The sequence below is a fragment of the Jaculus jaculus genome, chromosome 5 (genome assembly GCF_020740685.1).
Source record: "Jaculus jaculus isolate mJacJac1 chromosome 5, mJacJac1.mat.Y.cur, whole genome shotgun sequence".
NCBI lineage: Eukaryota > Metazoa > Chordata > Mammalia > Rodentia > Dipodidae > Jaculus > Jaculus jaculus.
In genome coordinates, this window is record NC_059106.1 from 100,668,764 (window position 1) to 100,957,121 (window position 288,358).

Below are 288,358 nucleotides of genomic sequence, written 5' to 3' on the forward strand. Positions count from 1 at the left end.
TAGTTTCAATGGATGTCCCCCAGTAGATCCATGAGTTTATTTAGCTTTAGATCTCCAGCTGCCTGGCAGAAGGAGATGTCTCTGTAGGTGGATCCTAGTTTCTAGCCCTAAGGTATGTTTTTGAGTTTGACCTGGAATTGCAGGGTAAGATATGCAGAGTGCTTGAGCTCTGCCTTAAGTTCCTGGAATATGCTTACTCATGGTGTTGGTGGTGGTATTTCTCTCCTTGTGTACCTGCTTTGAGAGGGAGCCAGTTTATTCCACTATTATGGAACTTTCCCTGCATCTGTAAGCTTCAGTAAATGCCATTCTTCTCATAATTTGTGCCTGGCTTGTAAGTTCATCCTAGCAATGTGAAAATGACTGTGACACAGCTCTTATAAGATCAAAAACTTATGAAATTGAGGACTGTGTTCATCATGTCTTCATCTTTAATATATAGTGCACCAGGACTATTATTTCACAAGCATAATGAAAACCTATTTTTTCATTTAAAAGACAACTATAGGGCTGGAGAGATGGATTAGCAGTTAAGGCACTTTCCTGTTAAGCTTGAGGACCCACGTTCAATTCTCCAGTACCACATAAGCCAGATGCACATGGTGGTGCATGTGTTTGGAGTTTGTTTGCAGTGGCTAGAGGCCCTGGTGTGCCCATTCTATATCTGCCCCTCTCTCTGTCTGTCTCTCTCCCTCTCAAATAAATAAATAAAAGAAAAAATATTTGTTTTCGAGGTAGGGTTTCACTCTAGCTCAGGCTGACCTGGAATTCACTACAGTCTCAGAGTGGCCTCGAACTCATGGTGCTCCTCCTGCCTCTGCCTTCTGAGTGTTGGGATTAAAGGCATGCACCACCATGCCCAGCTACAGAAAAAAAAAAATGAAGATAACTATATATCTAAAGGCAATTTAGGCTTTTAAAAATTTTATTATGCAGGGTTACATATGCCATTTTCATGCAAAGAATGTAATGTTTACCTTTATCCTACTTTACCCCTTTCTCTGTTGCTGGGCACCTGAGTTGGTTCCATAACTAGTTATTATAAATAGTGTTACAAGATGCATTGATGGGCAGAGCATCTGTATATATGTTGACTTCATTAGCCCATATTACATTGATTTTTATTTCTTGCTTGCATATTCTCAATATTGATCCTTTGTCAGTTGTATCAGGAGCAAAGCATTCTTCCTATTCTGGAGGCAGCCCCTATACTCAATTTATTGTTGCTTTTTTATATTTTATTGTGCAGAATCTTCTTATTTTCATTAAATTCCCATTTGTCAGCTACTGGTGATAGTTCCTGAAGGACTGGATTTCAAAGGAACTTAACTTTTAAACAATTTTTTACTTTAGCAGTTTCAGGTTTTTAGAAAAATTGCGAAGATGAACACAGTCTTATCACAGTTTCCTTTATCACACCTTTTATATCTCAGTATGGCCCACTTTGCAGTTAATGAGCCAATACTGATAAGTGATTATTATGTCCACACTTTATTCAGATGTCCTTATTTTCCCCCAATATTCCTTTATTGCTGAGGATTCTACCCAGTGTACCACATTGAATTCAGTTGTCTTCACTGAGTCCTCATAGCTATGGCATTTTTTTTAAAATTAAGGACATATTCAGTATGGATACATCATGTGTTGGTACCATCTTTTCCCTCATCCCTGGCCCCATTTGGCTGGGGGTCCTCCTCAGTGGGGTTGTTTGTATTCCCCATGAGGTTGTAGGTTATGCATTCTGAGAGCAACAGTCAGTTATTGGTGGGGGGCAGTGCCTCTGGGTATGACATCCAAGTCTGTGGCTCTTAAATTTTTGTGGCCACTCTTGAGAAAAATTCTCTGAGCTTTGGTAGGTGTGTTTTAAGTCTACTTCAGTGATGGTCTTTTAGGAGACTCTGGGTCTCTGCTTTGGTAAGTGTTGAGTATCTTCAGGGTCTGTTTCCTTCACCCTGACAGTCAGGCTCACCATTGTAGCAGCACTCTTGCCCCAGCACCTCTGTGGTTTCACCTGGGCTTTGGTTGATGTGTGATGGGGTGGTTTATTTCCTTGGGTCTTCCTACCTCCTGAAAAAGAAAAACAGATTCCCCAACAGAGAGTAAAATCAGCATAGGTTAAATTGGATAAGAATATTAATTTAGGGAGAGTTTGATGGATGTAGCCCCTCTTTTAGCTAAAGGTTAGTGGGAGGTTGACATTGGAGAGCATAATCTTTTTTCTTTCCAATTCTACATATGGGTTCCTTTCCAATTAGTGGATCTCTTAGTTAATCAGAAAGCTATTGGTTACCCACCAAGGCTATGTGTCACCATTACGTTGGTGTGTACATTTTGTCACAGTGGTTGCTTATGAGCCTGATGGAACAGAATTGAAGACCTGGTCCTTAGGTTAAGTAACTACACCAACTTGGTCTTTGACAAGGGTACCAATAGTGTAGACTGCAGAAAAGAGCATTTTCAACAAATGGTGCTGGAAAAATTGGATAATCGCATGTAGGAAAATGAAACTAGATCCACTCATCTCATCATACACAAAAGTGAATACCAAATGGATTACAGACCTCAATATAAGACCTGAGACTCTTCAACTACTGGAAGAAAAAAAATAGAAGGAACTCTCCATGATATAGGAGTGGGGAAAGGCTTCCTGAACAAAATCTCAGTAGCCCAGGAAATTAACTAATCACTAAACCAATGGATCTCATGAAACTAAAAAGCTTTTGCACAAACATACCATAACCAGAACCAATAGATTACTTACAGAATGGGAGAAAGTTTCCACCAGCTATACCACTACAGGCCTATTATTTATAATCTACAAAGAACTAAAAAATATAAAGAATGAACAATCAAAACACCCACTCAAAACTAGGGCATCGAGGGCTGGAGGAATGGCTTAGTGGTTAGACGCTTGCCTGTGAAGCCTAAGGACCCTGGTTCAAGGCTTGATTCCCCAGGACCCACGTAAGCCAGATGCACAAGGGGGCACATGTGTCAGAGTTTGTTTGCAGTGGCTGGAGGCCCTGGCGTGCCCATTCTCTTTCTCTCTCTATCTGCCTCCTTCTCTCTCTGTCTGTTGCTCTCAAATAAATAAATAAAAATAAAACAAATTAAAAAAAAAAGAAAAAGAAAAAAGAAAAAAAATAGGGCATAGAACTGAATTTCTTCAGAGGAAGAAATACAAATGGCTAACATACACTGAAGAAAATAGGGTGATAGCTCAGCGGTAAGAGGGCTTGATGCACAAGCATGAGGAAAAAAAAAAAAAAAAAAGAAAATGTTCAACATTCTGGCCAGGTGTGGTGGCGCACACCTTTAATCCCAGCACTTGGGAGGCAGAGGTAGGAGGATTGCTATGAGTGTGAGGCCACCCTGAGACTACATAGTGAATTCCATGTCAGCCTTGGCTAGAGTATGACCCTGCCTTTAAAAAAAAAAAATGGAAATGTTCAACATCTTTAACTGTCAGGGAAATGCAAATGTTATGACAATTTCTGAGACTTTAATTTGGAGGATTTTACCAATTTTGAGAAGTATTGGTCAAATATTTTATACACTGTCCCTTGGCTAATATTTGTCTAATGTTTTTCTCATGATTAAACTAGAGTTTTATGAGAAAAACTATGAAGATTATGAATAATTTTTTCATGTTACACCAAGGGCTCATATAGTCAATATAGCTTATCATTATTGATGTTGACTTTCATCATTTGGCTGAGTTGGTGTTTATAGTAACATGTGGGTAGTTAGCTGTTGTTACATTGTAACATCAGAGAAGAATAGATTTAACATTCACATAATCCAGTTGGTTGTTCTTTAGAACTACCCTGCCTAAGTTGTTGTATAAGTGTGGGAATCATGGCATGAAGAGAAGAGAATGGTATCTAAGGTCTCACACATCTCAGGAATGTGAGTTAAACTTATCCACCATTAAGGTACCTAGATAAGCAGAGGTGCTAGTTTAAGGCAAATAAAAGAGTATCATGATAAGAAACAGCTGCGATCCAAGGACTAGCTATAGTGGTTGAAGGTATAGCATGTTCCACCAACCTTCATCTCATAAGATTTTCTGAGAGAAAAGATCAACTAGAAGTCTGGAAGAGATTTTCTCGATGAGGTAAACTTACTGTATGAAGCAAATGAACCCAAGAGGGAGCTTGTAATAGATACTGTTGTGTGCTACTTTGATGTGCCTGGACAATTAGGACTCTCACTCCAGCTCTGAGTAGTAGTGTCTTATGACTGATCAACTTAGGGGTGCAAAGGTCTGCTCTGATCGCTGCAATTGGAACTCTTCATGCAATTGGCTTAAGCCTCTGGGGTGGTGATGCTTCTGTTTTTCTATTCCAGCTTCTCAATCCTGCTTGCCTTACTCACTTGCAGGTGGTATTCCATAGATCACTCTGACAGTGAACCACCTGCTTGCAAAAATCCATCTTGGGGTCTGTTTACTGGGTAGAATGAATATGTGATACACACCAAGGGTTCCTGAGAATATATAAAGATACAACAATGTATCTGTAATGCATGAGCTTAAATCTTATGTGGGAAGAAGGACAGAAAATAAAGATGGCATAGGAAAGCAAGTAAATGATTTGAACCTTGCATTAGAGTGAGAAGACAGAGGATAGTAATTGATAATGAACTATCAGTATTCTAAGTTTTGGAAAGGTGGAAAGGTTGAAAAACTGTGATGGAGCTCACCTGAAGGGGAGAGGGGGTGGGGAGAGAATGAATAAGGATGTGACTTATATTATCTGGAAAAGATTATTGAAGAAAGAAATGCCAAAATTCCTACAAGTTCATTTTGCAAGGTCTTGATAAGTGTTCTCCTGCCCTTCCCAAAGTTCAGGGTGCCCACTTTTGCAGTATGAAGGGCACAGGAGGTTTTCTGTCACTTACAACAAAGTAAGAAGTGGAGGGTAGGTCATCTGGTGGGGTTAGTGAGTAGATGGAATTTTCTGCTTCTATTATGTATAGTAGTTTCTATGACTTAATTATTGCCAGTATTATGCTTTCTTGGAATGGAGTGTCAAAATTCCAGGGTCATACTGTGCATCTGCATGAGGCCAGGGCAGTTCAGAAGCACACTTCACTCTTGCTCTGACATGTTAACTGAGAGCTTATCTTCACTTAGTCTGACTGTCATAAGATACTTTCCTAATCCTAGCTTCTTTGAATATTCAGTATGCTAACAGCAAATGAAATGTGTCAGTTACATGTGTCATGATCATGAGCTGTTCAGCTAGACTGTGGCCTCTGGAGGACAGGAGCCAGGTCTGACTTGTTCATTATTGAATGTCCATCCCACGCCAGTTCTTGGCAAAGCGTAGGTAGGTACTCAGCATATTTTCTTAATAAAGTAGTGAGTTTCAAACTACTACATGTACAAGATTTTTTGTTTCTATTAATGTAGAGTAGAATGTCTACTTTTTCATTATCTATGTGAGTATTTCAAAATTTGATGGAAATAGCCATAGAGACAATATCTTATAAAAATATTAGTGAAATAATTTGATTTGAAAGGAAACACTGAGCCCATTCTAACCTGCAGTGCAGCAATGCTACTGATGCAACACTGACAGTTATGAGAATGACAAATACTACTGGCCACTGGCAACCCAGTATATCCTAATGAGTCCTTGCTCAATGTGAATTGAGAGGTGGTTTTAGAACCAGCAGGTAAGAACAATCTAGAGTCTTGTTAGAAATGAAGAGCCTTGAACCTCAATCCAGACTTGAGAAAAAAATCACATTTAACAGGAGTCCCTAAGTACTTTATTGCACATTAAAGCTGGAAAAGTGTTGCTTGAAGGTTTTTAAATGCACATTTACTAGAAAGCTTATTTTTTATAATATCCACATATTTATATCTCAATTTGGATTCCTGTAACTTTAAGTCTAAGTTACTCTTTATTTTACATGATAGTTACTGAAATATTTGAGGGCAGAATCCAAAATTTTCCTTGGCTGGATTCCTCTGAAATTCCAGGCTAGGAACCCTTCCTGCCCTGAGCTTTCCAATAGCACCTTTGTTCTGTGGTATTATTTTAACAGGAATACCAGAGTGACAGCTGGGGGATTTATGCAAGGAGAGCCTGGCTATGTCTCCCTTTGCCCTCAGGACGGATGGAATGAGAGTGAGAAAGAACATTATGAGCTGACTGTTTATGCATTCAAGTCTCAGAGCATATAAACAGGATGAAACCACTTATCTCACCCTTAGTTATTATTTTCTACAGATTGTGGCATTTTCCTAACTTATTTTTCCTCTCAGGCACAGTGTTCTCTTTTCTAGATGAAAATACTCTATTTATTCAAGTTCTTCTTTTTAAAAAAATATTTATTTTTTTGTGTGGGGGAAGAGAGGGACAGAGAGTAAATATGAGTGTGCCATGGCTTCCAGACAGTGCAAACCAACTCCAGACATGTTTCACTTTGTGCATCTGGATTTAAGTGGATACTGGGAAGTTAAACCCTCGTCTGTCAGTATTTGCAAGCAAGCACCTTTAACCATGGAGCTATCTCTCCAGTCCCTCAACTTTCCTTTTAACTGCATAACTAGAATATAGAGTTGTTGAGAGGAGAAAGTCTTGTTTTAAATTTCAAGTTAAATCAGCACTTAGCAAATAATATGCTCTTAGTAAATGTTGTTTTTTGTTAATACACAGATGAATTAATGGAAGGGAGAAGGTAGATAGCAAGACTTTGGGACTATTCTTTTGCACATTTGTTAGTGGGAATCTGACCCTCATGCAGTGTGGCAGAATAAGCTGGGCAGAATACTTTGAATGTAGTACCAGTACTGTAGAGTAGTGACTTCATTAATTCCCTCAATTTAGACTTTTATGTTCTGATGATCTCATCCTAGTAATGACAGAAGAGAATATAATCCCTATTGCTATGGCTGCATTTAGAAGGCCAAAGTTGACCTCCATGAGGTTGATTTGCTAACTAGCAAGGTAGAATTTGCCTCAAATGGCATTTTGAGAGTTTTTCCTTTGGCGTGGAAAACGGCTTCAGTTCCTTCCCATCATCCTTTTCTTTCTCCGTCCTTTAGCTCTGGGGAAAATCACTCCCTTTGCTTACAATTAGCGGTTAAGTGCTTGCCTGTGAAGCTTAAGAACCCCGGTTCAAGGCTCGATTCCCCAGGACCCACGTTAGCCAGATGCACAAGGGGGCGCACGCGTCTGGAGTTCGTTTTCAGTGGCTGGAGGCCACTCTCTATCTGTTACTCTCAAATAAATAAAATTAAAAAAAAAATAGCTCTTCCCTAAGTCTTACTATGAGAAATACTGTTGGGGAGAGTGGTAAAAGCAGAGTCAATGGGCAAACATAATGATTCAAGAGTGATGGTGGTGAAACGCAGTATTTTCTGGTATTTGATATAATAAGGGGTAGAGACAGAGGAAGGGTATAAACAGACTGGTCCTTTTGCCATGGCAACAGTAAGTGCATTTATTACATAAACACAGGAAAGAAAAACATTTATTTGGTCCCTGTGCTCTTCTTTCCTAACCCACTGCCTCTCCAGGTTTTAGTTTAGTTTAGCTTTTAAAAGAGCAGCCAGTTACCTCATAATGACATCAGTCACTTCTTTAAATGCTCAAGTTTTGCAGTTGTACACTTGACTCTATGGTATTTTATTCTCTAAAAATAAGTAAATCAAGAATAATTCATTTAAAAACTCATCGAGGAAGAGCCCGAGTCCTCTTTTATGAAGCATAAAAGAATGATCCCTTTCAAAGTTTGTATCTTTATTTTGAGGAAGTCAACTTATAAGCAGGAATCAAGGTTCAGTTTTCTTCCCAATTCAGTGTCATTATAAAATTGTCTGGTTCTTTCATATCTGTCTCAAGAGTAAATAGCCACTAGCACATCTCTGATGGGGAAGTACACTTTAGTGGTGGTCTAAAAGGAGCACCAATGCCCACTTCAGAAGCAGCCCTTACTTATAGTTAGCTCAAAGGACACTTGTTTTTACTGTGTGCCCCTGATGTCAGCTAGTGCCAGTGGAAAGAGGAAAGCTATTAAACACTTATGACAGTGACACATTGTATTTTAAGAGCCAGGAAAGAAGAGAAGTTCTGATTTTCTTCTGCCTGTCTTACCTCTCCTCAAACTTACTGGCATGTGCATTTGATTCCTAGGACTGCTTTTAAAAAGTATGACCAAGCCGGGCGTGGTGGCACACGCCTTTAATCCCAGCACTCGGGAGGCAGAGGTAGGAGGATCGCCGTGAGTTCAAGGCCACCCTGAGACTACAGAGCTAATTCCAGGTCAGCCTGGACCAGAGTGAGACCCTACCTCGAAAAACCAAAAAAAAAAAATAATAATAATAAAAAAATAATAAAAAGTATGACCAACTATGTAGATTAAAACTAGATGAATTTATCTCACAGATATGGAAGCTAGGAGATGAAACAAATGAAAACAAATGAAAAAAAAAAAAACTGGCCGTACTCCATTTAAAATGTATTGGATAGTGGGGGTAGGGCAACACTCTTTCTTGTCTCTTCAGCTTTTAGCAACCCCGGGCACTCCTTGCTTGGGGCAGCTGAGCTCCAGTCTTTGCCTTCACTGGCCACCTCCCCTGTGAATGTCACATTCTTCTCCTTGTATCTGTTTTTGCTTTTCTTATAAAGAAAACAAGTCTTATGGGATTAGGACCAATCCTAACAGATAGTGAATGATCTCATCTGGATTCAGTCACCTTTGACAGACCCTGTGTTCAGATAAAACCACATTCATTGGTATCAGAATTTAGGATTTGGAGATGCCATTTAATTCAGAACAGTGAGCTTCCCATTATTTGTCTATCTTTTAAATATTTGGGTTTATCAGAGTGCCTTCCTAGGCTCTCTTCTTTCAGAAGTCATTAAATACTGAAAAGAACACAACTAAATTGGTAGTGCCAAATCAGATGATCAATAAACAAGGTCAATACAAGGTCCCCGGCAGGATATTTGTGTCACCTCTTTCTGGATCATTGGTTTTCTTTAGCTTTTCATTTAGAGCCATGCTTGAGGTGAAGAATTTGTGTTTTTTTTGAGGCAAGCCCAAAAGACTGGACTTTTTTCTTTTTAATGTGATAGGAAAAGAGAGAGAGAGATAATTGGTGTGCCAGGGTCTTCAGCCACTGTAATTGAACTCCAAATGCCTGTGCCACATTGTGCACATGTGCAAACTTGTGTGCTTGCATCATCTATGCTTCTGGATTACAGGGTACCTAAAGAGTTGAACACAGGTCCTTATTCTTTGCAGGCAAGCATCTTAACTGCTAAGCTATCTCTTCAGCCTGTGAAAGTTGTTTTTTAAAAATTCTGTATGTATTAGTGACCATATGATGTAGATGTGAAATGTGCAGTGGCTCTCATCTCTGCCCTCTTTTTAGAGAAAACAAGAAGACATATTTGCCCACTGGAAGGGTCATTATTATGGCCTGAACTGGATTTCTAAAATTAATATGGTGAAGCCCTAACCATTATTACCTTCGAATGTGAATGTGTTTGGAGGCAGACCTTTAAAGAGGCCAAGAAGGTGGATCCTAATCCAATGTGACCAACATCCTTCCTAATAGGAAAGTTGGATACTCAGGGAGATACCAGAGATGCATGCATACAGAAGAAAGACCTTTGAAGACACTATGAGTAAGTAGCCATCTGCAAGCCAAGGAAAGAGGCCATAGGAGAGTCAAAACCTGCTATTACCTTCGTTTTGGACTGGTATCTTTCAAAAACTGTGAGAAAATAAAATTCTATTGTTTGATATACCTACTCTATGCTATGCTATTTTTATGGCTGCCCTAGCAAATTAAAAGTGTGATTTTTCACAGGCTACAAGAGGGCCTATACCTATTAAATTATCTCTAAAAAACAAAGGTTATCCCATTTATCTGGCACTAACTTCACTCTCCACTGGAGAATTTACTTCTCTTTTTCAGATGGATGCAGATTCTAAGGAGAGAACCAGCCCATCACACCTCAAAAAGGCCCCAGCTGAAACTAAGAATAATTGGGGGAAATGAGCAAGAGTGCTGCTTTCTTGGTGAACCTGGTACCAGCACAAGGGTGAAGGAAATAGACATAGAGAATAACCAACTCCTCTCAAACCAGATATCCAGAGACCCAAGACCTCATCACTGATGCCAACCTAAAATGAACCCAACATGGCTCAGGCAAATTTGTGGAAGAGAGGGTGGGAAGAATGTCAGAGCCACACATTGGGTCATGATACACAGAGACTAAGCCTCCTACCCATAACTGATGGCTAACCCCACAATGCATGACCCATATTCCCCAATGAAGAGGGTCCCTGCGAAGGGGGCAGGATAGGGAGGAGGCTAATGATGGTACCAACTTGGCTGTATACACTGAGTATAAAACTAAAAAAAAGGTCTGATTTTTTTTTAAAAAACTATTTGACTAGCAAGTTATTACTGCGGTTCAGATACTGTTATGTGCTGAAGAGAAAGTTTCTTTGTGGAGCTGACGTTCCAGGGGGTAGAGAAGCCAATAACAATAAATAAGTAAAGTATATGTCACGTAGTATTAATGCTACAAATTCAAATATGGGAGTTGCAATTCTATCTCATTATGGAGGTAACATTTTATCAAATGTGAATTAGATGAGAGAGAAAGCTGTGGATACATCTGGAACAGAGAATCTCAATTATAGGAAACAGCAGTTTTGAAGACACCAATATGGTACTGTGTATGACATGTTCAAGTACAGCAGTGGGGCTGAAATGTGTAGAGTGCAGGGAGAGTATAATATGTCAGAGAGATAGAGGGTGCACACTCTGCAGCTACTGGGGATTAACTTGTAAAGGAAGCCAGCTCCCAGAGTGAATTTAATACAAAAAAAAAGAATGAAAGTGTGATGAGATAAGAGAGGGACAGAGAGAAGAGAGAGACCTTAAAAGGCTACATATTTTATGATTTTATTCATAGGACATTCTGGAAAGGCAAAACCATGGAGACAAACAGATATCAGTCATAATAGGAATTTAGGAAGGAAGATTAAATAGGTGAAACATGGATGATATTTTATATAAGTGGTAAAATGTTTGCTTAATATAATAGTGGGTGACTTTAACACAATGGATTTGCCAAAAATGACAGCCATGTTACAAAAATCTTCATTGATGGGACTAGGGAAAAAAGCTGCTGTCCTAAGTAACTTTGGAGATGATAGAGCAACTATTCTTAAGTGCAGTATTCTAATAGAACTTTTCTTGAGGACATGAGAAAATAACACTAAATCATATATGTAGAGTGGAATTGAGCAGTTAGGCAAATGAAAATCAAACAGTGAATTCTAGGTGTGTGGAGAGCCCAAGGAGGAGGCAGGCACAAAGCAGGTGGTCAAGGATTAGAGTTGGACCGATGCGTGAGCCCATTCTTGTATCACTGCAGCTACAGATGCCAGTAAGTGAAGATGCTTACAGATGTGTGTAGAAGTTAGATGTACACCCAGTACTCTGTCAGCTAAAGTGTTTTGAAGCAAGGATACATCTCATCCCATTGGGATCTTTGTTTCTGACATTGTGTGTTTCAATAAAAGGAAGTAGGGATCTTTGGAGAATGATTTGTTTCCAGGGAATATACCAGATGAGTCTGGAGCAGGCTGTCATGTCATAATGAGCAGAAATACATAAAAAATATCCCAAAATGATACTATGTCAAGAGGAGATACCAGTAAATAAACTATCATTGGCTTATAAAATCTAGAATGTAAAATAAATATTCATGTCTGTGCTGAAATAAATAGTTGAACATGTCAGTAAATGATGAAAAGATACATTTTCTGTGCAGGAAGTTTCTAGACAATTTGTGTAGCTTCCCCTCCTCTAGGAGGCAGCCCTAACTCTCCAGCCTCCACATGTTGTGGTACATAGTGACTTATTTCCAGAGAACCCAGTATGGAGAGGAGGAAAGGGGCCACTTTCAGGAGAGAAAACTAATACCACCTTGGCCAGCGGCTCAAGACTGGTGTTGATGAGAGGAGGGTAATGGTGATAGTATGTGCTCTTGTTATGATGGAGTGAGAATGGCATGTTCCCTCTGTGGTCTTCCTCCTCATGTAATGCACACCTACAGTGTAATCATTAAAAAAAATGACAATGGTTATAATTAAGGGCCATTTTGTAAGCTATATGTGTAGTACTCTTCAAAACTGTGCAGGCCATCACAACTAAGCAAGTCTGTGAGGTTGTCACAGCTGAGAGTAGCTGAAGAGATGTACTAACTGCACACAATGCTGCATTGTGGGTGGGGAGTTGTCACGCTGAGAGCAACTGAGATTTATTAACTACATGCCGGGCTGCATTTTGGGGGAGGGGATCCTGGAGTAGAAAAAAAATATATTTGGTAAAAACAAATAAAATGGATTACAGTGTGGAGTTCAGTTAAAGATGATGTCATTATTGACTCATTGATTCAATCAGTGGACCATATTAATGTAAGAAGGGAGCTTGGTTTAAGGAATATGAAATATTTTTTCTGTAAATCTATTTTTTCTGTAAATTGAAAAGAATTAAAACAAAAAGGTTATTGAAAAATAAACTTTTGCAGTTTCACCCCATTCCAATCAAGTCAGAGTGATGGTGTGTGCTAGGCACCAGTAATTTGTAAAGATCCCAGGTGCCATCCATGTGCAGCAGTTTGGGAACCTTTTGTAGAAGTGGTACTCTTGAATTCATGAGAATGTTCTGAACAGAATGAAGTGTTGAGTGTTCTTTCTATTTTATACCTGTGTGAAGCTGGATTTTTAATCAGTGATATAAAAATAAAGCAGTGGAACAAGATGCCAATTTCAGCAACACTCAATGTCATACTATTGGATTAAGCCACCAATTGATGAATGTATCAAGTATATAATTATAAGCAATATTGCATCTTAAAATTTCTCTTGTAACTTTCCTCCAACAAAATGAAAAAAGCTCATTCATATGTACACCTATTTCTCTGTCTAACCTCATTCCTCAACTGCCAGATCAACATGCTCTTGTGTGTGATGCCTTTCCATCTAAGAAATTTTTGCATGACTCCACATATGTAGGCATATAATATAGGCATACAAATCAAACCTTTACTGACAGTAACTCAGAAAGCAATTTATTTAAAAAGAATTCTTTGGTCTACATGTAAGTTTACCATTTGTTAAAGCTGAAAGTCAATTTGCATGCTAATGAGATGAATGTGCTAGTTTTATGTACTTTTATGAAACAAATTAAATCTTAGCTGAATATTTGATAATTCAGGATGTACAGCCTCCTTGATGCTTTTCAGAGTTGATGGATATTTTGAGTTTTATAATCATCAATACTGAAAATACTTCTCTGTATACATATGTAGTAAACACAGCAGAAACATATTTGGGGCCATCTACAGAAATAGTTGAAATTCTGTCCTAATCACAAGCCAAAATTTACTGAATTTTTTAATGAGAAAATTAAAACATGAAGCATTCTAACAATACAATACAAAGATAACTTGATACATGCTTAGAAGTGATAGCAGGAAAACGGTAATAGTATTTGTTTTTCATAATTCATCCATATGTTTCTAAAAGAGTACAACACTCTGTATACACAGTGATAACACTGTGATTCATCAAGCCCAGCAGCCTGGAATCTGAGACAAGGTGGAGGCAGTGTTGGTGTGTGTGGCAGGTTGTGGTACATGTGTAGTACAGAGCCTCGGTGTGCTCAGACTGCACTGAAGTCATGAAATGCAGCCTTGGGGAGAACTGCTAGAAACACGGTGGACTCATGACCGGTTTAATTCTGAATTAATTTTTGGTTGAGCACTTAGAAACCTTTTAGTGATGCTAAATTTTTCATAATTTCCAGTTCAGTTATATGACCAGTATGGGGTCATGACTCGCTGTTTAAGAAATTGGCTCTAGTAGACCCTCACCACAGCTCCATCTTTTTTTTTTTCTGTCCAGTTCTGGGTCCAGGAAGCTGACACCATGGACTACATTCTTCAGACCCAGTTTCCTGCTGGTTTCCACTTAGGGTGGCAGAGCTGCAGCATATTTTTAGCCCTATTATTCTCCTTTCCCTCTTCTATCAACTCCAGCTCTCATTTGGCTCTGGAAATAAGTCCTTTCCCTCATCCCACAGGTCTGTCTAATGGTTTCCAGCTGGAATTAGCCTCTCAACTCCTTTTTCTTTATGTATCTAACTCACCATATTCAAACTTTCTGTATAAGCTGTCTTTTTCCTGAAAGAAAAAAGTATTTATCATATTTTGGTTTTTCAAGTTAGGTCTAGTTCAGGCTGACCTGGAATTTACTGTGTAGCCTAAGGCTGGTCTTGAACTCATGGTGATCCTCCTACCTCTGCCTCCCTGGTGCTGGAACTAAAGGACCCTTGGAAGATATTTTCTGTTTCCTTTCAGAGTATCAATGGATAAAGTTAGAATATAGTTATCAACTTTCTGTCCTTAGGAAAGATGATACTCTCCCCAAACTTTTCAGTTAGGATAATGTCTTGCCTAATTTTTTTTTGGCCTTAGAAAGGCCTCTCTTTCCTTCCCTCCTTCTCTCTTTCTCTGTTATGTGAAATGAAGCTGTTGGTAGAGAACATTATTTTATCTAAATCCTTATTTGGCAAAACAAACAGTTGGCAAATCTCTGCTGGTTTTCTACATATTTTTGAGATTTTACTTTTGAAGTACAGAGTCTGGGAACCATTTGTCTAAATAAAAACCCAGCTTTTAAATATGAAGGGAATTCAGATATAATTCATTTCACCACAAGAATCTTACCAATCTGGTGGAGGTTGCTTTTAGGGAAGACACTCAAGTTACTGGGGTTCTACTGTTTATTTAACTATTATCCCATTTCTGGTAAAGGGGGAATAATATCAGGGCAATAGAAAACTATAAAAATTAAAATGGTTGTTTTCCATGTCCATGGCCACTGAAGGAGATGTTATGAGATGTGGTGACACATTGTGTTTTGTGTCTTGAGAATACAGAGCAGTTTTGTGTTGCATGGGGAACTGATGGAGAAGGGGTAGAGGAAGAAGCTAAGAGGGTATGGACTGTTCAATAAAGTGTGGATGCGTGGTGACAGTGATTAGAAATTTAGTGTTCAGGGACATGGAGTGGGTAGGGAGATAAATTATAAGGAAAAGAAATTCCATATTTATATATCCAGAAATATTTGCATGATTCAAGTCTTTTAAAATTATAAATAACTACTGAAGCTTATTTGTAGATGATTCTATCACTAAGCAACACACTGGAAATTTGTGTCCATTAATGTTTTAAATTGAAAGTGTTTAATAATGTCAAGTACCTCTAATCTGTAATTTAAACAAAAAATTTGAAGTACCCTATGCTTTGGAAGTGTACAAGAGCACAGGATATATATATATATATATATATATATATATATATATATATATATATATATATATATATATGGATATCCTTGATTTTACAGTTATTTCATGTTGTGAATGTAATTTAATGTCTTTTTTGTGATATCATATCATGTTTAATTTTTTAAACTGGTGATTAACATTTTAGTTTTCATCTGTTTGGAATAATTTTATTGTTTTTTATTCTAATTACTTTTCCTTCTCTGTGATACGGAGATACAAAGCAATTTTTAACAACTCATTTTTCCTTTATACACTTCAAAATTGGAACTTTAAAAGGGCAAAATAGTTCCTCATAGAAGGAATTTTGTTTGACAGTCAAAATTCAAACACAGATTGTTGTCCATATAGCGTGGAAGAATTAGTAAACTCAGGTTTCCTTTCTTTCTACAGTTCTACTACTGAAACCAAATAATAGAAATGTTAACCCCTGCCTTATTTCTTATTGACTAGTGGTGGAAACCAGTTGTGGAAAACCTGGGGATGGTTGCAATATGCTTTCTACTATGTGGATAATGTTGGTCATTAGAAGGGAATAAAAACCATCCTAAGAATTTGATGTAAGCCTGCATAATAGTGCAGACTTATATTTACAGCCCTTGTTTTCGAGGGAAGAGGTGTGAGGATTATAAGTCCCAGAATAGCCTGAGCTACATAGTAAGACACGTCTCTAAAAAGGGAAATAAAGAAAAGGAAAAGAAGACACTGTAACCACCTCCATGTCTATCTTCCTGCTTCAATGAAATAATCAAAATGACTCCTTTTTGGCCACACTGTTCTATTGGATGTGATTCTGTAGGGTGTGGGTGACAGAATGTAGCTAGGATTAGTTGAAGTAATAGAGAACTGAGGGCTGTTGCTGAGGCAGCTCAAGGAAGAACTGGCTGACTAAATTTCAAGAAGACGGAGCAGGTAGCTGAGAAGATTTCTGTCTTGGTATTGCACCTTTTGTAGAAGATTAGTTTGACTAATGTGCTTTGTCCTGGAATTTTCTTTTATCCAATTTTCTTGTATTTTTGTTCTACTATCACAAAAGGAGATGGTGGAGAACATGTGTTCTGAGTCTCAAAACCCCAGAACAGTGAGGACTATAAGAGGTACCCCCACATTAGGACCAAAGAAGAAAGCCAACAGAGAAGAAAATCCAGTGTACCATGAGCCTTTAAAGGGTCCTGGATCCTACAGATGATTCATTCCATCACTAAGCAACACACACTGGGCATTTGTAATGATTGGTATTTAACACAATGTGTTTCAGAATATCAAGAACAGCAAAGACTTTGAAATACTCTGTTAAGTTTATGTCTCAGACTGAGCCTTATGAGCACCAGTAGATGCTCTCAGTGAGTTTTAGAGAGAATTCTGGTTCTGAGAGAATTAGCACAGTAGAAATACATATTGTTCCTTCTAGGTTATGTAGTTCTAACTTGCCTAACAAAGTGTGGGAACTGAAGAATAATTTCCAAGCACCTCAGTATGGTGCTCATAAGCCAATGTAGGGTGGAGAGTGCTTCCACGTGAACTTTAGAAAGGCATCAGGCAAACAAGTAGTCATTGATCTTAAGTGACCTTTGGCATAGATCCATGTAGATTAACATCCAAAAAAACAGATAGAGTCAGATGCCAAAGTCAACAGTTATCCAGGGATCACAGCCTTTGCTTTTGCTTATCATAACTCTGCCCTCATTTCCCTCCCCACTGTCCCCTTCTTGAAAGCTAGATGTGAACTCAACAACAACAAAACAAACAATCAAAAAACAGAACAACCAGGATCTGGAATTCTTTGAGGCTTACTTTCTATCAGCTGGTAGAAAGAATTTCATTGAAAAAATTATATTCAGATGCACCAAGAAAGAAAAAAAAAAAGATGAACCCTGATCTCTGAATCCTTTTTTGGACCACATTTTAATATGATCTGAAATCCTACTTCTCTTGTCTATTGTAGCCCCTGCTCCTCCACATGGCAGAGAACCTTGCTATTGGTAGCTAGTCCTCACCCACCCCCCACCCAGAGATGTGCTCCTGGACCTCCACATACACCCACTTCTGTGATGCTCATGTCCATAGAAAAGGACCAGGTGTTTGCATACAACCTATGCACATCGTCCCATGTGCTTTAAACCACCATTGATTATTTAGAATACTTAATACAACATAGAGTCTTTCTATAATACTGTATTGGGGATAATGACAAGGTAAAATGCTTGCACATATTCAGTACAGGTACACTTAAAAATGTTTTTTACTATGCTTTTATGGGATTTTTGGCTATACTGGGCCAACAGCATTTACCATCTGACAGGAACAAGCTCTCCATCCTTTGACTCTGGCACATCAGTCCCTCATTCTAGCTTTTGTTTAAAAAGTCTCAGAGAACAATGTGGGCTGACCTTTCCCATGCTACCTTCCCTTTCTCATGCTACCTTCCAGTTTTAGTCAGAGGCAGGAATGACTATGACAGATCCAGTGTGGGCAGCATGTTGTGTGTCCTCTGGGACCAGGAGACTGAAGCAGGCAGCCTCACTAAGATCTATGCCCTTGGAGTCAGGGAAAAACCAGTTCCTCTGTCAAAATGGAACACTTTAACTAGAGGAAGTGAAGAACGAAGCTGGGGCTGGAGAGATGGCTTGGTAGTTAAGGCACTTGCCTGTGAAGTCTAAGGACCCAGATCCCAAATAAGCCAGACACACAAGGTGAATCAAATACAGAAGTCTGCACTTGCGCACAAGGGGATGCACACACCTGGAGTTTGATTGCAGTGGTTGGAGGCCCTGGTGTGTTAATTCTTTCTCTCTCACTCTTGCATTCTTGCATAGAAAAGTCTCTGTTGGGCTTGCAAAAAAAGGAGGAAAGAGAGAGAGAGAGAGAGAGACAGAGACAGAGACAGAGAGAGAGAGGGAGAGAGAGAGAGAGAGAGAGAGAGAGAGAGAGAGAGAGAGAGAGAGAGAGAAGTTGGTTGGCAACAATGTAAACCAGGCTACTTTATATGGCCATGTTAACAAAAAATTCTTTAGTGGCACTTTGTTATGGTCAGATGCAAGAAACTAGCAAAATGAACAAGTTAATCATCTTTTATGACCTACTAATGTAAAGCCAGAGTTCTGAGAAAAGTAACACTTAAGTAAGGCTTTGAATTGTGAATGTGTAACCTTTGCAGCAGAGTACATATGAGAGTTGGCCTGGTGGGTTTTGCTCCAAATCCCATTATCCTCCTGCAGAGAACAACATGCTTTGTGCTATGTGAAAATTAGTTTGTAGTATGTGTGTACAGATCATGAGGAGAACCAGAAATATTGGCCATTTTCCTTTAAGGGACACAAATCAGACATGCATTTCTATGAAGACTCCATATAGCTACAGAATTATGAAATTATTTCAGTCCAACTGTTGATTCATAATTGCTTTTTAAGACAATATTATGGGAGTGATTTCCCAATATTTATTGTTTTTTAAATTTTTTGTTTATTTTTATTTATTTATTTGAGAGTGATAGACAGAGAGAGAAAGAGGCAGATAGACAGAAAATGTGTGTGCCAGGGCCTCCAGCCACTGCAAACAAACTCCAGATGCATGTGCCGCCCTGTGCATCTGGCTTATGTGGGTCCTGGGAAATTGAGCCTCGAACTGTGGTCCTTAGTCTTCACAGGCAAGTGCTTTACTGCTAAACCATCTCTCCAGCCCCCAATGTTTATTCTTATAACTTCTTTTCTCATACTCTTTTATTTGTTTGAAAATAATAAATTTGGCTTATGTGTAAATTTTGGAAAATTTTAAATTTTATTTTATAGTCTGGTACTCACTTCTGATAAATTGGCAAGGAGATAATAAACATAAGATAAAGAAGCCCTGTAAACAATGTCAATAAAAACTAAGGAAAAGTCATGTTTCAGTTCTGGCAGTAAATTTAACCTTGAAATGAAATCATTTTAAAAAAATTCGGGTTTGAGACAGAGAGCGAGTGAGTATGGGTTCCAGGGCCTCTTGCTACTGCAAATGAACTTCAGATGCATACATCATAGTGTGTATCTGGCTTTTCATGGGTACCAGGAAATTGAACCCAGGCCAGCAGGCTTTGCAAGCTAGTACCTTTGACCACTGAGCCATCTCCCTCGCTCATGACTATTGTTATTAATACATAATTATAAACAAACAATGCAACTAATTTGCCCTTCAACTCCACAGGTATATTTAAATGCAGCTGTTTGTTTATTTTGAAATTTTTCATACAAGTGTATATTGCAAGTTGGGCATATTCCCATGTATGCTCCTGACAATCCCTTTTCTTGTCCCTTGCCCTCCTATTGGTCCTCTTTTCTCCCCTAGATAGTTTTACTTCTACAAGTGACAAAATATGTGTCTTTCTGAGACTGGCTTATTTCACTTAATATGATTATCTCCAGTTGCATCCATTTTCTTACAAATGACATAAGTTTGCCTTTTGACGATGGTATAAAAAACTCCAGTGAATTTCATTTATAGTGAAGATTATATGATTCTCTTGTAGTCATGTCAGTAGTCATCCCTAAAGTGAAGAATTTAAGAGCTTAAATGAGTTGCCTATTAGGGTATTTGGTAGGCAAACAGCCTCAGGCCTTTTGGAGCACCTGAGTGGATCTCCTGTCCAGGACTAGGGTCATAAGGACCCCAATTTCTACAAAGCTGCTTTCAAATAACTCTTCTGTTTCTTGACTGAGAGCAGTATGATTATTGCTGACATGCTGAAAAGGTAAAAATAAAAAGCAAAGTAAACTCATCAATTAGTCCATAATCCAGATAGCCAGTGCTGACAGAATGCTACGTCTCTTATCCTTTTTTTTTCTATATATGTGTTTAAATTCTATTGAGGTTATGAAGTGTAAAATAATTCCTATAGTGTCTATCTTATGGAAATTAAGAATGAAAATCCATCTTTGGTATATGATTTGTTATTATTATTTTTTTAGGTAGGATTTTTCTCTAGCCCAGGCTGATCTGGAATTTACTATACAGTCTCAGGCTGGCCTTGAATTTACAGTGATCCTCCTACCTCTGCCTCCTGAGTGCTGGGATTAAAAGCATGTGCCATCACACCCAGTTTGGTATATGAATTTTAAGTAATACTGTAGGTATATAATCATTGTTAACTAACAATGCATGAGACACTTTTAAAAAATTATACAACCAGCCATCCAGATGGTGGTGACTACTAAGACGACTTAAAATTCGGGCTGGAGAGATGGCTTAGCGGTTAAGCGCTTGCCTGTGAAGCCTAATGAACCAGGTTTGAGGCTCGATTCCCTAGGATCCACGTTAGCTAGATGCACAAGGGGGCACACATGTCTGGAGTTCATTTGCAGTAGCTGGAGGTCCTGGCTCACCCATTCTTTCTCTCTCTGTCTGCCTTTCTCTCTCTGTCTGCCGCTCTCAAATAAATAAATATAAACAAACAAAAAAATTTAAAAAAAGACTCAACATTCATCAAAGTGCAGATAACAAGTTACTGCTGAATGCCCAGAATTGAGACATACCTATAACACCTTCCATAGCTGAGGGAAAGTTAGAGAAGAGGGGGTGAAGAATGTAAGAGCTAGAGAGAGAGAAGGAGGGCTTTGAAACATGTCCTCACAGTAGCTGTTGTTACCTGCATGAGACCTACACAATATTGGGTTCAGCCATATTTTATTAAGGATGATGGAGGAGGGCAAAAAAGACATCAAAAAGAAAAGAGATTAGTTGGAAAGAAGGGGTTGAGTAGGGGAGGAAGGAGAAAAGGGGAAAAAAGATGGTAATGGGAGGGGATTACAATCAAAATAACTATGTGCATATATACAAATTATCAAAAATTTACCCCCTAAAAACTATAGAGATGGAGAGATATAAATTTGTTTCTACACTTGATGTGAGACAAAAGGCTAAGAAGTGAGAACACATTTGGATTATTCTTTGGCCTGGTGTTGATTAATCAGGCAAATTATATATCTAATATATTGTTACAAATACTTTAGCAGATAAATTACAAAACATCCATGTTGCAGTAAGGTTCACATTGCTGGCAGAGAACATCTGACCAAGAGCAGCTTGTGGGAGAAAAGGTTTGTTTTGGCTTACAGACTCGAGGGAAAGCTCCATGATGGCAGGAAAAAGTGATAGCATGAGCAGAGGGTGGAGATCAACTCCTAGCTAACATCAGATGGAAAATAACAAGAGAGTGTGCCAAACACTAGCAAGGGGGAGCTGTCTATAACACCCAGAAGCCCACCCCAACAATGCAGTACCTCCAGGAGGCTTTAATTTTCAAAGATCCATCAGCTAGGAACCTAGAATTCAGAACACCTAAGTTTATAAGGGACACCTGAACCAAACCACTGCAATCCATAAGGCACAACTTTTGTTCTTTGGTAATTTATATAATATATATGTAAGTAATCATTAGATAATATAGTGTTTATGAAGAAAAGTAAACAAAATACATTTCTATCACAGATAATAGAGTATAATTCCAATTTGGAAGATTAGAAAGAAGGACCATTTAATCAAATATTGGTTAAGCCAGTAGATAATGGTGATGGGCGATGAGGGAAGGGTTCTGTAGATGGGGAGAACATCCAGAATTGAACACATGCAAAATCATGGTATAAAAGAAAAATGCAAAGGTATGTTTAGCTAAATTTGAGTTGTCACTGTAGTAAAAGTCACTGGTAAGCTGAGTGACAACACACTGAGGATGAAATTGAATGCCAGATCACGTTTAACCTTTATTCTACATGGACTGTAGAACCATAGATACTTCCAAACAAAACATAGCATGGTCAGATATTACCTTAAGAATGAGATGACCATTGTGTAGAGGTTCTCTTATATTTTTTTCTGACATCTCATTAAAAAGTACAAATTAGAGCTGGGCGTGGTGGTGCACGCCTTTAATCCCAGCACTCGGGAGGCAGAGGTAGGAGGATCGCCATGAGTTCGAGGCCACCCCGAGACTACAGAGTTAATTCCAGGACAGCCTGAACTAGAGTGAAACCCTACCTCAAAAAAACAAAAAAACAAAAAAAAAGAGTACAAATTAAAGGTATTTAACATTTTTGTAATCCAAAAATATATTCAAGCTTCTTAGAAAAATCTGAAGTATTTTAACAACTTCCTTAACATTAGCATTTGTTTTCCACAACTTGTGGTTTGACCATAAAATATTTATTCTGAACATATTTGTTTCCTTTATAATATGTTCCATTCACTCAAAAAGTATGTATGAAACAGTGATATCACCAATATGAGCATGATATCATACAATAAGCAGTGCAGGAACTCTGTGTACCAGATGGTCCGAATTAAATTCTGAGCCTAGAGATAGTTCCTTGATTAGGAGAGATTTTGAATATCATTAATTTAAAGAAAAATTGTTAGAACTTAAGGTAGCCATGCTTGGATTGTTGGTATTAATTATTCTGTTTATTAACTATGTTGGAACCCAGATTTTCCTTATTACTCAACTTCCTTTCTAAAATTTTAAAGTCCTTCCCTTTCATTTGTTATTAACAGCTTTGTTTAACTTGACTAACTAAAACCTTTTGAAAACTGGAATGTGTTTTGGGGGTGCTGTTTTTGTTTAATATGGAAAATTGGTTGTAGGCTTTCAATGATCTGTTTTGAACTTTTCCTTGTTAAATGTATTTCTGGTGTGTGCAGAGGGACTGCTGATATTTACTCAAGTAAGTGAGCCTGCTCATTATCTGCTAATGGCATGTCAAGTAACTCCCAAAGTTAAAACACCTTTATTAAAAGGTTTCCTTTCTTAATGTTTACCTTGTTATTAGCCTCCATTATTTAATTAAGCAGTTATATTATTTATCTAGCTAATGCAATTCACTACAATTAAACATAAGAAGCCATTTACTCTAATCCAAGAATCTGCTTGTTACTGATTGTATTAGTGAATTCTTTTATTTCTCATAACATCTTTCTAGTTTGTAAATATAGCCTTTTCATTGTTAGGTCTAAGTGGTAATGCACCACCCATTTCATGACATATTCTGAGATCTGAATTTCCCCTTCTAAAAGTAAGAATAAGTCAGAGCAGTGGCAGCAACAAAAAACTGCAATCTAAAACCAAAGCTCAGTGGTGCTCTCAGGAGCTTAAAAATTAGTATTAGTAGTTTCAATCATACTCATGAATTTTCATGTTCGTATAATTTCCTACATGTTTTAAGTGCTAATGTTATTCTATTTTCATATCTGTTGGTTTGTCTCAGAAATCTTTGACATTTTCAATGGGATATGGAGTATTCAGCCAGCCACAGTGGAGGAGACTTTGCTATGTGTTGTTGGAGCCATGTACACTGGTCGTTCTGCAGAACCCTTGTGCTCCAGACCTAACAGTCTCATTTACAATTTGTCTTAAGGTCATGGAATAAAATCAGTGTTCTTTTTTTAAAATATTTTTTGTTCATTTTTTATTTATTTATTTGAGAGTGACAGACACAGAGAGAAAGACAGATAGAGGGAGAGAGAGAGAATGGGCGCGCCAGGGCTTCCAGCCACTGTAAACGAACTCCAGACGCATGCGCCCCCTTGTGCATCTGGCTAACGTGGGACCTGGGGAACCGAGCCTCGAACCCGGGTCCTTAGGTTTCACAGGCAAGTGCTTAACTGCTAAGCCATTTCTCCAGCCCTCTATCATCTTTTTTAAAAATTATTTTTATTTATTTATTTGAAAGTGACAGAGAGATAAAGAGGCAGATAGAGACAGAGAGAGAATGGGTGCGCCAGGGCCTCCAGCCATTGAAAACGAACTCCAGACACGTGAGCCCCCTTGTGCATCTGGCTAACGTGGGTCCTGGGGAATCAAGCCTTGAACTGGGGTCCTTAGGCTTCACAGGCAAGCACTTAACTGCTAAGCCATCTCTCCAGCCCCATTATCTATCATCTTTATCATCTTAGAAATGGGGGACAAATGTGGGAAAATCATGTAAAGCAGTCCCCAACTTTGGGAGGGAAATTGTTGGTACATATGGAGGGTAGATTAGTTCTACTATGGATACTAAGCAACATTTTGCTATGTAAGTCATCATTTACAACCTTTTTCATATAAGTGCTCTGTAGATTATTTGAGATGGTGAGGCCCTCATTCACCATGACTTCAGCCTAACCTTTTGCCATCCAGTGGTCTTCTACAAGATGGGAAGTCATTTAATCTCTACCTAACAGTAGGACTGATGAAGAGCTCATTATTTCCACTTCTAGTAGGTGAGAGTTATACTTCATTTTTGGTTTAAATCTGGAGCACTGTGATTTCATTCACTGGTACTATTTCAGCTGATATGACCTTCACAGAATAGTCTACCAGGTCTTATGTGTGACCATCTTTGTAATGTCTAAAGCCAATTCTGGTCCTTGCCTTCTCTAAATGAATTTTCTCTCATTTCTATCAGTGGCTACTAAAACCTAGCGTACCAATTCCCCACCTCCAAAGGGTTTATTCATTAGGTCTGTAGTGGCCCTTAGGATTTTCTTCCTTAAAAAATTTATTTTTGTTTATTTTTATTTTATTTATTTGAGAGCAACAGAGTGAGTGAGAGAGAGGAAGAGAGAGAGAATGGGCACACCAGGGCTTCCAGCCACTGCAAATGAACTCCAGATGTGTGTGCCCCCTTGTGCATCTGGCTAACATGGGTCCTGGGGAATCCAGCCTTGAACTGGGGTCCTTAGGCTTCACAGGTGAGTGGTTAACCGCTAAGCCATCTCTCCAGTGTCCCCCCCTTTTTTTGTAGTGTGACCTGTGTTTGAGACTGAATATTTTACCAGTATGTTTCCTCTTTAGAATTTTGGAGTGCTAACAGCTTCCTTTAATTTTGTACTCTTATCCATTTAATTTACATAGGAACTAAACTTATTATCAAGTATCTATAAAAAGCTGTCAAGAACGTTGTGGATCTCCTGTGTATATGAGAGGCTTGCCTGTGGTCCATCTTTGTTTGGAGTTCTGTTGAAGGGACCCACAGCTTCGTTTTTTCAAGAGCCTTTTGTGTTGATCTTTGGAGGTATTGTGGAAATGTGAACCAGCTACATTGTTGACTTTTTCACTACAATGTGCTTTCCTGGCAGTGAATCTCTTAATTTTCACATCTATTGCAAACTATATGAGCTGAGAACTTCACAATGTAGTTTTATTTGGCCACAAAGAAGGAAATTATGTCATTTGCAGAAATCTATTTATCTGATATATATGGCTATATATTTGTAATTTGGGGAGAGGAATGGGGCCATCAGGAGGAGGTGGGGAAGGGAGAACAAACAAGAGAAGATAACGGAGAATGTGTGAAAAGTGGAGCATGCTGACACATCTATAAAACTATCATAATGAAACCATTTTGCACACAAATTTTAAAAAAATTAAGAAAACCACAAGATCAAAGATAAACCCTCACATTTTGGTTCCTTTGTGTTTAATATTCATTTCCTTAATTTATATTGTTGCTCTTGTGTTTTATTATAGGCAGCAAGAAGCCAGACTGTACCTTTTGCAAGCTGCTGGAAACATTTCAGCTATATACCTAATCTCATTGTTTATAGGTTCTGCTTTTCCTAGATGTGCAGCACATACTTCTTCTAAGCTCTGTACTGCTAGATAGCAAGTTTACCTTCCCTCAAGTTTCCAATATGATTTTCTCTTCCTCTGAGCCCATACAAGCTTCATGTCCCCATTTCTACCACAGACTGCTCATGATAATTTAGGTAGATGCTTAAGGTGGATGGGTCCAGCCTGTGGCCTGCAGACCTCATTTACCTCAGAATGGCTATGAATGTGGCACAACATATTTATAGATGACAACATCATGCTTTAGTGTCAAAAGGTTAGACAGTCCTGGTCTTAGGCAATATTCTTTTTCTACCAAACTTCTCCCTTCAGTGAGATGCTAATAATCATTATTTCCACTAAAGGTTTTCTTAAGACAAGATAAGCTTGTACTGTGTTCACCTAAACTTTTCCAGGTCTGTCTTCTGTCCAAAGATCTTTCAGCAGCTTCAGGTCTTTGTTCTATCATTATGTCACCCCTGCATCCAGGCCAACTTCACCTCCAGGTGCCAAGCCTGGTTGGGCTTCAACCAGAAAAACGGAACAATCTGAGCTGGTTTGTGGAAGGTTTCTTGTAAGGAACTGCCTTGTATAAATGTAGGGAATGGCTGGCAATCCTTACCTTTTAGACATGGGTTGAAACTTCTATTCACTCCTTGCTTTTCCCCCCTCCTCTTCCATTTTTCTTTTTTTAATTTGAACACCTCTGTTGTTTTTTAAGGCTTTTTATATAACTGGAAGACCTTATTGACCCAGACTCATCCAGAGGATCTAGTATAGTCTCTTTATTTATAGTCCACTGATTAGTAAGTAGTGCCTTCACAGGAACTCGTTTATCAGTATTGGACAGCATACCTGGTGATTGTAGCCCAAGATGTTACACTTTGTCCTTTATCACACATTTTGTAGTAATGAAAACTGCTCTCCACATAAATTCTAGTCATTTTCATTTTCACATTCATGCTTTGCAGCAATTTATGCTCATAAGTGTGTTAAGAAGCAAAACAAGCATTCCTGTATTATTAACTCACTAAACTCAGTAGTCCTTTATTTTTATTTATTTATTTTATTTTTTATTTATTTATTTTTTTTATTTTGGTTTTTCGAGGTAGGGTCTCACTCTGGCTCAGGCTGACCTGGAATTCACTATGTAGTCTCAGGGTGGCCTCGAACTCATGGCGATCCTCCTACCTCTGCCTCCCGAGTGCTGGGATTAAAGGCATGCGTGGCTCAGTAGTCCTTTAATTGAAAGTCACAACTTAATAAATTGAAGATTATTTACACACAAAGACTTTTAGAAAATTTTATGTCAATCTCTTTCCCTTTCTTTCTTCCTTTTTGTTGGCAATAACAGCAGTGACTATTTAAATCAATCTCTTTCCTTGTCAAGTTCCTGCAGCATGAGCGTCACTCTGCAGTTTGTTAGAAATGCAGACTTTAGGGTCCACAGCAGCACTTCTAAAGCAGAGTTTGTGTTTCATTACAGAAGCTGGTTCTGACCCGCCCTAGCTCCTGGTCCTGACCACCTCTAGCTCTAGACTTTGCCTTTTCTGTCTGCCATACCCTGTATACCCTGAATATACTTCCCTCTCTAAACATCTGAAAACAATGTTAGAGTTAGATAGCATTTCATTCACTCTTCACAAGGGTATAGAAAAATAAGGTAAGTGGAGATTGACTATGGTGTCAATATCTATTAAGGAAAAATAAATAAATGGCTAAAATATGCCCATACCAAAAGTTTTCTAGGAATGAAGACTGAAAAAGTAATAAGCAAATATTGGATTCCTGGGTTACTAGCAACTTACAGATACAGTAATTCAGATAGGTGATTAATGTCATCTGCACTTTCTAGAATTGGGAGCAGTAGAGAATGAGGCTTCACAGTCTTACAATATGTGTCCATAACATACCCAAGCAGTCAGACTCCAGAGCCCATGTGCTTCACTATTTTGCACCCAAATAAAATTCGACTGTTAATTTTGAAAATCTTCACAGAAAACATTTAGGCTTCTGATGGACATGATTAGATCCTGTTTAACAGAAATTAGTTTGTTCAGCTACAAACCATTTTGAATGCCTCTTGCAGTGGTTAGAAATGCCTTTTGTGTCTCACTTCCCTTTAATAAGAACAACCTAACTTTTGGGGGCAGGGGAGGGGGAGTATTTAGTTAGAGTAAGACCAGCTGTCTTCCAGGGGTGGAAAGTGACTCATTCTTAGGCGGCTGTCACAGTCCAGCTCATTGACCACATGGTCACTTCCTGCATGGGTCTGTGACCCACTGGTCAGCAAATGCAACGCGGTTTGGTAGTTATTTCCTACTGGATTGTTTAGATTGTAAGAATAGGTAAGAGAAAAGAGGTGACGTGACTAGAAGTTTCAGGAAGGGCACATCAGTATTTTATTTTTATTTTTCAAAGAGAGAGAAAAGGAGAGAGGGAGGCAGGGAGGGAGAGAATGGGCACACCAGGGCCTTTTAGCTGCTGTGAATGAGTTCCAGATGCGTGTGACCCTTTGTACACATGTGCAACATTGCACTCTTACATCACTTTGCATCTGGCTATAGGGGCCCTGGAAACCCGAGCATGCGTTCTTAGGCTTTGTAGGTAAGTACCTTGTGATGGATTGATTGAGGTGTCTCCCATAACCTTAGGTGTTCTGAATGCTAGGTTCCCAGCTGATGGAGATTTAGGAATTAACACCTCCAGGAGGTGGTGTATTATTGGGGGATGGCTTATGGGTGTTATAGCCAGCTCCCCCTTGCTAGTGTTGGGCACACTCTCCTGTTGCTGTTGTCCATCTGATTTTGGCCAGGGAGTGATGTCCACCATGTGGTCATGCTATCATTTTTCCTGCCATCATGGAGCTTCCCCTGGATCCGGGAAGCCAAAATAAGCCTTTTTATCCCCCCACAAGCTGTTCTTGGTTGGGTGATTTCTACCAGCAATGTGAACCTGACTGCAACCTGCCTTAACCACTAAGACATTTCTCCAGCCCAGCTACATCAGTTTTATCAACTTCATAATTAGGCAGTGGTGGTTTCAGCCATATTGGTTGATTTTTTTGATTGTAAGGATGGAAGAGTAAGCGGAATGAGGTGACAGGGCTTCAGGAAGAATCACATCAGTGTCATTAATGTATGAATCAGGCAATGTTTATGTTTTGAATCCAACAACCAAAATACTTGATTAAATATTTTATCCACTTGCAGTCACTGTAAGTTCAGTTGTGATTGATTGTTCCCAGCAGGGTATGTATCTGTGTAAATGGACATTTTATTGATTGTTTTTTCAAAGAAAGAAGGTAGATAAGCACATTAATTTCTGTTTTTACATTAAAGGTTTCATTTTTTGGATCTTTCCTTCACTCAAAAAAATACTGAGTCAGGGTGTTAATCTGTTTTACTCTGGTAAATATTATCTTACTATAGAGATTTCTTTTCAATGTGGTAATAGTCATTCAACAGATTGTCAGTGATATATTTTTATTCATTTATTCATTTACAACTATCTTTCAGGCCTGAGATAAGCACAAACATTTTGCTAGGAGAATGCGATTCAAAGTTTTTGTTGCTTAGAATGTAAACTCTATATAGAGTTACTGATCCAGAGTTTGGGGCATAGCAGGAACTAGGTGTTATATCACTGCAGACATATCTGGAAAGGAAGTACTTCTGTAACGATGGTACTTGTGATGGTCCATGGTTGAACTTCAGACAATGCTGGTGACTCAAACATGAGTCAAAGACTTTCTTTTATTGCTGTACCTATTCTTCTATAGAGCAGTTAGTTATTTTTCATAATGCCCAGATTTTTTTCTTTTTTAAGTTAGCATGCAAAGTACTGCATTTTGTGATGATATGTTCATACACATGCCATTTTTCTTGTATTCTTACTCACCCCTCCTTCATGTCCTCCTTAATCTGTTTGACTCTCTCTTGATGTGAGAAGTTTCCCTTCCTGCTTTCATGGCACATGTACTCCACTGCTGTCCCATTTCTCTTTCCTCCCACACTTTTAAGATCTCTTCCTTCCCTTTCTTATACATGGCTGCTACTCATATGCATTCACAACTTCACATATTTATTTTTTAAACATTCTTATTGACAAGTTCCATAAATATAAACAATATATTATGATTATAATCTCCTCATTTCACACTCCCCTCCCAAGTCTCAAATCCTCCCTCCACTGAATCCTTTTTTCTTTCCAACTAGGCTCTCTTCTATTTTGATGTCAGCATCAGCTACTATGTGGTCATGAATATCTAGCCCACTTTGTATCTGGAAGACAGTATTGTAAGCACGCCTCTCATTCCTTTGGCTCTTTCATTCTTTCCACCACCTCTTCCACAATGATCCCTAAGCCTTGGATGGTGTGATAGAAACTAAACACTCCACTGTCATTTCTTCTCAGCACTTTGGTGAGATTGTAGTCATCAAAGTGGTCACCACCATCTGAAAAGAGAAGCTTCTTTAACCAAAAGTGAGAGTAGCATTAATATATGGACATAAGCATAAGTTTTTAGAGGGTAATTTGGTGGGCATAATATATCCATTTTGCCAGACAACAGTAATAGCCTCCACTTTAGGGCTTATGACCTTCCCAGCCATAGACATTTAATTAGGTTTTCAGTAGCAGATATGAATTCTCTCCTGTGAAGCAGGCCTCAAGTCCAATCAGAGAGTAGTTGGTGTTCCCCCATATCAGACATGTCACCATTATACCCTATGGCACATTTGGCCTGGCTTTCCAGCTATAAAGCTTGCCTGTTGCCCTGCTGGTTAAGACTGCTGATGACTTTTCTGCCCCAATGGGCTGCACAGCTCTCTCCTGCATCTTGACACCTAGTCAATAGGAAGGAGGCTTCCAGTTCAGTTCTAGCTTGATTTCTCAGTGACTTGAAGCCCAACCATGTGGAGTCTTCAGCAATAGGGCCTTACTATCAAGTTCTGGCGGGCAACCAGGAGCCTTGGGATTATCCTGTAATGTTCTGGGGACATCAGGAGCCTCCATGTACAACAACTCACTGGAAGGTATCCCAAAAATTTTCTAATAACAATCTATGGCTTCTGGGCACAACATTATCCAACTCCACAAGATACTTCTGTCCAACTTCTCACATAATATTTAAATATTGAGTCTGCATATAAAAACACATGTGGTACTCATCTTTCTGAGTCTGGATTATGCTATTTAATACAATGACTTCTAGTTGCATCAATTTTCTTACAAAATGACATGATTTCATTTTTCTCTATGGTTGAAAATATTCCATTATGTTTATTGGCAAATTTTCATTAACCATTGATCTGTTGATGGACAGCTGGGCTGGTTTCATTTCTTAGCTATAAATATGGATGTACAAGTATTTTTTGTAGTTTATTGACTTGGAGTCCTTCATGTATATGCCCAGGAGTGGTACCACTGGATCATATAGTAGTTCTATTTTTACTTTTTAATGAGAAACCTTCATACTAGCTTCCATAGTGGGTGCACCAGTTTATATTCCTGCTAGTAGTGAGTTCTTCTTTCTCCATATACTCACCAGCACTTGTCAATTTGTTTTCTAACTAGAATGAGATAGAATCTTAAAGCAGTTTTAACTTGCATTTCTCTGATGAGGCTCCAGTTTAATAACATTTATTTTCTAGCTGTTCACATTGAAATAATTAATCATACTTAATGTCAATGCAATTTTGAAAAATTATGCTCGAAAATTATGCCCCTGATATGACAGTGGGCAATGATTTTAGTTTCTATTAGTTTACTAGTTGTGATGGGTTAAATAGTGGCTTCTCCCTCAACAAAAAAAAAAGTCCACATCCTATTCCCTGGAATTTGGGAATGTGACCATAGGAAGAGTCATGTAGATGTAATTAAGTTAGAAATCTTGAGATGGAACAATTCTCAATCCAATGTGAAGGGTTCTTACAACTAAGAGAACAGAAGATAACATAAGTATAAGAAGGCTATGTAAGGACAGAGGAAGAGACTGGAGCATTCCTTGGCCTGAAGTCACTTGGAAGAGGTAAGGTAGCTGTTTCCCTTGGAGTCTTCGGAAAGATTCCAGATATTTGGACACCATGATTTTAGATTTACCCCCTTAAATTGGGAGGGAATAAACCCATTGTTTTAAGCATGTATGCTACAGCTGCCCTAGGGAATGAAAGTGCTACTTTTATTGTTTGCTTAATTAAGAATACCTTTGTGTTGTTTTGTGTCATACTAATTTGGAGAAACTAGTATTCCCATTTCAATCAGTTCTTGTCTCTAGCCAATGGAACCCTTTATCTTTCTTTTTTTTTTTTAAGTTTGTTGAACACCTCCAAACTTAACATTTCTGGGTTTCTTTTGCCTATGGCAGATGGCCTTGGAAGTGCACAGATAACGTCTTTTCTGAAAAATGGCTTTAAAAATGGTGCAGAGGTCCATGTACTGTCAGGACCGCGACCTGGTCCTGGCAGGGTATTTCTATGGAAGTTCAACTTACAGAGTCCCACAAGCAGTGAGTTTCCTTTGGTAATGCCGAGTTGCTGGTCCAGGGAGCCAGGAGATCTCTTGTTTCCAGTCCTACTGATGGATGGGTTACCTCAGACAACTCAGTTGTTTTGGATGTCCCTCCTACACGATTGTAGGACAAATAAAATTTTAAAAGCCTTTAAATATAACCACCCACTCAATGTAGAGATTGTTCACTCACTGTTATTTTTTCTCTCATGCTGATTTCCTTTAGATAACTTCAGCATTGGAAGTTTTATAAACATTTATTTATCAGCCTGTACTCCTACCCTCAAATTCAAAGAACATAATATAACATTGTATGTGCTCCATAAAAAAATGCGTTGAGTAAATAAACAGATCGATGAATGAACATTTTGTCCATCAGAGAGCAAGAAAATGTCTTTATTTTGGGTTGTAATCAGACTGTACACACAAGGACAGATTTTTTTTTTTTAAACTAACTGCGTTAAGTGCCACTGAATGTCAGAGGGAGGAAAGAGAAGTGGTCATTAGTTCAAGCCCCCACTAGATGCACCAGTGCCTTCCTCAGCCTTCTGGACACGGGTGAACGAGATGCAGGCTGAAGCACGGTTGGCAGGGAATTCACCCCTTCCCTGCCTGGGATCTTCCGTCTCTCTTTCCCAGTCCCAGCCACTGCCACCACCACCGCAGCATTTTGCACACCTGCTGCGGCCGCGGGGAAGGACGGGGACCCAGGGGCCACTGACCCGGGTAGCGCGCAGGAGTTCGGGGCGGAGCCGGGTAGCGGTGAGCGCGGCGGGCAGGCTGGCCTGACTCCGGGGGTCTGGGCGCCTCCCCTGCGACCGCGCGCACAGAGTGCCCGCCCGGGCCACCTGCTCCAGCTCCCGCCTCCTTCCGGGCAGCTCGCCACTTGCCCGCACCTTCCTCCGGGAGCGAGCCAAGGCCCTGCGTGGAGCCTAGCGCGGAGCCCAGCCCTGTCGCTTCGCTGTGGGGATCCAGGACGCAGGTGGTACCCTTCCCGACCCTCTCCCCTCTCCCCGGCGCGTCCCGCTCCCCGACGGGTCCTTTTCCTGTGTGTTCCTTTCCCGGACAGGTCCCTCTCCCCGGCGGGTCCCTCTCCCCGGCGGGTCCCTCTCCTGCGTGTCCCTTTCCCCGGCGGGTCCCTCTCCTGCGTGTCCTTCTCTCCAGAGTCCCTCTGCCACCTCTTTTCGGTGGGCTACCTCTCCCAGGCAGGCCACTGTCCCTGAGCAGCCACTCGAGGGCAGCGAGTTCCGACACGTGCAGCAGGCCGAGAGAGCCGAGGCCTCTGGTGGTGGAGGGTCCGGGTGGGACGTCGGGAAAGCGGCGTTCTGGAGCCAGGAACCTGTGCACACCTGCGGGGCCTTTCCTTAACTTCTTAGGCCCCGCCACCACTCTGAGAACTAGGGGACTGCCAGATCAAATAGCTAAGTCCGGGGCCCAGAGGAAAGGTTTGTTGGTGTGAGTGACAAAAGAAAAAAAAAAAGTGTAGACCGGTTGGATAAGACCCAAGTTTCCCAAACAAATCCCCCTCCCCGCGAGCAAATTAAAAACAATATTTCTTTTTAAGAAACCAACCAACCAGAATTCCAAGTGGAACCCCAACCGATGCACTCATTTAAAGAGATTTGCAGCAGTGACAAACAAAAGAAAAGAGACAAGATAGAGACCCAGCGGAGGATCATTCTGCCAACCCCAGGTATGATGACACCAACAGAAGCTAAGAGCTGGGCACTGGGTGCTGTTTCAAGGCTTGCAGCTGCCAAGAGGGGGTTATTTACACTGAGCGGTTGCTTGAAATGAGGGATCTGTGGAGCTCTGGACTTGAATAGAACATTTGAGTTTCAGTATGCTTTCTCAGTGGTTATCTGAGATGTGAGATTAACTAAATTTGTGGGCCTCAGTTTTGTTATCTTTCAAGATTAGAGGGTTTGATTCTGATCATTTCCTTGGGCCCTTTAATAATATCTAAGATGTTTCTCTCATAAGAAATGTCTGATTCTTGAGCCTGTTACAATTACTAATTTCATGTAAAAATTTGTATGGCTCTTGGCATTTGGCTTATATGTATTTGCAGTTTATACTTTCAGAATGTTTCAACCACTGGTAGTAAAGAAAAAATACTTGCCAAGAGCTCAGAAACACATAGTTTATATATGACAAGATCGCCCCCACTAGTTGGCGTTAATATACGCAGCATCAGAACACAAACATGGAGCTGTAACAGCACCTAGCGCTTGCTCTCTTCTAACATTGTATATTTGGAGAAAAAGTGTTTTTGAGAAAACTAAAAATTGTACCTCTGCAATCAATACTGAACGCTGCTCATTACTTTTTAGCATAAAGTGTGTGCAGAATGTTTAAAAAATGGTTTCAGACCACTTCAGAGCCTCTCTGAGAGAACCTCAGTAATGGAGATGACAATGTTAATAATAGATTTCATTGTCTTGGAATGAATCCCAGAAAACAGCAGAGGTTAACTTAACAGATAAACCAGAAATTAGGAATTCACATACACATTGCACAAGGAGTTGGATTGTAAAGTACCAATTTACTTTTTGCTTTCCTTTTGATTAAACACACACACACACACACACACACACACACACACACACACACACACAAAACACCCAAAACCAAAAACATAAAACGAGGCCTGGAGTCATGCCTTAGCAGTTAAGGTGTTTGCCTGGGAAGCCTAAGGACTTAGATTCAGTTTCCAAGTACTCACCTGAGCTTGATGCACAAGGTGGTACATATGTCTGGAGTTTGTTTGCAGTGAATGGAAGCTCTGGTGTGTCCATTCTCTCTCTCTCAAATAAATAAAAATATAAAAAAACCCTTGATTTGGACTCATTTAAGCAGACATAGGATTATGGAATTTATTTACTAATAACATTTCTTGTTATTGCTAGTTTGGATAGGCTTGAAAGAATTTTTAGCTCTTTTTGTTGGCTGTGGTCTAAAATAAAAAGTCTTTTTCCCACCCACATGTACTTTGTATGCAATTTGAGAGAGGATAATGGGTTTGAAGTACTCTTTTATGAACATGTTTTAACTTATTTTCAGTGTTTTTTTTCCCCCATTGGGCTAGAAGTGTTATTCATTCAGGCATTGTTTTCCTCATGGTAATTCCCTGAAGTAGGTGGTCATCTCCTTTGAATAAATGCTAAGGTAGTTAAGTAAATTCCGTGTTACTTGGCCTCTGCCTGCTGCTGGGAACACACTGAAGCCTCCTCAGTGAGAGCTGCTTCTCAGCTCCTGTCTTGTCCTGGGGCTTGGCAGAGTCTCCTTCCTCTTTTGCAATGTGCAGCTTTACTCTCCCACAAACTTATTAAGGAAAAGGCAGTCATTGCTTCACATTTAGATCACTACTAGAGAACCAAATAGTTTGTGTTTGTGGATTGTGGTGTCTTTGGGAGGTCTTGGAAATAAGATCTAAACATGTAAAAAAAAAAAACAAAACAAAAAAACAGATTTCTCTTGGCAGACACTGTACTGAGAACCAAACATGCATACTAAAACTATGTCCTGTGGAGTTAAGATGAAGAAAAGGCTTACAGTCAGTTCTAATTCTTAAGATTTTATGTGATTTATAAATTCCGATTTTAATTAAATTAGAAAAGTGTAAATGACCAACTATTGGCCAGGTTAATATATATGGTCTTTTGGAGTTTCTTTTAAAATTTGATGTTATTACAGTATGGAGTATTCCTTCTCAAATACTTTTTTTTGTGATTCAGTGCTAATGTCATGTCTTTCACACAGGTGATCTTAACCCTTTTCTTTAAAAAAAAATTTTGAACTTTGATATAATGAGAGAAGTGCATAAACTAAATTTATTGGTTGGCAAACTATATAGGAAGTCATTATAAAAGTTAGTTATAAGACAGCACTCATCATCTACAAGTATTCTACTGATACAGAGAATTTTTTAGAGGATAAAACTTGTAGGCAATTTCAGGATCACAGAATTTGTAGACTTCAACTTTTTAGATAGTGTGACATGTTTGAAGGGTGGTCTCACTGATATTTGTCCCATATCTTTTCCCCAACTTAATAGTGCAGAACATCTCTCTCTCTCTATATATATATATATTTGCTTATTTAGTGGGCATGTATTGTTTTATTTACATTAGCTTTTTTAAAGACTAGTGACATAGAGCCAGGCATCTGTGACCATGGGCTAGGTTATGCAGTCATAGTAAAGAATCCCCAACTCTCAAACATTGTTTACTACTCATGGATAGCCCCTGCTTTGAGATACCTCTCCAGTGTAACTGTGCTTCATGGAACCACTCAGAAGTGTAGCTCAAGAGAAACCACCATTCTGCAGCTGAGCATTATGGAGCACAGGACATGTTCCTTTGTTGTAAATGGGAGAGAGAAGAGAGGGAGGGAAGGAGATTATTAATTCCTTGAACCAGTTTTAAGTGCTTCTAGATTGCAAATAGCAAAAATTATTTCCATTCACATTTTGAAGTAAAAGAAGCCAAATGGGCCTAGCTTTATGAGTTGGAAAAGGTCATGTTATTATTTTTTTTTGTATTGAGGAAGACTAAAATCTGAAAATATTATTCAACAGAAGTAGCTATATATTATGCAACAAACTGCTACAAACTTTAGTGGCTTAAAATGAGAATTTATTATTATGGATACTAAGAGTTGATGTGAGGTGGATCTCTTTGAGGACCCTGTATTTGTCCCATTAGTGTCTTTCTGTGTTTTTGCCAGAATCCCATTGTCTAGATTCCTGTATGTTCAGGAAGGCTTGCTTCTGAAAGACCAAGTCCTCCCATGTAGCATATGGAAGAAGGGAAATGACCAACTTCATTCCTTTATTTGTAGCTATCTACTTGTTGAAGCAACTATTTCCTTGTAACAGAATTGTGTAGGTACTTTGGGCAAAACAGTTTACCAAATATGTATGGGTTTTTCTCTGGATTTCCAATTTTGCTTCAGTGATCTGTCATCTGACCAGCCTCTCACTCCCTTTATAACTGCAGCTTTTGTGTAAGTCCCATGAGCCCTGCAGTTTGGTTCTTTTAATATTGTTTTGGTGGTTTGGAGAGATGGCTAAGTGGTTAAGGCACTTGCCTGCAAAGTCAAAGGATCCAGGTTTGATTCCCTAGTGCCCCTGTAAAATCAGATGTACAAGGTAGCACATGTGTCTGGAGTTTATTTGCAGAGGTTCGAGGCCCTGGTTTGCACATTCTCTCTCTATCTGTCTCTTTCTTTCTCTCTCTCTCATAAATAAATTAAAAAGGAATGAAAAATAATTTGGCAATTCTCTTACATTTTCTAAGAATTTTAGAACTAGTTTATTAATTTCTGCTGAAAAGGAAGCTAAGATTATGATAAGGGTTGAACTATGTCTGGGATCAATTCCTGAAATAGTTTCATCTTAACAAAATTAAGACTTTATTATAAATATTTTATGTATTTATTTATTTTGAGAGAGAGAGAGAGAGAGGCAGAGAGAGGGAGAATGGACGTGCTAGGGCCTCCAGACACTGCAAATGAGCTCCAAACTGATGCACCAGCTTGTGAATCTGGCTTATGTGGGCACTAGGGAATCAAACCTGGGTCCTTAGGTTTTGTAGGCAAGTGTCTTAACTGCCAAGTCACCTCTCCAGTCCCCCAAAATTAACTTGAAATTCATGAACATGGGGTGTCTTTCCATGTATTTAAGTATTTTAAAATATATTTTCTTTATATATATGTATACATACACACACACACACACACACACACATATGTTACTGACAACTTCTATACTTACAACAACAAACCATGGTATTTCCCTCTCCTCCCCCACTTTCCCCTTCATAATTCTGCTCTCCATCATATCCCCTCCTTCTCTCCATTGGTCTCTCTTTTAATTTGATGTCATCATTTTTCTCCTATTATGAGTCTTGTGTAGGTATTGCTAGGCATTGCAAGGTCTTGGATATTGAGGCCAATTTCTGTTCAGACAGTTGTATGTAAGGAGTGGTACCCTTTCTTTGGCTCTTACATTCTTTCTGTGACCTCTTCCACAATGGACCCTGAGCCTTGGAGGGTGTGAGAGTTTCATTGCTGGACACTCCTCTGTTCCTCCTTCTATGTTGCCTTTTGGATCATCCCAGTGGTCATCACCCTCTGAAAAGAGAAGCTTCTCTAACCAGAAGTGAGAGTAGCATTAATATATGAATATGAACATTAAGTGTAGTGCTTTCAGGGCAACTTGGTGAGAGTAATATATGCATTTATCCAGACAAGAACAGGCTTTATACCCCTAAGGCTCATGACCTTCCCTACCATAGGCTTTTGACTAGGTTTTCAGTACTAGGCATGTATTCCCTCCCATAGAGCAGGCCTTCTGTCCAATTAAAGAACAGTTGGTTTCCCCCAGAGCAGACATGCCACTGTTGCACTCATTCAGTTATTTGGCCTGTGTGGCCAAACTTGAGGCTTCCAGTATCCACCATTTTCACCACTGGTGACTTCTGTCTCACATAAGGCTGCATATAGAGCAGCTTTTTCCGCTTTCAGTTGGCTGGGCTACAGGGAGGAGGTTTTCTGCTCAGCACAAGCTTGATTTCTCAGTGACTTTGCTGCTCATGCATGTGAAGTCTTCAGCAGTAGGGTATTACCATCTTTTTCTAATGGGAAACCAGGGGCTTTGGCAATAGCCTATAATGTTTTGGAGGCAACAGGGACCTTTCTGGCCAACAACTCCTGGAAGGTATCCCATTCCTGGCACTGAAAATTTTCTAGTAACAATCTATGGCTTCTGGATGTGCTATTATTCAAGAAAATAGATTTTCATATGTCTTATTCAGAATATCATGAATGTTGTTTGACCCTCCCCCCACTCTTCTTTTATACAATCTCTTCCACTGACCTAGCTTAGACCCTTCTCCTCCCTGTAATCTGTTCTTCTACTTACATATACACAACACCATCCCCAAAAGTCCTTCCCTCTCCTCCTTCCCTTATAGCCCTTTTCTAGCTTATGAACCTCCGCTACCTCACTTAGTATAATCCTTTCCAGATCCATACATTACTCTTCAAATTTCATAATTTCATTTTTTTTTACTGCTAAATAGAACTTAATTGTGTAAATGTGCCACATCTTTATTATCCATTCATTTATGGATAGACATCTAAGCTGGTTCCATTTCCTAGTTATTGTCAATAGAGCAGCAATAAACATGGTTGTGCAAGTATCTCTAAGGTAGAGAGAAGAGTCATTAGGATATATGCCTAGGAGTGCTATAGCTGGATCATATGGTAAATCTATTTTTAGCCATCTCAAGAACCTTCACACTGATTTCCACAATGTCTATACCAGATTACATTCTGACCAACAGTGTAGAAGTGTTCCCCTTTTACTGAATCCTCGCCAACATTTATTGCCATTTGTTTTCTTGATAGTAGCCCTTATGGTGGGAGAGAGATGGAATAGCAAGGTAGTTTTAATCTGCATTTCCCTGATGGCTAAGGATGGAGAACACATTTTTTTTTTTTTTTAGGTAGTGTCTCACTCTAGCCAAGGCTGACCTGAAATTCACTAGGTAATCTCAGGGCGGCCTTGAACTCAAGTGCTGGGATTAAAGGTGTGCGCCACCACACCCAGCATTGGAGAACACATTTTTAGATGTTTATATTCCATCTGTATTTATTCTGATGAGAACTCTCTATTTAGTTCCATAGCCTACTTTTTAATTGGGTTGTTTGATTTCTTATTGTTCTGTTTTTTGAGTTCTTGGTATATTCTGGATAAGAATCCTCTATCAGATGCATAGCTGGAGAAGATTTTCTCCCATTATGTAGGCTGTCTCTTTGCTCTATCCACATTGTCCTTTGTTGTACAAAAGCTTTGTAATTTCATGAGATCCCAGTGGTTGATTAGTGGTTTTATTTTCTGAGCAATTGGGGTTATATTCAGAATACAAGAATATATCAATAAGATTATTCACCCTGACCAAATTGGCTTTATCCCAGGGATGCAGGGATGGTTCAATATATGCAAATCAATAAATGTAATACATCATATAAATGGTCTGGAGGACAAAAATCATATGATCATCTCAATAGATGCAGAAAAGGCACTTGACCGAAATCCAATATCTTTGCATGGTAAAAGTATTACAGAAACTGGGAATAGAAGGAAAATATCTAAACATAATAAAAGCTATTTATGACAAACCTACAGTCAACATAATACTAAATGGAGAAAAACTTGAAGCTTTTCCACTAAATTCAGGAAAAAAACAAGAGTGTCCACTGTCCCCACTTGTATTTAATATAGTACTGGAAGTCTTAGCTATAGCAATAAGGCAAGAGACACTCATAAAAGGGATACAAATTGGAAAGGAAAAAATCAAATTATCACTATTTGCAGATGATATTATTCTATACATAAAAGACCCTAAAAACTCTACCAGTAAACTGTTAGAGCTGTTGAACACTTTAGCAACATAACAGGATACAAAATAAATACAACACAGAAATCAATAGCTTTTTTATACACTAACAACAAACATGCATAGGATGAAATCAGGAACTCTATCCCATTTACAATTGCCTCAAAACAAATGAACAACAACAACAAAAAGAATAAAGTACGTTGGAATAAACTTAACCAAGGAAGTGAAGGATCTCTCCAATGAGAACTTTAAAATATTCAAGGGAGAAATTAAAGAAGACACAAAGAAGTGGAAAGACATTCCATGTTCTTAAATTTCTTTTATTGATGCTTTCTAGGGCTAAACTCTTAAATGTTTTGTTAATTTTCTTCCTTTTTATTGATAATATCATATGTGTATATCATGTATTTTGATCGTAATATAGTTCCATTCTCTTCCCTTGTTCTTCTCCGGGTTCCTCTTCCACTGAGCATCTTCTTCCCAAGTAGTCCTTCTACTTTGATATCCTCTCTTTTATTTTTCTATGTGGGGGTAGGACTCACTGTGTTGATTAGGTTAGTTACCAGTGCATGTGGGTTCTACCAGTGGCTACATCACAGCAGAAAATGTCTCCCACTCCTCCAGCCACCATTCATTGTCTGTAACTCCTCTGGGAGGGATGAGGACCTCATGCCCTCCTCCATCAACCATGATGGAGTGTTGATGGACCCAGTATTGTGTGGGATTTATGCAGGATACCACAGTCACTATGAGGTCATGAATGCAACTGCAATGTAAAATTAATTCTTAAGTATTTTATCTTTCTATTCCTATTAGAAATAGAATTATTTTCAATTTTATTTTCCTTTGCCTGGGATATAACAATATAAAGGATTTTGTCTATTGATCTTATATTCTATGACCTTGATGAATTAGTTTCAATACTTTAATGAATTTTTTTAGCCTTTTTTTCTCAAGGTAGGGTCGCACTCTAGTGCAGGCTGACCTGGAACTCATTATGTAGTCTCAGTGTGGCCTGGAACTCACAGTGATCCTTCCATATCTATCTTCCAAGGGCTAAGATTAAAGGTGTGCACCACTAGGTCTGGCTTCTTTAGTATTTTCTGTAGAGGAATTTTACTTCCTTCTTTTCAGTCTGGATACATTTCTTTTCCTTGCCTAGTTGCCAAGCCAGCCCCTCAAGCACAAAACTGAGTGGAGATAAGAATTGACATCTTGTTCTTGCTATTCATCTTTGTAAGAGGCATTCATTCAGTCTTTCAACCATTAAGGAAGATACTAATGATAGATTTAAAAGTGTATCTGTTACAGTGTGTTGGTTATCAGTGTATCTATTATTGAAGTATTTATTATCAGTGTACTTGCTATCAGTGTATCTCTGTTCAGATATCTGTTATCAGTGTGTCTGTTATCATTGTATCTGCTATCATTGCATTTATTATCAGTATATCATATCAGTTATGAGAAAATTTTCTTCTATTTCTACTAATTTTCATTATTTTTGTTTATTTTTATTTATTTACTTGAGAGTGATAGACAGAGAAATAGGGAGGGAGAGAGAGAGAGAGAGAATGTGCATGCCAGGGCCTCCAGCCACTGAAAACGAACTCCAGATGTATGTGCCATCTTGTGCATCTGGCTTACGTGGGTCCTGGGGAATCAAGCCTCGAACTGGGGTTCTTAGGCTTCACAGGCAAGCACTTAACTGCTAAGCCATCTCTCCAGCCCCTAATTTTTTTTTTTTTTTGAGATAGGGTCTTTCTATAGCCCAGGCTGTCCTGGAATTCACTATGTATTCAGGGTAGCCTTGAACTCATGGCAGTCCTCCTACCTCTGCCTCCCAACTGCTGGAATTAACGGCATGGCCCTAACATACTTGGCTTTCTACTAATTTTTTAAAATAGTGCCATGTGTAGTTAAATTAATTTTTTGGTTAGTATACAAGAGAATGGGTTTCATTTTGGCATTTAATACATCATATAGTTGTTAATTTTTGAACCCCACACTGCGATTCCCTGTCCCCATCTCCCCTTTTTGCTAGAGTACTTCTTTCCTTAAGTAGTGCCTTATTTGGTTTTCATGTCACATATATTCCATTGCCATCTCCTGTTACCAATCCCCTCCATTTATATCTTCTCCTTATTTCCTTTGTCCCTTTTCTACTTTTATGTTACACACACACACACACACACACACACACACACACATACACACTTAAATCTAGATTTGCATATGAGAGAAAGTGTATGACATTTCTCTTTCTAAGCCTACCTTATTTCATCCCATGTCCATGTTTATCCATTGTGCATATGTGCCACATTTCAATACCTATTCCTGTGTGGATGGACATCTAGGCTGGTTCCAGTATGTAGGCTTTTGTGAAAAGGACATCAATAAACATGAATTTCTAACTATGTGTTGCAGTCCGGTTTGCATTGCTGGTAGAAATCACCCAACCAAGAGCAGCTTCTGGGAAAAAGAGGTTTATTTTGGCTTACAGGCTCGAGGGGAAGCTCCACGATGGCAGGGGAAAACGATGGCATGAACAGAGGGTGGACATCACCCCCTGGCCAACATAAGGTGGACCACAGCAACAGGAGGGTGTGCCAAACACTGGCATGGGGAAACTGGCTTTAAAGCCCATAAGCCCGCCCCCAACAATACACTGCCTCCAGGAGACATTAATTCCCAAATATCCATCAGCTGGGGAGCTAGCATTCACAACACCTAAGTTTATGGGGGACACCTGAATCATACCAGAGATGTACCATTTGTGTAGTATGCTGACCTTAGTTATATAGCCAGGAGTGGTATAGATGGATCACATGGTAGTTATGGTTTTACTTTTCTTTGGGACAGAGTTTCATAGTGGCTATACCAATTTACCTACCAGTAGTGTATAAGCATAACTCTTTGGGACACAATGAAGGCAGTCTTAAGAGGGAAATTTAGAACTCTAAGTCCTATGTTAAGAAATTAGTGAGTTCACAAACAAACAATTTAATGGTTCACCTTAAGGCCTTGCAAAAATAAGAACAAGGCAAACCAAAAATCAGTAGACAAGAAGAAATGATAAAGATTAGGGCAGAAATTAATGAAATAGAAACAAAAAAAATCCAAAGAATCAACAAAACAAAGAGTTGGTTCTTTGAAAGGATAAACAAGATTGATAAACCCCTCAGCAAATTTGACCAGAAGAAAGAGAGGAGAGACAAAAATTAATAAAATTAGAGATGACCATTACAATAGATACCAAAGAAATTCAGACAACTCTAAGAACATACTTTCAGAATATATATGCCAGCAAGTTTGAAAATCTGAAAGAAATGGATGATTTCCTTGATTCATATGACCTACCAAAATTAAATCAAGATGAGATAAAGCATCTAAATAAATCTATGACAAGTTTGGAGATCCAAGCAGTTATAAAAAGTCTCTCAACTAAAAAAAGTCCAGGCCCAGATGGATTCGCTGGTGAATTTTACCAGACCTTCATGTAAGAACTAACACAAATGCTTCTCAAACTTTTCCATAAAATAGAAAAGGAAGGAATTCTACCAAATTCCTTCTGTGAAGCCAATCATCTGTAGCTAGGATCCACATATGAGAGAGAAAGAACATGTGATGCTTGGCTTTCTGGGTCTGGGTTACCTCACTTAGTATAATCCTTTCCAGGTCCATCCATTTTTCTGCAAATTTCATAACTGCATTTTTCTTTACCGCTGAGTAGAACTCCATCGTATAAATGTGCCACATCTCATTATCCACTCTTCACTTGAGGGACATCTAAGCTGGTTCCATTTCCCAGCTATTTAAATTTTTTTTTAAACTTTTTTAAAATTTATTTCTATTTGAGAGCGACAGACACAGAGAGAAAGACAGATAGAGGGAGAGAGAGAGAATGGGCACGCCAGGGCTTCCAGCCTCTGCAAACGAACTCCAGACACGTGCGCCCCCTTGTGCATCTGGCTAACATGGAGCCTGGGGAACTGAGCCTCGAACCGGGGTCCTTAGGCATCACAGGCAAGCGCTTAACCACTACGCCATCTCTCCAGCCCCATAGCCCATTTTTTGATTGGCTTGTTTGATTCCTTATTTTTTAACTTTTTGAGTTCTTTGTATAGCCTAGATATTAATCCTCTATCAGATATATAGCTGGTGAAGATTTTTTCCCATTCTGTAGGTTGCCTCTTTGCTTTTTTCACTGTGTCCTTTGCAGTGCAAAATTTTTGTAATTTCATGAGGTCCAGTGCTTAATCTGCGGTTTTATTGCCTGAGCAATTGGGGTTGTATTCAGAAAGTCTTTGCCAAGACCAATATGTTGAAGAGTTTCCCCTACTTTTTCCTCTAGTAGTTTCAGAATTTCAGGTCTGATGTTAAGGTCTTTAATCCATTTGGACTTAATTCTTGTGTGCATGGTGAGAGAGAGGAATCTCTTTATCCTTCTGCAGATATATATTCAGTTTTCCCAACACCATTTGCTGAAGAGGTTGTCTTTTCTCCAATAAGTATTTTGGGCATTTTTATCGAATATCAGGTGTCTATAGCTACTTGGGCTTACATCAGGGTCCTCTATTCTGTACCAATGATCTACATGTCTGTTTTTGTGCGAGTACCACGCTGTTTTTGTTACTATGGCTCTGTAGTATAGATTAAAATCAGGGATGGTGATACCACCAGCATTATTTTTGTTGCTCAGTGTTATTTTAGATATTTGAGGTTTTTTGTGATTCCAAATGAATTTTTAGATTTTTTTTTTCTATTTCCATGAAGAATGCTTTTGGAATTTTGATAGGGATTGCATTAAATGTGAACATTGCTTTTGGTAAGATCGCCATTTTCACAATATTGATTCTTCCAATCCAGGAACAGGGGATGTTTCTCCACTTTCTAATGTCTTCTGCAATTTCTCACTTGAGTATTTTAAAGTTCTCATTGTAGAGATTTTTTACTTCCTTGGTTAGGTTTATTCCAAGGACTGTATTTTTTTTTTTTTGATGCAATTGTGAATGAGAGTGATTCTCTGATTTCATCCTCTGTGTGTTTGTTGTTAGCATATATGATGGCTACTGATTTCTGTGTATTTATTTGTATCCTGCTACATGGCTGTAGGTTTAGATCAGCTCTAACAGTTTTCTAGTAGAGTTTTTGGGTCCTTTATGTATAGAATCATGTAATCTGCAAATAATGATAACATGATCTCTTCCTTTCCGATTTGTATCCCTTTTCTGTGTGTCTCTTGCCTTATTGCTATGGCTAAGGCTTCTAAAACTATATTAAATAAAAGTGGGGACAGTGGACACCCTTGTCTTGTTCCTGATTTTAGTGGAAAAGCTTCCAGTTTTTCCCCATTTAGTAATATGTTGGCTATAGGCTTGTCATAAATAGCTTTTATTATATTGAGATATGTTCCTTCTATTCCCAGTCTCTGTAGGACTTTTACCATGAAGGAATGTTGGATTTTATCAAATGCTTTCTCTGTGTCTAATGAGATGATCATGTGACTTTTGTCCTTCAACCCGTTTATATAATGTATTACATTTATAGACTTGCGTATATTGAACCATCCCTGCATCTCTGGGATAAAGCCTACTTGGTCAAGGTGAATGATCTTTCTGATATTCTCTTGTATTCTGTTTGCCAATATTTTGCTGAGAATTTTTGCATCTATGTTCATGAGGGAGATTGGTCTGTAATTTTCTTTTTTGTTCTGTCTTTGCCTGGTTTTGGTATCAGGATGATGCTGGCCAAATAGAAGGAGTTTGGTAGAATTCCTTCTTTTTCTATTTCCAGGAAAAGCTTAAGAAGCAATGGTGTTAGCTCTTCCTTAAAGGTCTGGTAAAATTCAGCAGTGAATCCATCTAGGCCTGGGCTTTTTTTAGTTGGGAGATTATTGATAACTGTTCGGATCTCCATGTTTGTTATAGGTCTATTTATGTGATTAATCTCATTTTGATTTAATTTAGGTAGGTCATATAAATCAAGGAAATCATCCATTTTTTTCAAATTTTCATACTTTGTGAAGTATATGCTTTTATAGTATGTCCCTATGATTTTTTGAATTTCTCTGGAATCTGTTGTGATGTTACCTTGTTCATCTCTGATTTTATTAATTGGTGTCTCTTCTCTCTTTCTTTTGGTCAGATTTGCTAAGGGTTTATCAATCTTGTTTATCCTTTCAAAGATCCTACTCTTTGTTTCATTAATTCTTTGGATTTTTTTTTGTTTCTATTTCATTAATTTCTGCCCTAATCTTTATTATTTCTTTCCGCCTACAGATTTTTGGTTTGGCTTGTTCTTCTTTTTCCAAGGCTTTAAGGTGAAGCATTAGGTTGTTTACTTGTGACCTTTCTAATTTCTTTTTTTTTTTTTTCCCTGAGGTAGGGTATCACTCTAGCCCAGGCTGACCTGGACTTCACTATGGAGTCTCAGGGTGGCCTTGCACTCATGGCAATCCACCTACCTCTGCCTCCCAAGTGCTGGGATTAAAGGTGTGCACCACCACACCCGGCTTCTAATTTCTTAATATAAGCACTTAAGGCTATAAATTTACCTCTTAGAACTGCCTTCATTGTGTCCCAGAGATTTTGATATGTTTTGTTCTCATTATCGTTTGACTCTATAAATTTTTTGATTTCCTTCTTGATTTCTTGATTTCTTCATTGACCCATTTATCATTTAGTAGTGTATTGTTTAGTTTCCATGATTTTGTGTATGCTCTATAGCCTTTCTTGCTACTATTTGTAGTTTAACTCCATTGTGGTCAGATAGAATGCAAGTAATTATTTCAATTTTCCTGTATTTGTTAAGATTTGCTTTGTGTCCTAATATAAGGTCTATTTTAGAGAATGTTCCATGTGCTGCTGAAAAGAATGTATATTCTGCAGCCTTTGGATGAAATGTCCTGTATATATCTGTTAGGTCCATTCCTTCTATGACCTCATTTAGTCCAGGTGCATCTCTGTTTATTTTTTCCCAGGATGACTTGTGAATTGATGAGGGTGGTGTGTTAAAGTCATCCACTACCACTGTGTTTGGTGTTATCTGTGACCTTAGTTCTAATAGTGTTTGTTTGATGAATTTGGGAGGCCCATGTTAGGTGCATATATGTTTAGGATTGTAATGTCCTTCTGTTGGAGTGTGCCCTTAATCAATATAAAGTGACCTTCCTTATCTTTCTTGACTAACGTTGGACTGAAGTCTACTTTGTCTGATATTAGGATAGCAACCCTTGCTTGTTTTCTAGGCCCATTTGCTTGAAACACCATCTTCCAACCTTTCACCCTAAGATAATATCTATCCTTTGTAGAAAGGTGAGTTTCTTGAGACAACAAATTGTAGGATCCTGCTTTTTAACCCAGTCTGCAAACCTATGTCTTTTCGTTGGGGCATTGAGGCCATTGATATGAAGAGATATTATTGAAAGGTGTGTATTTATGTTTGCCTTTTTTTTTTTTTTTTTGTGGTTCCGGTTCTACCTATGCTCTCTTGTGTTAAGTATTATTTGAGTATTGCTTGTTTTTTTTCTAGGACCTTATATGTGTGCTTTTCCTTTTCTTCAGCATTGAGGATTTTATCAAGTATTTTCTGTAGAGCTGGTTTTGTCTTCAAATACTCCTTTAACCTGCTTTTGTCATGGAATGTCCTTATTTCTCTGTCTGTTTGAATGGATAGTTTGCAGGATAAAGTAACTTTGGTTGACAGTTATTATCTTTCAGAACTTGGAATATATCACTCCAAGCCCTTCTGGCTTTAAAAGTTTGTGTTGAATAATCTGTTGTAATCCTGATGGGCTTGCTTTTGTAGGTAACTTGTTTTTTGTCTCTAACTGCTTTCAATATTTTGTCTTTGGTTTGTGTGTTTGGAAGTTTGATTATAATATGGCTAGGAGAGATTCTTTCCAGGTTTTGTCTGGCTGGGGTTCTAAAGGCTTCCTGTATCTGCATTGGCACCTCTTTTCCAATTTGGGGGAAATTTTCTTCTATGTATTTGTTGAAGACGCCTACTATGCCTTTGGAGTGGAATTCTTCTCCTTGTACTATGCCCTGAATTCTTATATTTGATCTTTTCATAGTGTCCTGAATATCTTGAAATTCCCACCCATACTTTTCTGTAAACTTGTCTTTCTCTTTGTTGGACTGTATTAGATCTGCCACCTGGTCTTCTGGCTTAGATATTCTGTCCTCTCCTTCATCCATTCTACTGGTGAGATTTTCTACAGTGTTTTTTATGTCATTAACTGTGTTCTTCATTGCTAGTAATTCTGACTGGTTTTTCTTTATTATTTCTATTTCCTTATTTATGTCTTGTATTGCCTTCTTTATTTCATGAAATTGGTGTCCTGCATCTTCTTTGATTCCTTTGATTTCCTCTTTGAGTTCCTCTTTGACTCCTTTGATTTGTTCTCTGACTTCTTTGAACATATTTACAATCATTCTTTTGAAATCTTTCTCAGGCATTTCCTCTAACTCGTTCTCACTGGAGGTCATTTCTGATGCATTAATATTTTTAGGTGGATTTATATCATCTTTCTTTTTAGTGTTTCTTGTGTTATAATGTATATATTTTTGCATCTTGGATTATGTTAATGCTTGGATTTTCTAGCTAGCTGGGTATTCTTTGCTGTATCAATTGATTTGTTGTTATATATTTTCAGGGTAGGAGCTTGAGGTGTTAGGTGTGGCTCTCAAGACTCTCAGAGTATCTACAAAGGTGCTCCTATGGGTTGAGTTTCCCTGGTATGAGAGTATTCAAGTAGGCTGAGTGGAATAAAATATAGGTAGATTCTAAAAGTTAACTAAACACTGTACTCATTCAATCAAAAACAGCCCCAAGTATGTGTGCCAGAGTAGTTATTATAACAACCAGATTATAACAACCAGATCCTCTATTACATAGAGGTTAAGATTTCTGGTCTGTTGAGGGATCCAAGTCAGGTTGTGACCAAGTGAGACCCTTCCCTTGTGCAATCCCAGTTACCTTGGATGATTTTGGTCTCAGTCAAGTTGCTGCCTGGTCGTCAGGCTGCTGTTCTGATTTCTGGAGCTGGGCACTGGCTTTTCCTGTGGGGCAAACCGAGCCTGGCAACTGTGGCCCTGCAGATGAGCACCCCCGCTACTGGAACTGCTGTTGCTAAAGCTGCCTCTGCGGGGTCTGTTGCCGTTGCTGCTGAAGCTGCTGCTCCTGGGCCCACCGCTGCTGCTGCTTCTGCTGCTGCTACTATAGCTGCCACTCCTGGAGCCACTGCTGCTGCTGAAGCTGCTGCTGCTGGGCCCACTGCCGCTGCTGCCACTGAGGCTGCTGCTGTTCGATCTGCTCCTCCTGCTTCTGAAGCTGCTGCTGCTGGGCCCACCACTGCTGCTGCTTCTGCTGCTGCTGCTGGAGCCACTGCTGCTGCTGAAGCTGCTGCTGCTGGGTGCACTGCCATTGCTGCCACTGAGGCTGCTGCTGCTGGATCTGCTCCTCCTGCTTCTGATGCTGCTGTTGCTGGGTCTGCTGCTGCTGCTGCTACTGGGTCTGCTGCTGCTGGGGCCGCTCTTACCCATTGCAGAGCTGCTGATGTTGCTGCCAGACTCTTCTCCTGCTTGGGTCCCACTATCAGCTTAAGTTGGCATGGCTGGGTCCCGGGACTGCTGCTCTGTTCCCTGGAGCTAGGCTCAGGCAGTGGGGAGGGGAGGGAGCTGCAGCTGCTCTGGTTCTCTCGCTGTTCCACGTGTTCTTCTACTCATGGTTTGCTCCTCAGTTGCTCACAGCTGCTCTCCCTTCACGTTTGTTGAGCTGCAGAGAGCACCAGTGTGAGTGGAAGATCCCTGCATCTGGCTTTCCTGTGGCTGGAGCCGAGTATGGCGGCTTTCTGGTGTGCCACCGCCTCGGTTGGCAGAGCTTCCGGGGCTGCTTTTGCCGGCCTGTGTGATCTCTGGATGCTCTGGATCTCTTCTACTTCTCCCCTGCTGCTTCAATTTCCTATACACCTCGCTTTTTAGTAAAAGTGTGTATTTTGCTGAGCTTTTTTGGTCTTTTTCCCCCCTAGGATGCTTTGGCATGGTACCTACACCACCATCTTAACCGGAAGTCTATGTGTATGTTTTGTTCCAGTGTCATGCTTGTGGTAGCTTGACTATGATAGTGTAGATGTATGGCCCCATAGACTCAGGTGGTTTATTAAAATTGAGTTTGCAACTTTGGTTGTAAGCAGGCAGATTCCTGCAACAAGGGGCATGTCACTGGTGGTGGATCTTATTCCAGCCCAAAGGTGTGGAGAGAGCAGCATGAGCTTTGGTGGTTTGTTTTGTTTGTTGGTGGCAGTGCTGCCTCTTTGGTTGTTTCTCTCTGTTTGGATCTATGAAAGGGATCCAACTTCTTCTGCCACTGATGGAACTTCCCCTGGATCTGTAAACCTAAAATAAATCCTTTCCTCCCCTAAACTGTGTCTGATTGGATGTTTGCCCCAGCAATGAGGAGCTGGCTACAACAATGCGATGTGGGTTTCTGTGGCTCAGAAGCATAGTTCAAAGTATTTCAATGTCTTTAACCTCATTGCTTCTGTTTGGATTTGCTTTGACAATTTGTAGTCTCTTTTTTTCCATTTGAATTTTAGTACTGCTTTTATAAATGCTGTGAAGAATGTCATTTGAATTTTGATGGGGTTTACATTGAATCTACAGGTTTCTCTTGGTAAGAATCATTTTCAGAAATATTAATTCTACCTGATACATTTGCCTTCATGTTGCTTGTACAAAGCACCAAACCAAAATCAGCTGATAGGAGAAGGGTTATTTTGCCTCACAGACTTTAGGAGAAGCTCAATGATGGCAGAGGAAAATGTGGCATGAATAGAGAGGCTGGACAGCTTCTCCTGGCCAATACCAGGTGGACAATAGCACAGGAGAGTATGTCAAACATTGTCAAAGGGGAACTGGTTATAACACTCATAAGTCTGCTCTCAAAAGCACACCTCCTTCAGCAAGGCTACAATTATCAAGTTGCCACCAGCTGGGGACCTACCATTCAGAACACATGAGTTTATGGGGGACACCAGATTCAAACCACCACACTTCCTATCCATGTTAGGTCTTTCCAACTTCTAGTGTCTTGTTAATTTATTTCTGTAGTATTTTAAAGTTTTCATTGTAGAAGTCTTTCACTTCATTCATTGGGCTTATTTCTAGGTATTTTGAAACCTATTGTTAATGAGAGTTTTCCTTGATTTCTTTCTTAGCAAGTTTGTTGGTATATTGAAAAGAACCAATTTTTTGTCTGTTGGTTTTATATCCTGCTACTTTGCTGAAAGTGTTTGTCAGATCCAAGAGTTTACGATCTTTGAAGAATAGGATCATGTCATCTGCAAATTTGACTTTTACCATTTTTATTTTTATTACTGTTATTCTTTCTCTTGTCTTATTTTTTTGAGATAAAACACTGAGTACTATATTGAATAAGAGTAGGTAGAGTGGATACCCTTGTCTCATCCCTGATTGTAAAGGAAATATTTTTAGTTTTTCTTCATTTAGTTATAGTATTGGGTACACATGTCTTTATTAGCCTTTATTATGGTGATGATTACTCAGTTTTTTCAGTGTTTTTGTAGTGAAGGGAGGTTGAACTTTGTCAAATGCCTTTTCTGCATCTATTTTAAGATGGTAATATGATTTCTGTCCATAAATTTATTTATATACTGTGTTACATTCATAGGTTTACATATGTTGAACCATCCTTGCATCACAGAAATGAAACCAACTTGGTGGTTGTGTATGATGTTAATATGTTCTTGAATTCAGTTTGTAAGTATTTTACTGAGAAATTTGGTGTCTGTGTTTAGTATCAAAATTAGTTAAAACTTTTTTGTGTGTGTCCTTATCCAATTTTGCTGTCAGAGTATCTGACATTTTAGAACAAGTTCTTTTGCTGTTTCATGGAGCAATATGAGGAGCATTGGTGTTAGATTTTCTTTAAAGAATTTGAATTTGGCAGTGTAACCAATGATCCTGCACTTTTATTTGCTAGCAGACTCATTACTGCTTTAATTTACTTTTTATTTTAAATTTATAAAGACTTTATTACATTAACAGAAGGAAAGAAAAGACAGTGTGAAGAGCTCCTGTCCATGAGAAGGCACGAAGGGATAAAGCCCATCTAGAATCCCAAATTGGGGTCATTTATAGGTTCTGAATAAAACTGAACTAACCAGCCCTGATGCCAACTTTTGTAGGCTTAGCTTAACAAACCACATTATCAGGTTCACGTTTAATCCTTCCAAGAATCTTAATTCTAGGAAAGGGGAACTATGTCCTATAGAGGAACTCAGGTTGAGTTTATGAAAAAAATACATATCAATAACTCAGGCAGCAAGAGATAAGAAGAAGCTGTAGCCTTCTCTGACTTCTAGCAACATGGAGGCCCAAGGACATTCACTGCTTTTACTTTTGGGATACCCAGTACCTTTAACTGCCTCAATCTTCCCTCTAAGGAAGTACTCTATCTGCTATTAGGGAATTGGGGAGATTACTGATCTGGCTTCTTAGAGCTGAGTGTGGTCATCAGGCATGGCAGTTGGGAAGTTTCTCCAGTGGGTCTCTCTAAAGGATCCCCAAGGTTCATTGATAGAGTGTGGGAAGACAGTCATGGAGCAGAATGCTGGGAATAAGGAATAAAACAAGGGATTAGGGGGAAAGTGGGCATTGAATAAATTGGGGCTCTTTAGAGTTCCCATTTGTCTGGACTTTTTCAGGCATTGGAGGGCACTCAAGGGGACCCAGGTAGATGGAGTTAGATTGTCACAGACCATCTGAACTGACTGTAAGCAACAGGAAATAAAATTAAATAAGCAGCTGAGCATACAAAATCTAAAAATTACTAGAGTTGCTATTACTAGAGATGACAGGCATAATTCTTTCACCATAAAGATTCAGAAATTAATTTCTAAAGCTTTTCACCAAATGGCATGGCAGTGTCTGGCATGTTCAGTATCTTTTCTTGTCAATCTCATGAAGCAGATGACACATTATCAGAATCATCAAGAATACATACACCCATTTAACTTTGATAATGGCACAGGTATCATTCTGAGTAAGTACTTTATTTCCTGGCTGTACTTTTCATGCTGAGTGCTTAAGATGAAGCAATTAGTCAAAATTTAACTCTTTGTATACTGTAATTTATTTGATCATAAAGTTTTCCCATTACCTTCTTTTAAAAATATTTATTTATTTAATTTAAGAGAGAGAGAATGAGAATGGACACACCAGGACCTCTACCCATTGCAAACGAATTTCAGTCACATGAACCATCTTGTGCATCTGTCTTACATGGGTCCTGAGGAATCAGACTTGGGTCCTTAGGCTTTGCAGTGAAGCACCTTAACCACTAAGCCATCTCTCTAGCCCCCTTTTGACTTTCTTTTGAGCCCCCTTCTTCTTTTCAACTAGTCCTTCATATCTTTATGCCCCCTTTCCCCCTCTTTTATCACTGATATCTAAATTTTGATGGGCTCAGTAGTGTGCTAATCTTGTGGAGGTAATGACAGCCACTAGAAGGTTATGAATGCAATGATTATTTTATGTCTGGAGAATAGTGTCCCAAAGCATTCCTTCCCATCCTCTGGCTTTTTCATTCTTTATGTACTCTCCTCTGTGATGGTAACTGAGCCTTGGGAGGCATGATATAGATGTGTCATTTAGGGCTGAACACTTAAAGTCACTTATTCTCGTCATCTTTATGATTTTTGAGTCTCCCTAGGAGTCACCACCATCTACAAAAGAAGCTTCTCTGACCAAAGGAGAGAGTAGCAATAATCAATGGCATAAACATAACTATTTAGAGAACAATTTGATTGGCACAAAATTTAGTCAAACAACAGTAATAGTTTCATCCCTAGGGTCTGTGACCTTCTGAGCTGTAGGATTTTTGACTAGCTTTCCAGTATCAGGCATGAATTCCCTCCAATGTAGTGGGCCTCAGTTCTAATCAAGAGAGAAGTTGGTTACCTCCATAACAATGATCCCGCTGATTTATCGGTGGATAGATCTTGGCTGATTGATTGGTTGTAAGCATGTCGAATAGATCCATCATTGGGTAGACTGTTAAACTTTCTTCCCTAGCAGACAACATAACACTTTCCAGTAGTATGATAGCTAGCCAGCATGTAGGACACTTCCAGGTCAGTTCCAGTTTTATTATTCATTGTCTCATAATTGACATATGTGGTGTCTTCAGTAATAAGTTCTACCATCTAGTTCTAGTGGGCCCACCAAGATCATTGGCAATGAATTGTTTTGTGGACCTCACAGGCCTCCCTGACCAACTGCTTTCTGGGAGGTACCCTATCCCTGGCACTGGGGATTTCTTGCACTAGTCTATATCCTTGAGAGCAGCATTATCTACTCTCATCTTGAGGTTTTGCCCAAATGCTCTCTCTATTAAAAAAAAATCTTGGGGCTGGAGAGATGGCTTAGTGGTTAAGCGCTTGCCTGTGAAGCCTAAGGACCCCGATTCGAGGCTCGGTTCCCCAGGTCCCATGTTAGCCAGATGCACAAGGGGGCCCACGCGTCTGGAGTTCATTTGCAGAGGCTGGAGGCCCTGGTGCGCCCATTCTCTCCCTCTCCCTCTATCTGTCTTTCTCTCTGTGTCTGTCGCTCTCAAATAAATAAATAAATAAATTTAATAAAAAATAAAATAAAAAAATCTCAATTATACTTTAAAATTGTCTAACAGAAAATGTTTTTCCATTTGGCTTTTTACAATGTTTATAGTTTTGGTTAGACCTCTTCCTCACCACTACTCCCTTCCCCGACTGCACTTCAACCTTTCCACCCCCAGTATTCCACTCCTTTACTTAAATATTTACTATCCCCCACAAACCCCTCCATGATAACTACTCTTAAGGATCTTGTCTATCTTCTTAGCCTCTACTGTATCTTACTTCAACTTGCATACAAATTTCAGAATTCAAAGTTAGGATCTGAACATGAGAGAGAACATGTAATATTTTTCTGAGCTTGTGCTACCTCATTAGTATATTATTTTCCAGATCCCTATATATTTTCTTGTAAATTTCATCATTTCATTTTGCTTTCCAGTGATTAAAACTCCATTGTGTATTCATGTGCCATATCTTTATAATTCATTAATCATCAGTTAATAGACATTGAGGCTGACTTAATTTCTTTCTATTTATTTTTAAATTATTTATTTGAGAGAGAGAGAGAGAGAGAAGTGGGCATGCCAGGGCTTCCACCCACTGCAAACAAACTCCAGATGCATGTGCCATCTTGTGTATCTGGCTTATGTGGGTCCTGGGGAATTGAATCTAGGTTCTTTGGCTTTGTAGGCAAGTGCCTTTGCAGGCAGCCTTTGACTCCATTTCTGACTCTTGTGAATAGAGCAGCAATAAACATGGATGAGCAGGTATTTCTATAGGATTGTAGATCTACTTTTAGATTTTTGAAAAGCATCCACACTGATTTCCATAAAGGCTAAGGCAGTTTACACTCCCACCAACAGTGAATAAGGCAATTTTACTTGTATGTATTATATTTTGTGTTTTATTTCTAATCTTAGATTAGGGTGTTTCTCTTTGTTTTGGTAAATTTGGAAAGGGCTTATCAATCCAGTATATATTTTAAAATAACTAAATCTTAGTTTCATCAATTATTTATTTATATATTATTTCCTTGATATTACTTATTTCTTTTCATCTGGATCTTTTGGATTTGGTTTGTTCCTGTTTGTCCAATACCTTCAGATGCATCATCAAATTATTTATTTAAACTCTGTTACTGTAATGTAGGCATTTAGAGATATAAACTTTCAACTTTCAATGTAGAGCTGCCTTCATTGTGTCCTATAAGTTTTGGTGTGTTGTCTTTTCATTCCCATTTAGTTCTAGAAAATTTTTGATTTCCTTCTTGGTTTATTCAATGTTCCTTTGATTACTCTGTAGTTTGTTTCCTCATCCTGTTTCCTTTGCTATGCTGAAGCTTCCTGGTTTGATGTGCTTTCCTTTGCCTTTGTTCACTGCATACATTTTGAGGCTACACTGTAACATGCACTGTATTTTGAGACAACATAGTGCACACATATTGGGAATTTTATATCCTGGTCAGTTGAAACTTTAATTAATTAAGAGATATCTTTTTGGTTGTTGATGTTTCTTTTAACATGAGAGCCCATTTTGTATTATATAACTTTACCAGTTTTCTTTTATGATATACTATACAAATCTTTTTCAATCATTTTCTCTTATTTGTTTTAGATGTAGCTCTTTATACTATATCTTTTTCTACCTTGCAGCATTCAACCTATGCTTTAGATGTTTCTTATAAACAACATTTGTGTTTCCTGTTAAATTAAATGTATTTATAGTGGAGAATTTAGTAAATTTCTGTTTAACTTCATTGTTGATACTTATTCATTGACTTCATTACTTACCCCATATTATAGTACAAAAGAGAGTGGGTGGAGGGGTGGAGCTTAGAACTTCCCAAACCAATGGCTTTTAAGTCTCAAAGTTCCTATCTACAATTAGCAAAGAATTAATTGAAAAATGCAAACATGAAGAGTAATAAATTCTGAATGATTTATTTTAAGAGAGTGTAGAGACAAGAAAGAGGAAAGTGCTGGGTGTGGTAGTGCATGCCTTTAATTCCACTACTCAGATAGCTCTGAGTTCAAGGCCACCCTGAGACTACATAGTGAATTCCAGGTTAGCCTAGCCTAGAGCAAGGCCCCTCAAAAAAAAAAAACAAGTGGGAAAGCAAACAACTCCTGAAAACTTCAGAACTGAAGGGGTTTCCCCCTCTTGACTGGGTGGAGGTCCTCAGAGAGGGAAACACTGGGAAATCTATGCTGCAACTAGAAACAAATCTTTTTATAAATCAGGCATCTGATAGGGATGAGCCTCATTGTGAAGTTCAGATGTATATGAAGAACTTTGCTTGGTTGGTGGATCCAGAATAAAAACATAGATTCCTAAACCCAACAACAATCCTAGGAAAAGAAGGAAAAAGAATCAGTTTGTTCCAGTTAAGATGATGGAATAGGTGCCACACCAAAGACACTGTGGAGGAGGAAGAGGCAAGACAGCACACAATCCACCACTCACTCAAAAAATGAAGGTCTGTAAGTATAACTAGCAACCCAGGAGAGACCCTGGCAGAGAAGCTTAAGGTAGCAAAAAGCTTCCAGCAACCACATACTCATTGTGGTTTGCCTTCAGAGGATGCTGGCAAGTGAAGCCAGCCATCAAGGGGAATTGCCAGATGAGCAAACTCACAGATTGAATTGAAGGGTGTGGAAACTTGACAGCTGACAGCCCCAGGCATTTACCAGCCAGCACCTGCTAGGGAAAACCCAAGGGAGTGGAGAAGAATACATCGGCCAGGCAAATCAAGAGAGCAAGGAAAATTGCCAGCTGGCAGCCCTGGGCAACCACCATCTGTACCTGGGGGTGAAAATGGAGAGAGATGGGAAGCACTTGGGCAGAATGAATCCTGAGTGTGCAGGAAACCCACAGCCCTGGGCAGTCACCCGCCTGTGCCTGGTTTTGGTGGAAGCATGATGGAGCAAGGAAGCTCATGGGTGAGGTGAACATCAAGGGACCATGGAATCATTCCTGGGGCCATGGGAAAGAGGGAAGGTACTGAGAAACTAAGCTGGTAACTAGTGTGGCCATGATCCTATTCACCAGGGTCAGCCCTGCCTTAGCCAGCAAACAGATCTACTGTGAAGGGTTTTTTCCTATTCATACCCTCCTTGCAAGACCAAAAATGTAAACAAATTTCTGAAGGAAATCAAAAGCAGAGGACAACTGCATTTCAGCTCTTGTTCCTAGAACGTGCTTGACGCTGATCTTACTCCAACGTTCCAGGCAGTAAATAGCACTGGGAAAACAGGGCCAAGCATGGACAATGAGCAACCCAGACCTTCCAGGACCTTACCCAGACTTGCCTGGAGGCAGCATACACCAAGTGGACTCGGCTCAGGCTCAAGTGCATTTAGCCTAATCCAGTGGTGACTGCCAGGCCAGCCCACACCCACCTTGATCAAAGCTGATGAGACCACCCAACACAGGCTACATAAGAGCTGCTATTGCTGCGTTCTCAGCAAGATAAGAAGTCAATCTTGAGGTGGGAAAAGACAAACATAAAGCAACACAAGACACCAAATCAAGAGATCACCACTAAGATTGCCTTTCTATATTAGAAGCTTGCATGATAGCTTAGAGGAAACACAAACATACAATCCCAAAATGTACTTACGCTAAGTATATTAAACAATCTTACTGAGGCCATGAACTGGATGAAATGGAAGGAAATGAATGAAATGTACTCAAGAACTCAAAGAATGGCTGATTAAGATGGGAGATAACAGACAAAATGAACTCAAACTACAATTCAAAGGATGGTTTAATAAAATGGAAGAAAATCGACAAAAAATACTCAAAGCATGGATGAAGAAAATGGAAGAAAACCAACAAAACAACTCAATTGATAGCTGAATGAAATCAAAGAGAACCTAAAATAGTATACAAAAGACTTCTCAATGGAATTAAAGACAATTTAAAAGAACTCAATAGATAGCTAAATAAAATTGAGAAGAATCAACAAATTAATGAGCTCACTGGTCAACAGAATAAATAAATTCAATGAGGAACAAATGCAGGAATGAATTCCAAGAAACAATAAGTAGTTCAAATTGAGAAATGGAAATGGAATTTAGTCAAGAGAAGCAAACACTGAAGAAAAACATAGTGGAAAACAAAAATGAAACAACTCTGTTAAAAGATTCCCAAGAAAGCTTCACTAAGAGAATAGATAATGTAGAGGACATATTATTGGAACTTGAGGACAAGAGAGAGGAAATAGATTTGGAGGCCAAAAACAATGTCAAAGTCAAAAAATGTATAAACAGGGCTGGAAAGATGGCTTAGTGGTTAAGATACTTGCCTGTGAAGCCTAAGGATCCATGTTCAGCTCTTCAGGTCCCATGTAAGCCTGATGCACAAGGTGATGCAAGTGCACAAGGTCACACATAGAAACAAGAAGGCACACATGTCTGGAGTTTGACTTCAGTTTCTGGAGGCCCAAGTGCACCAATTTTCTCTCTTTCACATAAAAAAAGGCCAGGCTGTTGGGTTTTCCTAAAAAAATGTGTAAACAGAACAAAAGAGAACTGTGTGACACATTAAAAATATCTGATATTCTAATCATGAACATACAGGAAGGGGAAGAAATACAAGCCAAGGGCATAGAGAATATTTTCAACAAGATTATTGAAGAAAATTTTCCCAACCTTACTAAAGAGAGACCCTCTCAGGTACAAGAGGTGCACATAATATCAAATAAATGACCAGAGAAGAGATTTCCCATGTCACATTAAAATTAAAACTCAAACCAATAAAACAAGGAGAGAGTTCTAAAAGCTGCAAGAGAAAAACAGCTTGTTACATACAAACTAAATTCATCAGAATTACCTCTTGTTTTTTAATATAACCTCTTAAAGAGGAGTTTTGGAATGGAGCATTTCAAAAACCAAAATACCATGGTGGCCAACTCAGACTACTCTATCTGGCAAAATTATCCCTCATAATAGATGGTAAAGGAAAAACTTTTCATGATCTAAGCCAGCTTTATGAACTAAACACTAAGCCAGCCTTGCTGAGACTACTTCATGGAATCCTTCATACTGAAAAGATGAACACACATACACATGAGAGTAAAAGAAATAATCAAAAGGAGACATAGAAGCATATAACGACCAAGAAAACAACAAGCTCCAGAAAGCCTTCAACTCGCACTTCAGAATTATAACTGAACATTAATGGACTCAACTCCCCAATCAAGAGACAAGGTTGAAAAGCTAGACCATTTACTGTGTAGAAGAAACTCATCTTGTCATTAAAAATAGACACCTCCTTAGGGTAAAAGATATTCTAAGCATATGGAAATAAGAAACAAGAAGACATGGCTGTACTAGTGTTTGACAAAATATACTTTAAACCAAAAGTAATAAATAGAGATAAGGAAAGCCACTTCATACTCAATAAATTATCAATTTAGCAAGAGGATATTGATGTAACAGTCATCAACACATATACACCAAACTTATTGGCACCAAATTTTACAAAGCAGAATTACTATGCAGTAAAGCAATTATAAATCCTAATAAAATAGTAGCAGGAGACTTTCATACCCCACTATGGTCAATAGACAGATCATCTGATCAGAAAGTAAATGAGAAAGGACAAAGCTAAATATTACAAAGCCCAACTGGTCTTGGCAGACATCTATAGAACATTACAGCCCAATTCTACAGAATAACTTATTATTCTCAGTAGCTCATCAAACCTTCTGTGAAATAGATTATATAACAGGACACAAAGCATGTCTTTTCAAAGTCAGAAAAATTGACAGAACTCACTGCATTATATCTGACCACAATGCAGTTAAGCTAGAAATCAACATCAGTATCAAGAAAAAACACCCCAACTCCTGGAGATTGAGCAGTTCACTATTAGACAAGGAATGGGTCATAGAAATAAAAAAGGAAGTCAATAAATTTATGGAACTGAATGACAATGAAAACATACTAAACTTATGGGACACAATAAAGGCAGTTCTAAGAGGAGATTTTATAGCACTAAAATTCCAACATTACAAAACTAGAGAGATCTCAGAACTTATCCATCTGAAGGCTTTGGAAAAAGAAAAACAATCCAATCTCCAAAGTACCAGAAGAAAAGAATTTATCAAGACCATAACATAAATCAATGAGTTGGAAATAAAACAATTTTAAAAATTGGTGAAACAAAGAGCTGCTTGTTCTTCAAAAATATAAACAAAATTAATTAACTCCTGGCCACACTGATCAAACTAAATAGAGAGAAGACTCAAATCAATAAAGTTAGAAATGAAAATGGTAATATCATGAGACTGATGAAATTTGAAAAATCATTAGGACATATTTCAAAAACCTGTTTTTTACAAAATTGGAAAACCTGGAAGAAATGGATAAATTCCGTCACTCATACCACCTACTTAGACTAATCCCAGAACATATAAATCACTGGAACACACCTATTATATCTATGAGATTGAAAAAGCAATTAAGGAGTTCCAGTTAAGATGGCAGTGTAGGTACCATGCCAAGGCAGCCTGGGGGGGAAAAGCCAAAAAAAAAAAAAAACCCCAGCAAAATATACACTTTTACTAAAAAGTGAGGTGTATAGGAAATTGAAACGGCAGTGGAGAAGTAGGAGAGATCCAGAGCATCCAGAGCCCACACAGGCTGGTAGAAGTGCCTCCAGCAGGTCCATGTGGGGCTGCATTGGGGGTGGCAGCTCTCTAGCCAGCCGCCAGGCTCGGCTTGAACCACAGGAAAAGCCAGGTGAGGGGATTTTCCACTCACACCAGAGCTCTCCGCAAACTCAAGAAACATGAAGAGAGAACAGCAGTGAACAAAGAGGAGCAGATCACAAGGTAGAAGAACATGTGGAATAGCAAGAGAACTAGAGCAGTATTGGCAGCCTCCCCTCCCCGCTGCTAGTGCCCAGCTCTAGGGAACAGAGCAGACAGTCCAGGGATCCAGCCACGCCAACTTGAACCAACAGTGGGACCAAAGCATAACTGAGACCAAAATCATCTCAAAAGGTAACTGGGATTACACCAGGTCAGTACCTGCCTAATAAACTTGGTATATAGGCCTGAACCAGACTTGCTAATTGCACCTTCCATGTCAGGATAAATTATATGTTAAATCCGATGGATGATCAGATTTGCAATTAGTAAATAAGCTGTATTTTGGGCTTGTTATTTGTTGCTTCTTGATTTATAGTGGCTTTGTTTCCTCTTTTATTATACATTAGGGAAGTATCTCACCTGGTCACAAGCTGATTTGGAATCCTCTACAGACCAGAATCTTAACCTCCTTGTTGTCAGGATTAAGGAACTGGGTGAGGTACCACACAGCCTAAGGTACAGACAGAGAATCTGGTTGTCATAATACCTACTCTTGGGTAAATCCTCTGTGCTGTTTTTCAATGAAAGTGTATATTATTTAGTTAAATTTTGGGAACTATCTGTATTTGGTTCCACTCAGCCTACTTGAATACTCTCATAGCAGGCAAACTCAACACCTAGAGTCACTCTTGTAGATACTCTGAGAGTCTTGAGAGCCTCACCTAGTGCCTTAAGCTCCTACCCTGAAGATATATAACATCAGATTGATTGATACATCTAATAATACCCAGCTAACTAGAAAATCCAGTCATTAAGTAATCCAGGATGGAAATATATATATATATCTTATAACACAAGAAAAACAAAAAATCAAGACAATATAAATCCATCAAAAAGTATTAATGCATAAGAAATGAACTCCAATAAGAATGAGTTAGAGAAAATGCCTGAGAAAGATTTCAAAAGAATGATTATAAATATGTTCAAAGAACTCAAAGAGAAATCAAAGGAAGCAAAGAAGACACAGAACACCAATTTAATGAAATAAAGAGGTCAATACTAGACATAAATAAGGAAATAGAAATAATGAAGAAAAACCAGTTAGAATTACTAGCAATAGAGAACACAGTTAATGAAATAAAAAAACTCTAGAAAATCTCACCAGTAGAATGGATGAAGGAGAGGACAGAATATCTATCTAAGCTAGAAGACCAGGTGGAAGATCAAATACAGTCCAACAAAGAGAAAGATAAACTAATAGAAAAGTATGAGTGGGGATTTCAAGATATTTAGGACAGTATGAAAAGATCAAACATAAGAATTCAGGGCATAGTAGAAGGAGAAGAATTTCACTCCAAAGGCATAGTAGGTGTCTTCAACAAAATCACAGAAGAAAACTCCCCCCAAATTGGGAAAGAGGTGCCAATGCAGATACAGAAATCCTTTAGAACACTAGCCAGACAAAACCTGGAAAGAACCTTTCCTCGCCATATTATAATCAAACTATCAAACACACAAACCAAAGAAAAAGTATTGAAAGCAGAGGAGAAAAATCAAGTTACTTACAAAGATAAGCTTATCAGGATTACAGCACATCACTCAACACAAACTTTATTTTTAATTTTTTTAATTTATTTATTTGAGAGTGACAGACACAGAGAGAAAGACAGATAGAGGGAGAGAGAGAGAATGGGCATGCCAGGGCTTCCAGCCTCTGCAAATGAACTCTAGATGCGTGCGCCCCCTTATGCATCTGGCTAACGTGGGACCTGGGGAACTGAGCCTCGAACCAGGGTCCTTAGGCTTCACAGGCAAGCGCTTAACCGCTAAGCCATCTCACCAGCCCTCAACACAAACTTTAAAAGCCAGAAGGGCGTGGAGTGAAGTATTCCAAGTCATGAAAGATAACAAGTGTCAACCAAGGTTACTTTATCCTGCAATGCTATCCATTCAAATTGATGGAGAAATAAGGACATTCAATGACAGAAGCAAGCTAAAGGAGTATTTGACGACAAACCAGCTCTACAGGAAATACTTGAAAGAATCCTCCATGCTGAAGAAAAAGAAAAGCACACATACAAGGAACTGTGGAAAAACAAACAAATCTCAAATACTACTTAGCACAAGAGTGCAAAGGTAAAACCGGAAGAACTACAAAAAAAATGGCAAAAATGAATACACACCTTTCAAGATTCTCTCTTAATATCAGTGGCCTCAATGTCCCAACCAAAAAGGCATAGGTTTGCAAAATGGGTTTAAAAGCAGGATCCTTCAATTTGTTGCCTCCAAGAAATCCACCATTCTACAAAGGATGGACACTATCTTAGGGTAAAAGGTTGGAAAACGGTGTTTCAAGCAAGTGGACCTAGAAAATAACTAGGGGTTGCTATCCTAATATCTGACAAGGTAGACTTCAGTCCAATATTAGTTAAGAAAGATAAGGAAGGCCACTTTATATTGATTAAAGGCACCATCCAACAGAAGGACATTACAATCCTAAACATATATGCACCTAACATGGGGACCCCCCAAATTCATCAAACAAATGCTATTAGAACTAAGGTCACAGATAACACCAAACACAGTGGTGGTGGGTGACTTTAACACCCCACTCTCATCAATTGACAGGTCGTCCTGGGAAAAAATAAACAGAGAGGCATCTGGACTAAATGAGGTCATAGAAGGAATGGACCTAACAGATTTATACAGGACATTTCATCCAAAAGCTGCATAATATACATTCTTTTCAGCAGCACATGGAACATTCTCTAAAATAGACCATATATTAGGACACAAAGCAAATCTTAACAAATACAGGAAAATTGAAATAATTCCTTGCATTCTATCAGACCACAATGGAATCAAACTACAAATTGATAGCAAGAAAGGCTATAGAGCATACACAAAATCGTGGAAATTAAACAACACACTACTAAATGATGAATGGGTCAATGAAGAAATCAAGAAGGAAATCAAAAAAATTATAGAGTCAAACGAACGAGAACACAACATATCAAAATCTCTGGGACACAATGAAGGCAGCCCTAAGAGGTAAATTTATAGCTTTAAGTGCCTATATTAAGAAATTAGAAAGGTCTCAAATAAATGACCTAATGCTTCACCTTAAAGCCTTGGAAAAAGAAGAACAAAGCAAACCCAAAATCAAACCAAAAAATGGAAAGAAATAATAAAGAATAGGGCAGAAATTAATGAAATAGAAACAAACAACCAAACAAAAAAAACAATCCAACGAATCAATGAAACAAAGAGTTGGTTCTTTGAAAGGATAAACACGATTGAAAAACCCTTAGCAAATCTGACCAAAAGAAAGAGAGAAGAGACACAAATTAACAAAATTAGAGATGAAAAAGGTAACATCACAACAGATGCCAGAGAAATTCAAAAAATTATAGGGACATACTATAAAAGCATATACTCCACAAAGTATGAAAATCTGAAAGAAATGGACAATTTCCTTGATTTATATGACCTACTAAATTATATCAAGATGAGGTTAATCATATAACAATCATGGAGATCCAAGCAGTTATCAAAAATATCCCAACTAAAAAAAGTCAAGGCCCAGGTGGATTCACTGCTGAATTTTACCAGACCTTCAGGGAAGAACAAACACCATTGCTTCTTAAGGTTTTCCATAAAATAGAAAAAGAACGAATCCTACCAAATTCCTTCTATGAAGCCAGCATCACCCTGATACCAAAACCAGGCAAAGATAGAACAAAACCAGAAAATTACAGACCAATCTCCCTCATGAACATAGATGCAAAAATTCTCAACAAAATATTGGCAAACAGAATACAAGAATATATCAGAAAGATCATTCACCCTGACCAAGTAGGCTTTATCCCAGAGATGCAGTGGTGGTTCAACATATGCAAATTGATAATTGTAATATATTATATAAATGGACTGAAGGACAAAAATCACATGATAATCTCATTAGACATGGAGAAAGCATTTGACAAAATTCAACATCCCTTCATGATAAAAGTCCTATAGAAACTGGGAATAAAAGGAACATATCTCAATATAAAACACGCTATTTATAACAAGCCATAGCCAACATATTACTAAATGGGGAAAAACTGGAAGCTTTTCCACTAGAATCAGGAACAAGACAAGGGTGTGCACTGTCCCCACTTTTATTTAATATAGTTCTGGAAGTCTTAGCCATAGCAATAAGGCAAGAGACGCACATAAAAGGGATACAAATTGGAAAGGAAGAAATCAAGTTATCATTATTTGCAGATGACATGATTCTATATATAAAGGACCCTAAAGACTCTACCAGCAAACTGTTAGAGCTGATAAACACCGACAGCCATGTAGCAAGATACAAGATAAATACACAGAAATCAGTAGCATTCCTATATGCTAACAAAAACACACAGAGGATGAAGTCAGAGAATCACTCCCATTCACAATTGCTCCAAAGAAAATAAAGTACCTTGGAATAAACCTAACCAAGGAAGTAAGGATCTTTACAATGAAAACTATAAAACACTCAAGCAAGAAATTGCAGAAGACACTAGGAAATGGAGAAACATCCCTTGTTCCTGGATTAAAAGAATCAATATTTTGAAAATGGGAATATTAATAAAAGCAATCTATACACTTAATGCAATCCCCATCAAAATTCCAATGGAATTCCTCTCAGAAATAGAAAAAACAATCCAAAAATTCATTTGGAATCATGAAAAATCTCAAATACCTAAAACAATACTGAGCAACAAAAATAAAGCTGGTGGTATCACCATACCTGATTTTAACCTATACTACAGAGCCATAGTAACAAAAACAGTATGGTACTGGCACAAAAGCAGACATGTAGGTGAATGGAACAGAATAGAGGACCCAGATGTTAGTCCAGGTTGCTATAACTACCTGATATTTGATAAAAATGCCAAAAACACTCATTGGAGAAAAGACAGCCTCTTCAGTAAATGGTGCTGGGAAAACTGGATATATATCTGTCAAAAGATGAAAATAGATTCTTCTCTCTCTCCATGCATAAGAATTACGTCCAAATGGATTAAAGACCTTAACATCAGACCTGAAACTCTGGAACTGCTAGAGGAAATAGTAGGGGAAACCCTTCAACAAATTTGTCTTGGCAAAGACTTTCTGAATATAACCCCAATTCCTCAGGCAATAAAACCACAGATTAATCAGTGGGACCTCATGAAATTACAAAGACTTTGTACGGCAAAGGACACTGTGAAAAAAGCAAAGAGGCAACCTACAGAATGGGAGAAAATCTTTGCCAGCTATACATGTGATAGAGAATTAATATCTAGGATATACAAAGAATTCAAAAAATTAAATAATAAGAAATCAAACAAGCCAATTAAAAATGGGCTATGGAATTAAACAGAGAGTTCTGAAAAGAAAGAAATACAGATGGCATATAAGCATCTAAAAAATGTCCTACATCCCTGGTCATCAGGGAAATGCAGATTAAAACTACACTGAGATTCCATCTCACTCCTGTCTATCATCATGAAAATAAATGACCAGAAATGCTGGCGAGGATGTGGAAAAAGAGGAACCCTTCTACACTGTTGGTGGGAACGCAATCTGGTCCAGCCATTGTGGAGATCAGTGTGGAGGCTCCTAAGACAGCTAAAAATAAATCTTACATATGACCCACCTCTAGCACTCCTAGGCATGTATCCTAATATTATTACCTTAGAGATACTTGATCAACCATGTTTATTAGCACTCAATTCACAATAGCTGGAAATGGAACCAGCCTAGATGTCCCTCAACTGATGAATGGATAATGAAGATATGGCACATTTATACAATTGAGTTCTACTCTGCAGTAAAGAAAAATGAAGTTTTGAAATTTGCAGGAAAATGGATGGATCTGGAAAGGATTATACTAAGTGAGGTAACCGAGGCCCAGGAATCCAAGCATCATATGTTCTCCCTCATATGTGGATCCTAGCTACAGATGACTGGACTTCTATGTGAGTAGGACGAAAACTCAGTAGCAAAGGCCAGTAAGCTAGAAAGGAGATATTTAGGGAAAAGAAAGGAATGAGGGAGGTAGTTAATAGGATGGTATTGTATATATGTAAATAGAAGAATAGATTAATGGAGGTGAAAAGGCCCAAGTGAGGTCAGGGGAAGGGATTGAGTAAAGAAAAGGTGGAGGGATAGCTAAACAAAATCTAAGAGGATATAACTAAGTTATATGGAAACCTACTTTTTAGACAATGGAACACTCAGGAACCATAGATTGTTGCTAGAAGATTTTCAGTGCCAGGGATGGGATACCTTCCAGTAAGAGTTGTTGGCCAGGGATGTTGTTGGTATTAGTGTAATGCTGGTTTCATAAAGAAGTTATGGGACATTCCCTCCTTTTCAATTGTGGTGGCCCCAAAACATTATAGGCCATTGCTGAGTCCCTTGGTTTCCCACCAGGAATAGATGGTAAGACCCTATTGCTGAAGACTTTACATACTTGGGCTGCAAGGCCACTGAGAAATCCTGGTGGAACTGAGCTGATAACCTCCTCCATGTAGAGCAGCTGACAGAAAGCTAGAAGAAGCCATTCTTCATGCAGTTCAAAGAGAGAAAGAGAAAACACTGGACACTGCAAGCCTTATATTTGGCCAGCCAGGCCAAATGAGCCAATAGGTGCTGTAGTGGCACATCTGTCATGGTGGAAACCAACTGCCCTCTAATTGGACTGGAGGTCTGTTCCATGGGAGGTAATTCATCCCTGACACTGAAAACTTAAAACAGGGGTAGTCATGAGCCCTAGGGGTGCAACATCTGCTGATGACTGAAAAAATGTATATACTATGCTTATCAAACTGCCCAGTAAGCACTTCTCTTAATATTTATATCCTTATATTAACGCTACTCTCACTTTGGGTAGAGAATTTTCTCTTTTCAGATGGCAGTGACCTTGGGACAACTCAGAAGGTATCATAGTGCTGGAAAGAAGTGACTGGAGTACTGAGTATCATCTCAATTACACCTTCCAAGGCTCAGGGTCTAATCTGGAAGAGGTGGCAGAAAAAATATAAGAGCCAAAGGATGGGTAGGACTCCTTACAACGTGCTCCCTCCAGACATAAAATGGCCTGGATATCCATGATATCATAGTGCCTGACACTGCCTACACAAGACCATCATAAGAGGAGGAAAATATCATGACATCAAAATAAAAGAGAGACTAATTGAGAAGGGAAGGGGATATGATGGAGAATGGAATTTCAAAGGGAAAGTGTGGGGAGGGAGGGTATTACCATGGGATATTTTTCATAATCATATAAAATGTTAATAAAAATTGAGAAAAAAGAAAAAGCAATTAAAAACCTCCTAACAATGACAACAAAACTTATAGTTCCAGATGGATTTATGGCCAAATTCTACCAAGCCTTCATTCAAGAGCTACAAGCACTTCTTTTCAAGTTATTTCCCACAATTGAAAAGGAGGGAATATCCAATAACTTCTTTATGAAACCAGAATTACACTAATACAAAAAGCAGACAGAAACACAAGAAAGAAAATATCTTTGATGAAATTCGATACAAAGATTCCCAGTAAAATCCTTACAAACCAAATTGAAGAACACATTAAAAGCTTCATCCACCTCACTCAGGTAGGTTTCATCCAGGTATCACCATACCTGATTTCAAGATATACTTGAAAGACATAGTAATAAAAATAGCATGGTGTCTGGAGTGATGGCTTAGTGGTTAAGTGCTTGCCTGTGAAGCCTAAGGACTCTGGTTCAAGGCTCTATTCCCCAGGACCCATGTAAGCCAGATGCACATGGTGGTGCACGCATCTGGAGTTCATTTGCAATGGCTGGAGGCCCTGGTGTTCCCATTCTCTCCCTCTCTCTCTCTCTTTCTCTTTCTCCCTCTTTTTCTCTCTCTGTCTGTCACTCTCAAATAAGTAAATAAAAATAAACAAAAAGTTTAAAACATAGCATGGTACTGGCACAAAAACAGACACATAGATTAATGGAAAGGAATATAAGTTCCAGGTCTAAGTTCAAGTAACTACAGCTATCTGATCTTTGACAAAGGGGCCAAAAATGCACATTGGAGAAAAGACAGCATTTTCAGCAAATTGTGCTAGAGAAACTGGATAACCACATGTAGAAACAAAATTTAGATGCACTTCTCTCACTGCACAAAAAATCAACTCCAAATGGATTAGGAGACCTAAATATAAGACCTGAAACTGTGAAATTACTAGAAGGAAAAATAGGGAGTGCACACCAAGATACTGGTTATAGGGAAAGCCTTTCTGAATAAGATCCAGTAGCCACGTGAATAAGACAATTACTCAACCAGTAGGATCTCATCAAACTAACAAGCTATTGTACAGACAAGCAAACCATTAACAGAGTCAATAGTCAGCCTTTATAATGGGAGAAAATCTTTGCCAGCTATACTTCTGACAGGGGTTTAATATGTAAAATTTATGAAGAACTAAAAAAACCCTAAAAATAAAAAATCAAGTAATCCAATCAAAAAATAGAGAGAGGTGACAGAGAATTGAACAGAGAATTCTCAAAGGGAGAACAAATACCAATAAAACCTTAAAGAGATGTTCAACATTTTTAGTCACCAGGAAAATACAAATTAAAATGATTTTGAAGTCGGGTGTGGTGGTGCATGCCTTTAATCCCAGCATTTGTGAGGCAGAGGTAGGAGGATTACCATTAGTTCACGGCCAACCTGAGACTACATAGGGATTTCCAGGTTAGCCTGAGCTAGAGTGAGACCCTACCTCAAAAAAAAAAAAAAAAAAAAGAAGAAGAAGAAAAGAAAAGAAAAGATTTTGAAAGTCTATCTCACCCTTGTCAAGATGGAAATCATCAGAAAATTAAATGATAATAAATGCTGACAAAGCTATAGGGAAAGGAACCCTTACCCACTGCTGGTAGGAGTGCAAACTAGTACTACCACTGTGAAAGTCAGTTTGGAGACTCCTGAAAAAGATGAAAATAGATCTACCATCTGATCTAGCTGTTACCTGTCTTGGACATATGCCCTAAAAAATCTGCTCTATACTACTGATACTTGCTCAGCCATGTTTGTTGCTTCATGTTTGTAGCTAGGAATTGGAATCAGCCCAGATGCCTATCAACAGATGAAAGGATAATGAAAATGTGGTATATATACACTATGGAATTCTACTGAGCACTAAGGAAAAATGAAATAATGAAATACATAGGAAAATGGATGGAATTGGAAAAATCATTCTAAGCAAGGTCACACAGGTTCAGAAAGACAAATGCTAAATTTTCTCTTTCATATGTGGTTTCTAATTTGGATCATGAACTTGAGTTGAATGTCAACAGTAGTAATCATCAGGAGTATAGGTACTGAAGTAGAATGAGTTTAGGATAAAGTAGAAATAGTAGGGATTAGAGGAGGTGATACTTGACAGTCTAGGTGAGGAACAAAATATAAGGGGTAGAAAATCTTGGAGGAACAGGGGTTAGGAAGATGGGAGGAGTTACACAAAACTAAGACAATGTGAATCTGTACCACAAAAATCTTCTTCCTCGATATCATTTACAAGATACAACTGTCAATAAGTGGGGATGGGGAAGAAGGTCTGATCAGAAGTGCCATATAGAAGCTGGAGAGAGCTTAATCCTAAAACTGTGGACTCAGTCTGGTAAATTCTAGGACCAGAATTGGGTTACTGCCCACAGTGAGCTATAGATTAGGGAGACTCCTTAGATCCCCAAACAGTGCAGGCCACTGCCAAGCACCTGGCTACTGGCCAGAGCTAAAAGGTAAGACCCTACTGATGAAGACACCATAGGCTGTGGTCACATGATATTGAGAAACCACACTGGAACTGAGAGGGAAGCCAGTTCTTTCCTACATAGCCCTTATGGTGCTAGAAAATACTATGGGAGCTGTTGGGGGAAAATGGTTGCCAACATAGCAAATAAGCTGGAGACCCTGAAAGTTATGAAATCAACCAGCTGGGCAAGAAGTATATGTGAGTAATCAACTGTTCTTGGGTTTGACATGAAGCCTGCTCAGTGGGAGAAAATTCATACCTAGTACTGGGAACCTAAGTCAGAATTCCAAGCATAGGAAACACAGACTCAAAAAAACCCCACTGCTCTTTGGCCATGAAGAGTGGGCATACATATCAAAGAGTCTCTTAAACAAGTATGCTTATCCTCTTGAATCCAAGCTTTTCTCACTAGTGGTTTGAGAATCTGTTTTATTTTACAAATAGTAGAGAACAATTGGGAGGTCCAAGATCCATCAGTACCACAAGAAAAGATGGCTGGCTACCTATCACAAGACTATTATCTCTAATATATCTGCCCAGACCTAGAATACATTGCAGAGGAAGCAGAAACTCCAGTACTGCCCTTGCTGCTAGCCTGACAACAAGCTCCAGAGAGATAGCAACAGGCACAGTGGTCATTCAAAACTCATTAAAACAGAAATTCAGAACAGAGACCTCCACACTAAGTCAGCCATGGCTTGGGGAATATTGTGGAAGAGGGAGGCAGAAAGACTGATGGTGTGCTAGGAGAATTTGTCTGTCAAGCTGGAGTTTCTTTTTCAAATGTCAAAGTAGTCTCCAACTTCATGTATTTTGATGAAGACTGGGTGCTGAAAGGATTGAAAGAACTAATTCATGATGGGACCTTGAAGAATACAGACTGTTTCAGCAAACTAAAAGATAAGAGCAACATTATTCTACTTGGAGACACCCAAGGAGACATGAATGGCAGATGGTATAGCCAACATGGAATACATTCTGAAAATTGGATATGTAAATGACAGAGTAGATGAGCTTTTTGAAAAATACATGGAATCTTACGATACTGTTTTGGTGAAAGAGGAATCACTGGAAGTGGCTAATTCTGTTTTACAGAACATTCTACAAACAAACTTTTATCAAGACTTCACTCATGGTGCAGCTGATACAAGACCTACTCATCTGAAAGACTCATATTTATAACACATTCATGGCTTGATGTTCTCTTTATATAACTGAAGTATTTTCAGACAACATAGAATCCTTGTCCTACTTCTTTCACTATACTCCTCTCCATATTTTTAAATTAATTTATTTTTTATTAACAACTTCCATGATTGTAAATAATATCCCATGGAAGTACCTTCCCTCCCCCCACTTTCCCCTTCTAAACTCCACTCTCCATCATATATGCTTCCGGTCTCAATTAGTCTCTCTTTTATTTTGATGGCATGATCTTTTTCCTCCTATTATTATGGTCTTGTATAGGCAGTGTTAGGCACTGTGAGGTTATGGATATCCAGGCCATTTTGTCTTGAGGAGCACATTGTAAGGAGTCCTACCCTTCCTTTAGCTCTTACATTCTTTCTGCCACCTATTCTGCAATGGACCTAGAGCCATGGAAGATAGGATAGAGACATTGCAGGGCTGAGCACTCTTCTGTCACTTATTCCCAGCACCATGATGGCTTTTGAGTCATGCCAAAGTCACTGCCATCTGAAAAGAGAAGGTTCTCTACCAAAAATGAGAGTAGCATTAATATATGGGTATGAACACTAAGAGAACTGCTTACTGGGCAGTTTGATGAGTGTAGTATATACATTTATCCAGACAGCAGCAGACATTACACCCCTAGGGCTAATGGCTACCCCTGTTTTAGGTTTTCAATATCAGGGATTTATTCTGTCCCATGGAGAGGGCCTCCAGTCCAATTAGAGGGCAGTTGGTTTCCACCATGACAGATGTGCCACTGTTGCACCCTTGGCTGGCCAAATATAAGACTTGCAGTGTCCACTGTTGGGTATCTTCACTGGTGATTTCTCTCTCTCCCATTGAACTGCATACAGAATGGCTTCTTGTAGCTTTCTGTCAGCTGGTCTACATTGAGGATGTTTTCAGCTCAGTTACAGCAGGATTTCTCAGTGGCTTTGAAGCCCAAGTATGTGGAGTCTTCAGCAATAGGGTCTTAACATCTATTCCTGGTGGGAAGCTAAGGGCCTTAGCAATGGCCTGTAATATTTTGGGGGCATCAGAGACCTCCTTGGCCAACAAGTCACTGGAAGTTATCCAATCCCTGGCATTGAAAATTTTTTAGTAACAATCTATGGCTCCTGAGTGTTCCATTGTCCAAAAAAGAAGGTTTCTATATGACTTATTTATTTCCTCTTAGATTTTGATTAGCCCTCCCTCCACCTTTACTCAGTCTCTTCCTTTGACCTCACTTAGGCCTTTTCACCTCCATTAATCTATTCTTCTACTTACGTATATACAATACCATCCTATAACATCTTCCCTCCCTTCCTTCCTATTCACTTTATATCACCTTTCTAGCTTATTGGCCTCTGCTACTGAGTCTTCTTCCTACTCACACAGAAGTCCAATCATCTGTAGCTAGGATCCACATATGATAGAGAACATGTGACATTTGGCTTTCTGGGCCTGGGTTACCTCACTTAGTATAATCCTTTCCAGATCCATCCATTTTCCTGCAAATTTCATAACTTCATATTTCTTTACTTCTGAGTAGAACTCCATTGTGTAAATGTGCCACATCTTCATTAGTCAGTGATCAGTTGAGGGACATCTAGGCTGGTTCCATTTCAGCTATTGTGAGTAGAGCGGCAATAAACATGGTTGAGCAAGTGTCTCTAAGGTAGTGAGATGAGTCTTTAGGATATATCCTCAGGTTCGCATTGCTGATAGAAATCACCCAACTAGGAGCAGCTTGTGGGAAAATGAGGTTTATTTTGGCTTATAGGCTTGAGGGGAAGCTCCATGATGGCACAGGAAAATGATGGCATGAGCAGAGGGTGGACATCACCCCTGGCCAACATAAGGTAGACAATATCAAGAGGAGAGTGTGTCACACACTGGCATGGGGAAACTGGCTATAACACCTATAAACCCACTGCCAACAATACACCACTTCCATGAGGCTTTAATTTTTAATTGCCATCAGCTGGGGAACCTAGCATCCAGAACACCTAAGTTTATGGGGGACACCTGAATCAAACCACCACCTTCCACCCCTGGCCCTCATAAACTGATATACATACATGATATAAAATGCAATGCATTTATCCAACTTTAAAATTACCCATAGTTTTTATCAATTCCAGTGATGTTCATACATCCCCATAGTCCAAGGTTTTTAAATTTATTCATTTATTTATTTATTTGAGAGCGACAGACACAGAGAGAAAGACAGATAGAGGGAGAGAGAGAGAATGGGCGTGCCAGGGCTTCCAGCCTCTGCAAACAAACTCCAAACGCGTGTGCCCCCTTATGCATCTGGCTAATGTGGGACCTGGGGAACCGAGCCTTGAACTGGGGTCCTTAGGCTTCACAGGCAAGCGCTTAACCGCTAAGCCATCTCTCCAGCCCAGTCCAAGGTTTTTAAACTGAGCCATGATACCAAAAATTAACCTCAGAAAGCCCATAATGGCACAGAGTAATCATTTGCATGGCAAAAGATGGCATTGGGCATAGCAAAGAAATATTCCACCAATACAAGATTTAAAACAACCAAGGCAAATATCAAACTCTGTAGCTTCAAGTCCAACAACTCCAGCCAGTGACAAATCTCCAAGTTCAATAATTCTAACCAGCAACAACTCTCTGGCACTCCAATTCCACCCCTCCAGCTAGGCTACTCACAGTTCTGAAAAACTTCATCTCAGCCGGTAGCTTTCCTTAGCAGCCATCTTGTGGTCCTGGCAGCTCCACTGGGTCTCCACTGCAACTTACGGTCCATCCTTATGGTCCCATGGGGGTCTCCATGCAGGCATCCAGCAAATCTGCTTCACACTGCCCATTGCTATTTCCAAAACACAAGACCATTTTGCAAACTCAGTGGCCCTCTCTTTCCTGCATATCTTATACTCCACAATACCAGGTAGGGTGCCAATTTGTTAATCCGGGGGGGGGGGGGTAAAGCAGACTTTGAAGAACAGGACATTCCTTGAGCACTCAGGCCCATTCAAAAGTGTCTACATTCTTCCTGTCACCCCAGTGCAGATCAGTTAGCCCAATTTCAAAGGTTGTAATCTCTCAATAGCAGCTGAACCGGCAGCAGTTCACCCAAAGATTTTTGTTTCTGTGCCATATCCCTCTGCTCATTCATCTGCTCTGTTCATTTCTATGCAAAGCAACCCTGCACAAGTTCTCAGGACCCAGGCATAACAGCAAGCTTCCCACACAAACTGCTAGCCCAGTCCAGGCAAAGCTCTTTCTCACCCTCATAAACCAGACCTCACAGTCCATAGTTCTTACTGCATTCAGGCCTTTCAATTCTGACTGGAATAGTCCCTCAAGCTGTACTTACAGCACTTCAAGGCATCTCTTAAGTCAAGGTTTCAACTCCTTCCACATTCCTCTTGAAAATCAGCTCCAAAAGGCCAAAGCCACACAGTCATGTGTCTAGCAGCATTTCCACTTGTCAGTACCACTTTACTGTTGTAGTCAGATTCACGTTGCTGGTAGAAATCACCCAACCAAGAACAGCTTGTTGGAAAAAGAGGTTTATTTTGGCTTATAGGCCCAAGGGGAAGCTCCATGACGGCAGGGGAAAATGATGGCATGAGCAGAGGGTGGACATCACCCCTGGCCAACATAAGGTAGACAATAGCAACAGGACAGTGTGCCATACACTGGCATGGGGAAACTGGCTATAACACCCATAAGCCCACCCCCAACAATATACTGCCTCCAGGAGGCTTTAATTTCCAATTGCTATCAGCTGGGGAACCTAACATCCAGAACACTTAAGTTTATGGGGGACACCTGAATTAAACCACAACATATGCCTAGGTGTGCTATAACTGGGCCATATGGTAGATCTATTTTTAGCTGTCTTAGGAACCTCCACACTGATTTTCACAATTGCTGGACCAGATTGCATTCCCACCAACAGTGTAAAAGGGTTCCTCTTTTTCTGCATCCTCGCCAGTATTTATGGTCATTTGTTTTCATGATGGTAGCCAATCTGACAGGAGTGAGAAGGAATCTCAACATAGTTTTAATCTTCATTTCCCTGATGACTACAGATGTAGAACATTTTTTTTAGATGTTTATTTGCCATCTGTATTTCTTCTTTTGAGAACTCTCTATTTAGTTCCATAGCCCATTGTGGTGGTCTGAATAGGTGGCCCTCAATATATTCAGTTCTTTATTGTTTGTAGTTTGTATCTGCTGGCTACCTGGAAGGAGGCAATGTCACTGGGTGATCTTAAGGTGTGGTGGTGAGTTTCAGATTTTAATCTAAAGATATGCAAAGTATGCCTAGCTGGAGTTCCTGAAGTGTGCTGTGGCTTTTGACCTTTAGGCTTGCACTTCGCTCTCTCTGTTTGTGTCTGTGAAGGCAGGCCAGCTTCTTCTGCCATTATGGAACTTCCCCTGGATCTGTAAGCTTCAATAAATCCTTTCCTCCATAACTGTGCCTGATCTGGAAGTTTATCTCAGTGAACCTGAATCTGTCTGCTACAGAATTTGGTACCAGGAATGGGGTGAGTAGAACCTGGCCATGTGGATGTTGATCTTTTAGAATCTTTGTTTTGGAGGAATGGGCATGGACATAGTGCTTGCAACTGAAGATGCCTTCTGGAGTGGTAAGCTAAGTTTTATGAACTATTTTGATCAGAGTTTGAGAATGCTAAGTGCAGACAGCATTGAACTTTGAAGCTTGGCTTATGAGCTTTCTAAGGGGAGGGATAAACAGCAGAGGACTTTGTTGGAACTGGGCTACTTGCATAAGGGCTGGCTGCATCCTGCTGCCCAGGCACAAAGAGTTTGATCAAGGTTAAATTTGTAATGGACTAATGTGCTTGGCTAGTTATACTGGACTGAGAGATTTAAGATTTTAAGCTGGAAAACTTTAAGCAAGTTAAATTTACTGGCACAGAGACTGGCTTTAGATTACTAAAGCTGCTATTGTCAAACACATTAGCAATCTTAAAGCAAAATGGTCCAATTGCTTTACCATGGAAAGGATGCCTGAGGAAAGACTATCATAAAAATGCAAACACCTTTGGAAAGAGTTGACTGGTGAAGGAACCTGCTTTTCAAGGTTATTATTTATTTTGTCTGTGAATTAAGAATATGGCTGTGTCCTACACACCTGGTATTGGTTTCAAGGCATGAAAAATACAAGGAGTGGTCATAAATTGCACATGCTTCCAGGAGCTGAGATGTGGCCTGATGCCCTAATAGGCTGAAATAGCCTTTGGAAAATGTGAGGAGTAGTCATGAATTGCATATGGTTCCAGGAGCTGCTGCTGAGATGCAGCATGAGGCAGGGCATGATGCCCTGATAGGCTAAAAGAGCCTTTGGAAGATGCACCGTGGTTTGCATGAAGACCTCAAGAAGTTCTGGATATACCAGGACTGTGCAAGGGCTACTATGGAGTGCACTGTTGGCCTGGGATGAAAGTGTTCCCCTGCTACTCTGCCCAGCTGGAGGGGCAGAATTGGAAAATCTGGAGACTGTCAGTCTCTGGTTATGTTGAACTTGAACTGCAGAAGTTTGATGTTTGTTTGATGGCGGTTGAGTTTGCATTGTTTTAGTCTCTCCTTGGTATGCCTTATACCAGTTGAAAATGTTTACTCTGTGCCTTTATATGTTAGAAGTGTTTAACTTGTTTGATTTTTACAGGTCTTTATATCTTAAATTGGTCAAGACTGTGGGGACCTTTGAAATTGAACTGAGTACAATTTACAATGTGTAATGGTTATAAATGTACTGGGGGCCAGGGGCGGAATGTGGTGGTTTGATTAGATGGCCCCCAATATATTCAGTTCTTTATTGTTTGTAGTTTGTATCTGCTGGCTACCTGGCTGGAGGCAATGTTACTGGGTGATCTTAAGGTGTGGTGGTGAGTTTCAGATTTCAATCTAAAGATATGCAAAGTGTGCCTAGCTGGAGTCCCTGAAGTGTGCTGTGGCTTTTGGCTTTTGGCTTGTGCTTCTCTCTCTCTGTTTGGCCCTGTGAAGGCAGGCCAGCTTCTTCTGCCATTATGGAACTTCCCCTGAATCTGTAAGCTTCAATAAATCCCTTCCTCCATAACTGTGCCTGATCTGGAAGTTTATCTTAGCGAACATAAATCTGTCTGCTACACCCATTTTTAACTGTTTTTTTTTATTATTTAATTTTTGAGTTCTTTGTATATCCTAGATATTAATCCTCTATCAGAAGTATAGCTGGTAAAAATGTTTTCCCATTCTGTAGGTTGCCTTTATTCACATTGTCCTTTGCCATACAAAAGCTTTGTAATTTCATGAGGTCCCAGTGGTTAATCTGTGGTTTTATTGCCTGAGCAATCGAGGTTATATTCAGAAAGTCTTTGCCAAGAACAATATGTTGAAGGGTTTCCCCTACTTTTTCCTCTAGCAGTTTCAGAGTTTCAAGTTCCTCTCCATATTTTTAATTGACTTTTAAAGAAATGTCAGGAAACCACAATTGGAAAAATAACTCCCTATTTTTCCAGTGTGAGTTTTGTAGTTTGATGTTATCATGTATTTTTTGAGGAGTGTTTATATTCCAAGAAACTTTGTAGAAGTTCAAAAAGAAGTTGTATGACATGGTGAAATAATGTAAATAATTTGAAGCACTGCAGTACTTGGAATTGGGGTGGAATAGGATGATGACATTGCCATCTCCAGGAATTGTGTTTGATTTGGTTGTTTTTGGGTGAAAAATAAGTATGTTGCAGACAAGGCTTCACCTAGGGTTTGAAAAATTATTGGTGTCCATGTCCCTAACATTACAAAACACTTTACTATCAACGCACTGGCAATAAACATGGGGTAGAAAACCTTTTTCTTTTTTAAAGAGTAGAATAAAAAATGCAGATGGTTAAAGGGACTGGAGAGAGAAAAAGGGAGAGAGAACATGAGGCTGTATACACACAAGTACAAGTAGAAGAGTGAGTGAGTGTGTCCTGTCCTTGGATCAGGAGTTTCTGTAAAGTTATTGGTGACACTGTGATAAGTATTTTTTTGCCAGTTTGTACTAGATAGTAATTGAAGCTTAGAGCCAAATTGAGATTCTCAGGAGTTTCTGTAATAGTATTATAATGAGCTTTTAAAACATATAAAGTCTTGTTTAAGAACAGCTGTCACCAAACATCTGTTTCATGAAGGCATAGGACAACATACTTTTTCTCAGAATTATACTTTCTCACTTTGCTTTAGCTGGTAGCTATTTTTTTTAAAGATTTTTATTTATTTATTTGAGAGTGACAGAGAGAGAAAGAGGCAGATAGAGAGAGAGACACACACAGAGAGAGAATGGGTGTGCCAGGGTCTCCAGCCACTGCAAACGAACTCCAGATGTGTGTGCCCCTTTGTGCATCTGGCTAACGTGGGTCCTGGGGAATTGAGCCTTGAACCAGGGTCCTTAGGCTTCACAGGCAAGCACTTAACCGCTAAGCCATCTCTCCAGCCCTAGCTAGTAGCTATTATTTGGAATTTAAACCTAAGAAAAATTTAAAAACTATAAAAATAAAATAATAGAAGAATTATGTTTCTGTATTCATCAACAGAATTTCTGAACCAAATTAGTTAGTATTTAGGAGATGAAAGGAAATAAGTTGTACACATGCATAGTTGTATGTATATGTAAACAGAGAACATACTGTCCTATAAATACACACCTATTAGTTGTAGTTGCTATTATATTATTAATAAGATGTTATCAATTAACATTATAGCATACTGCTCTTATCACGCCTGTCTAAGAGATAATTCCAAATTTGTACAGTAACCTTGAACTTTTAGAGTCTTGCTGCTGGTAGAGTGTGATTTGGGTTCTTTACAAAAAGAATAGCAGTTCTTCAGGTTCCTGGCAGCTTCTTGCTTTTTTTGGATTTGAGATAGCATCTCACTCTAGCTCAGGCTGACCTGGAATTCACTATGTAGTCTCAGGGTGGCCTTGAACTCACGGCGATCCTCCTACCTCTCCTCCAGCACATTCTAACTTGAAATTCATTTCTCACACAGGACATCCTATTTCCTCTTACTGCTACTCTCACTGACCTTTGTTTCTACTGACCACAGGTCCTGCTGGATTGTGATAGCACTTAGGGCAGTTTTACATTCCTCCCATTCTTCAAGGGCAGGTAAGTAGCCTCTGTATGGATGCTTTTATGATTTTTTAATCAAATCTCTCGTCCAATTTTTAAATAGTTGTAATTCTTTAAATCTTAGGCACAATAGGTTTTTAAGATATATTATCATTTTTATATCATTAAGATACCTATTTAACTATTTTGTAGTATTTTTTCATTATTTTTGATTTTAGTTCTGTACTTATTGAAAAAATTCAGCTAGACTTACTTATATAATTATAAAATTTAAAACATGTCATTTATATAAGGAAAATAAAAACCACATATTTTAATTTAGGAATTTTTTTTCTTATATTCAACACTTACTTTGTGTTTGTTTAGTCACTCTTTATTAATTAATTAATTTGTGGTATGGTCTCAGGGTAGTCTGGAACTCACAGTGATTCTCTTACCTTTCACCTTCTGAATGCTGATTAAAGGCATGTACCACCATGCTGGCTTGTTTAGTCACTTTTGAACTTGGAGCTACTGGTATCAGTATTTTCCTATCATACTCTAGGCAAATCATCTCCCATATCATTGAGCTTTATTTCCACGAACATTCCTAGAATCAAGAGGAAGGGAAACCTTTCTTCTTTTAAACGAATTCTTAAGCATTTCTTTTTTTTTTTTTTTTTTGTTTTTTTTGAGGTAGGGTCTCACACTGGCTCAGGCTGACCTGGAATTCACTATGTAGTCTCAGGGTGGCCTCGAACTCACGGTGATCCTCCTACCTCTGCCTCCCAAGTGCTGGGATTAAAGGCACGCACCACCACGCCCGGCTTTAAGCATTTCTTGAAAGTATATAGTATTTGATTTTGGTATATATACATAATGTTGCACGATTGGAGTTCTGGGAGGGATTAGGTCTCATAACAATGCAGATGAGAGACAGAGAGAGAAAGAAGGGGAAGGGAGAAGGGAAGGAGGACAATAGAAAGCAGCCAGCTCTGGGTTTAGAACAGGCTTATGACTCCCAAGCTGAGGGTCCTTGTCCAAGTTTATCAAAGAATTGAAAGAAAGAAAAAAAAAACATGGCACCTGGAAGGGTAAGTTATGGAAGATTCATTAAGGTAGCAATAGAGGATTCATTAGGATAAGTTGGAAACATAGACGAAATTATAAACACTCCCAGGCCAAAGGAGTACTGCCCAAGTAGGGAGGGAAAAATGTAGAAAGAATTTCTCATATGGGGAAAATGTCTCTCATATGTGATCCATTTATATGAATTAGGCATCCAATTAGAATGACTCATTGCCAGGTTCAGATGTTCAGGAAGGGCTCTGATTGGCTGGTGTACACCTAGGAGGACGCTGACTTGAGAAGGGTCAGCCTGTAGGTGGTAAGCCAGAGAAAGGTTAGGAACTGGCTTTCTTGGAGTCATGACTAGGGCTGAAGTTCTGGGAGAGATTAGATCTCCATAAGGATGCAGAAGGAGACCCCCCCAAGGCCTATGAAGCCCAACTTCAGGTTTTTGTCTAAGTTACCAAAATTGTAAACATGGACTCAAAAAAGGGTAAGTTTTGAATGAGATTTATTTTGGGGTAAGTTAGGAGGGAAACGAAAGCTCAAGCCAAAAGCAATTCTTCTCTTGTCCAAATGTGGCTGGGAAGAGGGAGGGAAGATAAGAAAATCTCTCTCATAGTGAAAGGTCTCTTTCCTGGAAAGAAGTCTCTGGGGAAGGGGTTCACACATGTGGGGAGCAAGCAGAAAAGTGCCCAGAACAAAGCAAGAAAGTGCCAAGGCAAAAAGAAATGGAGATCAAGAAGATCCCTTTCACAAAAAGGCAGAAGGAAAGGAGTCAGGGGTCCAAGAGAGATCAAAAGAGCCAAGAGGGATCAAGAGAGCTCTGTCTGTTGCTAATTTTTTCTTTTTGCATTCACCCATGTATACACACAATATAATTTAAATATTTAGCAGCTACTTGATGAAAAGAGGATGATGAGTTTTTATCCTAGTGAAGAAATAGAAATAAACATATTTAAATTATAATTAAATCAAATGCTTAATTTTTTATCTAACCATGAGCTAGATATTTCTTTAGCAGAAAGTGAATGCAAAACATTAACAGCAGATGGAGCACATTGGGTTTATTCATCAAAGCAAGGGAATTGTCAGAATTACTGTCCTGACTCATAAACATTTTTTTGTTTATTCTATTTATTTATTTGAAAGCGACAGACAGAGAGGGAAAGAGGTGGGGGGGGGGATGGGTGCACCAGGGCTTCCAGCCACTGTAAACGAACTCCAAACGCGTGCACCCACTTGTGCATCTGGCTAATGTGGGTCCTCGAACTGGGGTCCTTAGGCTTCACAGGCAAGCGCTTAACCGCTAAGCCATCTCTCCAGCCCTCATAAACATTTTTATAAGCTGAGAGAATTTTTGAGATCACTGAAGCAAGTTGTAAATAATTCTTTTCTATCCAGTCATTCAACTCAAACACTAATTGAGACTGTTGTTTATGGTTAACTAGAACTGATAGATAAAAATGGCAAAACAGACATTTCCAATACTAATTAGACTGTCCGATCTTCCTCTGAAAACCCATCCCATGATCATTCAGTAGAATATAGACTTCTGTTTTTTTTTTTGTTTAGAAGGTTTGTAGTGATAACTAATGAGAAAGTTATTTGTTTAGTATTTCATTTATAAAAGTTGAACATGGATGAGATGCATGGTGTTTTTGTTCAATGTCTTGTACTGAGCACAGAAACCCTTCTCACACAGGCAGCTAACAAACAAAATACTCACTATATTTTGCAAATATGTTGTCTGTATACAAATAATCTGCCAACTTTCTGGATCAATTGGAGATCCACATGAGACCTGAATGAAGAATCCTTCTACCAAGTTTGATGAGTGGTAAGATTCAGGAGTGTGGTGACTTGAAAGAACCACAGAGAATAAGTAAAATCTAGTAATGACCACATAATCTGATCTGTTATTATTTCTGAAAACCAGGATTAAAGATGATTAAGATGTTAAAAATACCCCCACCATATTCTTCTGTATGAAGTTAGTCATCTTATTGTTCAGTTTTCAGTGCATTTGAAGTAGACTCATGGACTTTGACTGTTTCAATTCAAAATGATAGCTATATCAGACAAAATGTCACCACCAACTTTACAGAAATTACTGATCATTACTATGAGGGGAATTTGCTTATTTTTTTAAAATATTTTTATTTATTTATTTATTTATTTGAGAAAGACAGAGACAAACAGTGAGTATGGGAATGCCAGATACATGTGCCACTTTGTGCGTCTGGCTTTATGTGGGTACTGGGGAACCAGACCTTGACTGTCAGGCTTTGCAAGCAAGCACCTTTAACTTCTGAGCAATCTCTATGGCTCTCTTATTTTACTATTAAAAATGTTTTCAGTTTAGACTGGAAAGTTGGAGAAAACTTGACTGACTTTTTGAGTGTGTGCGTGTAAGCTGTCACAATTATTTTCTAATGAAAAGTGAGCTCTTTCTTTCTCTTACCACATGTGAGGTATTGGTTATGGTTACTGGGGTACAGGATACTTAATTTTCCATGTTTCCAAGTTAGATATCTCAGTTTTCACATGAGGATTTCAATTCTATCTTAAGTTTGTATAACTTCTAAGTGTATCACTCCTTTTGACTGTTAATGTAGAATGAGTACAGACATGGTTTGAATGTGGTTCTCCCAAATTTATTTATTGACACTTGATTATTAAAGAAGTGAGGCCATAGGAGATGACTACAGCACAAAGATCAATCCCTCAGTGGAGGTCTGGGGCTGTAGATCAGAGGTAGAGTGCTTGTTGTAGTCACCGCCACATTGCTGGGGCAAAGCACCTGATCAAAAGCAGCTGATAGGAGGAAAGAGTTTGTGTTGGCCTGCAGTCTTGGAGGGAAGTTTCATGATGGCAGGAGACAACATTACATGAGCAGAGGCTGGACATTACCTCTGCCACAGCACGTGGAAAAAAGCATCCCAAGAGTGAACCAAGTCCTGGCAAGGGGGGAACTGGCTATATTACCCCTAAGCCCAGCCCCAACAACACACATTCTTCAGCAAAGATCTACCTCCCAAATTGCAACCAACATTTAGAACAAATGAGTGTTTTGGGTCATGTGATTCAAAACACTACATTCTACCCCTGCTCCCCATAGACTTCACATGACAGCCTCAAGATGCAAAGATATATTCAGTTTAACTTTAAAAGTTTCTATAGTTTTTGTTAATCCCAACACTGTCCAAATATCATTGTTCAAAGCATCTTAACTGTGAGCCTGCAAAACTAAAACATAAGATACACACACATAATGGCATACAGTGAACATTCCTACTACAAAAGAAGGTATTACAAGTAAGGATTGAACCAATGCAAGATCTAAACTAGGCAGGGCAAACACGTAATCCTAGAGCTTTTTGTCTGGCATGAAGGACCCATGACAGAGTCTCTGGGCTCCACTTCTGCTCCTCCATGTTCTCATCTCTGGGTGTGTCTATGAGGTTCTGGAGGCTCTGACTTAGTGAGTGGATCAGCCCCTTGATGAATTTATAATATTATGATAATGACATTGTTGGGAGGTGGAGAAAGGTAAGAGGTGGGGCCTACTTGGATAAAGAAACTGGGCACTTGGGGTCTGTATCTTGCCGTAGTCTCTTTCTAAATTTCACTTTTCTCTAATTCTGTCCACATTATGTGAACTGCTTTTGTATGTTGTGCCCTCCCCAATATGATGGATTGATATTTCTGACACTGTGAACCAAAGTAAATCCTTCCTCCTTTAAGTTATTGCTGTCAGGAGTTTTGTTACAATGATGATATAGCCAATATAGCTGTCTATGGATGCTATGAGAATGACTTGTGTATAGATTTCTTCCACTTAGTTTTGTCCGGGTGTGATGCCATTAATCCATTTTGAAGGATATTTCAAGATTTCAAGATAGAATCTTTATTTTTTGTTTTCATTTTTTATTAGAGGGAAAGAGAAAATATTAATTGGCATACCAGGGCCTCAGTCACTGCAATCAAACTCCAGATGCATGTGTCACCTTGTGTGTCTGGCTTATGTGGGTTCTGGGGAGTCAGATCTGAGTCTTGGGCTTTGTAGACAAGTGCCTTAATTGCAAAGCCATCACTCCAACCCAAGGCAGAGTCTTTATCTTGCTATATTCTCTCTATATATAAATATAGAATACCAGGGATAATTTGTGAAAGATATAGTGATAAGGAATATAGTAAAAACATTTATTTTGTGACACTTGCATTCTAGTAGGAGCAGACAGACAACAAACAAGAAAATAATCTTCAAGTTAGTGTCCTGTGACACGTAGTGGCTGATAGGCCCTTTCAGGGTACAATGTTGAAACCATAGGTGGATGGAAGTGCCTCTGAAAATGGGACTTAAGCACAGTGAGGCCTGAGGTATGTGAGGCCTGAGAAGCAGTGGGATCTGGGAGCTCCTCTTTTACTTGGACCGTGGAAATGGATGTGCTCTAGTTCTTAAAGAGATGCAGTGTGACCTCTGTTTTAGCAATATCACTCTGACTGCCATGTAGAGAACACATGGAATTGGGGAATGAGGGCAGAGCTAGAGAGGCTAGATTCTTACCTCTTCTGACGGACCAAGGGAGAGCTGTGGGTGCCTAAGAATAGAACATTGGCAGTGGAAGACATGCAGAATGGTGGAATTTTGAAATTCTGTTAATCTAATTATCATCTCATGAAAGTTATCAGGAAAGTGTTCTTAGTGTTTGGATTATTATTTCTATTATTATTCATTGTGTGTGGGTATGTGTGTATAGGTCAGAGGGTGTTGTCAGCTGTCTTCCTCAGTCATTCTTCACCTTTTTTATTGAAACAGGGTCTCTTGCTGGACTCAGAGTTTGCCTCCTCAGCTATTATAGCTAGCTACTTTGCCCAGGGGCTTCATTGTCGCCACCTCACAAATGCTGGTGTTACAGATGGGCCACCACCCTGCCTGGCATCTATGTGGATCCTGGGGATCTGAAGTCAGGTCTTCACCTTTGAGCAGCAAGTGCTTTACTGACTGAGCCATCTCGCTGTTAGTAGCTTTCACTTTATTTTTTTATTTTTTATTTTTTTAAATTATTTATTTATTTATTTATTTGAGAGCGACAGACACAGAGAGAAAGACAGATAGAGGGAGAGAGAGAGCATGGGCGCGCCAGGGCTTCCAGCCTCTGCAAACGAACTCCAGACACGTGTGCCCCCTTGTGCACCTGGCTAACGTGGGACCTGGGGAACCGAGCCTCGAACCAGGGTCCTTAGGCTTCACAGGCAAGTGCTTAACCGCTAAGCCATCTCTCCAGCCCAGTAGCTTTCACTTTAAACACACTGCATTTATTTGATCTTAAGAAAATTCTGAACAAATTCTGGCTTATATTTAAGAAGTGTTTCCAAATTAATCATGTTGGGTATCTTAGTCTTATTTTGGTCCACTTGCCATTAGACCATTAGTTTTCTATTTCCATTTGCTTGACTTTTTTGTTTTTTTTCTGAGGCAGAGACTCTCTATGGTCCAGGCTGACCTGGAATTCACTGTGTAGTTTCAGGGTGACTTCAAACTCATATTGATCCTCCTACCTCTCCCTCTGGAATGCTGAGATTAAAGGTGTGCACCACCATGCCTGCCTGTTGATATTTTTAAACAGGGTCTCATGTAGCCTAGGCTGGTCTTGAGCTCCTGATCTTGAAGACTGTCTCCCTCCACCTTTCAAGTGGGGAGTGCAGGCTTGTGCCATCATGCCTAGCTTTGCTTGGCTGTTTTCAATCATTGTTTTAAAATTCTGTCACGTTTTTCTGTATTGTTTGTGTTTTTTGGAAACCTTAATTTTGAGTATATTTCCTTGAATATGCGTGGGAAAGCAGCTTTCACAGTTATGGCTATGCTTTTTTATATTTATTTATTTATTTATTTTATGAATATGATGGTTTATCTCTCACATGAGGATAAAGCCTGGCTGCAGGAACTCTCTACCAGCCTAACTTGTGTTGTGCTTGGAACATTAAACAAAGGCCCAGTTATCTTATCAAAGGAAAGTAACATATCTATTTGGTCACTTACCAGACCAGTTAAGTAAAATGTGAATCAAACAAATTTTTGGCCTGAAGTATGTCTGATTAATATAATCAAAGCAGTCCAGTGATGTGTTGTATCTGTGACACACTCTTTATTATCACATGCTCTCTTGGATTGGTTTTATGAGAAGCTTTGATATCAGAAATGGGTAACAAACAGCAGAGGTAGTTTGCACGTATTTTGTGTGATTAGAACACACTGAGAACTTCAGGCATAGAACCAGTTGCTGGAGACCTTGAAGAATGATTGTGATTTCAGTAATATAAGGAGCCAACATTCTGATAAAAACATAGCATACTACAAATTGTTTATACACATTCACAGTTTCTTCCCAGGAGTATGCTAGTTATAAAACAAATGTACACCATTGTCTGTGTACTTATCCCCTATTGCCCCTTCTCAGATGAGTTATGAGACTTGTACTTTAGTAATTGTTATAATTGTGTGATTTCCACTTTAAAATAAAATTCTCACTGTAGACAGCTTTAGAAGGGGTTGTAGAGCTCATTCAGCTATAGGTGAGGTTGACAGTGTTGAAATCCCATGTTCTACAGCTGGTTAGCAGATGAGCCCAGACTTGCACCAGAGATCTCTGATACCTAATTCGGATCTTCTTATCTCAGATTATTTTAGTGGATTGAGTTCTAATTTAAGATCATAAAAAACTGAGATATCAAAATAGCATAGTATTTCATCCAAGTCTAAGCCCACACCATTATCATTTTACTATCATTCTATTTCATGACATCGTATAGTAAAGCATCTTATTTGTGATACATTTCAAATTGAGTAGAAGTTATGGAGAAGCTTAACTCTGAATAGCATTTGGATGTATCAAGACATCAAACCTTAGTTTGGGTATATATTTATATTTTATATTTTATATGATAACTCTACAATATGCATTCCAAAAACACAGTAAATGAAGAACAGGTTTCTGAAAGCATTTTGGAAATTTTATCCTATTTATTAGAAATAAATGTGTAGTTGTTACCTGAGCTGAAACCATAGAACTTTGTAGTAGCACAGTAAAACTTGTAGAAGATCAGGGAAATGTAGGCACTCAATGTGAAAATAAGTACATGAAGATGCTAGAGGTAATAGTATTTGATTAGCTGTTACATATCTAGTAACATTGTGAACACTTGTTTCTTTGAAAATTCAGTCTTATCCTGTGACACTTGTCCTGGTTTATAGGGCATAAATGATGCATTTTTTAATGTATGGCTCTTACTTTAGCTATGTAAGATGACAGATTCATAACAAAAAATACTTTAATGTGAAATATTTCTCTGACATGGATCCAGTATATTTTACAATTAAAATGTGAAAACTTTCAACAACATTTTTCTTTTGTGTTTTCTATAAATGCTTTTGTGTATGGGCTTCTCTATGTGTGTTGCTTTAGTTCTGTTTTATTGTTTACAGGTGTGCCTCTCCAAAGTAAGATGATTTTTCAGAAATTCTATGTGGCTTTGCTATATTGTGGTAAGTTATTTTACTGAACTATAGAAAGTAAACATTTAAATTCTATGTGGTTTTGCTATATTGCAGTAAGTTATTTTACAGGCCTATATAAAATAGACATTTTGCTCTTACTGATTTTAAGTGTACTAACATAATTTCCTTTTTCCAGTTAGGAATTCTTATATACATCATGGTTAAAAATGCAAATTAAAGCTGGCTTGAAGGCATACTCCTTTTCTCAGTACTGGGGAGGCTTAAGAAGAATTGCAAGTTTGAGGCCAGTCTGAGATTAATAGCAAAACTCTGTCTCAGACAAAACAAAACAAAACAAAACAAAGCCAACAACAAACAAATCCAGCTTCCTGCAAAAAACATCATGGTATATCCTTCACCATTTTAACACACACATGTATGCATGAACTTACATGCAATCATACTCACACACATGCTTATGCACATTCATAATACACTAACACAGTTACATAAACACGTGCTCGCATGCACATATCTACACATATGTGCCACTATACATAGACACACATGCTCACGCATGCACACACCCTCCTATCTTTCGTGGCATATACATACATAGACACACACATTCACAAGCATACATACTCCTGTCCATTGTATCACATACAGATTTGAACTCCACATTCTGTACTGCCTGCTTCTTTTCTTACTAGTAAGTTTTTAATTCATCATGACAGTTTTTCTTACCCTTATTTACTCACTAACATAATGGTTACATGATAACTTACTGCATGAATGTATCTTAAATTCTCCATTTATTTGACCAAGTTTGAATGGATATACATTTCATTTTCTTTTAATATATAGTATTGCATTTAAAATCCATATACACGAATCTTTGCATGTTTGGAAGAATACTTCTGCATATTAATTCCCAAAGAGATACTTTTAGGTTGCATAGGAAGCATATCTGAATTGGATATTGTGAAATCTTTCCAACAAAGCTTTGTTATTTTTGCAGTCCCAGTACATGTACATAACATGCTGGTCTATGGTATTTTCACCACAATGTATATATCATGCTTTTACTTTCTGCCCTGTCACATAAGACAAGGATGGCATCTCATTTCTATTTTGTTATTTGTGAGGTTGGCAATTTATTGACCATTTATATTTCTTTCTTTAATTTTTCATTTTTACCAAGAACTTTATTGTATGAGCATATTGGTCATATTCCCACCAGGTTATATCCTTTTCTGGCCCCTCTCCCTCACTCCCATTGCACTGAGGGCCCTCCTCAGTGAGGCTATCCATCTTCATTGTGGGGTCATGAATGTACCAGTCAGTTTCTGTGGTGAGAATAGTGCCTTAGAACATACCTTCTCACCCTGTGACTCTTACATCCTTTCTGCTGCTTCTTCCATTCTCTGAGCCTTAGAGGGTGTGTTACATGCCTCCTTTAGTGTTGTGCTTTTAGCAACCTTTTATTTTCTCTTTTGTGTCTACTACCACCTCCAAGGAGGAGGTTCTCAGGTTTGCCATGAGAGCTGTGCTCACATTTAATCTCTTACTTCCTCTATGATTTTTCTTGGGCCCTAGTAAACATGATAGACATGACTTGTCTCATGCTAGGTAGTCAACTTTCTTTTCTTGTCATATTGGTGGTATTGCAGTCAGGTTCACATTGCTGATAGAAATCACCCAACCAAGAACAGCTTCTGGGAAAAAGGTTTATTTTGGCTTACAGGCTCGAGGGGAACCTCCACAATGGCAGGGGAAGATGATGGCATGAGCAGAGGGTGGACATCACCCCCTGGCCAACATAAGGGGGACAATAGCAACAGGAGAGTGTGCCAAACACTGGCATGGGGAAACTGGCTATAACACCCATAAGCCCACCCCCAACAATACACTGCCTCCAGGAAGTGTTAATTTCCAATTTCCATCAGCTGGGGAACCTAGTATCCAGAACACTGAAGTTTATGGGGGACTCCTGAATCACATCACCACAGGTATGTTTTGAGTCTCCCCAGTATCTGCCGCCATCTATAAAAGCAGATTCTCTAACCAGTAGTGAGATCAGCATGCCCCTTTATATTCTGAAGAAATTTTTCTACTTGAACTTTCTTGTATGGTTTTAGAAATGTCTAAAATGTAATGGACTATTAGCTTTGCATTAAGGCTCTCTAGAGAAGATGAAATGCCTGTGTATAAAGACATGTATAAGAAATTGCGGTGTGCCACTAAGAAGTCTGATTAGTTTCAAAGTGTGCAGTTGGCAAGCTAAGGAAAGCAAATGGTGTCCAAGTACAGAGGCCTGAAACATACTCACTCACCTCATTCCCACTTTACATATATAATTGGTCTCTCCATCATATTTTTAATGTTTCTTCTATCATGTATGGTGACAAATATTCTGCTGCTGACATAAGTCCTGTCTGAATGCCAGCAAATTGGCCCATAAAGAGAGAAGACAGGAAGAGGTAGATGCTCCAGCTTAAAGCGTCCTCCTTCTCAGCCGTTTTGTTCTACTAGGGCTTTAGTTGTCTGGATGTGGCCCACATATATTGTTCTTTTCCTTAATTATCTTCTCTCTCTCTCTTTCTCTCTCTCTCTCTCTCTCTTTCTCTCTCTTTCTTGTGTAGTGCTAGAAATGGAATCCACAGCCCTAACCATGCTAGGCAAGTGCTCTGTCTCTGAACAGCCTTCCTCCCTCTTACCCCCTTTCTCTTCTTCCACATTCCTTTCTTCCCTTCCTTTCGTCACTTCTACTCTTCTCTGTCTTCCTCTCTTTATTTATTTTTCATTTTTTTTTAAATTTATTTATTTGAGAGTGACAGACACAGAGAGAAAGACAGATAGAGGGAGAGAGAGAGAATGGGCGCGCCAGGGCTTCCAGCCTCTGCAAACGAACTCCAGACGCGTGCGCCCCCTTGTGCATATGGCTAACATGGGACCTGGGGAACTGAGCCTCGAACCGGGGTCCTTAGGCTTCACAGGCAAGCGCTTAACCGCTAAGCCATCTCTCCAGCCCTATTTTTCATTTTTTATTAGTTATGTACATAGTATATATAGTCATGTTGGTACCATCGTTAGCCTCCTCCATCTCTTCCTCCCTCTGCAGGGACCCTCCTTGGAGAATATAAATCATGTATTATGGGGTTAGTCATCAGTTATGGGTAACAGGCAATGTCTCTGTGCATAATGACACAATGTGTGGCTTTGACATTCTTTCTGCCCCCTTTTTTGCATATTTCCCTGAGCCATGTTGTTTTAGGTCTGCTTCAGTGATGAGATCTTGGGAGCTTCTGTGTCTCTAAATATTTGGTTTGGTAAGAGTTAAGTATTCTCTCTGTCTATCTCCTTCACCCTTGTGCTGGTACCAGGTTCACCAAGGAAGCAGCACTCTTGTTCATTTCCCTAAATACTCTTAGTTTCAGCTGGGGTCCTTTTGAGGTGTTATGGTCTGGTTCTGTCCTTAGAATCTGTGTCCATCTGAAAAAGAGAAGCAAATTCTCCAATTGAGAGTGAAGTTAGCACTAGATAAACAAAATAACCATTATTATTTTAGAAAGAATTTAATAAGTGTAGGCCCTCTTGTAGCCCACAATTGGTGGGAGCTTGATATTGGAGAGTGGGCTCATTTTTTTTTTTATATGTTTCTGACTTGATTCCCAGCTCCAGCTATGGGTTCTGTTCTACTGATCAGATCAGTTAGCCAATCAAGAGCAGTTGGTTTCACCATGGCTGTGTGCCACTATTGCACTTGTATGAACATCTCATCTGATTGTTTGCTGTTGAGTGGCTTAGACCACGAGTTGCTTGGACAGATGTTGGTCTTTTCCCCCCAGTCACTCATGTAGCACCTTCTGGCACTAGACATGGTAACTCTCTGGGGACTGACTCTCTTCCAAATTCTAGCCAAGTCACTTCATGTTATGTACCAAGAGCATATGGTGTCTTCAGCAGTAGGGTCTTACCATTAACCTTTGGTGGGTCATCAAGTACTCTGACAGAAATCTGTCTTGTTTTGAGAGACCTTGTAGGTCTCTCTGATTAATAGTTCATTGTAGATGTGAGTCACATGCTGGTACTAGGAGATACAGGTCAGCACCCAGGAAGAGAAGGAAGAAAAAGATAATTAATATAAAAGAGATAGAGAAGGGTGAGAGAAACAGAAGATTAAGATCAGTCTTCATAATATTCTCTCCAGGGCCTTATGATTCAGGTGTTCCCTCTAAGGGCTTGGTAAAGGTTCAACCATTTAGTTTGCCTTTTAGGATGTAGAATGTTATGGTATCATTGCCATTTGGCTCCAGTTTTGTGTCCCCCAGACCCAACCTTACCCTCCTCTCCCTCCCCACCCACCCTATTGTCCAGTCCATAAGATGTTTATTAGATGTGTCAGCATCTTGGGTAGATTCAGGTTAGGAGCTGTGCATGAGTTGGACTATATGATGATTATCTTTCTGTGATTGGTTGAGTTCACTGAAAATGATCTGTTCCAGGTTCAACCATTTTTCTTAATATTTCATTGTGTCATTTTTTCTTATTGCTGTGTAGAATTCCATCATGTAGATATGCCATATCTTGGTTATCCATTCATCTAATGATGGATATCTAGGTTGATTCCAGTTCTTATCTATTGTGAATTGAGTACCTATAAACATGGTTGAGCAAATTTCTCTGAACAGAAGCATGGAGCTTTTAGGATTAATGCCCAGTAAGGGAATAACTGGGTCTTTTGGTAACTCTATAGTCAGCCATTTTAGGAGTTCCCATATTGCTTTGGAAAGTGATTGTACCATCTTACATTCCCACCAACAGTAGATGAGGGTTCCTATTTCTCCACATCCTCACTAGCATTTATTTCTATTTGATTTTTTAATGTTTGCTATCTTTACTGGGGCAGGTGCAATCTCATAGTTGTTTTAATTTGCATTTCCTTGATGATTAGGGATGATGAACATTTTCTTAAGTGTGTGTTTGCCATTTGTGTTTCTTCCTCTGAGAACTGCCTGTCTGGTCTTTTGCCCCATTTTTGTGAGTGGGTTGACTTTTTATTGTTTAGGTTTTGAGTTCTTTGTAGATTCTAGATATTAGGCCTCTGTCAATTGGATATTCAGCAAATATTTTCTCCCATTCTGTGGGTAATCTATTGGGTCTGCTTATTGTATGTTTCTTTGTGAAGAAACTTTTCAACTTCATGATATCCCAGTGGATGAGTGAGTGTTAAGATCCTGTGCTTCTGAGGTTTTGTTTAGGAAGTCTTTTCCCATTCTTATCTCATGGAAAGTTCCTCCTATTTTTTTCTTCCAGTAGTAACCGAATTTCTGGTCTTATATTGAGGTCTTTCATTTCATTTCATTCTGAGTGTTGTGCATGGCGAGATTTGTGGATCAAGTTTCAGTTTCCTGCATATGGATATCCAGTTTGTCCAGCACCATTTGTTGAAGATGCTGTCTTTTTTCCAGCCTATATTATTAGGACCTTTGTCAACTAACAAGTAGCTGTGATTACTTGACCAAAAGTCCGGGTGCTTGATTCTGTTCCATTGGTCTATACTCCTGTTTTTATGCCAGTACCATGCTATTTTCATTACTATGGCTTTGTAATATAACTTTAGATCAGGTATGGTGATTCCTCCAGAGATGCTTTTTTGCTGAGGATATGCTTGGATATCCAAGGCTTTCTGCCTTAAAATCCAAATTTTGAGATCATTTTTTTTTCTATCCCTGTGAAAAACAATGTTGGGATTTTGATTGATATTGCATTAAATCTGTATATTTCCTTTGGTAAGATTGCCATTTTCACAATGTTAATTCTGCCTATCCATGAGCATGGGAGGTCTTTCCATTTTCTCAAGTCCTCCTCAATTTCTTTTTTGAGTGTTTTTATGTTTTCATTGCATAGGTCTTTACATCCTTGGTTAATGTTATTCCAAGGTATTTTGTTGTTGTTGTTGTTGTTGCCATTGAAAATGGGACACTGTCATTTATTTCTTTCTGTCTCGTTGTGTTTTGCATATAGAAAGGCTACTGGTTTTTGTGCATTGACTTTGTGTCCTGCTACTTTGAAGAAGGAGTTAATCACCTTTAAGATGGGCTCTTGGGTTTCTTATGTACAGAATCATGTCATCTGCAAATACAACTAACTTATCTTCTTCCTTTCCAGTTTATATCCCTTTTATTTCTTTATCCTGTCTTATTTCTTGAGCTAGGACTTCCAGTACTATATTGAAGAGCAAAGGTGGGAGTGGACACCCTGTGTTGTTCCTGATCTCACTGGGAATTCCTTCAGACTCTCTCCATTAAATAATATTTGGGCATTAGGACCTTTATATAGACTTTATTATGTTGAGGTATAAACCATCCATTCCAATTCTCTTCAATGTTTTAATCATGAAGTGATTTTTTTTTTTTTTAATTTGGTTTTTGAGGTATGGTCTCATTCTAGCCCAGGATGACCTGGAATTCACTCTGTAGTCTCAGGGTGGCCTTGAACCCACAGTGATTCTCCTACCTCTGCCTCCCAAGTGCTGGGATTAAAGGCGTGGACCACCATGCCTGGCTATGATGTTGTATTTCATCAAATGGCTTTTCTGTATCTATCAAAATGATCATATGGTTTTTGTGTTTAAGCTTACTTATGTGGTGTATTACATTGACAGATTTCTGTATGTTGCACCACCCCTGAATTCCTGGGATGAAGCCTACTTGATCAAGGTGGATAATGCCTTTGATGTGTTATTGGATTTGGTTTGTAAGGATTTTGTTCAGGATCTTTTAAAAAAATATTTTAAAATTTATTTTTATTTATTTATTTGAGAGCGACAGACAGAGAGAAGAAGGGGGGGGGGCACGCCAGGGCGTCTAGCCACTGCAAACAAACTCCAGATGCGTGCGCCCCCTTGTGCATCTGGCTAACTTGGGTCCTGGGGAATCAAGCCTTGAACCAGGGTCCTTAGGCTTCACAGGCAAGTGCTTAACCACTAAGCCATCTCTCCAGCCCTTGTTCAGGGAAATAGGTCTATAGTTTTCTTTTCTTGTGGCATCTCTGCCTGGTTTTAGTACTAGGATTATAATAGCTTCATAGAAGGAGTTGGGGAGCTTTCCCTGTTCTCTCATTATATGGCATAGTTTGAGAAAAATTGGTTTCAGTTCTTCCATGAAGGTTTGATAGAATTCAGCTGAGAAGACATTTGATCCTGGACTTTTCTTTTTGGAGAGGTTTTTTATTACCTTTTCAATCTCGATGGGTGTGATAAGTTTGGCCTGGGTTCCCTTGTGTGCAGTTAGTGCAGGAGGGATCTGCAGCTGGGACTATGGCTAGAACTGCTGCTTGAGGGCATGAGGCCTGGTGGACTACCTGAGAGTGTGGGAATCAGCTCATTCCCTCTTTTGCCCCTCTACACCCCCCCCCCCCACTGGAGGTCTATTAGAGACTGCTCCTCCTAGAAGAACCAATGAGCCTTAATGTCTTGCCTTTCCTTCCCAGGGAGGTGCTGCATGATTAGACAGATGCCATCTTGACCCTGATTTCTCTCTTTATATTTTGTATATAGTTCTTATGAACATTTGGCAGAATTTAATAGCAAAGCACTTAGGCCTTGGGAATTTTCTTTAGATGGAAAGTTTATTATTATCATTATTTAAATTTCTTTGTTTATTTTTATTTATTTATTTGACAGAGAGACAGACACAGAGAGAAAGAGGCAGAGAGAGAGAGAGAGAGAGAGAGAGAGAGAGAGAGAGAATGAGAGAGAGAGAATGGGCACACCAGTGCCTCCAGCCACTGCAAATGATCTCCAGATGCATGTGCCCCCTTGTGCATCTGGCTAACGTGGGTTCTGGGGAATCGAGCCTCTAACCGCTCCAACCAGGGTCCTTAGGCTTCTCAGGCAAGAGCTTAACTGCTAAGCCATCTCTCCAACCCTATTCATTGATATTTTTAAAATCTATCTGTCAGAGAATTTTGCTTTGTAGTTACCCTTAGGTTTATAAAAAAGCTCAGTTATCACAGAGTATTTTGTTAGTATCAACTTAACATTTATTGTCAAGAAAACCACTTTTGCACCGTTACTGTCCTTCATTTTGAATTATTTTAAAAAAAATGTTGGGGTGTGTGTGTGTGTTTATGTGCCCTGTAGGCACACATGTGGAGACTAGATGGGAAATGGGTGTCCTCTTTTTATTTATGCATGGTTTCCTTGAGACAGACTCTTTACATAATCCATAGTTGATGCTCTTATGGTTTATTTTTCAGTTAGCAAGCCCCAAAGATTCTCTGGTGTCCACTACCTGCAAGACTGGTTGATGTAGACATGCATAGCATGCTTAGTTGTTTTCATGGGTGCTGGAGAATTAAACTTGTATGGTCTCAGGCCCTCATGTGTACATAGTAGGCACTCTTAACAACTGAGCCCTGGTTCCTCATTTTGATGTCAAAACTTACATCTTTCTTGTTTCATAGACCTTAGCAAATTATTACGGTTATTACTTTCATAGTTTTGTCTTGTTGTCTTTTTACTAGAGGTATAAGCAACTTACCCAGCATCATTATGGTACTAGCACATTTGAGTTTGGCACCTGAGACACTATTATATAGTTCTGTGCCACTCATTAGCATTACTTCCTTCAGTGCCAAGATCTGCTAGCTCTTCTTGAAGCCAGCTGTGGTTGATATGAAGCCCCTCAGCTTTTTGTGAGTGCGTTGGGAAAAATCTGCACTTCTCCATCATTACTAAGGAACAGCTTTGCTAAATACATGTTATTGATTGGGAGTTTTTCTACTGCATTTTGAAAGTATCATTCTACTTCCTCATGGTCTGTATGGTTTCTTCCGAGAATCCGCACAGTGGCTTTCTGAAAGGCTAGGTTTGGGTCAAGTCTTATGAATCAGAAGCAGTCCTGGGATACTGTTGACTGACAGCATGTACCTTCTGCTGAATGATGAATGTTCTGGACCTCATACTGTTTAGGACTCATTCTCAGAGAAGCCTGTAAACAAGTACACTCATCTTATAATTAAACATATCCACTTGTTGCTAAGTTTATGAAGTTCATTGTTACCTATTAGACTGCAATACTTCGACAATTTTAGGCAAATTTTGACTCCATGTACTGACTCTTCCATGTGCAAGTAAAAAATAAAATGTCTTTAACTAGTAGTAGTATACAGTCATAGTATTTGAGCTTCCCCAAAGCCATCAAATCCCCCAAACCAAACCAAAAGAGTCCATTATCATAAAGGTTTCTGATTTCAGAAACATGTGCAATGAATTGAAGTTCAAAGACATGTGGTTGCAAGGAGGATTTATTTTTAGTGGCAGCGTAATACTTAATTGTCATCAGTATGGGAAAAATGGTGTTAGTCAAATTAATATATTTACATTCATTTATATTTGTAGAGAGATTTAGAAACAGAATGAAGAATAGCCATTACTTATGTATTATTTGAATCTTTTTGCATGTATCACCTTTGTAATTGAAAGTACATTGTGAATTGATTTTGAAACTTGATTTCTGTTTTCTTACATTTTAACTAGGCTTAGTGTGTGTATTTGTGTGTGTGTGTGCATGCATGCGCAAACGCTTACACGTGCATGTGTACCAGGACCTCTTAGCACTGCAAACAGACTTCAAACTCTTGTGACACTTTTTGGAGTCTGGCTTATGTGGGTGGCTTGTCAATTGAACCTGGGCCGAAAAGCTTTGCAAGCAAGTGTCTTTAACCATGGAGTCATTATCCCAGCCCCCAGTACTTTATTTATTTAATTTTTTGTTTATTTTTATTTATTTATTTGAAGGTGACAGAGAGAGAGAGAGGCAGACAGAGAGAGAGAGAGAGAGAGAGAGAGAGAGAGAGAGAGAGAGAGAGAATGGGCACACCAGGGCCTCCAACCACTGCAAACAAACTCCAGACACGTGTACACCCTTGTGCATCTGGCTAACATGGGTCCTAGGGAACAGAGCCTCGAACCGGGGTCCTTAGGCTTCACAGGCAAGTGCTTAAGTGCTAAGCCATCTCTCCAGCCCCCCAAACTGATTTTAAAAATAAAGTCCTGGGGCTGGAGAGATGGCTTAGCGGTTAAGCACTTGCCTGTGAAGCCTAAGGACCCCGGTTCGAGGCTCGGTTCCCCAGGTCCCACGTTAGCCAGATGCACAAGGGGGCACACGCGTCTGGAGTTCATTTGCAGAGGCTGGAAACCCTGGTGCGCCCATTCTCTCTCTCTCCTTCTATCTGTCTTTCTGTCGCTCTCAAATAAATAAACAACAACAACAACAAAAAATTTAAAATCAGTTTGGGGTTCACAGTGGAATTGAGAGAAAGGTACAAAGATTTCTTATATAGATCCTCTCTCCACACATTGTTTTCAAAACATCCCACCAGATTGGCATATTTGTTACAGTGGCTGAACATTGCTGACAAGTCACTATGAGCTTGAGGCTGTGGTTTACAGCGGGCTTCATCTTGTGCATTCTATGGTATCTGGTGAATGCACAGCCTTTCCTACCAAGGTAGGGTTGCACAGAACACCCCTGCCTGCCCCTTCTCCACACACTGCTTACCCACCCCTCTTTACCCTTAAATCTAGGCAACCATCATTCCTTTTTGGAATCATACAGTTTGTGTGCTTTTCAGATAGCTTCTTTTCCTTAGTAATATGCATTTATGTTTCCTCTATGTCTTCTTATGGCTTGATGCTTCATTTCTTTCTTAACTGAAATAATAATTCTTTTCTGATCTAATGCAGTTTATCCATTCATATACTGAAGAACGTTTTCTGTTTCTTTACATTTTCTTACATTTACTACAAATTTTCAAAGATCTAATTCCATATAAATATATACAGAATTCTCAGGATTCTTCATTAGTAGGTATATATTTCATAAAAGCATTAGATTGTTTGGATAATTTGCTTAAATATGCAGAACTATAGAAAATTGGAGTATGATTATTATTTTATTTTCAAAAATATTTAACTAAAGATAAAGTTAAATTTTGAGAAATATTTAGGTAATCTAAGTATTCTTAGTTTTTTAAAAATATTTTTACTTATTTATTTGCAAACAGAGAGAGAGAAAGAGAAAGGGAGAAAAAGAGAGAGAGAGAGATAACGAACATGAGTGTGCCAGGGCCTCCAGCCACTGCAAATAAACTCTAGATTCATATGCCACTGTGCATCTGGCTTTCCATGGGTACTGGGGAATTGAAACAGGGTTGTTAGGTTTTTCAGGCAAGTGCCTTAACTGCTGAGCCATCTTTCTAGCCCCTTAGCTTTTAATGTTTAAGAGGTAACAACTCAATCAACAGTGAAATTTCATGGAGGAATGCTGTTGTCCTGGAATCATCTTGTGGGAGCATGTCAGGACACATCTGTGAGATACCTCATACTTGGAAGGTCCCAGATTCCAGAGATTGCCCAGGATATTGTCTTTATGTCAAAGACAATCCCTCTTCAAAAGCACTCAGCAAAAATTATGAACATTTTTGGTTTCATTAGTTTTGGTTTTACTCTTTTTAATGAATTTTTTTTCGAAGTAGGGCCTTACTCGTCCAGGCTGACCTGGAATTAACTATGTAGTCTCAGGGTGGCCTCGAATTCACAGCAGTCCTCCTACCCCTGCCTCCCAAGTGCTGGGATTAAAGGTGTGTGCCACCACGCCCGGCCTTCTTTAATAAATATTAAAAGAATATTTTAATATTTATTTGTATAATTGAACTTCCAAATATTCCTCATATATTCTAGGAGTTTGAATAATTTTATTATAAAAAAGGAGAAGATTAGCCAGGTGGGGTGGCACGTGCCTTTAATCCCAGCACTTGGGAAGCTGAGGTAGGAGGATCGCTGTGAGTTCGAGGCCATCCTGACACTACATAATGAATTCCAGGTCAGCCTGAGCCAGAGTGAAACCCTACCTAGAAAAACCAAAAAAAAAAAAAAAAAAAAAAAAAGGACAAGATTTAATGTCAGTTATCTTTTATGAAAATATAAATATGTTACGTTAGTTACTTAAATTATATATGAGTTCCCCAAAAAGAGGTGCCAGAAAACAGAACTCATTAGTCAACAACTGGCCTCTGAAGCAGGCACAGCACTGCTCAGGAGTTGACAGAGCCCCTGAAACCTGAGCAGTGCTGAGCACTATTGGATTGAATCACTGCTGATATTATTTTCTGTGTGTCTTTTTACTGTCCTAACAGAATTTCTTTATGTGATAACTGCACTTAACTTGGCATATCCAATTCCCCCTGGGAGATTTAAGTTGTCTTGCATGCCTCCAAACATCACTGATGACACCATCCGTTTGCCTGTGGGAATCCCAAAGAACACTTCAAGTCTGAATGGAGATTATGTAGCAGTTGAAACTAAATTCAATTGGAGTGTTACCTACATTTCGAAGTTATCCAAAACAACTTTTCACTGTTGCTTTATAAATGAGGAAGGTGCGAACTACTCCACCCATGCAGACAACATGGAAGGAGAGACACTTGTTTCAGCAGTAAGTTCCTTTGTTTTCCAACAATTAGGTAAGTATTTTAATGTTGCAAGCATTAACTGTTATGATCTAACTGTATTGAACAAAGTATTTTGATTTTTCTGAAACTTGTATAAAAGGATGTGATTAACATATATTATTGTTTTTAAATATTTTAAAATACTTTTTAGAATTATTTATTCACTTATTTGAGAGAGAGAGAGAGAGAGAGAGAGAGAGGGAGGGAGGGAGAGAGAGAGAGGGGTGGGGGGGAAGAGGCATATAGTTAGAAAGAGAATGGGCATGCCAGGGCCTCCAGGTACTGCAAACAAATTTCAGATGCATGCACCACTTTATGCATCTGGCTAATGTGGGTACCGGGGAATCAAACCTGAGTCTTCAGCCTTCACAGGCAAGTGCCTTATCTGCTAAGTCATCTCTCCAGACCTATTATTTTTATATTAGTGGCAAATCATTTCATACTGGTGGTAATGTCCCAGATAATTATTGCTGAATGGGTGTTGTCTCATGCACAACTTTCATTTCTTTCTGTGCCATATCTTTATGCTTACACCAGTCCATTTCTTCTAAACTCAACCCTGCTCAAGTTATCAGAACACAGTAAGCCTCTCACACAAACTGTTTCTAGCCCAGTCCAAACAAAGCTCTTTCTTCCCTTCATAAGCCAAACCTATTCAGTCCATAGTTTTCTGCATTTAAGTATTTCAACTCTGACCAGAGTGGTCCATCAAATTCTACTTATAGCACTGCAGGGTGTCTCTTAAGCCAAGTGTTGCAGTCAGGTTGGCACTGCTGCTTTTAACTCACCTGACCAAGAGCAGCTTTTGGGAAAAAAGAGTTTATTTTGACTTGTAGACTCAAGGGAAGCTCCATGATGGCAAGGGAAAATGATGGTATGAGCAGAGGGTTGACATCACCTCCTGGTCAACATAAGGTGGACAATAGCAACAGGAGAGTATGCAAAACACTGGCAAGGGGAAACTGGCTATAATACCTATAAGCCTACTCCCAATAATACACTGCTTCCAGGAGGCATTAATTCCCAAATCTCCAGCAGCTTGGAACCTACCATTCAAAACACCTAGGTTTATGGGGGACACCTGAATCATGCCACCACATTCTACCCCTGGACTCCATAAACTCATAACCATACATAATGTAAAATGTAATGCATTTAGTATAACTTTAAAAGTCCCCATAGTTTTTTTTAAATTATTTTTTTGTTTATTTATTTGAGAGTGACAGACACACAGAGAGAGACAGATCGAGAGAGATAATGGATGTGCCAGGGCCTCTAGCCACTGCAAACGAACTCCAGACACGTGAGCCCCCTTGTGCATCTGGCTAACGTGGGTCCTGGGGAATCAAGCCTCGAAGCGGGGTCCTTAGGCTTCACAGGAAAGCACTTAACTGCTAAGCCATCTCTCCAGCCCAGTCCCCATAGTTTTTATCACTCCCAGTGATGTTCAAACATTTCCATAGTCTGAGATCTTTTAACTGAGCCATAATACCCAAAACAACCTCAAACAAACCAATAATGGCACAGAATGAACATTCAAATCTCACAAGATGGCATTGGATATAGCAAGAAAATATTCAACCAACACAAGATTTAAACAAGGGAAACATCACACTCTGTAGCTCCAAATCCAACAACTCTAGTCAGTAACACATCTATCTCCAAGTTAGATAATTCTAACCAGCAACAAGTCTCTGGAAATCCAATTCTGCCTCTCCAGCTAGGCTACTCACAGTCCTGGGAAATTTCATCTGGGACTAGCAGCTCTCCTTAGCCACCATCTCTTGGTCCTGGCATCTCCACTGGATCTCCACTGCAACCCACGGTCCATCCTCATGGCTCCATCAGGTTTACATGCAGGTATCCAGCAAACCTGCTTCACACTCTCCATGGCCATTTCCAAAACACAAGACTGTGTTGCAAATTCAATGACCCTCTCTTTCTTACATTTCTTATACTCTATAATACCAGGTAGGGTGCTAATTTGTTTATCTAGGGGGAATAAAGCAGACTTCAAAGAACAGGACACTTCTTCTGCATGTAGGCCCCTTCAAGAAGAGTCTACATTCTTCCTGTTGCCCCAGTGCAGGACAGCTGACCCAATATGAAAGGTTGTAATCTCTCATATAATTGCAGCTGAAAGGGCAGAAGTTTCAGCCCAAATATTTCATTTCTGTGCCATATCCCTCTGCTCACACCAGTCCATTTCTTCACAAAGCAAACCTGAACAAATTCTCAGGACTTGGGCATAACAGCAAACCTCTCACAAAAACTGCTTCTAGCTCAGTCCAAGCAAGGCTCTTTCTCACACTCATTAGCCCAACCTCACAGTCCATAGTTCTTACTGCATTCAGGTCTGTACTTACAGTGCTATAAGGCAACTCTTAGGCCAAGGTTTCAAATCCTTCCACATTCCTCTTGAAAATCAGTTCCAAAAGGCCAAACCCACAGAGTCAGGTGTATAGCAGCAAATGACACCACTCCTAAATACAAACTTTACTGTTGCAGTCAGGTTTGCATTGCTGGCATAAATCACCCGACCAAGAGCAGCTTTTGGGAACAAAGGATTTATTTTGCCTTACAGACTTGAGGGGAAGCACCATGATGGCAGGGGAAAATTATGGCATGAGCAAAGGGTAGACATCACCCCCAGGCCAACCTAAGGTGGGCAATAGCAACAAGAAAGTATGTCAAACACTGACAAGGGGAAACTGGTTATAATGCCCAATCCCAACAATACACTGCCTCCAGGAAGCACTAATTCCCAAATCTCCATCAGCTGGGAGCTAGCATTCAGGACACCTAATTTTATGGGGGCCACCCACCAAGGTTTCAAGTCCATCAACATTCCTCCTACAAATCAGTTTAAAAGGCTCAAAGCCACACAGGTTTCTAGTGGCAATGACCTTACTCTTATCCTACCAATGATATGTTGTAGTTACCTTCTCATTATTGAGACCAAAAAAGCCCAAAACAAAACAAAAAACAAAAACAAACAAACAAAGAAGCAAACAAACAAGACCAAATGGGAAGGAAGGATTTGTTTTGGCTTACATAAAGTTTCAAGGGTATGCTTCATAATGGCAGGGGAAGGCATGGCATGATCAGAGGCTGGATATCTCCTCTGTAACAGCAGGTGGAAAACAGCAGCAGTTGAGTACGCCAAATGAATTGGGGCAAAGGGGACCTGACTGTAATACCCCTAAAGCCTACCCACAACAACACACCCCCTCCAGCAAGTCTCCACCTCTCAAATTGCCACCAGCTGGAGACCAAGCATTCAGAATACATGAGTTTATGGGGGACATCTGATTCAAACAACCACACTGACAATGCTATTGAATTAGTTGAGCAGTTATTTAAATAACAATTATTTTATTCAGGCAAAGAATCTTTCCAAAACAAAATACATTGTATAGCAAGGAAACTTCATTGTTTTAAGTATAACCCACACTAAATGTTACTAGTTTACTTAATTTTATATCTGAAAATTTAAAAAAATAGAAAATTACTTCTGAGTGTTCTGTTTGGGCAGAGTAGAGTCAAATGATTCAAACATATAGAGACCCACAATATAAAAGGATAAGAATACCTAAGTAAGTACTGTTATGCAGGTTAATTGGAGTTTATCAATGATACCAGTAACAATTCTGTCCAAATCATTCTGGATTTTGGAATCTGATCCTGCATTGAAGCATGTTTAATGGTAGTCCTTGCCTTTACTCATTAGATACCAGATGTATCCCCAGTACATGGGAGACTAAGGGAGGGGATCATGAGTTATAGGCCAGCTGATTGGGCTACAAAGTGAGATACTGCTGCAAAGAAATAAAACAAAATGAAAGTTTCCAGATAGTGCTGGATGTTTTCTAAAGTATGAAGCCACCCCAAATCCCCAGTTTAGCACTATTGATTACATGGGAAAACACTTCACTGTGTTGAAATCAAAGAAAGAAATGAATGAACAAAAGATGTAGTAAAATGAGATTTAAAAAACAAGTTTATAGGAATAACTCCCAGTGTTTCTAATAAAGTTCATAGCTGTTAATTTACTGAATGAACAAGTTGTTAGTCATGAGTCTCAAAATGATAAAAATATCAACACATTCTTTAATTATGAAAGGGTAATGATATTTAAATTTTATATTACAGATGAGAGGTAAGGACTAGATAACTTCTAGGTGAATTCAAATTTTCATAAGTAAAATGACCAGGGTAAGTAGTGGTTACTGATGATTTTAAATTATTGTTCTCCCAAGTACATTTATCCTTCATAATATTACAAGATACTTAGTAGCTAGAAATCCTTTTGGTTGGAGAAATGTTAGTGTTGCCTTAATTAGTCTTAGTTTTGTCTTATTAGTCACAACATTTAAATTGTTCTATTCCTACATTATAAATGACAAATTATCATATCATTCTCTAGTGACATTTTAGTGCAATAAAATATATTTTTATGAGTTTTATTTTGATCCTGTGACATTACAGTGACAAAAATTTTAAGACATTCATCATAGTTCAAATGTGAATCCTTTTGCCTTTATTCATAAAAGCGGACACATAGTCGATATTCTTTGTTCCCTGGAAAAGTGGAAATGAACTGAGCATGACAAATCTTTTGTTCTGCTTAGGTAGTTTGGAATTAAAGACAAGTTTGAAAAGCAGTAATTAAATTTAATTCTTTTAGTTAACAAACAAACAAACTGAAGGTCAAAGATACTGAATGATTGTGCAGACATACCCCTAGGAGAGTTTGTTCTTTTTGCTCTCAGAATGGGCAGTAGAAGTTATATGAGAACACTGGTAAATTCAATTTAGCTCTTCTCTCTTAGTGGGTGCTCAGAATGTTTTTCAGATTTAATGCAGTTTGTTTTTAATTCAGGTGCAAACTGGAACATACAGTGCTGGATGAAAGGGGACTTGAAATTATTCATCTGTTATATGGAGCCATTATTCAAGAATCCTTTTAAGAATTCTGACCTTAAGGTTCATCTTTCATATGATCCGTAAGTACCAAATTAATTTGGCTCTTTTTACTGCCCATTTTTTTTGAAATACAGGAGCAATACATATAGCAGTATGTGATGAAACCTCTCCCATTCCTAAACCTCCTTTCATAGTTACATACATTACAGAGAGTGGTTTGTATGTTTTCTTTTCAATACAGCATTCTTCTCCATTAGCTTTCCTGTTTCTGCTTTCTGATTTAGGTACAAAGACCCTGAAGATATGGATACAGGTATATAATCTGAAAGAAATGCAAACTTTTTGCCAGATAATTACTCTGTGTGACATGGTTAATATATTATATGAATTATTGTATGTTATTTATACCTTGAATTCTATTTCTGTGTCTCTCTCCAGATAGTATATCCCCACATAGTTTATGTAAGGCGTTTCATACCTAAAGGAAAAGTCAGTTATATAACAAATGGGTCCACCATGGAAAAAATTAAAAATGGTGGTAATTTCATAAAAGTTTTTCTCCAAAACCACTTTTTCAGTGATAATTCCAGCAACCAGAAATGAGGAGAGCACCAGGCAAAGGACCTCTAAAATCAAAGAGATAAAACATTATTTGGGTTTTTTGTTTGTTTGTTTGTTTATATGAAGTAGAGTCTCACTCCAGTCCACACTGACCTGGAATTCACCCTGTAGTTCCAGGCTGGCCTTGAACTCACAGCAGTGTTCCTGCCTCTGCCTCCTGAGTGCTGGGATTAAAGCCATGTTCCACCACACCCAGTGTGATAAAGCTTTGGTCTCAATTCCTCCAGTAGAAAAGATAGAAATACCATTATATACCTTGTTATTTATGAGAAACTTTCATTGTCTAAAAACTGAATTGAAATATTGTCAACCTGAATGACTTAAAACACTTGGGGATATTGTCTTTGGGGAGAAACAATGTAAAGAATTTAAATGGGTGTGAAGAGAAGGATATATATTAGAACCGTGGAAGTATAATTCAGCACACAAATAGACCTAAAGTCATATGATCATCTCAATTAATATAGAAAGAGCCTGTGCCAAAGGTCAACATTTCTTCATGATTAAAGCACTGAAGAAACTAGGAATAGAAAGAACATACTGCAATATGTTAAAGGCTATGTATGTCGAACCTATAGATAACATTATTTGAAATAGGAAAAAAGCTGAGAGCATTTCCTATAAAACCTCAAATGAGGAAATGATGCCCACTCCCTCCACTCTTATTCAATGTAGTGTCTGAAGTCTTACCTAGAGCAATAAGACTAGAAAAAACAAAAGAAAATTACAGACCAATCTCCCTCATGAACATAGATGTAAAAGTTCTCAACAAAATATTGTCAAACAGAATACAAGAATATATCAGAAAGATTTTTCATCCTGATCAAGTAGACTTTATCCCAGAGATGCAGGGATGGTTCAACATATGCAAATTGATAAATGTAATACATTATATAAATGGACTGAAGGACAAAAATCACATGATCATCTCAATAGATACAGAAAAAGCATTTGACAAAATCCAACATCCCTTCATGATAAAAGTACTACAGAAACTGGGAATCGAAGGAACATATCTTAACGTAATAAAGGCTACTAATTGCAAGCCTACAGCCAACATAATACTAAATGGATAAAAACTTCAAGCTTTTCCACTAAAATCAGGAATAAGACAAGGGTGTCCACTGTCCCTATTTTTATTTAATACAGTACTGGAAGTCTTAGCCATAGCAACAAGGCAAGAGACACACATAAAGGGGATACAGATTGGAATGAAAGAGATCAAGTTGTCATTATTTGCAGATGACATGATTCTATATATAAAGGACCCTAAAGACTCTACCATCAAACTGTTAAAACTGATAAACACACCTATAGCCATGAAGCAAAATAAACACACAGAAATCAGTAGGCTTCCTATATGCTAACAACAAACACACAGAGGATGAAATCATAGAATCACTCCCATTCATAATTGCATCAAAGAAAATAAAGTACCTTGGAATAAACCTAATCAAGGAAGTGAAGGATCTCTACAATGAAAACTTTAAAACACTCAAGTAAGAAACTGAAGAAGACATTAGGAAATGGAAAGACATCCCTTGTTCCTGGATTAGAAGAATCAATATTGTGAAAATGGCAATCTTATCAAAAGCAATCTATACATTTAATGCAATCCCCATCAAAATTCCAATGGAATTCTTCATGGAAATAGAAAAAACTGAACTTACTGTTTGATAAATTACTTGGAATCATTGAGCATAAATATAATTTTGTGAGACTTGCTTTAAGGTCATAATAAAATGTGATTTTATTTTGAAAAGCCACTCTTTATGACATCAAGAAATTCACAGGAGAAATCTTTCAAGGTTTCCATGTTAGAAAAATCATAGTTTTTGATCTAAAACCTTATGTTTAAAGTGGATTTAAAAATCCTGTAAATACATCCTTGAAGGGAAAGCATTGTTTGAGTTCAGATATTAATGTTTGTCTAAGCCTCTGAAGGTGAGGTACTTGGGACAATGTGGTATGTTGGGACTGCTTCCGACATTCATTTCAGACCTCAGAAGGGAGTTCTTTTCCTTTATATAGTACTGCTATGCTTCTCAGGCACTGAGTGAGTACAAAGAACAATACTTAACACAGGTTTGTACTTGCCCTTGTGAACCTGACAATGTGTAGTACAAACAGAAAACTTAACTGCCAGGTCATTTTCCTATCTAATTGGATGAGAGCAAATGGTGATATGTCTCACTGTGTATGTAAACTTAAGAAGGGCTAGTGTAAGGATAGACTTGGCCTTTGCTCCTGTTCTTTGGTTTCCTATTAACCCTTTCTCAAATGTGTGTTTGGAAATCTTGGTCAGCCTTTCTTTCTTTCTTTCTTTCTTTCTTTCTTTCTTTCTTTCTTTCTTTCTTTCTTTCTTTCTTTCTTTCTTTCTTTCCTTCCTTCCTTCCTTCCTTCCTTCCTTCCTTCCTTCCTTCCTTCCTTCCTTCCTTCCTTCCTTCCTTCCTTCTTTTTTCCTTAATTATCTTCTCTCTCTCTCTCTCTCTCTCTTTCTTTCTTTCTTTCTTCTTTCTTTCCTTTTTACAGGTTAGAGGCTCACTGTACCCAGGCTGACCTGGAATTTATTATCTGGTCTCAGGGTGGCCTCAAACTCACAGTGATCCTCCTACCTCTGCCTCCCAAGTGCTGGGATTAAAGGCGTACCATGCCCAGCCTTTTCTTTTTTGTTTGTTCTTTGACAGTTTCATATATATGTATATATGCATTCATGCATATACATATACACACATCTATTGTATCTGTATCATATGTACCCCTCATTACCCTCACTTCTACCCCCAGCCTTGCTGAACCCCTTCTTCCTACCACTTACCAGTGGACACACCACAGCAGAGGATATCTCCCCTCCCCAACAGCTGTTAACTGCCATTAGCTCCTTAGGGAGGGGAGTAACCCCAGGAGCTGATCCCCTATTCATGACAGAATGTTGACTGGTGCCATCTTGTACATGTCTTGGGCAGGTAACTAGTTTGTATGAGTTTATGAGTCCAATGGCCTGTGAGATTCCCAGGATTTTGCTGTCTCTATTGCTAGACTGGGATTTCAGGCACATGCCACCAGATTTACTTTAAATGGATTCTGGGGATTTGAACTCAGTTCCTCATGCTTGAGCAGCAGGTGCTTTTATCCACTGAACCATCTCCCCAGCGTCATTAACATCCTAAAAATGTTAAATTATGTTGTGTTCATTTCAGTTTATTGTTACATACTTTTAATATCTTTCAGCTTTTTTCTTTGATGAGTTATTTACTAGTAGATTAAATTTAAATTACCTTGCTTTTAGTTTTCAAATATTTAAGACCTTTCTAAATATCTGTGCTATTGATGCCTGTTATTAATTCTAAGTTTTTCCTCAATTTTTATTAACATTTTCCATGATTATAAAAAATATCTCATGTTAATATCCTCCCCCCCCCCCACTTTCCCCTTTGAAATTCCATTCTCTATCATATCGCCTCCCCATCTCAATCATTCTACTTACATATATACAATACCAACCTATGAAGTACCTTCCTCCCTTCCTTTCTCTTCCCTTTATATCTCCTTTTTTACTTACTGGCCTCTGCTACTGAGTTTTTAAATTCTAAGTTTTGTGACTGGGATCTTCTTAAGTTTATTGAGACACATTTTATGGCTCAGAATATAGCCTGTCTTGGTAAACCATTATGAGTCCTCTTGGAAAGATTGCGTATCTGTTGTTGTTATATGGGGTTCTCTTGAATTTCCTATGAGATTAAACTGTGACTTTCCCAGAGAAATGTAGAAACAACATATGCCTCCAAAGTGGGTGACATGTGCCATCCAAAACATGACTCTTACTCATTGTGGTGAAAAATTGAGCTTACTAGGGTTTATTTACAGAGCCATGGACCATAGCCAGATGTGTTCCTGATGTCACTAACCACTTAACACCCTTACTTCTGTCTATTAAACTCCTACCTTACATGGTATGTCCACAGCAGAATTCATGCAAACTGCCCTAGAGTGTTTCCCGGTGTTGTGTGAGACAGCATAGGTTAGTTACTACTGGTACAGATAAAAGCAGACCCTGGCAAAGTTACATGATTGGGTGTACTCTCTCCTTGCTCTTACAGGAATTCTATTGCTCTTGGCAAACACTGTCAACTGTGGGAAAAAAACAGCTTGTTTTGGTGCAGTTTGGCAAGCAAAACAGATCAATGCTGGCTTGCTTGTTCAAGGGGAATACTATGGCTAGGGTTTGGAGGACCAAGCTCATTACATAGGTCAAGCTGGTTGCTAGAGCCATTCACTTTTTCATCCTTAATGATCTGTGTCTAGTTGATGTATAATTACTGAGAAAAGGGTTGAATTTCTCATTGATAATTATGAATTAGCCTGTTTATACCTGTGAAATAGGGACATACACATTTTGGACAATTGTACTTTTTTAGATACTTTGGTGAATTGATCTCCACTTCTCTTTTTAAAATTTTACTTTTTTAAAAATATTTGAGCATGAGCGAGAAAGAGGGAGGGAGGGAGGGAGGGAGGGAGGGAGGAAGCGAGAGAGAGAGAGGGGGGGAGGGAGGGAGGGAGGGAGAATGGGAGTGCCAGGGTTCTAGCCACTGCAAACAAACTCCAGACACATATACTACCATGTGCATCTGGCTTCTGTGAGTACTGGGGAATAGAACCTGGTTCCTTTAGCTTTGCAGGCACATGCCTTAACCACTGAGCAATCTTTCCATCTCTCCACCCCCTTTTTGTTATGACACAACCTTCTTTATGTTAATCAATAATTATTGTCTTGAATGCTGTGTGATATTAATGTAGCTATTCAATTCATTTTTAAATGAAGTTTCTTTTTATTTATTTGAGAGAGATAGTGAAAGAGGCAGAGAGAGAGAGAGAGAAAGAGAGAGACACACAGACAGAGAGAGAATGGGAGTGCTAGCTCCAGCTGCTGCAAACAAGCTCCAGGTGCATCTGCTACCTTGTGTATCTGGCTTACGGGTCCTGGGGAATAGAACCTAGGTCCTTTGGCTTTGCAGGCAAGTGCCTTAACCACTAAACCAACTTTCCAGCCCCAATTGTTTTTTTTTTTTTTTTGACTTACTTTGGAATTTTCAAATACTTTTTTGACCATTTATTATAGCAAATTTGTGTTTTAAAGTTAAAATAAGTTTATTTTGACCAGTTTATAATTGGGTCTTGCTTTTTCATCAAATTTGATAAACACTGCCATCTACATGGGATGTTTAGATAACTTACATTTATTGCCATCAATCATGTTTATGTTTAATCTTTTAAAATTTCTTCTTGGGCTGGAGAGATGGCTTAGCGGTTAAGCGCTTGCCTGTGAAGCCTAAGGACCCCAGTTTGAGGCTCGGTTCCCCAGGTCCCACGTTAGCCAGATGCACAAGGGGGCACATGCGTCTGGAGTTCGTTTGCAGTGGCTGGAAGCCCTGGCGCGCCCATTCTCTCTCTCTCCCTCTATCTGTCTTTCTCTCTCTGTCTGCCGCTCTCAAATAAATAAATAAAAAATGAACAAAAAAAAAATAAAAAAAATTTCTTCTTATTGTTCATACTTTTTCCTTTCATTCTTTCTTTTGTATTTTTTTTTATTTTTATCTATGTGTGTATGTATCTCTCTCTCTCTCTCTGTGTGTGTGTGTGTGTGTGTGTGTGTGTGTGTGTGTGTGTGTGTGTATTGGCAACCTATGGTCTCTTGCTACTGCAAATGAATGCCAGTGTGGCTTTATGTGGGAAGCTGGAGAATTGAATCCAGGCTGGTAGGCTTTGCAAGCAAGTGCCTTTGACCACTGAGCAATCTCCTCAGCTCTGGACTATTTTTATGATTTTGTTTAATTGCCTCTCTTGCCTATTGCTTTATCTTCCTGATGTGTTACTTTAGTGGATTTGCAATTTATCATATGTCTTAGTATAATCTAAGTGGTGTCATGCCACTTTATGCATAGTATAAGAATATCTCAATGGTATTCTCATTTATCATCCCAGGTTTGGTGCTAATGTTACACACTTCAGTTCTACCTATGTTATAAATGCCATAAATATACATGGTTGTTATTTTTTCTTTAATCAGTCAATAAATGATTACCCTTTTAGTTAAGCTTAATTTTCTTGTGTGGCACCAGTTTTTTACTTGCTTTCATTTTCCTTTTGCTGGAGACCTCTTTATAATGAAGATGAAGGGGATGAATTCTAATGATGTCTGAGGGAAGCCTTCATTTCATGTTTATTTTGAAAGATATTTTTCCTGGATGCATATTTTCTTTCCTGTTAGTATCTTTTTGTCTACTTGCTTATATTATTTCTGATGGTTCATCTTCTATTACTCTTGTCTGTGTTTTTCTGTCTTAGGCTGGGTATCTATAATAGCTTTGGATTTGGCCCTGCTTCTAAACCTTTCCAGTACTTTCACATCTGTGCATTTAACTTTTCTTTTTTATAATATAGGCCTGAAGAGATAGAGGATTTGCCCCTGCCCCTTCAGGAAGACAGTTTTCAGACTGTCCAGTGCAGCTGCAGTGTTCAGGAATGTTGTGAATGTCACGTGCCAATACCAACAGCCAGGCTCAATGGCACTCTTCTTATGTATCTGAAAATTGCTTCTGCTGGAGTGACTTTTCAGTCTCCCCTAATGTCAGTACAGCCCATGCATGTTGGTAAGTTGCCCTTTAAAAGGACTCTGTGCTAAATCTATGTCAACCATGCTGGAGTTAAGATTGCTTATGGGTTGTATATTTTTTATTGGCTTATATCACTTTGATACTCACTATCAATTATGGTAAGTGTAGTACTAGAGTACGCTAAGGGCAGATTCCAGAATCAATAGTCTATATGCTTCTGGGGATGTCAGAGTTGTTTTTTGAAAACAGCTTGGCTTCTTTACATCTTGGATTTAGCTAATATCTATATTAACATGTATTACTTGTTTATCAATTTTTACATCTGAGAGAACTACTTCTGAAAATTATTAAAAGCATGATTCTTACCTTAATTTCTTCCTTTGATAAGTATTTCTTAGAGGACATGTGTGCCAGGACTATTGTAGGGACTGGAGAAACTATGGGTGCTGGGCCCACAGTAGTCAGGAGAGGAAAATGACAGAAAACCATTACTGTATAAAACTGAATACAAGACAATCTCAAGTGGGAACAGTTCCCCACTTTCATACTACAAAGATCCTCAAATCGCTTTTGATAAACTTGAATACCTAGTCACTTGATATGAATATATGGGCAAATGTAAATTAATTAACTCAGTTTGTGTACATATGAATAATTAACATTGTGCTTAAATGTTTCTTAAGTAGTTTTATTATTTTCTACTTACATTCGTGAAACAAGTGCATATCTTTACATGCCTCTTTGTATGGTTGATTTTGACATCATGGGAATTACCTATCCAATTACCTTTCCAATTAATTTTCCAATTACACATAATTGAAGCTTTCACTTCAGTCCTTTCAGTGTTACTTGAAGTGTGCCATATTTGAAACTGTACACTTTATTTTGACATTAAGGCTTTCAAATAATAATTTGTTCTCTAAAGGCCTAGTTGTGATTTTCACAACATAGCATCAATGACATCCAAAGAATTTAATTATGAAGTTATACCATAGAAAAAAGGATAAATCTTTACTAAATACCTTATTTTTCTCTTTACAAAACTATGTCTACTTGGTAATTTTTAGAATCAGTCAAAACAGCATTTATTTTCACAACTGAGCCATTAAAGGAAAGGGCTAACGTAGAATTTATATGAAGTTGAAAACTTAGCTTTGTCCTTATGGACAAATAATTTTAGGAAAAATGTATTTCCTTATATTTGGACATATGATGATAGCTACAGTTTGTAATTGCCCACAATTTGTAGTGCAAGAAATAACAGAGGTGGTATGATGTAGTATCAGGGTGAAGGCTACTATTTCTTCTGTGGTCAAAGAGTCTTTTAGGGCATTGCATTTGAGATAAATGAAGAAGAGTTATCCATGTAAAATTACAGAGTAAAAGAACAGATTTAGTAGTTGGTGAGGAAAGGGTTGGTTAGATCTAGGTGCTAAGTGGACAATAAGTAACATTAACTCTTCTAAGACTATTGCTCTCAAAGCAGCAGGTAGGTGGCAGTAATTAGAACTTTACATGTATGTGAGCCTGAGAAAATTTATTTTTGTCTTTTCAATATGAATGCATATTAGTATGCAGATAGGAAATGTACAAAAATGTAATTGAATGATTTCACTGCTCTTTGGTATTTTTGTGCTGTTTTTGGTCCTGGAAACACATTAAAACTCACTGTTTATTTCTAGACCATTGTTTAGTTATCCCATATGAATTAAAGCTTTGTCAACTTTGAGGAAAAGAAAAGACAAGGGTTTGGGATATGCCTCATTTGGTGCTTGCCAGGTGACCGTGAAGACATGAGTCCCCAGTGCTAGGATGGCAGAGAAAGGAGGATCCCTTGGGTCTGTTGGCTAGATAGTTTAGCCGAATGTGTGAGTTTTGGGTTCAGTGGGACCATCTGTCTTAAGAATAAAATGGAGAGTGATTGAGAAAGACACTGATATTGACCTCTAGCCTCTGCATGCATATGCACATATGTGCATATTCACCCCTCCACACACATATGCCCACATGTATATAACATACATACATTAAAAACACATGCAAAAATTAATAAAACCTATTTCTAAGTTCCTGAACCTATGGAATGTGGAAAATATGCTATTTCATTTGTTGAAAATAAAATTAAAATCAGTAGATATTTTTATTGAAATCATATTTTCTACATGCATGAGTAATTCCTATTGTTTGTTAAAACCTTGCAAATATAGAGATATGCATTGATGAAAAAGATACATATTACCGTTTTGACAATCATTATTATAATATACCTGATAACTTTAACAAATCAAGAATTCAAGTGAAATATGTGGTAAGCATTTGGAATTTAAGAACATTAAACATTATTAGTATTCTTCTGCAATGTGATTTCTTTTCTTTTCTTTTATTATTATTATTATTATTATTATTATTATTTTGGTTTTTCAAGGTAGGGTCTTACTCTATCTAGCCCAGGCTGATCTGGAATTCACTATGTAGTCTCAAGGTGGCCTCAAATTCATGACAATCCTTCTACCTCTGCCTTCCCTCCCAAATGCTGGGATTCAAGGCGTGTGCCGCCACGCCTGCCTCTGCAATATGATTTTTAATGGCTGCTTGGATTTCCATTATGGTATGAAACATGTTCTATTGATCTATTCAAGAAATCCTTTGAGCTGGAGAGATGGCTTAGCGGTTAAGCGCTTGCCTGTGAAGCCTAAGGACCCTGGTTCAAGGCTCAATTCCCCAGGACCCACGTTAGCCAGATACAAAAGGGGGCGCACGCGTCTGGAGTTTATTTGCAGTGGCTGGAAGCCCTGGCACGCCCATTCTCTCTCTCTCTATCTGTCTTTCTCTCTGTGTCTGTCACTCTCAAATAAATAAATAAAAAATGAATAAAAAATATTAAAAAAAGAAATCCTTTACTGAAAGGTTGCTATTGTTTGAAATAGCCACATACTTACATATGTAAATACATATGCATATGTCAACATGCACATACATTTGAAATCAGGCCATTTACCTAGTAAAACTTAAGTGAACTAAGAAACTACATTCCTACTTCTAGAAAAACAGAGAGCCTACCAAGGGTACATGTTGCCTGGGAATGTTTGTTCTTAGTGGGTTAAATAGATATGTTTGAGTTGTATTTAAAATTAATAGATATGCTGAATTTTGTATAGTTCTGTGCATCTCCTGAATAAAGTTCTTTAATGTTATTTTTTCCTCATTAGCAGCTAAAATAAGTGAGGTGAGTGGGACTAAGGAGAGACTTTTAAGAGTCTGAGAATTACTGGGTTAAATAAAGTTAAATAGGCTTTTTCACATTTATCAAAACATTCCCACTTAGTAATTTATAGTCTTTACCACTTGTGGGAGAGGAATTGAAGACATGTGGATTTGGGTGAGAAGTAAGGTACCAGGGGAAAACCTGAAGATACAGTTTTGCTTTGGTTCTGAAATTAGTCCTAAGGCTTTATTTTATCCATGATTGCCATGAAAATTCTTGACTTAAAAATATTTTGTTTTCTCCTTAAGTGAAGCCCGATCCACCATTAGGCTTACATATGGAAATTACAGATGATGGTAATTTAAAGGTTTCTTGGTACAGGCCAACACTGGTACCATTCCCACTGCAGTATCAAGTCAAATGTTTAGAGAATTCTACAAGTGTGAGAGAAGTAAGTATATTTTGGTATGTAAAAAATAAAATTCTGAGAAGCAATTAAAGACTCTTCCTAAATCCAATAGAATGGTCATTGCCTACTAATTATGCATGTTCTTTCTAGAGTAGAATGAACATTATATATCATAGATAATTTGCACAAAAACAAAGAACCACAGGAAGTCTAGTGATAGAAACATCAATCCATATTTATAACCATTTTCCTCTACAGACTTCTGAGTTTACAGTACATCTTAGCTTTCATTGCTCACTGTATGTTTGCACACAGTGAATGTGTTTGTGCTGTAAGTGTGTCAACATTCTTTTCCTCACACAAGTATTCATTGAGTGTTTATTTAGAAGTAGCAGGACACCTTGAGGTCATAAACATGGATAAGGGTTTCATAGTTAATGGGGATTGGGGCAGGCCACACTGGAAAGGTGACTCTTGGGCAAGGATTTGAAGGAGATGAGGTGAATGTAGATATAGTAGGCATTGGGAGCCAAGCATCAAACAGTGTGCAGAGTGTAGTGTGGCTGAGGGTGGCAAGTGTTGGCATCTTATGGAGAGGAGGAAGAGGAAGAGGTCACAAGTAGCTTCTGAGATCTTGGAACACTTTCATATTACATTGAGAAACAGTGGTTAACTAAAAAACTCAGAGGTAATAAACAGTCTTTTGGGATTTAGATTAACTTCTCAAGGCTCAGTTTTCACAAAGAGCAGGCTGGGAACCTCATTGTAATTTATGGAAAAGCAGAGTTGAGGCTATTGTGCTTTCTGTTCTGTAAGTTGGAGAAAATAGTTGTTTTTTGGTTTTTTTGTTTGTTTGTTTTTTTGAGGTAGGGTCTCACTCTAGCCTAGGCTGACCTGACATGGAATTCATGGAGATCCTCCAACCTCTGCCTCCTGAGTGCTGGGATTAAAGGCATGTGCCACCACACCTGGCTTGATAATAGGTTTTTAAATATGAGCAACCTGACATTATTTCATGTTCAGGATGCTTTTGCTCTTCAGTTTTCTTTTTTCTTAGTCTGTGACCCACTCCCCATGTGACCTTTTGAAACCACAGTCTTAAAGAAGCTAGAGAGTTTAAAAACTTTGGAGTATATTATCAGAAAAGTGAATTTACTTTGTAAGTAGTTTTTAGCCAGAGGTTGTTTTCCCCAGGATTTGCTCTCAGATGCTTAATCTCCTTATTCATGCCCTGTAGTTTACCATCAAGCCCAGGAGCTTAAAAGCATTCTTGTTCAGCTCTCTTCCAGAAACCCTGTAGTCCTCTCTCCACCCCTGGCAGCTCTCTTCTAGAAACCCTGTAGTCTTCTCTCTACCCCTGGCAGCTCTCTTCCAGAAACCCTGTAGTCCTCTCTCCACCCCTGGCAGCTCTCTTCCAGAAACCCTGTAGTCCTCTCTCCACCCCTGGCAGCTCTCTTCCAGAAACCCCTGAAGTTCTCTTGCCACTCTAGCACAGTGTCACCTTCATCAGCCTAAGGAGTTCCCCTAGACTGTTAGAAAGCTCAGCTCAGGCTACACCAAAGATTTGTGGCTTTGATGCTAAAAAGAATTTCAGAATGAGCTGGTTTGAAGCAGTTGAAGATTTTCTTAAAGATCTTAGAACATGAACTCAAGAAGAAGATGAAAGCACACTTGAAAGCATGGATGTGAACTTCTCGGAGAGTCGTTATTCAGTGTCCCAGTGGAGAAGACTTGGAATTCTGTTGTTTAATGCTCTTGAGGAGTCCTCCCCAGCTCGATTCCCCTCTTTGAGCATTGAGCTTATAGGGTGCTTCCAGAGATACCACCATCTGATAAAATGTAGGGTGTGGCTTTTACTGTACATTGAGGTTTTGGGTGAGATTCCTGGAAAATCACAGGTTTATAGATAGGCTTTTAGCAGTTGCCAGTTGTGCTGGAAATCTTGCTTTTCTGCAGAGGAGAGGCTTCAATCAGACTCCTGGGTGGAGGTAGAGGTACTCTTCCTTCTAATGTTTGTCATATTTTCCCAATCTCTATCCTGCCTCATACTCAGTTCTAACTATCATCAAATTTGTCAGTTGTCATTATGATTTATTTTGATCCACAGGCTATTTAAAATTTATATTGGTTACAAACATTTGCTTTTTGGTCATTGATTTCTGTTTTAATTCTATGACCAGATAATTCATCTATAAGATTTCAGTTTCTTAAAATTTGTTGAGACTTACTCATGATCAATTTTGGCAAATGTTCCATATTAACTTGACACTTTCATTTAATATAATATTTACTTAACAGGCTGATAAAGTCATCTCAGCTACTTCCCTGCTAGTAGGCAATGTGCTTCCTGGATCTTCCTATGAAGTTCAGGTGAGGGCTAAGAGACTGGATAGCTCCGGAATCTGGAGTGACTGGAGTTCCCCTCGTATCTTTACCACACAAGGTAGGTCTTGGTAACAGCTTCTCTGGACATACACTTCCAGACTTTGCTTTTACTTTTGATGCTTTTGATTAGCATCTCAAATTTAATGGACTCAAAACTAAAGAGGGGTATGATACTAACATTTTTAACACATTTTTTGAGGCAAGGTTTTGCTATGACTTCACAATCTTCTTGCCTCAAAGCCTCTTATGCACCAAGATTTCAGGGATGCACTATTTACTATATCTACTACATTTTATTTATTTAAATTTTCAACAGGTTAATTCGTTAACCAAACTTGTGCCTATGTTTATATGCTTCCACAACAATCTCTTATTGAATTCTTTTTTCATATTAAAGAGATAAGTTAGCTTGGGCATGGTGGTGCCCACCTATAAATCCCAGCACTCTGGAACATAGAAAGAGGGATCATGAGATTGAGACCAGCTTTGGCTACATAATGAGATCCTGTCCCTCTAAGAGATAAGAAATAAAAAAAATTATAAATTAAAAAAAAACAGAGTGCAACTTGTATCAATAATTCCTTAATTTATATTTAGAATTCAAATAGATTCATTTCACATAAATATAAAACATTCAATGTTTTATGTTTAAACTTTTTTTATTAGTTTTCTATTCTGCACGTAGAGGCAGTTTGGTACCATTATTAGGCTCATCCGTGACCTACCCCCTCCCCATTGGCCTCTCCTTGTTGAAGTATATGGGTTGTGCATTGTGGAGTCAGCCCACAGTTATTGGTACCATTAATGTCTCTGTATATCATGACCCAACATGTGGCTCTGACATTCTTTCCACCCCCTCTTCCACTAAATTTCCCTGAGCCATGTTGGGTTCATTTTTGGTCTGCTTCAGTGATGAAGTGTTGGGGGCCTCTGGGGCTCTGGGGCTCTGATTTGGTAGGAGTTGATTTTTCTCTGTGTTGGTCTCCTTCCCCTTTGTGCTGGTATCCGGTTCATCAGGAAAACAGCACCCTTGCTTGTTTCGCCAATTTTCCTTAGTTTCAGCCAGGGCCCTTTTGAGGTATGATGGGGTGGCTCTCACCTTAGGATCTGCATCTATCTGAAAAAGAGAAGCAGATTCTCCAACGGAGAGTAAGTTAGCACCCGGAAAATTGAGATAACCCTTACTTTTTTGATAGAGTTTGATAGGTGTAAGCCCTCTTGTACCTCATGATTGATGGTAGATTGATCTTGGAGAGTGGGCTTATGTTTGGATATGGTTCTGATTTGTTTCCCAGCTTCAGCTATGGGTCTGGTACCACTGAGGGGATCAGTTAGCTGAATCAAGAGCAGTTGGTTCCACACCATGGCTGTGTATCACTATTGCACTTGTGTGGGCATCACACCAGGTTATTTGCTGCTAAGTAGGTTGGACCATGAGTTGCTTGGACAGATATTGGTCATTTCCCCCAGTCGCCCATGTAGCACCTTCTGGCACTAGATACGCTGCCTGTCTGGGGACTGACTCTCCTGGCTTCCAGCCATGCTGTTCCATTTTATGTCAGCTGCTTATGGTGTCTTTAGCAATAGGGTCTTACCACTAACCTTTGGTGGGTCATCAAGTACGCTGACAGAAATCTGTCATTCTTTTAGAAAACCTTGTAGGTTTCTCTGATCAAAAGCTCATTGTGGGTGATAGCCCCATGCTGGTCCTAGGAGTTACAGGTCAGTGCCCACTAAGAAAATGAGGAAAAAAGTTAACTAATATATAGAAGCTGGGGGGGGGGGGAGAGGGAGAGGGAGGGAGGGAAGATGTAGAGGATTTAGATTAGACTTGATCCTACCCTATTCAGTGTCTTGTGGTTCAGGTGTTTCCTGTAAGGTTCTGGTGAAGGATCAGCCATTTGTTCTGCCTTTTAGGAAGTAGAATTTTATGGTATCATTGCCATGTGGGTCTAGATTAGTGTTTACCACCCCTTCGATGGCCCCCCCTCCCTCCCCATCCCTCCTAATGTCTAGTCCATGAGATGCTTGCTGGGTGTGTAAGGTATCTTGGGTAGATTCAGGTTAGGTGCTGTAGATCAGTGAGACTATGTGGTGATTTTTTTTCTGTGATTGAGACTTTTCAAACTTCACATAATTAAAAATAAAGTTTTCTTCCTTCCTCTCTTTTTCTTTTTTCCTCCTTCCCTTCCTCCCTCCCTTCCTTTTGGGTGTGTGTAAGTTGCAGGCATGTGCATGCGATAACTCACATGTGAAGGTTAGGGGACAACTGTGGGGTCATTCCTCACCTTCCAGCTTGTTGATGGCAAGGCACCCTGGGGTTACAGAAGCCTGCCACAACTTTTACATGGGGTCTGGAAATCTACACTCAAGAACTTGGTGTTGCATGGTCAGTGCTTTATCCACTAAGCCATCTCTGCAGCCATAAAAATTTTAAACTTTTGAGGTTATTATTTTGTTTAGAGATAAAGACAAAGAGTTTGTCTGCCAGGGCCTCAGCCACCTAGTGGGCATGTTCGACCTTGTTCTTGCCTCGCCTTTGTGCCTGTGGCTAATGTGAGATCTGGAGAGTAGAACATGGATTCATAGGTTTTGCAGACAAGCGCCTTAACTTCTAAGCCAGCTATCTAGCCATTTTGAGGTTATTTTTAACATCAGAAAAACTTCAAATTATTCAAATCTTCCTCATGGAGATGAAATGCACTGTTCTTCAAAAATCCCCAATAATCTTGCTTACTCAGCCCCATGCTAAGTTGTGATTTTAGAAGACACTTTATGGCTTGAATTTACTCAGGCTGATTATGTTATACAGAAATTGAAATGTAAAATTCTAAGAGAGAAAGAGAAAATGAGCACAGCAGGGCCTCCAGCCACTATAAACGAACTCCAGACACATGTGCCACCCTTATATGGGTTACATGGATATTAGGGAATCAAACCTGCATCCTTTGGCTTTGTAGGCAAGTGCCTTGATTGCTAAGTCATTTTCCCAGTGGAGAAACCTCATTTCTGACCACCGATGCGATGCTTGGCTTCCACTGAAAAATTGTTTCATTTTTTAAAAATATTTTATTTTATTTATGTATAAGAGACAAGGAAAGAGGGAAGGAGGGAGGGAGGGAGAGAGAGAGAAAGAGAGAGAGAGAGAGAGAGAGGGAGGGAGAGGGAGGGGGGAGAGAATGGGTATGCCAGGGCTTCCAGCCACTGCAAATGACCTCCAGATGTATAAACCACCTTGTGCATCTGGCTTATATGGGTACTGGGGAATCAAACCAAAGTCCTTTGGCTTTGAAGGCAAGAGTGCTGAATCATAGCTAACACATGCAACTAGATTCCATATTTCCCCATTGACAGACACAGGGTACTTATTACTTTATCTTTTCAACAATCCTATGAGATTGGTCATGTTAGTTCTGTTTTATGGTAAGGAAATTGAGAGTTAGAGAGGTTAAGTAACTTGTAAAAGGTCACACAGAAAGTAGTAGGATGGGCTGGGGATAACAAGTGCTTGCCAACAAGCACTAGTTCCTGAGTTCAGATCTGCAGAACACACATAAAAACTGGATGCTGTAGTGTGTCTGTAATGCCAGCATGCCTATAGAAAGAAGGGAGACCTCAGTCTCAGCAGGCCTCAGCAGGGGGCTGAAGCAGGAGAATCCTCCAAAGACATCCAGGATATCTAGCTTGGCCCTCATTTTTACTCTTTTGAAAAGCCAGAATGAGGCTGAGGCATTGAGGCAGTTCAGTGGTGAGGCTGTCCAACAGCATGAGAGTAGATTAGTGAAAGGGCTCTCCTGCAGTGAGAGTGCAGATTAAGGCAGGCACCTTCAGGGTTACTCAGCCATGCCCATAAACTCGTGGTCTGGCTTAATTTTCATGCTACTAAGATAAAACTATTTGAATATAGATATGCTCAACACAAGAATCTAATGTGGATTACAAACACAAAATCCTAAGGTAAATTCTCTTACAGAATAGAGACAACAAACCAAATCAATTTTGATTTTTAGGCTGTGCAAGTTACTCACATCCTATCAGAAGAAAATGACTTACCTAAAATTATGCACTCAAAATATGGTAATATTTTTGTCATGTAATATGGTCTATTATCCCTTTTCTCATTTAAAATAGTAGATTAAGTAAGTTTTTAATAACAGAAGATTGAAAAAATAATATGGAGTAATAAGTATTTATAGGCACAAAAATCATCTAGAAATGAATTTTCCTTGTCCTCAGTCACGGGAGATTGACATTAAATAACTCACAGTGATTTTATAAGCCAGTATTTATGTCTTTCCTACTTTGTATATTAACATATCTTTCATGTTACATTTCCTAACTATTTTTTTTTATTTTACCCATTTATTTACCAGCTTATTTGGAATTTTCATATATCCAAACCAAAAAATAGAAATAACCTTTTTGTCCTTCAGGATTTTATCTGACATTGACCTAAGGATGTACATAGGTTGCTCTGGTCCTCACAACAGGGTCTGGTGGATTAAATTAAATTACATGTCATTTAATTTTTTACCTGTCACTTAACAGGTGACAGTTACTGATTGAAACATTGTGTGATGGGTGAGCCTCTGTGTCTAGGTGATCATGGAGGCTCATGGAAGCTCAGTTTGTGAACAAGAGGATCTAATTAGTTGCCCACAAACAACATCAGCATTTTTTTGTATACTCACCTGATTTGGGGGAGTGTAACCTGAACTGTGTGAATCGTTGTTTTTTTTTTTTTAACATGGTAAGAATTGCATAGATGATGTTTCAATGTCTTTACCTGATCTACTTTTTTATCCCCCATTACAGATGTCATATACTTTCCACCCAAAATTCTGACAAGTGCTGGGTCTAATGTTTCCTTTCATTGCATCTACAAGAGTGAAGACAAAATTGTTTCCTCCAAAAAGATTGTTTGGTGGGTGAATTTAGCTGAGAAAATTACTGAAAGCCAGTACAACATTGTGAGTGACCATGTTAGCAAAGTTACTTTTTCCAACTTGAGAGCTACCAAACCTCGAGGGAATTTTACCTACGATGCGGTGTACTGTTGCAATGAACATGAATGCCACCATCGATACGCTGAATTATATGTGATTGGTAAGGATGTGTAGGCCTTGCTTGCTCTATCAAACAAGATAAATTTTCACTATGGACCTTATATTAGAGTCCAATTAAGATACAAGGAAAATGTTTTTCATTATTTTTGGTGTTATTTCTTCATATTAACATTTTAATATGTTTTAAATAGATGTCAATATCAATATATCATGTGAAACTGATGGGTACTTAACTAAAATGACTTGCAGATGGTCAGCTGGCACAGTCCAATCACTTTTGGGAAGCACTGTGCAGTTGAGATATCACAGGTATGTATATCTGCTGCTTTGCTATGGGCATGGTGTAAGAAATATTTTCTGTTGATCAATCACCATGACAGTTACATTGAAGATGCTCTTTCTGAAAATAGAAGGTAGAATATCAAGATTTGGGAGGATTTTGAGGGACTACCTAAGTGATGAATCTTGACAACAGTCACATCTGAGGTGAAAACTGTATTTTGTTTCTACTTCATATTATTATACCTGACAACCAATTTTCTATAATTGCATTTTAACTCTTGAATGATATGTGAGGATGCCAGTTTATATACATTTTATTTTTAATCTAGAGAATTGACTAGACTGCAAGATTTTAAGTTTAAAATAATTTGGTAAAGTCAATATCTTAGACAAAAAAGGCAGAAACACAAAGATTCTACAACAAATGAATGGTTTTTGATTTTTTATATTTATATTTATTTATTTTAGAGAGAGAAAAAGAGGCAAAGAGAGGTCAAGGGTAAGGTAGGAGGGAGAGAGAGATGCCAGGGCACCCAGCCACTGAAAATGAACTCCAGACGCATGTACCACCTTGTGCACCTGGCTTATGTGGGTCCTGGGGAATCAAACCTGGGTCCTTTGGCTTTGTAGGCAAGCACTTAACTGCTAAGCTATCTCTCCAGCCCTGATTTTCTTTTTTTGACTAGGGTCTTACTATTGTTTAGGCTAACCTGGATCTCATTCTGCAGCCCAGGCTAACTTCATACTCACAGTTACACTCCTGCCTCAGGCTCTTGAATTGTTGGGGTGAAAGGTGTACAGCATCACACCTGGAATATGAGTGGTTTTGGAACTAAGTAATTCACTGAGGAAGTACAACAACAGCCAGCCAGACTGATGTGCTTTTTGAAGGAGAATTTAGTCCTTGCCTCCTTTTATCTTTGTTTTAAAATAGTTTAAGACATCTTTGTAGTCTTCCCATTTCTACCTAGCACATAATCTGAAATGACATCACCCTGTTGAGGAGATAGCTCCATCTTTATTTTCCAGCATGCCACAGTCACTTTCAAGGATATATGCTGCTTTCATACAGTGTGTTCCAATATTTTACTTGTATTGCAGGATTTCAGTTTGTAAGCATGCTCATTTATTCTGATATTCTTCCCTCAATGATCATGATCTGAATTCTGTTCTTATTGCTATGAGCTTGTATACTACAAGGAAAAAAGTGGTAATTTGTACATTTCTCCACTAGGAATCATTACTGCCTATGTCCCACTTACTAGGAGTGTTTTTAGACCAGTGGAAAGATCATGGTACATCATTTTGCTTTTGTGATTTGTCATACTGCTCTTTCCATGGTGTTTTCACATTTAAAGATGCACCTGTGGAAGGCTAATAATATTCAAGCCCTGTGCCTCACTCACTTTGGTAATATTCGTGAAATAAACTTGAAACCAGCCACGTATGATTTACTGAGTTTCTTAATCTCTCCAGTGTCATTCTCTTTGTATAGTGGTGAGAACAATACAGTTTATATGGGTGCTATGAGAATTGATGGCATTTCATTTCATTGTAACTAAGTGGCATAGTTTCTCCTAGTTATCACTGCCATTGATAATGCTGGTATTGTATTCTATTATTGCTCTTCTGTCACACTGTTCTTACTGCTTCTACCCACACATGATTTCATGCCTCTTGTTTTTCTTACCACTACTTACACACACACACACACACACACACACATACACACACCTGCACTGGTAATATTGAAGGGAAAAAAGCATTACAAAATATGGTAAATGACCCCCAATGGCTGATACTACCTACACAAGATCTGCATAATAGGAAGAAAAAAAGAAATAACATCAAAATAGATGAGACACTAGTTGGAAAGAAAGGATTTAGTGGAGGGGGGTTAGGAGGGAGAAAGGGAAGATGGTGGGAGGGGATTATGATCATGGTATATTATTTATATTTATGGAAGTTGCCAATAGCAATGGTAAATGAAAGACTGGGTATAGAACGCACATCTGTAACCCTAGTATTAAAGGTTGTAAAACAGGAGAGATTTCTGGGGTTCACTGGTCAGACAGCCTAACCAACTAGCAGTGAGTTTCAGGTTCAGTGAGAGACCCTGACTCAAGGAAATGAAGCAGAAGAACAATAGAGGAGGACTCATGACATCTTCCTCTGTCTCTGTGTGCACACCAGGCATATGCCTCTGCACACACATGTGCATGCACCATAACACACACACACCCACATACACACACACACCCAAACATGGTAAATGACACAAGTTATAGATTTTTATTTTCTTTTCACTCCTATCACTGTGGAAAGAGTAACTTCTTCTTTAGCCATTTAAATACCATGATAAGGGCTGGAGAGATGGCTTAGAGGTTAAGTGCTTGCCTGTGAAGGCTATGGACCCTGGTTCGAGGCTTGATTTCCCAGGACCCATGTTAGCTAGATGCACGCATCTGGAGTTTGTTTGCAGTGGCTGGAGGCCCTGGCACACCCACTCTTTCTCTCTCTGTCTGGCACTCTCAAATAAATAAATAAATAATGAATTAAAAAAAAGAAAGTTGTGAGTTCTGTTTTAAAAAAAATACTATGATAAGAAAAAAGAATGACAAAAGGGCTGATTCAGAGAGAAGAAAAGTGTTGTTTTAATATTCTAAGGTAGAATGTTGGTGAACACTCATAATGATTTTTATTATTTTATCTATTTATTTGCATGTGTGTGTGCTCATGCATGCACATGCCTGGGTCTTTTTCCACTGCAAACAGACTGCCAGATGCTTGCACCACTTTTTGAATCTGGTTTTACATGGGTGCTGGGAATTGAACCTGGGATGGTAGGCTTTGCAAGCAAGTATTTTTAACCACTGAGCCATCTCTCCAGCCCATAATTTTTTTCTTGATTTCTTTTCTGAGAAAAAAATAGTAATCTACTTAACTATATAATTCATACACATACCACTAGTATTATTTTAATTACATGAATTTGAATTAGAAAGTATTACTGTCAACTAAGCTATATTTTATTGTCAGTTACATTCTTGATTTATGTTGGAACTTAAAGCAAGAATTTAGCTTCTTTCCATCCTAGAGTTCCTCCATTGCTCCTTTTGACCTTTACTTTAAAAATTGTATCTAGGGCTAGGGAGATGGCTTAGCAGTAAAGGTGCTTGCCTATGAAGCCTAAGGACTCTTGTTCGACTCTCCAGGTCCCATGTAAGCCAGATGCACAGTGACACAAACACGCGAGGCTGCACATGCGCACAAGATTGTGCACGTCACATGTCTGGAGTTTGATCGCAGTGGCTGAGGCCCTGGCATGCATGCCAGTTCATTCTCTCTCTCTCTCTCTCTCTCTCTCTCTCTCTTTTTTTTTTTTTTTTTTTTTTTTTTTTGTTTTTTGAGGTAGGGTCTCACTCTAGCCCAGGCTGACCTGGAATTCACTATGGAGTCTAAGGGTGGCCTCGAACTTATGGTAATCCTCCTACTTCTGTCAACCGAGTGCTGGTATTAAAGGTGTGCGCCACCATGCCTGGCTTCATTCTCTCTTTTTCTCTTGCTCTCTGTTTGATAAAAAACATTTTAAAAGAAGATTTAAAAAATTGTAACTAGCATACAATATTAGCTTGAGTGCCATAGCATTGCAGGTTCTAATTCTAACTTACCTCTTTGTCAGAGGGCTTTTACTCTCCTTCCTGGCTTAGTGTCTTCTGATGAAATACTTTTATAGGCATTACTGTCTGCTTCTATGGAAAGACATGAGGTTGGGATATAGTTGTGAGTTCTGGACTGCTTTTCTAATTAAAACTTCTATTTTTATGTAGAACAAACGTTTTTGGACAATAGATCAAAATTTCCAAGTATCTTCTTTTATCATGCTGCATAGTAACTGACTGTTCTTTTGTGTCTTTAAGGAGCAGCCTATACTGCTCTGCCAGTCCATCTATTCATCCCATATCTCAGCACAAGGACTGCATTTTGCAGAGGGATGGATTTTATGAGTGCATTTTCCAGCCAATCTTTCTATTGTCTGGCTACACAATGTGGATTAGAATCAACCATTCTTTAGGTTCCCTTGACTCTCCACCAGCATGTGTCCTTCCTGACTCTGTAGGTATGTCAGTCTGTTGTTTGTTTTTGATGAAAATTGGTTCGGGGTTAACATACTTTGCTAGTTTGATTTTGAAAAAAATGATTTTAACAATTAGATTGAGAATAATAAAATAAATAGTACATATAATAAAACTTTTGAAAGTTGTATAGTTTTGAGCTCATGTTACTCTGAATTTCTTTTTGTAATATTGGTAGCATATTTATTTATGTGTGAATAACTTCATAACAATTAGATACTGTAGCACAGTACTTGATGTACATAGGTGACTGTGAGTGAAAGTTAGTAATGTGTTAATAAATAGTATAAAATATCCTTGCAGTGTAGTTATGAAATATTTGATATTTTAATCTAAAAATTAATTTGGATTATCAAAGGGTTTTTGTATTTCTAAGAAGTGAAAATCCAAGGCCTTATTTGTGAGGCATTCAGAATATCTAAAATTAAGTGGAGAAAACACACAAGGGTGGTAATATGTCATTGTATTTAAAGAATTTTCTTCTAAGTATTTTGAGACTGAAGAAGTCAAAGAACCTTTGAGAAATCAGACATATCTCTTCATTATCATTGTGAAATCTTTGAGATATGGCCCATTTGTGATTTTATAACAGATTTAAAAGATACTTTTATTGCCCTAAGCTTCCTTGCTGAAAATTATGCCAAAAATCAGTATGTTTTATTTATTGTTTTTTCAATTAATTATCCATTGGAATTAAAAACCTAAATTTTGTTAAGTACAAACATTTTAATTATTAGATTTATTTCTTCAACATACATACCCAATTAATGGATTATCCTTTCCTCTATGTAATTATTTTGTAAGTAGTTTTATTGTGAATGGCACCAAATATTCTAGTTTAGAGAAAGGACCCCTCATACATCATCCATAAATAGAGATAGCTCACTCAGATGTAATAATGACAAATGCAACATGGTTTCAGTAGCATGCTACTTGAATAACAATGGGTGTTTTGCTTTTAAAATTAAAATTCAGGGGCTGGAGAGATGGCTTAGTGGTTAAGCGCTTGCCTGTGAAGCCTAAGGACCCCGGTTCGAGGCTCAATTCCACAGGACCCACGTCAGCCAGATGCACAAGGGGGCGCACGCATCTGGAGTTCGTTTGCAGTGGCTGGAAGCCCTGGCGCGCCCATTCCCTTTCTATCTGTCTCTTTCTCTCCCTCTCTCTCTGTCACTCTCAAATAAAAAAATAAAAATGACAAAAAATATTTTAAAAAATTAAAATTCAGGGTTTAAATCAAGCTCATATTATTGTAGTAAGTGAGCAATTTAGAAATTGAACTTTGGATTCCACATACTAGGTCCATTGCTTACTATCTTTTTAAACTTGAACTAGGTATGTAAACACTGTCACCCACAAAATGTGGATATCTCTTCATGCCTTCTCTGTGTGCTTATCACTGGGGCATTATATATACTACTGCCAGCTGGTCATGGAATATATCTTGACCCAGTCAAGTACAGCCACAGACTGAATGAACCTTCTATGGTCTCTCAAACACTGACATTTCCTTTCTTGAAAATAAACTTCATTTTGAAGAGATGAAATGTTTATCATCTTACTAGGTTGCACTGTGAAGAATTTAGCAATCATATGAAATGATATATTGATGAAAAAGTATAGGAGTTTTATCATGGATGGTGTAAAGTATTAGTGTTGTTTACTTAAAAATGATTTTTAGGGCTGGAGAGGTGGCTTAATGGTTAAGGTGCTTCCCTGAGAAGCCTAAGGACCCATGTTTGACTCTTGAGGTCCCACATAAGCCAGATGCACAGGGTGATGCAAGTGCAAGGTTGCACATGCACACTAGGTGGCACAAGTATCTGGAGTTCAATTATAGTGGCAGAGGCCCTGGTGCACCAATTCTCTCTCCACTGCTCTTACTCTCTAAAAATAAAAATAAAAAAATTTAAACATGATTTTTACAAATACTGCACAAACAGGAGGCCACACCTTTTACCCAGTGGTTATTTTGTTCATCACACTGGCTGACCAGTGACCCCAACATATCTCTAGTGTCTGCTCCCCATAGGACTGGGGTTACAGGTGTTTGTGGCTATACCCAGCTGTTTATGAGGGTTATGAGGAATCAAACTCCAGGCAAATCAGGTCCTCATGCTGGCATGGCAAGTGTTCTTTCCTGATGACCTATCTCCCCAGCTCCAGTAAGTTCTCCTACCTTTCCCTCCAAGAGTGTCTGTGCTTGGAAGTGGTAGTTTTTCAGTTTGCAGATTGGCATATTTCTTTCTAGAAGTTCACTAGCTTTCCTTCCTGCCACTTCACCTGGGTCCTTCATATTTCTGCCAAGGTCCATATCTGTGCACTGCTCCCCAGTAGAGATGATCATCAAAATACTTACCAAAGACAGGGCATTCCAGACACAATCCTGGAGGGAGCTATGCCAGGTGGGGAGGGGATTCATTGAGATCTGGGTTTAAAAGAGATGCTCTCAGAAGAAAGTTTGTTACCAGCAAATATGGAAGCATTACAACACCTGAACCTGTGCCCTGCGTGGTTTGTTCCAGTTGGTGCAGATCATCAAGATCAGCAGAGTGTACTCAGCATTGTGACACTGATGCTGAGTCTTGACATGATTAGGAGGGCCAGTGGCTCCAACTGTGTGGGGTTCCCAGGACCTCAGTTAAATGTGTAACATTCCTTTATTGCCTTTTAGAAATTAGGAATAATGGCATTCAGTGTGAAAAATTAAAAATGAGAAGGACATGGGCTGGGGAGATGGCTCAGTGGGTAAAGCACTTGTTGCACAAGCGAGGGAACCTGACCTTGGATCCCCAGGATTCATGCAATGCTGAGTGTGTTAGCACATGCCCGCTATAAGCCCAGTGCTCTAGTGGTGAGATAGGAGGTAGAGAAAGAAACACCCTCAGAAGCATGTGGGCCAGCTGGCCTGGCAATTGCAGCAGTGAATAAACAAGACACTCTACCTCAAACAAGATGGAAAGCGAAGATTGACATCTGATGTTTTTCTCTGACCTCCACGTACATGTACACACTCACATCCACTGGATACAACCTCCCTCACCCCCCACACATACACTTATGAAAAAGGAAAGAAAAAAAGAGGGGAAGTACATGCACTTGACATGTTGAAGCTGGAGCTTTAATTTAAACTGAGAGAGCTGCAATGGGAAAGGATGACAGAAAAACAACACAATGTTTTTCTCTGAACCTGTGCTTCATATATATGTGTCTTTAAAATTGTTTATTGATTGCTTATTTATTTTAGAGAGAGAGAAAGAAAAAAAGAGTATGGATACACTAGGGCCTTCTGCTGTTACAAAATAGAGATAATCCTAATTTTTCATGTTCCATATAGCTATAGCAGATACAATGAGGCAATGAGAGAGGACCTTTTAAAAAAGATACTGTCTGGGCTGGAGGGATGACTTAGCAGTTAAGGCATTTGCCTGCAAAGTCAAAGGACACAGGTTCGATTCCCACATTAGCCAGATGCACAAGGGGCGCATGCATCTGGAGTTCATCTGCAGTGGTACTGAGGCTCTAGCACACCTATTCTCTCTCTCTCTCTCTCTCATTCTCTCTCTCTGTCAAATAAATAAATATAAATAAAAACATTTAAAAAAGATAATGCCTTATAGACATGAGGTACAAGAGATAGGACAGTATTTGAAAGCACTGATATTTAAGTTATGTTGTTTTAAAATTTCTAGTAAAACCACTACCTCCATCTAGTGTGAAATCAGAAATTACTATAAACAGTGGATTGTTGAAAATATCTTGGGAAAAGCCACTCTTTCCAGAGAATAACCTTCAATTCCAAATTCGGTATGGCTTAAGTGGAAAAGAAATACAATGGAAGGTATGTTTTACTTTGAAATGTCTTCAGCTTGCCTCATTAAATGCTACTTTTTTACTTTTATCCTTTCTTATTAAAAATGTTTTTATTTACTTATTTGCAAGTATAGAGAGAGAAAGAAAGAATGAAAGAGAGAGAGGTAATGGGTGTTACAGGTCCTCTTGCCATTGCAAACCAACTCCAGGTGTGTGTTTGACTTTGTGCATCTAGTTTTATGTGGGTGCTGGGGAATCAAACCCAGGCCATCAGGCTTTGCAACCAAGTGTCTTCAACTGCTGAGTCATCTCTCCAGCCCCTTCCCTTCCCTTCCCTTCCCTTCCCTTCCCTTCCCTTCCCTTCCCTTCCCTTCCCTTCCCTTCCCTTCCCTTCCCTTCCCTTCCCTTCCCTTCCCTTCCCTTCCCTTCCCTTCCCTTCCCTTCCCTCCCTTCCCTTCCTTCCCTTCCTTCCCTACCCTTCCTTCCTTCCCTCCCCTTTCTCCCTTCCCTCCCCTCCCCCTTCCTTCTTTTCTCTTTCTTTCACCAGGGTTTCCCTATATAGCCCAACCTAGCCTGGAACTCATTATATAGTCCAGACTGGCTTCAAACTTGTAGCAATCCTGATACTTCAGCCTTTCAAGTGCAAAGATTAATTACTAAATGCTATTTCTTATAATGTTTGACAATTTCATTACATCCAGTTAATATTTTTGACACATAAATAGTATATTCTTCTGTATTCTGTAGCTGTTCTCATTATGTATACTAACAAAGTCTAACCCTGTTGAAGAAACAAAATTTTTTTGATCCATCACTTACCATAGTATATTTTATAGAATATTTGTCTCACCAAATGTCCTATGAAAAAGATTGAATGCTTAAGTGGATTTAAGAACCTGCTTCACTGTATCTTTCTAGTGTAGAGGTGTAGTCTATTACATTAAAGATTTGGAGAAATCCTACATTGAAATATGTGTGACTTCATTTCATCCTGTTTCTCAAAATCATTTTATCAAGGAACTCATTTTTATCTAACATCTACTTATATCTTTCAGTCCATGCACATTCAATGGGATGCATTTTGAAAGAAGCTACTTTTATTTCACAGTCACAGTGCCAGTATTTTATGGCCTTTCACATAGTTTTGCAGTGGCAGCTTGCTAAGACTGAGACATATAAAACACCCTAATTACATCACTAGAGCACAATGATTTCACTTACAATGAATGTGAGTCTTTGTCTTCTTGATTTTTTAGGGAGGCCTCATCTAACCAATAAATCAAAAATCTTTTCTTTATGGCTTTGAGGATTACAGTACAAGAATGGGTAGGGTAAGAGAGTGTTTGGAAATGAGGTTGCAAGTGAAGCAGTTTGAAATTTTATTATTATTATAAGGATGACAAGATGCATTACTTACCTTGAAGGGACTTGAGCCAAGCACAATATATTATACCTGAAGCTGGGAAATAAAATGATTATCTCTTAGTTTTGGAATGGTGCTAAGATTTAAAATTAAAAAATGCACATCAGGGCATATTAGGTGCATGTGTGATAACAGTATGACTTATTTTACAGGTGCATGAAGTGTATAATCCAAAATCAAAATCTGCCAGCCTCCCAGTGCCAGACCTGTGTGCTGTCTATGCTATGCAGGTGCGCTGTAAGAGGCTGGATGGACTGGGCTACTGGAGTAACTGGAGCCATCCAGCCTACACGGTTGTCAGGGATATCAAAGGTCTGTGAAGGTTTTGTAAGTGTGATATACATGAGTGTGCATGTCATGTATGACTAAACATTCCCTCCCACACATGTGTACAACTTGGGCTTGTCGTTTTGCAGCTCCTACAAGAGGACCTGAAATTTGGAGAATAACTAATGGAGATATTACTAAAAAAGAAAGAAATGTCACCTTGCTTTGGAAGGTATTATTGCTATTCATTTGACTGCCATTATACTTCTGCACTCTTCAAAGATGTACTTCCTCAATCAGTCTTCTCATTAATCTCACAAATGATCTACGATCTCATGTTTCCATTTGCCTTTGAGATGTGGTGGGCAAGATATGTATTGTCTGTAGCATTGACACAGTCAGGAACTCTCATGATCTTCTTGTCTTTATATTATATTGCCATCACTCATTAGGAAATCATTGAAAGACTCTTTGGGTCTCACTTTTCTCATCTGTGTGTATGATTAGATTAAATGATAACTAGTATTCCTTTGATTCCAAAACTTTTATTGAGACTTAATCCTGATACAGTATAACTGTGCCCTTCCCCTCACAACTCAAGAGCATCTAAGATACGAGGTCATTTGGCCTACAATGGCTCTAATGAATGTTTCCATAATGATGGATAATCAACCTAGAAATTTCAAAGCATTTGTTTACCCAAATGATTTAATTTCTATCCCATACCAGTAAATTACTTGATCAGTAGATACCAAATTTAAGACTGATTTGAGAATAAAACATGTTAGGTAAAAATGTTTATGTCACTCTAAATATGAATCTTAACTTCAGTCCTCAAGATTAAACCAATGCATATTTGAAAATGGCATCTTGAAGTCAGGTATGGTGGTTTATGCCTTTAATCCCAGCACTCAGGCAGCTGAGGTAGGAAGATTTCCATGAGTTCAAGGCCAACCATAGGCTACAGAGTGAGTTGCAGGTTAGCATGGGCTAGAGTGAAACCCTGCCTTAAAAAAAATTAAAAAAAAAAAACTTGAAAATGACATCTTGACCTAAGACCAGTCCCTATGTAAACACTGGACTGCATAAGAATTTATAAGCTGGGCATGGTGTCACACACCTTTAATCCCAGCACACAGGAGACAGAGGTAGGAGGATTGGCATGAGTTTGAGACCACCCTGAGACTCCAAGTGAATTCCAGGTCAGCCTGGACTAGGGTGAGACCCTACCTCGAAAAACCAAAAAAAAAAAAGAATTTATGTACATTTAGTTTATAATTACAGTTGCTACATGATTTTGCATACTTAACAGTCAATGCCACTTATAAACTGCTTCCGTTTCAACATTTCAACTTGAAAGCTACATTAAGAGTGGACATTGACATTTGTCAGACCTCCAGTGTGCCTGCTGCATTTATCCAGACAAGAGCAGGCTTTATACTCTTAAGGCTCATGACCTCCAATGCCATAGGCTTTTGATTAGGTTTTCAGTACCAGGCATGTATCCATAGAGCAGGCCTCCAGTCCAATTAGAGAGCAGTTAGTTTCCCCCAGAGAAGACATGCCACTATTGCACTCAATTCAGTCATTTGGGCTGTCTGGCCAAACTTGAGGTTTCCAGTGTCCACTGTTTTTATTGATGATGACTTCTGTCTCCCATAAGACTGCATATAGTGCAGCTTTTTCTAGTTTTCAGTTGGCTGGGCTACAGGGAGAAGGTTTTTTGCTCAGCACCAGCTTGATTTCTCAGTGACTTTGCCACTCAGGCATGTGAAGTCTTCAGCAATAGGATCTTACCAATGGGAAACCCAGGGCCTTGGCTATAGCCTAATAATGTTTTGGAGGCAACAGGGACCTTGCTGGCCAACAACTCACTGGAAGGTATCCCATCCTTGGCACTGAAAATTTTCTAGTAACAATCTATGGCTTCTGGATGTGCCATTATTTAAGAAAGTAGATTTTCATATGTTTTATTCAGAATATCTTGAATTTTGGTTGACCCTCCTCCCCACCTTTCTTTTATACAATTTCTTCCCTTTACCTCACTTAGGCATTTTTCCCTCCCAGTAATCTGTTCTTCTACTTATATATATACCATACTATCCCCTTAAGAGCTTTCTCTCCTCTCTCCCTTATAGCCTTTTTCTAGCTTATGGGCCTCTGCTACTGATTTTTGGTTCCAGATCACACACAAGTCCATACATTTGTAGCTAGGATCCACATATAAGAGAGAACATGCTATGTTTGGCTTTCTGGGCCTGGGTTACCTTAATTAGTATAATACTTCCAGATTCTGCAAATTTCATTTTTCTTTAATGCTGAATATAACTCTATTGTGTAAATGTACCACATCTTTAGTATCCATTCATCTGTGGATGGACATCTAGACTGGTTCCATTCTCTAGCTATTGTGAATAGAGCAGCAATAAACATGGGTGTGCAAGTATCTGTAAGGTAGTAAGAGTCATCAGGATATATGCCTAGGAGTGCTATAGCTGGATCATATGGTAAATCTATTTTTAGACGTCTCAAGAACCTCCACACTGATTTCCACAATGGCTGTACCAGACTACATTCCCACCAATTGTGCAGAAGGGTTCCCCTTTTACCACATCCTCAGCAACATTTATTATCATTTGTTTTCTTGATAGTAGCCATTCTGACAAGAGTGAGATGGAATCACAAGGTAGTTTTAATTTGCATTTCCCTGATGGCTAAGGATGTAGAATACTTTTTTAGATGTTTATATGCCATCTGTACTTCTTCTGATGAGAACTCTCTATTTAATTCCATAGCCCATTTTTTTGATTGGGTTGTTTGATTCCTTACTACTCTGTTTTTTGAGTTCTTTATATTCTTACTATTATGTTTATTGAGTTCTTTCTATATTAATCCTCTGATAAATGAATATCTGGCAAAGATTTTCTCCCAATCTGTAGGTGGTCTCTTCGCTCTATTTATAGTATCCTTTGCTGTACAAAAGCTTTGTAATTTCATGAGATCCCAGTAGTTGATTAGTAGTTTTATTTTCTGAGCAATTGGGGTTATATTCAGAAAGACATTACATATGCCAATATGATGAAGGGTTTCCCCTAACTTTTCCTCTAGCAATTTCAGAGTTTCAGGTCTGATATTAAAGTCCCTGATCCACTTGGCTTTGATTCTTGTGTATGGAGAAAGACAAGATCTATTTTCATCTTTCTACATATAGATATCCAGTTTTCTCAGCACCATTTGTTGAAAAGGCTGTCTTTTCTCCAATGAATTTTTTGGCATTTTGTCAAAATCAGATGGCTATAGCTGGCTGGATTAACATCTGGGTCCTGTATTCTGTTCCATTGATCTACATGTCTGTACTTGTGCCAATACCATGCTGTTTTCTTTACTATGACTTTGCAATATAGCTTGACATCAGGTATGGTAATAACACCAACCTTATTTTTGTTGCTCAAAACTGTTTTGGCTATTTGAGGTTTTAAAAAATTCCAAATGAATTTTAGGATTGTTTTTTCTATTCCTGTTAAGAATGCCACTGGAAATTTAATGGGAATTGCATTAAATGTGTAGATTGCTTTTGGTAAGATTGACATTCTCACAATATTTATTCTTCCAATCCAATAACATGGGATGGCTTTCCATTTCCTTGTGTCTTCTGCAATTTCTTGCTGAATGTTTTAAAGTTCTCATTGTACAGATCCTTCCTTTTCTTAGTTAAGTTTATTCCAAGGTACTTTATTTATTTATTTATTTATTTATTTATTTATTTATTTATTTTTGAGGCAGTTGTGAATGGGAGATCATCCCTGATTTCATTCTCCACATGTTTGTTGTTAGTATATAGGAAAGCTACTGATTTCTGTGTATTTATTTTGTATCCTGCTACATTGCTAAAAGTGTTTATCAGCTCTAACAGTTTGCTGGTAGAGTTATTAGGGCCTTTTATGTATAGAATCATATCATCTACAAATAGTGATAATTTTATCTCTTTCTTTCCAATTTTTATGCTTTTTATGAGTGTCTCTTGCCTTATTGCTACAGCTGAGACTTCTAGTACTATATTAAGTAAAAGTGAGGACAGTGGACACCTTGTTATATTCTTGAATTTTGTAGAAAAGCTGTGAGATTTTCACCACTCAGTATTTTGTTGGGTATTGGTTTGTCATAAATAGCTTTTTATTATGTTGAGAAATGTTCCTTCTATTCCCAGGTTCTGTAATACTTTTACCATGAAAGGATGTTGGATTTTGTCAAAAGCCTTTTCTGCATCTATTGAGATGGTCATGTGATTTTTGTCCTTCAGAATATGAATATGATGTATTACATTTATCGATATGTATATTTTGAATGATCCCTACTTCCTTGTGATAAAGCCAACTTGGTCAGGGCAGAATCTTTTTGATATATTCTTGTATTCTGTTCTACTTTGCCTGATTTTGGTATCAGGGTGATGCTGGCCTCATAGAAGGAGTTTGGTACAATTCCTTCTTTTTCTATTTCCTGGAAAAGCTTAAGAAACAATGGTGTTAGTTCTTCCTTAAAGGTCTGGTAAAATTCAGCAGTGAATTCATCTGGGCATGGGCTTTTTTAAGTTGGGAGATTATTGATAACTGTTCGGATCTCTATGTTTGTTATAGGTCTATTTAAGTGATTAATCTCATTTTGATTTAATTTAGGTAGGTCATATAAATCAAGGAAATCATCCATTTCTTTCAGATTTTCATACTTTGTGGAGTATATGCTTTTATAGTATGTCCCTATGATTGTTTGAATTTCTCTGGCATCTGTTGTGATGTTACCTTGTTCATTTCTGATTTTATTAATTTGTGTCTCTTCTCTCTTTCTTTTGGTCAAATTTGCTAAGGGTTTATCAATCTTATTTATCCTTTCAAAGAACCAACTCTTTGTTTCATTAATTCTTTGGATTTTTTTTTTTGTTTCTATTTCATTAATTTCTGCCCTAATCTTTGTTATTTCTTCCCGTCTACTGATTTTTGGTTTGCTTTGTTCTCCTTTTTTTTAAAAATTTTTATATATTTATTTATTTGAGAGTGACAGACACAGAGAGAAAGACAGATAGAGGGAGAGAGAGAGAGAATGGGTGCACCAGGGCTTCCAGCCTCTCCAAACGAACTCCAGACACTTGCGCCCCCTTGTGCATCTGGCTAACGTGGGACCTGGGGCACCGAGCCTTGAACCGGGGTCCTTAGGCTTCACAGGCAAGCGCTTAACCGCTAAGCCATCTCTCCAGCCCTGTTCTTTTTCCAAGGTTTAAGGTGAAGCATTAGGTCGTTTACTTGCAACCTTTCTAATTTCTTAATATAGGCACGTAAGGCTATAAATTTACCTCTTAGAACTGCCTTCATTGTGTCCCAGAGATTTTGGTATGTTGTGTTCTCATTATCATTTGACTCTATAAATTTTTTGATTTCCTTCATTGATCCATTCATCATTTAGTAGTGTATTGTTTAGTTTCCATGATTTTTTGTATGCTCTATAGCCTTTCTTGCTACTGATTTGTAGTTTAATTCCATTGTGGTCAGAGAGAATGCAAGGAATTATTTCAATTTTCCTATATTTGTTAAGATTTGCTTTGTGTCCTAATATATGGTCTATTTTAGAGAATGTTCCATGTGCTGCTGAAAAGAATGTATATTCTGCAGGCTTTGGATGAAATGTCCTGTATATATCTGTTAGGTCCATTCCTTCTATGACCTCATTTAGTCCAGATGCCTCTCTGTTTATTTTTTCCCGGGATGACATGTCAATGGATAAGAGTGGGGTGTTAAAGTCACCCACCACCACTGTATTTGGTGTTATCTGTGACCTTAGTTCTAACAGTGTTTGTTTGATGAATTTGGGAGCCCCCATGTTAGGTGCATATATGTTTAGTATTATAATGTCCTCCTGTTGGAGTGTGCCCTTAATCAATATAAAGTGACCTTCCTTATATTTCTTGACCAACGTTGGATTGAAATCTACCTTGTCAGATATTAGGATAGCAACCTCTGCTTGTTTTCTAGGCCCATTTGCTTGAAACACCATTTTCTAACCTTTCACCCTAAGATAATGTTTATCCTTTGTAGAAAGGTGAGTTTCTTGGAGACAACAAATTGTAGGATCCTGCTTTTTAACCCAGTCTGCAAACCTATGTCTTTTGGTTGGAGCATTGAGGCCGTTGATATTAAGAGATATTATTGAAAGGTGTGTATTTATGTTTGCCATTTTGTGTGTGTGTGTATATATGTGGTTCTGGTTCTACCTTTGTTTTCTTGTGTTAACTAGTATTTGAGTATTGCTTGTTTTTTCCAGGTTCCTTTTATGTGTGCTTTTCCTTTCTTCAGCATGGAGGATCCTATCAAGTATTTTCTGTAGAGCTGGTTTTGTCTTCAAATACTCCTTTAACCTGCTTTTTGTCATGGAATGCCCTTATTTCTCCATCTATTTGAATGCATAGTTTTGCAGGATAAAGTAACCTTGGTTGACAGTTGTTATCTTTCATAACTTGGAATACATCACTCCAAACCCTTCTGGCTTTAAAAGTTTGTGTTGAATAATCTGCTGTAATCCTGATGGGCTTGCCTTTGTAGGTAACTTGATTTTTCTCTGTAACTGCTTTCAATATTTTTTCCTCGGTTTGTGTGTTTGGTAGTTTGATTATAATATGACGAGGAGAAGTTCTTTCCAGGTTTTGTCTGGTTGGGGTTCTAAAGGCTTCCTGTATCTGCATTGGCACCTCTTTCTCAATTTGGGGGAAATTTTCTTCTATGATTTTGTTGAAGACGCCTACTATGCCTTTGGAGTGGGATTCTTTTCCTTCTACTATGCCCTGAATTCTTATATTTGATCTTTTCATAGTGTCCCAAATATCTTGAAATCCCCACTCATACTTTTCTATAAGTTTGTCTTTCTCTTTGTTGGACTGTATTAGATCTGCCACCTGGTCTTCTTAGCTTAGATATTCTGTCCTCTCCTTCATCCATTCTACTGGTGAGATTTTCTACAGAGATTTTTATTTCATTAACTGTGTTCTTCATTGCTAGTAATTCTGACTGGTTTTTCTTTATTATTTCTATTTCCTTATTTATGTCTTGTATTGCCTTCTTTATTTCATGAAATTGGTGTCCTGTGTCTTCTTTGATTCCTTTGATTTCCTCTTTGACTCCTTTGATTTGTTCTCTGACTTCTTTGAACATATTTACAATCATTTTTTGAAATCTTTCTCAGGCATTTCCTCTAATTCGTTCTCACTGGAGGTCATTTCTGATGCATTAATACTGTTAGGTGGATTTATATTGTCTTGCTTTTTAGTGTTTCTTGTATTATAATGTATATATCTTTGCATCTCAGATTAAGTTCTTTTTTTTTTTTTTGGTTTTTCGAGGTAGGGTCTCACTCTGGTTCAGGCTGACCTGGAATTAACTCTGTCATCTCATGGTGGCCTTGAACTCATGGCAATCCTCCTACCTCTGCCTCCCGAGTGCTGGGATTAAAGGCGTGTGCCACCACACCCGGCTTAGCTAGGTATTCTTAGCTGTATCAATTGATTTGATGTTATATATCTTCAAGATAGGAGGTTAAGGTGTTAGGTGTGGCTCTTCAGGCTCTGAGAGTACCTACAAAAGTGTTCCTAGTGGTTGAGGTTGCCTGCTATGGGAGTATTCAAGTAGGCTGAGTGGAGTAAAATATAGGTAGATTCTAAAATTTAACTAAACGCTGTACACATTCAATCAAAAACAGCACCGAGTATTTATGCAAGAGTAGTTATTATAACTACCCAATGACACATCTGTATAAAACTCTAATTTTATTAATTTTTGTCTTCTTCTCTCTTCTGGACAAATGCTAAGGGTTTATCAATCTTGTTTATGCTTTCAAAGAACCAACTGTTTTGTTGATTCTTTGGATTTTTGGTTTGTTTGTTTGTTTCTGTTTCATTAATTTCTGCCCTAATTTTTATGATTTCTTCTCATCTACTGAATTTTGATTTGCCTTGCTCTTCTTTTTCCAAGGACTTAAGGTGAAATTGTTTATTTATGAATTCTCTAATTTCTTAATATAGATACTGAGAGCTCTAAATTTCTCTCTTAGGACTGCCTTCATTGTGTCCCAAAAATTTTGGTATACTGCATTGTCATCATCATTTGATTCTATGAATTTATTGATTTCTTCAATGACCCATTGATCATTTAATAGTTTACTGTTTAATCTCCATGAATTTCTGTATGCTTTGTAGCTTTTCTTGTTGCTGATTTGAAGTTTAATCCCATTGTGGTCAGATATAATACAAGGGATTATTTCAATTTTCCTGTAGTTGTGGAGATTTGCTTTGTGTCTTAATTATAATATGGTGAGGAGAGGTTCTTCCCGGGTTTTGTCTGTTTGGTTTTCTAAAAGCTTCTTGTATCTGCATTGGCATTTCTTTCCCAATTTTGGGAAATTTTTCTTCTATGATTTTATTGAAAATACCTACTAAGCCTCTGGGTTGAAATTCTTCTCCTTCTGTTATACCCTGAATGCTTTTCATACTGTCTTAGATATCTTGAAATTCCCATTCATACCTTGCTATTAGCTTGTCTTTCTCTTTGTTGGACTGTATTAGGTCTGCCACCTGATCCCTAGTTTAGATATTTTGTTCTCTCCTTCATCCATTCTACTGGTGAGACTTTCCACAGAGTTTTTTTTTTTTTTTTTTAATTCATTGACTGTATTCTTCAGAGCGAGGATTTCATCCTGGTTTTTCTTCAGTATTTCTATTTCCTTACTCATGTCTTGTAATAACCTCTTTATTTCACTAAGTTGATTTCATGTATTCTCTTTCCAAAGTTTGTTGTCTTCTTTATTTCCTTTGTTTTCTTCTTCCCTTCATTCCTTCTCTGATTTCTTTGAGCATAGATACCATCATTTTCTTGAAATCTTTGTCAGGCATTTCATGTAAAACAGTATCACTGGTGATGATTTATGATGGATTTGTAGTTTTTGTTGGGACTGTATGGTTTTGATTCTTTGAGTTTTTTGTATTATATTGTAGTGACTTTTGTATCCTGAATTGATTTGATGCTTGGGTTTTCTACTTATCTGCAGTGTTCCCAGATGTGGCAATCCACCTCTATGTACCTTCAGGATATGAGTTCAAGGTGCCAGGTGTAGCTCTTGTCCCCCAGTCAAGTCACAGAAGTAATCCTAGGTGTTAAGTTTGCTTGCTAAGCAAGTATTCTAGTGGACTGGGTGGAATAATTTACTGGAAAATTCTAAACTTCAACCGAGTAACACATGCAATTGATGAAAATCAGCACAAAGTATGTAGTTGTGGGGATTAAAAGAAACAGATAGTCATATAAAGCCAAAATCCCTAAGGCTGTGTGTTGTTCTACACCCTTAAACTTGTCATCTGTGAGGTAGAGATTTCTGTTTTGGATTGTGTTCTAGGTCAACCTGGATCTGGATCAGGGCCTGCTCACAATAATAACAGAATCAAGAAACAAAGGCCCTATATATCTGAAAGAATCAAAGGCAACAATATTCAACCCCCAAATACAGTTTGTTTGAGAATGGTAAAGCCAACCAAGAATATATACCCCATAACCTGCCCTGACAAGGAAAGAGAGATTAGCTTTTGCAGTGCTGCAGGTCTGTGTACCTGTGGTTTTGTTTTTTTGTTGGTTTTTTTTTGTTGTTGTTGTTTTGGTTGGTTGGTTTGTTTTGTCAGATGCATTACCTTTTGGGGTAGCTTCCAATCTCACCAATGCTGAGTGCCCACCTTGATCCCTCTGTGTTGTGCTGTGCAGCTGTACCTCTGATGAGCTCTGCTGGTTGCGCTGCCACTGGGGGCTGAATGCTGAAGGTTCGCAGTTCTGATGGTGCAGGATGGGAAAGTTCAGACTTCTGAGTTGCTCACACTTTCAGTAGCTCTTTAGTTGATCTCAGCTGTGTTTTTTTTTTTTTCAGATTTCTTAATTTTTCAAGAAGGCTAATGAAGTTGTAAAATCTATTGCTTGGTCTCTGCTGCTGCTGCCACCTGGCAAGCCTTCAGAAGGTGCTGTTGGTGGGCAGATTGCAGCCATGGGTGCCTCAGTGGGACTCTGGCCATTTTCCTCCTTTCAGGTGGATCTTGGCCTCTGAGACTTCTCCACTGTGTCTAAAACTAACCTATACCTTCACTTTTCAGAAGAGTGTATTGTGCTTGGGTTTTGCTTAAATCCCTCCCTAGGCTGATTTGGCATGGCTCCTATGCTGCCATCTTACCTGGATCTCCCCCTATGCTAGGCTTGTAAGTTCTATTAAATTGAAATCTATTAAAATAACAATGTATGATGTAGGAAAGACTGTCGAGAGAATTGAAAGATAATTACACCTAGAATTCTTAAGCTTTGATAGTAGAAAACAAATGACTCAATTAAAACCTGGGCCAAATAACTGAAATATCTAACCAAAAGTATATACACCTAAGGCAAATGAGCATGTTAAAAGATGTTTAATATCATTGTCATTAAGGAATTACAATGTAAAACAACAATGAGATATTATTCTATTAGAATCACTAAATTAAAAAAACACAACACAAATTATTGGGGCGAATACAGGTAACTAAAACTTGTTTATTGTTGGTGGAAGTTCAACATTGTACAACCACTTTAGAAAATAGCTTGGTACTTTCATATGAAGTTGATTAGAGCCTTATGAGTATTGTAGTCTGAGGTGTTTGCTCAAGTGACCAGAAAACTATCCACAAAATACTTGCACATGAGTTGTTCAACTGACTTTATTCATAATCATCCTAAGTAGGAACCCATCATTCATCTTCAAAAGTGAGACTCCTTTATGGAATACTGAAGTGGTAGGGTCACAACACTATGCATTTCCTAAATCCACAAGTTTTGTGGCACAAAGTGGGGGTCTTAAAGCAAGGAGATTATTAAAAATTTCCTAAGAGGCTAGAGGCTGTGAGAAAGAAGTACACATGGAGATAAGGGTATGTGCATCAGAAATGCACAAGCAACCTCACTGAAGGTGAAAAGGCATAAGCAATTTTGGAAGTGAGACTTCAAAATGAAAGAAGCTACTTAACACTGGGAAGTCACACATTCCTCACAGAGATATGGGCTGACAATTAAGATACCACTTTTCATATATTCTGGAATGGGACAATTAAGAAAATGAATGGTAGGACACAGGACCACCCTTTTATACTGGTTGGTCTTAGACAAGTGAAAGAGGTGGTCAGAATGTGGTCACAGATTGAGGTGTAGGCAGTACAAACTCATGTTACTTATGGGTTCTGAGAGATAGGTGTATCTACAGGGGTTGGTTTGTGCACACACACATCCTTGATTCGTCAGCTAACAAGGCATAGCAGCAGTGATGCTTCAGGAGGCAGGAACATACCCAGACTTGTCTCAAATATCATTATCTAGTAAGCAGAAACTGGATTTTTGAGACAAATGCTAATTTTAGGGCTGGGACAGTAAATATACAAGATGAGCCATGAGTGTCTTGTAATAACAGAATGTAGGGACATTAACCTTTGCTTTTTACTTGATGATTGCAAAAACAAATATTTGCATAATAAAAATAACATCAATGTTTTCAGATAAAATACAAACTTTGTCTTACTTTTGAAATCTTGCTTTCTTGTTCTGGCTGCTAACATTTTATTTCCATCTTAATCATGATATTTCAGACTCTAAAAGGACACATGTCTATGTGTTTCTTTTTCTTTGACATTCTCAACTTAAATGCATCTCAGTGGAAAAAATTGAAAGGTGTTCTAGTCTGTGGCATAAAGTTAATCTTTTCATAATTTCCTAAGGTAGGCAGCATTTATTTTTTCCTGCAATTGGTAAGGGAGATTGGGAAATATCGTTAGGCTCTTCAGCATGAAGAGTAGCAATGGACCTGGCATCTATTTTACACAGAAACATGGTATGGTGTTTTATTTGTTCTTTGACCATTTAGTGCACACATATATTGTGATTTGAGCATATACTCTCTGTGGACCTGGTATGTATTTTACACAGCAACATGGTATGGCATTTTATTTGTTCTTTGACAATTTCATACGCACATATAATTTGAGGATATACTCTGTATGACTCTCACTTTTCCCCTCCAACTGAACCCCCTTTTCCCCCAGACCTCAACATGCTAGTGAATACAGCATTGAAGAGAATGACTCTCCCTCCCCCAGAAACTGTTAACTGCCAGTAGCTCTTCAGGGAGAGGTGTGGCCTCACAAGCCCCTCCCCCATAATTGACAGAATGTTGACTCACTCTTCTGTAGGCCTTGTGCAAGTAACCACAGCTGCTAGGAGTTCATGAGTGCAATGGCCTTATAAAGTCCAGATACAAGTGTTCCACAGCCTTCTTTCTCATCCCTTTTCTCTCTCTTACATCCTTTCCATTTCCACTTCTGCCATGTTCCCTTAACCTTAGGGGAACATGATGGTTGATGCCCAAGTTCATCTCTGGCAGGATGTGGGGTCCTTTAGGTATAGGCCCAGGAGTGGTATGGCTAGGCCAAGTGAGAGTACTATTTTTACCTTTTAGAAGAACCTCCATACTGCTTTCCATATTGACTGCAAGTTTATACCCCACCAACAATAAATGAGAATTTCTCTCTTCCCACATCCTGTCCAGCATTTGTTTTCTTAGTGATAACTCCAGGACAGAAATATTTTGGCTATACACTGTCTCAATATCCTCTGTTATTTGTTAATATCTGCAAAATCTGCCTATCTAAATAATCTTCCAACCCCCAGAACAAGGGAAAATAATGACAGATTTCACTAGAATTAAATAAATGATCATTGATGTCTTAGCCTTTTTCTATTTCTTTACTGAGTCTGAGAGTTAATCTTTGTTTGCTTGTTAGGCAAAGAAACTTTTGTCAATCTTTCTTTCTCTAAAATCAGAATATCTTTCATCAGAAAATGTCCTACTTGTGTTCTTACTTCATTATCTTTAAGGGACTTGTCCTCTTTTTTTAAGCAAAAGCTTAGAGTTGGAAAAATAAGTTTCCTATGCTGTAGAACTACCCAGACATATTCATGCCTACTTTACTTTGAGGCAGATTTTCCTCTGTACAACCCTTCAGCATGGTAATAGCTGTGCCTGCCCTGGTTTAGCTCCTGCCCCTACTGGGAAGTATATTATAAGAATTCCATGAGCTCAGTTGTTATAAAAGCACTGCAGTTCATAAACTAATCAATTTTTATGTTTACTACAGCCCCTGATGAAAAATGACTCACTGTGCAGTGTGAAGAGATATGTGGTAAAGCATCATACTTCCCACAATGGAACATGGTCAGAAGATGTGGGAAATCACACCAGTTTCACTTTCCTGTGGACAGAGCAAGCACATACTGTTACAGTTCTGGCCATCAATTCAATTGGTGCTTCCTCTGCAAATTTTAATCTAACATTCTCATGGCCTATGACCAAAGGTAAAAAGAGACACAGAGCAATAATTCTTTAACTTAACCTCTGCACAGCTCTTCCTCTCTAAATTATATTCAGCACAGACTGGGAGTCTCAGCTTTCATTCCTTCTTTGTTGGAAAAATAACAAAAATGTATTGTATACTGATTATTTTCCTATGATAGAACTTTTGGAAATTATAATAAATGAGGATATTCTAGTAAATTTAAAACTTAAATATCTTGGGGCTTGAGGGATGGCTTAGCAGTTAAGGTGCTTGCCTGAAAAGCCAGAGGACCGAGGTTCAATTCCCTAGGTCCCACGTTAGCCAGATACAAGGGTTGCACGCATCTGGAGTTCATTTGCAGTGGCTGGAAGCCCTGGTGCGCCTACTCTCACTCTCTTTCTCTTTCTCTTTTTCCCTCTCTCTCTCTCTGTCTCTAATAAGCAAATAAAAATAAACCTTTGAAAAAATCTCCAAAATAGTTATTTTGGAGCAATGGAGGTTATGGGTCACTGTGTGTGTGTAAAAAATAGGATATATAGCATTTTATGTATAAATAGAACTCATATATAACATATGGTAAGTACATGTTATATAGTGTAATATATTTTTGTATATAGTATATTGATATCTAAGTATGTAGCATAGTTATAATTGATATATATAATGCTATATATTTTAGTTATATTAATACATGATATTCAGGTTATGTGTTGAAACTTGAAAATTATTGTGACTTTATTAAATGTGAGTGATGAACACTTTTTCATTAATGTTGGTATATTTCAATATTCAGAGAATTAATTAAGTGTTAGTCTCTTTCTTTTTTGTTTCTTTCATGGTCCCTCCTTCTCTCTCTCCCTCCCCCCTGCGTTTCTTCTTTCTTGAAATTTGGTTAGCATGGGTGTTTTGACCTGTTACATTTCCCACCTGGGCCATTTCATACTCCATTAGGCAACCTGGTCTTCCCACTATTGCCAGGAGGATTGAACAGAATTTGGTGAGGAACACCTGATTGAAATAGTGCTCTTTAGGCAGAACTACTGGACTTAAGTAATCTTTCTGCCTTGGCCTCTGGAGTAGTGGGGACTATAGGCATATACCACTTGCATAGGCTCTTTCTGCATCTTAAGATAGAGTCTCATATAGTATAAGGCTGGCCTCAAACTCATTATGTTATCAAGGATGACATTGAACTTGTGATCCTCCTGCCTCCCAAGTTCTAGGATTTCAGGTGTGGACCACCACACCTAGTTTAATGCAGTGCTGGGGATTGAACCTAGAGCTTTCTGCATGCTGGGCAAAGCACTGTACCAAGCAAGCCACATCTCCAGCCCTAAAAGACAATTTCAATAGATGTTTCTAATCTGAATTATATATTCAAAGTACATATACCTTAATGAAAAATAGAAATTTCCTGTATTGCTACCTGTTTTCTTTTCCAAGTATTGGTTCCTCCATGAAGTCTTTGCTTAGTTTTGAGTATGTGTCATCCCTTCTTCAAACCTTGGAGTGCTTTCTGGGGTTCTTCAGAAACTTTGCATCCTGCCATACTACACTTGTGTGTATGGTGTGAGTTTCCTGAAAGTTCTACAGCATTCATTACAATGTTTTATACTTAAAATCTTCCAACAAATACTTTCTAGAAATGCTTGTTGAATTCTTCAGTATGCTTAGGTGGCAGCAAAGCCTATAATGGTTGCATCATGCACAATCTAATAGGTGAGACAGATAGCAATCAAATAATCAGACAAGTAAATATCTTTATAAACTGAGGCAAGTTTCCTTAGAAAAGGAATATAACTTTATTAAAGGAAAGATAAAAATGACTTGACCTTGCATTGTGGATAGAGAGTAGAAATTAAATTTCCCCAGAGGTTTGGAGTTAAAGCTTCCACATGGGTCCAGCTTGGCCAAGCATCTATAGCACAGGGGAAGAAATAAAGGAATACCAGGTGGCTTCTTTCCCTGCAGACCACAGAAATGGCTGAGAGGTGGTCAAGACTTGGCCCTTGGGACCTTGGAGGCATGATAGGAATGGTCTCTTTAAAGGTGGAAACACACTGGAGGTTTTAAGGAAAGTCTATGAGTGTACTTCAGAAGTGTCACTCAACAGTGGGAGAGGAAAGGTTGGCCAGAACTGGGAGAGAATGATTAATAAGCTAGGTGTGAGATTCCAGTTGAGAACAATTTTGACTATCTGTTAGAATTCTTATTTTTAGATTTTAAGTAGAATCACTTTTCTATAGGTTAGATATATTCCTGCATCTCCCTGATATGTGACCTTCATAATATAAAAATAGTTAGCACATACTATATTTATGTAAGTTGTCTGCTTTTTTTTCCTTCTTCTGTTATCTATAAGGTGATAAATTAGCCTGGGGAGATGACTCAGTGGTTAAAGGATCTTTCTTGCAAAAGATTATAAGTTTCTCAAAGCTATTTGTAACTTTTCAATTAATTTTGAATTTAAAAATAAATGTCACTCTCTTCCCTTCAGTGAATGCTGTGCAGTCACTCAGTGCTTACCCTTTGAGCAGCAGCTGTGTGGTTCTTTCCTGGACTCTGTCACCCAGTGACTACAACCTAATGTACTTAATCATTGAATGGAAGAATCTCAATGAAGATGATGATATTAAATGGCTTAGAATCCCTTCACATGTTAAGAAGTATTATATTCATGGTAAGTTCATGGAACTTTAATGTTTCTTTCATGAGTTATAATGACACTATAGTTTAGTAATTCAAATGATTAATCCAGTTAATGAAAACCTCAAAAATATAGATGATACATAATACCATCTTATTTTTCTATTATTTTATTTTTGAATGAGAGATACAGAGAGAAAGACAGAGAAAGAGAGGGAGAGGAAGAGAGAGAGCTGTTCAGCCACTAGTGAACAAACTCCAGATGTGTTTGCCTCCGTGTGGTGCATTTGCAACATCGTGTACTGTGTCAGTGTGCATCTGGCTGTGTAGGGCCTTGAGTTTTGAACATGTGTTCTTAGGCTTCACAGGCAAGTGCCTTAACCATCAAGCCAGTTCTCCATTCCTACCATCTTCTTTTAAAATTATTTGTTTAATTTTTTGCAAGCAAAGAGATCTAGATTAGAAAGAGAATGGGTGCACAAGGGCCTTTTGCCACTGCAAATGAACTTCACATGCATGTACCACTTTATGCATTTGTCTTAAGTAGGTACTGGGAAATTGAACCCAAACATCAAGCCTTCTAAGTAAGTACATGCTTACTTAGAACTGCTGAGCCATCTCTCTAGCCCCACACTACCATCTTAACTCTTTTTTAAAATTAATTTTTTTATTAACATTTTCCATGATTATAAAATATATCCCATGATAATTCCCTCCCCATCTTAACTCTTATAATCCCATAACCTTATCAAAACTTTTCATTATATTTTCTTTATTTTTTATTATTTCACAGAGATGCAATCAGATGTAATATACTTTCTCTCCATGCCTTTCTCCCATTAAATGATGATTATATAACATTTTATTCTTAAGCTTCTTTATTTCTCAGTTATTTGTTTGAGATTATGCTGCTTCTACCTTTACTTATTTTATGGTCACATTGTTTCCAAACTGTGTACACTATCATAATGTCACTTTCAGTGAGTGGGAAACCTGGACCTGCAGTCTGAGGATAGTGGGACTGATGGCTCAGGCCAGTATAATCTCTCACAGGGTGTCAGTTACTGTGAGAGATGAACAAAGTAATAAGTCTATGTGCACTGAACAGCATCCATGTCTAGTAAGAATTAAGAGAAGTTAAGCAGGAAAGCTGAGGACATCCTTAGCATTACAGGACACACACATTCATTCATTCATTCATTCCAGATACCTAGAATTTACCATTTGAATAAATGATTGATGGGAAGCCAAGTTCATTGTCACTGTTGTCTTGGTTGTTTCCCTCTTGCTTATCTTTAAGACAGGGGATTGAAGACTTTGAGCTTCAAGGAGTACTACCTCTTCTGGACTAGTGCTTGTTTGTACATTATTAGCATCTGTGAAAAGCACTGCCAGTTTCATCTTGAGCTTTGCTAGACTGATGGCCATTCTCCAGGTTTTAGAACCCTAGATATTACAGAGAACTCCTGATCCCCATCCCCATTTTTTTTTACTTTCTTATTTTTGCATACAATTTCATAAGACTTAACTTCCTAGACACCTTGAATGAGGGAACTAAGTAAAGCTAAATTCATATAGGAAGGGAATACTGTCTACTCTAAGGAAAAAGGGAAGAAGGGAGGACATACTGTCTTGGAAAAGGAAGTAAGGGAAAGCCTATGTGCCCTGAACCTTAACAAACTGGTTGTCACTGTCACATGCCTTTGCCTAAGTGTCCAAGTCTAGGTAAGATTTTTGAAAATTTATTTGCAAAACTAGTGTACAGTTAGAGAATTTGGAGTGCTTAGGTTAGCTGTAAAATTCCTTTAGCCAAATCAATCTACAAATAACTACTGATTTCTAGTATTTAGAAACATGACTAATTTTTATACTTGGTTTCAAATCATTGTCTGTTAAGTACAAGTGAGCTTTTGCTATATTTTTTTCTCCTCAGATCATTTTATTCCCATTGAGGAATATCAGTTCAGTCTTTATCCAATATTTGTGGAAGGAGTAGGAAGCCCTAAGATAATTAATGGTTTCACCCAAGGTAGGGGTTCACTTTCACTCTTCATATGTTACTTATTTGTTAGTTGTGCTGTTGTCTGGGCCATTTTTTTTTTTCTGATAGAATCATGGGAGAGTTGTGAGTTTTATACAGATGTGTCATTGGGTGGTTCAAAGGAATTTTTATTTCTAGAAATTAAACTGGATAGTTGTGGAGTCAGATTTACTGGGTAATTTCTTACTGTACTTACCACCATTTTGATTTTTGTTACTACTTTTTAAGTTGTCTTCTAAACCAAACAATTCAATAACAGTTTCAAAATAGAAACATTTTATTTGGTTTTAGAATAAAAAGTATTTATTATTGTTGAACTTGTCTGCCCTTGTGGAGCATATTTCCCATTGCTGTAAAGGGGATGTTGGGCAATAAGTAGACTGCATGAGATGATGTCTGGTAGAAGTAAGGTGAAGGGATAGAGTTAAAATGTGGGATTGTAGTCAGATGCCTGGAAGTCTTTCTGTAAACTGCTATTTTGGTAAAGTCTTGAGGATGAAAGGAAAAAGTATGCCAGGCTCAGGAGTAGCATGTGCAAAGTCTAGAGAAGTGAGTTGGTGCTTTCAGAAGCTCAGCATGTCTGGAGCAAACAAGACAATGATTGATGGTGGTATTCTGTGGGTTCTCCAGACACAGGTACTGAGCATCATCATAACACTTGATTTTACCTTGTGACTCATATAATTTTAAAGTGACCAGATGGAGGCCTTTGCAAATAAATAATTTGGAAAAAAGCTTTGCTAAATTCAAGTATAATACTAGCCTAAATAATTATTTTACAATGTGGATACAACATATTTTTTATTTTCCTCTATTTTTGTGTTTTTGAAGATCATACAGAGTTATTATGAAAATCAGAAAAAGTGTACTGTGATTTATTATATAGAATAAACTGTATTCTTAAGTTTCTGAGTTGTGTGGATTACATTTACTTTTCAGGTGAAAGTCAGCGGAGTGACGCAGGTCTATACATAACAGTGCCAATAATTATTTCTTCTTCCGTCTTACTGCTTGGAACACTGTTAATATCACACCAAAGGTATTGTACTTTCTGTGAGATCATTTATGGTAAAAACCCATGTGATGGCCATCTTAAATATTTTACTTTCAGAGGAAACCTATACAAGATATAGTACAGTACTTGTCACACAGCTTTCAATATGGGGGGGGGGGCTGTTTTATTAGAATATGGCCTATTAACTTGGGTCTAGATAAAGTTTGGTAGAATGCTTTCTGTGCTGAAATATAAAAGTGGATCTGGTCCTCCTAAGCCACAACTGGCTCAGAGGACTCATGTCTATTTTAAGTGTTCACTAACTGTCAGCATTTTTAATATGAGTATATTTCTGTAATCATGATATTTCTCTTTTCCAGAATGAAAAAGCTGTTTTGGGAAGATGTTCCAAACCCTAAGAATTGTTCCTGGGCACAAGGGCTTAATTTTCAGAAGGTCACTTTTTGAACATTTTTAACCCACAATACCTAAGATTGTACTTTAGAGATCATATGACTTTGATATTTTAAAACATTTTTAATATTTAAACATTTTCATTTGATTCAATTAATTTTAGTGAGTCTATTTATTATATGTTATTATGAGCAGCAGGGCATGGAGATATATTGTGAGGAGACAGAGTTGAGTAGTTTATCATATGAGAGTTGATAGTATACATATCTTTCTTCTGGTCATAGTACACAATAAGTTAAATGTTAGAGTATTAAAAGTAAGCACTGGGGCTGCAGAGATGGCTTAGCATTTAGACGCTTGCCTGTGAAGCCTAAGGACCCCAGTTCAAGGCTCAATTCCTCAAGACCCACGTTAGCCAGATGCACAAGGGGGCGCACACATCTGGAATTCATTTGCAGTGGCTGGAGGCCCTGGCACGCCCATTCTCTCTCTCTCTCCCTCTTTCTCTGTCTGTCCCTTTCAAATAAATAAATAAATAAACAAAAAAAAATTTTTTTAAATAAAAAAAGTAAGCACTGATGGAGAATAGCTATTCAGATATTTGGTAGCATTTGTTTAGTGTAAGATGATTGTCTTTGATGAAAGGCTTGAATCAACATCTCTACTATTTAATATTCATAATTATCTAAATCAACTTAAAAGTAGACAATCTAGCCAGGCATGGTGTGCACACCTTTAATCTCAGTCCTTGGGAGGCAGAGGTAGGAAGATTGCTGTAAGTTTGAGGCCACCCTGAGACTACATAGTGAATTCCAGGTCAGCCTGAGCCATAATGAGACCCTACCTCGATAAACAAACAAACAAACAAATAATTGTATACAATCTTACCTTCACACACTTCAGTCTGAAGCGCATACTTACCACAGTAAAACTTATGGTGAAGAAGATACCTCTGTTCAAGCAAAAGCACTATGAGATAGTCAACTCAAGAAAATAATTTAATCATACTTTTTATAATAGAATTTTTCAGAAAACTCTATTTTAATGGATGTTTTTGTTAGTTCTCATACTTTCCCTTGAAACAAGATTGACATTCCACCCATAAAATTGGAAAAATTAAATTCAATATTTATCTTAAAATCTGTAATTTTAAACCTGATGAACATATCTCTAATAATTATGAGTTTATAAAAAGTTTTCAGGGTTTCCTTTGGCTCCCAGATCAGCCTTAGCAGTCTGTTATCTAGCCATGTCTGCTGTGGACCTTGGCTGTGTCTTTACTATTGCTCTTCCAGTTCAACAGGACTTTGCCTTCTTTCTTCAAACATTCCTTTAACCAATAGAATTCAGAAGCATACTTGCCTCATTTAAGATCCTAGAGTATTTTCTTGTTAAGTGTTGTGGACTAATGCTCTAAGTGCAAGGATGCTCTCCTTCCCATCGAGGAGCTCCTCCTGCTACATGCATCATATCAAAATAATTCACAAAATGACTGCTGGAAACTTAGAAAAATGCCCCTCTCAGTGTTAGTTTCTTTGCACGCAAATGAGGTTAAGGTGAGCGAATGTCTTATTGGATTGTTTTAGAGACTAAGGATGCTGAAGGTAGGAGAGTCTCAATAACTATCAATTATTATTCTATACTGTCACTTTACATACTTATATCTTGTAGATTATTATTCCTTTTAGTTACTTCTGGGATAAGTATTATGGCTGTCACTTTATAGAAGTGAAAAATGAAGCTTATACTGGCTAGTTAATTTATTTTAAATTTGGATCCTGTTCTAATTGTTGGTGTCATGGCTAGCAGTGACTTTCAACATATCACCATGACCCAGAGTAAGAAACACATTCTGCCTTCCAGCCTAGCACAGACAGAGATGAGGAAAATGACTCCAGAGATGTGCTAAACAGTAATAGCACTTGTGCACAACAGAATAAATAGAATATTCAAAAACTTCTCCTTCATTAAAAATGCTATTTGCAACCCACTGGATGGATTTCACAAGATTCAAATGGCTTATGATTTGCAGTTAACAGAACACTTTTTTCCAACAAGTATTATTTCACATGTGATGAACAACCCTGAAGATGGAGGCCTACTCTCTCATCAGATGAAATGGTCCTCTCTTTTCTGAAGAGGTAGCCCTGTAGTTTTGTATATAAGCATTCATTTGGTGGAAGCTATTTTTCCTGGCTGTAGCCATATGCCTCTGGACTTCTCCACTGAGTAATTGCTTCCTGTAAACCTTGGGCTCTTTTGATTTCATAGTGCTCTTGAGTTGTTTTCAATTAGCAAAATATTTATCCCTCTTTTTTTCAAATATGAATTCAAAGAATAGTCACAGTGAGACTTCTGAGGGATATGTATGTCATTTATGCATTTTTTCAATAAGCACATAGTGAAGATTTAAGTATACTGTTAAATTGCTTCTAAACTTTAGGGATTTTTAAGCAATTCTCACCTTCTGCAAAATAAGATATTGGGGTCAGAGTTGAGTAGCTGTGAAGGAATAAGAAGAATATGGCCCATTTTGCTTTTCTGAAAATATATCAACGTTTTCATCCATTCATGAATTTCATTCATTTATAATATTATTGAATACCTGTCCTCTACCAGTCACTTTGCCGTGCCTTGGGGTTATTTATGTTGGGAACTATGTGTTCTTGGAATGTATTGTTTGGTGGGGAAGATGAATCCTGACCTTCTTATCATAGAAATAACTTTACAATTGTAATCTATTATGTTCTAAGAATTTATGATGTGAGGACCTGGCTTAAAGAGTGGGATGGGAATGAGCAGGTAGAGTTAGGAGTATGGTATTTGTTCTGAGAGGGCATTGGGGCACATCTGTCATTATAATTTCAGCTCTTGGGAGGCTGAAGAAGGGGGATCTTAAGTTCAAGGGCTGCTTGGGCTGCATAGTGATTATTGAGGCCATCGTGATAGGGAGACTATTTTTTAAAGCATTTAAAAATATTTTATTTTTATTTATTTATTAGAGATAGAGAGAAGGAGGGGGAGAGAGAGAGAGTGAGAATGGGCACAACAGGGCCTCTAGGCACTGCAAACAACTCCAGATGCATGTGCCACCATGTTCATCTGGCTTATGTGGGACCTGGAGAATGAAATCTGGGTCTTTAGGCTTCACAGGCATGTGCCTTAAAGGCTAAGCCATCTCTCCAGCCCAGGGAGACTATTTTTTTTTTAAAGTAGACAAACAACAAGAAAGGAAAGAAAGAAGACATAGACAGAGGGAGGGAACAAGAGAGGGAAGGACATTTGAGCTAGATCTGGCTGATAAAGTCATTAACTAGGTCATCTGCTAATACAAAAGCAAGAGATAGGAAGGTATAGAGCATATTCTCAACTTGGAAGTAGCCTGGGAAATATAGAGTAGTACATTGGCATCTTAAACATGAGGGCTTTATCAAAATAACTAAATGTCTATCTTAATAAAAATAAAATGTGACTATATGAGTATGTATCAATTGGGCAGTGATCACCGCACTGCTTCTTAAAAAGAACCTAAATTCCTCTACCCCCCTCTTCCTCCCTTCCTCCTTCTATTTTTCTCTTCTCTCCCTCCTTGCTTCCCTCACATGTTAATCTTCAATACTTCACATTTGAACTACTGTGAAATCGACTTGTAAGTTTTACTGGGACAAGGACATGACTAGACCTACTTCAGCAAAATGCAGTTCTAACCTACACTGAATAGATATTTTCCCTTTCCCAGAAAATTCCTTATACAAAGGAACTACTGAGGGGACCTGTTGACTGTGGCCTGCCTCACTGTTCCAGGTTGTCCTCCCTGAGACTGAGCATGATGCTGTACTTCATAGACCATCTACCAACAGTTCTTTTCTACCATTCTTGAAATCTTACCAAAACTTTCCAGATTCTGGTAAATCAAAGTGAAAAAAATTAAGATTCAGTAGATTGTGAACATCCTCCTTTGTAAGAGATTGCTTTTTTAACTTTGCAAATATTTTTTTCTAATTTATACATTTTAAGGACATTTAGTGACTGATATCTAACTTACCACTAGAGATTAACAAAGTTACAGTAAGAATAAATCAGTTTTAGCATATAATGGAAAGATTTGAAAAGTAAAGAACATAATTTCAAAATGACTATTAATTATAAAATTATTTTTAAAGTAATGGGAATATGGCACAGTCGTAGAGCACATGCCCAGCACGTGTGAAGCCCTAGGTGCCATCCCCAATGCTATCAAAACAAAACTTTCATACCAACAATGTGTTCCTTCATGTGGTGAATGTGCTCTAGATTACATTCTTAACAATAGTTGAAATGGTAAATTTTATTCACACAATAAGAAAAATAGGCAAGGGATCTAAGTTTTCTAAGAAAATATGGAAATAGCCATTTGTGTTTACAAATGGCCATATGCTTAGAACCCTTAGATAGTAGGGAAATGCAAGTCAGAAACACAAGACACCACTTCACACCTGGTGAACTGATCATAATAAAAAAGACAGACAAGTTCTAGAGCAAATGTGGATAAACTGGAACTATATTAGTGCTGATGGGAATGTAAAATCATGCGGTCCTTCTGAAATAGTCTGGTAGCTCTATCATCCCTAGGTTTTCCCCCAAAAGAAAGGAAATCATTTATATACACAGTAATGTGTACATGTATAATGATATAAGAATTATTCAGAATAGTCAAATGTTGAAAAATCTAAAAATGGCCTTCAAATGATAAATGAAAGAACAAAATGTTATACATTCAATTTTAAATCAAAGGAATAGCACACATTCTCCATGACATTCTGTCAGGCAAACAGACCATGTGAGTTCATTGTTTTAAACAGCATTTCAAATGCAGAAATTTTTAAAGTAATACTCTTTAATATAAAAATTAACTTTGATTTGTTCTTAAAATTATGATTTATGGAAATATTGAATTTTATTAAAGTGATCTGTACCTATAAGTCCTGGACTTCCAACCTAATATCTAAAATTTTCTTACAATTAATTCACTTCATTTTGTAAGTTAGCATTATCCTTCCATTTAATTTATAATAGATGAAAAAATATACTAATCTATATATACAAATCAAAGATGCAAAAATTTTGAAGCCAGTATTTTGAGTTCTCTTAATAACATTTATTTAAAGGTACTACATGCTAGACATTGCTAATAGCAATAAGGCTATATCATATGTGATTACAGATAATTTTCCCAGTAGAATTGCCCAAAGTCATCTTTCTTTTGTATACAATACTTCTTTTTGCTCTTTAAAGTTTATATGTTAAAAAAAGTTTATATGACAAAAATACATCAAAATAGAATAATGTGGGGTTTAGGTTTATAATTGCTGAAAGTAAAGGGCTTGTCTGCTATGTGAGAGGCTCTAAGCCTAATCCTCAGCACAGAAGAATAAATAAAAGTAAAACCCAGGGCTGGAGAGATGGCTTAGTGGCCTGAGAAGCCTAAGGACCCCAGTTTGAGGCTTGATTCCCCAGGACCCATGTTAACCAGATGTATAAGGGGGTGCAGGCATTTGGAGTTCATTTGCAGTGGCTGGAGGCCCTGGCATGCCCATTCTCCCCCCCCCCCTTTCTCTTTCTGTCACTCTTAAATAAATAAATAAAAATAAACAAAAAAGTAAAACCCTGTATATTAATACAGTATCTTTAAAATATCCCTATTTGTCTATTTTTTTAATAATAGAAGGTGAGAATAAGGTTTGTCCCTTCCCTGCTTCTCATCTAAAGATAAGGACTCCATGTAAATTCAGACCAAGGCACTTTAGCTTTGCCTGTTGAGATCTACCCATGTTCACAGGGTTCAGTCAGCTTACCCTTTGGCCTGGTTGTGGTATCCATCATGAAGCACAGCCCAGTTCACTTGCACACTCATCACAGGAGGTATTAGTGTTCACCACCTTTTTCTTTTCTGTGCTGGATGACAGTGCTGTAGGCAGCTGGCTGAGGATGGGCACCTGTTCTGACATTGCCATTTTTTCAAAGGGGTTGTGTAGTAGACAGCTTCAGGTTTGCTGAGATGAACTTTCAAACCAGACACAGTTATGGAGGAAGGGATATATTAAAGCTTACAGATCCAGAGGAAGTTCTATAATGGAAGAAGAAGTTGGCCTGCTTTCACAGGTCCAAGCAGAGTAAGAGAAGCCCTAAGCCAAAAGCCACACAGCACAGCACACTTGAGGAACTCTTTGCATATCTCTAGATTGGAATTTCAAATCTATCACCACACTTAAAATCCACCCAGTGGCACCTCCTCCAGACAGGTGGCTGCATATCCAAACTACAAACTATTGAGGGCCATCTATTCAAACTACCATATTCTGCCCCTGGCCCCCAATAGATTCAAAGCCATCACACATTGTAAATTGAATTCAGTCCAATTTCAAAGATCCCCAGTCTTTACCAACTTAAGATAGTTCCAAAGTCCCAAGTCTTATCTGAGATTTAAGATTGTCTCTTGTCTGTGAATCCTGTAAAATCAAACAAGTATATACTTTCAATATATCAAGGCACAGAGTAAACATTTTCAACTGATATAAGGCATAGCAAGGAGAGACTAGAAAAGTGCAAACTCGACCACCATCAAGCAAACATCAATCTTCTGCAGTTCAAGTTTAAACTTAACCAGTGATTGATAGTCTCCAGATTATCCAATTTCGCCCCTCCAGTTGAGCTGAGTAGCCAGGGAAAACTTCCGTCCCTAGCTAGCAGTCTCCATGCACAGACCCTTGTACAGTCCTGGTATATGCAGAATGTCTTCAGGTCTCCATGTAAATCACGGTCCATCTTCCAAAGGCTGTTTTAGCCTTTCAGGGTCATCATGCCCTCCCTCATGCTGTATCTCAGCAGTGGCTCCTGGAACCGTGTGCATTTCATGACCACTCCATGAATTTTCTTCCAAAATCAATACCACATGTGCAGGACACAGCCATATTCTTAATGCAGGGTTGAAATAAATCATGACCTTGAAGAGCAGGTTCCTTCTCCAGTCAACTCTTTCTTAAAAGTGTTTGCATTGCTATCAGTCTTCCTTCAGGCATCTTCTCCATTGTTTTAATGTAAAGCAGTTGAGCCATCTTCCTTAAGATTGCTAATGTGTTTGACAATAGCAGCTTCAGTAACCTAAAACCAGTATTAGTGTCTGTAATTTTAACTTGCTTGTGATTTCCAACTTAAAATATTAAAACTCTCAGTCCAATATCTTTAACCGAGCACATTACGAATTTAACCTTGGTCAAATGCTCTGGACCTGAGCAACAGAACACAGCCAGCCCTTATGACAGTAGACCAGTTCCAACAAAGTCCTCTGCAGTCTTTCCTTCCCCTTAGAAAGCTCATAAGCCCAGCCTTGAAGTTCTATACTGTCTGCACTTAGCATTTTCAAACTCTCATCAGAATAATACTTGGCTTTCTGCTCCAGAAGTCATCTTCAGTTTTAAGTACCAAGTCCATACCTGTGCCTCCAAAACAAAAGTTCTAAAAGACCAAAATCCACATGGTCAGGTTTATCTCAACCCACTCCTGGTACCAAATTCTGTGGCACACAGCTTCAGGTTTATTGAGATGAACTCCCAAACAAGGCACAGTTGTGGAGGAAGGGATATATTAAAGCTTATAGATCCAAGGGAAGTTCCATAATGGCAGAAGAACTGGGCCTGCTTTCACAGGTCCAAGCAGACTTAAAGAAGCCCCAAGCCAAAAGCCACACAGCACAGTACACTTCAGGAACTCTAGCTAGGCACACTTTGCATATCTTTAGATTGGAAATTCAAATCTACCACAACACCTAAAGACCAGCCCAGTGTCACCTCCTCCAGACAGGTGGCTGCAGATCAAAACTACAAACTAATAAAACACTAAATATATTAGGGGCCATATATTCAAACTACTACAGGTTGAAAGAAAACAAATACTCAGATTAACCATGCAATGGCATTGAAAATACTGTCTCTTGCCTCAGCCTTCTTCCCCTTATTGGTGATCTCCAGATGCTAATACTTTTACTTTGCTTTTCATTTTTCAGGCAGATCACCTCTGTATTTATAAAAGTTATCTACATCTGCAGACATCTGGCTTCTGTGAGCACTTACAAAGCCACATATTGTTTTGTCATTACTTCAGAAAAATCTACTTCAACCTGCTTATTCTTCAAAGCAAGGATTTCTTTTCTTTAAATAAAATTTAAATAAGTACTTATCCCTTTTATCATCTCCATCTCCCTCTGTCCTCAATCTCTGGAAATAATGACTACACATTTATTTATTTTTTATTTTTTAAAATTTTATTTCTATTTCATTATAAGCCCTATAAATACATTATTACCTTTGCTAGAATAAATAGTTTAATCAAATATTCATCTTCTTTTATATTTATTTATTTATTATTATTTTATTAGTTTTCTATTCAGCAAATACAGGCAGTTTGGTACCATTATTAGGCTCATCCGTTACATACACCCTCCCCATTGGCCCCTCCTTGTTGAGGTATAGGGGTCATGCATTGTGGAGTTAGCCCACAGTTTTTGGTACCATAAATGTCTCTGCATATCCTGACCCAACATATGGCTCTAACATTCTTTCCGCCCATTCTTCTGCCAAATTTCCCTGAGCCATGTTGGGTTCATTTTTGGTCCGCTTCAGTGAAGAGGTGTTGGGGACCTCAGAGGCTGTGGCTCTCTGATTTGGTAGGAGTTGATTTTCCTCTGTGTTGGTCTCCTTCCCCCTTCTGCTGGTATCAGGTTCATCAGGAAAACAGCATCCTTGCTTGCTTTGCCAATTTCCCTTAGTTTCAGCCAGGGCCCTTTTGAGGTATGATGGGGTGGCTCTCTCCTTAGGATCTACATCTATCTGAAAAAGAGAAGCAGATTCTCCAATGGAGAGTAAGTTAGCTCCAGGACAAATGAAATAACCCTTACTTTTTTTTATAAACAGTTTAATATGTATAGCCCCTCTTGTAGCCCATGATTGATGGTAGCTTGATATTGGAGAGAGAGGGCTTTTGTTTGGATATGATTCTGACTTGTTTCCCAACTCCAGCTATGGGTCCTGTACCACTGAGGGGATCAGTTAAACAAATCAAGAGCAGTTGGTTCCCCACCATGGCTTTGTGCCACTATTGCACTTGTGTGGGCATCACAAACAGTTATTTGTTGCTACATAGGTTAGGCCATGAGTTGCTTGGACAGATACTGGTCATTTCCCCCAGTAGCCCATGTAGCACCTTTGGCACTAGATATGCTGACTATCTGGGGACTGAGTCTCTCCTGGCTTCCAGCCATGCCATTCCATTTTACGTGTCAGCTGCATATGGTGTCTTCAGCAATAGGGTCTTACCACTAAGCTTTGGTGGGTCATCAAGTACTCTTGACAGAAATCTGTCATTCTTTTAGGAACCCTTGTAGGTTTCTCTGACCAAAAGCTCATTGTGGATGATAGCCCCATGCTAGTACTGGGAGTTACAGGTCAGTGCCCACTAAGAAAATGAGGAAGAATATAGCTAATATACAAGAGTTAGAGAGGATAGAGAGAGAGAGACAGGGAGAGGGAGGGAGGGAAGATGTAGAAGGTTTAGGTTAGACTTGATCCTACCCTCTCCAGTGTCTGTGGTTCAGGTGTTTCCTGTAAGGGCCTGGTGAAGGTTCAACCATTTTAGGAAGTAGAATTTTATGGTACCATTGCTGTTTGGGTCTAGATTAGTGTTTCCCACCCCTTCGATGCCTGCTCTTCCCTCTCCATCCATCCTAGTGTCTAGTCCATGATATGCTTGCTGGGTGTGTAAGGTATTTTGGGTAGATTCAGGTTAAGTGCTATAGATGAGTGAGACTATGTGGTGATTAATTTTTCTGTGATTGGGAAAGTTCACTGAGAATGATCTGTTCCAGGTTCACCCATTTTTCCTCAAATTTCTTTGTTTCATTTTTTTCTTACTGCTATGTAGAATTCCACTGTGTAGATATACCGTATCTTAGTTATCCATTCTTCTAGTGATGGACATCTGGATTGATTCCAGCTCTTAGCTATTACGAATTGAGCCACTACAAACATGGTTGAGCAAATCTCTCTGGCCTGTGGTTTGAAGGTTTTAGGGTAGATGCCCAGTAAGGGTATAACTGGGTCTGTTGGAATCTCTATAGTCTCCATATTGCTTTCCAAAGTGGTTGTCCCATCCTACATTCCCACCAGCAGTGGAAGAGTGTTCCTAATTCTCCACATCCTCGCCAGCATTTATTTTCGTTTGATTTTTTGATGTTTGCTATCCTTATTGGGGTAAGGTGGAATCTCATAGTTGTTTTCATTTGCATTTCTCTGATGATTAGGGATGATGAACATTTTATTAAGTGTGTGTTTGTCATTTGTGTTTCTTCCTCTGTGAACTGCCTGTTCAGCTCTTTGCCCCATTTTGTGAGTGGGGTGTTTGACTTCTTACTGTTTAGATTTTTGAGTTCTTTGTAGATTCTAGAGATTAGGCCACTATAAGTTGAATAACCTGCAAATATTTTCTCCCATTCTGTGGGTAATCTATTGGCTTTGCTTATTGTATGCTTGTATGTAACGAAACTCTTTAGCTTCATGTGATCCCATTGGTTGAGTGACTGTTCAAGATCGTGAGTTACTGAGGTTTTGTTCAGGAAGTCTTTTTCCATTCCTGTGTCATGGAAAGTACTTCCTAAATTTTCTTCCAGTGATATTCGAGTTTCTGGTCTTATATTGAGGTCTTTGATCCATTTGTATTTGAGTGTAGTGCATGGTGAAATGTGTGGATCAAGTTTCAGTTTCCTGTATGTGGTTATCCAGTTTGTCCAGCACCATTTGTTGAAGATGCTGTCTTTTTTCCAGCCTATATATTTTGGACCTTTGTCAAATATCAAGTAGCTATAGTTGCTTGACCCAAAGTCTGGGTCCTCAAGTCTATTCCATTGGTCTATATTCCTGTTTTTATGCCAGTACCTTGCTGTTTTTATTACTATGGCTTTGTAATATATCTTTATGTCAGGTATGGTGATGCCACCAGAGGCATTTCTTTTGCTGAGGAGATGTTTGGATATGTGAGGGTTTCTGCCTTTCCATATGAATTTTGAGATCATTTTTTCTATCTCTGTGTAGAACACTGTAGGGATTTTAATTGGAATTGCATTAATTCCATATATTGCCTTTGGTAGGATTGTCATCTTCACAATGTTAATTCTACCTATCCAGGAGCATGGGAGGTCTTTCCATTTTCTCCTGTCCTCCCTAATTTCTTTTTTGAGTGTTTTTGTGTTTTCGTTGTATAGATCTTTCACTTCCTTGGTTAACATTATTCCAAGGTTGCTCTTTTTCTTGATTAATCATATCATTAAATTACCCCCTTGTATAATAATTCATCTCTGCTTACTTTTTTCCTGACTCTATCTTGCTTGTTAATTTGGTGGCATATTGGTTTCTTTCAAGTAGAACTCTGAAGCCATTCTTGTCTTATTAGCCAACAGCTAGAATCAGTTCTGAATGAAGGTCAAGGAATAATTAAGATTTTCTTTCTTTTTTGGTTATGTTATTTTTTTGGAATTATTTTCCTGTTTTTGATGTGCTGATATTTTAGTGTTAAGTGTAAGGTAATTCTTTTCATTTAACTTGTTTATCATTTGAAGAAATTTTCAAGTTTATCTCCTATCAATTCTAAGCAATTTCTTTTTTTCCCTTTAATTTTCTCTCTCTCTCTTTTTTTTTTTTCTAATACCTGTATTTGTGGGAAGTTGGATTCTTTGAAGAACTGTTTTTTTGTTCTTGTCTTACATTCTGAAACCATGCTACTTTCTTTTCTAAACTGTTGTATTTATACATTTTAAGTTCTCTGCAGAGTCATCTGTATGGGATTTATACATGAAGTGTTTTCTCTAATCTTACTAAAGACATCAATTATAGAATTCTTTTTGTTTAAAAATTCTCTTCTAGCTGGGTGTGGTGGCGCACACCTTTAATCCCAGCACTTGGGAGGCAGAAGTAGGAGGATCACCATGAGTTCAAGGGCACCCTGAGACTACATAGTGAATTCCAGGTCAGCCTGGGCTAGCGTGTGACCCTTCCTCAAAAACAAAAAATTGTCTTCTATTCCGTGAATTATCTGTTTCTGTTTTGTCATGTTTTCTTTTCATTTTTCTTAGCTTTTCTTTCGTATCTCATAATCCCCCATATATATGGCAATCCTGGGCTTTCCACTCCTGTGGGATAACATGGGAGCACAGGGACAGCCTCCTTAGTGCATGTGGGCTGGCAGGGACTGTGGCCCCAGGTTTCTTGCTTGGGCTCTGGCTCCATGAGGACAGATGTGCTGTGAGGTAGCAGTCCTAGGTGAGTGCTCAGACTCTTCTTCAGTTGCCTGAGAACAAACTCTCAACCTGAGTATAGAGCTTTATGTTTACATAAAGCCTCTTTCATATTTGGCAGAGAGGAGCTCCCCTCTTTACAGAACCTCCAGTTTTCTGCTCAGATCCCCTTTCTTCCTGGGTTTTTATCTGCTGTTTCCTCACTTACCTCCTTGTGTTGAACAGGGATGATTGGCTTTCTCCCATGCTTATTGTGCATGTAGTATGTTCTGGTCCCCAGCCACACTTGCTCATGTTCCTCAATGTGCATTTCTGGAATTGTATCCATAATTTAGCACTCTGTTTGAACCCCTCATTTCCACTTGCTTCCTCAAACCTCTTAGCTGAGGCTATGCATCAGATTTAGTCACATACTTCGTTCTATCAGAATTCCCAGAGACAGGAGGGCAGTCTGGTGGTTGGTATGTAGCTCTTCACAGCATTACTCTTCAAACTTCCAACACTAGGATCTTAAAGTATAGGAAAATGTATTATATGGATTCAATACCCTTGCTTTTCTTTTAATTCGGATTTCACTATAAAAAAATCCCTGTAACTTTGCTCATTTGTTTTGTGTCTTTTTACTGTAGCATTTTGCCCATCTTATTTTACTAAATTCATATCATCTTAATTTTTCCCACCTGAAGAATATTTTTAGCTTCTTATTTTACATTTGTTCTATTCTTTCTTATGCATTATTTTATAATTTAGGTTGTTTTGTTTTGTTTTGTTTTTTTACTTTGGGGTATAAACCTGCTCCTTTCTGTTCATTTATGTTAATTTTTCGAAGAATGAACTAGACACTACTTTATGGGCTAAAACTAAGACCAAAGGGATTGATTTTTCCATGGTATATGAAGATGTCATAGATTTCTCAGTCTGCATTGCCCTGCAGAGAAGTGGCTTACTAGCAGCAGCCTCCCAGTCCATCACACAGCTGAGTCAGGGTTGTCTGGAAATGGCATCATCGTGGAGAGTGTGGAAGACCTGGTGTATGCTTGAGTCAGAAGTTATATTTATAAACAACATATCTTTGTGTTCTGGAGTGCACAGTACTGTGTCTAGAAATTCATGTTTCACTCTCAGTTTTCTTTCCTTCTTCCTTATGATCCCTGTTCATAAAGAACTAGGAGAAAATGTCAATAAGCCCAGGACTATTCCAGCAAGTATCAGAAGAAAGAAAAAGAACAGTCTCCTTCCTATTTGTGTCTGGGTCCAGTTTTCATATTTCACTGTGCTATAAAAATATAATAGGGACAGAACAATAGAACCAGGTCAGTGTCCTTACTCTGCAGTAGATAACTGTCTCCACACCTTAGCCAAATCTTCTTGCAAGAGTTAATCCTTGGTCTAAGGAAATAAACACAATTAAACTAGATTTCTTAAGAAATGGATTTTAAAACATCCATCAAAATGGCTCTATGTTTCTGGTCTTTTCTGTTTCAACATTTTCTCTTTATTATTTTTTTCTTCTCATAACTCTATTATTTTGCTTTCTTATCTTAAACTCTTCAGTATTACTGTTGATTTTTATCCATCTTTTATTTATTCTAGTACATTGTTTTTATTTTTATTTTTTGTTAACTATTCTGCTATCTCTCCTAAAGTGTTTTCTTGCTGGATGGATGAAAACTACCTATAGAGTGTAATCTTAAAACATACATTAAGAAAATGAGAGAAGTCACTCGTATTAGTTGCTGTAGCCAAATAATTGATAAGCCACTTAAGGAAGGAAGGATTTATTTTGGCTTGCAGTTTGAGGTTACTGTCCATCATTGCAGGGAAGGCATAGGAGCAAGAACTCAAAGCAGCTGGTCATGTCATCCACAGAGAGGAAGCAGAGCGTGATGAATGCTGGTGCTCAGTTAGCTTCTCCTTTTATCCAGGTCAGGACCCATCTCATGGAATAGTGATGCCCACAGTTAATATGGATCTTCTAATCTCAGTTCTCCTAATCTAGATGATACCTCTCAGGCATGCCCATAAAATCATTTCCTAGGTTCATCTAGGTCTTGTCAAGTTGACAATCAGGATAAACTGTCACACTCCCTTACTACAAAATCTTTCTGAAAGGATGCATCACTGTAATATAACACAGTCCAAAGCCGTATATAGGAAAGGGGTTGAAATCTTCTATCTTTGGCTTTCTGAATGATTTTTATTTTGTTTTATTTTATTTAAACAGAGAACGGACATTCTTTGAAGTCTAATCATGACTACAGATGAACCCAATGTACCAACTTTCCAACAGTTCATAGAGTATTAGAAGATTTTTACATTTTGAAGAAGGGGAGAAAATCTAAAATAAAAAATTGAGTGAACTATTGAGAACTTACATCTGATGAACTTACTAGAGATGTGTAAATTGTGGTCACAATGTAGTTCAGTTTGGATGTATGATTGAATTTTAGCTCATCTAAAGTTTAAATGACTTCTTACTTTTGTTTTTTTTATTTTTCTGATCAGAAAACATTAAAAAAATATGGCTGTGGCAGTCCTAACATCATCAAATATAGTAAAAAAAAATGCTGTAATCAGGTGAATTTTAAAATCGCAACTTCTGACACATAGCTTTGTGTGCACAGTGATTCTAACACCAAAATGTAGTGCACTGAAAGTATTTACTTCATATTTATACATCTAAAAATTTCCATTTTAGATTCCTTTCATAGATGCTTAAGTCTATACATTGATGTATTTGGGTAATTTTGAGTGTTGTTTAACATATATCAGTTCAAGTTCTAGCTTTTATTTTAGGTCAAACAAAGCCAGAAATTATGACCTGTGCTGCTTGCAGACCAGTAAAGGAAGGAACAATTCATATTAGGGTCACTTGACCTACACACTCAGGTTAGATTACTCAGATCATAAAAGAATATCAACATTCAATTTAGCCTTCTTCTGTGGTGGTGGGAGGACCAAAGCAAAACAAAAAACCAGGTGTGTTGGCACATGGCCTTAACCCTAGCACTCAGGAGGTGGAGGCAATAGGATCACTGTGAGTTTGAGGCCAGCCTGGGACTACAGAGGGAGTTCCAGGTCAGTCTTGGCTAGAGTGACCCTACCTCAAAAAACAAACAAACAAACAAACACAAACAATTTAGCCTTCTTTGAGTAATACATTTTAAAATCTGTTTTTTTCACACTGAACCACCCAAGACTTCTGATAGGAAGGGAAGTGTGCAATGTTGCAGTGAAACAAGGAAGAGAGCTTTTCATAAATAGTTCATGATGAAGGCAGGACTTTTCTGGTTGAAAAAAAGACATATGCCAGTTTTATATATTTGGCATACTGTATATTTTATTGCTCACATTCAAATTAACCAAATCGATGAACTCATATAATATTCAAATTTAAGATACATGTCACTTATATTTACATGTTATTAGTATTTTAATTTGAATATCCAAAAAATTAATACAATGGGAAACTGTTTTCCCCCTTTGCTATTAACAGATGTCATTGGAATGTAAAATCTAAGTGTATAATTATGAAAGGATTTTTAAAATTCATACCATCTAAATACACATTTAACATGTTCATGGGCTATTCTAAAATTTAAAAAGTTATATCTACACAGTAAAACAATTTTTGAGCAAGCATACTTATAAGAAAGTTTTGTGACTCAATGATGAAATGTATTTGAATAATATATATTTTTTATTATTAGTGAAGTCTTCCATCTAAAGGCTTTTTAAGACATGTACATTATTTGGTTTCAACAATTAGATACTGTAAAATTTTAGAAAGCATGAAATGTACCAAACAGGGCTTTGAAGAACACATGTGAGTTCAATTGCATGCTATGTGTTATTTGTATATATTTCTCATTTTCATATTGATGACAGTATCAGTTCATTTATTTAATGTTCTAAGTTCATTTAAGTTGTAAAGTAATTCAATAATATCTAAAGTGTAGTAGTCTTAAGAAAAAAAACACTAAGAAATATGTGAAGGAAATCATAAGAGTATAGATTTCTGTCAGGAAGAAAACAAGAATAGGAACAGTTTTGTCTTCATACGTTATTTAGTAGAACAGAAAAACTTGTAATAACACAGTATTTGTCATTAAATATTTTAATTCCATTAGTATTATGTTTACTGTTTAAGTGTGTTTATTCTGTTAATTTTAATCACTAATATATTTTAACTACTAGCTTGAAACTGTGCTAAGTAGTCTTTTATATGGAATACACTTGCCATTGAAGAACATTTGAGTATGCCACTATCTCAGGCAATAAATCTGAACTCATTCTATTAATTTGAAAATTGTAAAATTCAAAAGTTAAATTACATTTATGACACAAAACTAAGCACATTTTCTATGTAGTTATGTGAAATTTTCAACATGATGTAATCATGGTATTTTTATTTTGCATTTTTTTTCATGTATTTACACTATTTGGCTTGACTTTTCTGGATACAGATTAGATTATTGACTTGCATCTGTTTGGCAGGAGTTTTGCTGTGATGTAACCACTGTTCTTATAAAATCATTATGTGCATTTGTCTTGTGTGTTTATCTTCATTCCACATGTGCCATGGTGTACATTTTTACATGAAATGATTTATAGGGAATTGAGAAATCTGTTGCTATCTCTCTCACCATCATTCTCTTCAACCAATTTGTGTTACTAGCTCTTATTTTTAGGTAGTGTCAAGCAGGTTCTCATGAGTAAAGGTAGATTTGTTCTTAATAGTCACAGTTGGTTTACCTTAGCAATAAAGTAGTTAATGTTATCATCTTTGGCATATTTTGCTCACTTCCTTATATTCCATTTTTTTTTTACTTTGGAATGAGAATTTCACTTTGTATAAATATACTTTATTATAAAACATAGTAAAATTTTCAGACGATAGCTACAGTAACCAGTCTTCATTGAGTGATTAAGCACTACAAATGCATCTCATTTATTTCAAGCCACATGATCATGGAGTGGGTGTCAAACACATTTTTCCAGATGAAGAAGTTGAAAGACAGAGAGGTTAATGTGTTTATGTTCATGGAATTAGAACTCAAGTCTAATACTTTCTTGTCTTACTTTTAAACTCTCAAACTGTCTCACCCTTCAGACTTTTGATATATCTGATTTAATCCAAAAACTAGTTAATTTATGGTTGACTTATGTCCCTAATTGTTAACCTTATACACTTTGTTTTTCTGCATGTATGATGCAATGAAGTAAAATTTTTGACATCATTGAGCATTAAAATGTGTCTTTTCTTTTAGCCTGAAACATTTGAGCATCTTTTTACCAAGCATACAGGATCAGTGGCATTTGGTCCTCTTCTCTTGGAGCCTGAAACCATTTCAGAAGATATTAGTGTTGATACATCATGGAAAAATAAAGATGAGGTGGTGTCTGCAACTATGGTCTCACTTCTTTTGAATACCTCAGATCTAGAAAAGACTTCTATTTGTATCAGTGAGCAGTGCAACTGTGCCAAGGTCTCTGAGGCTGAGAGCTCCAAAGTAACCTATGAACATGAGTGTCAGAAACAATCCTCAGTTAAATATGCTACCCTGGTTAGCAATTTGAAGTCAAATGAAACCAACAGCGAGCAAGGGGTGGTACACAGTGCTGCCAGCAAATGCTTCTCTATCAAACACTCTCCACTGAAAGACTCTTCCTCTAACAGTTCCTGGGACATAGAGACCCAGGCACTTTTTTTATTACCGGATCAGCAACCCAACATGATCTCACCACATCTCTCATGCCCAGGATTGGACGAGCTTTTGGAACTTCAGGGAATTTTCCCTGAAGAAAATCATAGTGAAAAGTCTGTCTGCTATTTAGGTGTCACCTCAATCAAAGAGAAAGAGAGTGGTGTGTGTTTGACTAACAAGTCTGGAGTGCTGTGCCCATTTCCGGCCCACTGTTTGCTCACTGACATCAGGTTCCTCCAGGACAGTTGCTCATGCTTTGTAGAAAATAATTTCAGTGTAGGGACTTGTGGAAATAAGACTTTTGTACCTTATATGCCCCAATTTCAAAGCTGCTCCACCCACACTAGCAAGATAATAGAGAACAAGATGTGCAACCTAACTGCATGAGCTCTGCAAGAGACTCTGGGTCGGCTCCATTCTCTACTGTCATAGATGCAGGAGACTCTGGTTTCAAAGTGAATGTTTCCAAATTAATGGTGTCTTTTCTCTCTCAAAACCTGTGATGAAGCCTTCACGAGTGAGGCAATGAAGGCATTCTCCTAACCATGCTGGGAAGGGCTCTTTCCAGCTAAAATATAGCCACCAGGTAGCATGTTTTGCGAATATTTAAAGTGTGTAGAACTAATTGACTTCTGTATTGCCGTAACACCAAAAAGAAAGGCTTCAAATTAACATTTGTGGAATATAATTGTTGTTTCTAAGATGTATTTGCTTTACCTTGTTTTGTGTTGTACTAATTCCCACACTTTCACATACAAATTTAAATGTAATAGGTACCGTTTTGTGTTTTGGAAGTGTGTGACATGTTTGTATTTTGTGCTCTGTGACTTGAAGTACGCACTTCATTAAATGCTGAATATATGCAGAGAATTTAACTCTGGTCTAAGAGATTATGCTTTAAGTCAATCAAAGCCAGATCAATGGCAGAGGATCGAAATACCTGTTGAAATAACTGTTCCTACAATAAGTATATTGATTATAGCATAAGCAGTTTTGAGAACATGGTGGCGACTTTAACTCTTTCTAAGGGACATCAAAGTGGCCACTTTCTGATACTTAGATTGTCTGGTGTCACTGCATAGCACTCTGGAATCATCATTTTTTCCCATTCCCACTGCTTTTCCCTCACTGAACTTTCTGTCTTTAGATGAATGAAAGCTCTTACTTCATTAACTGTCTTAGACATGCCCTTACACTTCCTGTGACACTGTGTTTCTTTTAAGGACTAGACAATGAATTAATTTGCCCAAGGTTCCAGAGTTAGTGAGCAACAGAACTAGATTCTTACATTGCCATCTATTTAAAAAAAATCAACTAACTTACAGAACCTAGTAAGAAGAAGCAACTTGCTAGGTGGAAATCAAGTGAGATCTGCACAGAGCTTATCTTTGGCTTTAACATTAATGTGAAAATTTATCATTCATTTCAGTTTTTGTATGGAAAGAAAATTCAAAGACAGTCTATTAGGTACCAAAGTATGTCAAGAAACCTGCACATTCAGATGTTCAATGGAAAGAGGTAAGAAATTCAAGAACAATATCACCATCAAAATAAATACATTAGTGATCAAATAACTGTTTATGCATTGATAAACATCATCAGAGTTTCATATTTAAATAGAGACTAAATTCTGCTGATTTTATTGTTACCCTAAATAAATCCTTCCATCCTACCTGTACTCTAGTCATTGCTTTATGAAATGAGCAGTTCTAAACCATAACAATGGCCCAAACCCCAACTAAAAGAACTTTGTCACTCTTCATGCATATTAGCTATTCAGAAATCAGTGAGGTTGTCTTATGTCATAAGTACTGTTATGATGTCTCAATATCCCTCATAATCAGCTACTAACCCTCCTACTAGGAGAAGAGGGCTCATATAAGCTCACTAATCAGTGTTCTCTGCAAAGATATAAAGAAAACTTTGTTTTCCCTGATTGTAAGTTGGCTCCAAAACAAATTATTACATTGTGTTGAAAAATGACCTATCATTTTAAATGTATGCTTATTGAGCACAAAATTTTAATTGAAAGAACAGTAGAGAAAAGAGAGAGAATTAAAATTGGTGGGGGCTAGGGAGATGTCTCAGCAGTTAAAGACCCTTTCCTGCAAAGCCTGATGATTTGGGTTTAACTACCCAGTACCCATGTAAAGTCAGGTGCACAAATTAGCACATTTGTCTAGAATATGTTTGCAGTGGCAGGAGGCCCTAATAATGTCCATATTCACTCACTCTCTGCTTGTTTTTCTCTCTCCCTGCAAGCAAATAAATAAATAAATAAATAAATGAAATTGTCCCATGGCTTCTATGATTTTTTTTTTTTTAAAGGAGAAAGTAGCTGAATTTGGATTTTGGGGTTTTTTTTGTTTTTTGTTTTTTTTTGGTTTTCTCATGTAGGGTCTCACACTAGCTCAGGTTGACCTTGAATTCACTATGTAGTCTCAGAGTGGCCTTGAACTCTCAGCAATCCTCCTACCTCTGCCTACCAAATGCTGGGATTAAAGGCATGCACCACCTCACCTGGCCAGAGTTTTAATTTTTATTGTAATCTATCTATCTATCTATCTATCTATCTATCTATCTATCTATCTATCTATCTATCAATTTGTTGGTGACAAGGGATTGCACTCAGGGCCTCACACATATCTGACAAGGACTACCTGCCAAGATATATCCATATCCCTGATAAAGCTGATGACATTTCAAAACCTTAAATTGCAACACATCCTGTTTAAATACAAATTTCATGGAAAAAAAAAGACAATTGCTTGAGCTATGGCTTTAACTTAAAACAGATTGAAGATATATCATGTGTCAGGGTTAGCAGAATTATTTGTTTCTTCGATGAAAAACCCCTCAAGAACAAGGATGCAGAAAATATTTCTCAGGCATGTCTCTAAGAGTAGGGGTCTCTTCTTGGAGCCGTATGTCCCATTTAGATAATCTGCATGTTGATAAGAAAAATAGGATAGAAATCTATTCTTCAAATGCTAGAAACATTCAGATGAAGTTCCCCAATTTATGGGAGCTCCTGGCTTTAGAATAAGGATGTATAACTCAAGTCATGACTTTCTTGTGTTTCTTCTCATCTTTGTCCAATAAAACCAACTCCCTCTTTACAAATATCAAACATATGGTCACATTCTTTCAGCAGTGTTGATATTAACTATTCCACAGCTGAAAGATGAGAGCTTTTAGGTTGTAGAAACTGGAGTTGTGCACGAGGTTCCCATGCGAGTTCCACCATGCTGATAAGTCAGATACATTGCAAACACAGCATTCTATGTCACTCATGGGAGATGCAGAAGCATCTATTCCAACCTTTTCTAACACAAATTGCTTCTGCTTTCATCTTCCAAGTCTTATCTCAAGGGTTACTTACGCAAAGACCGATAAAGTCTTCACTATCGAGAATACTGAATATTGAGAATATTGAGAATTTTAAAGCATAAAATTAAAATTGCTTACTCTCCTATGACTAAGCTAGACTGTGATAAGATGTGTACATGTCATTACAAGCATGTACAGAGGAATTAGTAAGCGGAATCTATCTGAGTCAGCAAGTTTACTCTCTTGACCCACTAGCTTAAAAGAGTAAAGCATTTCTTTCTTTATTCTCAATGGTGGAGGAGCAATGTAAAACACAACAGAGTGTACTAGACCTGAGATATTATTAAATGCATTTATATAAGCATCATGAAGTAACTTCCATGGATTTTGTATTGAATGAATTATTTTTATACAAATTCATCAATATTTATTTTGGAAAGCTGTTTAAAATCTCTATTTTTAAAATTAATTGTGCTTAAAATGCATGGCATCTGATGTAACACTATGAAGAGCTCTATGGCTTATTTTAAATAACATGTTTATTAAAAAAAAACCTAGGATAGAAAATGAATTTGGAAGATATTTAATCTAATTTAACTTAATTTTTAAGATGTTGAATCTTATAGTAATATTTCTATATTGTAGATCATGTACTCTTGAACCATGTCACTGAGTGTTTAGCATGCAGTTAACATTTTTTGTTTGGTCACAATTGGAATGGTAATAAATGTTATAAATGTAAATGTTGAAATATGCATAACTAAGTGCTTTATGAAATTTAATTATCCTGCTTTTTTATGTTTTCAAAATTTCTAAGTAATAGAATAATAAAATCATATAGAACTATGACCATTTATTTTCATCTTTCAGAATCATAATTAATGTTAGAATTTGTGAAAGTGAATGTCCAAAGAGAATTTGAGTTACTTGAAGATTATTTTATTCATAGTCTTGTAGTTTATCTACAGTCCGGTCCGTATAATTTTTATATATATATATATATATGTTCAAAATTGTTGATTGGTACATTTTTAGGTTGTTTCCAACCTTTAACTTTAATGAACAATACCAGGTGAGCATTCTCATATTCTCATATATCAATGCTTTGATATACTATTGCAAAACTACTAAGGTCAGAAAATAACTCAAATTGACATATATCTTTTATTAGTGGAATTTTGAATTTTATCACAGTAGAAAAATACTATGACAGATATACAAATGAAATGAATTTTCTATGTATATATCCTATTTGGTATAGGATTGATCTTAACCATGACTAAGCCCACAATGCCAGGTCTGTTCTCCCTCAGGTGAGTTTTCTCTGGAAGGCTGCATAGCCTCCCAGTTCCAGATCCTGCCAAGCACATCTTTGGTAGATTAATTTTAATTTGATGACGTTGTGCATATGTTCATATGTTTAAGACATTTGTTTTTTCCTATTTCTTAACTTTCTGTTGAATTTTGAGTTTATTGATTTGTTCTAATTAGTTGTACATGTGATTAGAGTTTTTCTTAGATATAACGCATGTAAAGTACAGAAACCTACAGAATAGAGCTTAATGAAGTCTTCCTCATTTCTTCCTGATGTATACCTAAGAGTAAAGTTTCTGGGATATAGGTTATGTTCATATTTAGCTTTCATGGCTACTTCCAAATACCAGTGGACTATATAATTATTAGCACTGCCATCAGCTATGGAGGATGGCTCCAGTTTCTCCATATTATCATATCCTGGTCAAAACTGATATTGTTAGCTTTTCACTTTGCACCATTCTTAGGACTGTTCAGTGTTATTTATGCTTTTTAAAAAATATTTACTTCTTTGAAAGAGTGAGAGAAAGATGGAGAGAGAGAGAGAGAGAGAGAGGGGGAGGGAGGGGGAGAGAGGGAGGGAGAGAGGAAAGAGAGGGAGAGAATGGGTGCACCAGGGCCTCCAGCCACTGCGAAAAAATTCCTTGTGCATCTGGCTTTACGTGGGTACTGGGGAATCAAAACTGAGTCCTTAGACTTTGCAGTCAAGAATCTTAACCACTAAGCAATCTCTCCAGCCCCTGTTTATGCTTTTAATGTTCATTTCTCTAATGTGTAATGATTAACCCTTTCCTGATATTTGAGTTACCTCTATCATTCATATCTCATATTTCTCTGTTTTAAAACATCCAAGGCATTGCTTTACTATAGCATTCATCACTTTTTTTTTTTTTTTTTTTTGGTTTTCTGAGGTAGGGTCTCAATCTAGCCCAGACTGACCTGGAATTCACTATATAGTCTCAGGGTGGCCTCAAACTCACAGCAATCCTCCAACCTCTGCCTTCCAAGTGTTGGGATTAAAGGCATGCGCCACCACGCCCAGCGTTTTTAAAAATTTTTAAAAATATTTTATTTTTCTTTATTTATTTGAGAGAGAGAGAGAGAAAGAGACAGAAATAGGGAGAGAGAGAGAGAGATAGATAGATAGATAGATAGATAGATAGATAGATAGATGATAGATAGATAGATAGATAGATAGATAGATAGAGATAGATAGATAGATAGATAGATAGATAGATAGATAGATAGATAGATAGATAGAGAATGGGCATGTCAGGGCCTCCAGCCACTGCAAACTCCAGATACATGCACCCCTTTGTGCATCTGGCTCACGTGGGTTCTGGAGAATTGAACCTGGGTCCTTTGGCTTTGAAGGCAAGTGCCTTAACTACAAAGCTATTTCTCCAGACCACATTCTTCTTTTAAACCAGACTTTTGAAATGCTACTTGTTTCTCCTTGCTGCTTGTTCTCTTGAGGACAATTTGTCTTCACCTTAAGAAAGTTTTTGTACTATGATCAGCAGTAATACTTTTCAGGTCCTGTTTGAGAATATGTTTTTTATCTTTGATTTTAAAATACTTTTTAGGGCTGGAGAGGTAGCTAATAGTTAAAGACACTTGCTTATAAGACTGCCTCCTGGGTTTGATTCCCCAGCATCCATGTAAAGCAGATGCAGAAAGTAGCACATGTGTTTGCAGTTCATTTGCAATGACAGATGTGCTCAATCTCATCCCATTCATTTCTTCACTATTTACATGATATTTTGGTAAGTGTTCTCCCTTCCAGAGATTAAGGAATAGAAAATCACTCTCCACTAAAGACAAGGGAGGCATGTTTTGCAGACATGAGGACATCTGGTCAGCATTAGCCCCATGCTTTTGTGCAGTGAATGCTGACATTTCATTTTCCACTTTTTGTTCTAATAAACTCCACAATAAGCCACAGTCTTCCCTTAGAGAAAATTTCATATGGTATCAGAATCATTGTTAATGGGCTTCTAACAAAACATATCCTTCCTTTTTATTTATAAAATAGCATGAGTGGATTTATTTGGTCAAAAGGAGGTAGGTGGTCACTCTGCTTCTCTATAATAGTCACCCTTTTAGTACTGATCAACCTCAATCAACAGTTCAACATTTTTCATATTCTTCAGAGCTACTCTATTTGGAAATTATTCTGTTAATTTTACTGAACAATTTGGAGCTATAAGAAAATCTAGTGACCAGGCTAGAGAGATGGCTTAGCAGTTAAGGTATGACTTAATCAACCTAAAAACTTATTTTGTACATTTCCTTTAAAAATACCATTGATGTAACAGGAAAAGAACCTTTCTATAGCTTTCTATAGGAGCACTACAAGAAAGTATGTCTACACTCATACAACCATACACACACAGTTGAGATCAAAGAAATCTTAGGGGAGTACAAGAAAGAACTAGCAAGAAAGGATATGGAGGACAAATAAACTAAAGATGCTTGAATGTTATAGTAATAGCATAGATGTAGTTCTTGGTTTGTAGTCAAAAGAGGGTGACAGAGAAAAGTGTAGGAGCTATGCATGAATTGAAGATAACAGAGTACAGGTTATGGGATGAAATTCTATATCACAGAGGTCATGTGAATAAGATGGACTGGATGTTCCAAAGCAGGACACTACCACACCTGCTACCTTTCTAGAATACCAGGGAACTCACAGAATAGTACCATTTGAGAAATTGCTGGTGTCAGCCCAGCTGAAGGGACTGCCACAGAGCTGATGCCACTTCACGTTGAATGGATGCATGGCTATGTGAACTGGTCATGTGGAAAGTGGTTTGTAGCTCATTTCCTGCCAAAAGTACCTAAAGGCCTCAATGAGCTCCCAGGCTAAACTACTTGGATTAATCTTTAGCCTGCTGCATCATTAGCAGAGTCATCTGTGGGTTCAGGAAGCAATTTTATTCAACCATAGCTTCAACTTCACTTCCACTAGCGAAATAGGACACTTTAATGTTTTTAATATGGTATTATTTTTGATCCAGTATGAGTCTTTCAATCTCTACATTCACTACAGACACCCAAGAAGAACTCAAGTCAGTGGAACAGCCTCATCTCTCCTTAGGCAGCTTCTTGCAGGGATATGGACCATATCATAAGTTGTTCCTATGCCATGTTCCTGGAAGTCCAAATCCTGGAAGTTTTTTGTGCCATTCAGAGGCACATGCACCTGCTGGAAGCAGTGACAATGGCAAGAAAGAGTTGTGTCTTTTTCTTTTTTTCTGAGACCAATATTATGTCATTTGCACTCTGTTAACTTGTTCAAACAATTTTTTATAGATGTTTTTGTTTTGTGTTGCTTATTTTTTGAGGTAGGTTCTCATTGTAGCCCAGGCTGACCTGGAATTCACTATGTAGTCTCAGGGTGGCCTTGAACTCACAGCAATTCTTCTATCTCATCTTCCTGAGCATTGATATTGAAGGCATGTGCTACCATGCCCAACTTATTAATGTTTCGTTCTTGATTTCATGTTTATTTGTACTTGTTAATTTTTGTTTAATATTCTGAAATTTTTATTGTTTTATTTTATTTTAGACAGAGTTTCATGTAGCCCAGGCTGGACTTAGAGTCACCATATAGCTGAGGGTGACCCTAAACTGCTAATTTTCTGGTCTCTACCTCCCAAGTACTGGAATTACATGTATGTACCTCCAAACCTGACTCTGATATTCCAGATAGAATTAATATGCTGTGGAGGATCTGGATTAAGTTACTGCCTCACAAAGAATGTTGAATTTTCTTCTTCCCAGGCAGTTAAATTTTTGATGGGTTACTTTGAGCTTGTGTTTTAAGCTGATTGAGGGAGGGCACCATCCAGTCCGAAGGCATAGTCTTTGTTTTTTTTCTCCTAGACATGACCTTTCAGGATTATGACTATGTCTCTTGGGTATTAACTCAATGCCTTCACTTGTAGACTGGATGAAAACATGAAATTTTCTTAATAGTATGTTCTATTAAACTCTTAATTCACAAATAGAATTTCAGCAAAGGACTTGGAGTTTCACCTCATAAAAGTTGGTTTTTGCTAAGGACCTAAAGGGAATCTCATGAATTAGGGAATTTCTCTCTACAGACTACTGCTACTGAATATCTTGTCCCCAAATTGCCTTGTGGTTCAAAACTCTTGCCACTCCCAGAAACAGTGCTACTATCTTCTTGTGGTGTACTTCCCTTTGTCTAGAGAATAATTCCAGGGAGAAAAGGGTCACAAATATGGGACTCCCTTGTTAGTCTCCTCTCTCATCTCCCCCTGCCCTCTCCTGTCTTAGAACAGCAGCACTGTCGTGGTCTGTCAAGCTCATGGTTGTTATGTGAGAGTAAATCTGTCAGTGATTCTTCATTGCTCACTACTGAAAATGTGAAATTGTTCTTATATATTACAAATGTATTTGTGGGACTAGGATATGGCTCAGTGTATAAAGAGCTTGCTGTAAAAGAATAAGGACCCGAGCCTGGGTCTCCAGAACCCACATAAAGCCTGACAGTAGTGTGAATATCTGTAATCCCAGTGTGTCTAAAGTGAGAAGAGAGAAGAGATAGGACAATCTGCTGGAAGGTCTGGGTCAGCTCTCCTGGAGAACGCATCAGTAAATGATGAGATACTCTGCCTTAAACAAGACAGGAGGTGAAGACAAACACCCAAAGTTGTCCTTTGACCTCCACATATATGCCATGGCATGTGTACACTGTGAACTTATGTACATGAACATGCACACACACACACACATACACGTCACACACACCCACTAAAAAAATTTCTTCCTAGACCTCATATATTTAAACGTTTGCTATAATTTTTCATCTATATTTTCACTTTAAAATATTATTGCCATTCATATATTTTTCATTCTTATTAAGTTTTCCAAATTTCCTTTCATTTTTATGGCTTATATTTAGAAATATGCTATAAATTCTAATACTTTATTAATAACTTAGTAACTATTTTATGCTATAATTTTTGGATTTGTATTTATACTTTATTTAGAATATACCAATAGGATTTGATTCTGGGAAGTCATTCTTTTGCTTTAGTAATGCAAGAAATGTCACACTTAGGGCTGGAGGGATGGCTTAACAGTTAAGGCATTTTCCTGCAAAGCCAAAGGACCCAGGTTCAATTTCCCAGGACCCACATTAGCCAGATGCACAAGGGGGGGTGCATGCATCTGGAGTTCATTTGCAGTGGCTGGAGGCCCTGGGATACCCATTGTCTCTCTCTTTCTCTTTCAAATAAATAAAAAAGGTTTTTAAAAAGTCACATTTAGCACTAACTAATTTTCATGTATATTTATATTTGATCTTGGCCTTTCTATTGTTTTTTATTAATTTTTTTTTAGTACTAAATTTGTAAATTGCCACTGCTGTTCAATACATTTTTATATGTGGAAGGACCCTATCAATTAGTTCTGGCTGCTTTAACAAAGTGCCTGGGTGCTCACAAGCAGCAGATGTTTGTTTCTCACCGATCTGGAAGCTGAAGATCTAAGGCCAAGATGTCAGCATGAAGAGTCTGGTGAGGGCTGTTTCGTAGATTATAGATAGCCGTTGTTTCCTTGCATTCTCTGATCCAGAGAGCTCTCAGGAGTATCCTCTGTCAGGTCATTGCTTCCATTCTCAAAATGCTCTCCCCTTAAAACCTAATCACTCTCCAGAGGGCTACCTACAGCCTCAGGTTTCTACACTTGATTTTTAGAGGTACTCATATATTCAACCCATTGCAGGATCCTAAACTTTATACTTTAAATGTGAGGATTATCTACTCCACTCTCCCAGTAAGGGAGGGTGAACTCCACTTTTGTCCTCTTAGGGTCCTGGTTAGGCCCAATAATTAAAATCTCCATAATATAGAATAGAGCTTCTTAAGTTTTTCCAGCTGTGATCCTTCTTTGCCTGAGAAACTTTTACATGATTCTACATTATCTACAGGTAGATAAAATAAGCACATTTACTCTTAATGAATTACAGAGGAATTTATTTTAAAATTCTTTGATATACATATAATTTATTAAAGATGAAAGCAATTTTTCATATAAGTGAGATAGATGTGCTTAGCTTTTTTACATAAAAATTTTACTAAGGTTTTGCCTAAATTTTTTTTCTTTTTTTGCCTGAATATTTCAACATTTTTCAAAGTTGATCAATATTTTGATTTTTAAAATTTTATATTTATTTATTTGAGAGAGAGAGAGGCAGAGAAAGAGGGGGGAGGATGGGTGTGCCACTATAAATGAACTCCAGATGCATGAGCCACCTTGTGCATCTTGGTTTACATGGGTCCTAGGGAATTGAACCTGGGTCCTTTGGCTTCACAGGCAAGTGCCTTAACCACTAAGCCATCTCTCCAGCCATGATAAGTATGTTTGATTTCATAATCAAACAATCTAACACAATTCAAAGATATGTGAATTTGGTACTTCTTGAATGATGGTTAAAAAATGAAAAGCTGGGCTGGAGAGATGGCTTAGTGGTTAAGCACTTGCCTGTGAAGCCTAAGGACCCCGGTTCGAGGCTCGGCTCCCCAGGTCCCATGTTAGCCAGATGCACAAGGGGGCGCACGCGTCTGGAGTTCGTTTGCAGAGGCTGGAAGCCCTGGCGCGCCCATTCTCTCTCTCCCCCTCTATCTGTCTTTCTCTCTGTGTCTGTCGCTCTCAAATAAATAAATAAATAAAAATAAAATAAAAAAATTAAAAAAAAATGAAAAGCTTTTGTTTTCCATAATGAATTTATTTTGTTCCTATAAGAGCAGAAAATCTGATTGCACAATGAAAACACTGCAGTTCATACATACAAAGGTTGTAATCTGTGTCAAGATATTAATCAGCATTTACTGATATGGCATGGCAGAATGTGTAGGGCAATGTGCACATGTGTTAATAACCAGGCATGTAGTGACATCCCATGATGCCACATAGGTGAGTGATGCAGAAACATCTGGGCTTCATTATACATTTTATTTTGAATTATTTTCATTATTGTGCATGGTACCATCTTCCATGTGCTATGATGTGACCAGTAGGTTTCCTTCCAGAGCCAAAATAATGCTGGTATAACATCCCTATAACATCTAGAACTGTGATCTAAGTAAATCTCTATTCTTTGTGAAATATCCTGACTGACACATTTCACTGTATTATTTCTATTTTTGGACTAGAATACTAACCATTAAAGATCCTGATAGCCTAATTTTGTTAAGTTAACATATTAGGGAAGAAAGAATGGTTGTACCTTAAACTGAGGACTTTAGAAATCAACAGGATAAAATTTTATGACCAAGAAAGACAGATGACAGGGTTTAAATATCTATTCCAGTCACTGCCCTATACTGACCTAAGCAAACTATTGAAAGGAAGAAAGGGCTTACCTGAGGGTTCCTACTCACAGGTTTGTGCTTACAGTTCTAAGTACTAAGATTTTCATTCACAGAGATTTCAGGCTAGAAATAAGACTTTCCTTGGGGTACAGAAAAATAAGAAAATGATTTAATTTTATGAATGTCAGATTCCTCAAGATGCTGAAGCACATCACAGATGAATTCAAGATGCCTCTGTGGAAATCTGTCTTTAACCCAGACCCTGAAGACCTCAAAGTTCAAGGAACATAAAGTCATTAACAAAGTCACTTCTCACACATGGTCATAGCGCCCCTCTGCCTGATCAGGTGATGACAGATCAGAACCATATATATGCAGGAAGGCAGAGGGCATGGGAAGAAGGCTAAACATTTGAATACAGGATTGAACTACTGAGCCAATCCTGGAACTGTCTACTTCTCAACTCCAAATGCACAGATTTTTCCTGTGCTTAAACTATTTTAATAGGGCATTCTACTAGCCATTAGTGCCATCTCACTGATCAGAAAGAAAGACAGTCACTTAGGAACAGAGTGACTGTTATCACAAAATGGTAAACAGTGAGATCAGTTCCCAGGATCAATTACTACTCTGCTTCTGGTTTTGGGGAATCAGCCATACTAATATAGGAGAAAATAAAAGATAGTCTCAGTTTGGGAAAAACTCATATTCAAATACCAACACCAATCTTTAGCCTGGTAAAACTGAAGAATATTTGGTATTTTTTTCCTTTAGAAAAGATAAATACTATTTATATATAGAAAATATCAGAGGTTGCAGATGCCTGAATATATCTAGCTTCTGAGCATCCCATGGAGCTTTCTCTACAATAAATCATTTGACCGGACACAGAACAAGTCTTGATATATGTAAGAACATTGAAATAACTTCTCATATTTTATCTGATTACAATAGAAAATCACCAAAAGTATTATACCACATAAGTTGACTAAAGGACAGAAACCACATCTTAATTGATTCAGAAAAGGCCTTTGATAATATCTAATATCCATTCAAGAAAAAACCCTCAAAGAGACTAGGAATAGAAGGAACATATCTTAACATAATAAAGGCTACATTTGACAAAATTATATCCATTATCATACAAATTTGTAAAAGCTCAAAACATTTCCATTAAAGCCAGTCAAGATGAGGACGGGTGTCCACTTTCTTCACTCTTGTTTAGTACAGTATTTAAAATCTTAGCTAGAACAGTAAGACAAAATAAAGAAAAATGATACAAAAAGGAGAGGAAGAAGTCAAAAGTATCACTATTTGTAGATGATATGATTTTATACATAAGAGACCTTAAACACACCACCCAAAAACTATTAGAGCTCATAGACACTTTCAGCAAAGTAGCAGGATACAAAATTTGCTCACAGGAATCAGGAGCCTTCTTGCATACCAGCAACAAATGTGCTGAAGATGAAATGGGGGTAATAAACCCATTAACAATTACCTCAACTATAATAAAATATCTTGGAGTAATTCTCACTAAAGAGGTGAAATATGCTATGATGAAAATTTTAAAACACCAAAGAAAGAAACTAAGGAGACAATAGAGTATGGAAAGATCTCTCATGTGCCTAGATTAGAGGAACTGGTACAGTGAAACAGCTATTTTACCAAAGCAATCTGCAGATTCCTTGCAAATCCATCAAAATTCATGGAAATACAAAAGGCAGTATCAAAATTCATATGGATGCACAAAATACTCCAGATGACAATGGAAATCTTGAGCAAAGAGGATAGTGTTGGAGGCATTACCATACCTGATTTCAATTTGTACTACAGAGCTGTAGTAACAAGAACGGTATAAACATCATGATGCTAGCACAAAACAGATATATAGATCAATGGCATAGATGAGAAGACCCATATATAAACCCACACAGCTTCAGCCACTTGATTTCTGACAAAGATACCAAAATACATATTGGACATAAAAACCACCTCTTCATGACTGGAGTACTGAGTAATATCTTGATCACACTTTCCAAGGCTCAGGGTCTAATGCGGAAGAAGTGGCAGAAAGAATGTAAGAGCCAAAGGAAGGGTAGGACTCCTTACAACGTGCTCCCTCCAGACATAAAATGGCCTGTATATCCATGACCACACAGTGCCTGACACTACCTGCACAAGAACATCATAAGAGGAGGAAAAGATCAGGACATCAAAATAAAAGAGAAACTGATTGAGATGGGGAGGGGATATGATGGAGAATGGAATTTCAAAGGGGTAAGTGAGGGAAGGGAGGGTATTACCATGGGATTTTTTTTCACATTTTGTTTATTTTATTTATTTATTTGAGAGATACAGACAGTGAGAGAAAGAGGAAGAGAGAGAGAGAGAGAGAGAGAGAGAGAGAAGGAGAGAGAATGGGAGCACCAGGGCTTCCAGTCACTGCAAACACTCCAGATGCATGTGTACCCTTGTGCATCTGGCTAACGTGGGTCCTGGGGAATCAAGCCTTGAACCAGGGTCCTTAGGCTTCAGAGGCAAGCGCTTAACCTCTAAGCCATCTCTCCATCCTGATCATGGGATATTTTTGTAATTATGGAAGATGTTAGTAAAAATTGAGAAAAAATTTTAAAAAGTAAAAAATATAAAGAAAGACAACCTGTTCAATAAATGGTGTTTAGAAAACTGACAATCCACAGAAAGGAACTAGATCCTTCTCTCGCATTCTACATAAAAATCAACTCCAAGTAGATCAAAGACTTTCATGTAAGATCTGATACTCTGTTATAGAAAAAGTAGGGAAAACATTTTAATATAAAAATATAGCCAAGAACTTTCTGAAGAGGACTTCACTCACTCAAGAAATTGATTATTTGGATTGCATGAGATTAAAAAGTTTGTGTGCAGCAAAGGAAACAGTTAATCAAATGAAAAGATAGCCTAAATAACAAGAGAAAATCATTGCCATCTTACATCCAACCGAAGATTAATCAGGAGAACGAATAATAAACTCAAAAACAAAGCAAGAAGAAATCAAATAACTCAATCAATAAATGGGCTAATTTGTATTTCAAAGTGCAAATGGCCAATAAATATGTGAAAAAATGTTCAACCTCAGGCTAGAGAGATGGCTCAACAGGCAATACTATCTGCTATGCAATCACAAGGACCTTAGTTCAATCCCCAGCACCTATGTGAAAAGCTTGGCATGGCTGAACATGCCCATAGCCCAGTATTTGCATGGAGGTGTAGACAACAGTATTGCTGGTACTGTCTGGTCAGCCAGTCTAACTGGAAAGGAAGTCCAGATTCTGTGAGAGGTTCTTTCTCAGAAAAATGAGGTGAAATAGCAATAAAGGAGGAAACCTGACATCTACCTCTAGTCGCCACAGTGAGCACCCAGGCATGCACATTTGCACCAACACACACGCATGCATACACACACACACACACAAACACACACATAATAAAAAAGTTCAACTTCACTAACCATCACAGAAATGCAAGTCAAAACTACACTGGGATTCCATCCTACCCTAGCCACAATGACAGTCATTCAACAACAAATGCTGGCGAGGATATGAACAGAAGTGAACCCTTATACATTGGTGGTGGGAATGAAAAGTAGTCCAATAATATGGAAATCAGTATGTAAGTTTATCAGAAAAACTAAAAATATATCCTTTATATGACCCAGCTATACCACCTGTGAATATTAACCCTAATAGTCCAAAAAGACTCCAGGTCAACACACCACAGAGATACATGCACATCAGTGTGTACTGCATCACCATTCACAGTAGCTAAGCTATGTAACCAGCCTAGGTATCCATCAGCCAAGGGTCATATAAAGAAAATATGCTTTAATAATACAATGGAATTTTTCAGCCATAGATAACATAGTTGTATCATTTGCAGCAAAATGGATGCAACTGGAGATAATTATGTTGAGCTAACTATGTGAGTCTCAAATATCATAGCTGTTCTATAGATGTATCAATACATGCACATATGTTATAGAAGTATACGTGAAAGTGTCTGGGGGTGGGCAAATGGAACTAAAGGGATGGTGATGAAGTCAGGCAGTTGAAGCAGGAAATATGCTCAATGCACAGTATGTACTTGTATGAAAAGGCTAAAATTAATGAAATATACACTTTTAAAAATTCAAAGAAAAGAAACAAGTTGACTAAAGCTTCTGGTCTGCCTGGTTAAAAGATTCTCCCTGAAAAGTTCATAATATTTGATATAGGGAGACTATTCTTTAGAGACAGGACTCAGTTTAAAGGCTATCACAGTGAATGCCACTGAACATTGCTGCTAGAACACTCAGTAGAACTTCCCCACAGTCCTCTCTGTGGTATAGCAATGAGGATATACATCTTGAGGGTTCTTACATTGTCTCTAGATTTGTAGCTAATTTCTGTTTCTACCTCATTTTGACCTCTGTAGACTTTTCCCTTTACTGGATCTTACACCCTCAACTTGAAATGAGATGTTTCCTTTGTTTTGGTGGTTGTTCAAATCCAAGTTTTAAAGCCCACTAAAAAAAAAAAAAAAAACATTCCTCTTTATCAACATTATCAACCTGAATAATGCTGACAAAATTTCTAGTGATTTAGGAGACATTTTTACTCCTCAATTTACTCCTCTTGCCTCCCCACTCAGGTTCTCTGTTGATCTTCATTTTCAGGGCCCCCTGCAGTTGCACTTAGCAGATTGTGGGTTGCAAGAAGTATGCTGCAGCCACATGGGAAGTCAGGTCTTGGTGTGGCTTCATGTGGATAAAAGTGCAACACTTAAATGTTTTATGCTGGTGCTACACAGGGTTACTGACAGTGAAACTAATTTCACAAATACTGTATTTGCAGCCCAGTGGGGTATATGATGGACATATGTAATACAAAAATAAATATATTTAAAGGAAGATGAATATGGCAAGCCTATCTTTGAAATGAATATTCCCTCTTCTATTTTGATATTTTGTGTTTGTTTTGTCTGCCCCCATCATCCATGATGACATGTTTATGGGCTCAATATTGTGCAGGTCTTGTGCAGGTAACAACAGCTGCTATGAGGTCATAAATAAAACAGGTATCTCATGTTCAGCATGTCAAATGACTCTTTCCCATCCTTTGGCTCTTACATTTTTTAAAAATCTTTTTGTTCATTTTTATTTATTTATTTGAGAGTGACAGAGAGAGAGAGAGAGAGAGAGAGAGAGAGAGAGAGAGAGAGAGAGGGGGAGAGAAACAGACTCCAGATGCGTGTGCCCCCTTGTGCATCTGGCTAACGTGGGTCCTGTGGAATCGAGCCTCGAATTGGGGTCCTTAGGCTTCACAGGCAAGTGCTTAACTGCTAAGCCATCTCTCCAGCCCCAGCTCTTACATTTTTTTTTTCTGTTAAGTCATCTACAAACCTTGTTCTCCATGATCTCCATTTATAATGGGAATGTCTATTCTGTGTCATTGACTTATATTTTGATTTTATAAGAACTTATGTTTAAGAGATTGTTTTGTGCCTCAGAAAAAGACTTTGGGCATTTGAACAATGTTAGAACTATTCATATTTTGGGGACTATTAATAGATGAGCTACGTGCATTTTACATTATGAGATGTCTTTAAGTCTTTGGGACCAGTAATGGAATGTTTTGATTTTCAAATAATGTTTGGTTGTCAGGTTGACAGGTGATGGATTTGTGATGGCCAATGTTGATTTTCTACTTAATGGAATTTAGGTTAATCTAGCAGACACACCTCTGGGAAGATGTACAACTGAGGAGGGAAACTGGGTGGCATCATTCCATGGGCTGAGATCCCAGACTTAACGAAAAGGGTAAAGTAAGTTAAGCACCAGCATTCATCCCTTCTGCTTCCTGACTCCTTTACACTACTGCCACCAACACTAAGGTTGTGCTTTCATTAATGATAGATGCAAACTGTAAATCAAAATAAACTTCCTTTCCTTAAATTGGTTTATGTAAGGTAGAAATGGGCTTCCCAAAGAGGAGTTACCAAAAGAAAAAAGGATGGTGACAGGGAGATATAAGGAAATGGATCATCCACATTCCTCAAGAAATTACCCAACCATTAAAGATGCCCCAAGAACAGGGATTTACTGCCCCCTCCTTATCTCTCACCAAGTCACTTCTGGTCTCACTCTAAGAGCAGATTTATTGCCACCTTATATCTCTTACCAGGTCACTCGTGGTCTCACCATATGGCTAATTTAAAGAACAGAGATTTACTACCCTAACAAGAAAACTTCTTCCCTTTTTTACCTTCCCCAAAATGAAAAGCCTATAAAGCCCACTATCTGTAACCCCAAGCTGACTGCTCTACTCTTGAGAGTCAGTCCTGGCAGCTCATATTTTCCCCTAATCAAAACTTCCATCTTTGCCTCAGAGTGGTCTCCATGGTCCTTGGTCACTCCTGAACCTTACAATTTTGTCACAGCAATGAGTAAAAAATAAGCATTGCTTTATGTTTGAGAATTTTCATCCTAATCTCCTTGTGGTTTGATTTCTATTTCCCTCAGGATTAGTGGCATTGAGCACCATTTTTTTTTTTTTACAAATATATGGATATTTGTAAGTTGTCTTTTGAGAATGTCTGTTCAAATCCTTTGCCCATTTTCATATCATACTTAATTAGCATTGAAATTTTTGAGTTTTCTATATATCTGGATATTAATCTTTTACCAGATACATGGTGTATTCATTAGATCTTCATCACTATCATGAAATACCTGGCACAGTTTACTTATAAGGAAGAGATTTAATTAACTAATAGTTTTGGATGTTCAAGAGCATGGTGCTATATTAGTTCATTTCTTGCCCATGTCAAATTGTAGCGGACAGCAGTGGCAGGAATTCATGTAAAAGTTAACAACCAACAATATCATGAGCAAGGAGCAGAGAAAAAATAGGACATGTGGGAATGGCAAAGTTTGTTCCTTTTATAACAATCTTCTTACAAAACTAACATAGTTGCATAAGACCTAAGAAGTACCAATGGATTGCACTGGAGCAATCTCTCATGCTCTCAGTGATTTAAGGGCTTCTCACTAGGCCTCACCTTCTGAAGATTTCCTTCCTCCCAACAGCTCCACGAAAGTCTTTCTTTACAAATGGACTCTTGGGAAAATATATTCAAGTCATAAGATATGGTATGCATTTTTACTCATTCTATAGATTGATGTTTTACTGTTGATTGTTTACTGGGTAAAAGTTTCTTAGTTTGATTAATTTCATTATCTTTTCTTTTGTCATCTGTGGATTAGTGTCATACTGAGGATATTAATAAAGGTTAGGAACAAAGTAGCCTTCCTGTTGTAGGCAGCTTTTCAGGGTTACAGGAAAGAGTAATTAGGTATCTGTATAGCCTGACAGAGCCAAGGACGACAGAGATTTTGTAAGTCCAGAGAACAAAGTCTAGAACCAGAAATCCAAAAAGCTCTGGCTCATGTTGACCCACTAAACATCAAAAGCCCTGACTCATGCTGTCTCAGCAGGAGGTCAACTGGTTCACACATACAAAGTAATCAATCATTTGTCTAACTCATTAGCATATCAGGAACCCCCATATACATTCAAAGTAACCAATCCAATCCACTCTGATTTGATACTGAACTTACATCCCCAAGGCTATAAAAAAATCCCTGATGCAAGTCACTGTGGGGTTGTCCACTCAGGACCTCTCCTAACTTGGGAGCTTTTCTGTGTTACTTTTGCTTTATTTTATTTTTACTTTTTTGTTTGTATTTTATTTATTTATTAGAGAGCAACAGATGGACAGAGAGAGAAAAAGAAGCAGAGAGAGAGAGAGAGAGAGAGAGAGAGAGAGAGAGAGAGAATGGATGCTCCACTGCAAACGAACTCCAGGTGCATGTGCCCCCTTGTGCATCTGGCTTACGTAGGTCCTGGGGAATTGAACTAGGGTCCTTTGGCTTTGCAGAAAAATGCCTTAACTGCTAAGCCATCTCTCCAGCTCTCTGCTCATCATTCTTTGTAGAGCACAAGACAATGAACTCAAGGGCCACTGGCTTGGGATGTTTGACTGTTAGTGTCCTGCACTCTAACCCTTAAGCTAAGGCTATCCAATGTGGAGAAAGGCTGTGCTGCTTTCAAGACCTACAAAAATATCATTTCTCAGGTCAATGTCAAGAGATTTTTTTATGTCCTTGGAAGATGTTTCAGGGGTTAAAAGTACTTCAAAGCCTTCCAGCCTATGATGGATTCCCCAGTACTCTAAAGCCAGAAGCACAAAGTAACACAATGCACCTGAAGTCCATTTGCAATGGCAAGAGGCTCAATTGTATACTCTCTCTTCCTCTCCTCACAATAAAATAAATAAAAATATTTTTTAAAAACTGTTAAAAAAAACTTTAAGGGCTGGAGAGATGGCTTAGTGGTTAAGCACTTGCCTGTGAAGCCTAAGGACCCCGGTTCGAGGCTCGGTTCCCCAGGTCCCACGTTAGCCAGATGCACAAGGGGGCGCACGCATCTGGAGTTCGTTTGCAGAGGCTGGAAGCCCTGGTGCACCCATTTCCTCTCTCTCCCTCTATCTGTCTTTCTCTCTGTGTCTGTCTCTCTCAAATAAATTTAAAAAAAAACTTTAAAAAAGTTTTTTTTCCCACCAAGAGTTTTTCCTAGAAGACATAGTTTTTCATATCATATTTTTCTGTCTTTAATCCATTTTAAATTGATTTTTTCTTGTATATGAGATAGCATTTAATTCCATTCATACACACACACACACACACACACACACACATATAGTGTTTTATATATATTTTCGCAATATCATTTATTGAGGAGAATAATCTGTCCTCATTTTATTCTTAGCATATGTGACATAGATCAGTTGCCATAAATGCATGGATTTGGGCTCCCCATTTTTAAATTTGAAAAAAATCTTCGTGTGTGCACATGTTTATTTGTGCATGTGTATTCATGTGTATGAATGTGGACACATATGCCATGGTATGTGCATGGAGATCAGAAGGCAGTCTGGAATGTCAGTCTTCACCTTCCATCTTGCTTGAAGCAGAGTACTTATTGTTTCCCCTTTGCATATGCCAGACTAGGGAGCCTGTGAGTGTCTAGGAATTCTTCTGTCTCTTGCCAGAGGTCTAATGGGATAAACACAAATGTTACTGCATCCAGCTTTCTGTGGTTCACAGGGATCCAAACTCAGTTCCTTATGATTATATAGTATAATATAGAGCCATCTCCTTAGCCCTAGACTCCCTTTTTTGTTTTGTTGGTGTGTGTATGTGTGTATGTGTTTTCATGCCAATGTCATAATGTTTTATTATATTAGGAAATATAAAAGTATTGAGTTTTGTTTTTCTTCTTCTTTTTTTCAAGGTAAGGTCTCACTTTAGCCCAGCCTGATCTGGAATTCACTATGCAGTCTCAGGGTGGCTTCGAACTCACAGTGATCCTCCTACATCTGCCTCCTGAGTGCTGGGATTAGAGGCATGCATCACCACGCCCAGCTTGTTTTTCTTTCTTTAATCTGGCTGCTGAGAATCTTTTCTTTTTCAATTAGTTTCTTTTGGGGGGGTGGTTGAGTGAGGTAGGGTCTCACTCTTGGTACCATTATTAGCCTCCTCCCTGCTTCCCCCCCTCCATAGGGACCCTTCTTGTTGGGGTATATGGGTCGTGCATTGTGGGGTTAGCCGTCAGTGATGGGTAGGAGGAAATGTCTCTGCGTATCATGACCCAACGTGTGGCTCTGACATTCTTTCCACCCCCACTTCTGCAAATTTCCCTGAGCCATGTTGGGTTCATTTTAGGCATGTTTCAGTGATGAGATCTTGGGACCCTCTGTGTCTCTGGATATCTGGTTTAGGAGTTTATTGTTCTCTGTGTCTATCTCCTTCACCCTTGTGCTTGTACCAGGTTCATGAAGAAAACAGCACTATTGCTTGTTTCCCCAATTATACTTCAGTTGGCCCTTTTGACGTATGATAGGGTGGTTCTCTCCTTAGGATCTATGTGTATCTGAAAAAGAGAAACAGATTCTCTGATGGAGAATAATGTTAGCACAAGATAAATGGGATAACCATAAATTTTTAGAGAGACTTTAATAGGTATAGGCTCTCTTCTAGCCCATGATTGGTGGAAGCTTGATAATGGAGTGTGGCCTCATTTTTGGATATGGTTTTGACTTGTTTCCCAGCACCAGCTATGGGTTCCATGCCACTGAGATCAGTTAGACATATCAAGAGCAGTTGGTTTCACTGTGGCTGTGTATGACTATTGCACTTGTGTGAGCATCACTATTAGGTTATTTGCTGTTGAGTAGATTTGACCATTAGTTGCTTGGACAAATATTGGTTATTTTCCCCCAGTAGCCATATAGCACCTTCTGGCACTAGATGTGCTAACTGCCTGGGGACTGACTCTCTTCCAGCTTCCACCCATGTCACTCCTTGTTACATGCCAGGAGCATATGGTGTCTTCAGCAATAGGGTCTTACCACTAACCTTTGGTGGGTCATCAAGTACTCTGACAGAAATCTGTCTTCTTTTGGGAAACCTTGTACGTCTCTCTGATCAAGAGCTCATTGTGGATGATAGCCACCTGCTGGTAACTTGGAGTTACAGGTCAGCGCTTAAGAAGAACATTAAGAAAAAGTATTTTGAAAGAGATAGAGGGAAGGAGAGAGAGAGAGAGAGAAGGAGAGAGAAAGAAACAGAAATAGGAGAAGATTGAAGGTCAATCTTCATCATACCCTCTCCAGGGCCTTGTGACTCAGGTGTTCCCTCTAAAGGCCTGGTGAAGGTTCAACCATTTGGTCTGCCTTTCAGGATGTAGATTTTTATAGTACCATTGCTATTTGGGTCCAGACTTGTATCCCATACACCTATATTACCCTACCCTTCCTCCCCATCCACCCTATTGTCTGGTCCTTGAGATGCTTGCTATGTATGTCAGTATCTTGAGTAGATTCAGTTTAGGAGCTGTAGATGAATGAGACTGTGTGGTTATTATCTTTCTGTGATTGGGTGAGTTCTCTGAGAATGATCTATTACAGGTTTGACCATTTTTCTTCAAATTTCATTGTGTTGTTTTTCCTTGCTGCTGTGTAGAATTCCATTGTATAGATATACCACATCTTAGTTATCCATTCATCTAATGATGGACATCTGGGTTGATTCCAGCTCTTAGGTATTACTAATTGAGCAGATATGAACATGGTTGAGCAAATATCTCTGGACTGAGGTGTGGAGCTTTCAGGGTAATTGCCCAGTAAGGGAATAACTGTGTCTGTTGGTAACTCTATAGTCATCATTTTTAGGAGTCTCCATATTGTTTTCCAGAATGGTTGTACCATCTTACAATCCCAATAGTAGTGCATGAGGGCTCATATTTCCCCACATTGTCACCAACATTTATTTTCATTTGATTTTTTAATGTTTGCTATCCTTACTGGGGTAAGGTGGAATCTCATATCATATACTGGTCACAAAGCCTGCCTCCATATGTTTAGGAAGATTGATTAATTCCCTGCATGATATCAGGCCACAATGCTATCTATATTGCTAGAAATTAACAACAAAAGATGCACCAAGAATCCCCTTGGCTCCTGGAAACCAAACAGCACACTTTTAAACAATAAATGGGTAGTGGATGAAATAAAAAATGAAATTTCAAAATTTCTATAGATGAATGACAATGAGAATACATTGTACCAAAATGTATGGGACACAGGTAAAAGTTCATAGCACAAAATGCCTTTATAACAAAGACAGAGAGATTCCAAATCAATAATCTAACCATCCACTTAAAGGCACTGGAAAAGCAAGAAGAATCCAACCCAAAAAGCTCCACATAGAAAGAAATAATTAAGATCAGAGCAGAAATTAATGAGTTTAAAGCTAAGAAAACAATTTTAAAAATTGATGAACCAAAGAGCTAGTTTTTTGAGAAAATAAACAAGATTGAAAAACCCCTGGCCAATTTGATCAAGTGAAAAAAGGAGACACTTCAAATAAACAAAATTAGAAATGAAAAAGGAGAGATCACAACAGACATCAGTGAAATTGGGAGAATCATCAGGACTTATTTCAAAAACCTCTGCTCCACAAAACTGGACAATATGGAGGAAATGGATAAATTCCTGGACACATACCATCTACCAAGGGTAAACTCAGAGCAGATTTATCTCCTGAACAAACCTATCACCCCCATAGAGATTGAAAAGGTAATCAAAAACCTCCCCAAAAAGAAGAGTCCAGGCCAGATGGCTTCTCAGCTGAATTCTATCAAACCTTTGTGGAAGAACTCAAACCAATCTTTCTCAAACTGTGCCACACAATTGGAGAACAGGGAAAGCTCCCCAACTCCTTCTATGAAGCTAGTATTATCCTAATACCAAAACCAGGCAGAGATGCTATAAGAAAAGAAAACTACTGGCCTATTTCCCTGATGAACTTAGATGCAAAGATCCTGAACAAAATCCTCACAAACCAAATCCAACAACACATCAAAAGCATTATCCATCTGGATAAAGTGGGATTCATCCCAGGAATGCAGGGTGGTTCAACATACGGAAATCTGTCAATGTAATACACCACATAAACAAGGTGAAACACAAAAGCCATATGATCATTTTGATAGATGTATAAAAGGCCTCTGATAAAATACAACATCACTTCATGATCAAAACATTGGAGAGGGCTGGAGAGATGGCTTAGCAGTTGAGCGCTTGCCTGTGAAGCCTAAGGACCCCGGTTCGAGGCTCGGTTCCCCAGGTCCCACGTTAGCCAGATGCACAAGGGGGCGCACATGTCTGGAGTTCGTTTGCAGAGGCTGGAGCCCATTCTCTCCTCTCCCTCTATCTGTCTTTCTCTCTGTGTCTGTCACTCTCAAATAAATAAATAAATTAAAAAAGTTTTAAAAAATCATTGGAGAGAATTGGCATGGTAGGTTTATGTCTTAACATAACAAAGGAAATATATAAAACACCTAAATCCCAAATAATACTTAATGGAAAGAGACTGGAGGAACTCTCACTGCTTAGAATCTTTATTGGTTTCATATGAATTCAGGAGGATGTTTTCTATTTAAAGAATGTCATTGAAATTTTGTAGAGACTGTACTGGTTCAGTAGACTACTTGGTTAGTATAAACATTTTATGATTAATTCCTCCAATCTATAAACTTGGGTGTTTTTCCATTTTTTATGGGCTGTCTTTAATTTCTTTCATCAATATTTTATAGCTTTCAGTAAGTCCTGTTTCCTTGGTTTGTTTTTTCCTGAGTGTGTGGTTAATCTGGGTTGTCAGTTTGACAGGGTTTAGAATCATCATGGAAACAAATCACTGGGCAAGTCTGTGATGAATTTTCTCGATGAAGTTAATTGAGGTGTGAAGACCAACTTTAACTGTGGGTGGTGTCATTTAGTTTATATCTCTATTTCTAGTTCCTTGAGGTATAATGTTAGGTCTTTTCTTTTTGTTAATGAAAGGGCTCATTGCTGTATTCTATGTTCCTAGTATTACTTTAGTGCTTAGTACTGCTTTTTCCTCTAAGTTTTGTGGAGCTTTTTTTTTTAATATTTTATTTTATTTTATTTACTTTGTGATATTTTTAAAATATTTATTTATTTGAGAAAGAGAGGGAGAGAAAAAGAGAAAGAGAGAGAATGGGCATATCAGTGCCTCCAGCCACTGCAAATGAACTCCAGACACATGTGCCACCTTGTGCCTGTGGCTTATATGGGTCCTGGGGAATCAAACCTGGGTCCTTAGGTTTTGAAGGCAAGCACCTTAACTGCTAAGTCATCTCTCCAGCCCTACTTTGTGATATTCTGAAAATCCCCCTTTTTGTTTTGTGTTTAGTTTTTCAAGGTAGGGTCTTGCTCTAGCCCAAACTGATCTAGAATTCACTATGCAGTCTCAGGGTAGCCCCTTTCTCCCCCCTGTGTGGTATCTCTTTCTGATAAACCTTGTCTGCACACCCTTGTTTGCATGTCTTCCAGTCTTTGTTCACTGTTCTACATGACTAGGGGACAAAAAACTGCAGAGCCTCTGTCTTTTTAGTGATTGCTGAGTATCCAACAGTCAGATGCACTGGGGGTTCATGATTCTGGAGTTCATTCACAGTGGCTGGAGGACCTGGATTTCCAATTCTTTCTCTCTCTATCTGCCTCTCTCACACTCTTTCTCAAAAAAATAATAAAATAAAAAATAAAACATTAAATTGTATTTGTATGTATACATGTATATATACATGTATATATTGTGTGTGAGTCTGGCTGAGCATGTGCCATAGCATGCACACACGCACACACACACGTGTGTGTGTTTGTGTAAATCAGAGGACAACCCCAAGTGTTGGTCCTATCCCACTACCTCTGATGCAGAATTTTGGGTCCAGGGAGGAATTAAATTTAATAAAGAAACAGGAGAACCCAGGCCTATGAACTCCAACTCTTAGGTTCTTATTCATTTTAGTACAGAACTGAAAAAATGGATTCAAAGAAGGATAAATTATGAATTATGAGTTTTATTTTAGGGAGAATTAGGATTTGGGGAAAGGCTAGCTGTCTGGACAAGGGGCAGGGGAAATTGAGGGAATTTCTGTTGCAGAGAAATTTCCAGGGAAAAAATCTTCCAAATAGTGAGGTATTCAGGGCTTAAAGAAAGATGACACATGTAGCAAACAGAAGAGCATCTGAAAATAAGGCAGTAAAGCACAGAGACAAAAAGAAATCCTCCCCCTTTGCCAGCCAGGCAGGGAAGGGGGAGAGCACCAAAGCGAGGACTGGGAAAGTCAGGCCCTACCTTTTCTCCATTCCTCCTTCACTTTGTCCGAGGCAGGATCTCTTGATGTTCACTGTTGCAAACACCAGGCTAACGCACCAGTGAGCTTCAGGAATTCTCTTGTCTCCACTTCCCATCTCATTGTAGGAAGGCTGGGACTGCAGACATTCACTATCCAGGCCTTTCAACTGGAGAAATGAAAGTATAGATCTGCACAAAGATAAGAACACCAATGTTTTTTGTTTACAATTATAAAAAGCTAGAAACAACCCAATTAACTGCCCATTAATATAAGTAAGATTTTTAAATAAATTTCAACATTATTTTAGAAGCCAGCTCAAGAAAGAAACAATAGGAGTGAAGAGATGACTTTGCAGTTAAGGCACTTGCCTGCAAAGCCAAAGGACCCAGTTTCATCTCCCCAAAACCCGTGTAAGCCAGATGCACAAGGGGGTGCATGCATTTGAAGTTCATTTGCAGTGGCTAGGGCCTTGGTGCACGCTCTTTGTCTCTCCTTGCCTATTTATGTATCTCTCTCTCAAATAAATAAACAAAAATAAAAGTACTGTAAAAAAGAAAGAAAGAAAAAGTATTATATATACCACATGGTTCTGCTTATTTGAAATTCTTGGAAATTCAAAGTAGCCCACAGTTACAGAAAGCAAGTCAATGTTTGTGGTCAGAGGGTTGGAGAAATCTTCTAGGGATTGCCGAGCAGGATACTTAAGTCTCCCTTCTTGCCAATGGATAGAAAAGTTGACCTTTTCAGAATAGAAATGTTAAACCTGGCCATGCCTCCTGCATTTTATTACACCTTGTAATTAGAGGTTACTATGGCAATTCAAGGTGGAGCAGCCTCTGTATAGGGGTGTGGCCAGGTAAAATAGAGCCCAATGTTGCTCAGTATAATATATGAGATGGGTAATGAACTTCAGTCACCTCCAGGACACTGAATTATTATTGGATCTTCTTTTAGAGTTGCCTGCACCTATTTTTAAAGAAAGAAAGAAAGAAAGAAAGAAAGAAGAAGAAAGAGGAGGAGGAGGAGGAGAGAGAGAGAGATGGAGAAAGAGAGAGAGAAAATGTGTGTGTGCGTGTGTGTATGTGTGTGAGCACACTAAGGCCTCCTGCCGTAGCAAACTTTAGACTCATGGGCTATTTTGTGTGTATGGCTTTATGTGGGTACTGTTGAATTGAACCCATGCTGTTAAGCTTTGCAAACAAGTACATTTAACCACTGAACTAGCTCTCTAGCTAGAGTTGCCTACTCTTAACATATAAAATATTGATTAAATTTAAATTTCAGTGATATTAATTCTTAATTAGAATTCTCTCTTTAATCATCTAATAATTTCTATAAATAAATAATTTTCTAAATAATTCAGAATCCCAACAACATATATTTTTAATGTTGTATGTAAGTAGTGTCTTATATTCTCTATCTGATGTCAGAATTTTAACTCAGGTCATTGAAACCTGTTGTCATTTTTGCTTACTCTAACTCACAGTAACTTGTTTACTCTTGTGTGCTGAAATATGTAGATCCATATTTGATGTTTGACAGAGCTTAATTTTAGAAACACTAAGAAGATGAAGTTGATGCTGTCTGTGGGATGGCAGAGCTTGCTTGTGTTTGTGCAATGAGGAGATAACTTCTCTATACCTTAATTTCTCATCTTATAGTTTGATCTACTATACTGTAAATATAAATTTGATCTTCAGTTATATTCTAGTGATGATATATATTGGTATAGCACTTTTTCAATTCAGAAGTGTGGGTAAGGCATGAATTTCTTTAGTATTCCCTTTGAAGAAAAGAGAGTCTTGGATTTATGTGGAGCTCTTCAGTTTAGTTCTTCGCTGGCCCCATATAAGTGTTGGTTAACCATTTGCCTTTGGGGCAAGGTTGTCAGATAAAATATAAGTCATCTTGGATATATCATACTTGAATTTGAAATGAGCAAAAGTAATTTGGTCAAATATATTCCCTGTGATATTTATTTACCTAAAATTTAACTGTGTTCTGTTCTGTACTTTTTTTTTTCTTCTAAATCTAGCATCTGACTTTTGGTTTTTATGTATTTCTGGTTTCAATTCATTGCTCAAGTTTTTTGTTTTTTGGTTTTTTTTTTTGGTCTGTCACTAACATTTTGTTATTCTCATTATAGTTTATTCAGCATTAAAAGTTTGGAAAGGGATGTTTGAAAATATCCAGTTCTCTCACCTGCTTTAACTAGGGTCCCTGAAGCAGATAGGCATGTTCAATCGCCACTTTGTTCAGCCTGTGGTTGTTTGAATGTAAAAGTCCTCCATAGTCTAACATGTTCAAGTACTCAGTTCCTAGCTGATGCTACTTTGTGGAGACTTTGCAAGGTGGAGCCTTGTTGGAGGAAGGACGGCACTGGGGGCAGCCCTTAAGTTTTCATAGTAAAGCCTTGATTTGCATTTGCTTTTATTTCTTTCCTTCGAATATTTTATTTATTGAGAGAGGGAGAACAAACAAGAGTATAGGCATGTCGGGGCCTCTTGACACTGAAGATGATCCTAATGTCACTTTGTGCAAGTGGAATTTTGTGGGTACTGGGTAATCAAAACCAGGCTAACAGGACTTGCAAGCAAGTACCTTTAATCACTGAGCCATCTCCCCAGCTTGGCATTTACTTTTCTATTACCAACCCTACTGAAGTGAAGATGTGACACAAGGATGTCTGCTCCTGCCATGTTTTTCCTGCTGTGATGAAACTTTCCCTCAAAACTATAAGCCAGAAATTAACCTTCTTCTTTCATAAACTGTTTTTTGTCAGGTGTTTTGTCCCAGCAATAAGAAAGAAACTGCTTACATCCCAGCCTGTGACTTCAATGGATTACATAGTTAAAAAATATTTACTTATTTGAGAGAGAAAGAGGTAGATAGAGAGACACAGAGAGAATGCATTGGGGCTACTGGCCACTGGAAATGAACTCCAGATACATGTTATACCTTATGCATCTGGCTTACATGGGTACTGGGATATTAAACCTAGGTCCTTAGGTTTTGTGGGCAAGAACCTTAATAACTAAACCATTTTTCTAGACCAAATTACATTCTTTTAAATTTGTGGAATAAGACTCTCAATTTTGAAGCACTTTAAGAAAATAATTATCAATGTTAGAGAGACAACTTTAACATCTTTCCTAGTATTTTGGAAATATTGGGGAAGACCAAAGAATTACTTTGTCAAACTCATAACATTTAACCATAATGAAAATGCTCGCTAAACAATATTTTTTATATACTAGAGTCATTCTTACTTACTACTTAAGTTTGTCCCCTTAATGGTTAAATTCTGGTTTTCAACTTGACAGGATGTAGAATCACCTTGGAGATAAATCTTGGCATGTCTGCGAGGCATTTTCTAAATCAGGTTGAGATGAAAAGACCCATGCAAATACCCAGAGTTAATAAAAAGGATAAAGTGAGCCAAACTCTATAATTCATTCTTTCTGCTTCTTGACTGTAGAGCGAACAAAACTGCTGGTTTATACTCCTGCTTCCATGCCTTCCTTGTCATGATTGACTGTAACCTCAAACTATACGCTAAAATAAATCATTTTCCTTAATATTTTCTTGCTAAATATTTGGTGAGAGCAATGAGTAAAGTTACTAATACAGAAAACTTGACACCAGGATTGGGGTTGTTGCTCTGATAATCTATCAGAGATTTCAGAAACTCTAAGGAGAACATTTTGGGGATCTTTGTTCAAACTTCTACACTCCTGTTTCTATGGTAATTCTTTTTCTGAGTATGAGTAAATTCAAACCCTTTCTGTATTCCATTTTTCCAGTCTAGCAAAGAAAGACTACTTGAATGTATATTCTTCCAGACTCTTATTTAAGTCTGTGATGATTAAACTTATGTTGCCCTTGGATCTTGACATAATTACTGGCTATCATTGTGCAAAGAATTACCTGTTACCTTTTCCTTGAGGTGGAGATATACCTTGGGTACTGTGTATTCAAGTTCCTATGGGCTTCACTAAAGTCCCCCTAAACCACCTACACATAGTGTCATCACTTCTGTTTCATTCATAATATCCCTGTCAAAACATCAGAGGTATGGTTGATTCATACCAAATAAATAAGGATACTGAATAGCACACTGAAAGGAAATGAAATCTTGGTGAAGTGGATGAGAGTTGTGGGGGACATGGCTATTTCTTCAGAACTGGTAGGTATTTGTTGTACTGTAGAGGGCACTTGAAGTGAGATATGGTAATTATCTTCTCCAGGGCAACTGACTCATAAGAGTGCTTGTGCCAAATTGACTACTTCAATTCCCCCAATTCCTCTTTCATCAACTTCAGTAGTATGTGCCCAGTACTGTCTGGAATTATGCTTTCTGTCATGCATACATGTTTGTAAGAAACTCTTTAGAGAAACTGAGATGTATAGATGGGTTCAGTAGCTCAGGCAGGTATGTAGTGTTGGATAGGATTCAGATCAACAGTGGTGTGATGGATGTAGAAATCAAGAAAGGAAAACAAGTCAAGGAAAAATGTGTCAAATCTTGAAGGAAGAATTCATCCTCATTAGTAACTGGAGAGAGATGAAATGCAGGTAAGCCTGAAATATATGCATGTAAAGCTATAAAAATAATGGTTCTAAAACATTATTTACGAATTAGTGGTCTAAAGCAAAAGTCCCTTATAGTTATGTATCAAATAGTATCAAATTGCCACCATCAATTTAGAAACTTTAGCCAATTGAGGAGTGGCATCTTGAAGGAGAAGTACATGGAGGAAATCTGAAAATTAAAACCTGTAGACATTTACTCTGTCCTATTTACAAAACATTAATTATAGCTAATATTTAGCTTTAAGTGTTTTGATTTGAATCTGAAAAAAGTGTTCATCCCAACCACAATGGTCTGTACATATATGCTGTCAGCTTCGTCATACTTAGGGCTTCTGTGATGGTTAATGTCTACTGTCAAACTTGTTTGAATCCAGAATCACTATGGAAACAAACCCCTATGCATATATGCTTGGAGTTTCTAGATGAGGTTAACTGGGGTGGGAAGACCCACACAAAATGAAGGCAGCACCATTTCATGGGCTAGGACCCCAGGCTGAATAAAAAGGAGAAAAGCTAGCCAAGCACCAGCATGCTTTCTTCTTCCTGACTACGGGCTAGCCGTTGCTTCATGCTTTTGCTGCCATTTCTTCTCTTATGTGATAGACTGTATCCTCTTGAACTGCACACCAAAACAAACCCTTCTTGCCATGTATTTAGAAAAGACATAGCGATTAGAAAAGTAATTAATACAGCTTCCTTCAGTATTAGAGGATGGCTGGAGAGGCAGTGTCAATGGGTCATTATTGGGAAATGAAGAGACAAAGCTAAGATCCTACATCCTGGCTCTGACTGCCACCAAAGAAAATTCCTGACATCTAATAATTTTGAAATACTAAATGGAAAATTATAACTATTTAGTGTAATAACACCAATTCTGAATAGAATAAAGGATGTACATTCAGTTGCAGTCAAGTAAAATAGTAAGCAGGAGAGATTCTAGCATATTAAAATTCCTTGAGTTTGGGAGATTTACAGTACAGCTGAAAAAATAAGGTTGATATAATGACTTGGTTTTTATAATTTGGGAATTCCAAGAGTACTGGTAAACATACCATGGAAGGTGCATGTAGATTGTGTCTGATTGCTTCTGGCTTTATATGATGAAGTATATATACTTATCTTATAGCTGCCTCTTTCTTTCTAGCCTTTGCCATGATGAAGATATCTAGCAGCAACATAAACTCTACTAAGGGTAGGAAGGATATAAAAACACTTTCAAGCATTTGCAGAGAGGCATAGACATTAGATGACATGTAGGACATATTATGAACATTTTATGTGATAACATGGAACATATGGTTGTGTAGGATGCTGTCCTCATTTCCTCATTTTTATGTCTACTGAAGCATTAGAGAGAAATTGTTAAAATATCTACAACGTGTTGTCATAGTTCAACCTATATATACATATATACTTATGAATTTACATTATTTTAAAACATAGACAATATAAATAGTTACTGAATCTAGGTTGAGGATTTGTAGAGTCTTTTTATTGTTCTTTTAACTTGCTGGATGTTTGAAAACTAACTAGTATATTTTGATATATTTCTGCTATATTGTCTGTTCTGTCATCTACTGACCTCCTTATTCCACAGGCATTTCCACTGAAACTAAGCATGGAATGCATTGGGCAGGGTATGGGGAAGATGAATACTGTGAAGGTTAAGTTATGTTGTTAACTTGATCTGATTAGGAATCCACAGACATTTTTTTTGTTCACTTTTATTTATGAATTTGAGAGTGACAGAGAGAGAAAAAGGCATATATATATATATGTATATATATATGTATATATATATATATATATATATATATATATATATATATATATGGAGAGAGAGAGAGAGAGAGAGAGAGAGAGAGAGAGAGAATGGGCATGACAGGGCCTCCAGCCACTGCAAATGAACTCTAGATGTGTGTGCCCCCTTGCACATCTGGCACTAATGTGGGTCCTGGGGAATGGATCCTTGAACCGGGGTCCTCAGGCTTCAGATGCAAGCACTTAACTGCTAAGCCATCTCTCCAGCCCTCCGTAGACATTCTTGTTGGGCAGGTATTTGAGGCTGATTGTAGGAAGGATTGATTAAAGAGGAGATGCTGCCTCCAGAGTGGGTGGTCTTGTAGGTAGAGGGTTTTATGTAAGGAATCTCTAAGAGGAAACAGTGCCTTTTCTTCCAACCTGGTTGCCCATGATACTTGCTGGTGAGTGCCTTCACCAGCATTTATCCTATTTGACTATCCTTCCTTGACATTGGAACCAAATTTCCTCAGCCTTTCAGCATGGACAGAAGACCAGAGGCTGTCCAGGAAGCCTCCAGGCCTTCAGTGCTAGATTGGAACTGCTGAGTCATTCAGCTATGTGGACTGAGTACCTACCAGGTTTCTTGACTTTCAAGCCTGTGGACTGCTATTGCTGGACTGCTGCAAGCTAATCCAGTAAATTTCTTTTTTAATACAATTAATTATATCAATTCTTTTCCTCTACCCTGACTAATACAAATTCAGATTGGATAAATATGTTACTGTTTAATTTTGCTTTTCAAATAGAGTTAATTTTAAGATTATGATCAAAACAATAGCCTGGGTGTTGGGCCTTGAGAGGCCCAGTCATGAGGCCTAGTGGAACTTCCTGAGCCTAGCTAAAGTTTGGTGATCTGCCTCAGGACAGCTATGCCTAATGGCTTCTGGCCTGCGACTTCCACATAGGAGTTGGAATTCCTGCATGCATGCACTTTGGGACCAATCATCTCAAAAGTCCTGGTTTACTATTGGACCTTACCTCTCCCCCCATCCTAGAATACCCGCCTTCATTCCCAACATTATATAGACAACTGCCTGTAACAAAAAAGCAAGTTCCTGCTTTGACAAGACTCCTGACTCAGTGTGGTTTTTGTCTGGTGACTAGGAGAGGTTCTGAGTCGTCTGACATTCACCCTACTTCCTCAACCCCTTGGGAGGAACCAGCAGGCCTGGTCCCTCCTCAGCACTGCCTACCCACCAGGGAGGAGCCAGCATCTGGCGCCCAATGTGAGGTTCCGGAAACCCAGCAGACTAGTGCCCCATATGAGGCATTCTTGTTGAGGAGGTCAATCGGTGTACATGTGTAGGTGAGTATACCCTCATAAGTTATGAGGCAGTCTTCGTATTTAATGTGCTAAACTTTCCTTCTATAACCTGTACTTGCTTGTCAACATCTCTTCGTTCTCTTTCTCTTTCCTTTCACTTTTTGTTTGCCAGCAAGCTGCATCTGTGGCTTTTGTATTTCTAAATGGGTCATATGTCCCTAGTGGACACACTGTGTGGCTTTTGTCCTTTAGACTTGCACATTCTCTCTCTCTCTCTCTCTCCCCCCCCCCCCCCTTGAAGGCAGGCTAGCTTTTTCTGCCATTATGGAACTTCCCCTGGATCTGTAGGCTTCAATAAATATCTCTTCCTCCCTAACTGTGCTTGGTCTGGAAGTTCATTTCGGTAAACCTGAAGCTGTCTGATACAGAACTTGGTACCAAGGAGTGGACTGAGATGAATCTGACCATGTGGATGTTGATCTTTTGGAACCTTGGTTTTGCAGGAATAGGCATGGACTTGCAACTGAAGGTGTCTTCTGGAGTGGTAAGCCAAATTTTATGGACTATCCTGATGAGAATCTGAAAATGCTAAGTACAAACAGCATTAAACTTCAAGGCTTGGCTTATGAGCTTTCCAAGGGAAAGGAAAGACTGCAGAGGACCTTGTTGGAACTGGGTTACTGGAATAAGGGCTGGCTGCATCCTGCTGCCCAGGCCCAGAGAATTAAATCAAGGTTAAATTTATAACGGACTGATGTGCATATGTAGGAAAAAATTTTCAGGCTAAACCTAAATGCCATGCCTAAAGTTAGAGATTTTTCAACTGTTTACAGACTCTTTTTTTTTTTTTTTTGGTTTTTCGAGGTAGGGTCTCACTCTAGCCCAGACTGACCTGGAATTCACTATGGAGTCTCAGTGTGGCCTTGAACTCATGGCGATCTTCCTACCTCTGACTCCCGAGTGCTAGGATTAAAGGCGTGCGCCACCACACCCAGCTTTGTTTACAGACTCTTAAGGATACTCTAAAAGTTTTATATAGGGACATAATCTTAATCTAAATTCATTTTACATTAGACACAGGTGATGCCTGTGCTAGGTGGGTCACAAAGTCATAAGTACAGATGTAATTGGAGGTTTAACCAGGTTAAACATAGACAAGAGTCTATCACCTTATGTTTTGCAAATGGGTAAATTTGCTATTTAAAAACAACTTCAGAATAGGATAGGAAATGTCAGGATGCTTATCTCTCTGCTCTGTAATTTCATTTTGCTCTTGCTTTCCAACATGTGCTACTTAAGTTCATGGAAATCTGGACTCTAAGAAAACAGATAAAATCCCCTTTATCAAAGACCCCATACAAGTTTAAGCCATGTGTTCCTGAGACTCTGACTAGAGAAAAAATGGCCAATTGTCACTGACAAAGAAAAAGGAGTACACATGTTCTCTCTCATATGTGGATCCTAGCTACAGATGATTGGGCTTCTGTGTGAGAATGAAAATACTTAGTAGCAGAGGCCAGTAAGGTAAAAAGGAGACATAAAGGGTAGAGAAAGGGAGGAGGATACTTAATAGGTTGATGTTGTATATATGTAATTACAATGATTGTAATGGGGAGGTAATATGATGGAGAATGGAATTTCAAATGGGAAAGTGTGGGAGTGGGAAGGGAGGGAATTACCATGGGATATATTTTATAATCATGGAAAATGTTAATAAAAATTAAAAAAAAATAGTTTCTACGAAAAAAAAAAGAAAAAGGAGTACAGCATATAACTGTGCTTCTCTTTAGTTCTTCTCTTTTGAACACCTAAAGTCACATCTGTTAGATAAAGTTTCTCACTAGACAAAATTTAAATAGGTAAACTGAGTCAAGGTATTTGACCAGGTTACAAATTCCTTACATAAGATAAGCATCAGACTTACCTAATGTGTATATCAGGGGAAGGGCCCCTTCATTAAAACATTTAATTGGATTAAATCTAATGTTTACCTGATGCCAAGGTTTTAATCAATGGAGAAACTGAGCCTTATGATAAGACCTCACTCATTAACAGGTCACTAATGCTAACTTGTTATGATTTAAGGGTTACAAAACTGGCTTTAAGACTCTCTCAGTAAAGTAAATTAGGTTCCTCTTTTCATTGAGGTTTTAACTATTCTTAAGATAAAGGCTCACATAGAAGTAGTTATTTTCCAAAGGTGAAGTACTCATACCTAAAGACATTGTAATTTTAAAAATAGCTTCTGTCTTAATTATGCTAATTCTATTGAATGGTCATAACTAGGTTTAATCACTTAGGTTTAAGTGGATTAATTTCAGTAATGATAACTTTCATCTTCCTGGGATATGTTAGCATAGCTTGCTTAAGCTTTATCAAATTTAAGTCATGGGTAAAACATAAAATTGTGGTTTTCTTTTTAAATATTTTTATTTATTTATTTATTTGAGAGCGACAGACAGAGAGAGAAAGACAGGTAGAGGGAGAGAGAGAGAATGGGCGCACCAGGGCTTCCAGCCTCTGCAAACGAACTCCAGACGCGTGCGCCCCCTTGTGCATCTGGCTAACGTGGGACCTGGGGAACCGAGCCTCGAACCGGGGTCCTTAGGCTTCACAGGCAAGCGCTTAACCGCTAAGCCATCTCTCCAGCCCCATAAAATTGTTTTATGTTAATAAAAGTTTCTGTGATACATAAAATCAATAGCTATCAAGCTTAAGTCAAAATCATAGGCTGTCAAATAATGTTTTTTCTTTCAAAAACATTTATCAAGGATTATATTAAAATTTAGCTAGCTGTTTTGGTTTAAAAAAATATTAAACTCTATGGTTCTGTTTCCAATGTTCTCTGGGTAATTTGTATCCACACAGGTATCTAAACTAATCAGAGATGTTTTCAAACACAGGTGCTAAGAATTTCTAGGTTATATGAGTTAGTCTATAAATCAATTGGTACTGTTTTCAAGACTGGTGACAGGTTCTGCCTATGTTTATAAATGTTAAATATTTAAAATGTGAGATACTTATAAGTATTAGATATATAAAATATGAGATATGTCTACTTTCTATACCTCATATATAAGGTTTATACTACCATAGTACAACTAAAATTTTAAAGATAGGAAAATCAGACTCTCAAAAACAAAAGGGGGAGGGCTGGAGAGATGGCTTAGCGGTTAAGCTCTTGCCTGTGAAGCCTAAGGACCCCGGTTCGAGGCTCGGTTCCCCAGGTCCCACATTAGCCAGATGCACAAGGGGGCGCACGCATCTGGAGTTCGTTTGCAGAGGCTGGAAGCCCTGGCGCGCCCATTCTCTCTCTCCCCCTCTATCTGTCTTTCTCTCTGTGTCTGTTGCTCTCAAATATATAAATAATAAAAAAAAAATTTAAAAAAAAAGGGTGGAATCCTTACCCCCACATGACCAACTATAAAAGGCATTATTTACCCTAAATATTTTAAATTTTTCTAAAGAAGATAAACAATTATCCCCATTTCAAAAACAATGGTCCTCATCGGTAACCTCTAGTTCTATCAGGGTAAGATGGAGAGACCCATTGACTGGGGCCTAGAGAGGACCAGACCTGCTCCTCACAGCAGGGAGAGGGTTTAGATGTGTCTTCCCTCAAGATGAAAAAAGACCCATTTGGGTACCAGTGAGAGACCTAAAATATTTGGCCCAACAAGGGGACACTGACAATCACTTCCCCAGGGAGTGTCCCACCCCTGAGCACTGTTCCTAACATGGTCTTTGCCCTGCACTGGCTTTGCCTCCGATCTGGACCTCCTCAGCTGCTTGCAGTACAATTGCCCATACGACCTTAAAAAAATTGCTCAGCCACCTTCCCCATCCCCATCCAGCTTTTCCCAATGTTTCCTCTGGAACTTGCATTTGGGCCCTGCCTTCCCCTAATAATTCCAGTATAGATGTGGGATACATTCATCCTTCCTTTTGTACTTTTAACACAACTGAGCCCAGTGCTCAATGCTGCCTGCCTTCTGGAATGGCTTATGTTTGTGGAGGCAGGATGGCCTATGACCTTCTGCCCACCAATTAGATGGGCCTTTGTGCCCCAGCCACCTTAATCCCAGATGTAGATATCATTCCTGGAAGCTAGATTCCCTGGCTGAGGTAGTCCTACAAAATAGGAAGGGACTAGACCTACTAATGGCCGAAAAGGGAGGCATATGCTTGCTTTTATAGGAAAAATGCTGCTTTTACGCTAGTAAATTGGGAATCATCCAGGACAAGATTAAGAGGCTCCAGGAAGACTTGGAGAGGAGGCAGCAGGACCTCCAGGACAACCCACTGTGGATGGGCTTACTTCTTACCCTACCTTCTCCCTCTACCTGGGCTCCTCCTTCTCCTCACTGTCGGGCCTTGTGTAATTAACAAAATTACACAATTTGTTCACCAGCAGCTAGAGGCAATAAAACTCCATCCGGTTGAGATACATTACCACTGGCTGGCAACTCAGGAATTAAGTTCCTAGATGACCCACTGCCACCTCCTCTGCCCTCCATGTGACCAATGACGGATAAGATCTCAGACTGACTGAGCCAACCTAAGACAGGCCATGGAGTGGGTTCTCAGCAAGCTAAACACATGGTACCCAGTGAGGGGTAAGATCCCCAGAGGGGGACAACCTAAGACAGGGGCCATGGTGACTAATGCATTTACAAAAGCAAAAGGGGGAGATGTTGGGCCTTGAGAGGCCCAGGCATGAGGCCTAGTGGAACTTCCTGAGCCTAGCGAAAGTTTGGTGATCTGCCTTAGGCCAGCTACACCTAATGGCTTCTGGCCTGCTACTTCTGCGTTGGAGTTGGAACACCCGCATACATGTGCTTGGGACCAATCATCTCAAAAGTCATGTTTTACTATTGGCCCTTACCTCTCCCTCCATCCTAGAATCCCTGCCTTCATTCCCAGCATTATATAGATAACTGCCTGTAACAATAAAGTAAGTTCCTGCTTTGACAAGACTCCTGACTCAGCGTGGCTTTTCTCCGGTGACTAGGAGAGGTTCTGAGTCATCTGACATTCACTCTTATTCCTCACCCTTTGGGAGGAACCAGCAGGCCTGGTCCCTCCTCAGCACTACCTACCCACCAGGCAGGAGCCCAGCACCTGGGAAGCAGGTCTTCATAGCAAAATCCTGCTTTGTTGGTGGTGGTGATGTCTAGATGTTCATTGTGAGAGCTGCTTTGCTGGTGGTGATGATGAAATCTACATATTCAAAGACCCACATCCCACACCTCAGGATACTAAACTGTGGGTCATAATTGTTACATAACTGAATGTGGGGACTGCAAAAATTTGCAATGCTAAAACGTTTCTAAATAGGCAACAACTAGCAGTGAATCCATAATCAATTGTGTGATGAGTCTGAGGTGTTTCTGACTATCACAGAACCTCACTTGTCATATCACCCAAGGCCAATTAGCACTGCCTGAAACACTTTGGCAGATTCAACACTACTGTACACTATGAATTGTAGAATTTTTACTGTACATACTAATTGTCTGCTCCTGTAGAAACATAGTGGATCAGTTACAGAAATTATTCCTCAGCATGTAAGGATCAAATTAGCCTAACTTTGGATTATATTGAGTTAGAATGTTTATTTTTAAAAAATATTGTTAAGGGCTGGGGAGATGGTTCAGTGGTTAAAGGCACCTGCTTTCTAAAGCCTGATGGAATGCAGAGGTGGTTCAACATATGGAAATCTGTCAATGTACTACACCACATAAAAAGAATTTAAACACAAAAACCACATGATCATTTCAATGGATGCAGAAAAGGCCTTTGACAAAGTACAACATCACTTCGTGATCAAAACATTGGAAAGAATTGGCATGGTTGGTTCATATCTTAACATAATAAAGGCTATATACAAAGCTCTTAAAGCCCAAATAATACTTAATGGAGAAAGACTGGAGGAATTCCCATTAAGATCAGGAACAAGATAGGGGTGTCCAAGTAAAGCCAGATACTCAAAGTGGCACATATATCTAGAGTTTGTTTTCAGTGGCAGGAGGCCCTGGAGTGCCCATTCTCTGCCTCCCTCTCTCATTTGCTCTCTATTTCTTTCTTTTTTATGTTTTAAGAATTTTAATCTTGAGGAAAACAGAGAATGAACCCAGTAAATACAAGACTTAGCAAGTGGATGGCTGGACTATAATAAGAGATTGAATTAGTTTAATGATACAATTGGGTAAGTGCTAGAACTGCCTAAAATGATTATTTTTTAATGCTAAAATGGCATTTAAACTTTTTTTAATTTTGTTTTTTTATTTTTATTAATTAGTTTTGTGCTCAGTGAATACAGTCAACTTGGTACCATTGTTAGGCTCATCCATGTCATATCCCCTCCCCCGGCCCCTCCTTGTTGAGGTACTTGAGTCATGCATTCTGGAGTTACTCATAGTTATGGGTAGGATAAATGTCTCTGCATATCATGACATTCTTTCCACCCCCTCTTCTGCAAAATTTCCCTGAGCCATGTTGGGTTCATTTTTGCTCTGCTCCAGTGATGAGGTGTTGGGGGTCTCTGGGTCTCTGGAAATATGATTTGGTAGGAGTTGATTTTTCTCTGTGTTGATCTCCTTCCTAAGGCACAAATAATACTTAATGGAGAGAGACTGGAGGAATTCCCATTGAGATCAGGAACAAGACATGGTTGTCCACTCTCACCTCTGCTCTTCAATATAGTACTGGAAGTCCTAGCTCAAGTAATAAGACAGGAGAAAGAAATAAAATGGATACAATTTGGAAAGGAAGAAGTTAAGTTAGCTGTATTCACTGAAGACATGATTGTATATGTAAGAGACCGGAGAGATTCCATCCCCAAACTCCTGAAGGTGATTAACTCCTATAGCAAAGTATCAGGTTACAAAATCAATGCACAAAACTCAGTAGCCTTCCTGTATGCAAATGGCAAAGATACAGAGAAAGAAATAAGGGACATGGTCTCATTTTCAATAGCAACAACAACAACAAAATACCTTGGAATAATGTTAACCAAGGAAGTGAAAGATGTATACAACAAAAACATAAAAACACTCAAAAAAGAAATTGAGGAAGACTTGAGAAAATGGAAAGACCTCCCATGCTTCTGGATAGGCAGAATTAACATTGTGAGGATGGAAATCCTACCAAAGGCCATATGCAGATTTAATGCAATTCCAATTAAAATTCCAACAGTGTTCTTCACAGAGATAGAAAAAATGATCTCAAATTTCATCTGGAAGGCAGAAGGCCTCGTAAATCCAAACATAAGCCCGTTCTCCATTATCAAGCTACCACCAATCGTGGGCTACAAGAGGGCCTACACTGATTAAATTCTCTATAAAAAGTAAGGGCTATCTCATTTGTCAGATGCTAACTTTACTCTCAGTTGGAGAATCTGCTTCTCTTTTTCAGATAGACATAGAACCTAAGGAGAGAATCACCCCATCATACCTCAAAAGGGCCCCAGCTAAAACTAAGAACAATTGGCGAAACAAGAAAGGGTGCTGTTTCCTTCACTCTTTCTTTCTCTGCTTGCAAATAAATAAAATATTAAAAAATAGTGTTTAAGTTGCCAACATCAGTTCATAACAGAAAACTGTTGATGAATTTGGCCAGGGATTAGGACAGGAATTCCAATAATTTCTGAAATGGCCTCAAGCATACCTATGGTATTTTGTACTAATGGCTTATGAGACATGGCATTCTCAGCATTGGTGTCATAATATCAAAATATTGATTAATTCTGAAAATAGTTTAAGATGCTGTGCATCCAGTAGTAGCAAATTCTCACCAAGATTTAATTCTCTGGCTAAAACTAAACAAGCACATTCATATCATTAATGTGCAAATTTATAAATGGTAATGTTTATATGTATATGAATACTTTTAAAATAATTTTATGATCCATTATTTGTAAGTGGTGATATATATATATATATATATTCCACTTATATTTAATATTGGTAATTGTTTAAATTTATATACTTACATAACTGTCATTATATAAATATTTGAGGGTCAAGAGGAGTGCTGAGTAGAAAAAAGTAGGAAGCCTTGCTTTAGAGGGCTTAGGAAAGAGTTATATTTTGAATAATAGAAAAAAATATATCTTCTTTTTTCAGTGTTATGATTGGTTAAATAAATTGATTTTTTTTTTTTTAGACAGGTTCTGATGTAGCCCAGGCTGGCCTCTAATTCATCTACCTAAGGATGGCCTTGAATGCCTGCTCTTCTTGCCTCCACAGTTTGGGAATTGAAGCCTCCTGGAGGCAGTATATTGTTGGGGGCAGGCATATGGGTGCTATAGTCAGCTTCCCCTTACCAGTGTTCGGCACATTCTTCTGTTGCTATGGTCCATCTGATGTTGGCCAAGGGGTGATTCCCACCCTATTCTCATGCCATCGTTTTCCCCTACCACCATAGAGCTTCCCCTAGAGTCTATAAACTAAAATAAACCTTTTCCCCCACAAACTTCTCTTGGTTGTGTTTTCTGCCAGCAGTGCAAACCTGGCTGCAACAGCTGCCTTGTACATCTGGCTTTACATGGGTATACGGGAATAGCATCTGGGCTCTTTGGCTTTGCCAGCAAGTGGCTTAATTGCTAAGCCATCTCTCCATTTGAACATTTTAACGCTAAAAAATGAAAACATGGTGCATGCTTTTAATCCCAGTACTTGGTAGGTAGAATTGCTATGAGTTTGAGGCCACCCTGGTCTGGCTGGGCTAGAGCAAGACCCTACCTTGAAAAACAAACAAAAAATAAAAACAAACTGCCAATTTTAATTAAATACTTCATAAAAATCTAATCCAGGCTTGGCGGTGCATGCCTTTAATACCAGCACTCAGGAGGCAGAGGTAGAAGAATCGCTGTGAATTCAAGGCCACTCTAAGACTACACAGTGAAATCCAGGTCAGCCTGGGCTAGATTGAGACCCTACCTTGAAAAACAAAAACAAAAACAAAACAAAACAAAACAGAACAAAAATCTAGCCATTATTGAGGTATAACAGCAAGCTTATCCAAATAGATTAAAATTTTTGTAGAGAACTTAAAACAAACCATACCTTTACCCAAGTTTGAAAAATAAATTTTCCCATTTGCAAAGTCTAGAAACAAGTTAAAATTGCTTGAACTTACCCAATCAGAGAAAAATATCGCCACATAGTCTCACTCATCTATGGTACCTAACTTGAATCTACCCAAGATACCTTACATACCCAGCAAGCATCTCATGGACTAGACACTAGGATGGATGGGGAGGGAGGGGAGAGCATTGAAGGGGTGGGAAACACTAATCTAGACCCAAATGGCAATGGAACCATAAAATTCTACTTCCTAAAAGGCAGACCAAATGCCTGAACCTTCACCAGGCCCTTACAGGAAACACCTGAAACACAAGACACTGGAGAGGGTAGGATCAAGTCTAACCTAAACTTTCTACATCTTCCCTCCCCCCTCCCTCTCCCTCTCCCTCTCTTTCTCTCTCTCTCTCTCTCTCTCTCTCTATCTCTCTCTCTCTCGTCTCCCTAACTCTTGCATATTAGTTATCTTTTTCCTCATTTTCTTAGTGGGCACTGACCTGTAACTCCTAGTACCAGCATGGGGCTATCATCCACAATGAGCTTTTAGTTTCCTAAAAGAATGACAGATTTCTGTCAGAGTACTTGATGACCCACCAAAGGTTAGTGGTAAGACACCATATGCAGCTGACATATAAAATGGAACAGCATGGCTGGAAGCCAGGAGAGAGTCAGTCCCCAGACATGTCTAGTGCCAGAAGGTGCTACATGGGCGACTGGGGGAAATGACCAATATCTGTCCAAGCAACTCATGGTCTAACATACTTAGCAGCAAATAACCTGCTGTGATGCCCACACAAGTGCAATAGTGGCACAAAGCCGTGGTGGGGAACCAACTGCTCTTGATTTGGCTAACTGATCCTCTCAGTGGTACAAGACCCATAGCTGGAGCTGAAAAAACTCAGAACCATAACCAAACATAAGCCCACTCTCCAATATCCAGCTACCATCAATCATGGGCTACAAGAGGGCCTACACCTATTAAACTCTCTATAAAAAAAGTAAGGGTTATCTCATTTGTCCTGGTGCTAACTTACTCTCCGTTGGAGAATCTGCTTTTCTTTTCAGATAGATGTAGATCCTAAGGAGAGAGCCACCCCATCATACCTCAAAAGGGCCCCGGCTGAAGCTAAGGAAAATTGGCAAAACAAGCAAGGGTGCTGTTTTCCTGATGAACCGGATACCAGCACAAGGGGGAAGGAGACCAACACAGAGAAAAATCAACTCCTACCAAATCAGAGAGCCTGAGCCTTAGAGGCCCTCAACACCTCGTCACTGAAGCAGACCAAAAATGAACCCAACAGGGCTCAGGGAAATTTTGCGGAAGAGGGGGCGGAAAGAATGTCAGAGCCACATGTTGGGTCATGATATGCAGAGACATTTATGGTAACAATAACTGTGGGCTAACTCCACAATGCATGACCCATATACCTCAACAAGGAGGGGCCAACGGGGGGAGTAGGACATGGATGAGCCTAATAATGGTACCAAACTGCCGGTATTTGCTGAATACAAAACTAATTTAAAAAAAAAGAAACTTAAGAATATTGCTAAGATAAAAGTAGTCTTGTGATAGAATATCACTTAGGCTTTTGCCAGTAACAAATTCAAAACCACATGTAAGAAAACATTGTCAATAAACATAGACTTCATAGGATTTTCACAAATTCACCCAGACATTAATTTGTGATCAAAATTATAAGATATATAAAGATATATCATTCCAAGAGCCCTAAAGAAAAAGCAAAAAGCAGTATTAGACAACCCTCCTAGAATTTGAGAAAATGAAATCATCAGAAATTGACTTTAACATAAACAAGAGTAACATAGTCAGTCAACAAATGAGTGAAATATGTGGGAAAGGAAAGATCTATGCTGAGACCAGTCTGAAACAGAAAGACACATACACCTTTGTAAATTAGCATCTGGTCTGTGAAATCAGAAGGCAAAATGCTCACTGATAAATGTGGGGTAAGCAGCAGGAATTGTTAATCTTCTTCACTGTGTCATGCCCTCCAAATAACTCCCCTTCATGTCACAGGTAACTTTCACCCTCAATATGATGACATCAGGAAAGCAGGTAAAACTACACATTATGAAAATAAGTCATCAGACCCAATAAAAAGCAGAGGTAGACCCAGAACATTTTTAAATTAGAATGCTGGTAATAAAGACATAAAGAATTTGAAAATGAGATAAGCTTATTATTGATAAAACACAATTTATCTTAAAGATTAAACATAACTTACAGAATTTTTAAAAAAGTCATTGTTTTAAAAATAATGGGGTGGGGGGCTGGAGAGATGGCTTGGCAATTAAGGTGCTTGCCTGCAAAGCCAAATGACCCAGGTTTGATTTCCCGGGACCTACATAAGCCAGTTGTACAAGGTGGTGCATACGTCTGGAGTTCATTTGCAGTAGCTGAGGGCCCTGGAGTGACCATTCTCCCTCTCTTTCTCTCTGTCAAGTACATAAAATATTAAAAAGTTTAAAAAATAATGGGAGGCTTAATAGCAGAATTAATACAGCCAAAGGGAGTTTTGGATAGCTGGAAGGTAAAGTTTGTGGGTGTCCTTGTGATGCTGCTCATAAAGACAAGAAGGAGTATGTGGAAGAGACAGGGACAGACCTAGAGAGGAGGCACCTAAGTTCTAATAAGAGATAGATATGGGTGATGGGTCAAGAGAGAGATAAGAGGGGGGGGAAGGAGGGGGAGGGAGGGATTGAGAGAGATGTTTTCTGCCTGACAATGTTTCAAAACTGATAAAAAATGTTTGAAGTCTCAGGAAATTTTGCTCATTTCATAAATTAAAAAAAAGTGCTGTAAGAAAGACAGGGTTAAAATTTTCCCACATTTGAAATGATATTTGAAATGCTACATACTGCATCCAACATATAGGAAATAATTAAAACTCAACAAAAAGTAACCTAGTTTAGTAAAATAATCAAAAGATCTGAAGTTACTCCTCCTCATCCAGATGGAATGAGCACCAGAAATATGCATAGGAAAAGGGACTTGGAGTCACTAGAAAGTAGGGAGGAATGAGTTACATAACATTCTACAGTTATCATTCTACAAGAGTATCTTCTTTGTTTTCAGTCTGTTAATTTAAAGTGCTGGAAATGACTTGGGTGTTACTGGAACTGTCCAATGTTGCTGTCATAATGACGAAGGACTCAGGTACTTCAGAAGACACTTCTGCCATTCCTTATCAAGTTGAATGCCTATGGTCAATGATCCAGCCATTTACTCCATGGCATCTACTAAGGAAATTGATTACTTGTGGCCACATAAAATCATGTACATAAACCATTAGAATGGCTTTATTATATAAAATTATAATTGTCAAAACTTAGAAACAGGGCTAGAGAGATGGGTTGGTGGTTAAGGCACTTTCCTGCCAGCCTAAGGACCCAGGTTCTATTCCTCAGTGCCCATGTAAGCCAGATGCACAAGCTGGTGCATGCATCTGGAGTTCATTGTAGTGGCTGTGGGCCCTGGCACACCCATTCTCTCTCTCTGTCTGCTTCTTCCCTTCTCTCTCCCTCTCTCAAATAAATAAATATTTTTTAAAAACTTAGAAACAATGCAGATGTCTTTGAACTGATGAATGAATAACAATAACAATAAATACACCAGCGACTCATCTAGCAGTGCAGTTTGCTAAGCAGAAGAACCACAGGTGAATGTGTAGAGAGGAAGGCAGGCAGGTAGCAGGGCCGAGGTAAGGAAGGCTCTTATTAATGGAGGCACGAAGACCCAGACACACTGAAAACCTCTCAAGAGCTTCTGGATCTCTGCCTTGGTAGGTGTTGACTATCCTCACCATCTTTCTCTTTCACCCTGGCGCTGATTGTCAGGCTTGCCATGGAAGTAGCACTCTTGCTCATCTAAATCAATTACTCTGTGGTTTCACCTTGGCCTTTGCCAAAGTGCAAGAGGTGGTTTATCTCCTCAGGTCTTGATACCTTCTGGAAAAGAAAAAGATTTTCCAACAGAGAACGAAGTAAGCACAGGTTAAATGGGATAAGCATTGTTAATTTAGGGAGGTTTTGATGGATGTATCCTCTCTTTTGGCTAAAGACTAGTGGGAGCTTGACATTGGAGAGCATAATCTTTGTCTCTATAAGATTCAGACCTGCTTCCCATTCCAGTTATGGATTCCTTTTCACTGAGCAGATATCTTAGCCAATCAGAAGGCCACTGGTTACCCACCAAGGCTGTGTGCCACCATTGTGTGCTTCTTGTCAGGCTGGTTGCTTTTGAATATCTTTGACCCCTGCTTGCTCATGCATTGTTGGATACTTTCCCCTAGTAGCTCATGTAGCACTTTCCAGTATTATATGGGCTAACCATCTGGGGACTGGCTTCCTTCTGGATTCCACCCTAGGACACTCTTATCAAATGCTTGCAACCCTTCCCTCTCCCCAGCCCCCGGACTCTTGACCAGGTCTTTCTCATATAATGTGGGCTCTGCTGCCACCTTCTGGTCATTAAAGAAGACAGGAGGAAACTTCCCCACCTGAGGAAAAACCTTAATAATCGCAGGCTCTGCCCTCCTGCATAACTCTCTACACTCTTTGCTCTTAGTTACTTAGTTACTTGTGTTTCTAGACTTGAGCCGCCTACTCTCATTTAGAATAAGTCACCCTTCGCCTTCCCTCTGGAAAGCAGGTTAGAGACGTGGGTTTGCCAAGTTCTCCCTCCTGGTGAATAAGTTCTCTTAGCCCAAAGTTATTTCGGAGATTAGCAGACTGTGGGTGGACAAAACGATTAGTAACTAGCTAGGTTAGCTAGGTTGGCAAGTCTAGGCTGATCTTTTGGTCATGGTTACTTATAGCCACCCCAGCCCCACATTCTGGCTGCCTGTGCTTTCTGTCTATCGCCATCCCCATGACTTGTCAGGCTCAGCGCCTTATCTGTGGGCCACTAGAATTGTGTAAAGACAAGTTTCTGGGTTCAGAAGATTTCCGAAGATTGCCTCTTTCTTCTGGGTTGGACTTCGTTGTGAGGGTCCTAGTTCTTGGGATATTTGACTTCTGAAAGGAAGCCTTTGGCCTTTGTTTTGAAGGTCTTGGGTTCAAATTCACATTTCTGAAGGAAAACTAAGGCATCTTCTCAGAGAAGTTATTCCTTCTGCTTGGTTTCTGAGGCCTGGTTTTAGCCACAGCATCAGTAGATGCTTCTGACCAGTTACATCTAGGTTCTGAACATGGGTATGTTAATTCCACTCCCACATGTAGCTCATTGGGATGCAGTTTCCAAAACTAGTGACAACCAGCTGCTGTCTGGCCCCTGAATTTTGGGATAAAACCCAGAGGGAAATGGCCCTTGCTCTTGTTCAGAAGGGATTTCTTTTGTTAACACTTCATGCCTTCTTTTTTTCCTGGTGAGTTCACTTTAGGTTTTGCACACTTTGTTTAATCATCTTTAAGATCATACTCATTGTGCAGTTATAAGTTTACAGGTAAAGGGATGCAAAACTAAAAGTATTATAAAAACCAAACACCAAAACTATGAATAACTCAGTAAAAAGTGGGCTATAGAATAAAACAGATCTCCTCAAAGAAGTAATACAAATGATCGTCAAATATTTTTAAAAATGTTTCACATTCTTAGCTGTCTCAGTCTACTTTGAGATTCCATATTCCTCTGTTCACAATGGCTAGCATCAAAAAGACAACACATGCAGGTGAGCATGTGGGTAAAGAGGAATCATTCTCTGTTGGTGGTAATGCAGACAGTGTTGCCTTTGTGGATATTTCTCAAAAAGCTAACAGTAGAATTACCTTATGACCCTGGTATACCACTCATGGTATATACCCTAAGGACATTACACTCTTCTTTACAGATACTTTTCCATCCATGTTTATCACTGCTCTATTCTCAATAGCTAAAAAATAGAATCAGTCCAGATGTTCATTTGATGATGACTAGATAATGAAGATATGGTATATATATAAAATGGAATTTTATTCAGCTATAAAGAAAAAAAAATGAAACTATGAAAGTGGATGGAATTGGAGTTCTGAGTGAGACAACTCAGGCTCCAAAACCTAAACAAATGTGTTGTCAAACTGACTCCTAACTATGTCTTTATATCCAAGGATTAGTTCTGCTATCAATTCCAATTAGAAAAGCTCTTTCATTTTTTGGCAGTGGGAGATGAGCAAAGCAATCAAAACTGGTCAATTGCTGAAAATAGTGACTGAAAATGTTTGACCTTAAATGAGACACACATCAGTGCTCCTCTCCAGGGCCTCAGGGAACCATGTGGAAGATGGGATGGAAATATAAAAGACCTGGAATATGGGCAGTAGTGTTGTGGAACTCTGACATCTGGATAGACATGTCAAGGCCATTGTACTCATGGTCTCCTGCCATATGTGGTTAACTGCACAAGATCTGTGCTTGTGTGACCAGTAACCATTTTGTTTTACGTAGGGGAGAGGGTTTGGGGACCACTTCCTTCCCTAGGGAGTTAATGGCAGCAAAGTTTTCCAGGAAGGGAGAATAATTCTCTTCTGTGGCATAGCCTCTAGTAAGAAATGAGAAGGATACAGTGAAACTGAGGATAAAGGAGGGTTATGTAGGGTACATATGAACAAAATATAATATATAACTATGAAAATGTCAGAAAACATTTAGTAAAAAAGAAAGGTATAGAAGACCCCAGAGTAGAAATGAATGGAAATACTCTGTGGATACCATTGAACTCAAGACACCCATTAAGAGATATTATTAAATAGTTTACTTTAATAAATTGCAAAATCCAGAAGAACCTGTTAAATTTCTAGACAAGTATTATCTACCAAATTTGGAACAAAAGAATATTTTTAAAAAATTGTTTAGTTTTACTTATTCATTTGAGAGCAACAGACAGAGAGAGAAAAAAGCAGATAGAGAGAGAGAGAGAGAATGGGTGTGCCAGGACCTCCAGCCACTACAAACAAACTCTAGACACATGTGCCCCTTGTGCATCTGGCTAACGTGGGTCCTGGAGAATCGAGCCTTGAACTGGGGTCTCCATCTCTCCAGCCCCCAAAAGAATATTTTATAAACTCTAAATATATATAATGAGGAGTGTGATTGAAACTATGATAGGTTCCAACAGAGCCTACCACAGAAAAAGACACATTCACCACTGAATTCCCCTAGACCTTTAAAGTAGAATCAACTCCAGTGATCCTCAAACTATTATGTAAAATAAACAAATAGGGGATGAAGAGATGGCTTAGGGGTTAAGGCACTTGTCTGTGAATCCTAAGAACTCCTGTTTGAATCCTCCAGGTCCCGCTTATAGCCAGATGCAAGTGACCTAAGCATGCGATGCCACACATGCCCACAAAAAGGGGTGCACATATCTGGAAAGGCCCTGGCACACCCATTCTCTCCATCTTTTTCTTCCTCTTTCTCTCTCTCTTTCTCAAAAAAAAAAAAAGATAGGAAGATATCCAAATTAATTTTATGTCGCCAGCATTACTCTGAACTCAAAACCAGAAAAGGATACTCCAACAAAAAGAAGGAAGAGGGCTGGAGAGATGGCTTAGCGGTTAAGCGCTTGCCTGTGAAGCCTAAGGACCCCGGTTCGAGGCTCGGTTCCCCAGGTCCCACGTTAGCCAGATGCACAAGGGGGCGCACGTGTCTGGAGTTCGTTTGCAGTGGCTGGAAGCCCTGGCGCGCCCATTCTCTCTCTCTCCCTCTATCTGTCTTTCTCTCTGTGTCTGTCGCTCTCAAATAAATAAATTAAAAATATAAAAAAAAATTAAAAAAAAAGTAAAAAAGAAGGAAGAAATAAGTAAAAAATATATAAGTCAATTTACTTGATGAATACAGATGCAAAAATCCTCAAAGACTTGTGAACTGAATTCAAGAACACATGCAAAAGCTCATATGCTATGATCAAGTCAGTTTCTTACCAGAAATGCATCATCATATCAATATATTCAGAAAAGCCATTGAGGGTTGGAGAGATGTCTTAGCAGTTAAGGCACGTGCCTGCAAAGCCAAAGAACCCAGGTTTGATCCCCAATACCCAAGTAAGCCAGATGCACTAGATGGTACATGCATCTGGAGTTCTTTTGCAATGGCTGGAGGCCCTGCTGTGCTGATTCATTTTCTCTCTCTTTGTCTATCTCTCTCACATAAATAAATAAAAATAAAAATATTTTTTAAAAAGAAAAGCCTTTGAAAAAAACACCAATATGGCTTAGTTAGTAAATCCCTAAAAATTAAATACTTGACATAACAAAGAGTATACGCAAAAACCAATATCCCACATTATACTGAATGGGGGCAAACTTAAATAATAGCTTGTACCCAGGCCCAGATGGATTCACTGCTGAATTTCACCAGACCTTCAAGGAAGAGCTAAAAACATTGCTTCTTAAGCTTTCCCAGGAAATAGAAAAAGAAGGAATTCTACCAAACTCCTTCTATGAAGCTAGCATCACCCTGATACCAAAACCAGGCAAAGATAGAACTAAAAAAGAAAATTACAGACCAATCTGCCTCATGAACATAGATGCAAAAATTTTCAACAAAATATTGGCAAACAGAATAAAAGAATATATCAGAAAGATCATTCATCATGACCAAGTAGGCTTTATCCCAGAGATACAGGAATGGTACAATATAAATATAATACATTATATAAATGGACTGAAGGACAAAAATCACATGATCATCTCATTAGACACAGAGAAAGCGTTCAACAAAATCCAACATCCCTTCATGATAAAAGTCCTACAGAGACTGGGAATAAAAGGAACATACTTCAATATAATAAAAGCTATTTATGACAAGCCTACAGCCAACATATTACTAAATGGGGAAAAACTGGAAGCTTTTCCACTAAAATCAGGAAGAAGACAATGGTGTCCACTGTCACCACTTTTATTTAATATAGTATTGTAAGTCTTAGCCATAGCAATAAGGCAAGAGACACACATAAAAGGGATACAAATTGGAAAGGAAGAGATCAAGTTATCATTATTTGCAAATGACATGATTCTATACATAAAGGACCCTAAAGACTCTACTAGCAAACTGTTAGAGCTGATCAAAACCTACAGCCATGTAGCAGGATACAAAATAAATACACAGAAATCAGTAGCCTTCATATATGCTAACAACAAACACACAGAGGATGAAATCAGGGAATCACTCCCATTCACAATTGCATCAAAAAAAATAAAGTACCTTGCAATAAACCTAACCAAGGAAGTAAAGAATCTCTACAATGAGAAGTTTAAAACTCTCAAGCGAGAAATTGCAGAAGACACTAGAAAGTGGAAAAACATCCCTTGTTCCTGGATTGGAAGAATCAATATTGTGAAAATGACAATCTTACCGAAAGCAATCTACACATTTAATGCAATCCCTATCAAAATTTCAAAGCCATTGTTTATGGAAATAGAAAAAACAATCCAAAATTACATTTGGAATCCCAAAAAACCTTGAATATCTAAAATAATACTGAGCAACAAAAATAAGGCTGGTATCACCATACCTGATTTTAACCTATACTACAGAGCCATAGTAACAAAAAAAGCATGGTACTGGCACAAAAACAGACATGTAGATCAATGCAACAGAATAGAGGATGTAAGTCCAGGTAGCTATAGCCACCTAATATTCGATAAAAATGTCAGAAACACTCATTGGAGAAAAGACAGCCTCTTCAGCAAATAGTGTTGGGAAAACTGGATATATATCTGCAGAAGGATGAAAATAGATTCTTCTCTTTCTCCATGCACAAAAATTAAGTCCAAATGGATAAACAACCTTAACATCAGACTGGAAACTCTGAAACTGCTAGAGGAAAAAGTAGGGGAAACCCTTCAACAAATTGGTCTTGGCAAAGACTTTCTGAATACAACCCCAATTGCTCAGGCAATAAAACCACAGATTAATCACTGGGACCTCATGAAATTACAAAGATTTTGCACTGCAAAGGACACAGTGAAAAAAGCAAAGAGGCAACCTACAGAATGGGAAAAAATCTTCACCAGCTATATATCTGATAGAGGATTAATATCTAGGATATACAAAGAACTCAAAAAGTTAAATGATAAGGAATCAAATAAGTCAATCAATAAATGGGCTATGGAGCTAAATAGAGCATTCTCAAAGGGAGAAATACCAATGGCATATAAGCATCTAAAAAAAAAAATGTTCTACGTCACTAGTCATCAGAGAAATGCAGATTAAAACTACATTGAGGTTCCATCTCACTCCTGTCAGATTGGCTACCATCATGAAAACAAATGATCATAAATGTAGGCAGGGATGTGGAAAAAAAGGAACCCTTCTACACTGCTCTTGGGAATGCAATCTGGTCCAGCCATTGTGGAAATCAGTGTGGAAGTTGCTAAAACAGCTAAAGATTGATCTACCATATGACCCAGCTATAGCACTCCTAGGCATATATCCTAAGGACTCATCTCATTTCCTTAGAAGTACCATGTTTATTGCTGCTCAATTTATAATAGCATGGAAATGGAACCAGCCTAGATGTCCCTCAACTGATGAGTGGATAATGAAGATGTGACACATTTATACACTGGAGTTCTACTAAGTGGTAAAGAAAAATGAAGTTATGAAATTTGCAGAAAAATGGATGGATCTGGAAAGGATTATACTAAGTGAGGTAACCCAGGCCCAGAAAGCCAAGCGCCACATGTTCTCCCTCATATGTGGATCCTAGCTACAGATGATTGGGCTTCTGTGTGAGAAGGAAAATACTTAGTAGCAGAGGCCAGTAAGTTAAAAAGGAGATATAAAGGGAAGAGAAAGGAAGAGAGGGGTGTACTTAATTGGTTGGTATTGTATATATGTAAGTAGAATGATTGAGATGGGTAATATGATGGAGAATGGAATTTCAAAGGGGAAAGTGCGGGGAGGGGGAGTGTGTTACCATGAACTATTTTTTATAATCATGTAAAATGTTAATAAAAATTGTGAAAAGATAAAAAAATAATAGCTTGTAAAATCAGGAACAAGATGATGCTGCCCTCTCAGACGATATTATTCAAAGTAGTGCTTGAAATCTTAGCCAGAGGAATAAATTAAGAGAAATAAATAAAATGGATAAAAATGGGATCAGAAGAAGTCAAATTATCCCTATTTTCAGAAGATATGATCTTATACTGAAAAAAGTTCCTAAAAATGTCCCTTAGAAAAAGTTTAAGTGTAAAATACACTTTCAAAAACATATAGTTATAAAATCAATATATATAATTAGTATCTGTTCCACACACCAAAAACAAACTTACTAAAAGTGTAGTCAGGAAAACAATCCTATTCACAATTGCTTAAAATATGGAGGCATAAACATAAAAGATATATACAATGCACTGAATGTATAAGGCACTGAAGAAAAAATTTCAGAAAACACTAGAAAATGGGAAAAATTATGGTTTGTTGAGATTAATATTGTTTAAATGATCATATATCAAAAGTTATCTACATATTTAATCTTTATCAAAATTTCAATAGTATTCTTCATAGAAATAGAAAGAAAATCTAAAATTTGTATGAAAGCACAAAAGATCTTGTCTAAACAAAGCAATCCTGAGCACAAGTTATGCCGTCAGACTGAACTGTAGTAAGCCACAGGAAGCAGGTGAACAAACAGAAACTCAGCATGGCACTGGCACAAAACTTGACACATTGAACAACAGAATACAAGACCCAGGTAAACCCGTGAAGCTATAACCGTATAATTCTCACTCCAGGTGCCAGAATCATGCATTGAGGAAAAAGAGAACATTTCATTTAGAAGACAAAAAACAAATTCATCCTCATCCTGTGCAAAACACAATTCAAAATGGACCACAGAACCCAATATTGGACCCAAAACTTAAAAAATATATATATTAGAGAAAGAGAGAGAGAGAGAGAATGGGCATGCCAGGACCTCTAACAGCTGCAAAATTCAGATGCAATTCATGTGCCACTTTGTGCATCTGTCTATATGTGGATATTGGGAAATCAAATCTGGGAAGTTAGGCTTTGCACAAGAACCTTACCCACTGAGCAATCTATCCAACCCTTAAGGAACTGAAACCTTGAAGCTATTAGAGGAAAACAGGCAAGAAACTTCAAGATACCAGCATGAGCAAGAACTTACTGACTAGACCCAGGAAATAAAAGATAGAACTAGCAGAGGGGATTGCCTCACATTATAGAGCTTTTGCCATAAGGAAACAAGTAGTAGTGATGAGAAACCTGCAGGATGACAGAAAATATTTGATAGCTATGTTACTTTTCAAGTTTGCTTTGATACAGTATCCTGATAAAAGCAATTTAGAAGAGGCAGAAAGGATTCATTTGGGCTCACACTGTGCAGTCACAGTCCATCACCGCAGGAGAGACATGGCTGTAGGAACACGAGGCTGCAGTCAGGAAGTGGAAGCAGCCATAGGCTGCCTACCTCCTGTCAGTCTGGGACCCCAGCCCATGGAAGGGTGCTGCCCAAATTCAAGATGGCTCTTCCCATCTCAGTTAACCTAAGATATATATTCTTTCAGTCATGCTGGGAAAGTTGTTCCCATGATAATTCTAAATCCCATCAAATTAGCAACAGAGATTAAGCATCACACTGTTAATCTGACAAAGGATCAGTGTCTAGATTGCATAAAGGACTCAATAAACTGGACATCAAAAGAGCAAGTAATCCAGTATACTGGAGGTAAATGAATTGGACATTTCCCAAATGAAAGACTGCAAATGACCAATAAGTGCATAAAATTGTTTAACATCTGTAGCCATATGGGGAATGTAAATCAAAAGTACAGTGAGATTTTTATCACCCCAGTCAGAATGGCTGTCATGAAGGAAACAAAGAATGAACACTGTGAAGGATGTGGGGAAAGAAACGCTTATATACTGTTGGTAAGGTTATAAGTTAGTACTATGGAAAATTTGCATAGTCTTCTCAGATAATTAAAAATGGAGTTCTCATTTCATACAGTAATATTACTTGGACATATACTCGATGGAATCTAAGACAACACATCATAGAGACATTTACACACCATTGCTTATCCTAGCCTTGTTCATAACTGTCAAGTATGGAGTCATCCTGGTAGCATCACCCAATGAATGAATGAAAGAAATGTGGTGTACATACACAATATCATTTTATTAAGCCATGAAATGAACAATATTTGGTAATTTTCATGAAAATGAATGGAACAGCAGATTAAGTTATAAGTCAGACACCGAAAGAGAAGCATAGAATGTTTTATGGGTAGGATTTAAAGAGAGAAGAAAATCACATGAGAACAAAAAGGGACAATTAGAGATGTGGAAATGGGATGAGAGAGAGTAAGTGATAAGACGAATATGTTCTATGCATATATGAGAATGTCATAATAGTGGAACCCTACTGTAATTTTAGCACTAAGGCAGTGAAGGCTGGAGCATCACACATTTGGACAGCTTGCATTATATAAGGAAATCTTAAATATTAAAAAACAGATCCCAGCACTCGGGAGGCAGAGGTAGGAGGATCGCCATGAGTTCGAGGCCACGCTGAGACTACAGAGTTAATTCCAGGTCAGCCTGGACCAGAGTGAGACCCTACCTCGAAAAACCAAAAAAAAAAAAACCAAAAAAAAACAAAAAAACAAAACAAAACAAAAAAAAAAAACAGAAACAAGGCTAGGCATGGTGGCACACACCTTTAATCTCAGCACTTTGGAGGCAGGGGTAGGAGGATTGCCATGAGTTTAAGGCCACCATGAGACTATATATGAATTTCAGGTCAGCCTGGGCTAGAGTGAGACTCTATGTAAAAAAGAAAGAAAGAAAGGAAGAAAGAAAGAAAGAAAGAAAGAAAGAAAGAAAGAAAGAAAGAAAGAAAGAAAGAAAGAAAGAGAGAAAGAAAGGCCTTTGTGAGGTCAGGGGAAAAAATTGAATAGAGGAAATGTGGAGGGAGGGCCAATCAAAATTGAAGAGGATATAAATAAGTCATATGGAAACCTACTTTTTTGGACAATGAAACACTCAGGAGCCATAGATTGTTACTAGAAAATTAATTTTCAGTGCCAGGAATGGGATATCCAGTGAGTTGTTGGCCAGGGAAGTCCCTGATACTCACAAAAACATTACAGGCCATTGCTGAGGCCTTTGGTTTCTCATGAGGAATAGATGGTAAGACCCTATTGCTGAAGAGTCCACATACTTAGGCTGCAAGGTCAATGAGAAATCCTGCTGGAGCTGAATTGAAAATCTCCTCCATGTAGAAAGGTGAAAAAAGCCATACTGCATGCAGTTCAATGGGAGAAAGAGAAATCACCAGTGAAGATATTCCATAGTAGACACTGAAAGCCTTATATTTGGCCAGTCAGGCCAAATGAGCCAACGGGTACAGTGGTGACATGTCTGTTATGGGGGAAAATAACCACCCTCTAATATGATTGGAAGCCTGCTCCATGGGAGGGAATATATCCTGATACTGAAACCCTACAACAGGGGTAGTCATGAGCCCTAGGGGTATAATGTCTACTACTATCTGGATAAATGTATATACTATGCTTATCAAACTGCCCAGTAAGCACTTCACTTAATGTTCATACCCATATATTAATGCTACTCTCACTTTTGGTAGAAAAGCTTATCTTTCCAGATGGCAGTGACCTTGAGATGACTCAGAAGCTACCATGGTGCTGAGAAGAAGTGACAGAGGAGTGCTCAGCATGGCAATATTTCCAGCACACCTTCCAAGGCTCAGGATCCATTGTGAAGGAGGTGGTGGAAAGAATTTAAGAGCCAAAGTAAGGGTAGGACTCCTTACAGTGTGCTCCTCCAGACACAAAATGGCATAGATATCCATGACCTTATAGTGCCTGATATTACTTACATAAGACCATCATAATAGGAGGAAAAGATGATGACATCAAAATAAAAGAGACTGATTGAGGAGGGGGGGGATATGATGGAGAGTGGAGTTTCAAGGGGAAAGTAGGGGGAGGGAGGAAATTATCATGGAATATTATTTACAATCATGGAAGTTGTCAATAAAAATAAATAAATAAATAAACTTATGCCAAAAAGAAAGAAGAAATGGAAATTATCACAATGAAACTGATAACTTCATATAGCTAATGTATGTTACTAAAAATCTAGGTATACAGAATTCTTTTATTTTAAAAATAATTTTCTGAAGCCTAGAACAAAAGGAGGTGACTAATCTTCAGTGAGTATGCTAAAATAATTAATTTAAAAGGAAATATGAATATGTCTTGGAATTTACAGCTGGAAAACAATAGCAGGAATGATTAAATAGGAACATAAAATGAGAAATGTTTCAAAACAGATGTTCCAGGGGGAAAATGTCATTTACTGGGGTGAAGTGAGATGAGAAAGAAAAAGAAAAGGGGGAAATTATAATAAGCAAATTCTAGGCCATAATGTCTCATTTAATGTTTTGTTTTGGCATCATTAATTATTATTATTTTATTATTATGTTGGAAGACTAGAAATTGAGCCCAGTGTCTTGTGCATGCTAGGCAAGTGCTATACTACTGAGAGACAAACCACCCGTCTTTTCACTTTAAAAAAAATATTTTATTTTTGAAAGGGGGGGGGCGGGGGGAGAGAATTGGCATACCAGGGTCTCTATCCACCACAAACTCCAGACATATGCATCACCTTGTGTATCTTGCTTATGTGGGTACTGTGAAATCAAATCTGGGTTCTTAGGCTTCACAGACAAGTGCTTTTAACCACTAAGCCTTCTCTTCAGCCCTTTATTCACTTTTCCTTTTGAGAGAATATCACTAGATTGCCCAGGCTGTCCTTGCACTGCAAATTTCCCATTCCAATCTCTTAACTAACTGTGTATAGGCCTGTGCTCTGAGGTCAGCTAAAATATTCTTATTAGATGGTGATAGGTAGTGATGACAATTTTTTTCCCTTAATGATGTACCTTGATAGGAAAAAATAACTGTTTCCTGTGGGCTTTCCTCTACTTCATATGTGTAGCACCCATGCTAGAAGTGTGATCTGAAGATGGGGAAGGCAAGTATGTTGCTGCTTTTCTTTGTTAGAGGAAAATATACATGAAAACCACTTGAAATGAAGAAAGACTAATTTAGGCTCATGATTTCATAAATTTCAGTCCCTGGTCACCTTGATCCATTGCTGTGGGCCTGAGATGAGCAGGATACTTCAGTGTTGACAGGTGCATGTGAAAAAAGTCTACTTATTTCCTGGTACCTGGAAAGGGGAAGAGAAGGAAAGAGTTAGGACAAGATACCCACTTCTGGGCAACATTGTCAGTGATCTGCTTCCTCTCACTAGGCTGTGCCTCCTCTCTCTCCTTTCCCTACAATAATGCCATCAAATTGTGGGCATACCAATTGATGAGCCTACTGATAAGGTTATAACAGTCACAATACCATCATTTCTCAAAAGCCTGGCAACTAAGCAGTTAATACATATATCTTTGAACACATTAAAGATTTTTTCTAAACATAACAAATATAAGTGAGCAAATTCCTTTTGATGTTACAATATACATAATTAAAATCTAAATTTCCTTCCTTACTCGAATAATTCCCATACAACCTCCATCCTGACTCTACTCCTTGTTCTACCATTTGTCACTCAGCTTCAAACACACTGGCCTTTCTCTTCAAGGTTCAGATGGGAACAAACACACTAGCCTCCTTCCTCTTCAAAGTTCAGATGGGAACAAAAACACTGGCCTCCTTTCTCTTCAAGGTTCAGATGTTGTTCCTATATGGTCTTTGAACTGCTACGTCACCAGTACCAGGGATGGAGGCACAGCTCCATGTTGTTGCCACATAAACCCAAAGAGTTCCCTAATTTTTAGGGTCCTTGACTCTCTGGCTTCCATGAAGAAAAGAGTTTGAGGACAAGTTGGTGTTCATTAAAAATATATTATTATTATCATTGTTGTTATTATTTGGTTTTTCAAGGTAGGATCTCACTCTAGCCCAGGCTGACCTGAAATTTACTCTGTATTCTCAGGGTGGCCTCGAACTCATGGTGATCCTCTTACCTCTGCTTCCAGAGTGCTGGAATTAAAGGCATGTGCCACCACACCTGGCTTAAAAATACATTATTTTTTATTTTTATTTTTTAAAACAATTCTTGCCAGAGATGGTGGTACATGGCTTTAATTTAACATAAGTTTAAGTCCACCTTGTGACTAATAGTGAGTTCCTGGTCACCTGGGCTAGAGTGAGACCCTACCTCAAAAAACAACAACAATAACAAAAATGCTTGTTCATGTCTAGTATTATATTTTTATTTATTTACTTGCTAGTAGAGAAAGAGAGGTGGAGGGAGGGAGAGAGAGTGAGAAGGGGCTCAACAGGGCCTAGTGCCGCTGCATACGAAATCCAAACACATGCACCACTGTGAACACTTGACTTTACATGGGAACTGGGGAATCAAACCTAGGCCTTCAGGTTTTTCCACTTGCCCCTTTACCTACTGAGCCATTTCTCCACACTCTAAAGATACTTTAATATAGATTTTAAGAGCAAGAGAGAATGAGAGAGAAAAGAAGATACAACACAGAGCATGGATGTGGGCTTCTCAAGGAAAAGTTGCAGCTTATTACTAAATATTTTACTATAGATTTTTTTTTTTTGCCTACAAAATTCCATTTATTTGAAATGTTCAGAACAGGTCAATTTATAAAGTTAGCTAACCTCTCAACTGTCAGTCTTTCTTTCATTGCCTTATGTAAAATAGCCCATGCCTAATCACTTTCCAAACATTGGTTAATTTCCTTCATCACATTAAATGCTAATTTTCTTATTTTATATTTCTAACTTATCTACTATCTATGCCCTCCTGGTAGATTATAGATGCTAAGACTGTAGGTGGTTGGTCTGTTTTGTTTGCTATCGTACCTCTTTCTCCAAAATGAAAAAGATACAGTTGCTATTGGCTACCATTCATGGAAAATAATAAAGGAAGGAGATTATACTGAGATTAAAAACAGAGAAAGGTATAAAAGTCAAATGGCATGCATTTAGGAATATTTTATGTATTAGTTTGAAAGGATGGCACCAAGTATATTCAGGATTTTATTAAAGTTTGTAATTTAAATCTGCAGCCCGGATAGAGGAGGTGTCACTAGGTGGATTCTAGGTTCCAGCCCTTAAGTGTGGAGGTAGATTTGAAATTCCAGTGTGAAGATAAGAAAGTGTCTGAACATTGCCTGGGATTCCTAAATGTACTGTGTGGTGTGACTTTTGAGTTTGGCTTGTGCCTTTTCTCTCTCTGCTTGGCCCTATGAAAGCAGGCCGGCTTCTTCTGCCATTATGGAATTTCCCCTCTATCTTCTTCCATAACTGTGCCTGGTCTGAAAGTTCATCCCAGTGATGTGAGGCTGTCTGCTACATTTTGATTATGTCTTGATCCAATAATTGGCTGTAACCTCTTCCATCCAGAATGAGTGCCATGTAATTGCTTGGTTCCTTTTTTCACTATTGTATTTCTGAAATATTTTTTTAAAATTTTTATTTATTTATTTATTTGAGAGTGACAGACACAGAGAGAAAGACAGATAGAGAGAGAGAGAGGAAATGGGCACGCCAGGGCTTCCAGCCTCTGCAAACAAACTCCAGATGCGTGCGCCCCCTTGTGCATCTGGCTAACGTGGGACCTGGGGAACCGAGCCTCGAACCAGGGTCCTTAGGCTTCACAGGCAAGCACTTAACCGCTAAGGCATCTCTCCAGCCCCACTATTGTATTTCTAATGTCTAAAGTAGTGTCTGACACAAAGCACTTCATAAACATTTGTTGAATTTATGGATAACTGATGAGCTCCACTTAGGAAATCCTATGAAATATGATTAAGAGACAAGAATATTCTGAATAAGCAGTATTTTTTCTCATGCTTGAATATGGAAACATGTGAAAATAAAAACAAGATTGAATCAGGTCTAGTTGATAGTTCTATGACAATGTTTAAAGTAACCACAAACATTAAATAAGAATCGTTCAGTTTAGCACTTGGGAGGCAGAGGTAGGAGGATCACCATGAGTTCAAGGCTACCCTGAGACTACATAGTGAATTTCAGGCCTGAGCTAGAGTGAGACCTTACCTCAACAACAACAACAACAACAACAACAACAACAACAACAAATTGTTCAGTTTACTGTATTTGCTCCAAACTGAACTAATAGAGAATATCAGCACGTACTACCTACATACTCTACCCAGTATTTTCACCTCTGTTATATCACAGTGTTCTTATAACAATGAAATCATGTCTGCTTCACAGACATAACAGCTGGAAAAAAAATGGGAGGGGCCCTATCATATTCAAGCAGGACTAGGGCACACAGGTTTCTGGCATGTGGAAATACTTAAATAAAGCATTTCATTATGTCTATTTATAATCAGATTTGCACAGGAAGCAAGATGTCTTCTGAATAAAGTGGTTAAACCTGTTAGTCACTGGATTTCAAGTATATTTGGATATGTTTGATAGATTTATGCAAGCCTGCCTGCTATTTTTTGGCTTTTGAAAGACTCCCAAGTGACCCATGTGTTAAATAAAGGCTTGGTCCCCTGGGTGGACTGATGACAGACATTAGGCTCAGAGGTCATTAAATAAAAGACACCCCAAAGCTCCTGCTTCCCTACACCATGAAAAAGTAAAACATCACAATTGTTCCTCCACAGGATTTAAAATACCATATAAAAAGGAGGAGGGAAGTATTAGGGCTTTTGTTGAGGGATCTGTAAGCTTCAATAAATCCCTTCCTCCATAACTGTGCTTGGTCTGGAAGTACATTTCAGCAACCTGAGGCTGTCTCCTATACCTTCTTATTGCTAGGATAAAGCACTCAACCATAAACAACTTATAGAAAGACAATTATTTTTATTTTGGCTTACAGTATTGAGGGAAAGCTTCATGATGGCAGGAGAAAGGATGACATGAGCAGAGGTTAGGCATCACCTCTGTCACAGCAGGTGGAAAACAGAAGCCATAGAATATACTGAGTAACAGTGGCAAGGTAGGGGCTATGACACTTCAAGGTCCACCCCCAGAAACACATCTCCTCCAGCAAGGCTCCATCTCTCAAATTGCCACCAGCTGGGAAACAAGCATTCTAAACTCATGCGTTTATGGGGGTAGCATCTGATTCAATCCACCACACTTGAATATTTTATTTTAATGATGGAGAGCTGATTAATACACTAACACATTCTAGCTTTTAGGGAACAAAATGGAGCCACTAAGAATTGTATAACTCTAAGGAAAGAGGAACACTGACATCATGAGCCAATGATGCAGTAAGATTTATTCTTCATAGAAGCATTAGGGACTGGTGTGGTACTAGGAATGGAATTTACTCTCAGCCACTCTGTTGTTTTAGTTATATCCTGGGTCTAAACTGCTATGTATTAGCTAAGGTTTCAGTTACATATTATAGAAATTACTTTAAGCAGAAAATGATTTTACATAAATGCTTACAACAATGTTAGAAGGACCAAAGGACCCAGCATTAGGCCATCTCTAGGAATGCAATCCTGTATAGTGTAACAATGGTCAGTCAGAGGTATCATTATGCAAATGTAGGGTTTGAGAGCAATAGACATTTCTCAGCCCAGGTGGGCTTAACTTGGGTGACTAAGATGCCAGAATATTCACATGGCCAGCCAGAATCATGCTCTGAGTCAGCGAGTCAGCAGCTCTTAAGTGTGTATCTCATGCCAAACTAAGATTAAGGAATGCAGATAGGGTGAACAAGGCAAAAGTAGATTTATTAAGTAGATAGAGAGAAAGTCTCCAGACACACACACACACACACACACACACACACACACACACACACAGAGAGAGAGAGAGAGAGAGAGAGAGAGAGAGAGAGAGCTGGAGTGGTCCCCAAGTGAGAGGGGCTTAGTGACAAGGAGTTGTACACTAGGAGTATAAAATACTGTCTTAGTAAAGGGAAAACTTTTTCTCTCACCTCCTTAGGATGTCTTTAGGCATGGAGTAGGCTCTAGACCAGGCAAGTGATTTGTAGGCTCAGTTAGATAAACTCTAATATGTTTTGGTTGCCTTGTTTTAGGAAATTTAGAATGTCATATCTCCACCCATATTTAGAATATCATGTCTTTAGGCATGGAGTGTTCTCTAGACCAGGCAAGTGATTTCCAGACCCAGTTGGATCAACTCTAATATATTTTTTGTCTTGTTTTGGGAAATTTAGAATGTCATATCTTGACCCAGCTCTATTGGGAAACATAGACTGATCCACTAGCCAGGAGGAAGTGGATGATACTTGTATCAGGATAGTTTGGTTGAAAGCCACACTTGCCTCGAATTTCCTTGTGATTCTTTGACTTTAATCTCAGGGAGGCTATTACTTGAAGAATAATTTTTTGGAGGGCTTATGTTGTCTTGGTTTTTCATATTACTTGTATTTATGCATTGTGACATATGTATTTGGAGCTGGGTTATTGGTTGAATTTACTTCTTTAAATTTATTTATTTAATTAATTAATTTTTAAATTTATTTATTTAAACTCATCCTTATTCTTTCAGAGTGAGAGTTATCACTAATCAAGAGGGATTAATTTGGTATGTTAATATTGTTTCCATTTGATAATAGTGTTCTAGACAATGTATTCAAAAACCACTATTCTCTGTGTTTACTTCTCATCAGCTCCATGAAGTTGCTAAAGGCGCTTGGGTGTGCCAGACTAACCAGAGATGATATGCTGATTTAAGACTCTTGGGTGCACAGAGTTCTACAAAGATAAGGGCAAACTAAAGGTTTTCAGATCCCCCAGAGATTAAAGGTAGACTAAAAGCACTCAGTTGCACCCAGATCTTCAGGGATGAAAGGTGGATTAAAGACCCTTGGATGCACACAACTCCCTGTAAATGAAGGGCAGGTTGAAGGCTCTTAGATATGCACATCTTCTTAGAGATTAAGGGTGGTGCTTAAAATTCTAGAGGATTAAGTGTTCCCTGGAGGTAAGAGCTGGTGGAAGGCTCTGAGATGGGTAGAGTTTCAGTTCTGGAGGCTGGGAAGTCCAAAACCAGTAGATTCTATATCCAGTGAGAGCTCAGTCTATGGTTTCAGATGGCTGCCTTCTCCATTTGCCCTCACATAGCATTGAGGCTCAAATTTTCCTAAATAATGAAGATATGTATCCTCCCTCAAAGTTCATATACTAGAAGTCTGGGGGCCCCAAAGTGGATGGCAGGGCTTCAGCTCCAACCCTCCGATGATGCTTCTTCAGCTCTTCCTTTCCAATGCTGACATTTCCTTTAGAGACAAGTTGCTATAGTCTGTGGGTTGTATCCAAGCATGTGGATGGCATTTAGAAAAAAGAGATTACATTCATCTATGATCTTCTTAAGACTGTGAAAAATCTTTTCTTATAAGAACTACAGGCTTCCTTTCATGTATCACTCACCAAAACAGATTTCTCACTCTAACACTATCCTTGGATTACAGATGGTCACACTCATTATGATGTACCATGGGGAGCTGGGAATAGACATATCTTTCCTATAGCATATAACTTGGTTGGAAAATGGTGGTTACTTGAACAGTCAGTTGTGCCAGGAGGAAAGTAAGGGTAGTAGATTTTGTACAGGTATGGAATGGCACCTGGTATAGCCTCCATATTAATTATTTTTCTGGAGGATGTTATGAGAAAATTACTTGTGCTAGCATCAGGTGATAATACTGTAGATTGAGGCAACACCTAAATGCTTGGGGAGAAGCAGGAAGTAAGAAAAGAGTGAGAAAAAAATAGAGTATTTTAAAAGAACACAGAGCAGAATTTATTGTATAGTAAATGTGAAAAGGTGCTTGCATTAGAGGTGTGAATCCTGATACAAGTTTTATGTGAGGTCCTCTGGAAAGGAGGCAGGACACAATTCAGGATTTAGAGGGACATGCAACCCAGCTTGAGAAATATTTAAAGAGAGGAAGAAGAAAGTGACCTGCTGGACTATGATCAGTCAGTGATAGGTATTTGTTGCTGGGATACCTAATCAAGTATAGCCAGGGTCACAGTCCCAGAGAAGACAGAGTGGAACTTAAATAGATGTAATTCTTTGTCCCTCTGGTCATTAAAATACTGTGTCATGGTTAGGGAGTTCATCAGAGCTGTCATTCCAAGGATGGGATGCAGATCTTTATTTACTGTCTTACATTTTCCACTCCTCTACTTTGTTTTGCTTCTGGCTGACTTTAAAACTGCAGAACCTAATGTGGTGTGCACGAGGGACAGGAATTCCATTTTACAATGAACACCACACTGTTCCACTCAGTTTTTCCATAGAATTTTTAATTCAATTAGCCATTAACCATCACTATGGCCTCTAGAATGCTTTCTAGGAATTTCATTGTAGATGATTCCCAGGAACCCCTGGGACCCTCTGATCTTTATCTCCTATGATTCTTATGTTCCTTATAAAGCTTATGGTAGTCATTTCATATATAAGCTTTATATGAACAGATAGAGCCTGATTTTTAAATGCATATTTAATTCCTACAGATGAAATAAGTATCGTTGTATAGAATGTAGATACCTGGTGGTTGCATTTAAAAGAGAATGATGTATCTCATCATGATGTCACACAAAGGAAGGAAGTCTAGTATCATAGTCAGCTTCTTATTGCTTGGATGAACCTCTAAACCAGACACAGTTTATAGGAGAAAACAGGATTTATTGCAGTTTACAGATCCAGGGGACATTCCATAGTGGCAAAAAAGAGAAAACCCACCACCAAAAAATCAGGGAACACAGGCAGAACTCAGATTACTCTCTGCACAACTTAGGCTGGAATTCCAGATCAGGCACCAAACACACCATAGGGCTAGACCCTAGAATCGGCCCACAGTGACACCTCCTTCAGTCAGACTGCTAGACATATAAGAATATACAAGCTTGAATAAAACTCCTGAATCTACTGGGGAACATCAATTCACGCTATCACATTCTGCCCCTGCCCCTCAATAGATTCATAACCATCTCACATTTTATATTGTATCTAGTCCAACTTCAAATATTTATTTCCATAGTCATTATCAACTTATAATAGCTCCAAAGTCCCAAGTCTCACCTGAGTTTTAAAATTGTTTTTTAACTTTGAGTCATATAAAATCAAAATACATTTATATACTTCCAACATAGAGTAAACATTTCATTGCTATAAGACATAAAAGGAGAGAATGGACCAATTCAAATTCAATAACCATCAAACATTTGCAGTTCAAATCTGATATCATAACCAGTGACTCACAGTCTCCAGAGTTTGCAATTCTGCCCATCCACCTGGGCTGAGTAGTCAGAGAAAATGTCCATCCTGAGCCAATAGTGCTCCATGGTAGTCATTTCACAGTCCTGGTATATCTAAACATCCTTGTGTCTCCACCTTTCAGTGGCCTCACTAGTCTCTTTATCAGGGTCATCATGCCTGCTCCATGTCATGTCTCAGCAGTGGCTCCTGGAAATTTGTGCTCTTCATGACCCACTCTATACATTTTTCATCCAAAACCTATATGAGGTGTGCAGGATAAAGCCATATTCTTTTTGTTTGTTTGTTTGTTTGTTTTTTCGAGGTAGGGTCTCACTCTGGTCCAGGCTGACCTGGAATTAACTCTGTCATCTCAGGGTGGCCTTGAACTCATGGCAATCCTCCTACCTCTGCCTCCCGAGTGCTGGGATTAAAGGCGTGCGCCACCACGCCCGGCATAAAGCCATATTCTTAATTCAGGGATGAAATAAATCCTGACCTTGAAGAGCAGGTTCCTTCCTTTCTAATGAATTTGCATTCCTACCATCCAATCTTTCTTCAGGCATCTTTTCCATTGTTTCAGTGTAAAGGAGTTGGACCATCTCACTTCCAAATGCTAGTGTATTTGACAATAGCTGTTTCAGTAACCTAAACCTTTGTGCCTATAAATTTTAAATGTGCTTGAATTTCTTCAATTTTTAAATCTTATATATCTCAGTTCCATATCTTTAGCTAAGTATATCAGTCCATTACAAATTTAACCTTGATCAAACTCTCTGTGCATGGGCAGCAGAATGCAGCCAGCCCTTATGCTAGTAACACAGTTTAAACAAAGTTCTCACAGTCTTTTCTTCCCATTAGAAAGTTTATAAAGCAAACCTCCAGAAACAATTCTTTCTGTACTTAGCATTTTCAAACTCTTACCAGAATAGTCCATAAACCTTGGCTTACTATTCTTGAAGGCATCTTCAGTTGCAAATAGGAAGCTAATGCCCATTCTTCTGAAATAAAAGTTTCAAAAGAACAAAATACACATGGTGAGATTCATCATGCAGCAACAACCCACTCTGTGGTACCAATTTATGTCATAGTCAGCTTCACATTGCTTGGATGAACCTCCAAACCAGACACAGTTTATAGGAGGAAGAGAATTTATTGAAGCTTACAGATCCAGGAGAAGTTCCATAATGATGAAAAAGAGAAAATCCATCACTCAAAGCAAGAGCAAAATCCAGCAGCCAAAGCTTAAGGAACCCAGGCAGAATTCAGACTGCTCTCTGGATGCCTTAAGCTGGAATTCCAGAACGGTCCACTCCTAAACCCTAGGCTCTGCCCACAGTGACACCTCTTCTGACTAGGTGGCTGGAGTTCTAATAAGATACAAACTTGAATAAAAGCCCCGAATCTACTGGGAACATCCATTCAAACTACCACAGCTAGCTTCACTCACATCAAACACACACACACACACACACACACACACACACACACACACACACACACAGAGCTAGCTTCACATCACATCACCTCTTCTGATGACTGATTAGCTTATTGTTTTTAATTCACTGTTTAATGTATATATGTCACAACCATGCACACACATGTATTCTAGCTGTTGATTTTAAGAGATTCCATGTCTTTTATCCTTGTCAGGCTCTGCACATTGACTTGTTCTGGTCCATTTCAGTGCCATGCTCAATTCTACACTCAAATTATTCTTTTAATTCCACTTTTTACTGATTTCTGTTAAAAAAAAAAAGTTCTATTACAAACCTGTCTGCCTTGGTGTACACATCAAAGAAAGATCAAGGAGCAAGTGTAAACTGGATCAAGAACAACTCTTTGTTCTTCAAGCACTGAAGGTGGCCACTGTGTTTTATTTACATGTATTTAAATTAAGATTGAACCATATGCTCCTCTTGTTAAGCCTAGGCATAAAGCAGGGGAGAAGTGGTTTCTCTTTGAAAAAGGAAAATTAATTAGCAGCAGAAGAAAGCATAGATACTGAGCATAAATACTGATTGATATTTGTACAATCATTCACTTAATGTTACAGTCAGGTTCTCATTGCTAGTAGAATCACCCAACTAAGAGCAGCTTGTGGGAAAAAGGTTTATTTTGGCTTACAGACTTGTGGGGAAGCTCCACAATGGCAGGGGAAAATGATAGCATGAGCAGAGGGTGGACATCACCCCTGGCCCACATAAGGTGCACATAGGAGCAGGAGAGTGTGCCAAACACTGGCATGAGGAAACTGGCTATAACACCCATAAGCCAGCACCCAAGAATACATTCCTTTCCATCAGCTGGGAACTTAGCATTCAGAACACCTAAGTTTATGGGGGACACCTGAATCACACCACCACATTCCGCCCCTGGATGCTATAGACTGATAAAAAACCATGATGTAAAATACAATGCATTAAGTCCAACTATAAAATTTTTATCAATTCCAATGATGTTCATAATCCCCATAATCAAGGTCTTTTAACTTTAAACCCATAATGACACAGAATAAATATTCACACTGCAAAAGATGGCATTGAGCAGAGCAAAGAAATATTCAACTAATACAAGATTTAAAACAACCAGTGCAAACATCAAACTCTGTAGTTTCAAGTCCAACAACTCTAGCTAGTGACAAGTCTTCAAGTCCAATAATTCTAACAAGCGACAAGTCTCTAGCATTCCAATTCTGCCCCTCCAGCTAGGCTACTCACAGTCCTGGAAAACTTCATCAGGGCCCACAGCTTTCCTTAGCAGCCATCTTATGGTCCTGGCAGCTCCACTGGGTCTCCCCTGCAATCCATGGTTTATCCTCATGGCCCCATGGGGTCTCCATGGTGACAACCAGCAAACCTGCTTCATACTGCCCATGACCATTTCCAAAACACAAGACCATGTTGCAAACTCAATAACCCTCTCTTTCCTGCATTTCTTATACTCCACAATACCAGGCAGGGTGTCAATTTGTTAATGCAGGGGGAAATGAAGCAGACTTTGAAGAACAGGATGCTCCTTGAGCACTCAGGCCCCTTCAAAAGAGTCTACATTGTTCTTGTTGCGCCAGAGCAGGTCAGATGGCCCAGTCTCAATAGTTGTTATCTCTCAAACAATTTGTAGGGGAACTGGTAGCAGTTTAGGCCAAAGATTTCCCTTTTTTCCTGTGCAATATCCCACTTCTCATATCAGCTCATTTCTACACAAAGCAACCCTAAACAACTTCTCAGGACATGGGTATAACAGCAAACCTCTCACACAAACTGCTTCTATCCCAGTCCAAGCACAGCTCTTTCTCACCCTCATAAGTTAAACTCCACAGTCCATAGTTTTTACTGCATTCAGACCTTTCAACTCTGACCAGAATAGTCTATCAAGCTGTACTTACAGCACAGCAAGGCATCTCTTAGGCCAAGGTTTCAAATCGTTCCACATTTTCTTTAAAATCATCTCCAAGAGGCCAAATCCACACAGTCTGGTGGCAGGCAGCAATCCCACTCTCAGTACCATTTTACTGTTGCTGTAAGGTTCACATTGTTGGCAGAAATCATCCAACCAAGAGCATCATGTGGGGAAAAAAGAGGTCTATTTTGGTTTACAGGCTGAAAGGGAAGCTCCACGATGACAGGGGAAAATGATGACATAAGCATAGGGCGGACATCACCCCCTGGCCCTCATAAGGTGGACACAGGAATAGGAGGAAACAAGCTATAATCCCACTATGGGGGACACCTGAATCAAATCACCATGCTTAACATTTCAAGAACTTAATGGACCCAAAGCATTTATATTGCATTTATATTTCAAGGCTGTGTAATGATACACTATTCTGATGCTTTCTTGGCATTACTTTGAATATGTTTTACTTTCTCATTGTAGAAGTGACTTTAGTCACTCTTTTTTTTTTGATGTTTTAATTTTTATTAACATTTTCCATGATTATAAAATATATCCCATGGTAATTCCCTCCCTCCCCACCCCCACACTTTCCCATTTGAAATTCCATTCTCCATCATATTACCTCCCCATTACAATCATTGTAATTACATATATACAATATCAACCTATTAAGTATCCTCCTCCGTTCCTTTCTCTTCCCTTTATGTCTCCTTTTTAACTTACTGGCCTCTGCTACTAAGTATTTTCATTCTCATGCAGAAGCCCAATCATCTGTAGCTAGGATCCACATATGAGAGAGAACATGTGGTGCTTGGCTTTCTAGGCCTGGGTTACCTCACTTAGTATAAACCTTTCCAGGTCCATCCATTTTTCTGCAAATTTCATAACCTCATTTTTCTTTACTGCTGAGTAGAACTCCATTGTATAAATGTGCCACATCTTCATTATCCACTCATCAGTTCATGGACATCTAGGCTGGTTCCATTTCCCAGCTATTATAAATTGAGCAGCAATAAACATGGTTGAGCACATACTTCTAAGGAAATGAGATGAGTCCTTTGGATATATGCCTAGGAGTGCTATAGCTGGGTCATATGGTAGATCAATCTTTAGCTGTTTTAGGAACCTCCACACTGTTTTCCACAATGGCTGGACCAGAGTGCATTCCCACCAGCAGTGTAGAGGGGTTCCTTTTTTTCCACATCTCCGCAAACATTTATGATCCTTTGTTTTAATGATGGTGGCCAATCTGACAGGAGTGAGATGGAATCTCAATGTAGTTTTAATCGGCATTTCCCTGATGACTAGTGACGTAGTGCATTTTTTTAGATGCTTATATGCCATTTGTATTTCTTCCTTTGAGAATGCTCTATTTAGCTCCATAGCCCATTTTTAATTGGCTTGTTTGATTACTTATTATTTAACTTTTTGAGTTCTTTGTATATCCTAGATATTAATTCTCTATCAGATATATAGCTGGTGAAGATTTTTTCCCATTCTGTAGGGTGACTCTTTGCTTTTTTCACTGTGTCCTTTGCAGTGCAAAATCTTTGGAATTTCATGAGGTCCCAGTGATTAATCTGTGGTTTTATTGCCTGAGCAATTGGGGTTGTATTCAGAAAGTCTTTGCCAAGACCAATATGTTGAAGGGTTTCCCCTACTTTTTCCTCTAGGAGTTTCAGAGTTTCAGGTCTGATGTTAATCCATTTGGACTTAATTCTGGTGCATGGAGAGAGAGAAGAATCTATTTTCATCCTTCTGCAGATATATATCCAGTTTTCAAAACACCATTTGCTGAAGAGACTGTCTCTTCTCCAATGAGTATTTTTGGCATTTTTATCGAATATCAGGTGGCTATAGCTACTTGGGCTTACATCTGGGTCCTCTATTCTGTTCCACTGATCTACATGTCTGTTTTTGTGCCAGTACCATGCTGTTTTTGTTACTGTGGCTCTGTAGTATAGGTTAAAATCAGGTATGGTGATACCACCAGCCTTATTTTTGTTGCTCAGTATTATTTTAGATATTTGAGTTTTTTTGTGATTCCAAATGAATTTTTGGATTGTTTTTTCTATTTCCATGAAGAAAGCCTTTGGAATTTTGATAGGGATTGCATTAAATGTGTAGATTGCTTTAGGTAAGATTGCCATTTTCACAATACTGATTCTTTCAATCCAGGAACAAGGGATGTTTCTCCACTTTCTAGTGTCTTCTGCAATTTCTCATTTGACTGTTTTAAAGTTCTCATTGTAGAGATTCTTTACTTCCTTGGTTAGGTTATTCCAAGGTACTTTATTTATTTATTTATTTTTTGATGCAATTGTGAATGGGAGTGATTCTCTGATTTCATCCTCTGTGTGTTTTTAGCATATATGAAGGCTACTGATTTCTGTGTATTTATTTTGTATCCTGCTACATTGCTGTAGGTTTTGATCAGCTCTAACAGTTTGCTAGTAGAGTCTTTAGGGTCCTTTATGTACAGAAGCATGTCATCTGTAAATAAAGATAACCTGATCTCTTCCTTTCCAATTTGTATCCCTTTTATGTGTGTCTCTTGCCTTACTGCTATGGCTAAGACTTCCAAAACTATATTAAATAAAAGTGGGGACAGTGGACACCCTTGTCTTGTTCCTGATTTGAGTGGAAAAGCTTCCAGTTTTTCCCCATTTAGTAATATGTTGGCTGTAGGCTTGTCATAAATAGCCTTTATTATATTGAGATATGTTCCTTCTATTCCCAGTCTCTGTAGGACTTTTATCATGAAGGGATGTTGGATTTTTGTCAAATGCTTTCTCTGTGTCTAATGAGATGATCATGTGATTTTTGTCCTTCAACCCGTTTATGTAATGTATTACATTTATAGATTTGCATATGTTGAACCATCCCTGCATCTCTGGGATAAAGCCTACTTGGTCAGGGTGAATGATCTTATTGATATACTCTTGTATTCTGTTTGCCAATATTTTGTTGAGAATTTTTGCATCTATGTTCATGAGGGAGATTGGTCTGTAATTTTCTTTTTTTGTTCTATCTTTGTCTGGTTTTGGCATCAGAGTGATGCTGGCATCATGGAAGGAGTTTGGTAGAATTCCTTCTTTTTCTATTTCCTGGAAAAGCTTAAGAAGCAATGGTGTTAACTCTTCCTTAAAGGTCTGGTAAAATTCAGCAGTGAATCCATCTGGGCATGAGCTTTTTTCATTTGGGAGATTATTGATAACTCTTCGGATCTCCATGTTTGTTATAGGTCTATTTAAGTGATTAATCTCATTTTGATTTAATTTAGGTAGGTCATATAGATCAAGGAAATCATCCATTTCTTTCAGATTTTCATACTTTGTAGATCATATGCTTTTATATTATGTCCCTATGATTTTTTACATTTGTCTGGAATCTGTTGTGATGTTACCTTGTTCATCTCTGATTTTATTAATTGGTGTCTCTTCTCTCTTTTTTGGGGGGTCAGATTTGCTAAGGGTTTATCAATCTCATTTATCTGTTCAACGAACCAACTCTTTGTTTCATTAATTCTTTGGATTGTTCTTTTTGTTTCTATTTCATTAATTTCTGCCCTAATCTTTGTTATTTCTTCCCGTCTACTGATTTTTGGTTTGCCTTGTTCTTTTTTTTCCAAGGCTTTAAGGTGAAGCATTAGGTCGTTTACTTGCAACCTTTCTAATTTCTTAATATAGGCACTTAAGGCTACAGATTTCCCTCTTAGAACTGCCTTCATTGTGTCCCAGAGGTTTTGGTATGTTGTGTTCTCATTATCATTTGACTCTATAAATTTTTTGATTTCTTCATTGACCCATTCATCATTTAGTAGTGTATTGTTTAGTTTCCATGATTTTGTGTATGCTGTATAGCCTTTCTTGCTACTGATTTGTAGTTTAATTCCATTGTGGTCAGATAGAATGCAAGGAATTATTTCAATTTTCCTGAATTTGTTAAGATTTGCTTTGTGTCCTAATATATGGTCTATTTTAGAGAATGTTCCATGTGCTGCTGAAAAGAATGTATATTCTGCAGGCTTTGGATGAAATGTCCTGTATATATCTGTTAAGTCCATTCCTTTTATGACCTCATTTAGTCCAGTTGCCTCTGTTTATTTTTTCCCGGGATGACCTGTCAATTGATGAGAGTGGGGTGTTGAAGTCACCCACCACCACTGTGTTTGGTGTTATCTGTGACCTTAGTTCTAATAGTGTTTGTTTGACGAATTTGGGAGCCCCCATGTTAGGTGCATATATGTTTAGGATTGTAATGTCCTCCTGTTGGAGTGTGCCCTTAATATAAAGTGACCTTCCTCATCTTTCTTGACTAACATTTGACTTAAGTCTACCTTGTCTGATATTAAGATAGCAACCCCTGCTTGTTTTCTAGGCCCATTTGCTTGAAACATCGTCTTCCAACCTTTCACCCTAAGGTAATGTCTATCCTTTGTAGAAAGGTGAGTTTCTTGGAGACAACAAATTGTAGGATCCTGCTTTTTAACCCAGTCTGCAAACCTATGTCTTTTCGTTGGGGCATTGAGGCCGTTGATACTAAGAGATATTATTGAAAGGTGTGTATTTATGTTTGCCTTTTTTTTTTTTTTTTGTGGTTCCGATTCTACCTGTGCTCTCTTCTGTTAACTAGTATTTGAGTATTGCTTGTTTTTTCTAGGTTCCTTATATGTGTGCTTTTCCTTTTCTTCAGCATTGAGGATTCTATCAAGTATTTTCTGTAGAGCTGGTTTTGTCTTCAAATACTCCTTTAACCTGCTTTTGTCATGGAATGTCCTTATTTCTCTGTCTATTTGAATGGATAACTTTGCAGGATAAAGTAACCTTGGTTGACAGTTGTTATCTTTCAGAACTTGGAATATATCACCCCAAGCCCTTCTGGCTTAAAAAGTTTGTGTTGAATAATCTGCTGTAATCCTGATGGGCTTGCTTTTGTAGGTAACTTGATTTTTCTCTCTAACTGCTTTCAGTATTTTTTTTCTTTTGGTGTGTGTGCGTGGAAGTTTGATTATAATATGCGAGGAGAGGTTCTTTCCAGGTTTTGTGCGGCTGGGTTCTAAAGGCTTCCTGTATCTGCATTGGCACCTCTTTCCCAATTTGGAGGAAATTTTCTTCTATGATTTTGTTGAAGGCGCCTACTATGCCTTTGGAATGGAATTCTTCTCCTTCTACTATGCCCTGAATTCTCATATTGGATCTTTTCATAGTGTCCCGAATATCTTGAAATTCCCACTCATACTTTTCTATAAGTTTGTCTTTCTCTTTGTTTGACTATATTAGATGTGCCACATGGTCTTCTAGCTTAGATATTCTGTCCTCTCCCTCATCCATCCTACTGGTGAGATTTTCTACAGAGATTTTTATTTCATTAACTGTGTTCTTCATTGCTAGTAATTCTGACTGGTTTTTCTTTATTATTTCTATTTCCTTATTTATGTCTTGTATTGCCTTCTTTATTTCATTACATTTTTGTCCTGCGTCTTCTTTGATTCCTTTGATTTCCTGTTTGATTTCTTCTTTGATTCTTTTGATTTGTTCTTTGACCTCTTTTTTTATTTATAATCATTCTTTTGAACTCTTTCTCAGGCATTTCCTCTAACTCGTTCTCACTGGAGGACATTTCTGATGCATTAATACTTTTAGGTGGATTTATATTGTCTTGCTTTTTAGTGTTTCTTGTGTTATAATGTATATATTTTTGCATCTTGGATTAAGTTAATGCTTGGAATTTCTAGATAGCTGGGTATTCTTAGCTGTATCAATTGATTGATATAATATATTTTCAGGGTAGGAGCTTAAGGTGTTAGGTGTGGCTGTTAATACTTTCAGAGTATCTACAAAGATGTTCTTAGGGGTTGAGTTTCCCTACTAAAGGAGTATTCAAGCAGGCTGAGTGGAATAAAATACAGGTAGATTACAAAATTTAACTAAACATTGTACACATTCAATCAAAACAGCCCCGAGTATGTATGTAAGAGTCGTTATTATAATGATCAGATCCTCTATCAACAAAGAGGTTAAGATTTCTGGTCTGTTGAGGGATCCAAGTCAGCTTGTGACCAAGTGAGACCCTTCCCTGGTGCAATCCCAGTTACCTTGAATGATTTTGGTCTCAGTCAAGTTTCTGCCTCGGTCGTTGGGCTGCTGTTCTGATTTCTGGAGCTGGGCACTGGCTTTTCCTGCGGGGCAGACAGAGCCTGGCAAGTGTGGCCCTGCAGATCAGCACCCCTGCTGCTGGAACTGCTACTTCTCAAGCTGCCACTGCCGGGCCTGTAGCCGCTGCTGCTGGACCCACCGCTGCTGCTGCCTCTGCTGCTGCTGTAGCTGCCACTGCTGGAGCCACCACTGCTGCTGAAGCTGCTGCTGCTCTGTCCACTGCCACTGCTGCTACTGAAGCTGCTGCCTCTGGGTCTGCCGCTGCTGCCACGACTGGAGCTGCTACTGCTGGGGCTGCTGTTACCCGTGTCAGAGCCACTGATGTTGCTGCCGAAGTCTGCTCCTGCTTGGGTCCTGCTGTCGGCTCAAGTTGGTGTGGCCGGGGCCCGGGACCGCTGCTCTGTTCGCCGGAGCTGGGCTCAGGCAGTGGGGGAGGGGAGGGAGACGCAGCTGCTCTGGTTCTCTCGCTTCTCCATGTGTTCTTCTACCTCGCAGTCTGCTCCTCTGTTGCTCACTGCCGCTCTCCCTTCACGTTTCCTGAGTTGCGGAGAGCACCGGTGTGAGGGGAAGCTCCCGCACCTGGCTTTTCCTGTGGCTGAAGCCGAGCCTGGCGGCTTTCTGGTGCACCACCACGGCAGTGGTTGGCCGAGCTGCCGGAGCTGCTTTTGCTGGCCTGTGCGGTCTGTGGATGCTCTGGATCTCTTCTACTTCTCTGCTGCCACTTCAATGTCCTATATACCTCACTTTTTAGTAAAAGTTTGTATTTTGCTGAGTTTTTTTGGTCTTTTTCCCCCCTCGGCTGCTTTGGCGTGGTACCTATGCTGCCTTCTTAACCGGAGGTCCCGACTTTAGTCACACTTGATACAACTTCCAGTTATCTTCCTCCTCTCGGTACTTCAGTGCAATATCTTCCCTACACCATATCCTCTTAGTGCCCCCTTCCTTACAGGATGACTAAGCACAACATCTTTGGCTCACTCCATTGATTCTCCCTTCCCACGTGGGCTGCACAGGCATGTTGCAGCTGTTACTGCTCAGTTATAACAGAACATCATGTACTGTGACAGCTTATTTTAATCTCATACATTAGAGCTTTCCACAGGAAACCTGCATAGGTAACTTTGTGATGGTTAAGGTCTTTTCAACTTGATTTGTTTAGTAATCCACAGAAATCCCTTTGGGTGGATTTCCAAGGTTGCTTCCAGGAAGGATTAAATGAAGGAGGAAGGGCTTCCCCCAGGGTAAGCCCTTCCCCCTGAGTGGGAGGTCCCTCTCTGAAGGAGACTTTATAAGGAAGCTCTGGGTGAAAAGAGCCCCTTCCTTCCATTTGGCTGCCACCGCTTTTTGCTGCCTTCCAGCATGGACTGAAGCACCAACTAGGGACCAGCATTCATTGAAGATCAGTGGCTCCTCAGGAAGCCTAAGGCCTTCAGTGCTATATTGGGACTACTGAGACTTCTTGCTATGTGGTCTGAGCAACTACTGGGTTTCTTGATTCTTGGGGGTACAACTGGTATTGGATTGCCATAAGTTAATTCAATAAATTCCCTTTTTAATATAATTCATTCTATTGGTTCTGTTCCTCTCGAGAACCCTGCCTAATACAGTGACCTTTAAGCAAAGGCTCATTTTCTCAGACACTCCCTTACATTCTCCTCACTTACTAGTTGATCATGCATGCCCTGAATGTCTCTACTGTTCTCACTGACCTCATAAGGCATGTTGCTTTCTTTTTTCTGGGTCCTAAAAGTAATTAGCTGTACCACTTACTGCATGTGTGCATTGGAGCCCTCTCTTTTGCGTCATATGTTACTAACACACATGAACATAATCTCATAATATCTGTAGTCAGTGGTTTCCTAGAGAGTGGCTTTTTTTGACAGCTTCCATAATTATTGACAATAAACCATAGTAATTTCCTCCACTTCCACTTTGCCTTTGAAACTGCACTCTGTATCATATCCCTTCCCTGTCACAATCAGTCCCCTTTTATTTTGATGTTATCTTCTTTTCCTCCTAATATGATGGTCCTGTGTAGGTAATGTTAGGCACTGTGAAGTCATGGATATCCAGGCCATTTTGTGTCTGGAGAAGCACATTGTAAGGAATCCTACCCATCCTTTGGCTCTTACTCTTTCCTCCACCTTTTTTGCAATGGACCCTGAGCCTTGGAAGGTATGATAGAGATATTTCAGTGAGGAGCACTCCTCTGTCACTTCTTCTCAACACTATGGTGCTTTCTGAGTCACCCCAAGGTCATCACCATCTGAAAAGAGAAGCTTGTCTAACCAAAAGTGAGAGTAGCATTAATACATGGATATAAACATTAAGAAATTTACTCACCAGGAAGTTTGGTGAACATAGTATATACATTTAGCCAGACACCAGCAGACATTACACCCCTGGAGCTCATGACTTCCCATGTCATAGGATTTGAGTATCAGACATGTATTCCCTCCCATGGAGCAGGCCTCCAGTCCAACTAGAGAGTGGTTGGTTTCTGCCATAACAGACATGCTACTATTGTACTTGTTGGCTCATTTGGCCTGGCTAGCCAAATTTAAGACTTGCAGGGTCCACTGTTTATCCCCACTGGTGATTTCTCTCTCTCCCATGGAACTACATGCAGTGTATCTTTTTCCAGCTTTCTGTCAGCTAGTTTAAAGGGAGGAGGTTTTCAGCTCAGCTCCAGCAGGATTTTTCAGTGACCTTGCAGCCCAAGTATGTGGAGTCTTCAGCAATAGAATCTTACCATCTATTCCTGGTAGGAAACCAAGACCCTTGACAGATAGTGGCTATTTTAGTTAGAATAAGCTGAAGATCAGAGAAGAGACACAACAATGTCTATCAGCACAAAGGCATCTCCTGAGAGACACACTCTATGCAATTATGCATTAGGCTATCTGGCAGTACTAAGAAATATTCCATGAAATCTACACTGTAAACATTCATAATCAAATTCATTGCATACCATCATATCAGGCTGGAGTTTATAGCAACTCTTATGAAAGAGACCTCAAGATCAAGTTAGAGAACAAAACACAGCACTCTATAATCACAATTTAGAATCTTGAAATAAAATTTTAGACTGCAGAATCTGAAAACCCTAAATCCCCTCTACAATACAGCATGGGAACATCAGTTTCTTCTTTGTTATTTCAATGATGTATTTAATTAAGTAAGAAAGGCATTTAGTTTGGCCGACTGAAAAAATTACAATCCATGGGCTGGAAACATGGCTCAACCATTAAAGTGTTTGCTTGTAAGTCTGGTTGGGTTCAATTCCTCAGTTCCCAAGTAAAGTCACACAAAGTGGCTCATGTGTCTGGAGTTTGTCTGCAGAAGCAAGAGGTCCTAACGTGTCCATACTATCTTCCTCTCTCTCTCAAATAAATAAAATTATTTAAAACAAAATGACAATTCATGCTGTATTCTTTGAAATCATTCAAGACAGACACATTCCTAAGTTGTAACATTTTAGGAGAGTCTACTGCCACTCATGTGAGCTACACACATATACCAATTCCTCAGTTTAAGTTGGAATAATTCCATGAAATGTAAAACACAATAAAAAATGCCAAAGCCAGAGGGAATACAGAATTAAGGCTTGACATTGAGGACAGTCATTTTTTAGTACTTGAAATTGAACTCTGGGTCTTAAGTATGCTAGGCTAGTGCTTTGCCACTAAGCTGCATCTCTAGCCCTAAGAACAACCCTCTGAAGAAGAGTTTAGGCTGATTGTGGCAAGTAAGTAGTTATTAGCATAAACACCATAATAGGTAATATTTAATCTCATAAATAATAATAGAGAGGCATTATGCTACAAAAATATATTTCTGATTAGTCTACTGATGCTGTGTGTACCCCTGCCTCACAAACAGGCATGTATACTGCTACATGCATGTGGAAATTCAATTTGGAAAGTGCTGTGTTGCTTGACAGCAACCCCAAATCTATTGAACAGGACTTGAGTTTTCAGCCACTCTCAGCATCGATAATCCACATTACACAAAGCAAGAATAAAAAAACCTAATGATCATGCCACCTTTTCCTACCCAAGTCCTCAGGGCAGACAAGACCTTTGAGATTTGTGGTCTCAGTCACTCCTGATTCATACATGTTTAAAGAGGCTAAAGTTTTAAGATACCTCCCAGAACTGAAGATTCTAGGGATAAAACAATTTACAGATGCTTTTGTTTTGTTTTTTGTTTTTTTGTGGTTTTTATTTTTATTTTATTTATTTTTTTTGAGGTAGGGTCTCACACTAGTTCAGGCTAACCTGGAATTCACTATGAAATCTCAAGGTGGCCTCAAACTATCAGTAATCCTCCTACCTCTGCCTCTCAAGTGCTGGGATTAAAGGCATGCACCATCATGTCTGGCCATAGATGCTTTTTAATCAAGTAATATCTCAATGGTTCTCTTGTTTTCTTGGAAATCATACCTGGATACCAGTCTGTGTCTCCAAGGCTTACACAGATTAATTTTATTATTATTTGTAATTTCTGTTCCATAGTTCTTTACATAAAAATAGCCTTTGTGTTTGCCACAGAGAACTTTCTTCATATGTCAGAGATTTTGGAGATGATATTACTGGTTTTGAGAGTCATGAAGCCTTTCTTGGCTCAGGGTAAGCTTATCTTAGGGCTTAGAGTCCTGGGCACTCAATGATCACTAAAAATACATAAGACAATGGTTCTCAAGTTCTTGTCTCATGGCTAGCGAAGAATGATGAGTGCAGACAAGGTAAAGGTGATACTATTAATGTATATGGGGGCTCCTGATAGGTTGATTAGATAGACAAAGGATTAGCTAGACAAAGTCAGCATAAATCAGGGCTTTTATCCTTTGGGTAGTTGGGGCTTTTTACATTTTAGTTCCAGGACTGCTTTCTGGAATTACTATAGCATCTCTTTACTGGTTGGCTCTGTGAGACCAGATATGTGCTTTTTTTTTTTTTTTTTTTTTTGAGCCTGTAATTCTGACTAGATATCTATAAAATGGGGGCTACCTTATTCCTAATCTCTAACAATAAGGCACACTACTAGTCATCGTTTGTGATACAACAAGGTTTGGGGTGTATTTAATTAGCTAGGAAGCTTGAATGATCATGAGTTGCAAAATATTATACAGAGAGTTCTGAATGATATAGTTTGCAGAGATTGGGGGAAAGATCTTGCCACTTCTATATCATGGCAATCTTCCACTTTGAGTTGTGAGTATAGGTGTAATGCTTGACACCAAATAAAGGCTTAATAAGTAGACATTGCATATTGGAGAATGGAATATGAAAGCATGATGAGTTCAGGATAATCCTGTTTTCTATTAATACCTGGAAAATGAAGTGGGGATGAAGCATATGATTTTCTTCTAATACTTACTTGAATGAGAAAAAAGGGCTCATTCAGTTAAAGAAAACAAATCCTACCAAAAAACAATAATAGATACCTGCCACAGAAATTGGCAATGATTTTAGCATGAAATTTGGAAAGGACTTCCAGTGTAGATGACGAACTAGGAGATGCACCAGAATATCAGGGAAACATAGAGAGAAGATTTCATACAATAATTCATTCTCCCAAACTGTGAGGGTCTGTAAGTAACCAACAAACCACGAGGTGTCTCTGGCACTGAAGCAGATTGTTCCATCAGTTACTGGGAATAGTGTACAACTGGAGAACTCCAAGTAATGCACAACTCTACAGCCAATCTTTGGGGCCTGGGAATCAGGCAATGTCAGGTGAATGCCAGCTTCCACCTGATGGGGTGTAAGCTTGCAGAGAGTAATATGTGGTGGTGTGGAGTACAGAAAAAAGGGCTTCACCAGACAAAAGGGCAATTGGGGTAAACATCTACTTACTTGCCAGTCCACAACTGAGGGAGGAAGCTTAGAGAGGGATCCAGGGCTGCAAAGATTGCAAGGCAAGCATCCCACACCTGGGAAAGAAAGCTCTATCAAGGTTACATGTGGGTGAGGAAAACAGTGAGCAGAAAATCCTGCCTGAGCACTGCCAGTGTGAATGGGGGAAGCAGAGCTCCAGGGTTCCTAGCAAATAGAGCAGGCAGCTGCTGGGGACATGTTCCATGCCAAGCCTAGCATTCTTTTAGTCAAAAATGACTGATACATCACCCAAACCCACCGTATATGATCAAAAAGGGGAAAATTTGTAACGAGAGCACAAACAGCAGCTAAGTGCATCTAGGCTCAAATTACCAGAATAGACTTGGAGCTGAGCTCACTCCAAAATCAGGGCCCATAATGGTTATTGAGCAAGCTAGGTCATACCTAGATTTCTCTGGAGACTACACACAAGGCACTAGCTCAAGTGCACCCAGCCCAATATAGTGGTAAGTCCTCCAGCACACACCCACCTTGAACAATCTGGACCAAGCCACTCAACACAGGTCACATAAAAGATGCTATTCTAACATTCACAGCAAGACAAGAGGCTGATCTTGAGATGGGCAATGTAAGAAAAAAAAAGAAAGTAAGCCATTGACCATGAAATCCCCACCAGGACTGCATTGTCCCATAATGGAAGACTCCACTGAAGACATGCTGGAAACTCAAAACACAGAATCATAAAATAAAATTACAATAAGCATAATAAGCAATCTTATTGAGTCCATGAACAAGTGAATTGGGAGAAAATAGCCAAAAAATACTCAAACAAAATCTCAAAGAATGGCTGATCAATGTGGAAGTTAGTAGACAAAATGACTTCAACTATGAGTCAAAGATGACACACTGAAATGGAAGAAAAATGACAAATATACTCAAAAAGTGGATGAAGGAACTGGAAGAAACCCAATAAAAATAAATCAACTAATGGCTGGTGGCGTCAAAGATAGCCACCAATAACCTTCACCAGAAGCTCAGTGAAATTGAAAACATTGAGGAAGATCTCAATAATTGTCTAAATGAAATGGAAGAGAATAAAATAAATGAGCACATAGGTGAATAGAATAGACTCAGTGAGGACCTTACCAAATTCAGAAATGGAATCCAAAAGGTAATAAGTAGATAAAATTGAGAAATTAAACTGGAATCCAAGTAAGAGATGACGATACTGAGGAAAACCATAATGGAAAACAAAAGTGAAGTAGCTTTATTTAAAGGCTCCCAAGAAAGCCTCACTAACAGACTAGACCATGTGGAGGACAGAATATCATAACTGGAATATAGGCAGAGGAATTAGATTAGGAGTCCCAAAACTACATTAATAAGTTCAAAAAATATACAAATAGAACATAAAGAAATTGTGGGATACCATAAAAACACCTAACATTCAAATTATGGGTATACAGAGAGGGGAAAAAATACAAGAGCACAGAAAATATTTTCAACAAAACTACTGAGAAAAATTTCCCTACCTTACAAAAGAGGGACCCTATCAGATACAGAGAATGCATAGAACACCAAATAGACAGGAGCAGAGAAGAGTTTCCCCATGTCATATAATTAAAACATTAAACATATAAAGTAAAGAAAGTATATTAAAAGCTGCAAGAGAAAAATAGTTCATTACATACAAAGGTAAGCCCATAAGAATTACCTCTGACTTTTTAATGCAAACTCTAAAAGCCAGAAAGGCTTGGAACTAAGTATTTTGAAACTCACAGTATTATATATCTAGAAAAATTATGTCACATAATAGAAGGTTAAATAAAATCCTTTGAGGATGTAAACCAGCTTTATGATTACATGTGCACTAAGCCAGAACTACAGAGAATACTGCATGAAATATTCTGCACTCAAGAGATGAACCACAGCCAGGTGTGGTGGCACAGTCCTTTAATCCCAGCACTTGGGAGGCTGAGGTAGGAGGATTGCCATGAGTTTGAGGCCACGCTGAGACTACATAATGAATTCCAGGTCGGTCTGAGCTGCAGCAAGACCCTACCTTGGAAAAACAAAAAGTAAAAAAGAAAACCAAAAACAAAAATATGAACCAATATACCCATTAAGAGAGAAAAAGGAATAATCATAATTGTCAATAGACAGGTCTTCTAAGTAGAAAATTAACAGAAAAACAACAGACTGAAACACCATAGTTCAATTGAACATAATAGACATCTATAGAACATTCCACCCAAATTCTACTGAATACTCATTCTACTCAGTAGCATTTTCCAAGGTAGACTATATATTAGTACATAAAGCATGTCTCCATGATTCCAGAAAAATTGACATAATTCCCTGTGTTATATCTGATCCCAATGCAATAAAACTAGAAATCAACAAGAGTAGTAACAAAAACACACCTACTCTTGGAGACTGAAGAACTTACTATTAAACAATGAATGGGTTGTTGAAGAAATCAAAAGGGAAATCAATAAACTTGTACAACTAAGTGACAATGACAACACAACATATCAAATCTAATGGGAAACAATAAAGGCAGTTCTACGAGGGGAGATTATTACACTAAATGCCTGTATTACAGAAATGGAGATCTCAGCTTAATAACTTAACTACCTGCCTGTGGAAATGCCCCTCTAGAAATCCAACCTGACACCAAATTGGCTGGAAAAGGGATTTATTCATGTGTGGTCCAGAGTCAGGATAGTTTCTGAAAGTCTCCAGCCCAATCACTATGTGTCCTTCCAATATATAGTTTCAGTAAAATTGGAAGCCAGCAAATAAGTGGGCAATATAGAAGCAGATATGTGACAGTAAGCAGCTTCAATAGACACAAAGAAGCGGGGAAGTGGTGTACAAGGGAGAAATTCCAAAACTGAGTACGTGCAGTTCTTATCTTTAGCAAGCAAGACTATCTGGCTTCATGTCCTTGGGTTGGAAGTAGGTTGCCATAGAAACCTCAGATATTCTTTCCTAGGAGCTTTGTATTCCATTGTTCCAACACATTCTCTCCTCTTCACCTACATAATACCTTGTCTTTTACCTTATGTTGTGGAAACTTGCTATTCTTGGTATAACATCTGCAATTATACTGCTTCTATATGATTCTTGACAAACCTAGGTTAAGAATGAAAGGTCCAAACAGGGGCCCAATAGGATTATTACTAAGGGCCCTGTCAAGGTCCCCATGTTGTCCAAATAGCTTCCCATTGTGTACCTTTCTTTTTGCTCCTAGCTTTAATTCTTTGTGACAATTGTCTAGCATTTTCTCTTACTACCTCCATTTAATTGGCATAAAAGCAACATTCTTCACCAAGGAACACATATACTACCCCTTCTCTACTGTGATTAAATCTAATCCTCTCTGGTTCTGCAGGACCATTGTTGCTAGCAAGTCTATTTGGTTCTAGAGAGTGACTATGCTCTGTTGGACAATGGCAAGGTCATTGTGTATCTGGCTAGAGTTGACTATGCTGTGCTGGTTGGACGCCTATTGTGGTAGCACTGGTAGCTTCAGTTGCTTTCCTGGGAACACATACCAGTTGGGGGCCAGTAATACTATCTTACATTTCCCTCCTGGAAAACAAGTATGGATACCTTTAGGGAAGGCAAAATATGTTTCCTTGGGTACCACTGCCTTGGCAACTGGCCTAGTGCAGTTTTTCCCTGCTCCATCACGTTGAGTCTCTACTATTATGTGTGCTGGTGGCCCAGTCAGGCAGGTCTCTTCTGTTTCGTTAGCTAGGCTCTGGTTAGTTGTACCCACCCTAAGTGTAAGAGATCTTGCTGGCTCTCAGACATAGTCAGCAATCCTTGCTCAGGGAGGGATTGCCTCAGTTGAGCAGTTCAAGATTGGCATTTATTAGGGCCATCATTTTAAGAAGGGGGACAGATTTAAATGTCCAGTAATTTCCTTTGCAGTATTGACTAAGTCCTTTAAGAACCACTGGAGGTAAGTTTGTATTCCTGGAGATCCCCAGAGTTTCTCGGGAGCAGCAGGGGAAGGCACTTCAACAAGATTTCAAAAGGGGGAAATCCATATTTGCAGGTGTGCACTACACTCTGAGCAGTGTAAACAGCAGAATTTATGGCCAAGGAAGGCAGGTTTCCAGACAGTGCTTGGAGGTCATGTTCATTCTCAACTTGGCCTGAAGACTGGAATGATATCTGGAGCATAGATTCCAAGTTAGGCTCACTGCTTTGGATATCTGCTAAACAATCATGCTGACAAAAGCTGGTCCACTGTTGTAACTGATGCTCATTGGGCCAGAATTCAGGACACCTCTTGGGCTTTTTATGTGTGGATGGGAAGGGTCTCTACTAGTCCAAAAGATATTGACTATAACTGGCAAGTATTGATACTCTTTACTGAGCTGGATGTCCTTGAAGTCCACTTCTAGATGCCCAATACTGCCAAAATTGGGACCACCAGGTATCTTTGCAACAGGTCTTGCAAGGCCATCTTTCCCAGGTGAGTCATTTCATGGGTCGGCTGGATTAGAAGGGGTGCAGCCTCTGCCTTGAACTAGTATTTTCCCATCTGAGGTCATTAGCCAGCCTTCAGTATTCTTGGTTGCTACTTGGTCTGTTGCCTCTTCTTTTTTCTTTATTGTGTCCAGGCCACTGTGGGAGTGCCCCGGCCAGAGGGGAGTTGAACAAGGACTCTAGGAGAAGCTAACCTGAATGGGGGGAGCAAACAGACACAAGAAGGAGACCAGGCTAGGTTTTTGTCAGGTCTCAAAATTTATTTTTACACATAGGTTTTTCTAGGGTTGTAGGGGGAAGGAGTCATAATTAGGCCAGAGATCACAGGGTTATTGGCTAAAAGTAACTTATTTGTTTCTTCATCAATTACTGGCAGCACCAGGAGAGGCTATCACCCAGACGTAACAGCTCCTTCATTTCTGGTAATAGATCATTAGATGAGGAAATAGAAACTTAACTTGCTATGTGGCGGTTTCTGTCAACATGGCCGAGGTTTGGTTCATAGCTCCCAACATGGGAGCACTGGGAATGCAAAACAAACCTTCTGAGAGGTAGTAGGAAGATACTGTAGGGCCATGTCTTCATGGAGGGCTGCTTGTTTAGCTGTCTCATCCACCAGCTGGTTTCCCTGACTTACCTGGTCCAGATTTCTTGTGTCAGCTTGGCAATGCACCACTGCTGTGGCCCAAGTGGCCCAGACAGCTTTAAGAGTTGGAGGATTTGGTCACTGTTTTTCATTTCTTTGTTTCCTCTGGTGTGCATTCCCCTTTCTCAATATTTGCTCCATGAATGTGCAGAGTGGTGAAGGCATAGCGGGAGTCAATATAAATGGTGGCTTGTTTTCCCTCTGCAAGGGAGAGTGCTCTTGTTAGTGCATAGACTCAGCCTTTCGGGCAGACCAGTGATTGAGCAGTCAACCTTCTTCAATGACCTGTTCTGTAGTGGTTACAGCATACCCAGTGTGGTACTCTCCCTGTTGAAAGCTTTGTCTCCTGTCAGTAAAGAGTTACATATCCTGGGCTGGAGGCACAACTTAGTGGTTAAGGTGTTTGCTTGCAAAGCCAAAGGACCCAGGTCTGATTCCCCAGGATCCATGTTAGTTTGATGCACAAGGTGGCACATGTGTCTGGACTGTGTTTGCAGTATCTGGAGGCCCTGGCACACCCATTTTTTCTGTCTCTCCCTCTTTATGTCAAATAAATAAATGAATAAATAAATAAATAAATAATATTTAAGAAAAAGAGTTCCATATCTGAGTTGGTGAGTGGTTCATCCTTAAAGTCCATTTGGGAGAAGTTCTCCATGACCTCCTCACAGGTGTGGAGGGGCTCTCCCTATTCTTCTGGTAGGTATGTGGCTGGATTTAGGGCTCCAGTGGCTTCCACCAGAACTTGGGGACTCTCTCTTAGCATTATCTGATAGCAAGCCATTCAGTATCCAGTCATCTAGTGGCTGGCGGTTCTGCAAAGAGGTGACCTGGTGGTATTTTAACAATGATGCTCTGTTCCAAAGTCAGTTTATCTGCTTCTTGCATCAGTACTACCATGGCTGTCCGTGCCAAGAGGCAAAGGGGCCATCCTAAGGCTCCTGGGTCCAGTGTTTTAGACAGGTATGCCATTGGTGTATTCCATGGGCCTAGCCATTGGGCTCGGACCCACCCCCAACTCAATTCCCCCTTTTTCATGTATGTAGAGGGCAAAGGGGCAGGTGACATCTAAGAGGGCCAATGTAGGAGCTTCACTTGTAATTTTTCCTTGAGATGGTCAAAGGTACCTTTTATCCACATTAGTGGGTCTGTAGCAGCCTCCCCCCCCCCCCCGCACAGTGGGCTGTGAGTGTTCAAGGTGCAGCTGAGAGCAGACCCCCTGGAGAGGCTTCAGGGAGGCTCAGGAGACAAAGTGGAGTCAGGTTGCTTTGGGCTGGGCTTGGTGCTCACTGTGCATGGGCGGGCAGACAGGCAGTGGTGCTGTGGAGATGGTAGATGTGGCCAGCTACAGCTGTCTCGATGAGGACTTCTGGATGGCAACTTTTGGCAGCACAGCACCCTGAGGAGATCCAGCAGTTCTTGTCTTTAGCAAGCAGGACTGTCCTGCCTCATGCTCTTGGGCCAGAAAGGGGTTGCCATAGCAACCTCATGCCTTCTTTCTAGTAACTTTGTAATTTTCCATTGTTCCACCACATATCCATTTGAAGGCTTTTGAAAAACAAGAACAAACTAATCCCAAAAGTGCCAGAAGGATATAAATTATCAAGATCAAGGCAGAAACTGATGAATTGGAAACAAATAAAACAATTTAAAAATTGACGAACAAAGAGTTCATTGAAAAAAATAAACAAGATTGATAACCCCATTTGCCAAACTAATTAAAAAAAAAAAGAGAAGACCCAAATCAACAAGATTAGAAATCAGAATGAAGATTCACATTGATAACAATAAAGTTAGGAGAGTTATCAGGGCATACTTCAAGAACCTGTATTCCAAAAAAATTGAAAAACCTGGAAGAAATGGATATATTCTTTGATTCATACCACCTATCCAAACTAAACCTCCCTATGTGCCAAAGAAAAAAAAATCCGGAGAATGAAAAGAGTGCTGGTGTCTCATTTACAATAGCTATAAAAATGAAAAATATCTTAGACTCTCACAAGCCAATGAAGCAAAAGACCTATACAATGAAAATACAAGAAAGCAGTTGACAAAGGCAGGAGAAGATGGAAAGACCTCCCATGCTTTTGGATTGGAAGCATTAATTTGCAAAACTGGTTATCCTAACAAAAGCAAAATTCAATCCAAGTCCAATTCTGGCAACATGCTTTTCAGAGTTAGAAAAAAGTCATCTCAAAATTCATATGGAGGTACAAAGGCCTTTTATAGCAAAAAAAATCTCAGCAGAAGAAATATTCCAGGCAGAATCGCCATACCAGACTTCAAGTTATACTACAAAGTCCTATTAATTAAAGCAGCATTATTCTGACTCAAAAACAGATACAGTGATGGAATAGAAGACCCATCTTTCAATTCAAGCAGTACAACTAACTTATCTTTGATAAAGGGACCAAAAATGCACACTGGATAAAAAATAATATCTTCAACAAATGGTGATGGAAAAATTGGACAACCACATGTAGATAAAGGAATATAGACTCACTTCTCTCTTCCTATACAAAAATAAATTCTAAATGGATTAAGGACCTCAATATAAAACATGAAACTCTAAATCAACTAGAAGAAAAAATAGGAAGAACCTTCTACAATATAGTCATAGGGAAAGATTTACTGGATAAGACTCTAGTAGCACAGGTAATTAGACAAACACTCATCCATTGGAACCTTATAAAAGTAAAAAGCTGCTGTACAGACAAGCAAAATATACAACTCACAGAATGTGAGAAATTCTTTGCCAGTCATACCACCAATGGAAGCCTAATAACTACATCTACAAAGAATTCAAAAAATTAATCAATAAAAACCAAATATACCAATCAAAAAATGAAACAGAGAACTGAATAGAGATTTCTCAAAGGAAGAAATTCATGTGGCCAAACACACTTAAAGAGATGCTCAGCATGTTTAATTATCAGAGAAATGAAAATTGAAACAACTTTGAGATTCTATCTTACTCTAGTCAGGATGGCATTCATCCAAAAGAAAAAAAAAAGAAAGAATGAAAGTTAATAAATACATGCTGGTGAGGCTGCTGTATAGAATTCCATTGTGTAAATATACTGTATCTTAGTTATCCATTCTTGTACTGATGGACGTTTGGGTTGATTCCAGCTCTTAGCTATTACTAATTGAGCCGCTACAAACATGATTGAGCAAACCTCTCTGGCCTGTGGTTTGAAGGTTTTAGGGTAGATGCCCAGTAAGGGAATAACGGGGTCCATTGGTATCTCTATAGTCAGCTTTTTCAGGAGTATCCATATTGCTTTAGAAAGTGGTTGTACCATCCTACATTCCCACCTATAGTGGATGAGTGTTCCTACACATCCTCACCAGCATTTATTTTCATTTGATTTATTGGTGTTTGCTATCCTTATTGGGGTAAGGTGGAATCTCATAGTTGTTTTAATTTGCATTTCTCTGATGATTAGGGATGATGAATGTTTTCTTTTTTCTTTTTTTTAAATTTAATTTATTAGTTTTCTTTTCAGCAAATACAGGCAGTTTGGTACCATTGTTTAGGCTCATCCATGATCCCCCTCCCGTTGGACCCTCCTTGTTGATGTAAATGGGTGGTGCATTGTGGAGTTAGCCCACAGTTATTGGTACGATAAATGTCTCTGCATATCATGACCCAACATGTGACTCTGACATTCTTTCTCCCCCCTCTTCTGCAAAATTTACCTGAGCCATGTTGGGTTCATTTTTGGTCTGCTTCAGTGCTGAGGTGTTGGGGGCCTGTGAGGCTCTGGCTCTCTGATTTTGTAGGAGTTGATTTTTCTCTGTGTTGGTCTCCTTCCCCTTTGTGCTGGCATCTGGTTCATCAGGAAAACATCACCCTTGCTTGTTTTGCCAATTGTCCTTAGTTTCAGTCGGGTCCCTTTTGAGGTATGTTGGGGCAGCTCTCTCCTTAGGATCTGCATCTATCTGAAAAAGAGAAGCTGATTCTCCAGTGGAGAGTAAGTTAGCACCCGGAAAATTGAGATAACAATTACTTTTTTGATAGAGAGTTTGATAGGTGTAGGCCCTCTTGTACCCCATGATTGATGGTAGCTTGATGTTGGAGAGTGGGCTTATGTTTGGGTATGGTTCTGAGTTGTTTCCCAGCTCCAGCTATGGGTCTCGTACCACTGAGGGGATCAGTTAGCCAAATCAAGAGCAGTTGGTTCCCCACCATGGCTGTGTGCCACTATTGCACTTGTGTGGGCATCACATCAGGTTATTTGTTGCTAATTAGGTTAGACAACGAGTTGCTTGGACAGATATTGATTATTTCCCCCAGTCGCCCATGTAGCATCTTCTAGCACTAGACATGCTAACTGTCTGGGGACTGACTCTCTCCTGGCTTCCAGCCATGCCATTCCATTTTACGTGTCAGCTGTGTATGGAGTCTTCAGCAATAGGGTCTTACCACTGGCCTTTGGTGGGTCATCAAGTACTCTGACAGAAGTCTGTCATTGTTTTGGGAAACGTTGTAGGTTTCTCTGATCAAAAACTCATTGTGGATGATAGCCCCTAGCTGGGAGTGGGGGTTACAGGTCAGTGTCCACTAAGAAATTGAGGAAAAACATAACTAATATACAAGAGTTAGAGAGGAGAGAGAGAGGGGCGAGGGGGTGAGGGAGGGAGGGAAGATGTAGAAGATTTAGGTTAGTCTTGATCCTACCCTCTCCAGTGTCTTGTGGTTCAGGCGTTTCCAGTAAGGGTCTAGTGAAGGTTCAGCCATTTGGTCTGTCTTTTAGGAAGTAGAATTTTCTGGTACCATTACCGTTTGGGTCCAGATTACTGTTTTCCACCCTTCGATGCCCTCCCCACCCTTCCCATCCATCCTATTGTCTAGTCCATGAGGTGCTTGCTGGGTATGTAAGGTATCTTGGGTAGATTCAGGGATGAACGTTTTCTTTAAGTGTGTGTTTGCCATTTGTGTTTCTTCCTCTGTGAACTGCCTGTTCAGCTCTTTGCTCCATTTCATGAGTGGGGTGTTTGACTTTTTATTGTTTTGCTTTTTGAGTTATCTGTAGATTCTAGAGATTAGGCCTCTGTCATTTGGATAACCCACAAATATTTTCTCCCTTTCTGTGGGTAATATATTGGCTTTGCTTATTGTATGCTTGTCTGTAAAAAAACTCTTCAGCTTCATGTGATCCCATTGGTTGAGTGACTGTTTAAGATTGTGAGCTACTGGGGTTTTGTTCAGGAAGTCTTTTTCCATTTGTATGTCATGGAAAGTACTTCCTACATTTTCCTCCAGTGGTAGTTGAGTTTCTGGTCCTATATTGAGGTCTTTGATCCATTTGGACTTGAGTGTAGTGCATAGCGAAATGTGTGGGTCAAGTTTCAGTTTCCTGCATATGGTTATCCAGTTGTACGGCATCATTTGTTGAAGATGCTGTCTTTTTTCCAGCCTATATTGTTAGGGCCTTTGTCAAATACCAAGTAGCTATAGTTGCTTCACCCAAAGTCAGGGTCCTCAAGTCTATTCCACTGGTCTATACTCCTGTTTTCATGCCAGTACCATGCTGTTTTTATTACTATGGCTTTGTAATATAGCTTTAGATTAGGTATAGTGATGCCTCCAGACATATTTCTTTTGCTGAGAATATGTTTGCATATGCAAGACCATCTACCTTTCCATATGAAATGCAAGATCACTTTTTCTATCTCTGTGAAAAACACTGTAGGGATTTTAATTGGAATTGTATTAAATCTGTATATTGCCTTTGGTAGGATTGCTATCTTCACAATGTTAATTCTGCCTATCCAGGAGCACGGGAGGTCTTTCCATTTTCTCAAGTCCTCCTCAATTTCTTTTTTGAATGTTTTTATGTTTTTGTCATATAGATCTTTCACTTCCTTGGTTAACATTATTCCAAGGTTTTTTTTTTTTTTTTTTTTTTTTTTTGCTATTGAAAATAGGACCATGTCCCTTATTCTTTCTCTGTATCTTTGTCATTTGCATATAGAAAGGCTACTGATTTTTGTGCATTGATTTTGTATCCTGCAACTTTGCTATAGGAGTTAATCACCTTCAGGAGTTTTGGGATGGAGTATCTTACATATACAATCATGTCATCAGCAAATAGAGCTAACTTAACTTCTTCCTTTCCAAATTTATCACTTGTATTTCCTTCTCCTGTCTTATTACTTGAGCTAGGACTTCCAGTACTATGTTGAAAAGCAGAGGTGAGAGTGGACAACCCTCTCTTGTTCCTTACCTTAATGGGAATTCCTCAAATCTCTCTCCATTAAGTATTGGGCCTTAGGAGCTTTGTATATTGCCTTTATTATGTTAAGATATGAACCAAGCATGCCAATTCTCTTCAATGTTCTGATCATGAAGCTATGTTGTATCTTGCCAAAGGCCTTTTCGGCTTCTATCGAAATGATCATATGGTTTTTATGTTTAACCTTGTTTATGTGGTGTATTACATTGACAGATTTCATATGTTGAACCACCCTTGTGTTCTTGGGATGAATCTCACTTGGTCCAGGTGGATGATGCTTTTGATGTGTTGTTGGATTCAGTTTGCAAGGATTATCTTCAGGATCTTTGCATCTAAGTGCATCAGGGAAATAGGCCGGTAGTTTTCTCTTCTTGTGGCATCTCTACCTCATTTTGGAATTAGGGTGATTCTAGCTTCATAAAAGGAGTTGGGTGGCTTTCCTTTTTCTCCAATTGTTTGGCACAGCTTGAGGAAGATTGGTTTGAGTTCTTCCATGAAGGTTTGATAGAATTCTGCTGAGAAGCAATCTGGTCCTGGACTCTTCTTTTTGGGAAGGTTTTTTTTTTAATTATTATTACTTTTTCTATCTCCATAAGTGTGATGGGTTCATTGAGGAGATTAATCTGCTCTGAGTTTAGTTTTGATAGATGTTATGTGTCCAGGAATTTATCCATCTCCTCCATATTTTACAGTTTTGTGGAGTAGAGGTTTTTGAAATAAGTCCTGATGAATCTCTCAATTTCACTTATGTCTGCTGTGATCTTTCCTTTTTCATTTTGAATTTTGTTAATTTAAAGCATCCTTTTTTTTCTTGATCAAATTGGCCAGGGGTTTGTCAATCTTGTTTATATTTTCTTTTTTTTTTTCTTGAAAAGCATTTTATTGCATCTCCCTGTGTTGCAAATGGGAGGGATAGCAGGAGTAAATGTTGTGCCTGACATAGGAATGGAGTGAGAGTGTATAGAGAGCATATTATATAAGTGACATATAGACAACATGCACATAAGGACATTAATGTATTCATGAAAGCAGACCAGGGAGGCCCATCTTCCCCCAGCACTACTATATTAGGAATTTCTTTTTTTTTTTAATTTAATTTATTAGTTTTCTTTTCAGTAAATACAGGCAGTTTGGTACCATTATTTAGGCTCATCTGTGATCTACCCCCTCCCATTAGACCCTCCTTGTTATTGAAAATGGGTCGTGCATTGTGGAGTTAGCCCCCAGTTATTAGTATGATAAATGTCTCTGAAAATCATGACCCAACATGTAACTCTGACATTCTTTCCTCCCCCTCTTCCGCAAGATTTCCCTGAGCCATGTTGGGTTCATTTTTGGTCTGCTTCAGTGACAAGGTGTTGGGGGCCTCTGAGGCTCTGGCTCTCTGATTTGGTAGGAGTTAATTTTTCTCTGCATTGATCTCCTTCCCCTTTGTGCTGGTATCCAGTTCACAGGAAAACATCACCCTTGCTTATTTCGCCAGTTGTCCTTAGTTTCAGTTGGGCCCCTTCTGAGGTATGTTGGGGCAGCTCTCTTCTTAGGATCTGCATCTATCTGGAAAAGAGAAGCAGATTCTCCAACGGAGAGTAAGTTAGCACCCAGAAAATTGAGATAACACTTACTTTTTTGATAGACAGTTTGATAGGTGTAGGCCCTCTTATACCCCATGATTGATGGTAGCTTGATATTGTAGAGTGGGCTTGTGTTTGGGTATGGTTCTGACTTGTTTCCCAGCTCCAGCTAAGGGTCTACTACCACTGAGTGGATCAGTTAGCCAAATCAAGAGCAATTGATTCCTCACCATGGCTGTGTACCACTATTGCACTTGTGTGGGTATCACATCCGGTTAATTGTTGCTACTTAGGTTAAACAATGTGTTGCTTGGACAGATCTTGGTCACTTCCCCCAGTCGCCTATGTAGCGCCTTCTGGCACTAGACACGCTGACTGTCTGGGGACTGACTCTCTCCTGGCTTCCAGCCATGTCATTCCATTTTACGTGTCAGCTGCGTATGGAGTCTTCAGCAATAGGGTCTTACCACTGGCCTTTGGTGGGTCATCAATTATTCTGACAGAAGTCTGTCATTGTTTTGGGAAACGTTGTAGGTTTCTCTGATCAAAAGCTCATTGTGGATTGTAGGCCCAGGCTGGAAGTGGGGGTTACAGGTCAGTGTCCACTAAGAAATTGAGGAAAAAGATAACTAATATACAAGAGTTTGAGAGGAGAGAGATAGAGGGGATAGGGAGAGAGGGAGGGAAGGAAGATGTAGGAGATTTAGGTCAGTCTTGATCCTACCCTCTCCAGTGTCTTGTGGTTCAGGTGTTTCCTGTAAGGGACTAGTGAAGGTTCAGTCATTTGGTCTGTCTTTTAGGAAGTAGAATTTTATGGTACCATTGCCGTTTGGGTCCATATTACTGTTTTCCACTCTTTGATTCCCTCCCCGCCCTCCCATCCATCTTATTGTCTAGTCCATGAGGTACTTGCTGGGTATGTAAGGCATCTTGGGCAAATTCAGGTTAGGTGTTGCAGATGAGTGAGACTATGTGTCGATTTTTTTTCTGTGATTGGGTAAGTTCGCTGAGAATGATCTGTTCCAGGTTCAACCATTTTTCCTCAAATTTCTTTATGTCGTTTTTTCTTACTGCTGTATAGAATTCCATTGTGTAGATATACCACATCTTTGTTATCCATTCTTCTAATGATGGACATCTGGGTTGATTCCAGCTTTTAGCTATTACGAATTGAGCTGCTACAAACATGGTTGAGCAAATCTCTCTGGCTTTTGGTTTGAAGGTTTTAGGGTACATGCCCAGTAATGGTATAACTGGGTCTGTTGGTATTTCTATAGTCAGCTTTTTCAGGAGTCTCCATATTGCTTTCCAAAGTGGTTGTACCATCCTGCATTCCCACCAACAGTGAATGAGTGTCCCTGCTTCTCCACATCCTCACCAGCATTTATTTTCATTTGACCTTTTGATGTTGGCTATCCTTATTGGGGTAAGGTGGAATCTCATAGTTGTTTTAATTTGCATTTCTCTGATGATTAGGGATGATGAACATTTTCTTAGGTGTGTGTTTGCCATTTGTATCTCTTCCTCTGTGAATTGCCTGTTTAACTCTGTGCCCCATTTTGTGAGTGGGGTATTTGTCTTCTTATTGTTTAGACTTTTGAGTTCTTTGTAAATTCTAGAGATAAGGCCTCTATCAGTTGGATAACCTGCAAATATTTTCTCCCACTCTGTGGGTATTCTATTGGCTGTGGGAAGCCATGCTGGCTTTATCAGGCTTTGCTGTGTCAGCTACTGTGGGAAGCCTTGCTGGCTTTATCAGGCTTTGCTGTGTCAGCTTGTTTACTGCTTTTGTATCCTAATTGTCTGTGCATGAGCACATGATGTTATCCTAACATGGCTGCTCACCTATCCCGATTGGGTGATGCATAGTCAACTGATGAGACTTAAGCCAATCAGACGACACTGCACAATCATCTGACCACTAGTATATAAGCTTGGGGCTCTGTAGGGTCAGGGTCCTTCTCTCTTTCAGTCTGGAGCTCCCAATAAAGTGTGCTTGAGAAGAATCCTGTTGTTGTTCTTCTTCCTGCTGGCGGGAGGGGCGCAACAAGTGGTGCCTAACCCCGGGAACTTGTCAACAAACGGCCAATTGAGAGGACCCCTGAGGATACTTCCGAGGGAGGATTCATAACTCAACACACGGAGCGGCGATACCGGTAAGTTCCCCTGGTGCTATATGATAAGTTTTGGCCTGTAACTGATCTCTAAGTAACATACATAAGGTTACAAAATGGGACAACACCACTCCACCTTTTTGGAGCCACTTCAGGAAGTACTAACACAACGTAGACTTAAGATTTCAGATAAAACTCTTAAAGGGTTTTTGGAAGAAGTGGCTATGATAGCGCCTTGGTTTGAGCTGACTGGAGGTTTAAATTTGACCTGCTGGGATAAATTAGGCAGAGACATTGACCGTGAGTCAGAAACGCGAAAGTTGCGCGCAGGTACACAGCCCTTATGGCGTTTGGTGCGATCCTGTTTGGAGGACAAACATTGTAAAGAAGTGATCAGGAAAGGTCAACGCATATTAGCACATCATCAAGATAGTATGTCAGAGTCTGAAGAAAGTAAAAGGGGAAAACAAAAAAAGGTTAAAATAAAAGGAGAACCTAAGTTTCAAATAGAACAGAATAAAAGTGCACAGAATAAAAATAAATCACAAAAGGAAGGGCCAAATTCAGGTCCTAAGTTATATCCAGATTTAATGGAACTTGCAAATTTATATATAGAAAGTTCTAATGAATCTGAGGGAGAAGAATTAACTCCAGAGGAAGAACAGGATTTTGAGGAAGTAGAGACTGAATGTGGTCGGGAGTGTTCTAGACCCAGACAAGATGGCGTCTTTGCTTCTCCTCCAGCTTATGCTTCTGTGAGTAAAAGGTGTAAACAACAAGATGGCCGACTTCCGTTTGGGGCACGTCCTTCGTCCGGATGTAGTCTGATAAAACCAGATACTTGGAAAAAGCTGGCTAGTGCTTATCCAGTCTTTGAGGATCCTAATACCAATAATAGATATCATGAAGCTATAGGATATAAGGATGTACTTGAAAATGTCTGGAAAGGCCCGGATCCAGTTATAGCCAGATCCAGGGGAGCTGTTTGTGTTTTTCCACAGGGCCAAGCTGATCCTATCTGGGTGCCAGAGCGGTTGACTCGAATCGTACGTCATGAGACAACAAGGAATGACAACCTCCGTATTACTACTGATGATCCTGAGCCTGTTCCTGCCGATGATGATAAAGGGAATTAAGATGCAGTTTTGGGCTATGGCCAGAACATGGCCTGTCCCTATGCCAGTTCATTCATATTCTAGTGTCTTACCTACTCTATTTTCCACATCTTGCCAAGGGGAAATGCCTTGCATCAGGGATCCTATGCAAACACCAACAATTTATAATCAAACTTCTTTTCATCTGAATGGCACTTTGTGTTTTTTCCAGGGTAATAAGAACCTAGCTCCCCCATGTATTGTATTACAAAAACAAAATCTTAGTGCTTGGCAGGACCCATTAGAAAAGTCTAAAGTTGATATGAGTATAATACTTGCAACTTTAACTCAGATTACTAAGAAAAAACAAAATGGGTCAGGAGAGGGAGGTAATGTTACAAATGTTAATATTACCACATTATTGATACAGAGTGAAGTGACTGTCCCTTCTAGACAGCCCAATCTTAAGATATATGCTAGTAATGTAAAAGGTGCTCCCTGGTGTGAACCTAATTATGCATTTCCTCCGATTTTTACTCCATGTCAGAGTTCAGATAAAATCCAAAAACAGATCTTACAGGGATTTCAAATGACCCCTCCATTAAGGCGTTACCAATTTAAAAGTAAAGGAGATGATACTCTTAGTAATAGTGCTGGTTGGCCCTGGTATAAATGGCTTCTGTCCAATGAGGCCGATGCAATGGCAGATGTGTCAGCTTTAGCAGGATTATTGGGAACTAAACATGCATTATGGAATGTTTCAGCAGTTAGAGTTAATATAAATGATAAAATTTATATTAAAGACATAAATAAAAATCACCAATAGATTAATAGTAGCTTCAATCCAGCCTCAATTTGTGTACAAGCTCCATTCTTTTTTCTGACAGCAAATGTTAGCACTAACATCTCTTTGATAGATTGTAGAAATATCATATGTTGGCTTGCAGAGTGCTGGAATGCTAGAGTTAATCTAGCTTTAATAGTAAAATTACCTACTTTTGTCCCCATTCCAGTAGAGGCGGATCCAAATACCTTTCCTTTAGTAGGACTTATTCGTCATAAAAGAGATTTTGGTATTACTGCAGCAATCATTTCCGCCATCGTCATTTCAGCTGCAGCAGCAACTACTGCTGCTCTTGCCATGACATCTCAGGCCCAAACTGTGGAAGTTGTTAATAATATAGTAGAAAAGACTTCTACAGCATTAGAAACACAAAAAACAATTAATACACACCTTCTTGCTGGTATTCATCTAGTCAATCAAAGAGTAGATTTGGTACAGAATCAAATAGAGAAATTATATAAAATAATACAACTTGGATGTGTGTCTCAGTATCAACATTTGTGTATTACTCCTTTACAATTTAATTTTACTGCTTCTTTTAATCAGAGTCGCAAGCTAGCTAAATTTTTGGCAGAAAACTGGACGCGTGAAGGAGAGCAGCTATCTCGGAAGTTACTGTTCCAGATTGTACAGCTGAATGGAACTCATTTGGAGCCAATCTCTTTGGGAGATTTTACTTCTTGGTTATCTTCTGCATTTTCTTTCTTTAAGGAATGGGTGGGGATGGCTATGTTCGGAGCAGCCCTTTTGTGTGGTATGGTGTTCTGTCTCTGGCTTATCTGTCGAATCAGACGACAACGTCACCAGGATAACATAAAGATTGTTCAGGCACTTATAGCCTTGGATCAAGAAGCATCTCCACAAGTGTGGCTGGCAAGCCTACAAAATGGTTAGTTCCACCCTGCTTACTGTAAGGCCTTTGCACACCAAGTGACCTTGTTGTCATTGCACCTTGGAAGGCTTACATTCCTGCATGAGCAGCCTTTACACCCTGAAGGGATTTTTCCATTGCACTCGGGAAGGTACTGAAGCAGGCTTTTGGTCTTGGGCTCTACCCTTGATCGGACTGGCCATCATGAGGGCTGGTCCTGGATCGGGTATCCTAAGGTTCAAAACAATTTTTAAAGGGGGAACTGTGGGAAGCCATGCTGGCTTTATCAGGCTTTGCTGTGTCAGCTACTGTGGGAAGCCTTGCTGGCTTTATCAGGCTTTGCTGTGTCAGCTTGTTTACTGCTTTTGTATCCTAATTGTCTGTGCATGAGCACATGATGTTATCCTAACATGGCTGCTCACCTATCCCGATTGGGTGATGCATAGTCAACTGATGAGACTTAAGCCAATCAGACGACACTGCACAATCATCTGACCACTAGTATATAAGCTTGGGGCTCTGTAGGGTCAGGGTCCTTCTCTCTTTCAGTCTGGAGCTCCCAATAAAGTGTGCTTGAGAAGAATCCTGTTGTTGTTGTTCTTCCTGCTGGCGGGAGGGGCGCAACAATTGGCTTTGTTTATTATATGCTTGTCTGTAAAGAAACTCTTCAGCTTCATATGATCCCAATGGTTGAGTGACTGTTTAAGAACTTGAGCCACTGGGGTTTTATTCAGGAAGTCTTTTTCCATTCCTATATCATGGAAAGTACTTCCTAAATTTTCTCCCAGTAGTTTTCGAGTTTCTGGTCTTATGTTGAGGTCTTTGATCCATTTGGATTTGAGTGTTGTGCATGGTGAAATGTGTGGATCAAGTTTTAGTTTCCTGCATGTGGTTATCCAGTTTGTCCAGCACCATTTGTTGAAGATGCTATCTTTTTTCCAGTCTATATTGTTTGGGCCTTTGTCGAATATCAAGTAGCTATAGCTGCTTGGCCCAAAATCCGGGTCCTCAAGTCTATTCCATTGGTCTATACTCCTGTTTTTATGCCAGTACCATGCTGTTTTTATTACTATGGCTTTGTAGTGTAACTTTATATCGGGTATGGTGATGCCACCAGAGGTATTTCTTTTGCTGAGGATATGTTTGGATATGCGAGGCCTTCTGCCTTTCCATATGAAATTTGAGATCATTTTTTCTATGTCTGTGAAGAACATTGTAGGGATTTTAATTGGAATTGCGTTAAATCTATATATTGCCTTTGGTAGGATTGTCATCTTCACAATGTTAATTCTGCCTATCCAGGAGCATGGGAGGTCTTTCCATCGTTTCAAGTCCTCCTCAATTTCTTTTGTGAGAGTTTTTATATTTTCGTTGTATAGATCTTTTACTTCCTTGGTTAACATTATTCCAAGGTATTTTATTTTATTTTTTGCTATTGAAAATGGGACTATGTCCTTTATTTCTTTTTCTGTGTCTTTGTCATTTGCATACAGAAATGCTTCCGATTTTTGTGCATTGATTTTGTATCCTGCTACTTTGCTATAGGAGTTAATCACCTTCAGGAGTTTTGGGATGGAGTCTCTCGGGTCTCTTACATATACAATCATGTCATCAGTGAATAGAGCTAACTTAACTTCTTCCTTTCCAAATTGTATCCCTTTCATTTCCTTCTCCTGCCTTATTGCTTGGGCTAGGACGTCCAGAACTATATTGAAAAGCAGAGGTGAGAGAGGACATCCCTGTCTTGTTCCTGATCTCAATGGGAATTCCTCCAGTCTCTCTCCATTAAGAATTATTTGGGCCTTTGGAGCTTTGTATATTGCCTTTATTATGTTAAGATGTGAACCGGCCATGCCGATTCTCTCCAATGTTTTGATCATGAAGTGATGTTGTATCTTGTCAAAGGCCTTTTCTGCATCTATCGAAATGATCATGTGATTTTTATGTTTAAGCTTGTTTATGTGGTGTATTACATTGACAGATTTTCGTATGTTGAACCACCCTTGTGTTCCTGGGATAAATCCCACTTGGTCAAGGTGGATAATGCTTTTGATGTGTTGTTGGATTCGGTTTGCGAGAATTTTGTTGAGGATCTTTGCGTCTATGTTCATTAGGGAAATAGGCCGATAGTTTTCTTTTCTTGTGGCGTCTCTGCCTGGTTTTGGGATTAGGGTGATACTAGCTTCATAGAAGGAGTTGGGTAGTTTTCCCTGTTCTTCAATTGTGTGGCACAGTTTTAGGAAGATTGGTTTGAGTTCTTCCATGAAGGTTTGATAAAATTCGGCTGGGAATCCATCTGGTCCTGGACTCTTCTTTTTTGGGAGGTTTTTTATTACTTTTTCAATCTCCATGAGCGTGATGGGTTCATTGAGGTGGTTGATCTGCTCTGAGTTTAGCTTTGGTAGATGATATGCATCCAGGAATTTATCCATCTCCTCCACATTTTCCAGTTTTGTGGAGTAGAGGTTTTTGAAATAAGTCCTGATGATTAGCCGATTTCACTGATGTCTGTTGTAATCTCTCCTTTTTCATTTTGAATTTTGTTAATTTGGAGTCTCTCCTTTTTTTGCTTGATCAAATTGGCCAGAGGTTTGTCAATCTTGTTTATTTTTTCAATGAACCAGCTCTTTGTTTTGTCAATTGCCTTAATTGTTTCCTTGGTTTCCAATTCATTAATTTCTGCTCTGATTTTAATTATTTCCTTCCTTCTGGAGCTCTTTGGGTTGGATTTTTCTTGTTTTTCCAATGCCTTTAGGTGGATGGTTAAGCTATTGATTTGGGATTTTTCTGTCTTTTTTATGAAGGCATTGAGTGCTATGAATTTTCCCCTGAGGACTGCTTTCATTGTGTCCCACAAGTTTGGTATGATGTGTTCTCATTGTCATTCAATTCCAGGAATTTTGCAATTTCATTTTTTATTTCATCCACTATCCATTTATTGTTTAAGAGTGTGCTATTCAGTTTCCAGTTGCCGTTGGGGCTCTTGTTGGTTTTTTTTGTTGTTGATTTCTAGGAATATGGCATTATGATCTGACATCATGCAGGGAATTATGTCGATTTTCCTAAATATGTGGAGGCTATCTTTGTGACCCAGTATATGGTCTATTTTAGAGAATGTTCCATGGGCTGCTGAGAAGAATGTGTAGTCTGTGGATTTGGGGTGGAAAGTTCTGTAGATGTCTGTTAGGTCTAAGTGCTCTATGGTTTTGTTGAGCTCTCTTACTTCCCTGTTGAGCTTCTGTTTGGATGATCTGTCTATTACTGATAATGGTGTGTTAAAGTCCCCGGCTATGATGGTGTTGGTGGTTATTTCTGTTTTATTGTCAAGTAGGTTTTGTTTTATGAACTGCGGTGCCCCTGTGTTTGGTGCATACAGATTTATGATTGTAATATCCTCTTGATGGATTGTTCCCTTTACAAGTAGGAAGTAGCCTTCTTTGTCTTTTTTGATTGTTTTTGGTTTGAAGTCAACTTTATCTGATATTAATATAGCTACACCTGCTTGTTTCTTATTCCCATTTGCTTGGAATATTGTTTTCCACCCTTTCACCCTGAGGAGGTTTCTGTCTTTAGTGGTAAGGTGGGTTTCTTGAAGGCAGCAGATTGAGGGGTCTAATTTTTTGATCCGCCCTGTTAGCCTGTGTCTCTTGATGGGTGAATTAAGGCCATTAATGTTTAGGGTGATGACTGTGAGATTTGATTTGATCCCTGTCATTTTGTGGTGGTAGAGGTGTGTTGGCATTTCCATGGAATTTTTTTTTTTTTTTTTTTGTATCTACTCTGGGTTTGATTGCTGTGATCTTCTTCTTGTAGGCATTTGTGTTTGGTTATTTGTTTCTTCTCTGTGGAGAATTTCCTGGAGTACTTTCTGTAGGTTTGGTTTTGTGTTCATATAATTGTAAAGCTGAGTTTTATCATGGAAAGTTTTCCTTTCACCATCTATTATAAGGGAGACTTTTGCTGGGTAGAGTAGTTTAGGTTGAAAGCCATAGTTTCTTAGAGTTTGAAGAGTATCATTCCAGGCCCTTCTAGCTTTCAGGGTTTCCATTGAGAAGTCTGAAGTAATTCTGATGGGGTTTCCTTTGAAAGTGGTGTGCTGTTTTTCCCTAGCTGCTTTTAGGATTTTTTCCTTGGTGTCAATGTTTAGAGTCTTAATGATAATATGCCTTGGGGAGTTTCTCCTTTGGTCTAGTCGGTTAGGAGTTCTGTTTGCTTCTTGAATCTTGATGGGCCTTTCTTTTAAGAGACGGGGGAAATTTTCTTCAATTATTGTGTTAAATAAGTTCTCCATGCCTTTGGTCTGAAATTCTTCTCCTTCTGGTATTCCAATGATTCTGATATTAGAACGTTTAAGTGTATCCCACAATTCTCTAATGTTCTGTTCACAGGAACTTTTGAACTTACTGAAATTTTTGGACTCTCGAACTGTTTCTTCCATCCTGTCTTCCAGATCAGAATTTCTATCTTCCACTTCGCTGACTCTATTCTTGAGAGCCTCTAGTGAGTTTTGGACTTGTTCAATTAAGTTTGCATTTTCTACTACTTTCCTATGTATCACTTCCATCACTTTGTCCAGCTCCCTTTTTGTCTCATTTTCTGATTTTCTTGATGATTCTTGGAAATCATCCTTGCATTTCTTTATGTTTTCATTTAGTGTGGCCAGCTGATTTTTAAGGTCCTCTTTTTTTTCATTCTCCCTCAACTCTCTTAGCTCTCTTTGAATTCCTTCCAGTGTCTTATCATATTGCTCTAGCTTAGTGATGGTAGCATCCATACGATTATCTATCCTTTGTAGCTTTCCTGTCAGATCTAGCAGTAGTTTGGTCAGGGTTGCATTGTTCATTGCTTCCACTTGATGTTCTGATCCTAAACATTCTTCTATGTTTTGAATTGTTGTGATCCTTGTTGGACTGGGTGATCTGTCTGGATTTTCTTCCATTTTATTTTTCGTGTTATTTCTTTTGCGCTGTGGTCTACCCATGTCAGTGTATGGGCAGGTAGGTGGGTGGAGCAGCCTGGGATCTAGCTTAATGCAAATCCAAGGCAGCCTGGGGCAGTTGTAAGCAGCCTGGGTTTTTGCTCACTCTTGCCAAAGCCGCCTACCTATAGCCTGACAGGGGCACCAAAGTTGCCTGAGTTCTCACCTAGTAATGCACCTAAGCTGCCTGCCTTTGAGCTTGAAAAGGGACTGAGGTAGCAAGCCTTGAAGGTGCCTAGATTCTGGCTGGGTACACTGGGGTCTGTAAACAGTCTGTGCTCTTCCGCCTCAGGGGAGTGGGGGATGGGTGGCGATGTACAGGTAGGGGATGGCACCTGCGCTGGCGCTAGTGACTCAGTGTGGACTTATGTGGCTCTTGCTGTGGGACTGGGCCCACTGCACGTGCAATTGTAGTGCAGAGGCAGATGATGTGGGTACGGAATCAGGACACATCAGAAACTGACCGGCGGCAAGTGATGTGAGAACAGTAGGGCGTGAGGGGAGGGGGGGCAGCTAGGAGCTTGGGGCGCTGTGGGATACCGTGGGGTGCTCTGGACTCGCAGGGGAGGAGGGGGCGGATCACGCGGGGGGGTGTGTGAGGGGGCCCAGGGGGTCGCGGGTAGCGCAGGGGGTGTGGAGCACGCTGAGGTAAGATGGAGTGCTGGATGCTGCGGGACGCTGCGGGGCAGTCTGGACGCGCGGCGTGGGTGGGGTGCACGGGGGGGGGGCTCGAGGAGCGTGGGGGTGGGGCGTGGGGAGTCTCGGGGCACGTGGGGGGGGCGCGGGGCACACCTGGGCGCCCGGGCGCTGGACGCTGCAGGGCGCTTTGAGCGCCCCTATTGCGTGTGGGTAGGGAGCGTTGGGTGCGCTGGGGGGGGAGGCGGGGGCGGGGCGCGCGGGGGGGGGCTTGAGGCACGTGGGGGTGGGGCGTGGGGGTCTCAGGGCGCAAGGGGGGCGCGGGGGTGCGGGGCACGCCTGGGCGCCCGGGGCCCGGGGCGCTTGGGGCGTGCCTGCTGTGTGTGGATAGAGAGCACGGAACGCGCGGGGGGTGGGGCGCGCGGGAGGGTGGGGCGGGCGTGGGGTGGTATCGAGGCACGCGGGGGTGGGGCGCAGGGGTCTTGGGTGCGCGGGGGCGCGGGGCAGGCCTGGGTGCCCGGGGCACGGGAAGCCTTGGTTCGCTTGGGCCGCGTCTGCCGTGTGTGGATAGGGAGCGTGGGGCGCGCTGGGGGGGAGGGGCGTGCTGAGGGGGTGCGGGGGGTGCGGCGGGCGTGGGGCACAGGGGTTGTGGGGTGCACTGGGCCGCCGGGGCGCGTGGGGCTTGGTGTGCACGGGGCGCCGAGGCGCCGGGCCGCTGGGCGCGGGGCTGCCCCCGATGCAGTTATTCGAGGCGGGCGGGGTGGCGGGGCGTGGGTCGCGGGGGTGTGTGCTTCCCTCTTTTATCCCAATCTGTGCCCTCCCTCTTCAAAAAGTTCCTAATTTCCCTTGAATACTTGCCTTTTTTTCCCTCGTTGTTTGTAGTGCAGCTAGGTGGTCGCCATCTTGACCCTGAGGCTTGTTTATATTTTCAAAGAGCCAGCTTTTTGTTTTGTCAATTGTCGTAATTGTTTCCTTGGTTTCCAATTCATTAATTTCTGCTGTGATTTTAATTATTTCTTTCCTTCTGGAGCTCTTTGGGTTAGATTTTTTTTTGCTTTTCCAGTGTGTTTAGGTGGATTGTTAGGTTACTGATTTAGGATTGCTCTGTCTTTTTTTGAAGGCATTCAGTGCTATGAATTTTTCCCTGATGACTACCTTCATTGTGTCCCATAAGTTTTGGTATGATCTGTTCTCACTGTCATTCAATTCTAGAAATTTTGTAATTTCATTTTTTATTTCATCCACTATCCATTTATTGTTTAAAAGTGTGCTGTTCAGTTTCCAGGTGCCATTGGGATTCTTGGTGGGTCTTTTATTGTTGATTTCTAGCAATATAGCATTGTGATCTGATATCATGGAGGGAATTATGTCAATGTTTCTAAATATGTGGAGGCAGTCTTTGTGACCCAGTATATGGTCTATTTTAGAGAATGTTCCTTGGGCTAATGAGAAGAATGTGTAGTCTGTGGATTTTGGATGGAAAGTTCTGTAGATGTCCATTAGTTCTAAGTGATCTATGGTTTTGTTGAGCTCTCTTACTTCCCTGTTGAGTTTCTGTTTGGATGATCTGTCTATTACTGATAATGGTGTATTGAAGTCCCCAGCTATGATGGTGTTGGGGGTTATTTCTGTTTTATTGTCAAGTAGGTTTTGTTTTATGAACTGTGGTGCCCCTGTGTTTGGTGCATACAAATTTATGATTGTAGTATTCTCTTCATGGATTGTTCCCTTGGTGAATAGGAAGTAGCCTTCTTTGTCTTTTATTGATTATTTTTGGTTTGAAGTCTATTTTATCCAATATTAATATAGCTACACCTGCTTGTTTCTTATTCCCATTTTTTTGGAATATTGTATTCCACCCCTTTACCCTGAAGAGGTGTCTGTCTTTAGTGGTGAGGTGGGTTTCTTGAAGGCAAGAGATTGAGGCCTCTAATTTTTTGATCCATCCTGTTAGCTTGTGCCTCTTGATGGGTGAATTAAGGTCATTAATATTTAGGGTAATGACTGTGATATTTGATTTGATCCCATCATATTGTGATAGTGTATGTGGGTTAGTGTTTTCATGGACTTTGAAGGTTTTTGTGCCTACTCTGGGATTGGTTATTGAGATCTGCTTCTTGTAGGAATTTGAGTTTGGTTATTGTTTCTTCTCTGTGGAGAATTTCCTGAAATACTCTCTATAGGTTTGGTTTTATGTTCATATAATTGTAAAGCTGAGTTTTGTCATGGAAAGTTTTTCTTTCACCATCTATTATGAGGGATACTTTTCCGGGTAGAGTAGTTTGGGTTGGGAGACATAGGTTCTTAGACTTTGCAGTGTTTTATTCCAGGCCCTTTTAGCTTTCAGGGTTTCCATTGAGAAGCCTGAAGTAATTCTGATGGGGTTACCTTTGAAAGTGGTGTGCTGTTTTTCCCTAGCTGCTTTTAGGATTTCACTTTGGTGTCAATGTTTAGAGTCTTTATGACAATATGTCTTGGAGTGTTTCTCCTTTGGTCCAGTCTGTTTGGAGTTCTATTGGCTTCTTTTATCTTTATTGGCCTTTCTGTAAGGGACTGGGGAAGTTTTCTTCAATTATTTTATTAAATGAGTTTTCCATGCCTTTAGCCTGAATTTCTTCTCCTTCTGGTATTGCATTTCTTCTGATATTAGGACGTTTAAGTGTATCCCACAATTCCCTCATGTCTGTTCTCAGAAATTTTTGAACTTACTGAAAATTTTGAACTCTAGAACTGTTTCTTTCATCTTGTCTTCCTGATCAGAGTTTCTATCCTCCACATAGCTTACTCTATTCTTGAGAGCTTCTAGAGAGTTTTGGACTTGTTCAATTAGGTTTGCATTTTCTACTACTTTTCTATGTATAATTTCCATCCCTCTGTAAAGCTTCCTTTTTACATTTTCTGATTTTTGGGATGCTTCTTGGAATTCATCCTTGCATTTCTTTATGTCTTCATTTAGCATGTCTAGATAATTTTTGAGGTCTTCTTGTTTTTCATTCTTCCTCAAATCTCTTAACTGTCTTTGAACTCCTTCCATATTCTTATCTATTAGGTCTAGTCTAGTGATGGCAGCATCCACACGATTATCAGTCCTTTGTTGCTTTACTGCAAGTTCTACTAGTAGCTCGGTCAAGGTTGCATTGCTCATAGCTTCATTTTGGTGTTCTCATCCTAATTACTCTTCTCTGTTTTTCTGTTTTGATTAGAGATGTTCATTGTAGGACTGATTGATCTACCTGGATTTTCTTGCATTTGATTTTTCATGTTATTTCTTTTGTGCTGTGCTCTGCCCATCACAGTGTATGAGCACGTAGGTGGGCGAATCAGCCTGGGCTCCAACACAATGGGAATCTGAGGTATACTGAGGCAGTTGCCAAGCAGCCTGGGCTTTGGCTGTCACTTGCCAAAGCCACCTGATCTACTGCCTGGCTGGGGTGCCAAAGTTGCCTGAGATTTCACGCGGTAATGAGTCAAAAGCTGCCTGCGCTCGTGCTAGGAGGGATGCTGAGGCACCAAAAACTGAAGCAGCCCAAACCCTGGTGGGGTAACACTGAGACCCAGAAGCAGTCTGCACTCCACCCACAACAGGACAATGGCAGATGGCCGGCATGGCAGACAGGTAGGGGATGGCACCTGATCTGACACAAATGACACAGTCTGAGCTTGTGTGGTAGTTGCTGTGGGCCTGGGCTTGCTGGATGTGTGGTGGCTGGAGCAGTAAGTGAGCAAGTGGGTGGAGCAGTCTATGCTTCCACACATAGGGGTTGATTTGCATGGTGGGGCAGTGGGTATGGTGGCTACTTGGGGGGAGGTGTGGGCTACCTGCCAGTGAGGGAATCAGCAATTCCCTGCTTTTTCCCCTCTGTGCCCTCCCACTGGCAATCTAGTGGAGATTGCTCTTCCCTAAAAGACCCTGCGAACCCTTAATGTCTTGCCTTTCTTTCCCTGGGATCTGCAGCTCAGCTAGACAGCCTCCATCTTGGCCAGGAGTCCTGTGCCAGTAACTTTAAACTTCCTTAAAATTTCCAACTTTAAATCTTGTATCTTTCGGTTCTATATCTTCTGCCAAGTACATTAGTCCATTACTTTCAAATTCAATCTTGATCAAACTGTCTGGGAGTTGGCATAATAATTCAGCCAGACTTTATGCCATGAGTGCAAGTTCTGACAAAGATCTAGCTGTCTGTTGTTCCCTTTTAAAATTTCCAAGCCCAACACAATTCTCTCTGCACTTAACATTTTCAATCTCTCATAAGAATAGCCCATAAAACTTGGCTTATCACTCTGTAAAGTGTCTTTAGTTGCAAGTACCAACTCCTTGACCATTCCTGCAGAATAAAAATTCCAAAAGACCAAAATGCACATGGTCAGATTCAACATACAGTAGCATCCCATCTCTATGGTACAAAATTTCTGTTGTTGTCAGTTCCATGTTGCTGTGATGAACATCCAAATCAGCAACAGTTTATGGGAGGAAGGGATTTGTTTCAAGCATATAGCACCAGGGAATTTTCATCAGTGGCAGAATTAGCTGACTCCCATTCATAAATCCAAGCAGAGAGAGAAACCCCCACAAGCCAGCACACCAGAAATCAACATGTACAAAATCCTTCAGCAAACAGAGTTCAAACCTCTTTTCATATCTGTAAGCTGAATTTATCTCCTGCCAAATATACCTTTGGAGACCCTAAGACCCCCAGTGACATCTCCTTCAGCCAAGTGGCTGGGAACCCAAGTTATATGCTTTAACAAAATATATGAGTCTATGGGGGCCATACATTCAAACTACTGTACTCTAATTCTCACTGGCATACTACAATATATAACACCCTTAATGGGGCTAGGGGAGTTGTTTAGATAAAATTTTCCTGTAGAAGGTAGAAAATAAAAACTTAACCATAAAACCACAGGCTCAAGCTGGGTAATACCAGGCCTATAATTGAGTTAGATCCCATAGTCTCCCAGGGAGACAAGTGAGGTCTCCAAAACAGAGCAGGCCTTTGCCATAACACTTTATTACCTGTCAGACCTAAAATGTAAGACCCTGTTTCTGTAGATACCACAGGTTGAAGTCATGGGTAATCCAAATACCATGCTGAAAATGAGAGAGAATACAACAGCAATAATAAAAAGTAATTATCAGGTTGGAACTAAAAATCCTGAAAGGCAGTGTCTGGAGGTATTTCCATGAGTCTGTAGAATACTGAATATCATTCTCAGCCTTGAGCTGTTGGCTGAAATGCTGGCAAACAGAAAAGTTTTCCTCTTTAGTTTGTTTCTATACTTATGATAGAGGGATAAGTGTGGATCTCCAGTGACCCAATTTACTCCCCCACTAGGCCCACTTTGTCAAGATTCCACAAGTTACCAATGGCTCATTGTTACTGGTCTCATCCACCCTCTTACTGCTTTTAGTCATGCTGAAGGAGAGGGCTCTGGTATTGTCTTACCTTATATTCTGTTTACATGGAGTGGCTTTTACTTATTGACATTTGATCACAGAGAGCTGCAAGGACATACTCACAGGCTTGGGAGAGAAGAAGATAATGGCTCTTTCTCTTCTATCTTTTTACCTCCAAATAATGTTCCACAGTAGCTGATTCACCCAACAGAGAGAAGGGCAAATGGAGTTTACCAATGCATCAATAAATGAAAAGAAGGCAAAATGGCAACAGGAAGAAAGCCTCTAGAAGAAATATTATGATAGGAAGCTTATTAAATAAAACTTAGTTTAAACATATCTTATCCCAGAAAATTAAGTTAAAACATACAGCCTTGATATTCTTGCTGTTTCAAACCACTTCCTATCAGGAAGGAGGCCTTAGAATGTGTCTGATCTTGCCTTGGGCATTGGTTACAACTATGGACCAACTTATGGTCCCTGGCTATATTTGAATTGACATTCTGTCTTAGAGAGACACTTCTTCTTTTTTTTTGTTTTTTTTTTTTTTTAAATTTAATTTATTAGTTTTCTTTTCAGCAAATACAGGCAGTTTGGTACCATTGTTTAGGCTCATCTATATCTACCCCCTCCCATTGGAATAAACAAAGCTCATAGGTCTCAGTAAGCTCCTGAAGCTTACAAAATTTCATGTTGCCTCTCCCCATGTACATTCAAGATTCATAAGACCCCTCCACAAATAACAAGTTTTCGGAGAGGAGAATTTCCTGATCAGTGATCGGTAATCAACTACTGTGAAAAGCTCCAGAGATACAGCCTTCATGAGTCCTCACCCATCCTCAAGAGGGTGGATTTTTGGTGACGCAGTTGGTGTTGAATCATCCATTATCTGTAAGTAACCCCTCAATTATATTCCTGTATGTAATTCAATAAACCCTCTAGTTCACTAAGCTAGACTTTAGTGGAACTGTTTCTATTGTTTCTTTTTGGTCTGTCACCGGCAATCTACCTGGCATGAATAGTCATTTGTTTTTTGTCTCCCCAGGGAAAGTCACACAACACGTATGATCAGAAAAGTAGGAACATGAGAAAAAGAGTGCAATGTAGTGGTATTGAACTATAAGCATAATCTGTGAGAACAAACTATGGGATTGAACTATGGGAAAGAACTGGGAATATTTCTCATGGATCTTTCAATAGTATTTGTGATATTATTGCTGTGAAATGCTAAACTCTTTAATTGCAATTTGCTCTAAAGTTAATCTTACAACTGCGTAATCCATCCAATTAAAGCAATTTGACTAGGTTTCCTCTGCCTTGGTGTATCTTTGGCCTGAACAGTACAGATGACCAATTGACAAGCAATGTTTAGAGATGTTGAATGATCTTGAGATATGCTCTATGCTTCTTTCCTCACAGGCCTCTTTAGACTCTCGAATCAGAATAAACATAAATGTGTAAGAAGTGTTGATCATAGCATTGAAGACAATGAGGTCGTAACTATGGGCCTATAGATTTGTTGAAGACAACAGGTGGGCTTCATATGATTGCTCATGTGTGTGTGTGTGTGTGTGTGTGTTTTCTGAATCAGCAGAGTCCAGCAGATCATATCCCTAAGTCCTTTCCCTTAACAAACATTTAAGAAATGTTCAAAGCTGAAAGTTCCTTACCTTTTGCTCATACAATGTACTACTTATTTACATGTTACTGGTTTATCGCCATTCAATAAAAGTAAGTGCCTGTATGCAGAGGAAGGCTTAGCCACAGTGACATCCAACCAGAGGTGACAGCGATGCAGCAGGTTTACTAATGGCTTAAAATAAATTTAAAATACATTTTTTTCCTCAGGCAGCTGTTAGATTTAGGTAGTCCTCTCATGATACAGTGGTATCAAGAGTTAGCTCTTTCTTCTCTAAGGCTCTGCTTTAAGAAGCCGTTTACCCATTTCTAGACAGGAAAGTTCCTAAATCAGGGCTATGCCCCCAAATGGGGCACACTGTTATGTAAATAATAGTCATTGCACACAAATATTTATATCACATATACCACACCACATGTACCATACCACATGTGCCACACCATATGTGCCACACTACACATACCACACCACATATACCATACCACATGTACACAAACATGGATTTTTTTTTAATTGTCTAACCAAGTCCCACCAATAATCAAGACATAGCTGAAATGTTGCTTCTTTGTCACATTTTTTTCTGATTATATTTGCTTCATTATATACATTTTATAATGCTACTACTTCTCTTGAACTTAATTCCCTATTTGATTCATGTCTTTTCTCAGATGATGCTATGAGTTCTATGAGAGTAGGGTCAAATCTAGATTTATATCTAGCATTAAGTAGCTAGTAATAAATAAAAGGAGTTGTAACGAATGCATTTGTGTATTTCTCTTGCCTGTATGTTTGCCTTCAGCCTGAGCTCACCTGCATTTTACTGGGTTGCTTCTGCTTCCTGGAGTCTACACAGTGTCACACAAGAGACTCTACTGCTTACCTCAGTGACATATAAACCATTCTTTCAAGTTTGCTTTTCTTTGGATATTTTCCCTTAGTTTTAAGATACACCTTAGAGTTCTATTTCTAACTTTACAGCTATTCTCATATGATAGCTTGATAATTTGTTATATTAAAATATTCCCACTTAGGGCTGCAGAGATGGCTTAGTGGTTAATCACTTGCTTATAAAGCCCCAGTTCGAGGCTCGATTCCCCAGGACCCACTTAAGCCAGATGCACAAGGGGGAGCATGTATCTGGAGTTCATTTGCAGTGGCTGGAGGCCCTGGCATGCCCATTATTTCTCTGTCTATTGCTCTCAAATAAATAAATAAAAAGAAAAATTAAAAATTCTCATTTAATTGACTGCAATTTCTGTCTTTATACTGAACATTTCATCTGAGCCAAAAGAAAGGAAAGGGGTCTCTTTCTATTCTGACCTTCTTTAACATGGAATTTAGGCATGCACACATGATTAGCTGAATGACTGTCTTTAATAGGTATTTATCTTCTAATCAAAAAGCCAAGGTAAACAGAAATTAATTATTATAATCTACTCCTTG

The 288,358-nt window shown here is 38.8% G+C and overlaps 1 protein-coding gene across 4 annotated transcripts; it reads left to right on the forward strand.

Moving 5' to 3' along the window:
- Positions 1–33,335: 33,335 nt before the first annotated feature.
- Positions 33,336–173,929, forward strand: Lepr (leptin receptor). Of its 4 annotated transcripts, XM_045150513.1 has the most exons (21): positions 33,796–33,907; positions 34,027–34,155; positions 81,385–81,446; positions 89,947–90,006; positions 102,166–102,492; positions 107,363–107,486; positions 114,472–114,680; positions 118,158–118,300; positions 120,557–120,701; positions 125,459–125,749; positions 125,901–126,018; positions 129,912–130,111; positions 133,820–133,968; positions 135,516–135,675; positions 135,780–135,862; positions 148,853–149,069; positions 151,548–151,730; positions 153,630–153,725; positions 154,677–154,776; positions 155,112–155,187; positions 169,689–170,536. In XM_045150513.1, exons 4-21 carry the CDS (start codon positions 89,967–89,969, stop codon positions 169,704–169,706), a joined length of 2,679 nt encoding a protein of 892 aa, XP_045006448.1. In that variant the 5' UTR covers positions 33,796–33,907; positions 34,027–34,155; positions 81,385–81,446; positions 89,947–89,966; the 3' UTR covers positions 169,707–170,536. The 4 variants fall into 4 exon arrangements, with proteins under 4 accessions (XP_045006447.1, XP_045006448.1, XP_012804916.2 ...); XM_045150512.1 differs by lacking the exons at positions 33,796–33,907; positions 81,385–81,446 and adding an exon at positions 33,336–33,444; XM_012949462.2 differs by lacking the exons at positions 81,385–81,446; positions 169,689–170,536 and adding an exon at positions 172,735–173,929 and having other exon boundaries at positions 33,802–33,907.
- Positions 173,930–288,358: the final 114,429 nt, after the last annotated feature.

Coding starts and splice junctions, on each gene's coding strand:
- Lepr (XM_012949462.2), top strand. CDS start 34,065: ATGCACTCATTTAAAGAGATTTGCAGCAGTGACAAACAAAAGAAAAGA. Junction 34,156..89,946: donor GATCATTCTGCCAACCCCAG/GTATGATGACAC, acceptor TATTGTTTACAG/GTGTGCCTCTCCAAAGTAAG. Junction 135,676..135,779: donor GGTTGTCAGGGATATCAAAG/GTCTGTGAAGGT, acceptor GTCGTTTTGCAG/CTCCTACAAGAGGACCTGAA.